At 56.0% G+C, this 245007-nt stretch overlaps 9 protein-coding genes and 3 non-coding genes across 32 annotated transcripts; 8 read left to right on the top strand and 4 right to left on the bottom strand.

Annotated features, from left to right (window-relative positions):
- Nucleotides 1-1802: 1802 nt before the first annotated feature.
- On the bottom strand, nt 1803-6072 carry LOC142040624 (CYFIP-related Rac1 interactor A-like). Of its 2 annotated transcripts, none has more exons than XM_075048719.1 (10): nt 6003-6072; nt 3927-4048; nt 3742-3847; nt 3388-3524; nt 3120-3197; nt 2862-2978; nt 2667-2746; nt 2444-2570; nt 2135-2205; nt 1803-2030 (listed from the first exon to the last, which is right to left on the bottom strand). In XM_075048719.1, exons 1-10 carry the CDS (start codon nt 6070-6072, stop codon nt 1967-1969), a joined length of 972 nt encoding a protein of 323 aa, XP_074904820.1. In that variant the 3' UTR covers nt 1803-1966. The 2 variants fall into 2 exon arrangements, with proteins under 2 accessions (XP_074904820.1, XP_074904819.1); XM_075048718.1 differs by lacking the exon at nt 6003-6072 and adding an exon at nt 4593-4704.
- A 7275-nt stretch (nt 6073-13347) lies between these two features.
- Nucleotides 13348-16426, top strand: HPCAL4 (hippocalcin like 4). Its single transcript, XM_075048717.1, has 4 exons — nt 13348-13424; nt 15148-15317; nt 15461-15676; nt 15988-16426. The coding sequence occupies exons 2-4, from the start codon at nt 15156-15158 to the stop codon at nt 16183-16185; spliced, it is 576 nt and encodes a 191-aa protein (XP_074904818.1). The 5' UTR covers nt 13348-13424; nt 15148-15155; the 3' UTR covers nt 16186-16426.
- Nucleotides 16427-19660: 3234 nt separating this feature from the next.
- On the top strand, nt 19661-31680 carry NT5C1A (5'-nucleotidase, cytosolic IA). The gene is given in 7 exon segments (XM_075047387.1): nt 19661-19765; nt 19768-19908; nt 26030-26197; nt 27034-27163; nt 27481-27603; nt 28052-28236; nt 28527-31680. Coding segments are annotated over 7 exon segments (1218 nt in total). The 3' UTR covers nt 28893-31680.
- Nucleotides 31681-44189: 12509 nt separating this feature from the next.
- HEYL (hes related family bHLH transcription factor with YRPW motif like) lies at nt 44190-53631 on the top strand. Its single transcript, XM_075047386.1, has 5 exons — nt 44190-44567; nt 48371-48437; nt 48925-49008; nt 49461-49542; nt 50984-53631. The coding sequence occupies exons 1-5, from the start codon at nt 44488-44490 to the stop codon at nt 51649-51651; spliced, it is 981 nt and encodes a 326-aa protein (XP_074903487.1). The 5' UTR covers nt 44190-44487; the 3' UTR covers nt 51652-53631.
- A 3942-nt stretch (nt 53632-57573) lies between these two features.
- PABPC4 (poly(A) binding protein cytoplasmic 4) lies at nt 57574-72389 on the top strand. 3 transcript variants are annotated; one of them, XM_075047385.1, is made up of 16 exons: nt 57574-57678; nt 58412-58634; nt 64689-64882; nt 65198-65313; nt 65790-65929; nt 66175-66269; nt 66879-67016; nt 67620-67715; nt 68225-68497; nt 68766-68853; nt 69027-69146; nt 69712-69839; nt 70493-70586; nt 70704-70834; nt 70923-71022; nt 71928-72389. In XM_075047385.1, the coding sequence occupies exons 2-15, from the start codon at nt 58442-58444 to the stop codon at nt 71007-71009; spliced, it is 1893 nt and encodes a 630-aa protein (XP_074903486.1). In that variant the 5' UTR covers nt 57574-57678; nt 58412-58441; the 3' UTR covers nt 71010-71022; nt 71928-72389. The 3 variants fall into 3 exon arrangements, with proteins under 3 accessions (XP_074903486.1, XP_074903484.1, XP_074903485.1); XM_075047384.1 differs by having other exon boundaries at nt 57575-57678; nt 58196-58634; XM_075047383.1 differs by having other exon boundaries at nt 57574-58634.
- On the top strand, nt 67336-67471 carry LOC142040663 (small nucleolar RNA SNORA55). The gene has a single exon (XR_012653259.1). It is a non-coding gene; the product is annotated as a small nucleolar RNA SNORA55 (small nucleolar RNA).
- On the top strand, nt 67996-68128 carry LOC142040661 (small nucleolar RNA SNORA55). The gene has a single exon (XR_012653257.1). It is a non-coding gene; the product is annotated as a small nucleolar RNA SNORA55 (small nucleolar RNA).
- LOC142040662 (small nucleolar RNA SNORA55) lies at nt 69282-69410 on the top strand. Its single transcript, XR_012653258.1, has one exon. It is a non-coding gene; the product is annotated as a small nucleolar RNA SNORA55 (small nucleolar RNA).
- Nucleotides 72390-73432: 1043 nt separating the features above from the next.
- PPIE (peptidylprolyl isomerase E) lies at nt 73433-77301 on the top strand. The gene is made up of 10 exons (XM_075047381.1): nt 73433-73485; nt 73575-73673; nt 73884-73927; nt 74584-74610; nt 74807-74888; nt 75485-75585; nt 75714-75837; nt 75920-76105; nt 76686-76828; nt 76921-77301. Exons 1-10 carry the CDS (start codon nt 73455-73457, stop codon nt 76987-76989), a joined length of 906 nt encoding a protein of 301 aa, XP_074903482.1. The 5' UTR covers nt 73433-73454; the 3' UTR covers nt 76990-77301.
- A 1669-nt stretch (nt 77302-78970) lies between these two features.
- On the bottom strand, nt 78971-98767 carry LOC142040098 (bone morphogenetic protein 8A-like). 2 transcript variants are annotated; one of them, XM_075047380.1, is made up of 8 exons: nt 98660-98767; nt 91227-91374; nt 84222-84414; nt 83369-83517; nt 82330-82524; nt 81615-81694; nt 81138-81248; nt 78971-79754 (listed from the first exon to the last, which is right to left on the bottom strand). In XM_075047380.1, exons 1-8 carry the CDS (start codon nt 98681-98683, stop codon nt 79605-79607), a joined length of 1050 nt encoding a protein of 349 aa, XP_074903481.1. In that variant the 5' UTR covers nt 98684-98767; the 3' UTR covers nt 78971-79604. The 2 variants fall into 2 exon arrangements, with proteins under 2 accessions (XP_074903481.1, XP_074903480.1); XM_075047379.1 differs by lacking the exon at nt 98660-98767 and having other exon boundaries at nt 91227-91693.
- MACF1 (microtubule actin crosslinking factor 1) lies at nt 94232-241105 on the bottom strand. 17 transcript variants are annotated; one of them, XM_075047359.1, is made up of 100 exons: nt 240848-241105; nt 204460-204521; nt 203193-203282; nt 200568-200645; nt 198690-198782; nt 192141-192307; nt 190815-190927; nt 190616-190722; nt 190237-190356; nt 190036-190131; nt 189651-189778; nt 189442-189535; nt 188511-188665; nt 188095-188371; nt 187519-187647; nt 187167-187244; nt 186858-187019; nt 186131-186235; nt 185426-185521; nt 184930-185055; nt 182529-182681; nt 181875-182029; nt 181374-181500; nt 180756-180939; nt 180003-180172; nt 179545-179723; nt 179202-179340; nt 178519-178712; nt 178180-178342; nt 177791-177874; nt 177575-177682; nt 176833-176931; nt 176501-176653; nt 176304-176392; nt 175716-175851; nt 167299-172575; nt 166654-166803; nt 166017-166232; nt 165761-165910; nt 164714-164947; nt 163120-163269; nt 162800-163033; nt 161956-162183; nt 160990-161511; nt 160488-160664; nt 159860-159983; nt 159334-159542; nt 158593-158910; nt 157613-157779; nt 156392-156548; nt 155446-155563; nt 153908-153970; nt 152867-153108; nt 152277-152406; nt 151262-151461; nt 150049-150544; nt 147971-149442; nt 128071-128232; nt 127753-127923; nt 126630-126796; nt 125649-125808; nt 124882-125208; nt 124146-124230; nt 122972-123213; nt 122608-122814; nt 121634-121753; nt 120411-120518; nt 119833-120051; nt 119032-119235; nt 118230-118238; nt 116901-117132; nt 115935-116161; nt 114822-114944; nt 114615-114716; nt 114067-114168; nt 113787-113960; nt 113525-113680; nt 113169-113366; nt 112677-112805; nt 112186-112359; nt 111221-111376; nt 110875-111081; nt 110623-110742; nt 110224-110393; nt 109907-110066; nt 108995-109189; nt 108155-108283; nt 107931-108074; nt 107604-107792; nt 107171-107288; nt 106469-106632; nt 105101-105263; nt 104789-104943; nt 104459-104533; nt 103667-103684; nt 101329-101446; nt 98758-98969; nt 98073-98183; nt 96059-96182; nt 94232-95680 (listed from the first exon to the last, which is right to left on the bottom strand). In XM_075047359.1, the coding sequence occupies exons 1-100, from the start codon at nt 241065-241067 to the stop codon at nt 95424-95426; spliced, it is 22446 nt and encodes a 7481-aa protein (XP_074903460.1). In that variant the 5' UTR covers nt 241068-241105; the 3' UTR covers nt 94232-95423. The 17 variants fall into 17 exon arrangements, with proteins under 17 accessions (XP_074903460.1, XP_074903469.1, XP_074903472.1 ...); XM_075047368.1 differs by lacking the exon at nt 240848-241105 and adding an exon at nt 234517-234668; XM_075047371.1 differs by lacking the exon at nt 240848-241105 and adding an exon at nt 206420-206507.
- Nucleotides 130838-135908, bottom strand: LOC142040012 (uncharacterized). The gene is made up of 2 exons (XM_075047182.1): nt 131257-135908; nt 130838-130984 (listed from the first exon to the last, which is right to left on the bottom strand). Exons 1-2 carry the CDS (start codon nt 134482-134484, stop codon nt 130838-130840), a joined length of 3375 nt encoding a protein of 1124 aa, XP_074903283.1. The 5' UTR covers nt 134485-135908.
- Nucleotides 241106-245007: the final 3902 nt, after the last annotated feature.

Below are 245007 nucleotides of genomic sequence, written 5' to 3'. Positions count from 1 at the left end.
CGCATCCCGTGGCCCATCCCGGTGCCTCGGCGGCATTTCTGGCGGGCTACGGGGAAGCCGTGTAGCAAGAGCCTAAAAATAAAAGGAGCCGTTGGCCGAGGTTGTGCAACAGCGTGTGCGTCCCGTGCCGCGCGGGAGTTGGGCGGCTTTGGCGGCAAAGCCGGGGTGTGCGCGGCTGGATCCTGGCACCGGGCCCAGGAAACGCCGGTATCCGAAGGGCTGGGGGCTGCCAGGTTTTTTCCCCTTTTTGTCCCCTCCTTGCGCTGCTCACGATCCCCCAGGGCTGCCGTGGCCGGGGGTGCTGGTGGGTGCCCACGCAGATTTGGAGACGTGGGGTTGTGCCGGGCTGCGGTGGGTGGGATGGGTGTCCCTATGTTGGCACCCTGAGCAATTCTGGGGGGGTGTCCAGTGTGCAGGAGGCTGGGGGGACCCTGCCCGCGCGCCCTCCGGCACGCACTGGAGGCAGCGGTTGTCACCCATTGCACAGGTGGGGAAACTGAGGCATGGGCATGCCATCAGAGAGCCGCCCTCCACGAAGGTTCTGGGGTCCTGGTGGCACACGTAGAGGTGCCCATCGTCCCCCGGCAGCGAGGGGGGGCCGGCAGCGCGGGCAGCTGCCCACGGCTGTCCGGTGGGAAAGGCAGCGGGAAGGAGAGCACCATCTGGCTGGCGGGACACCAAACTCGGGGGGGACTTCGCCCTGCACCCCAGGAGCGTGGCCGCAGCAGGACGAGTCTTGGGGTGTCCCCTTGGGGGGGGTGGGAGGGTGATGCAGCCCCCACCGAGGGCTGGTACGACGCCCTGCGCTGCAGGGTGTCCGTCGGGGCATCCCCCAGTTTGGGGGGCTTTAGTGGGGGGGGGGGTGAGTGGGTCCCCCCACGGTAGAGCTGGTGGGGGGGTGCTGGGGGGGTGTGTGGGGGGGACTCCAGGGCTGTTTTGTCACGGTGTCACAGGGCCATCTGCCGGCAAAGGGACGGGCCCGTGGCAGCCAGCCATGGCTTCCAGCAGCCTCCCAGTTCTCCCAGTCTGCAGTTGCTGGGGCAGGAGGGTGCCCTGGGCAGGCTGGCTTAGGGGCAGCTGGGGGGGTGAGGGGGGGGCAGCACCACCACGGAGGGGGGGGACACCCCGGGCTGTTGTCCCTTCAGGAGCTCTTGGTCACTGACAGTGTCACGGTGGGGTTGGGAGGATGGATCCCGCAGGGATCATCCAGCAGGGATGGATTCCCACGGTGTCATGGAGGGGGAGATGTGGTCCCTGGGAGGGGGGGATTCAGTCCCAGGGGTGTCACGGATGGGGTCCCTGGCCCACGAGGGGCAGGCACGGTGATCCCGGTGCTTCCAGCCGGTGCAGCGTGGGATGGGATGCAGCAGAGACGGCCCCGCTCCGGCCACGAACAGATTAAATGTCATTTTATTTCACACCCCAAAAAAAAATGTAGAAAAGAAGAGGTGAGTGGAGATTTAATTGCTCATATTAAAAATCTACCAGGTGAGACTGAGCCGTTTCCACCAGAGTCAGTGCAGATCCGCAGGGATGTTTATTCCTCCTCCTCCGCAGCCGGATGCTCGGGGACGAGGACGGGGACGGGGGTGGCACCTGCCCCTTTCCCCCCTCCCCAAGGTGCCCCCCGTGCCGCGGACGCTCGCTGCCGTCGGCCCCATCGGCACATCCTTGCCCGGGTCTATCCTGCCTAGCCCCAGCACCCCCGGTGCAGTGTCCCCGTGGTGCCACCTGCGCCTTGTGTCCAGTAAATGGGTGCTGATTTGGGGGGGGGGGGGAGGTGGAGATGGGAAGGGGTCAGGAGCGCATGGAGGGGTGGCCTTGGGCCGTTTTGATATTTTTTTTTTTTTTTTGTATTTCTTATTGTCCCTTTTCCTTCTGTACAAAATGAGCGGTATGGTCATGGGCGTAGGTGACACGGGTGACGTGCGCGGGGTCGGGGCTGGCTCCGGCGGCCGCCCCGCGCTCACTGCAGCAGGGCCCGGATCTGTTTGGACGTGGTGTCGTCGTTGAGGTGCCGAGTGGTGTACCTGGACGGGGAGGGGACGGTCACCCCGCCGTGCCCCGACCCGCTCTGCCATCATCCCACAGCCCCATACCCCCCTCCACCATGCGCCCCAACCCCTTGGCTCACCTCAGGGCATTCAGGAGCCCCTCGGTGCTGGTTGAGGGTTGGTCTTTCAAGACTTTGATGCAGCCTTTCATCTGGGGGGGGGGAGAGAGAAAGGGAGTGAGCAGCCGGACGCACCACGGCGGGGCTTTCCCCCTTCCTCCCCATCCTCCTCCTCGCTGCTTGGGGAGCGGGACCAGTTCCCCTCCGGACCAACTCAGAGATGTCCCCACAGGGAACATCCAGGGATAGGGACCCCCAGGTATCACAGCTACACTGGGATGAGCGGGATGGCTGTGACCCCCCTCCACCGCACCCCCCCCGGCCACTCACGTCGATCTTGGAGGTCTTCGCGAAGGCCCCCACGGGGTGGACGTGGTCGTAGAGGATGATGACGCCGACCATCACCCGCATGCAGAAGAGGAGGGTCTCGGTGTTGGTGAAGCGGCTTCGGTACTCCCTGCGCCGGGAGAGGGGTCAGCTGAGCCCGGGGGGGGGTGACAGAGGGACCCTGGCACCGAGATGTCCCCCCCCCCACCCTGTGCGAGGTACTCACGGGGTCTCCAGCATCACCCTGCAGACACACGCCATGGTGCTCAGGCAGTCGGTTGTGTCCTCGATCGGAAGGGTCTTGTTCTGAAACCCAGCAGGTCCCGGCTGCCGTTTCCCCTCCTGACCCCTGCACGGTGCCGGGGCTGGAGGGGGGGCTTCCCCCCACCCTGAGGGTCCCCCCGTCACCGGCCTCTCTCACCTCCGAAACGAATTTGGTGGTGGCATTGCTGAGTGTTTTGAGCATGGGGGTGGCCTCGGCGTAGAAGAGGGACATCCTGTTGGCCATCTCGTTGTTCACCTCGCTCTCCGCGTCCAGCTGCAGGGGAGGAAGATGATGGGGGCCATTGGGGTGGCCGACCCCCACCCCAAGCCATCCCCAGTCCTGTGACCCCCCCCTTGGGGGAGGCCACCTCTGGGTGGGGGGGGGGGGATGCGGGGAACGGCGTTGTCCTCTCACCTGCAGGTTGTTAATGCGATTTCGGCTGATGGTCCTTCTGTAGTAGCTGAAGTCGTTCTGGATGGCGGGGTTGGTCATCTGCCGAGGGGAGTCCGGCGTTAGGGGCTGGGGTGGGGGCCACGGCCGGCTCGGTGTGCTCGGGGCGAACCTCGAGGGTCCCAAGGGACTGCGCTGGCTCACGGCTTTTGCACGGTCCCAGTGCGGGGACCCTGCAGACCCCCCCCCCGCCCCCAGCCCTCATCCCACACAAGGGTCCACGGGGAGGCACCTTGAGCTCGTCGAAGCTGAGGGTGAAGTGGAGGATCTCGGCAAACTGCTTGGCCAAGGCTTGCTCCCGCTCGAGGTGCTGGGTCGGAGCGTACGGGGGGCTGGTGAGGGCCTCCAGCAGGCTCCGCAGGGCGTTCTCTGGGGACGAAGCACCGCTGGTCCCCTTCCTGCTCCCGTGCACCTCCCCAGCCCCGACTGGGGAAACTGAGGCACGGGGCAGCGCAGCATCCACACCTGAGCACGCCCCACGGGCAGGGCTCCCCCCCAAACCTGCCCCGTTCCTGCATCAGGGGAGGGATGCGAGATGCAACGGGGGAATATAAGGAAGGGGGAAACGGGGATTCGGGGTGCTCACCCAGCCGCAGGGAAAACTCATAGAAGCGCTTCAGCTTGGCGACGAGGGGGCAGACGGCGCTCCAGGCCCTCTCCTGCAGCCGCAGGTCCCCGGGATTTTGGATGGCCTGGGGAAAGAGCATCAGCAGTTGCCCCAAGCCACGGCGGGTGGGTGGGTGGTCAGCGGGCGCTGGGGGTTGCCCCCACCTCTCGGATCTCCTGCCCGGCACCCGTGTACGACTGCAGCTCGGCCAGGATTGCCTGCGCCTCTTCCAGCACGGCGTTCACCTGGTTCCACACCGCCGTCTCGGCCTCCGTCGGCTGCGCATCTGCAGGGCAGCGCCCCGGGGAGGGGGGGGAAGAGAAACCCGGAGGGCTCTGAGCGGGGTTCTGGGCGGCAAGAGCCGGAGCGGGGTGCCAGCACCCCGTCCCGCGGCTCTCCCGCCAGCCCGCAGCCCTTCCTGGCAGGTTTGTCCCCCTGGTCCGTCTCCTTGCCCGAGCTTGAGCCAAGCCACGGGGTTGGGGGGGGGGGGGGGGGGCGAGTGGGGGTGAGTCCTGGCTGCCCTGCGACCGTGGTCCTGCTCACAGGGGTCCCCGAGCAGCCCCCAGCCCCGGGCTGGCCCCAACGGGCTGCAAAGTGCCCCGGGGAAGAGGTGCGGAGCGATAGCCCCCGGCCATGGGTCTGCCCCGGCGGCTGCGGCCCCCCCCTCCCCGGGGAGACCCCCGGACGGCAAAGGTTTTGGGGGGGGGGAGGGAGGACGTCTGGGATGGGCGCGATGCGATGGGCGACGGGTACGAGAACTCAAAATGGTGTGGATGTGGAACTCAGAATAAGTACGAAACAAAAAAAAGAAAATAAAAATCCCATCTCACTTTCAAAGTCAAGGAAAAAATTAGGGCCTTGGTCAAGTTCGTTATAAGTCAACACTTTAAGAAGGTTCCCCATGTGAAACCTGCAAGAGAAGAAACAAGAGGAAAAAAGCATGATGGTGAGGTGGTGCTCGGGGAAGAGGTGCTGGGCTGAGGGCAGCGGCCGGCGGCAGCCGGAGCCCCTGTCCTCCCCCCCGCTGCTCCCCGGGGGCTCGAGGTGATCCCCCCGGCCGGCGGGTGACCCCCCGGCTGCTCCCGGTCCCGGGCTGCAGCCTCTTCCCCCCCCCACCCCGATGGTGATGAGCGCTGGCGGATGGGGTGATGGAGAGGAAGGAGCGAAGGGAGGAGAGAGCCGCCGGGCTCCGGCGAGGAGGGTGAAGCGGTGAACGACTCCCTGAAATCTTGGCTACAGGTATCCCCCCCGCTGCCCGCCAAGCTGCGGAGCCAGCCCTGAAATTGGGGGGGGGGGGGGGTCCCAGGGAGCCCCCACAGTGCCGGGGTGGGGGGCTGCGGAGGGGGTTGGAGGCGAGCGAAGACTGTCCCCCCCTCAAAGGACCCACCACGAGGAGCCAAGAAGGTCCCTGGCTGTGGGAGCGGGGTGGCTGCGTGACCCCGGCCCCAGCTATTTCGGGACGTGCCGATGCCGGAGGTGGTGCGGCGAGCTGAGCGCGGCCTCTCCCCGCCGGGGCGAGCGGTTTGCTGCTGCGCTATTTTTACCCCCCCACCCTCGCTCTTGCTCTGAGCTGTGCCCTGGGAGGAAGGCGGGGGGGGGGAGAAAGGGAGGAAGGGGGGGGGGGCACAGGGCTGCACCGGGTCTGGCATCTTGCCACGGCGGGCACCATCTGCCCCGTGCCAGCCTGGGAGGTCGGAGAGCCGTGCTTTCCTCTCCCGGTTAGCCCAGGTCAGTGGGAAGCTGGGGCAGGTCCCCTGGACCGAACCGGGGGTCCCCAATCTCCATCCCTCAGGCGCAGGCTGCGACCACCGCGCCGCCCTTCCCGGCCAAGGCAGGCGGTACGGATCCTTCCCTCCTCCTTCCCCGGCATCCCTGGCCTCCGAGCTGTCCCTGCCGTGGCGGTGGCAGGGGACGTGCCACATGGCCACCCGGTGCCATCGACTAACAGCAGCGGGGCACATCCCTGAGGTCCTCGTGGGCCAGGTCCCACTGCCGGGACGTATCCTGTATCCCCACCACTCAGCCGGGGATGTCTCCCCACGCTTTCAGGGTCAGGGCATCTCTTGGGGTCCTGCTCCCCTGCCCCGCTCAGCCCATTGCGGGGTATGTCCGGGGCTGCCCCAAGGCACCTGGGGACACGGGGCTGCTCGGGGACACCGTGCCTGTCCCCATCTTCCGGAGAGCAGCCGCGGTGGCGGCCCTGGTCCCCTCCCCGCGCCCGCCCTGCTCACGGGACTTACTTTCAAAATCCAGGAAAAAATGAGGACAGTTTTCTAAATCTTTGCCCAATACCTTTATCAGGTTGCCCATGGCCAGCAGACCTGAGCGAGAGAAACAGAACAGAGTGGAACAGCACCGGTGCCGCCGGCCGGACACCCCGGCACACCCGAGCCCCCACCGCTGCTGCCGTGGCACCTACCTGCACCCGTCCTGCCGGGCTCTGCACCCCACGGCCCCGCCGTCCCCAGCCCCAACCCTCCCCGGCTGAGGTGCACGGGTGCGAGCATCTGCCGAAACGCGGCGGCTCTCGCCCCGGCACTTCTGCCGCTGCCGTTTGCCGAGGCGGGGAGGGAAGCGGGGCGCGGGTTCGTGACCATCACGCTTCCTGTGGTCACCCCTGGCCTCGCCGCCTCCCCCGAGGCACCCCGGTTCCTCCGCCCTGACCCCCCCATTCTCGACTGGGGGACGGGGGGGGGGGGGCTGCCCCAGGTGACCCCCACAGGGTCATGCCAGTTCCCCCAGGTGACGGGGCTGGGTATCCCCCACGGACAGGGGAAGACCCCAACTGGGATTTCTGCCCCACGGACCGGGTTTGGGGGTCTGGTGCCCACGCCGGAGCATCCCACCCACCCCACGGCCACAGCCCTGGGTCCTTACCTCGGTGCCCGGTGCGGCGGCGGCGGGAGCTATGGCAGGAGCAGGGGCTGTGCCACCCACCCGAATCACTTCATGGGCTGGCGGGGACCTGCGGGCAGGAGGGTGACAGGGTCAGTCCACCCCCCCGCCGGGCACCCCTCTGTCCCGGGCACCCACCGGTGGGTGACCAGGAGGGGAAGGACGGTGGGTACGCTGGCTCCCCCCACCCCGGCTCGCAGCCCTGCATGCTGCCGCCAGCCTTCACCTTATTTGCCTCGATTATTTTTTTATTGCCAGCAGCCGGTGTTATCAGGAGCTTGCCGGGCACCGGCTGAGCATCCCCTTCCCTCCGCACCCCTTGGGGGACCTGCCAGCAGCTCAGGGACAACCCCGGGGCTGAGCCATCTGTCCCCATCTTTCCTTGGAGAGGCCAAGACCCCCAGGGATGACTTTCCCGGCGCCGCTGCTTGGGTTTGCTCTTTTCCATGCGTTGCGTGAAGATCCGTTTATGCCGCTGATGAGCCGCAACCCAAATCCTGCAGACGCCGGGATGCTCCCCCCGGTTCCCCCGTCCCCCACGTTTCCTACAGGGATGTTGGGGGGGGGGGTCCGGCTTGACCCCACAGTGTTAGCGGGCTCTGGGAAGCAGCCGCGGGATTCAGCAGGCTGTAATTAAGCACTTGGGTTTAATTAACATGGCTGGGGAAGGGGAGAGGGAGAGCTGGAGGAGACAGGAGCAGTGGGGAGGGATGGGGCAGCTTCGTGCCTGGGATGGGGCTGCTGCCCCCCAGCCCAGCGCTGCCCACTCAGCCCCAGCGCAGCCCTTCGGCATCAACGGCCATGGCTCTGCCTTCCTCCTCCCGGGCCCAGAAAGCCGTGGCTTTACATCGGGGTTGCATGGGATGCAGCAGCCTGATGCCGAAATGCAAGCTGCTTTAGGGGAGCCAGGGCACCCAGGTTCCCCGCTGCACACCTCTGCCTCAGTTTCCCCACGCGTGGTGGGTGCTTGTACCCTGCGGTGGGGCATAAAGCTGCCCAAGGCTGCCCTGGTGCAGTGACCCCAGGGTTCTTCTCGCTGGGTGCTGGGGTGTTTTGGAGGGATGCTGGGCTCTGCAGGAGGGTGCTGGGGGGGGTCCTGCGGTGCCTGCGGGGTGGGAGATTCGCACCCGCTCTGCTCCAGCGTTCGCGTACATGCTGCGATCGGCGTGCGGGCATCCTCGTGCCCGTGCCGCGGTTGTCCTTGACGGGCGGCTCGGGGCTGGGATTTGTCACCGCTGAACTCTGCCTGTGCCCAAGGAGGGGCACGGACGTGTCCCTGCAGTCCCCGGCGTGGGGACACCCCGGTGTGAGGCCTGAGCCGTGGCACGGGGGTTCGGTGCTGGGTGGGAGGATGGCGATTGCTGCAGCCCCCACCCCGGTCTGGAGGGGCAGTTCTGCTTGGGGCTCAGCCCCTGATTTGCACCATTTCCTTGGCCCCAGGTGGCTATGCCCCACGGTGGCCCTTGGCCCGGGGAGCCACGGCACATCCCTGTCCCCCCCCCCCAAGGTGGCTGTCGGGGAGGGCGAGGGGCTCCTTCCAGTGCAGGCTGCCCATTGCCATGCGGCTGAACTGGGGGGAAGCGCACACCCCAAATCCACTGGGAAAGGCGCCCCATCCCAGGACTGCTCTCGCGGAGGGGCGCGCTGCTGGGGGATGGCTGCCCTCGAGGGTTCCCCGTCCCCAGCCACACCCGAGGTGGCCCCGGGTTTTTGTCCCTCCCTGCGGTGACCTCCCCGCACCCCAGCCCCGCTCCGGCACCCACTCCTCTCCCTGCACCGCCACGTCTCCCCGCTTTCCGCCCCCCCCCCGGAGCATCCTGCCCCACAGGGACCCCGTCGCAGGTGTCACCTCCATGGGGACTTCCCAGCAGATGGGGTGAAACCTCCCTCTCCTGCTCCAGGCAGGGCCAAATCCTGCACCCAGGAGCATTTCTCCCCCCCCAGCCGGCGATGCCCAGGCTGACCACACCAAAGGGGCAGCGATGCCGCCGGATCAGGCCATTCCCTTGTCACCCAGGGCTGTTTTGGGGCTGTGCCCCTTTGCCGCTGGCACGGCATCGCTGTGGGCACCACAGCCTGGTGCAGCGCCGCACCCCCGGCCAGGGGCTGGGTGCCCCTTCCCCTTGATTTGGTTCCACATACCGCAGCACCCCCCCTGCCCGCTGGGTGCCCACTGGGTGCCAGGCCCGGTGCCCACCGCCGCTGCCATTGCCCCCCCCGCCCATGGCCACGCCAGCATCGCTGCAGCCGTTGCAGGCTCGGATACGTGGTGCCTGAAGGATTTTTTTTTGGGGGGGGGGCACCTTATCCTGGGAACCAAGGTGCCGGGGCCAGATCCTGCCCCAGGATGAGCCGGGATACCCCCCAGCCCTGCCCAGGGTGGAGCTGGGGCTTCCCAGGACTGTCACCCACCCACACCCCCCCCACGCCAGTTTGGGGACCTCCCTGGATGGAGGGAGGTGCGAGTCCCCCCACTATGGGGCTGAGCCCCCCCCCCTCCCACCCCGAGCGGGGCCAGCGGGGTGCCGGGGGGGGCCTCCCCTCTTGCCTTGCTGCGGCTGCGGGTGAGCAGCAAGATTTACCGCAGGGCTGCCGGGGGGGAGCCGAGCCGCAGCACCCAGCCGGCGCGGGCGAGCACCCAGCTGTGCACCCGCACCCACCCAGGGCAACCGTGGGGCTGCAGCATCCTCCAGGTGGGGCGGGGGGGGGGGGGGAAAGAGAGCAGCACCCCATCACCCCCAATCCTGGGGGCAGCAAGCAAGCGTTGGGCGCACCGGGCTGGGGGGTGCAAAGAGAAAGAGGGGCTGCTACCAGTTTGGGTCCCCAGGGGAGAGAGCCAGCGGCTGCCGTAGCCCACCCGCCCCCCCCCCCCAACCCTGCTCTCAAGGCCTGGTGGCATCCCTGTCCCCCGTCCCCCGTGGCGGCCCTTGCTCACCGTGGCGGTGGGGAGCTCGAGGCGTGGGCAGGCGGTGGCCGCTGCCGGTTGTCTGCGGATGCTGCCGGAGCGTGGGGTGTCGGGGAAGAGCCGCCCGCCGTGTGCGTGAGCCGCCCTGCGCCAGCTGCCGAATGCACCACAAAGACCACCATAGCCCCCCAGCCCACCCCCCACCCCCCCCACGCCACTGGTGACGGTGACGTCTCAAGTGTGAGGGAGACGGGGACGCTTAACTCTCTACGTGCCGGCCGGCAAACCTCTGTGGCCTGTATGGGAGAGGGATCCGGGTCCCGCTCGGGTGTTTCTCCCTGGTTTTGGGGGATGCGGTGATAGCGAGCGGGTGCCTGCGTGTGTCCCCCCCCTTGTCAGAGCCAGCCCGGCTCAGCCCTGGCAGCCCGTGCACCCACAGCCCACTCTGAGCAAGGGGAGGGAAGCCCCAAATTTTCCTCTGCTCCTGCCCCAGCCTATGGATGACACTGCTTCCCCCCTACCTCCCACTCCAGGGAGGGGGACAGCCACCGAACCCACCCGGTGCCACTGCCATGGGACCAAACCACACGCGTGCCCCAGGAGCCCCGTTTTGGCCAGGCAGCACCATCCGTCCCCCCAAACTGGGGCTGGGGGGGTTTGGATGGCACGTGCCAGAACAGAGCTGTTCCCACAGGGGTGATGTGGGAGGTAAGAAGCAGGTGGGGAACCCCAAAATCGGAGTATTTCTGCTTTTCCACCCCGCACCCCCTTTTCCCAGCATAGCACTGGGCATCATGGCAGGGACATCAAGAGGGACCCCCAGTGCTGTGGTCACCCCAGGTCCAGCTTGCCCAGTGGCACCCAGGGGTGTTCCCCAGGGACATGTCGTGGGTGACAGCAGCTCCTCGCCCCTTTACAAGGGCATTTCTGCGCAGCAAAGCATGGGATGGGTGCCCACCTTACAGCACCCCAGTGCCGGCCAGGACATGTGGCACCAAGCCTTGGCCGTGGGGCACAGCGGGTAGGGAAGGGACCTGCTCCAGGGATGGCGAGCAGCTGGGGAAAGGCTGAGGCTGCTGGCGAGGAAACATGGCTTGAAGGGAGAGAGCAGCAGAAGAAATGAGCAAGAGAGTGAGAAATCCCTGTTTTGCTCCAAAACTCTTTGCAAACCACAGCTCAACCCCAAATGCTGCCCGCAGCGGGGCTGGCACCGGGTTTCCTCTGGGCACACGTGCCTGTGGATGTGCCACCCGTGGTGGGGCTGTGCCAGAGGAGAAGCCCCCCGGAGCCCGTCCCGATGTCCCAGCATGTGCCCGTGGCCCACAGTCCCGTGCTCGGGTCGTGTGGCTGCTGCCCAGTGTGTCACTGGAAAACGGGGGATTTTGTGGGGTTGCACTAGCCGTGAACACTGTGGACTAGCCCAAAAGGACAGTGTCCATCCCTGTCCCCAGCCCTGCCCAGCTGCCCCCATCTGGGGTGACAGGTCCTGCCCAGGACCTTGTTATGGGGACACTCATGGGAAAGGAGCATTGGGGGGGTCACAGAGGGGTTGGCTGAGCTACCGATGCCCCCCACCACCGGCATCACCGCCGGCTGATCTGGCGATACAGTGGGACAAGGGCTGTTGGGAGGCCGGGGTGAGCGGCGGTGACTCCTGCTCCCCATGGCTCCCAGCAGTTTTGGGGGGGCTGATCCGGCTGCAGTGGACCCAGGCAGCGGGGGGGCTGTGGCTGCGGGGTCCCCCCACATTGGACACAGCCCCCCAAGCTGTGCTGGTGCAGCCCGTAGCCGCTGGGGGAAGCTGCAGCCCTTTGCATTTAGCAGTGTAGCTGGAAAATGAGGTTTTTTTGGAACTGGTGACGCCCTGGCAGCTCTGCACCCCAGGGACCCTGGGGGCAGGGAGCTGGGGTGATGCTGCTGCCGGAGCAGGGAGCAAAGGGCTGCCACGGAGCCGGCGCTGCCTGCGGAGCCCGTTCCCCGTCTCCGGAGACCCTGGTTCCCCTCCTGCAATCCCAGGGCCAACATCCCAGTTGAGCCTGGGTTCACGTTAGGGCACCCAGTCTGGGTGCTGGGCTCAGCTGGGTGCTCCGGCCCGTGCGCTTGGGGCCACCAGCGCAGCCAGCCCCGCATGAGCCTGGGCACGTCCCCAGCACCGGGACTCAGGGTGCTGCATCCCCCAAAATTTGGACACCCCAGAACCCCACAACAGCCCTTGTCCCCATCCCGAGGGTGTCCCTGTCGCACTCCCAGCCTGGCGTTCCCCCACCTCTTCCAACCACCCCATGCCCCTTCGGCACATGAGCTGAGCTGTGCCGGTCTCAGCCCTGGCAGCCATGCTGCTTCAATTAAGCCCTCATTAATTTTTCAGTCCTCCTGCGCACCCTGAGCGCGGACAGTTTGCAGTGGCACTAATTGATGTCTTCTCTACTTAAGCATGTAAGAACCGGTAGCGGGTTGCCCAGCTGGCATGGGGGGGGGCTCATCCCCCCCGGTGCTCTTGGGGAGGCTCACGGAGAGGCTTTGGGGCCAGAGCCACGTGCCCAGCGCCCGGCAGAGACTGCCGGATTGACCCAAAAGCCATGGGGCTGAATCACCCCACTCCGGGTGGGGATCCAGCTCCGGACAGGGATGCCACATCCAGCCATGGTGGGGGTTCCAGCCCTCCTGCCCCTGGAGTGGTTGGGTGGTGGATCCTTGCAGCCCTGCTGCTTATACACAGCTGCAAATATTTGTGGGTTTTTTGGTAAACCAGCCCTTTCTCGCCTCCAGCTGGGGTGGTTTCTGCAGCTTCATGCAGTCACTTCTGCAGCGAGGGTGGGTGCACTCGAGAGCAGGGCTGGGCCGGGGGATGCTGAGCCACGGAGAAGGGCAGAGCACCCCATGGCACCCCCACAGCCCCCTCGGGGACCAGCTTTGGCTGGCTGGAGACTTCATCCAGGCTCAGTGGCCACCAGCTACAGAGGGGCTTGCGGATGGGCCCAGGTGGCACCGGGATCACAGCGGGATGGCCAAGGTCACCGGGAAGAGCCGCCATCGATTGCCATGGAAACACTCCACGTTTGGTTCTGGAGCTCAGAGTGGTTTTCTCGCCCCTTTCTGCGCTTCGGCTGCGGCTGTGCCCATTGGGGAGGACCCAGGTGTGTCCCAGTGTCCCCTCAGCGCAGGCAGTGGGGGGGTCCGGCGCTGGGTACCTGGCAGGGGGATGCAGGCAGCATGGCCCCCGCCAGCCCTGAAGGACACCAAGGGAAGGGGATTTTGGGGTGCTTTGGGATGAGCCACCACCAGAGCCAGGAACCAGGAGTGGGTGAGCGGAGCAGAGTGAGGAGGAGGAGGAGGAGGAGGAAGCAGGGAAGCAGCAGCAGAGAGTGGCAGGAGGGGAAGGGGCAGGGGGGGTTCTGCTCAAGACTGGGGACCAGGCAGGGCTGGCAGCACCCATGATGCTGGACCCAGCACCCCCTGCATCCCAGTCCCAGCATCCCCCTCCCCATCCCAGTCCCAGCATCCCCCCCAATCCCAGTCCCAGCACCCCCCCAATCCCAGTCCCAGCATCCCCCCCCAGCATCCCCTCCACTTTCCCCTCCAGCATCCCCCAGCATCCCAGCGCCATTTCTCCTCCCAGCATCCCAGTACCCCCCCCCCCACCCCAGTATCCCACCTCGAACCACCCCCCCGCGGCCCCTCCCGGTGGATTGACAGCTCTCCCAGCCAATGGGCGAACGTTACCGCCGGGGGGGGGGGAGACGGGCGGCCCGCGGCTACAAGAGGGGCGGGAGCGGGGCGGGTGGAACCGGCGGGCTGGACCGTGGCCCCTCCGGTACCGGTACCGGCTCCGTGCTACGCCGAGCCGCCGCCGGCACGACAGGTAAGAGCCGTCGGGGCCGGAGCTTCACCCCCCCCCAAGTCCCGTATCCAGGGCTGGGACCCGGTTTCCCCCCCCTCCTCCCCGCACCGGGACCCGGTTCCCCGGTACGGAGCTGCCGTCGGGGTAGGTGACCGGAGCCGGCGGCCTCATCCATCTCCTGGGGCTGGGCCCTGCGCTCCCTCCCTGCTCCCCAGGGTGCCGATCCGTCGGGGTGGTGCTGGGGGCTGGGTGCCCTGTGCTGCCCAGGGTGCAGCCCCCCCGGGGGGGGACACCCATAGCGACCCCCCTCAGTCCTGTTTTGGGACTAATGATGCTATATCCCCGCTTTGAGACGAGCGGTTCGTGCGTGGCATGCGCTGGGTTCTGCTCTGAAAGGGGAATCTGGTGGACCAAAGGATGTTCTTCTTGAGTCCTGGCGTCTTCGAGGGCTTCGCTTGCGCGATAAGGTGCGGTGCTTCTAGCAAAGGTCCTCGCTGCTGGTCCCTTATAGGAAAAGCTGCCCCTTGCGCAGGTGAGAGGCTGCGCGCCCTTGCCAGCGCGGCTGGTGGGAGATGCAGGAGGACACGAGCATGGTACACGGTGGGGATTAATCAATCCCTGCAGGTTAGAGCCGGACTGCGATACCAGGAGGGCTCGTGTAGCTCCTCAGCCAAGCTGGGGATCTCTGGAGAAGCGTTGTGTTCTGTGGGCGTCCGGACGTTTCCTCGGCTCTGGCTGCCGAGGGGTGGTGGGTTAAGCGCTGCCGTGGCAGACGGTGACAGATGCTGGTGGGATGATGGGGCAGGAAACAGCCACTGCCTGCGGGATTAGCTGGGAACGGGGCTGGCTGAGAGCACGAGGAGCCCTGCATCGCTGCGGGGGGAGGCTTGTGCCCATCCCTGGGTACCCCTGTGTCCCCTAAGCCCACACGGTCAGGAAATCAGGTGCTCGGAAGGGAGATGGTGCTTGGTTGGGCTCCAGGTGAACTTCTACTCAACTTTCTCTATGGAGAAAGAAGCTCCAGGAGCTCTCAGCAAACCATCTGCTGCTCGGGCTGAGCAGTGCCGGCAGCCAAGGCTGCGTGGGAGCGGGCACGGCGTGTATCGGAGCCGCTCCGCGTCCTGCCCACGCAGCTGTGGGCTTGTCAGTGCTCCAGTGCATCGTGCTGCAGGCAGCACTGTGGCAGAGGGGTGCCTGGCCATGGACCCCATCCTCACCAAGGGCTGGCCAGGAGCAGGTCGGGCATCCCTGTGGCCAGTTGGATGCTGCAAGTCAGGTGGTGCCAGTGAGGTTTTTCCCTGCTTTAATGGCAGACTTGTGTTACCTCTTTGTCCCATCCTTACAGAGGGCAGCTGGACATCACAGCCTCGTAAAGGTTGTGCGAGGAGTTCTGGGTCTTCAGTTGCTTTTTGAGTGTTTTTCTGCAGCCTGAAGGGAGCCGCCCTAGGAGATGGAGGGAACTGAAGGTGATGCTGCTGGCCGCACTGGTGGGCTGCCCTAGGGTCAGCTCCTGCACATCTCCAGCAGCAAGGGCCACAGCCGGGCACGGGCACCGAGCCTGTCCCCAGTGCCACAGTTGCTGTCCCAGCATTTGGCAGTGCACAGACACCCATCGACTGGGTGGATCAGCTCTAGTGTGGGAAAGAGGCATGCAGGGTCAGCCGGCTGCCAGGGTGGAGGAAAGCCTGAGAACACCAACCCTCCCCGTGCCCGGTGTGTAGGAGCCGTGTGTTTTCCCTCCCAGGGGCAGCCATGGGCAAGCACAGCAGCAAACTGGCCCCGGAGATGCTGGATGACCTGGTGAGGAGCACGGAGTTCAGCGAGCAGGAGCTGAAGCAGTGGTACAAGGGCTTCCTCAAGGACTGTCCCACTGGCATCCTCAACCTGGAGGAGTTCCAGCAGCTCTACATCAAGGTGGGTTCCGGCCAGGGGCCTGAGTGCTGCCTGCGGGGTTGGAGCACCCTGCCCCTGCTGGGTCAAGGGTGCTGCTTTGGGTGCAGCCTCCGCATCAAGCTCCCCCTCCCCGTTTTGATCTCTCTCTTCTCTCCTCCCTGCAGTTCTTCCCCTACGGAGATGCCTCCAAGTTTGCCCAGCATGCTTTCCGCACTTTTGACAAGAATGGTGATGGGACCATCGACTTCAGGGAGTTCATCTGTGCCCTGTCTGTCACCTCCAGGGGCACCTTTGAGCAGAAACTCAACTGGGCCTTTGAGATGTATGACCTAGACGGGGATGGGAAGATCACGCGCTTGGAGATGCTGGAGATCATTGAGGTACTGGTGCTTAAAATCAGCAGGGGTAGCTTGCTTTTTCCAGGCTTTTCACACCTACTGGGTCCCTCTTGGCACCAAAGAATGAGTTTTCCTGCCCAGAGCCTTGTCTGAAAGGTACCTGGTGTGCACCTGATTGGAGTTGTGCAGCAGCATAGCTCATGCCAGCAGCTAACTGGGTCCCAGCAGAGCAGCAATCCTGTCCCCTGCCTTGTCCTGGGACCTTCCACCAATCCAAAATTCCTGCCTTGTCCTGGGACCTTCTGCTCATCCAACATTCCTGCTCTGGTACTTTGCTTCTCTTCTTGCTCCAGGCCATTTACAAGATGGTGGGGACTGTGATCATGATGAGGATGAACCAAGATGGGCTGACGCCCCAGCAGCGTGTTGACAAGATCTTCACAAAGATGGACAAGGACAAGGACGACCAGATCTCCCTGGAGGAGTTCAAGGAGGCAGCAAAGAGCGACCCCTCCATCGTCCTCCTCCTGCAGTGTGACATGCAGAAATAGAGCCCTGGGGGCTCATCGCTGGACTGGCTGCAGCCAACCTCTGCTCCCCGTGATGGTTTCCACCCCTATTTTATGCTGAGTCCTCCCTGTGTCTGCTTGGCCCCAGGTGTAAGCCATGCTCCATCCCTCCTGCCACCCATCTGCCTCTGCTCCCAGCTGTGTCCTGGGCAGCCCACAGTCCATGGGCTGTAGCTCTCCCCTGACAGGTAGAGCCTGCTCTGGGTATTGCTGGCTTGAGGTTACCCCCAAATCTACCCTCTCCCATCCTGGAGCTGGACTCCCTGCAGCCAGTGGTGAGCATCCTGGCTCCCCAGGGCCAACTGTTCCCATGGCCCTGCTGCTTTCTCCCTGCTTTCTCCCACTGCTCCACCTGGCCCATTCCCTGATCCTCACTGAAACCAGCTCTTTCCCCTTTCTGCTGATCCCTCCTTCATTGCTTGTGATGCTTCCAGGGAGGCTGAAAATTTCCAAGTCCTGGCCCTGGTCTTTCCTTCACTGGCAATTCCCTGCAAGGCTGCCCAGAGGGGCCAGGGTTGGTCCCAGGGTGCTGGGGAGCTTGGGCAGGGTGCTGCACCCACCACGAGGTCTCACTGCCTTGGCTCCCTCTGCCCGGCTTTAGCTTTTCCACCTCTGCTTTTGCTCCTGGGAACAGCCAGGGTTGGTCAGGGGACTTTAGGGGACAGCAGAAATGTCTAAGGCCACCCCTGGATGTAGCCTGTGTCTGATCCCAGAAGCCACCTTCCACCCCATCACCTGTGTGAGCTGGCACAGCAAGTGCGTGACCTCCATAAGTGCCCTGGCAGCACCTTGGGTGCTTTCTGGAGTTTTTGGCCTTCCTGGATATTGAGGTGATGCCTGGGGTCCCAAGTTGAAGGCAGAGGCTGCCTGACTCATCTGTGGGCTGCCCTGGGGCAAGGTCAGGAGTGTGGGTATTGAAGGCATGTTCTGGTGTGTGGCACTACTGTGGGGACTGGTGGGTCCTGGATTGGGGCTGTGGAGAAGTGTGGATGGGTCCTGTACCTGCCAAGCCTCCTGGCAAGGCTCTGAGGCCACAAGAAACATGTCTGTCTCCTTCTTCCCCCCCCCCATCCCAGCCTGCTGCCTCCATCCCTTCTGCCCCAGGACAGGAATATTGTCACAGATCAGTATTTAGTCTGCACGTTGTGGTGTTGATGACTGTAATATCTGTTAGGAGATGGTGAAGTTGTTATCTATTTTTTTAATGGAAAAATAAACTGTCCCCCATGTGTGGTGTTCCCCCTGAATGGCTTATTGGGGGACAGCTGGCTGCTGCAGCTATGGGGAGAGTGAGATGACAATGCTGCATTCCTGAGTATCATTTATGGGTCTTATCTGAGCCTGTGACACTCCAGGGGATGGAGAAGCCCTTGGGGACAGCACACTGGGGCTCAGCCTGGGGAACCTGGAAGATGGGTGAAAGTGTAACCCTTCAGCAATGCAGGTAGCTTTGGGGAAGGGAATGTTATCTCTTGGGCGTGGGTAGGACCAGACATCCCTCGTCTGTGCTGGAAATAGGTTTCATTTGTTAGCCAGGAGCTGGACCCTTCATCCAGGGCTGGGCACAGCCAGAGGACCTGGTGGCTTTGTCCTGGGCCCCATCCCAACACCTCCAGCAACTGGGACCTGCTATCATTGTATCGTTGTCCTTCTTCTCAGCCTCTTCTTCTCCACCCCCATCTTCCCTGCATGTATTTTCCTCGGGCCTTTCTTCTCCATCAGCAGCCTGCAGAGATGGTGGCTGTTGCTAAGGAGGTCTTACCAACTTTAAATACTTTTCTGTAATCAGGCAGGGCTGGCTCCTGGGCAGCAGCACTGGCTCCCAGCTGTGAGCCCAGCCATGCCGTGCCACTCACCCCATCCCGCCTGGCTCCAGTGCGTGGGGAGGTGTGTGGTTTGGCTTCTACCCTGCAAATCACCAGCATCTCCTCTGTCCTGCAGCAGCCAGCACCTGAGCACAGAGATGGATGGGAGGATGCCAAAACCGTAGCAGTGTGTGTATTTTTAGGAGTGCTGCTGAGGGAGAGGTTTGCACGTTGGGTTTGGCTACCACGCTCGCCTGGGCTGTCCGGGAGCGTGTGTGTATGTGTGTGATCGCAGCTCAGGAGTGCCTGGGGAAGGAGGGATGAGGCAGGTCCTTCCTGCTGTCTGGGAACCTGGGGATGTGCCAGGGCCTCTGTCTGAAAGGGCAGCAACTCAAGCTTGAGAGGGGGCACTGAGAATCGCCTTGGTGATTCTAGGGCCCTCAAAGCTCCTGCTTCCTTGGGGCCAACCCAAAGGAAGCTCAGGTATTTCCCAGGAGGTACCAGCAAAAGCCCTGGGGAAAGGGAGTCTTTGATGAGGCTGAAATGATGTTAAACTCCCAGGACATCCCAAAGGATTTGGGATCCAGGCAGCTGGGCGGGCCCTGGAGCCAGCCTTCTTCAGCAGCACCCAGCTTCCCCTGGCTCTGCTCTCCTGGTTGAACCTCAGTGCGAGCGAGATTGTGTTTGATCGGTCTCATGGGCAGGGACAGGGAGGGTTTCCAAGGCTGTGGTCCATAGGGAGGGTTGGTGTTTAGCTGCTGGCACAGAGCTTTGGGCAAAACCCTTCTGCTGGCCTCGGTGCTGTGGCTCTGTGACCTCGTCCAAGGCGCTGCCCTGTGCCGGGTGAGATGAGGTGGGATCCCCCATCACTTGGCCCTTCCCGGCTGACCAGTTTTGGTCTCTGGGGTAAATTCCCTGCTCCCTGAGGGCTTCTGGGATTCTGCTGGTCATGGTGCAGTTTTCAGCCTGAGCTGAAAGCTGGGCTCTAGACACAGCTCTGTGTCTGGCCTCAATCCCACCAGCACTCGTGGGAGAACGTTTAGCGAAGAGCCTTAATTAATATCCACGCTCGTTCCATTAACTAGCACACAGCGCAGGTTACCCTGGCACGAAGAAGAGCGCGACCGCCCCTGCGACCCACCACGCAGCCACCACCGTGGTTGCTCCATCCCCTCCAGCTCCCAGTGCTGACCACCCCTGTGCCATTCCAGCTGTCCGGTCCCCTGGCATCGGTGCCAGTCTGTGCTTTGCAAAGGTGGGCAAACCCCAACGACCCCCTGAGAGCGAGCTGGTGTCTCCCATGGGTGCCCTGTCACCTCCTGCTCCCCTGTCTTCCCTAGGGTCTCTACTGATGGCATCTTCTCCCCCTTTTTTTTCCCCCTTTTCCCTTCTTTTTTTTCCCCCTTTTCCCTTCTTTTTTTTCCCCCTTTTCCCTTCTTTTTTTTCCCCCTTTTCCCTTTTTTTTTCCCTTCCCGGGGGTTTGCTGCCCCCGGGGCTGCCCCTGCCCTGCAGCGGCTGCCGGAGCGCTCCCTCCTCCATCCCCCCCCGCAGCACCTCGGGATTTAGGGAAGCTCGGGGAGGGAAAACGGCGGGGCGGGCTCGGTCCCGAAGAGGTTAAACCGTATCCCGGTGGGCTGAAACCCCGGAGCTTCATGGGATGCCTTATAAAGCGCGCTCCGCCGGCCCGGCAGCCGCTCCGGGAGCTCCCGGTACGTGCGGATCCGCCGTTGCCGCCGCAAACGGACCAGCAGCAGCCGGTGCCCCGGAGCCGCCGGTGCCCCGGAGCCGCCGCGCTATGGAGCCTCCGGGCACGGCAGGGGCACCGGGTGCGGCGGGGCGGCCCTGGGAGGAGGCCAAGGCTTTCTACGACAACCTCGCCCCCAAGAAGAAACCCAAATCGGTGAGAACGCCCCCCCCGAGGTGCCGAGCCGGGCTGCGTTTTCCCACCCCGGAGGGGAATTAGCCCCTCTGGGTGCCCCCGGGTGTTCCGTCTCCTTCGGGTCCCCCTGGGTCTCTCCAGGTGCCCCATCTCCTACAGGTTCTCTAGGGTCCTCCTGGGTGCCTCATCTTCTCTGGGTTCCCCCGTGGAACCCTCTGGCTGCCCCATCTCCTCCAGGTGCTCTGGGGTTCCCCTGAGTGTCTCTGTTTTTTTTTTTTTTCTTTGACCCCCATCTCCCTCCAGGTCCTTGGGAAAGCCCTGGGTGTCTCTGTTTTGGTTTTTTTCTTTGACCCCCATCTCCCTCCAGGTCCTTGGGAAAGCCCTGGGTCTCTCCAGGTTGCCCCCATGGCATCTCTGGGTTGCCCTTGGTTTCCTGGGGTCTCTCTGGATCCCCCCCAGTTTCTCTGGGTTCCTGCAGGTCCCTGGGGGGTTCCCTAGTCCCTCCTGGGCTGAGGTGTCCTTGCGGAGCGGCTCCGTGCCCCGTGAGCTGCCTGTGCCAGGGTGGGAGGCCCTGCCAGGGACAGGAGGGGTGGCTGTCGCGGAGCAGGGGGACAACCCGGGGGCCGAATCCTTGCCCAGGGCAGTGGGGTGTCACAGGGGTATAGGTGCCCCTGCCAGGCTCGCCTGCTCCGGGAGATTAGAGGGAAAGCCTGTGTTATCTAACCAGGGCTGAGCCTGCCGGGTTTAAACATGGGAGCGCCTGGAAGTGCTGCCGTATCTCAGAATAGCTGCGGCAGCGTGGGGCTGGCAGCCTGGCAGGGCTGGGGGCTGTGCACCGGATCGGGCTGGCCCTTGGCCCCGCAGCCTGCGAGCCCACCCAGCCACGGCCATCCTCGAGGCTGCGGGTCCCCCCGAAGCGTGGGGCTGCGGCAGAGGTGCTGCCCACGGTGTGAGGTTGGGAGCCCGGTGGCAGCCGGCACGTTTTGCGACAAAGCTCTGCGTGTGACCTGTCCGGCGAGGGGAGACGGCCAAGCCCCCGCTCTGCGGACCCCAACTGGGAGCAGCCCCTGTGCTTTACCCGCTGGGGACCCGGCTGCAGCCCCTGGTCCTGTATCTGCTGCCAACTGGCAGCGCTGCTGCCTTCACCCTTCCCGGAGGAGAGGGACAGCCTGGTTTGGTGGCGGGGACGTAGCTGGTTGTCTTTCATGCCATGCCTTCAGCCTCCTGCGGATGTCAGCCCAGGCTCCTCCTCTTCCTCTCCTTGCAGCGAGCTCGATGACCAGCGTGCCCGTCTCTGCTGTACAGCTGGGGAAACTGAGGCACGGGGCAGTGATGTGGCTTGCTTACACAGCAAACCAGCAGCAGAGCCGAGATCCAGGCACTTGGGCCGTGAAGTGAGGCTGTGCCATCCACGTGTGTGGGGCTGGGGGCGATGCCTGCGGTGCCTGCCCAGCCCCGTGCCCACGGCCAGGCAGCTCGGCTGCCCTCGCACACAGCTGGGCTGCCCTGCCAGGCAGCTGTCAGGCCCTGTGACGGATGGCTGCAGAGCAGTTTTCTGCATTATAAATAATGTGTTTGGAAAACTCAAAAACATCTCAGCCATTGCCTTGAACTTTAATCTGATCCCAAGCAGGGGGCTTGTGGCCACCCAGGGCTCCCTCGCGCACACGGGAAATGGAGTTTGCTCTTGTCCGTCTGCGCCCTTGCAGGTGCTGGGTCTGTCTGTCCTCTCGGCCAAACGCTTCTGCCAGCCGGAGCAGGTACTGGTGGGGGAGCAGGCACGAGCTGTGGGGGCTGCTCCTTCCTGGAGATGTGCTGTAAGATGGCAGGAGGCAGGGTGATTTGGGGGACCATTTTTGGAGACCCCGTTCCTGGCTGGGAAACGGGTTAACAGGGCGTCCCCGCAGCCCATGGGGCTCCCTGCTTTGCAGGGGTCTCCGGTCTTCTCACGCCCTGGCTCCCACGTCTGCTCTGGCCTCGCTCCTGCCAGCTGGGGAGGTCAGCGATGAGGCTTGTCACTCTTCAGCAATGTGGAAAATGTCCCCCAGCCTCTCCAGTGACGCTGCGTGGGGGGGAGAGTCTGGGTCGGTGGGAGCTGGACTTCTGCTAGCTCCGCTCCTCTGGGTGCCCTGCTCGTCCCCTGCTCTGCCAGTCACCTACACCCATGGAGACCCATGTGGCTCACCAGTGTGCCTCATTTTTGGGAAGCTTTAGCTGGGGTGGGGGCCATGCTTGACCCTGGAGCAAGCCCTTCCTCTTCTCTTTCTGTGACCAGATCTCACACCAAAATTCACCTCCAAATTTTGAATTTGGCCACACGGATTTGGTCTTCTGCAGCATCCAGGGAAGTGCCCGGAGCTGCCAGAGTTCCTCCAGGTTTTTAGGATCAAGGTGGGTCCAGCAGATTCAGCCCCAGGCAATGCAAAAGGATCAAGGGGTGCAGAATGGGGTCCCCACTGTGGCTCCTGCCTCAGAGCCAGCCAGTGATGGTCTCCAGGGCTGGCAGTGAAGCCGCTGGTGTTGGGTGCCACTGTGGGCACCTGTGGCTCTCACAGCTGGGAGGGCACAGCCCCGCTGCACAATTCCGTGTGGGATTTCCAAATATCTGCCTTTAATCCTTGGGGGGCTGCTTAGGATTTACGGCCGATTAGGAGGGCGATTTAAAGGCCTGCCAGCTGTTTGGTCTGCAGAGGAAAATGTGCCATTTCCAGTCACTACTGAAATATGGCTTTACCCCAAAACTGGGGTGTTTGGGTCTGGGATGGGTTTTGCACTTTATGGAGGCAGAGCCTGCTGGCAAGGTCACTTATGCTTCTGAGATGGGGTTTGGACCTCGTGGACCACCTGGAGGCTGTGCCAAGGGCTGATGTTCCTCTTCAGAGGGCTGGGATGTCAGGACGTGTCTCCGGTTGTCCCTCCTGTCTGGCTGAGCCTGGAGATGGACCCAGGGTTGGGATGGGTCCTTCCCCCGTGCTGCCCTGCTCGCATTTCTGTTAAAGACATCATTAGTCTCTTGCTTGGTGTTCAGGATGGGGCTGGATCTGACCTTCCTGTGGGAAGGGAAGAAGAAGGGAGAGGAGCTCGTCGTGAATCCCCAGGCAGCAAATTTGGCTGGATTCAGCTGAGCAGAGCCCCACAGCTGCTTCTGGGGCTTGTGTTGGATGATGAGCTTTAATTGACCTTGGCTGACCTTGGATGCTGCTCTGAGGGTAAACTAGAGTTTGTCATTTAGAGTGTCCAAACTCACCAGGGCTGGGGCAGCTGGAGCAGGAGGCTGCGTTGGGATGGGGTGCTGTGCAGGCTCGATGACAGCTCGTGGGACTAAATGCATCCCGGTGGGGACTGCGAGTGGGACCTCTCCCATGCACACGCTTCCTATTAAAAATGAAGGGTGCTTTTCCCCAAAACTGTGATGTTTCAAGGCAAAGTGAGGTTTGTTGGGTTGTTCGCAGCACTCTGATGGAGGATTTGAGGTGCTGTGGTTCCTGTAGTGCTATGACTCTTTAAAGGCCATTTTTGAATGTAGTAATGATCACTTGTAGTACTAGTGGGGATGGAGAAGCATCCAAACAACCCTGAGGAGGGAGTGTTTCCAAATGCAACCTTCACTTCAAAGAAATGTCAAAATGTGGCTCCCTCCTCACAGAGCAGAATTGCCTTATTTTTCAAATGTCAGCGTTTCCCAGAGAACAGCAGGGCTGTTCCAGCCCAGCCGGAGCTGGGAGCTACGTTAGCGCCCGGGTGAGACTTTCCTACAGAAAATGCTCCAAAGGTGCAAATCTTCCTTGGCAGGAGCAAACAGGATCCAGCAGGTCCCATTCCCAGAGGCCGGGCTTCCTGCCCGCAGGCAGCTGGGGCTCCAGCAGCCCACGCTGGGGCAGAGTTAGGCCCCAAGCTTACGGTTATTTTTATTGCTGTGTTTATTACCTCTTAAATTAACCTCCTGGAGGCTGGTGCCTTTAAATGGCAGGGAAGGGACCTTGAGCAGCCTGTTGCCGTTGCGCAAGGTACCTGTGCTCTTGGCACCCGCCGGGTGCAAGGTGTGTGCCGTGGGGAGATAGAGATGCAAATTCAGGCTGGGCACCCAGCTAGGCTTGGCTTATGGCCCCGCACACGCATCTCACCCCCTTGAACATGCCTCTGCGCTGTGCGTGCTGCTGACCTACTTTCTCTGCTGGGGATCCTCCGCCAGGGCTGGCTGTGGAGGATGCTCTGCCCTGCGGTCCGGCGGGGACCGGGATCGGGGAGCAAACTCCCGGCAGCTCTCCTGTGTATCCCGATAACCCAGCACTGCAGGGACTCGTGAGCAGCATGGTGTGGCAGGACTCCTTGCTGAAGGCTAATGGCCGGATGTTCCGAGACCTTTAATAGTTATTAATATTTTCAGCTAATAAATGGCCCATGACACCAGAGTTATTAATTAATGAGTTGGAGTGCCAAGACTTGGCCCATGACAAGTTAACAGCTAATACCCACTGGGTAGCTAAATGTAAGATGGGGACCTGGCTGCGGTTCACTTGTGGGAGCGATGCTGGTGTTGCTGATAAACTTCTGCATGGACCTGGGTGATCCTGCATGTCCTGAGGGTTGTTCACCTGCTCTCTCAAGAGCCTCTTCCAAATGGGACCTTATTTCTCTGCAAAGGCAGTGGGAAAGGGTTCCCTCTGGCCACAGCGATGTTCTCAGCCTGAGCTAATCCGTGTCTAGTCCTAATCGCCCACTGCTTAATCTGCTTGCTGGGGATTTTGGGTACCGATGTGGCCTTGGAGAGGTGTCTGGGACCGACCGCGCTGCAGGACTGGCTCTGGGCACTGCTTATGGGGTGGGTGCGGTGCTGGGAATGGCACAGGGGCTGCCATTGACTCATTCCTGGGTGCGTCTCCATGCTGGGCAGGATCAGTGGGGCCGGGCTGAGGGCAGAGTGAGCCCCAGGGCAAGCCCAGCCCTGTGGGGAGTGAAGATCCCCAATGCCAATGGGGTACCTTGTCCTTGCCAGGCTCCTGTTTCTGTAAAGCTCAGCCCTAGGCAGGGTGGGAGCTTGAACTTTGGAGCATGTGGGTGTGCAGAGTGGCTGGCCAAGGTGCCCTCCTGCCCCTGGGCAAACGGCATTTCTGGAGGATTACTCACAGGGCAACGTGCTACAGGAGGATCCTGGAAATCACAGAGGAGCTGAGGTTGAGGTGTTTCTGAAGTGCTGACGGCCTGGATTTCCCAGGCTCCCTGCAGAGATGCATCCCTAAGTGCAGCCAGGCAGCGTGTGGGCTGGGACTGGTCACAGCTCCCGGGTAGCATCCCCCATGTGAGCTCCCGAGTCCTGTCCTGCTCCCAGGACTCGTTGCAGGCAGAGTCTGCTGGGAACAGGGCTGCCTGTGCCACTGTCCCTGCTTAGGATTTGCTGTTCTGGAACTGAGGATTTGTTGGCCATCAGTAATGAATTTGCTTTCATGCTTGCAAGTGAGTGATGGGGATTAACACCCTTCTGCCCTCCAAGGGGAGAGGGAGGACGGGTGGGGGTCAAGATGAGATTGACTTTCCTGGTGTCCCCTGTCCCGCTGCCACGTCTCACTAGAGGCCCCTTGTTGACTTCGGTGGATTTTGGATCAAGCCCTCGAACATTAATAATAATGACTCATAAATCATTGCTTGCACCACCTGTTTGTCATGTTTCCACCCACAATAACTATATCAAGTGTTTTTATAAGCTGAGCTGGCACGGGTTGTTCATCACATCTGGACAGCATCGTGGGAGCGTGGATCTGGCCAAGCTGCAATGTGTGGTTTTTTTCCTGGCTGGGGGGAGAAAAACCACGCAAATCCCTTCTGCATGGGGTTGAGTGGTTCTCCTGGGGTAGCATGTTGGGTCCGGGTGGGTCCTGGGAGCCTGTTTGCAGTGGGAGGGCTCGGGCATGGTGCGAGCAGCAGAAAAAGGCTCTCATGTATCCCAAATGTGTGGGGACGGTGCATCAGGGCTTCATCTGTTGAAGCATTGGAAGATCAGGGTTGCACCTGCCCCATTATCCTCCAAATCGCTATGAGGTGTCACTCGCTTCGTTGCCTTTTGTGTTGAAACTTAACAGATACCTTCTCAGGCAGCGGGACTGGGTGCAGGGGCTGCCTCCCCATTTTCTCCCTTTCCCCGCAGCCAAAGCCTGAGAACGCCATCACCATCGCGGTGTCGTCGCGAGCGCTTTTCCGCATGGAGGAGGAGCAGAAGATTTACAACGAGCAAGGGGTGGAGGCCTATGTGAAATACCAGCTGGACCATGAGAACGAGCCCTTCCTCCCTGGGGCTGCCTTCCCCTTCGTCAAGGTGAGCATCCACCCGCCTAAGCTGAATCTGCACTGTGGTCCTGACCCAAAAGTTCTGGGGAGAGGGGAGTGCTATGGGGTGCTTGTGCGGCGAAGGGATGGGAAATGAGCAGCGTGGCAGAAGGGATGTAACCACAGAGCAAACAGAGGTCAAATAAACCTCCCGGCAAGTTATGTGCTTCTTCCAGGACTGAGGAAATGCTGAATTTTCCAGATTGGCAACTGAGCCCAAGAATTGAAGAAATCGTCTCTTTGGATCATATTAAAGTTTCCCTTTAGGGAATTATTTTATTTTTTTTTAATTACAATTTATTTATTCTTTTAAATTGGCTGAATTTAGCCTTGCTATAGAGTCAGCCAATTTCTAATTTTGACATGTTGAAATGAGGCATTTCAAACTTTAAAAATATTTTCCAATTTCTGCCCCAGTTCCACTGGATTCAGTGCAGTTTTGTGTGCTGGCCCACACTGAAGCAATCTCTTGTCCATTCCCAATGAATAAACTAATCCAGTTGGTGGGGAGAGACTTGTTCTCTTTCTGATTGCTTGAAAAACACTCATTTGTAACTTTGAGATAATTTATTCTCATCTCCTAATGAAAACTTGAAACCTTTTGTGTTTGAAAATAGAAGAGTAGCTATGTTTTTTCCCCCAAATCAGTTCTTTTTTCCCAGCTAAAGCTGCTTGCTGATGTCAGGTTGGCTCAGGGTGTAGTTGGGGTCGGGCCAGATCCCTGGTTTTGGTGAACAGAAGTGTTTTGCTCGGTGAGAAGGCGGTCAGGGCCATGCTTGGGGCTCGCTGACACCCACCTCCCCACTTTGCCCTGGGGTGCTGCAGGCGCTGGAAGCAGTGAACACGCAGCTGCGCGAGCTTTACCCCGACAGTGAGGAGCTCTTTGACATCGTCCTCATGACCAACAACCATGCCCAGGTTGGGGTTCGCTTGATCAACAGCATCAACCACTATGGTAAGCTGAGAGCAAAGCTGTCCTTTGCGGGGGTGCTGACGGCTCTTGGGCAAAGTGTTATTGCCTGGCAGCAAGATAAGGAGACACTTTCTCCTGCCTCTTCCTCCAAACCACATGCTGAGCCCACTTCTCCCAAATTTCCGGGGCTTTGAGTGGAAGTTGGCTGGTGGCAAGGATGCTCTGGCTGCTGGCCATGCTGTTGAACGGCAGTACCAAAATTAGCGCCCATCCTGCCGACTCTTGGGAAGCCACAGGGGAGCAGCGTCAAGGCTTGTTTGGGGGGCAGTCAGGCTCACCCTGGGTCCATCTGTCCTCAGATCTGTTCATCGAGAGGTTCTGCATGACGGGAGGGAACAGCCCCATCTGTTACCTCAAGGCCTATCACACCAACCTCTACCTCTCCTCCGATGCCGAGAAAGTGAGTGGGGCCATTGAAGAGGGTGAGTCTGGGGTCCAGCTTGAGTGGGGGGTAGTGGGGGGGAGCCTGGAGCCCTCAGGGGGTTGGTGCCAGGAGTGATAACTCCAATGTTCCTGTCCCTACATCGATGTGCAGCTAGGGTCTCCCTTGTCCCACATCCCATCCTTGATGCTCCAAAGAGCCTCTAGTTTCCATAGAAATAAGGCTTTCCTTGAGCTCTACAGCTCTTCCAAGGCAAAGGCACTGTTTTTCCCTGTTAATTCTTGTATGCAAAGGGAGGTTTGTCATCTGGGGATTTGTTTTTGCTGTAAAAGGACTTGGATCCAAGCTGCAGGCACTACTGGGTGCGTGCATTTCCTTGCAGTGTTTGCTTCCAGCCCGTTGTGTTTTGCTGTGCTCCTCAACGGATAAGTGATGAGGCTAGGTTCTTGGGTAACTGCCACCTCTTGCCTCACGCTTTACGTCCACAGGGATCGCTGCAGCCACCATCTTCAGCCCCAGCAAAGACCTGGAGGTGTCGGAGAACCAGCTGCGGGTGGCGTTTGATGGTGACGCCGTGCTTTTCTCTGATGAGTCGGAGCAGATCGTGAAGGCTCACGGCTTGGACATGTTCTTTGAGCATGAAAAGGCTCACGAGAACAAGCCTCTGGCACAGGTAGTGCTGGGGTGCGGTCAGAAAAAGCCTTTGGGAGAGAGACAGCCCGCAGGGATGCTCTCGCCTCTGGGAACAAGCCAAGGGTCGGCATGTTGAGTGTGAGATGGGGTGGGTCAGCAGGATGGTACTGCTGGCCCACGGGATGGCTGTGGCTGGCCCCTCACTGTTGTTTTTGGGGGCTCAGAGGGAGAAGGGGTTAGCTAGCATGTCTGGCGCTGCTAGGACTGGGTGCTTAGAGGAAGGGATAGCATGGAAGTCTGCAAAGTGATGGTTTCTTCTTGCTTTGGCAGGGACCCTTGAAGGGCTTCCTGGAGGCCCTGGGGAAGCTGCAGAAGAAGTTCTATTCCAAGGGGCTGAGGATGGAGTGTCCCATTCGCACCTACCTGGTCACTGCCAGGAGCGCAGCCAGCTCGGGAGCTCGGGCCCTAAAGACTCTGCGCAGCTGGGGCCTGGAGACGGATGAGGCTTTGTTCCTGGCTGGGGCTCCAAAGGGGCCGCTGCTGAAGAAGATCCGTCCTCACATCTTCTTTGATGACCAGATGTTCCACGTGGAGGGAGCCAAGGAGATGGGCACTGTCGCCGCCCACGTCCCCTACGGCATCGCCCAGAAGCACAAGCGGCCGGCGCAGGAGAAGCAAACCCCGAACAGCAAGTAGCGGAGCTGGGTGGTCCCGCAGCCCCCAGCATGCGGCACAGACTTCACCCCACGCACCACGCTCTGACCTGGGTTGTGGTCTGCAAGGCAGAGAGCATTTGCCCTGGTGAGCGTGAGGTTATTCCCCAGCAGGAGCCTTGTCGGGGGACATGGATGGAGGAGAGGGCTGACGAAAGGCTTCCTTTCGCCTCTGTATTTGTTGCAATGTCGTGGCATTGTCCCGGTTCCCTGTGGGGCTGGAGGGTCTCCTGCGCCAGGCAGCTCCACCAGCCGTTTCCCTGTTTGTCCATGCTCTGCACTTGCTTCAGGCAAAATCCCTCGAGGATGGATCTCGCCTTTTGTGGACTGTTTGTGCCAGGCAGGTTTAACCTATTGGCTTTTCTTTAAACCCCCAGGTAATTCCCAAAGCCTTTGATTTACAAAGCAAATGTTCAGGCTGAACTGTTGAACTGGAAAGCTGGGAGCACACAGAGACCCTTCTTGCAGCTCTGAAACAAAATGTTGTGCTTTTTAACTAAAATTAAACCATAATATTGTTCCTTCGCAGACCCAGTCCCTGCTCCCCAACCAGAAAATCTTTCATGTCTTTGTCCTTTTACCAAGATTTTGTCAGCTGACTAGCTTTCCTTTCATGCGCTAAAATTTGGAAAAATAGAAACAAAAACTTACATATATTTAAAAAAAAAAATATCCTGTTTCCTGCTTGGAGCTTTGGGCTAGTGTATTGTTGGCCCAGGTTTTTAAATTTGGGTTTCACAATTGCATGGGTTAGCACTTAAAAATAATAATCTCAGTGAGGCATCCAAAGCCCAGCTCTTGTGTGAGCCGTCCAGGGTCTGCAGACACATGCCTAGGGCTTGAATTAAGTTAAAAGCAGGCCCTAATATATTAGGGACATCATTTGAAGTCCATTTAGGTAAATCTGCAGAGAATTTCAGCCTGGGGGTTTTAATCAAAGGATTTTTTTCCCCCTTTCTAGGCTGAGCCCATATGAGTTGATAATCTCTTTCTCCTCAGCTTCTTAAAACCTCTGGTGTTTCCTAAAATAGACACCTCTGCTAGTGATGCTGTGAGAGAGAACCAAATCTCTGATTAAAAAACAGGAAGAGAAATCAATTGGAGAGCTGCTCCAAAATGGGTGTGAAAATCACACTGATGTTTCTGCACAAAGCCTTGTCCCAAAGGACACTCTCAGGAGAAAAATTTGAAGACTACTTCTTTCTTGTGGGTTTTTTTTTTCTTTTTTTTTTTTTCTTTTTTTTAGGCAGTACACCCCATGGTTGGGCATGAAGGATGCCCAGTGTCATCAGATAGTAGTTTTCTACAAACACCAACTCCATGGGCTGAAGTTTTCCAAGGTATGTGTCTGCCTCTAGCTCAACTTTGCAGGGAGGTTTCAGCTAAAACAGCTCAGCCCTTCCCAAAAGCGAGGCTAGAGCTCGAGTTATCACGCTTTTGACAAATATATAAACAAGCTGGTGATGCCTTCAGTGGCTCGGGAGACTGTCTTCTCATTGCACTAAATCCTGCTCTAGCAGTGAAAAGCAAATTGCACTTCCCCCCCCCCCCGCCCCCCAAACTATTTAACTTTGTTAACAGACTGTTATTTGTCACGTCTGGGTGACAAGCACCTTAGAAGAAGGTCTAAAATCGAAACAAACAAACAAAGTCTTGAAAGTATTTCGGTAACACATCTATTAATATACAGGTTTATAAAAAGGTCTTATCTTTTTAATGTGAACCCCAGATATTGGGATGTGAACTGTATCTCGGAGACCTTTTTGGCAGCTGGGAGGGGGAGAACAGCCTGGCCTCCTAGTAAACTTTTCCAAGGTGTTTCCTGAAGATCGTATCGTGGAAGCCCAGCCAAGGCCAACTCGCAAATGGGCTGCACTGGGGCCTCCCGCCAGCCCGGGAGGTGACGTTGCAAGAGGAATAGGGTTGTCAGCAAGCCCTTAGGAACCCCTGGCCAGGTCAGGGTGCTGGTGAGATCGGCTACGGGGTACAAGCACAGCCACTGGGGATGGGTGCTCGCGCTGGGTGCCGTGAGGCATGCGTGCTTTGGATGAGGAGCATTGACATGGCTGGGCTGTGCAGGAGGAGATGCCCTGTCTGAAGGTGCTGTTAGCTCCGGGGAAGCAATGTGTTGTGGTTTTGGGACAGGGCCCTGGATCTCAGCGGCTTTCACTGCTGCCTTTCTGGGCCATGAGATGCACAGGGAGCTGGGTGCAAGCTGGGGGGCAGGGGCACAGTGCAGGCAGGAATTTTAGTGACTGCATAGGGTCCTCCTGCTGTCAGGGCAGCTTAGGGACTCGCTGGGAGACTTGGGGCTCAGGAAATGGGCTCCAAGTGAGGTAGATCTCCCTTAGCACCTCTTGAGCCCTTCCTGTGTGGGGAGGATTTTCCGTTCCTGCAATGGCTGCCCCATTTGCTTTTATCCACATGGTTTCCTATGTTGTGTTTTTTTTTTTTTTTTTTCCCTGCGTCACTACAGCTGGCAGATGTGGATTTGCTGCACTTTCCTCATGTGCCCATCCGTGACATCGCCTTGGGCTGGGGGAGCAATGCAATCCCCAGGACTGGCTGCATGGGCTGGGCACATCTTCCACCCTGGTGGGCCAGTGTGGTTGTGCCTCTTGTGCTGCACTGGCCGACGACTGGACTTTCCCGCTGTGTGTTGTTGCTGTGGGTTTCATTTCATTGTCCTCCGGCGGTTTTTCTTGTGAATGGACTGCCATGTTAATGAAATCTCTCTGGGTGTTTTTCTGTAATAAATTGTGTTGGTCCCAGCCCAGCTCTCTCTGTTGCCATTCTCACAACGGGTATTTTGGCTCCCTGGTGCAGCCAGCAAGAGTCTGGGGTCCCTGCTTGGGACCTCCCAGGTTTTATGGTGAAGGGGTGGGGGTGACGAGAAGGAAAAGAGCCTTTTGGGATTTAAGGGAATTCAGAAAATGTAATAAAAGCAGCTACCTGGGAACTGGAGGCCTCTGGGAGAGGGGGGATTCCAGAGTTGAGGGATGTGCTGTGATATAGCTACCTTCCTCTGCTTCGTGAACAGGCTTTTGTTGTAACCTGGACTCGTGATGAAGTCCTGGATAAAAATACAATTTGGCAGAAGACTTTTGTCAACTTGATCTTCTCCCAGCCAACAGGTGGGAGGCAGCAAAAGCTTTTTAGAGGAGATTTATTGCTGCTGAAGTACTGGGTTTATCCAAATAGCGACACTGCAGTTCTGGTGTTAGCTCCTTCCTGCCAATAAGGAGAACAGATGGGTTAAGGGGAAGCAACAAATTCTCCATCCGTCACCAAATATAGCCAAGGAATGTCCATAGGCCTCAGGGCAGCATCTCTGCTATGGGTGTTCATTTAAGGGACGGATGGCCCTCAGCAGAGAGTGTTCTTGTGCAGCCTTGCTTGCTGGAATGCCTTCCCTGCGCCCATCCCCAATTCTCCATGTTCTTCCACCAGATGCCTGGAGGAAAACTCAAATTCCAGCACTGATAAGACCCATGTTGCACCAGTGAAAGTCCAGGTGAGCCCACCCAGTCCTGAGAGGTCAGGATGTCCATGCCAAAGCCAAGAGCTGCCTCTGACGTTCATGCAAAGACTGCCCCGAGCCCTTGACTCTCCCTTGGGGACCAGCATCGGCAGTGGGGCCAAGGAGCCAACGGGTCATGAAGAGACATAGGCCAAGGCCATGCAGAGAGAGGAGGGGGAGGTTTGCATAGTTGGGTCTGTGATGTCTTGTCGTTGGTTTGCTGCAAGCCTGAGTTTTTGTTTCTGTTGCCTGTTTTCTGAGCTTTTTCCTTCATCAGGCATCGAAGGGCTTTGCAATGAGTGTGCTTTAAAATAAAGAACATGGAGGAGGAGAAAGCGGAGGCAGAGCTGATGGAGAATTATGCTGCCACTCAGCTATTGTCAACACAGATGTTCACAAGGTAATCACGGCCTTTCAATAGCAGGAACCGCTTTTCATGATGAATCCAGGATTTAACCCCAAAAACTTGTGGGGTTTCTTGGTGTGACACCCCTGATAACCAGCTGCATGGCAGGAGGGGCAGGCAGAGTGTGGACTCTGCTCTCCTAGTCCTCGTGTACATAGGGTAAGTCATGACGCCTCCCTGCCTCAGTTTCCCCATTGCCATAACAGAGATCAGAATGATCCAGAGGTAACCTCAGGTCTGGAGGATGACTCCAGCTCCTTGGAGAAGAAAAGCAGAAATCCAGGAGTGCTCTTAAGTGCAAAACCCCATATCTCTGCAGTGATGCCTGCAGGCCCAGCAGCAGGTCCCAGTGTGTAGGGGCCATGCAAATACAGGCCTGTCCCAACAACCCTGTGGTCTTGGCCATGAGGGGTCCCAGGCTGCACTGGCAGGGACTCTACCTTGTCCCTGCAGCGCATTTAGTTTTACGTCCTTTCCAGAGTGCAGAATAGTGGCCAACAAATGTGAGCAGGGACTTGCAGCCATCCCAGGAGGCTAAAATGTCAGGGCAGGGGACCTGGTGACAGGCTGACAGAAACACTCGGAGTTGGAAGAATAGATAAGAGGACCTGGCGGCAAGAGAACAAGCAAAGGGCACTTGCTATCAGCGCTAGCAGGGCCGTGCCAGGATTTGAACAGCCTGACCATCTCGTTCCTTCGACACCGCTATTTATAGCAGTGTTTGCTGATGCCTCTGTCACCGGAGCCTAAAATGGTTCCCCCATGTGCACCCGGGGTGGCTGGGCTCAGCCATCCCGTGCTGGGAAGGCCACCAACGAAGCAGTGACTTAACGGAGCGTGTGTGAAGCTGCTCATTGCCCTGCTGATGGAGGAAGCCGGCATCTCCCTCTGCCAAGAAGCAGCTCCACGCTGGGCCAGCTCCTTGGATGATGCACCAGACGGTTTTTGTTTAAGGCCTGGCCCCTGGCCAGATAGAGTCAGTGGGGTAAATAGACCCACCTTCCACCCCGCTTCTTCTTTCCCCCAGAACTGGGGCTTGTCCGGCTCTGTCTGGAAGCCAGCAGTTTCCACAGCTTGATGTTGGTCCTTAAGATAGCTGTGGGGTTAGCTCTGTGTGTTGCCCATGCTGGTGGAAATAACCTTCTGGTTACAGGGCTGGAGCAAAATGCAAGAGGGCAAAGATCTTGTAACCGCAGAACAAATATGTCCCATTCCCCGTCTGGAGATTCGCCTTTTTAAAAACTGCTTAGTTTTCTCAGTTCTGCCCAGGCCAGTGAGCGACAGAGGCGGAGATCTCTCTGTCCTGGCATTTTCCCATTCCTGCAGCGAAAGCTTCGTTACCAGGGCTGCACTTCAAAGCTTTGCTGGCAGCGCTGTGCCGGATAGGACTGCGCTCATAATCCCACCGAGGAGAAGAGGAGGGGGTGTCCGCAGCCCTGGGGCTACAGATGCCAGGCAAGTATGGCTGCACCCGCCAGGGAGCGATGGCCAGCCCCACGCTGCTGTGAGCTTGGCACAATCGGTGCCAAATTTTCCAACCGAATGACTTGAGAGGAGATGGGCATTAGCGTTTAAAAAAATATACAGATAAAATCCTCGGGGATAGCATCCAGCAGTCCTGCACGCAGGGTGGGACTTTTGCTTGTTTTGTCTTAGGGCAAATCGCGTGGTTCTCCCTTCTCTCTGTGACAAAAAGGGGAGCCCGGGACTGGCTCTGAATTTTTAAGCTTTACTCGGTGGGTGCTCACATCCAGCCGGCCAGGAGCACCCACGAGCAGCCCAGCAGCTGGAACTGGCCCGCGCTTGTGCTGCGGCTGCGTCCTTGTCACCGTGGCTGTCAGCAGCGAGCAGGGAGCAGCGGTTTCCCCCTCGAGATAAAGCAAATCCATTCAGGGCTCTGCAAGTTAGCGTCTGCAGGCAGCGGCGTTGACACCGTCCCCCCGGTGAAACGGTTCCAGTCACCGCAACCAGACCACCGCTGCTGCTCAGAGGCAGCGAAGCCCTGAGGGAGGACCGGCGGAGTCTTTATTTGGGAAATTCTGTGAGAGGGAGGATAAATGAGGGAAAAGTTGCCCTGTGAGGGAAACCTGGCTCCGCGCAGCGCTTGCTTTTGGGCTGCATCTGTCGGGAATTTGTGCACGGGTGGAAGTAGTCGCGTGTGTTGGAAATTCACGCCCATCCTGAGCGTGGGAGGGGAACGGTGGGCTCGTTTCTGCTGCCACAGCCGTGGGGACGGGGACGGTTGTGGTGCCGGGGACGGTTGTGGTGCCGGGGACGGTTGTGGTGCCAAGCGGGTGCCACGAGAGGGCGTGAAGGGCTGCGCGGCGCGGCGGGAGGGTGCGATGGTGGCAGGCGTCCCCCTCGCAGGCCTCCTTCGTGGGCCAACGTCCTCCAAGCGGCATCGCCGCCTTCCGCGGTGCCGCCTGTTGGTCTTTCCCCTTCAGGCGTGTGTTTGGGGAGCGTGTGAGCGGGCATCTCCGCCCTGGCACAACCCCGGTGGCCATCTTAGCCCCGAGGCTGTCCCCAACCCACCACCTCATGGCGTATGTCCTCCGTGGGGAAGGGCAGCTGCTTGAAGCCCACCGAGCTGGAAATGGAGAGGTTTTCCTCAGCGCCAGCTCTGGCATGGGGCACTATGTCCACAGGTACCAGTGTGGCGCTGAGGTAGAGCCGCCATCTTGGGCACTGTGGCGCTGAGGTGGGGCCGCCATCTCGGGTGCCGCAGCAGGGTGGCCATCTCGGGCACCATGGCACGGCTGCCATCTTAGGCACCTTGTCACCCGGGGTGACCAGGCTGGGTGGCTGTGGGGCCACCCCGCACGGCATGGCTGGGGCAATGGGGGCCTTTCCCGCTGGCTGTATAAACAGGCCCCCGCTTCCTCGGCGGCCTGGCGGCCTCCTCCAGGTGCGGCTGGGAATCATTAGGAGCTCTCCGCGCTGGGCTGAGTGTGGGAACTGGAAGAGAAAGCTGGAGAGAGGCCTTCTTTCATCTCCCCACTCCCTCCTCCCCCTGTGTCTGCCAAGCCTGGCTTCCTTTTGAATCCTTTAGCTTGTGCCAAGCGAGGGAGAAGGGGGGGGGGGGGGGATAAAGAGAAAAAGGGAAGAAAAAAAAAAACCCACAGGAATGTGTCCAGGGATCTGGCTTCATTCAGGCTGCCGAGCCCTGAATACCCCAGCTCCCGCTCGGGGAGCCAAAGGGAGGGAGGCCACGGCCGCCCCCGCGACAGAGGCAGGGGGAAAACAAACAGGGAAGCGGCATTTGCGCCGCGGCTGTTACCACAGTGACTGACAAAGGGCTGTCTGGGAGGGGGCCATGGCCGCGTTCCCCCACCACCACCACCGCTGCCGCCACGGGGCTGGGGAGGCGGGAGCGCCAGGTCAGGGTGTCCCAAGTCCCGCAGAGGGGGGAGCGAGGGCTCTCGGCGTCTGGGCGAAACCCGGGCCGTGTTTCATCCCGGCATGGGGATGTGGTGCCCAGACAGACGCCCTTGTGTCGGGCCTGTCTCTCAGTACAAAGGCGACAGGGCTGCTCGCAGGGAGGGCGCGAGGGGGAGGGTGGGAGGCTTTTCTCCGGCGCTTCAGGAGGATGGGTTTTTGACTCGCTGCCGACTTTATTCCCAGCAAATTAATAATTTCCTCTCGCGGCAACAATGTTGGCCTGTGTGCGTGCGTGTGTGTCGGTGTCTCCCACTGCCCTCTCAACCGCATTTCCCCCTCTCCCGGCCACGCACAGAGGGTCCGTGCCGCTCACAGCGGACTTCCTCTGGCCTTGTCCTCATCTGGGCTTCTTCCAGCTGTGCGTAACTGTCAGATTCGGCCCAGCTGTGATGGCTGCTGCCTTGGGAGCATCCCGGCGGGAGCACTGGGCCCGGCTGTGAACTGATGATGTGAGTGCTGGAGGTGGCAGGGGAGCATGTTGGGTGGCAGGGAAAGAAGGCACAGCTCCAGGAAGGAGCTCTCGGCTTTGCAGCCTGTCTGGCAGAGCACTTGGTGAAATGGGAAAGCAAGCAGGCAAGCAAGCACGCAGGGCAGCCACCAGCACACGCTTGCCTCTGCGCCCGCCTGTGCAGGGTGCTGGAGATGCAGGGCAGCCGCAGGACAAATCCAGCGTGCCGGACGGGAGCACCGGCCACCCCAGCTGCTGCAAATCGCCTGGCACTTAATCTCGTGGTGGTATGTGTCACCCAGGAGTACTTGCGTAGCTGTACACACTCGCACGAGCCCGTGCACACACACTTGCCGCTCCTCGCGGCAGCGGTCTGCTCGCGCACATGCCTCCCTGTGTGCCATGGCTGTGCTCCGTGCGTGCCCCCTGCGCGTTCACTCCCATCGCCCTGCAACCCGTTCCCACACCACCCTGCCTGCACGTCTGCCTGGAAACGTGCAGGGCTGCCTGCGTGCCCACCACAGCACAGATACCTCTCTCTTGTGTGGGCGCACAATATGGCATACAGTATCTTCTGGGAATGCAGTCCATTTCTCTGGCAGCATTGTGTTTTGTTCCTTATGTATATCCCCGGGGTGGTGCCACAGGTGGGCAATTGTTCCAGCTGACAGCCTGAAAGGCAAAGAAACAAGATTTAACTTCCTGCTATTCAATTAGAGAAAGTGAGCATTCATCACCAGCTGCTGGCTGCTGGCAGGAACAGACCCACCCGCCGTGGCGGGTGCAGGAAAAGCTCTCCTCGGCAGGAAAGCTGCCTGCTGCCGCGGGCACGGCAGGCTCCCTGTGCGGCCCGGCTGCCAGGGTTGATCTGAAGAGCCTCTAGGTAAGGCTGGATGCTTCCCCTCCTCTCCTCCACTGCAGCTGATGTTCTCTCCTGTGTTTGTTTTTGGAAAGGAGGTTGCCTGCCCGTTCAAAGCAGCCGCATGGAAAGCACCAGCGTGGGTTGGGGGGGACACTAAGCGGGGAGCAGCCACGCAAGGAGGGAAAGCCACGAGCTTGCAGTGCTGGAGGGGATGTCAGCACAGTGGCTTCCCCCCAGGCCAGCCCCATCACTGCAGGATCAGCCTCTGCCCTGAACTCTGCACGATCCCTGACCCTGGGGCCTCTTGTGGCTGAGGGTTGGCGGCTTTGGAAGCCCTTTGGACGTGCACTTCCCCTCCTCTGTGCTTGAAGCTTGTCTTGACCGAGCCAGCAGACACCGGCCGGTGTGTGGAGGGGCAGGGGATGATCCCCGTCCCTATTGAGGCGGACTGGGAGCCTCCTTGTCCCTATTTCCCCACACATGTGCACAGTCCCTCACGGTATTTTCTGGGCTGGCAAGGGAGAACAGAACGCGCACTCCTGTGAGCTCCTTGTCTGGTTACAAGCCTGCCTCCATGTTTCCTTGTGCTGACTCTGAGCCACCCATGAGGCACCCGCTCAACTGAGGCCTCGTGGAAACCCCTGCAGCGCCCAGGCTGCAGTGGGGAGCCACAGGGCTTTCAGAGGCTCCCTGGCAGCTCCATGTGCTGGGAGCCCAAGGCCATTCCTGCTCCATTTCCTTTCCTCACTCTTCCCCTCCTGAGGCTGATCCAATTGGAGAAGAGTCTCCTGCTGCCTCCTCTCCCTGTCCCTTCCCCGTGCCATCTGTCCCCAGCACAGCGACATCTTCACAGCTCTGCGCCGGTGGCATTTCTGCTAAAGGTCCTTTTGTACACTACACCTCTTAGTTGGCTCTCTATTTTTAATCTTTCCATCTCCACAGGGTCTCGGGGTATCCTCCAAGCTGGATGTGATCATCAGGGATACAGTTGGAATCCGTTTCACATTGCTGCACCAAGCCACATGCACACGTATATGTTCACATGCCTACACGCACGCTGGCTGCCGTGCCAGACTTCGCAGCACTGTCACTCTCCCCTGTTGGAGAAGACAGGCACCCCATCGGGTAGGACCGAGCTGAGCACAGCACCTCGCACGAACATCGGTTGTTACCCCAGACTAGGAAGGTAAAACGCTGCAGCCAAGACAATCAACAGCAATTAGCCCTTTTGGGAACTCAAATTGAAATGCTGCAGAGGCTTTTTGGTGCGTGCCGATTGCTCTTCCTCCGGTCCTTTGGAAGTGATGCGAGTTGGACATGCCAAACCACTGGTCATGTCTGAGCAAAACTTGGTGCCTCGTGTCATTTCCATGAGGCTGGGAGGGCTCGGGGTGGGGGGGATGTCTGTGAATGTTAAAGGCACTTGTGTACCCAAGCAGTGAACGAACATGCTGTCATTACCTCTGCAATGCCATCTGGCCAGCAGCAATGCAGCTAGAACCAGGGCTGTGTGCAGAAGAACATTTTACAACAGAAAGCAATTAACCGAATAAAGCCCTTTTTAAAATCCAGTAATTAAAAACAGTCCCTCCCCCTTGTTTTCCTTTTAAGCTGAAAGTTGCTGTTTACTCATTTGCTTTACAAAGTGTGCCTTGTTGTGGCTTCAGAAGAAATGAAAGTTTGAAGTGGTTAGAGAAGAAAGGCTTTGGGGCTGGTGCGTTCCAGGCAGGGCGGAGGGGCAGGGGCTCTCCAGCCCGGCTTGTTTGTATTTGTTCTTGTCTACTCACAAGATCGCTAAACACACATTTAACAAGTGGTGAAACTGTCTACCAGCCTGATCTCTCCCAGGGTTCATGAGAAGAGGCCTGGCACATTAGCATTGCTGGGGGAAGGGGAGGGGGAGAACAGGCCTTTTGAAGGGTTGGTGTTTTGGGGCTGAGCGAGGGAAGGGCTCCTTGTGCAGGCCAAGTCGCAAACAAAGGCATTGTGTTCCCCGGAGCCCTGGGGACTGGCCCCAGGGGAAGGCCAGGGCCTCGCTTCACCAGCGGTTGGGTTTTCCCATCCCGGCTCCTCTTGTTGCTTCAGCACGGGTTCAGCCTTAAGGCCACCCGTGTCCTTCCAGCACCCAGAGACAGGAGCGGGACTGGCACCTCGAGTCAGCTCAGCCTGCCCCTGACAGCCAAGAGCCAAGGAACCCACCGCAGCGTGGAGGGCTGCAGCGTTCATGGAGACCATCCTGTACTGCTGCAGCTCGCCTTGTCCGCATTGCGCTCTCCAGGTCTGAAACGTGAGAGAGGAGCAGACCTGTGTCCACCGACAGTAAGTTTCTGGGCCCTCTCTGTGTAGCCACAGGGGAGCCCTGACCTCGGTTTGGGCTTCTGGATGAGCCAGTAACCCCAGCTGTCAGCAGGGCTGGTGCAATATTAATTACCACTCATTGCTGCTTCTCTGTAAAGTGAGTGCCCAGTGCATTAGCATCATTATGGGTGGGGAAACTGAGGCATATCAAGGGCGTTCAGTCCTAAAACGCTGGCGTCGTCTGACGCTAACTGTCGGGATGCACTGCCGATTCCGGAGCAGGAAGGCAATCCTGTCCCTGGCTGTCCTCCAGCCCCACCGACCTGGGGATGCAGTGACAGAGCAGTCTTATGCCTGGCATTCACGGCTGCAGGTCCCAGCCTTGCCCTGGGTATGGGCTCAGGGGGACAAGCACCGTCTTACGAGGCAGAAGCTCTTGCAGAGACAGCAGCACCTCTGAGGTGTCCCAGCCATGGGCTCGGGAGGTGCAGCCTCATGGTGCCTCATCCCACGGGGTTTGCACGGCTGTCCAAAGCCGAGCCGCATTCTTGGCCGCGGCGGCAGAGCCGGGCGCAGACCCGCCGCGGGGCAATAGGCGTGAGGACACAGACAGCATGTGCCAGGGTGGTGAGGGTAGCACTGAGTTTCAGTCAGGCCCCGAGCAGATACAGGATCTGCCCTGTCCCTGCCTGGGGAAGGGTGAGGCCACAGGTTTGTGGGAAAATGTTGTTTTTCCCTCCTCTGGCCTGCCCCTAGCAGTCGGCTGGGCCGGCTCTGAATTGCGTGGGCCGGGGAAGTGGGGGGGAGTTAACAATTGTAGTGCCTCTGGCTTGGAGCAGAGCCACGGCAAACAATCCTCTCCTGGCCGCGCTCCAGATCTGACAAAACACGGAGGTGATATCGTATTCGTACCTACATGCTTTCATCCCAGATCACCTCCCGAAAGCCCTGCATGATTCTCCCGTCTGTGATGAATCCCTCTGCTTAGCCACAGAACAAGACAGCCTGTCCACAGTGTTGCAGCCAGGAATCCCATCCAGCATCCCTGCGAGGCCTCTGCTTTTGAAATTACAGCTGTGGATCTGGCAGCCAGTGGTGGGACCTGAGGTTAGAAGGTGATGTTGTCTGAAGACGTGCGGACAGGGCATTCCAGGCATGCACGGGGTTAAATCGGAGGTGTCAGTTCACGGGGAGGTAACAGATATGTCCTGCTCCTCACTGCCTCTGGCTTTCCAGAAGCATTGCCCTCCCTCCCACATTCCAGCTGCTGCAGCTTTTCACAGCTGGCCGCTCTCCGGGGACATTTCCCAGAGCTGAGCAGGAGGGAGGGGAGCAAGCGGCTGTGGTCCCAGCACTGAAGGGGGGGTTGGTGGCTGGGCTGACTGTCACCCCCCCCCCCGAGGGAACCTTGGCCTGGAGCCCTTCACCCCCAGGAGCGGGCTGGCACAGGCAAACCTGGGCAATCCCAGGTCCCTGGCAGGGATCCACCCTCAGCCCTGGCCCGGAGAGTTTTTCCTGCTGCAGAGAAGGGACATCAATCTTTGCAGCTCACTTATTCCTTGGCCTCCAAAGCAGGGTAGCCAATTAGTGCTGGGTGTGATGGATGGCTTAGCCCCGTCCTCGTGACACCCATCCTCTGGAAACGGCTCCCACCACATAGAGGCACAGCCAGCCGTAGTGGGGGACAGCTTTCACCAGCCTCCAGAGTCCCAGAGGGTCTCACAGGGGTCTCAGGGATGGGGAAAGGCACTGCAGCAGTGCTTGCTGAGCTCCTAGAGACATTGCAGGAGGGGAAAGAGCCCTGAATGCTGGGCCAGGGTTGATAATTCAGGGCTTGGGGAGAGATTTCCTCTAATAATTCCCTGACTTGGCTGTGGCAAAGCCCGTAGCTCTCTGGGGAAGAGCAGATCAGCTCTAGGCAGATGTTGGTCACCCACTGTTTGTGGCTCTGCTCTTGGGGCCAGGCTTTGCCATTGCAAGACAGTGTACCGTGGGAATAGCTTGCACGGATACTCGGTGAGAGGCAAGTAGGCAGCAAAAATCCCATTGCTGCACTTAGACCCCGTCTCCCCTAGAATCATCCCTTGTCCGCAGTGAGGTAGGTCTGCCCGCTCTCTCCCGTGAGACATGGGCGATGCTTACTGAAACCTGGCTTCCCTCGCACGCAGCTAAACCCTTTTAATCCTTCCCTGTCGTCTCCATTGAACCGACCTGCGAGGGGTCTCAGCACCGTCTCTGCTTCGGCTGCTCCCCTGCGCAGCTAATCCTGGGGTGGTTCAGATGGCCCTCCCAATCCCCCAGGGCTCGCTGGGGGCGATTATAAACAACTCTCCAGGAGCACAGGCTGGAAAACGGATCCGATTACAGGAGAAGTGGGTTTCGGGGCCCCTGCTCTGTTCATAATGAAGTGTAATCCTAGAAAAACATGTTGCCAATTACACTTCAATTGAACCCAGATAATGATGCTTAGACAAGGCCCAGAAAAGATGGAGTCTGGACAGTGAATTCCTTTCTAATGGAGAAGAAAAGTGTTCCTCCGTGGCAGGTCTGGGCTCCGCTTGGTTCAGGCTCATTGTGATATGAGCAAGAGCTTGAAATAACCAATCTCTGGATCCCATTTAAATGATTTTATCAGTGGAAAGAGTATTAATCTCTCAAAAACACATGTTTATGGGAAGTTTAGTTTGGAGATGTATGTTTTTAACTGAAATCACTCTGGAAAGGGAGGAGAAGTGGGTCTCAAAATTGCTAAAATAACACATTTCTAATTCTTCTGGTTCAAAGTAACTTTTCATTTTGAAATGTAAGCCAATAACAGCTCGGTTTCTTGACCACTTTTTATAGTGAAAATTAAAACAAAACATCAAAATTGTAGAAACAAAGTGCTATAACCTAAGGCAAACGTTTTATTCTCATTTTGGGGGGTTTACAAACACTTCTGAGACATCAGCTTTCCACTCCAATGCAGGTTGGCTGGTTCAGGTCTCTGTTGTTTTAGTTCGGGAGGGAGGATGATGAGGTTCAGTCTCAAAAAATGGTCATGGGGGCTGTGCCTCGCTCTGCCTCTGTGTGCTGGGCTGGGGCAGGCGTGGGTGAAGGGCAGGCGGTAGCTGGCATTTGGCTTTTACGGGAGCCGCTTGCAAGGTGCTGGGGGATTGCAGATGTCTCGGGGTTGGCGGGTGCAGTGTGGGTGAGCTGGCAGAGATGGCTGAGGCAGATAGGGAGCACCCGACCACGTGTCCGGGCACCTCCTCGCATGGGAGACGGGTGGCGGGGTGGCTTGGCTGGCCTGAGCGGCGACGGGCTGTTATCGCCGCCACGGTCTTTGCAAAAGGCTTTGGGAAACCCACGTGTTGCCAGATCTCAGAGCTGATAATTTTTTTCAAAATAAAAGGCATTATTTTTGTACTGCGAACCTCCTCTTCAGCGCTCTCCCTCCTCCCCTCTCTCTCTCTCTCCCACACACACACGTTTTTTGCTGCCTTGGGGGATTTTAGCAGCGCAGGGCTCTGAAAAACAGACTCCTACCTCCTTCCCGCAAGCTCAGGGAAAGCAAGATGCTCTCTAGATACCGGGCTGCAGGTCAAAGTTTCCAGCATTACAGAATGAGACAAGAAAACAGCAATTCATGCTAGTGTCATAAAACCTAAAGTTGGGCTTTGGTTGGTTTGTTTTACAGGGTAGGTCTCAAATGCCCTGGCAGTGCCATGAGCTGGCAACTTGAAGACGCTCCAAGGCTGTGGGAGCGTGGCAGGGGGCCGAGCTCCCGACGGGACCACCGCAGCACGGTGCCGGGGTGCCAAACCCATCCCGATGCCTCCGAGCACGGTGCCACCGCTGCCGTCCCGGCCCTCGGCCGTGGCCGCTGATTAATCCCAGGCGAGGGCCCTTTGAGCGGCATCCTCAAACAGCACCGTGCTTCGAATAAGCTGGTTTCCATCTGAATCATAAGTCTCCAAAAGTGCCTGCGCCGCGCAGAGCCGGGCAGACATGTGTGTGCGTGTGGGGCTGGATGTTGATTTTTCCCTGAAACAACTCAAGGCTTTATCAGTCCCATCTCTTTCCCACGGTTTTCTGTTGCCAGTGAGGTCACTGGTCCCTTTAAACTGGGGCTGAGGCCAATGTGCAGCGGGTGGAAGGGGGGCCGTGGGCAGGAGGGGGGGGGACATGAGACGGTTCACACAGACTGTTCCTTTTACAGGAAGACTTGGGATTTCGACCAGCGAGCGGGAGGAGGCGGAGGGGGTAGAGGAGGCGGAGGGGGGGGGGGCCTGGGAACCTGGGAGCGCCGGCGCGGCCGCGTAATCCGTCACTCCCGGGAGATGTCTCATTAACCCATTAACCAGGGAGGTTGGGGACGTGCTGGGAGGAGAGCGAGGGAGAAGCCGGGGGTGTGAAAGGCAGAGTGCGGGCAGGGGAGGAGCCGTGCGAGGCACTGGGGCCAGCTCCTCCGCGCAGCCCGGGGAGGGACGGCACTTCCCCGAGGACGGCGGGGAAGGACGGCGGTGGCCTCCGGGGCCACGCGTGGGGCAGCCTCGCCGAGTCCACCGGCTTCACCCCCCTAAAGCCCCGCGGGGACGCGGCCGCCCGGGTGCCTCCTGCGAGGATGAAGCGGTTGTGCGAGGAGAGCTCGTCCGACACGGAGTCCGACGGCACCATCGACGTGGGCCGGGAGGAGGAGTACAGGTGAGGACGCGCCGCCGGCGGCAGCTCCTTCCCGGGGCTCGGGGAGGTGGGACGAAGTCGGGTTTTGGGGTCTCTGCTGCAGGGCAGCTCGGCAGCCTGCGGGGGAACCCGGGCTGGAGAGGGAGTTCCCCGGGACCGGGCACGGCGCTTGTTCTTGCCCCGGAGCTTGCAGCGGCTCCGTGCGAGCTCCTCGGGGCGGCCCGAGTTCGGCGCTTGCCGGGGCACGGTGCGGGAGGGGACCGGGCTCAGCCACGGACTCGCCGGGAGTCGGCTGGCACCTCGCTTAACCCCTTCGGGCTGGGCCGGTCCTGCCCTGGGTAAGGACGGGCGGGGGGCAGGCTGGGTCACTCCAGCGTGCACGCGTGGATTGATGCTGGCGTTAGGACTGACCCGGCGAGGAAACCCAAGTCGCGATACAAGTATGAAAGCTGTGTTACGAGCTGATTGCATTCAAGAAAATGCCTTATTCAAGCCAGAGCAATTGCCTTCTCTGCCAGAGAAGGGCAGCTCTGATCTTCGTTAGCGGGAGCCCGGTTGCTCGCAGGTATCTGCACCCCGAGACGGGGCAGTCGTGTCACCCCCAGAGCAAAGGCACCCATCAGCTTCCCAGATGCCGCTGCAGTCCCAGCGATCCAAGGGCTCCCGGGGAAAGTGGAAGAAACGAGGAGGTTTTGCATGAGAAACGCTTCTGCTCTGCTGATGCATTTCTAATGCACCAGCTGGGGCTTTGATCTTTATTAAAGAGGGAGCCCGTGCAGTCTGGCCAGCAAAGGGTGCCCTGCTTTAAGCGTGCACTTTCAGTATCGCAGTTCGCAGGCTCCATCCCATCACTGCTGAGCTGCAGTTTCGGCTCTGGGGCTTTGCTGCTTGGTGAAATAGTGAGTAAATACTGAGGACAGGACCTCTGCGTGGTTCCCCAGGCAATGTCCTCAGGCTTCGCAGCGCTCCCCTGGGCCGTGGCTCTGCTGGCAGAGGGCATCCCCAGCCACCGCTCGCAGCCCGGGTTCCCATGCTGTGTCAGCCATTCGCGGGCATGCCCGGACTCTGAGCGTGCAGATAGTGCTGGGGATGAAGGAAGGGCTCTGTTATTTGTTCTCATCCGAAAATCAGCTGCTTTTGAACTCTCGTTTCAGTAGCCAAGTGTCCCCCTCCCTCTGCATCCAGCGAGGCCCCAGATGAGTTCATTCCCTTTTGCCGCTTGGTATCCTGAGCAGAGAAGTCGCCCTGTCTGGTGCCAAGCTCTTGTTCTCATGGGACTAAATTAATGAGTCTGCTTCTCACTGATATGGTCACAGTAGAGTTGGGCATGTCCAACACGTAATGTCCTGCACAAATTCACTCACCCCTTACGCGGTTTCCAAGTGCATCAGTATTTAACCTACTTTCCTGCTGCACATGAAATATATCCCACTTCTTTACATCAGTGCAGCACACTGAGTCTATAGTACCCCAATGGATGAAATAGAGGAATTGTCATAATGTTTTATTTCAATAAACAGTAACAATGAATTTTTGATCTCTCTCTGGTGCTGCTAATATGTCTTCTCAAGCCAGTTGTAGAACCAGACATTACTGTGAACTGGTGGTATTTGTATATAAGTATATTGTTGCTCGTGTCACACAAACACATGGCCAAAAGAGCTGTTCCTGCCCTGACAGTTTACATCCCAAGTAATATGGTCCTGCATGGGATGCTGGCGGATTGAGCAAAATGAAACACTTCCTGGTGGGGAGTGAGGTAGAACGATTAGGGCAGAGGGAGGCAGCCAGGCAGTCTGGCTGGGGTTCCCAGCCCATTACCCATCGGTTGAGTGGTTTGGGCAAACCAGTTTCCCTGTAGAGTGGGGATGAATCACTCCGGGTGTGAGGCTTGGTTCAGTGCGTGTAGCAGGTTTAGACTCCGGGGTCACTGCAAAAGTGCAAGATACTGGTTGGTTTTGGGATGGTTTTTTTGCTTTTTGCTTTGAATGAACAGCCAAAGTTATGCTGTAAATGATAAAGTAGAGCACAGAGCAATGCAGAAGTTTTAATCATCACAGAATATAGTTACGGTATCTTTTATGTGATTCAAATCAGTCAAACACATTTTTTAAACATATTTTGCAGTGAGCTATGTCTTTATATCCACATCTGGAACTGTAGTTCACAAAGAGCAACGCGTTTGGACAGCTCTGCAAAGAGTTTCAAAATTCACTGTTATAGACTCCTTGAGTGCGTACTCCGCATTCCTGTGCTGCTAGGCAAATTCAGTACCTGCCCCCTGCACATATAACACCCCAGCGTCCGCGCAGAGCCCATTTTCACACCATACGTGCTCACCGTATGTGCATTTATGTATACCAGCAATGCATGTTCGTACTTGTGAAGCCAGCCAGCACCTATGCCCAGAGAAAGCCCACCCAGCAGACATTCAAATAGGGTACCTGTATGGAGATGAGCGGAGCAGTCAGTAGTAGAACGTGTTATTTCGTCTGATTGTGTAAAACCACTTCTAAAAGCACCTCACTTGGGCCTAACAAAATGTAATTTTAATGGGCTGAGTTTGGTCTAGTTTTTGGCTTGCTGTGCAGACAGTACTGTCTCTGCAGAAACATCTTTAATAGACTGCTATTAAAATGCTTCGTCAAACTGAAAAATATTTTGATTTGACGGGGTGAACCCAAATGCCCCTTTCCAGATTTGTATGTCTTACGCGGTCTCTGAGTCCCTCCGGAGCGCTGTGCTGGCCAGGATTGCAGACTGCCGTCTCGCCTGCGTGTTAACATCCCTGCACTGAGTTTCGTAAGGCGCAGAAACAGCCCTGAGCCAGTCCCACTTCCAGAGGGAGAAACCCTGCTTGGGGGAGGTGGAAGGTCGCCTGGCCGGCCTCCCCTCCAAGCTGAGGGGTTTTGCTCCAAGAAGTTTCCCACGCCTGGTTATCCATCATTATGGAGACTTCACCTCCGTGGGGACCTAAGGATTGAACTTTGCCTCCCTGTGCATGTCTAGTGCTGACCTTTGGTGGTTTTAGCCTCACCCACGCCCACCAGGCACTGGATGGTTTGTGGGGCCGTTCTCCATAGCCTGTCCCCCCGTGTCCCTTGTCCCTCGAGCAGAGCTGGTCCTTGGGGCTGTCGGCCAGCAGGCACAGTCTCTGCTCTGTCACCTCCTGCCGGGTGTTCCCCCTGCCCACGTCCTGGCCCCTCTTTGTCTGGTTCAGGGGTATCCATGCATTCAGAATATCATGGCCCACCCCAAAAATTGTGGTTTGTGAAGCGACTCTGCAGGAAGCCCTCAGAAACCACATCAACGCTGCCGTTAGCCTCACCCTGAGGAGCAACCAGCCCTTTGCTGCCGCCCTGGGTGGGAGCTCAGATACACGTTCGTGCTATCGCAGCGCTGAGATGCAAAGCCCTGCAGACAGGGCAGGCTCAGACACGAGAGCCGGGAGGTTCACACATGGAGAAAAAAAAGGCCATGACTCCAGAGCTCGGATCACTGCTTTTCCAGCCCTGTGGAGATACCAGCATGGGCTGAGATTGAAGGAGACGTGTGCCTGGTAGCGGATGGACAGTTTGGTGCAGAAATCTGTCCCAGGCTGGTGGGAAACTCTCGGAGGGGAGAGAGTGGGATTTGAGTCTCTGCTTGGTTCCCCATCCCCAATTCCTGAGCTCTGTGTTGTGGGTAAAAATGAGATGGGAACCACAGAAGATGTTATTGGGGGGGGGGGGGAATTGCAGATGGCAAACGTGTGTAAAGCATATGTGCAACGGAAGTTTCTCTCCAGCTAGTGCAAGAAATTATTCCCTCTTCTTCCTTTCCAGCCATGTTTCCAGGTCTGTGTCTCCCACTACGACATCTCAGATACAAGCCAGGAAGAAGAGGAGAGGGGTGAGTCTCATTTATGTTGGGGGTGTTGGCATTATGTATGGGAGTGGCTGTGCTGTGTCTCCCTGGGGGGTTTGGCTGGTTCCAGCTGTGTGCCAGGGCTCCCCGTGACATCCCCTGTGTGCAGTGGGGTGCTGTTGGCACATCCTTACTCTGGGGACGCAGTGCAAAATTGACTTTATACTGTTCCCTGCTCCATCTCCTGCAGAGCTCTCCCCACAGCCAATTGGAGATTTTTTGCAGAGGTTTGGCCTCAAATCTGGCAGAAAGGGGTGGGGATAGGGGTAGAGGAGAGCAATTTCACCTGGGGTTATCACACCAGTCAGTTAATGTTTCTTTGCTCAGCTTTTGCACCCAAAACATTTACTTACATGGCCATGTTCAAAGCACCTCTCTCAACCTGCCATAGCTGTTAATGAGGGCTTTAGACCCACGAGCTGTGGCTGTAAATGACCATGGTTTCTTCTCTCCACTTGGAAATCTCCCACAGATCATTGAGAAGCGGCGCCGTGACCGTATCAACAGCAGCCTCTCTGAACTGCGGCGCCTGGTGCCCACCGCCTTTGAGAAGCAGGTGTGTGTGTCCATGATTTCCACCCATCCTCCCATGCAGGCTGTGTTTCAGAATGAGAAAGTCTGGAGCAATGCTATGTCTTTCTTATCATCATCACTTCAGGGAGTAAGTAGGTGGTGAAACTGGGTGGTAAAACAATATTAACAAATATTCAGGAGCCCTAGGGAGGATAAATTCAGTCCAGAAAGTGTTTTGCAGATATGAAGATGCACAGAAATGGGGATTTTCAATTTGCATCAGGGCATCTTGGGAAAGGAGCTCCTTTTTCTACTCACTTGATGTAAAAACCAGAGCCAATGCTCTGGCTGGATGCCCTGCTCCAATCTGAGCCCTCCTGTGCTTCAGGAGGGTTTCAGGAAGGAGGTCATTGGGCATAACACAGCCCCTGAGAGGCACAAAACCCTAGACGAAAAAATGATGAATTGCTCTTTTTTCCTGCTCCCAACATACAGGGGTCTTCCAAGCTGGAGAAGGCAGAAATTCTACAAATGACAGTAGATCACTTAAAAATGCTTCACGCCACTGGAGGAACAGGTAAGAACTGTTTTTAGAAGCATACGGGTGAGGTGAAGGTGAAAACCTGGAAGGAAAATTCCCCATCAGCCTCAGCAGCAAGCAATACCTTGATGCTGGTGTGCTTTGCTAACACCAGCCAGCGCCAAAACGAATGCTGCCCTGCCTGCTTCCCAAGGGAAATATTTTTTGAGGGAGGGCAGATGGACATTTCCTGCCCTGTTGTTTTTCATATGGGTCAGCATCCCATGCATCCATTTGGCAGACTGGGGTATGTGGGATGGCAAGTCCCACAGACCTGCAGGGACGGCACCCCGCTAAAAGCTGTCCAGCCAGAGACGTGCTTAGTCCTGCTCAGAAATGAAGCCTGCTTCCAGAAAAACGATATTAAACTCTTTACCTCCTCCCTGGGATACATTTCCTGCAGAGGCTGAATTCTGCATGGGGACTCTGCAAATAAACAAGGCTTTTTTCCCTTTCTGTTCTTTTTTTTGTGTCTCTTGGTTGTTATAAGAAGAGAGAGGGAGCCCTGTGCAAAATTCAACAAAGGTCTTATTTGTACTGAGACCTCAGTACAGACCCTCTGTCCTGTTCCAGTTAACAGGATGGAGATCACAGCTCCAGTAAAGAAGCCTCTGGCTTGCTTACCACCCATTTTTGGCTTGCTAGGGACATTGCTGGCATCCAGGCTTTGGTTCAGAGCTGTAACTTGGTCTGGAACATTTGTTTAGATATTCAGTTTGACTGCACTGCAACAAAGGGCTGTATTGTCACGAGAGACCCTGTCAAGCAAAGTGGTCCAGCGCTTCACTGTGCTGTGACATTCTCTGCTTTATTGCTTATCGTCTCATGAAGCTGCAAGTAGGGAGCAGAAGCCTAAAAATCAGCCATTGGTTGCATTTTAGCTTGTTGATTTCTGTGGCTTTGAGCTTTCTTGGTCCAGTGGTTTTGGTTCTGCCACTGTCCTGTGTCCTTCAGCCGGATATCTGTTTAAGTCAAGTATAAAGATTGGGACCCAGGCAGGGAAAAATGGTGCTGTGGATCGAGGAGACACAGTGTCCCGCTGTTCTGCAAGACCAGGGATGGTCCATTTGCAATGAGGGACCCAGTGCCCACCTAGCCCACAGTCATGTCTCCAGCAGCAAAAACTGATAGAGTGCAATAGGAAAAAATTTTTCCTTCCCGAGCACAGTTAATGAAACCTCTTACTCATCTCACATGCTGGAGTAAGAGGCTTCATGACCCTGGCAGTTTTATCCCGATGAGATAACCGCAGATGCTATTCTCATGCACGCAAACGTCCAGTCCTTTCGGACACCCACTTGGCTATCTGCTTCAGTAATATCACACGGCAGCAAAGTGCCTCAAGTGAAATACACAGTGCATTAGAGAGGGTAGTGAAATCAAAGCACATTCCTGGGCTCTGCATGGACTTACTGTCACCCGTGTCCTCTCCCTGCAGGTTTCTTAGATGCTCGAGCTCTGGCCGTGGATTACAGGAGTATCGGCTTCCGCGAATGTCTCACTGAAGTTGTCAGGTACCTGGGCATCCTCGAGGGCCAAAACACTGCCGACCCTATCCGTCTGCGACTCCTCTCCCACCTGAATAATTATGTGGCAGAAATGGAGCCTTCGCCTGTGGCCACTTCTCTCCTGCCCATCCAGACGTGGCCGTGGTCCTTCCTCCACAGTGCTGCTGGCCCCGTGCAAATCCCCAGGAGGGAGGCTGCTCCCGCTCCAGTTGTTTTGACTGCATCTTCCTTGGCTTACCCAAGCCCCGCTGTGAGGCCAGCCCCGCTTCGCCGTGTCCCCAGCGACATGCTGCCATCCCGCCGAAGCTTCCTGGCCAGCAGGATGGCCTCTTCCAGCCGCAGGGCCCGAGGCGCGGGCTCATCCACGGCCATAGCAGCCGTGCCTAGGATGCCGTCACCAGCGGGCATATTGAGAGAGGGCTCATCCAAGAGCAGCCAAATAGCGACGTTCCTCTTCTCACCAGCCTCTGCCGGCATCCCCATTCCACCGGCTTACACAGCGCCTCCTGCCTTGGGCGCAGCCGCGCAGGGACCCGGGATCAGGGTTGGGACATCCAGGATCTGCCGCTCCTGGGCTACTGAAATCGGGGCTTTCTGACCTTCCCCTCCCCTTCGGAGACAGGAATTCTTCAGCACTCATTGCCCACAGGCCTAAGAACAAACTCAGCTGAAAAGGCATCTTTCCTGCTTTGCAGAAGCCAAGGATCCATAAAGAAAATTCTCTTTACTCTTCCCTCCCTCCTCACACCGCTTTCTTTGCCTCACCATCACACGTCCTCTCCCTCATGATGCCTGCAAACGTAAATCACATCCAATTCGATGCACTTGTCTGCACGCGGCTGTACTCCAGATCCTTCCGGATACGAGGGAGGGGGCACACGCAGATCTCAACCCTGTTCCTTCTCCAGCAAATCCCTCTGCAGAGCCCAGTGTTGCTCTCCTTTGGAAAACAGCCAGCCTTGAAATACTGTCTTATTTCCTTGGGGACTCAAGAGCTGCCAGAGACTTGCTCATGCTGATTCCCTGTGATGTGTCCCCCAGCTGCAGCACCTAATTTTGGTGTGGTGGGACAGACTCAGCTCAGCCCCCTCCCCAGCACTGCTGGCACCCGGCAAGGTGGCTAGGGCCCCCCCCAGCTCCCTTAGCGAACTGGCTGCCTGCTAATCCCCATGCTTTCCTTGCTGCATTACCAGCTTTTCCCACTTACGTGCCCTTAAGGTGGAGTGAGGCAACAGCTTAACAGAGCTCGTTCCCACAGCCGAGCTGAAATACCGCCGTGTCCGCAGGGCCTGTGCTGGGTCCCTGCACAAACCGTGCAGGAGCAGCTGGCCAGGCTGCCTGGGTGGAGGGAGGCTTCTGCAGCCCTTGCTCCACACTGAGGTGTGAAGAGGTGAGATGAGGCAAGACAGGGGATTTCAAAGGGACGTCTGTCACGGAGGGGAAGGCTCTGACGGCCAAAGCGAGAAGAAAAGGCATTTCCCTCTGCCAGTCTCCCTGCCGGAGCCATCTCTCCTCCATCCCCTGCTGAACAGCTGTGACTGCAAAGGGGGGGAATGGGTCAGACCAGCTTGCATTTGAAGTGCCTCCTTCATTCTCTCTTAGCTCTGCATCCCTCACCCTCTCCTCCCAAATGTCTCTGTTTTCTTTCTTCAGCACCATGTTTTGGTCTCACATTGCTCATCCCTCTCCCTGGGCCGGGACCAAAACCCACTAAGGTTTCACAGCAGACCTCGGCAAGCTCTGGGTCTGCACTTGTCCTGATTACTGAGAGCTTTTTCTGACTTGGCCTGCATGCCCCTAGATAACTGACGCAGCAGATATGCTTCTGCTCCTCCAGCTGTCCTCCCCTCCTCTCTTCTTTGGGCAGAAAGGAACAGAAGCTTGAAGCTCTCAAGCCACCCTGCTCCTGTGCCACGTCTCTAAATCCCATGGTGGCCAGGGCAGGGTCTCCCAGTGCTCCTCCTCGTCTGAACAGCCCTTGCTCCCTGCATCTGTGCCTTGACTTGCTGGGATACACGTGCAGAATAGCCTGGACCTAGTTGCATGCCCACCCCAAGGAGTCTTGCCCACCTCTACACCACTGTGACATGAAAAGAGAGAAAAGCAGGGAAAGATCAGTGCAAACAAAGGTAAAAAAGAGGGAGAAGATCTCTCTTGAATGGGAGAGCCTCTCCCCATGCCTCAGGTCAAACGCACAGCCGGTTAGACTGTGTGGATGAGCTGGTGTTTGTGGTCCTACAGATCGTACCTGCCATGTGCATGTCAATGTATGTATCTGCTATTGTTTTGAAAGTGAGTCCCTCCCAGTTGTTTTGATGAAAGTCGTCACACTTAACACACAGAAATGCTTCCACTACTTCTCTTCACCCTTGTCCTGAAGTGCCAGAATCAGCCAGGAACAACATATTCCCTTTTAATAAAGTCAGAGGATGTCCCCACGGACCCCAGTTGTTCCTGCGGCTGGTCGGCACACTAGAGCTCACAGCAAATAGCCCAGCCACACTTTACACTGTGCAGAGCTGTTAGATTCACGAGCTGTGACATCCAGCAAAGGTGTCAAATAAAGTCTTTCAAACCCCTGTCCTGGTTGTGAAATGTAGTGTTGATGTGAATCTATTCTGCTAATCCAGCCTGATTGGATGACTCTTAGTTTTGCAGCAGGTGAGCTTTTGTTCCTGAAAAGCTTCAAAAAAGGTGAGATGTAGCTTGTAAGGTAACATCCCTCCTGGTCGTTTTATAGCTGCTGCTCTTGGTAACTCTGCTCCCATGACTTTTTACTTTGCAAGCCACTATGTGAGTCAAAATCAGCCGGATAGTCAGCAGTGCTTGCCCTGAGACTGGCAATAATCCGTGGCTTGAGAACAAATAATTTCATTTAGCTACCAGCATCCACAAAAATGTCAGGGAACAAATCAGGTCCAGCAGAGCCTTGCAGCCAGACGCCAAGGGCTCGCCTTGGTCTCCTGACCCTTTGCAAGCAGGACCAGAATAACCCCTGCTGCATCTTGCTGTCGGGAAGTGCTTTGGACTAAACAAAGAGCCACAGCTGAGAGCTTGTCTCTGTTTTGAGGAAAGGACCAGTAAATGATCCTTCTCGTGAAAGATGCTGGGAGAATTTTCTGGGGAATGGTGGGAATTCAACTTCCTTTCCCATAACTCCTTCTCGCTCCAAAACGCCTTTCAAAACCGCCCATAAATCCCTGCCTTAAGTGCCGTGTTGGGAATTGCTGGAAGGGAGCAACTGCAGCTGTGATGGAGTAATGCAGCATCCGTCTGGAAGCAGAGAGAGACTTCAAGAGCAATAATAGGGCTATTGATGACGGGTCATCCCGCTGGTGCCTGGGCTGCCCCGACCCGGCTGGAGGCGGTGGTGGGAGCTCAGTGCTCTGGTGTGGCCTCAGCCAGAGAGAGGAACCAAATTACCCTCTGTGGGAGGCAGGCATACAAACCAGCCCCGCGGGCTACAGTGGTAAAACAAAACAGAGACAGTGAAAAAAAAACCACTTCCTGATCTCTGCTGATCAAACAGGAGCCGGAGCGGGTGGGAGGGCATCGGTTCAGGCCCGTGGGGTTTTCTACCCACAGCAACATGGTGATTAGAGCAGTAGCCCGGGACTGGAGCTTCATTTTTTTTCCCAGGGTTTTCTTTAGCCTGAATGTCTCCGCTAACACATCCTGGCAACTTTTGATCTACCCCTGTAGGGGAAATCCCTGGACTCTCCGCACACTCTCTTCATCCTTGTTCTTCAGGCGAAAATCATAATGAAGAGGCCTATGGGAACGCGTGGGCTGCGTTCGGCGCAGTCCGGCTGGGGTTGCTCGGTGGCATACAGCGGTGTTAAACACCGCTCCAGCTCCAACAGCAGCAAGGCTTGAATAAAACAGGGTCCTGATGAACGAGCTTTTGCCTGCTACTTGGAGGGGACAAGGGCACTTCCAGGTTGTGGGAGATTTGCTATGCAGCAGGTGCTCTAGCAGCGAGCGAGTGCTGCTCTCCCAAATTCCTCTGCATGAAAAATGTTCCTTATCTCAGTCCTGCCGTTGCTTGCCCTGGGCGAAATGCTCTCCCTCCCGCACTTTTGCGTTTTTCCACTTGCAGTGCAATCCCGGCCTGCCCTCTGCTGGTAAAATCCCAAAGCTAAGGAAGAGAAATCCTAAACTAAGGTCAGCATTTGGTTGAAAACTTGCCATCCGTGTTGAAAAATGGATGATCTTTTATGATGACCATCAGCGACTGAGATACCGCTCAGACACACGGTAGCAGAGCAGCTTGGGAGGCCTCGGGGTGACAGGTCTCACACTAGCGTCATCGATGGGAATGGACTGGCAAGATGAAGACATTAAAAGATGTAACTTTTGCTCCAGGCACTGCTGAAGGTCTTGAGAAGGTGAACTGGGAGGATCTTGGGCATCGGTGGTCACCAGGAGCAGCTGCACTCGTGTGTCAAGGGTACCAAGAGCACTGGGGTCCCTGGGGCAGTTTTGGGCCCCTGTGGGCAGAGGGTACCCCCAGCCCATCAGTTCGTGTCAGGAGTGTAAAGGACCAAGGAGGACACAGGACTGTAGTTGTCTGCATGGTGTCCCCTGGGAGGGGAGGCAAATGTCGATAAGTATGTTTCAAATAAAAGCCATTCCCAGTGTAGCCACAGCGGCTGCTTGCAGCCAAAGTGTGTTTTATATGGAAATATGTTCTTCAAGCTCTGCTGTGTTTTGACTTTAGCTGTTAGAGTGGGAGCCATGCCGAACTCTTTCCACAGCAAGATGCTTGTCTCAGACTGTGGTTTCCCAGCTGAGGAGATGCTGGGCTGCAGAGGACTGAGCTGCGAAACAGCAGCAGGCGCTGAGCGCGATCCCACCAGTGTGCACCAGTGCTGCCTCCCAGCACCACTGGCTGTTGGGAGGAAGAAGAGCTCAGGAGGAAGATGATTTGTGTCTTTAGAAAACAATCTGGGCTGAAAATATTGCAAAATATTACAATTTACTTTGCTATTGTTACCTTTTATTCTGCTACTCTCAACTATTCCACTATAACGAAGGGATAGGTATCATATCCCTTTTTTATGGTAACATCATATTCCACTTTTAAAGCAAATTAAGGCAATGTAAAGCAGAATTGAAAAGTCACAGCAGACCAGCTACCAGCCTCTGTAGACTTAGTCCCCCTTAACAGGACATCCATGGTGCCTGAAGGTCACTGATGAATCACTGAATCCTGCGCTGCTGTGTCCTCACGGTCTGCTGAAGATGCTGGAAATAGATAATTACGGGTCTCCCCGGAGCTGAATCTCGTGAGCATGAAGCTGTGGGACAGTGGAGGGGGGTGAATCCTTCTCTTGTTCCAGCAGCTTTCTTCTGCATTCGGAGTTGTTCAACCCTCACCCTGGGAAGAGGGACTGACAGCTCGCTTCCACGGAGAGACGTTGAGGACCCTTGGTCCTGCTCCAGGGCGTCCCATGATGTGAGCTGGCACAGCGCCGGGGCTGCTGCAGGAACTCGCACTTATTTGAGGAAAAATTATGCTCTGGAGAAGAGGAGGAGGCTGTGGGAACGGCTCCAGCTACGGCCACTCCTCATCTCACCGGCAGCGACACCTCCAAAACAATAGCTTGGAGCAGTGAGAAAAAATTATCCCAGAGGAATTTTTCACTCTCCTGGTGCATTCCTCTGCTCGTCCTGCTCCTTGCCCCGATCCCAGCCCCCGGGCCCCTCATGTTTCGTGGCAGGACTGAGCTGCCCCGCAAGACATCTGCATGCAGAGGATGGGGATGGGATGGAAAACAAGCCCAAGAACACCCTTCGGGGGGTGGGGTGGGGTGTTTGCTGTGGGTGTTTGTCCCTGCCAGCTGCCCGCAGAAGACCATTTTGCCCTAAATCTGGCCCACCATCCCTGCATGGGGACAAGACTCTGGTGTCAGTTGTGCTGCCACGGGATCAGTACGTGGACTGAGCCGAGAGACTGCACAGCTGTCCTCCAAATGCCACCCAGGTGCCATTTCTCATGGCAACAACACAGATTTGAAGGATTAGGAAGCTGCTGCGCTTCTTTATTGGGTCGGTTGCTGGCTTGGGGAATGCCTGGGAGGTGAGGGGTGGATGTTGTTGAGGAAAACCAGGTCTTGCTGAGGAGCAGCGAGGGGCAGTGAGCGCCTGGCAGTGTGGCACATGTTCATAGCGAGGGGCCAGAACCCCCCAGGGCACTGGAGATTCCCGGCCCTGGGAGCAGCTCGGAAAAAAATGGAGGCCCAGCCTGCCCTGGCGCATGTGAGGAAGGCAGAGCCAGGGCGACGGCAGGACAACCCTGAGGGCCCGTGGGCCGCCATGTCCCCGATGAGGGTCGTCGACGGGCGACCCCCAAAATGGCGGGCGGGAGAACCGCGAAGCCTCCTCAGCCGGGGCTGGCCCCGCCCCGCCTTCCCCTCGCCTCAGGCCGGGCGGGCGGGCGGTCCTCCCCCCCGCTGGAGTCGCTGCAGCAGGCGGCGGTGACGCGTCGGGCGCCGGGGGTCGCTCCCCGCCGGGCCTCGCCGCCTCCTCTCCGCGGCACGGCGGCCCGCTCACGCCGCCGCGGCGGCTATAAAGGGGGGCCCGCCGCCCGCCGCCCGCCTCTCCGCTCGCCGGGCCGAAGCGCGTGAGTCGGTGTCGGGCCCAGCGCCGCCCCCGGGCCGGGACCGCAGGGCAGGGAGGGCACGGGAAAGCGCGGGGGCGCCGGGCGAGCGCGGCTCCGGCCCGCTCCCTTCCTGTCAGCCCGGCCGCCCCTCTCGGCGCTCAACCGCCGCCGCGTGTTATTTATTGCCCCGCTAGAGCCGATCTATTTTACGTGTGTGTATATGTATAAAATCTAAACCTAGCAGAGGAGGTTTAATTTTAATAGAAAGGTTCGTATAAATATATACTACGGAGAGGATTATTTTTCCTAATTTTTTTTTTTTTTTTTTACCTCAGAAAATCAAACGGCCTCCGCTCTGGAGAATTGGGGCTAAATTAGGCTCTTAAAGCAAAATAAGGGACGTGGTTGTAGGGAGAGCGAGGAGGGTTTTGCCCCAGCGCTGACGGGAGAAACGCTCAGGAGCCAGCGTATGAATTTTGGCTTCAGCTCCGAGCCCTGCTCTCCTGGAGGCTTAACTTTGTTTTTTTCTGATTTCCAGGCCTCTCCTCCCCCCTCAGCTGCTCTCTGTCCCGGGGCCTGGCGTGGCGGAGCAGCCGTCCCCGGTCACGGGCCTCCTGCCAGCCCCCCTCTCTCCCAAGCTGTTTCTGCAGGCCCCTGCTTAGTGAGGTTTTTAAATAAGATTTTGAGTTCCCCCCAGTTTAAATATTTACGTAAAGCTTGACTTAAAGAAACCCCAAGAATAAAACCCTCTTAGTTCTCGGTGGGAGCACGTGCTGGGTGGAAGATGAACACGGCTGCCAGCAGTTACCCGATGGCATCGCTGTACGTGGGTGACCTGCACCCCGATGTCACCGAGGCCATGCTCTACGAGAAGTTCAGCCCCGCTGGGCCTGTTCTCTCCATTCGGGTCTGCAGGGATATGATCACCCGTCGGTCCCTCGGGTATGCCTATGTCAACTTCCAGCAGCCAGCAGATGGTAAGTGACATATACAACCACATCTATGCCTTTTTTTTCTTCACTTTTATTCACTTTTTTCCCCACTAATCCACACTGCTGTTGGTGTGTATTGCCATGTGGCTGTCCACCAAATTGTTACAGTTGCAGGGTAAGTAATCACTTGCTAGTGACTGAAGCTGGAGTATTTTTTACTGCTTAGTGGCTACAAAATACTCTGCAAATGCACATCGTGGTAACATCTCTGATAGAGAGACCTCTTGCTCTCTTACTAATATTAAACTTTGGAGACTTGGGTTTGTTCCTTGCATTAAGAGAGTAATCTCCACTGTGTTCCCTGTGGTTCTTGTGTAGGTTTGGGCTATTTGTGTGGGTCTTTGTGCAGTCAGTCCTGGCAGAAAAAGTTGAGAGTAGTCAGCCCAGGTTGAATGTTCAGCTTGGCTGAGCCTCTAGCAGCCCACCCCCTCCAGTTTCATATTTGGGAGATCTGGTGGACTGCAGGTTGCTGTGTTTGTGCAAGCAGCTGAATGGGTTTTCCAGTCTGGGAAGTGGTATTCTTGCATTAATGGGAAAGAAGATGTGTTGCTCAATGCATGAGAAACCAGGTTGTCTCACATGCAGAAGCCACATTGATTTGCTCTTGCCAGACTCTTTTTTCATACTTTGATTTAGTTCCTGCTCAAGTAGGTGTTCCAGAGCTGAAGCAGCAGTAGCATGTGAAAGATGGGACAGAGGAGGTCATTTTGGAACATGTCTTTTCTGGAAGAAAAGTGGGTCAGTGTATTCTGCCCTAGTTTTCAGAGCTTTTGCTTGACTGGTGCAAGTTTATTGCTCTGTGCTGGGATTTAGCAGTATCTATATGTGATAGAGACATCCAAATGATAGATGAGAGCAAACTTTTCCAGTGAATTCAGAATCAGTTCACAACAGCACAGACTTCAGCAGCAAGTAAACTTTCCTTTAGTCTGTAGTAGGTTATTCTGCTTTACATTTTTACAAACAGCAGAGCGTGGTCTGTTTGCTGCACAGGGTAATATATTGACTTTGGATCAAAGTATTTGTTATGTAGAAAACAGAAATGTTACTACAAAATTGTATTCCTGCAAGCTAGCAGAGCTTCTGGGATTGAGCTCTTGGCTGGAATGTTTGGATTTTACGTAGTCTCCTGTGACTATGTGCCATCCTAGCTTCCATTCTCTCCCAGGTCAGAGTACCTTCTGCTCGTCCATTCCTTGGGATGTGGACTGATCTGATTGAGCACTTCTGATCCTTTCTCTTGCCAGGCTGATAAAAAGCTGGCTTGCACCCCAGTACATAATTTCTCGTTCTTGGAACTCTCAGAAGTGCTTTTTATGCAGGCTAAGCAATGTATTTTTTTAAAATTTCTCAGTGAGAAGGGAAGAGCCTGAGAGCCTGTGTATGTGGTCCTCTCCTGATGACCCTGTCTGTGCTTGACTCCCTCTTATAAAACCACCTTGGTATGTTCATGTGCTGTACAAGCAAGGGTACAGTCACCCAGGCTTACCTGCCTTTGTCTAGGCTGTGATCTCATTTTGCAGGATAAGAGAAATAAAAACAAGCAGCAGAAATAAAGCCAAGAAGGAACTCAGAGCTCAGATTAGATAAATGTTGGGGAGGTGGGGTGCAAAAGACTAGAGATGAAGTTCTCTTAAAGTAGAGAAGACCAGTATAAGAAGTGTAGTTATGATGTTAAAAGGGAAGAGTGGCTAGTCACATGTGCTTGCTTTAGCAGAAAAGTTCTGCTCCTTATACAGATAAGAAGGCTGGTGGCCTTCCAATATATTTCAAGGTAATCTTTTATGGTGATAAATAGGCAGGAATTTAGAGGGAGGTTGCATCATTCTGGGCTCCTGGTGAAGCAGCAGACATTTTAGGAAGTCCCGGTACTTCAAGTGACACTTTGACAAAGTAAGTGGTGTCTTGTTACTGGTAGATCTTAGAAGGTCAAGTGATTTAAACCTAATCATTGAGTTAATATTGGGAAGGAGAAATACTCAAATTCCTCCTGCCCTTGTGAAGAGATCTCTTCTGAAATGCTCCTAATTTCTTCTGTCTGGCAAACTGCAGTGTGTGTTACTTTGCATAAGTAAAAACAGCTGCTGTATGAAATGCAATGCAGCAAAACATAAACAGATAAAAGGTGAGCCCATTGGTGGTGTGTTGCAGTCTCTCTGAAACAAAGACCTGAATATGAAGAATATAATTTTTATTGTCAAATGCAGAAATCCGGCTTGTTTTCAAGGTGGCAGTGTACAGTACTGCCTGCATGAGGGCTTTCTGAGAGAAGGAGGGATCTGTATTTTCTTCCAGGAATGCATAATCAGAAATGCATTTGGACTTCATTTTACTAAATCTGTGAAAAGATGGGGGGTGTTCTGTAGCACTGTAGGAATCTGTTTTGATTTATGGGTGATAGTAGATGCTACAAAATACCACTTAATCAGGAAGCTTTGTGCTCTGAAAACTTTTAGGGAGGTTCTTGTGGACATGTTGGTATGCTTGAAGTGGTAGCAGGTATTAAAGAAGTTGATACGTGATAGTTTGCATTTCCCTGGCACCTTTTGTGGAAGGATGAGTGCTTCGTAAATCTGAAGAAAATGTTTTAACTTTTCTGTGTGGTAAGTAGGACTCTGTCCTTATGGCTAGAAAAAGTCCACAGAGCAAGTCAAGTAGCCAGAACTCTTCCCCACTACGTGGGGCCACCAGACGCTCACATGGTCACATCCTGAACATGCTCTGTACTTCCAGAGTTCCTGTGTCCAAATTGACTCAAAGCTTGCATTTTTCTTTACATTTTTGTTAGCTAATGGAGTGATGCTTGACCCTGGAAGGGGTTACTTTCTGGACATGCGTTGTCTAACTGGTAGTCTGCTGCAGAGGTTATTTTTAGTGGAAATAAGCTCTGCTGTTTTTGATTGCAGTTCTTTGGTGTAGTAACCAGTGAATGCTGAATACCGAATCTGTCATACTGTGATAGGCAGATTAAGGAAACACTTGAAAGTTCTGGCTAGTTCAGGCTCAGCTGTGGTCATTAATATTTATTCCGTTTGACTGTGAAGGGGGGAAAGAAAACAAACTTGTTTCATTTGAAATAAAAGCTGAATTTCCTTTTGCATGTGTTCCTCATGCAGTTTAATTGCATTCCAGGGTTCATTACACTGATAACAGTCATGATGTGACAACTCAGGTAATGAAGCAGAGAAACTTTAATATGGCTCTAGGGATAAGCTGTTCTGGAAGTACAGAAGGAACAGAACACTTTCAAGCCAAGAAGGAACCCAGAGCTGAGTTAGATAAGCGTCGCTGAAGAAAAGTGTAGAAAAGTATAGATACACTTTTTGTCTCTTCCTTAAAGAAGAGAAGACAATGTAAGAAAAGACTTGTGTAACATAAATGCAGGTGTGTAGTTAAAAGGGAAGAGTGGTTACTTACCTATGCTTATTGCCAACAGCATTTTGTTCTAGCTTCAGCAATTAAGGTATTTAAGTTTTTTCTGTATGCAACCTCTCTTTTTTAAAAAAAATAAGTGGTTAAATTTGTGCTGTGTTTCTTTTGTTGTTGGATCTTTTTTGCTTAGTGATGTAAGCGAGAGTCCACAGGTTTGCAGAGCAGCCATCTTTGCAGAATAAAACTCCTTGTGCAGAGTTTCTCATGGGTGAATCTTGGTGTGTGCATGTGGTTATCTGTCTTTATGCTGCTCAACCACAGCTGCTAATTCCAGCATTGTGTTAGCTCTGCATCAGGGAGCCTGTAGGGGAGATTAATTACTTTGAGGCCTAAGGCAAGCTGCAGGAGTGTTCATATGCTTTCTCTATCCAGAAGGCTATGGAAGAGGAATGAAAAGGAAGCCTGAAAGAGGTTAAAAGTGTGTATAATGTTATATATGAGTTGCAGTTGAGTCTGCTGGAAGGATGACAGGAACCAGTGGGAGAGAAACAGATACAGGAACTGAAATGGCTGAAGCTTTGTGGCTTAAATAGCAGAAAACGAGAAGGTGTTTGCTCAGATTAAGGAAATGAATCAGATGTGCTTAGGCTGAGTCATTCACATAACTCATGCTGATCCTTTACAAGTTTTCTTAGGTCCTGGTGTAATGTGATTGCGTTTCCACCTGTGCGTATGGCAGACCTTCCTCAAATCAGAGAATCCATCTAGGCCTTTCTTATACCACTGCTCACAAGAAGTGTCTCAGTGAATATCAAACAGAGTATAAATGTAGTGGAACACTAGCAAGCTATTGAATGAGCAGTGCAATAGTATCTGCTTAAGTATATGCTTAGGAAGCTTGAAAGAACTGGGAGTAAGTTCATAACTAGCCTATACCTCAGTAGCTGCTGTGGAGTGTTTCGCAGTTCCCTCTGGTTGCATGCCACTGCTTCATCTGGTTGTCACCTTTCAGCAGGAGCCCTGTTTCTGCTGCAAATGGTATATACAACTAGTTTGTGTCCTTGCCAACACATGCTTCTGGAGGACCTTTCCCTGCTATTAATAAACACTGCCAAATTTGACAAGCTGGACCAAGTCGCCTGCTGAAGTGCCTACTAGGAATGGACTGCAGGAAGAACCTCAGTTGCATTGATTCAGAGTAGCAGCTGAGGAATCATTTTAGCATGGCAGTTAATTGCATTTAACACCTTTGACTAAACAGAGCTAGTAGAGTCCTAGAAAGTATAACTTTCCTCCTCAATTTTTTTTTATTTTTTTCCTTTTTGCAAGCGTGACTACTTTAGGAAAGAAGTCCAGCAGAGCTTGTTTCCCAGCTGCGTGTATGTGTGAAGGACTGGGGAAAATAGTGATGGCACCACTTCAATTTAAAAAGCAACACCACCACAAAACATTTCAAAGCACATGAAAAATTCTGAGAAACTTCAAGCAGTACTTGAAACTGACTTTGGGGGTAGGGAGTGCAGGAGACTTTTGTAGGCAATGTCCCACTGGAGACCCTAGAGATAGTTCCGTGAAATGCCAAGTAGTTACTCTGGCTGTGCTAGCAAAGTCACATGAAAGAAGGTGTTCAAATTGGCATTTTCCTTGAATTTGCTGCTCCTGAAATCTACTCAGCAAGTATCACTGGGTGAAGGTGGCCTGGAAGAACTGAGCCAAGCAAATTTGGAAAACTTGGGTTCTGCCCTGTTAATACTCCTTGATTTTAATGCCTGTCTATCCCCCTCTTTCCCTGCTTCATGCTGGGAATTAACGGTCTTTTCTTTTTTTCTCTGTTCACTCCATGCTGGGAGTGTTTTCTGGCACAGAAGAGTCCCAAGCATCTCAATTTTATGAACAAGATCCTAATGTGTGTACGTAATGATCCTTTTAATATACCAGTAGGTAGCAGAAATAGAATCCTGGAGGGGGGGGTTCAGTGTAGGTTAGAATGACAGTGCTGGGGTTTTAGAGTTTAGATAAACAATTCCCTGTTAATCAGATTGGGTATATGGACTTTTTTCCAGAGTTTTGTCCACTCTTGCTGTCATCTTTAGATTGAGCAACTTGGGAATCATTTTTTGACCATGTAAGTTACAGAGGCTGACTCATGTCTTCTTCCCAGCCAGCCATGTGTTCGTGCACTTTTCCCCTGACCTGATAGGGAGATGATCCTTTTCTCTTAATAGAAATAAGTACGGGTAGATGTGAGCTTCATGAAAAGCAAACAAGCCAAACAGTCACTTTTGTTACTTCCCTTTTTTTCCCCAGGGTTTCCTGTATTTCCTTTCCTTCTTTGGGTGGAGCTATTTATCTTTATAATAATTAAGAATACAAGTAATAAACTCCAGGAGTTTTGAGATTCATTTTGCTGTGGTGGTTAAAACATCAGTATAATGTAAATTTAAAATAGTCTATTAAACCTATTATATGCCTAAACCTGTCTAGTGACTGTGCTGCTAAGAGGTCCCTTGAAACATTAAGTTAAAAAGTCATTGGAATTGGTTGCCCATGATATTACCCCAAATGTCTCCATGAGCTGAGTAGAATTCAGAGAAAACGATCACCCACATGATGGAAACCTTTATTCTTTAACAAACCACAGAAATCTGTTCTTGACTTCTCTTGCAGCTGAGCGTGCTCTAGATACCATGAATTTTGATGTGATCAAAGGAAAACCCATTCGCATCATGTGGTCTCAGAGGGACCCCTCCTTGAGGAAGTCAGGGGTTGGGAATGTCTTCATTAAGAACCTGGACAAATCCATTGATAACAAGGCACTTTATGACACATTCTCAGCGTTTGGGAATATTTTGTCCTGCAAGGTGAGATGTGGTTACTTTGTCCAATTCTGTTATAGCAGTGGCATGATCAGACATGTCCAATGTAGGAAGCGAAAGGGCTACCTTTCACCAAGTGAGGAGTGAAGTCTCTAAAAGGCAGAGTTGACCAAAAGGTCAGGGATTGCTGAAGTTACATCAGATTTGGTCATGAAGTGCGCAAGTCTGAAACACAGATAGTGTCTTCCTAGTGTTGACCCTTGGCAGTAGCCTATTTTCTTGTGCTGGCCTTGTGTCTGAGTGTGACAGAGGAGAAAACATGTTGAGAGCTGACATTTTGTTTTCCTTTCCCATATCTAGGTGGTGTGTGATGAGAATGGCTCTAAGGGCTACGCATTTGTGCACTTTGAGACCCAGGATGCTGCAGATAGAGCCATCGAGAAGATGAACGGCATGCTGCTAAACGACCGCAAAGTGTGAGTGTCACAGCCAGAAGCAGCAACGATCGCATGAACCGTGATGCATCTCGGTATTAACAGGGACACACAAGGCACTGGTTCTCCTGGCCCAAGCCTTGGCCTGCTACCTCTCCACTACAGGGCTGGTGAGTGACCCTGCCCAAGCCATGGCCTGCTACCCCTCCATTACAGGGCTGGTGGGTTTCCCTAACCAAGCCTTGATTTGCTACCTCTTTGCTAGTGGGCTGGGGTGGGTTTCTGTGGCCAGTACTCTCTCCACTGCAGAGCTGGGTGGGCATCTTTGGCCAACCATAGGACAGGTGATTTTTCTGGTTGGTCTGTGGCCTGTTTGTCCTTCTGTTCTGCTGTCACCGTTTCTTGTCCCCATTCCCAGCTTCTACTACACACTCATTTTTTGCCTTGCTGCAAGTCACACATTGTTTTTCCACTCTTGGAAACAAGCTGCTCATGGGGATTTTCCTTCTTTCTTACAGATTTGTTGGGAGATTCAAGTCTCGTAAAGAGCGGGAGGCTGAGTTGGGAGCCAAGGCAAAGGAATTCACCAATGTTTATATTAAAAACTTTGGGGATGACATGGATGATGAAAGACTAAAGGAGCTCTTCAGCAAATATGGTAAATACAGAAACACTTGTAATGAGGCTGTGAATTTCATGACCCGTGGTAGTTTAACAGTTTATCTGGGTCACTTTGAGGCTGAGGAATACAAAGAGTTGAGGTGTGGGTAGTTGTGCCAAATGTTGGACAGGAGGCAGAGGCTGACCGCCAGGTGAGAGAGAGAGGGCTGGGGCTATTATGTGGAGCTTAATAGTCTTGAAATAGTTTTATGATATTTTACTAACGCTGTGCTTTGGTAACAGGTAAAACTCTGAGTGTTAAAGTGATGACAGACCCCACTGGAAAATCCAAAGGCTTTGGCTTTGTAAGCTTTGAAAAGCATGAAGATGCTAACAAGGTACGACCAGTTTTTATGCTGCTTGGCTATCTTCAGAGAAGAAAAACTTACTTGGTTTATCATAGGAGTCTGTTACTAAAATGAGAGAAAATTCTGCCTCAGGCATAACCTTTTCTAGATGTGTGAACGTGGAAACCTTTTGTACCTCACTAGCTTGACGTTCAAGGGTAACTTGGCATTTCTCCAAATTACTAGATCCACACAGAATGCAGTGGTATAAATAAGAACATCAATTGCTGAAGATATACTACAATGCAGGGCTTAAGGAGGAGGAAGGTATCTAGAGTGAGAGCATTGCTTAGAAATGGTCTTCTCTAAGTAGTATGCTACTTAAAATTTGGCCTTGATTGCAAGAAGGGGTGGGGATAAATTCACAAGTTGCCGTTTGTCCAGCACTTACAGTAGTGGTGTCAGCATGGTCTCTCCCGATAACTTCAGTTTGTCTTTAGCCATTGTTATACGGAAGTGGTGCAAAGGTAATGTGGCAACCTTGGTTTATTGGCTAACAGGCAGGGATACAATGTGAGCTTTGAACAGTCCTGTTCTTAACAGGATCAGGTGCTGTCTCATTTCAGCAGTTGACAGTTTCCTCTTGAACCCTCTGTCCAGGCAGTAGAAGAAATGAATGGAAAGGATATCAATGGGAAAATGGTATTTGTAGGCCGAGCACAGAAGAAGGTCGAGCGCCAGGCAGAGCTGAAACGGAAGTTTGAACAGCTAAAACAGGAGAGACTCAGCCGGTACCAGGTGAATAGTCTATTCCTTTAATGAATTTAAGCACCATTTTCAGTCTATTGGCAGACTTGAAAGGAGTTGACAAAGTAATCCGTCATTGTCCGATAAGATATCCTTGGAGTTAAAATGTAAAGGTGACTCCTTGGCATTTGGGGGCAAAGGGGTCATCAGGGCACATAGTCTTGGCAATGAAACGTTTAGGAGGACATAAGAAAACAGTCATGTAGTCTCCTTTATTTTTGGATGGGGATACCTAGAAGGATGGTAAGAGACAGCATAACCCTATACTGTTGTCTCTCTAATTTATGGCAAAACTGGGTCACGTCAGATGACATCTGAATCTTTCCTACTCCTTGCGATATAGTGCTGACTGGAGACATGCGATGCCACAGGAAAGCAGAGGAAATCCAGACAAGCTCCCTTTCACTCACCACAGTGGGACTTGTCTCTACGCCTTTGCAACATTTATCGCCTTCAGCTTTGGGTGGTATGAAAGGAACATTATGCTAAATTAAGAGTTTTCAGACACGTTACAGCTCTGGCAGATGGATGCTAACAGTCGAGGTGCTCAAGATTTTCTTTGTTATGAATATCTTATTGTTCTCTCCCTTCTAGGGTGTTAACCTATACATTAAAAACCTAGATGACACTATAGATGATGAAAAACTGAGGAAGGAGTTCTCACCTTTTGGGTCAATAACGAGTGCCAAGGTATTGTGGGGTTTGGGAGTATTTGGATTTTAAAGCCTGAAGAAGGAACTGTTATCGACATGGGATTGAAGAGCAGTTCTTAGATCCCTGGTCATTATGGTCCTGAGAACATCTGGACTAGTAAATACACAGATTTCTTTGGGTCTCGGTGGGATTTTACTGAAAACTTACTTGTTTCATTCCCTCATGAAAAGAGGGAGGCAGGAAGTGGCAAACATGCTTGTTTGAGGTGACTGCCAATAAGCGTGAAATGACATTTCCCTATGTGTGTTTAGAGGCTGCACCAAATCTTTCCCATTCCTTACTGTGCAGTGTGGGCCTGGGGACACATGGTGCTTACAGAAAAGCAGAGTAAATCCAGACAGGTGACTTCTCATTCACCGAGTACCTGTCTCTACACCTCTGCAACAGTTATGTCCTACCTGCCTGAAATCTGACATTGAAAAAATACGGATTCTTAGGCTAAGTTCTTTTACTGGTACTCCACTAGCAATTGATCTTTACTGCAGGTGATGCTGGAAGATGGACGGAGCAAAGGGTTTGGCTTTGTCTGCTTTTCCTCTCCAGAGGAAGCTACGAAAGCTGTGACAGAGATGAATGGGCGAATTGTGGGCTCAAAGCCGTTGTATGTTGCACTTGCACAAAGGAAAGAGGAGCGAAAGGCCCATCTAACTAATCAGTATATGCAGCGCATTGCTGGGATGAGAGCCTTGCCTGCCAACACAATCATTAATCAGTTCCAGCCTGCTGCTGGGGGATATTTCATGCCTGCTGTGCCCCAGGTGAGCTGAGCTGGTGTTGTTTTTTTAACCTGTCTTGGAGCTTTGATGGCTCAGCTGTAGTAATCTCTTTGAGCCTTTCTTATGCCTATAAGCAAATAACTCCTAATGAGGGGTGCAGTCAGTGGAGTTAATTCTGTGACTTCCCGGCTGCCTGTTCTCTTAATGCGAATTGAGTGTTGAGTCTTGGCAACAACTGCCAAAATATGTTGTAAACAATATTTGTTACTCACTTAGATGTTGCCTCTGAGCTTGTCTGATCTTTCTGCAGGCTCAGAGCAGACCCACTTACTATGCACCCAATCAGATGACGCAGATGAGACCCAACCCACGCTGGCAGCAAGGGGGAAGACCTCAAGGTGGGCATGCTAGAGACAACATTTTGGTTGTATGACCCTTTTGGCTCTACTTTCCAACAAGAACAATGCATGCTTTCCTTTCCATGCACAACCCCAACCTGCTTCCTGTAGCTGACTGTCCTGACTTGCCAGTCGGTTCTGTTTTGAGGATTTCCCCTCATTTCTTCCATTAGGCTTCCAGGGAATGCCAAATGCCATGCGCCAGTCTGGACCACGGCCAGCACTGCGCCATCTGGCCCCTGCCGGCAATGCTCCGGCCTCTCGTGGCCTCCCTGCCGCTGCCCAGCGAGTTGGTAAGGTGTCTGCCTCCCAGGCTCTTCCCCTTGTCTGTGAGGGAGGAGGATGCTATTGAGACTTGACTTCTTATTTCCAAAGACGGTTGTCAGATACGGATAACCAAAGGCCACCTGGAGCAAGGGGCAGAGACAGCACCTGAATCTTTCCTATTCCTTGCTGTGCAGTGCGGGTCTGGGGACAGTTGGTGCTACAGCACAGCAGTGGAAATCCAGATGGGTTTCCACTGGTTTGGAACTCATCTCTACACCTCTGCAACATCTACCACTCAAAAAAAATGAAAAGGCTGTGTAGGTTATGGATATTGTTCTCAGAGTAGAGCATCCAAATTCAGTTTATTCCAGTGAATAGCTAGAAGATACCTTGAATGCAAGATGTGGAATCCATGGTTTAGTTTTAGGGAGAATAGCCCCTTCCTGAAGTAGCCAGTTGCATTTTGGAGACCAGTTTCTAGAGAAGTATTACTGTGCAGAGTATAGCTTGAATTCAGCTGTTAATATCAGACATCCCAACTTGCTCGCATGTTGCTACAGGTGTTCATAATTCTGTTCACTTCTTTTGCAGGCGTTGGCACTGCAGCACAGAATTTAGCTCCTCGTCCGCCTGTAGCTGCCCCTGCTCCCAGAGCGGTTCCTCCTTATAAATATGCCTCAAGTGTCCGCAGCCCACACCCAGCTGTACAGCCTTTGCAGGTAACACAAGGGTCTGGGCTGTGAAGTCCCTGCAGTTACTGCAGTCCAACAGGTTTTACATGCAACTGAAGTGTTTTTACAGAAACTTCAAGCTACTTTTATAACCCAGACAGGCATCATAATTTGGAATTTAAAAACCTGGCAGTTGTACCTTTGCCAGGGGCAACCTGGTTGGTTTATCTGTCTTGTACTTGCAAGCCCTTTTTTACCCAGATTTGCTGTAAGGATCTTTTTCTTGGTTCTTTGCTTGCCTGTTTTGCAACCATTCATTCTCTCACCTCTTTGCCATATCCTCACTAGGGTATCACTGAAAGCACAGTTTGCTTCTCCTACAAACCTCTGTGTTGTAAAAAAAGCAGGCGTGGATGTTGCTCTTTCTCAATTGCAATATTTGCCTCACAATGTTTGATCCAGTTTTTGTAAGATATTTACAGTGCCCGTGTGTGACATTATGGGCTTTTGAGTTCAGGACTTGGAGGGAGCATGTTTGTGAACTAAGGGCACCTTATCTGTCCTTTTCTGAAACTTAAGTCTCCTGTAGGCTTGACAAAGATTGTGTTTTGGAAGGAGGGAATATCTTATTATTGTCTCTAAATATGAAGCAATCAGCCTAGTATCTATTTCAGAACCCTCATGTCTGCCCTTCTATATAGGCACCTCAGCCTGCAGTACATGTGCAGGGACAAGAACCGCTAACGGCCTCCATGCTGGCTGCTGCGCCTCCCCAGGAGCAGAAACAGATGTTGGGTAAGTGAAATTCCAGTCCTTACAGACTGCATTTTACTTTGGAAATCCCCTCAGGTTTCAAACATGACTTTTTAATTGAAACTCGGCTGTCTGAACTTTTTTTTTTTTCCCCCCCAGGGGAACGTTTGTTCCCTCTGATTCAAGCTATGCACCCCAGCCTTGCAGGGAAGATCACAGGAATGCTGCTAGAGATTGACAACTCAGAGCTGCTGCACATGCTCGAGTCTCCCGAGTCCCTCCGGTCAAAGGTAAACTGGCTTGTTCCTTTAGATGGGGTGGATTGTGGGAGGCTTTGGTCAAGAGAGCAGGTCTCACTAGATAACTTGTCTCCCCAAGGTGGAGGAGGCCGTTGCGGTGTTGCAGGCTCACCAAGCCAAGAAAGAAGCTGCCCAGAAGGTGGGCGTGGTTGCTGCTACCTCTTAAGCCAGGAAGACTGGTGAGTGTCTTGGTCCTTAGCTTCAGTTAAAAGCTTCCAGAATCAAGAGTAAATAAAGCATGATTGTTAGTGAATGCAGCCAGCCTGGAGGCCCCTGTAGGTCTGCATTCAGCACTTGTCTGATTTCAGTCTACTCTTTAAAAAAAACAAAACAAACAAAGCCCCCTAAGGTAGTTTCTTCCAACGGAATCCTTATTGTAGAAGCTTTACAAATATTCTTCAGAAATCTTACTTTAATTAAGCACCAGAAAGATGGTGCACAAGTCCCTGAAGTGTTCCTAGCAGTTGACATGTCAAGGAAGGAATAATGCATTGAGATGAGTCTCGTGAAACTGCTAATCTGGCAAATAAAATGAGAGACACAAGATGCCCTAGTGACTTTGAGGCTAAATAGGCTGTTAACACCCATTCCTTATCCTGACAATCACCTGCCTACAGTATATATTAAAGTGCTGGTGTCAGGAATGTCATTTCACTGCATGGGTCTCCAAGCAAATGCTGCCTCCTGTGTTTTGGAGCTCGCTCTTGTTCAACTTCCGAGTAAGGTTTTTGATTCTTTGAATGTCTCTTGCTTCTGATGATCCACTTTTTCTGTGGGTTGTCTGGAATTGATGTCTTCAGTACTTCTTGTGAAGCTGTTGTGGTCAGATGTCACAACTCATAATAGTGAAGAATGATGAGGGTTCTTAGGTTTTCATCCAGTGGCTCCAGTCGCTGGCTGCTTTGCTGAAGAATTTGAGCTTGCTGTCAGATGATCAGAAATTGGTATTATTCACAACTGCTAACAGCTTCTCTGTACCTTGCAAATTATATTGGAGTCCTTGTGGCTTGTAATGCTGGGAAGTTCACCAGCCTGGAGCGAGGTGTGCTGTATGTAACTTGTCTGTCTTCCTCTTTTCCTCTAGGATGCGAAGAAGCCAAATAGCCCCTTCATAGACATCAGCTCGAGATGTTTGAAGATTCTTTACTGTCCTGCAGATCTCAATGCCATGCATCATATCACATAGTTATATTGCATTTTGTAAATTAATCTTTAAGATCTTATTTAAAAAGCCGACTGAAGCTCTAGATTTCCAAAACCAGAATTGGGCTTGCAAGCTTTTCCTTTGTGGTCAGAACAGAGCTCCCCTTTGTGTCTTCTAAGGAGGACATTGAGGATTTTAGGTTGAAAGTATTTTGTGGTTTTGGTTTTAACTGAACAATCCAGTTTGGAAAGTCTGGAAAGCATTTATCAATAAAGGAATAAACTTTCACTGTGTTTGTCACCTTTTCTCTTTGTTTGATAAGAAAATGTGATATGGCTTAGTAAAATTAAACTGATGGGCAGTTGTCATATGATTGATACATTAAAATTGTGATTTAATTGAGTTATTCTGCCTGTTAATTTTGGACAATCACTGTTTTGAAGCAGCTGTGTTAAAATTACACCACAAGCCGATTATGTTGTGTTTGGTTAGTGTCTGAATGGGTGATGACTGTAAGTGGTGATGTGGGTTTGGGAGGTATTTTTCAAGTGAAGTGTGGAAGGGGTTTGGCTCCCTGTTCATCGTCTGCTGGAGAGGAGAAGCTTTGCTGTTCTTTGTGTGTATTTCTATGTTTTCCTTCACGGTTGTGTTGCTATTTTATACTCTAAAGGGGTCTGCATTTTGACAGTGGGGTTGAATGCTTTATAAACTATTTTGGGGGCTAAAAAGCGCAGTAATTCTGAAAGACTACAGCTAGCTAACACACCTCGTTTACCCTGAGTAAGGTTTTTGATTCTTAGAATGTCTCTTGCTTCTGATGATCCACTTTTTCTGTGGGTTGTCTGGAATTGATGTCTTCAGTACTTCTTGTGAAGCTGTTGTGGTCAGATGTCACAACTCATAATGGTGAAGAATGATGAGGGTTCTTTGGTTTTCATCCAGTGGCTCCAGTCGCTGGCTGCTTTGCTGAAGAATTTGAGCTTGCTGTCAGATGATCCGAAATGGATATTATTCACAACTGCTAACGGTTGGGAACAGGCCTGCTCCATAGCAGAACTAAGGCTTAATTTGTGTTTGGAAAAGACTATAGAAGCTGGTGGCTGCAGCGTCCCGGGAAAGCAGAAAGCATTTCTGCCTGTAAACGCTACTTTGCCCCTCTGTCCTTTTTTTTTTTTTTTTTTTTCCCCTTGGCAATCAAATAAGAATTCCCCCTTGATAAAAAAAAAAAGCCGTGTGGGGAGCCCGGCCCCGGCCCCGGCCCCGGCCCCGGCCCCGGCCCCGGCCCCGGCCCCGGCCCCGGCCCCGGCCCCGGCCCCGGCCCCGGCCCCGGCCCCGGCCCCGGCCCCGGCCCCGGCCCCGGCCCCGGCCCCGGCCCCGGCCCCGGCCCCGGCCCCGGCCCCGGCGGAAGGGCGGTGGGTGGGGGCGGCCGGAGCGGCCGCGCTGTTCCGGGGCGGGCCGTGCGCTAAGATGGCGGCCACCAAGCGGGTGTTGTACGTAGGTGAGTGCCGGGGGCCGGGGGGTTTCCCCCCCCACCCCGAGCGGCGGGGGCCGGGGTCCGCCGGCGGTAACGGCTGATCCGGCCCTCAGGCGGGCTGGCGGAGGAGGTGGACGAGAAGGTGCTTCACGCCGCCTTCATCCCCTTCGGGGACATCACCGACATCCAGATCCCGCTGGACTACGAGACGGGTGCGTGGGCCCGGGGCAGGGGGACGGGACTCGGGGGGTGGGCTGGGACCGGGAGACGCTGTCTGCCGTCGGAGCATCCCCTCGGTGGGGCCGAGCTCTGCCGGGAGGGTTTCCCCGGGTGGGGTGGAGGGACGGGACCCGAAGGTTGCCGGGTCACCGTGGGCCCGGCGTGTCTCTGCTGGCCGTGACCGCTTGCTTCCCTCTTTCCAGAAAAGCACCGGGGATTCGCCTTCATTGAATTTGAGCTGGCAGAGGTGAGAAAGGGGCAAACAACTTGAGCCCCTCGGGCCCTCCTCGTCCTCCCACGATGTTTTGGGGCTGGATCCTCTTCTCCTTGGAGACAGCAGCGTTGCAGCGGATGGAGGCAGGCGGGGGTTACCTGCCACAGCCTCGGATCGCTCTCTAGCAACTGGAGCTGCTGTTCTGCCACTTTTCCCGTTTTCTTTTGGGCTTTTCCCGAGTTCCCGCTTTTCCCATTTTCTTTTGGGCTGAAGCACGGCCGCTGCCAGCCAGCACTGCTCCCCTGCTGTCCCTGGAGCTCAGCAGCGGTGTGGGGGGTTCTTGGCTTCGTGGGGAGCACGGGCTGTCCTATATTTACCTGCTTATAATCTCTCCTGGGCTTCATACAGGAGATCTTTCTCCTCCTCTCTCAAATACTGGTGTAAGTGATAAAGCACCATACGTAAAATGGATTGGTTGTGGGAAGATGAACCCCAGACGCTGTTTCAGATACAGCTACTGCAAGATCCATCAGATTTTATGGCCCTGGGCTAGATGAGATTTAGGAAAACAGTCCTTTGGCAATCTTTTTTTGCAACAAAATGCTGGGGCACGTGTATGCTGAGGCTTTTTTTTAAAGGTAGAGAGAGAAGAATCAATAATAATGATTTTTCTTTTGCTTTTTTGGCAGGATGCAGCGGCAGCTATTGACAACATGGTATGGACCCTGTTCCCACTCCCCGCAGAGATGCGTGGCTCTGCCGTCTTCCCAGTAGCATGGAGCGAGGCTCTGTGTGGCATGGGTTATGTGGAGAAAGTGATCTCTGTTTTCCCCTGACCTCTGCAGGGATCTTGGGGGGCACAGTGATTTTTTACCTTTTGGTGGGCTTTGTTCTGCTTTTTTTCCTCTACAGAACGAGTCTGAGCTCTTTGGCAGGACAATTCGTGTGAACTTGGCCAAACCAATGCGAATTAAAGAAGGATCATCCAGGCCTGGTGAGTTGGTGCCTGAGAGGGGAGAACATCCCTGTGGATGTTCAGAGCTTCGTGCATCTGCCTTTCTGCTTTCCCAGACCCTGAGGCAGAGACCTCTAGAGGCTCTGCCTCCCATTTTGGGATCTCGAGGATCTGAGCAGCATCCTAATAACAAAAAATATTCCCCAATTCCTTGGAAACACTCTTAGCTGCACTTCTGATTGCCTTCGTGCCCTCTGACAGAGGGCACAGCATGCACAAACACGCATGCCAGGCAAAATTACCCACACATCTGGCCACATCTGTAAAAGCAGATGGGGCCAGCGCCGTGCCGAGCAATTGCCCTGCGTGGGGGTAGCGGCAGCGAACAGGCCGTGAGTTTTCCCTACTCAGTGATGTGTGGCACCTCTGGAAGGAAGAAGAGATGACTTTGTCCCTTATTTCCCCACACGCTGTGTCTTTTGGGGTAGGCTGCTGCCAGCCGAGTGCTCCCATGTCTCGGCTGCGATCCTGCTGGCAGCACTGTGCAGTGCCCTGACCTGTGCTGCCACGTGCATGCTCGTGCATGGCCCTTTGGTTTGGTTCCTGTGCTCTGACCCTTAATTTTGCCGTCGCAGTCTGGTCGGATGATGACTGGCTGAAGAAGTTTTCAGGGAAAACTTTGGAGGAGAACACAGAGGAAGGAGGAACAGAGGCCCCCAAAGCAGAGGTGCAGGAGGTACGAAAAACAACCAGAGTCATCTGTATCCTTGCTGTTCCAAAGGCTGAGAGAGCACGGGGCCAGCCATCTCTGGAGGCAGAGCAGAAGAATGTCATCTCAACTTGCTTTTTTCTTTTCCTGCCCAGGGTGAGCCTCCTGCCAAGAAATCCCGCGTCAACCCTCAGGTTTACATGGACATCAAGATCGGAAACAAACCTGCGGGGCGGCTGCAGATCCTCCTCCGCTCAGATGTCGTGCCCATGACCGTAGGTGAGGAGAAGGTCAGTCTCCCCAGGGTGGTGGCTTCCAGCTGCGACGCAGCTCTCACCTCTCTCCCCTTGCCCCCAAACAGAGAATTTCCGCTGCCTCTGCACCCACGAGAAAGGCTTCGGCTTCAAAGGGAGCAGCTTCCACCGCATCATCCCCCAGTTCATGTGCCAGGCCGGCGACTTCACCAACCACAACGGCACCGGAGGCAAATCCATCTATGGGAAGAAGTTTGATGATGAAAACTTCATTCTCAAACACACGGGGCCAGGTAGACCTGTTTTCCCAGGCAGGGGCTGGAGAGCAAAATGGCTCAACATCATCTAGGGGCCACTTGGGCTGTTTTCACCTAGATTGTGTTGATAGTAGCAGCCCTGAATGATAATCTACATTGACCAAATGCTTCTGCAGTGTCAGACTGTTGCATATCACTGGCATTGAGCAAGCAGAGATGCATCGTTTGCTTTCCATCCACGCAGCGTTTATTTCCAGTATTACATAATGGAGAAAGAGTTTCAAAGCTGCTTTCCTGTTTGATTTTAAAGGAGGAATGTCACAGCGTGACTATGAAAAGCAGCAAAAAGCAAGCAGGTTTATCTTCCTACAAACAGCTTTTCTATTACTGCAACTAAAAATAGATGAGGAATCTTTACCCCTTTCCATCTTTCATGCTTGCAAGTGTTTCTCTCTTGACATAATTGGTTTCCAGTAGTTTCTGTGGAGTTTAATATTCAGAGGCTCTCCTAAAACTGGCAGTGTTTTGCAGGGCATGGGAATGGGTTTGGGTCAAAATCACATGCTGGAGCTCATTGCTCCTTCCCCAGCTGTAACACTGCACTTTTTGATCACAGGGCTGTTATCGATGGCAAACTCTGGCCCAAACACCAACGGCTCCCAGTTCTTCATCACTTGCGATAAAACAGACTGGCTAGATGGGAAGCACGTGGTGTTCGGGGAGGTGACGGAGGGCATGGACGTGGTGCGGCAGATCGAGGTAGGTGCCCAGCAGCAGGGCGGTCAGGGCAGAGCCGACCTTTCTGCCCTTGGACTTCATGCCTTTAATTCCTACTGCTCTTTTTCTCAAAGGCTCAGGGCACCAAAGACGGGAAACCGAAGCAGAAGGTGATTATCTCGGACTGCGGGGAGTGCCCGTGAGCTCAGCTCTTGGAAAGGGCTGGATGGATGGGGTGAGCCTGGCCAGGAGGGGCCAGGGAACCAGCTGGGGTGGGAGAGCCCCATGACCCCCCGGCAGCGCCCAAGCTCCCGCGGCTTCTCTCAAAATTCCCTTGCAAAGCTTGGTGTGAACGTGCCTGTGGACAGTGCTGCGAGGGGACTGACCCACCTGAGTATAAATCGCTTCTCAGCCTGTGCCGTCCTGTGCTGCCCCGAGCAGGGCAGGGCCGGTTCTGCTGCTGTGCTCCGGAAAGACTTTATGTTTGGTAAAAATAAAACCTAGTTTTAAAAATACTGAGGACCTACCCCTGGCTGTTGAATTCTCACCGTGTGAGGATGGTCTTTGCTTTTGAGCAAAGAAGCTTTTTTTGTTGTTTTTTTTGCATTTGCCCTCATCTTCTCAAATCCAGTGCCTAAATCCTGGCTCAAGGGGAAGCTTGCCAGGGCAAGAAGAGCAGAGCTGAATCTCTCATGCTTTTTCCACAGCAGGATCTCGTGGAGGCGTTTTTGGCATGTCCCTGGCTCTGTAGTGTCTTTTCCCATCAGCAGAGGGAGGTAGGTCCCTAGCTGGCGGCCGTCCTGCTGGGAAGCCAGCCCGGTCCAACTCCATCTCCATCCGAGAAGGAGGGCATTTACTGGGATGTGTAAGTGGGAGAACAAGGTCTGGACAAGAAGCACTAGGAAATGAAGAAGGCTTTTGGGTGATGAAGAAGAAGGAAAAAAAAAGGTGATGAGGCTGTAGGAAGGGGTTTAATTTCCGAACTCTGGTTTGCAGAGTGGGATAGCCACGTACATTTATAGTTCCCATCAGTGGGTAGCTCTGGCCGTGCACTACAAAGGTAACCACGTAGGTGGAAAGTGATTGATTTGGGGTTTTCTATGAAATTATGGCACTGGGTACTTCTGGGAATGTGTGATCATGGGGAGGAAGGGATATGTGGTTTTGAGCTTGCGCAGGTGTTGGCAGGAGGGATGGGGCTGCCAGGGCAGAGAGGAGGGTCAGGTGTGTGGGGCTGAGGTGTAGGGAATGTTTTTAACAGTTTGTGCAATTGGGGATTTTTGGTTTTGCCAGCCCAGCTGCTCACAGGTATCAGGGGTGTTGCTTTTCCATAATAAACACCAGGTTGCCTTTATGCACTTGCTGGTTTTCCATGCCGTTTGGGGGTTGTGCATTGCCCTACAACTGGGACAAGATGAGATACGGGCACTCAGACGTGACTCCTGAGAAACACAGAAAACAACCCAGCATTTCCCTTCCTTTCTCCTTTCTTTTTATCGTATATATCTCAAATTTTTGAAGACGGTCCTTGCAGACACCTTCAGCAACACCTGAACCAGGGAGAGCCCTCGCTCGACAGGGGAGTCAATGGAAGCCCTGGGCTTTCTCTCTGCTGAAGGCACCACGTCGCACAGAGCCATAATCGCATCCTGAGCTGGATTTCATATGGAATTAGTCAGGAGATAAAATCTTTCCAAAGAAGCGAGACCTTTTCTCAGGAAGCCGTGCATTGGCAGGGAGATCTTTCTTATTTTGGTGGGTTTATTGGGATTTTTTCCTTTGCATTTGGCTAAGCCAGGTTCGTTATTTGTTTAGTGACGCAAGGTTCCCCAGGCACCCGAGCTGAGGAACAGGCCAGGCCCTTTCCTTTTAAAATCCGAGCAAATAAGTAACTTAATTGTGCAAATAGCCCAGGGAAGCTGCCTGGGGCTGGTGCGGCCACAGCCCTGTTGTGAGCCCATGGGAAGCATCCACCGGTGAACGCAGCCGCCCTCCTGGCCAGGGAGATGCAGCCTGACCTAAAACTCACAACATCACAACAGTTTGGTGGGGCTCGTTTTCAAGCAAATAGGTACAATTATAGCCGACCCCAAGTATTTTTTCGTTGCGAAATCCTGTCCGCCGAACAGAGCACTGCTGTGCTGTGACATTTATTAAAAAACAAAGAGCAAGAGAAACTACGTGTTTACTTTCCAAACTAGGCGTTTATTTTATAACAGTGTCATAGCTCAATATGGATTTTTTTTTTTTTTTTTCCAGCTGGCTGAGTTTTGTGAACTTTGAGTAAACAGGAGCAGGTTAGTCAGCCAGCTACTTAATTGGCTGATGGTGTTTTCATTAAGGGAATTAAAAGCGCTGGGTAGAGGTGCGTTAGTTAGACATACATGGCTAGAAACAGCTCAATCCCAGAGCAACTCAGATGCCGCCTCCCGTGTCCTAATTGCCCTTCAGCCCAAACTGCCTCCACCGGAGACTGCAGCAGCCTGTGAGCCAGCAGTGCGAGGGGAAAACACATCAGCCACGAACAAAACAGACACGTAACCAGCCACAATTCCTCTCTTCCCTATATATATATATATATATGTATATATGTATGTGTCTCATTAAGTGCGGTCAGAGAATAAAAGTTTTATATTATTTACATCCACTTCTAGGAAGGGGTGGGAGGGATTTATTTTTATTATTTATTATTTTTAATGGACTTTGCCATGATGCAGCCCGTGAAACTCCTCTTCCACCCGTGCAGCAGAAACCCAGTGTCACGTTGCTCTGGTGGAGCCGGGCTGGGACGTTCAGGGATGGGGATGGGACCCGACCGTCAGTGGCAGCCGCAGGATTTCACCACCATGTTGCGGTGTTTCTTGAGGATGACGTTGTTGTTGCTGTCGTAGTAGAGGACGGAGGTGGCACTGAGCTTCGTGGGTGCACAGCACGCCTTGGGGACGGCTTCGGGCTTCATCAGGTGGACCTGGGGGATGGATGAAGCCTGTGAGCGCTGGCAAACGCAGCTCCAGGCAAAAGCATCAAACCAGCTCTTAACTGCAAAAAGCCTGGGTGAATGAGGAGATTATTTCCAGCTTTTTGCAAAAATATTTATTCTAAACTCTGGGCAGTCCTTGCTGCAGTTTACATTGGAGCGGGGCTCGTGGCACTGTGCAGGCAAGGCAGCCCCTTCATTAATTTGGGTTTTCTGGGCCCTTTTCTCACTGTAAATAGGCAAATGGCTAAAAAAAAAAAATTAATCAGGGCAGTGCAGGTCTCACTCCTGTGGGGGTGGGGGGGTGCTGTTGCAAATAGAGATCCTCCTTCCAGGCTCAGCGCTGCCCCAAATTGAACATCTTGCACTAAAAATCTTAAGAACACAACACATCTCTCAACACGACGCTCCTTCGGCTCAGTCATCCGCTGCTCAGGACGCACGTTATCCCAGTAATTTGCTATACAGCGTAAGCTGGGAGGCTCACAGGCTGCTGGACGCACGCAACCCTTGCTGGCTTTACCCGACATGTGCGATTAATTTATTGCAGGGGCAGCCGAGCTCTCCCAGTTCGGAAGTCCGGTGTTTTTGCTGTCAACCCCTGCTATTTGCAGCACAGGCCGGGGCTGGCACGGCTCCCCGGCCACGTTTGCCCCGGCGCTTCCCAGAAGGGCCGGATCCGGGCGCCAGGTGATTCACATCCTGCCCAAACGGCTCCGTTTCGGGAAGAGCATTGGGTTTAGGGGTGATGGGTGGGTGTAGGGGGGGAAGGGGACCCCCTCCCCGCCGCTGCCAGGATCGTGCCCAGCCCTGGAAGGGGCCTCTGGCAGGTTCGTTAATGGAAAAATTAAACCCCACCAGGCGACACCTTCAAAGGCTCGGCCAAGGACTCGGCGCTCCCTGTAATTAACCGCGAACACCGGAGCCGGTGTGACTCTGCCATTGGGAAATCAAACACTCACAGGGCAGGAAATTCCAGAAATTAAAGCACCGGCTGGGATGTGGGGTGGGTTTGGGAAAAACGGGGCATTAAAGCCTTCCTGCTTGGAATATGCTGAGCCCAACGTTTGGGTGCTGAGCCACAGCAGCATTTCGTGGGACCTTGGGTGAAACCTTCATGCACGGCTGGCGAGGAAGATGCATGGGTGACCCGATGCCCTTCCCCACCGGCTGAGCACCCATCCAGATGTGCACGCACCCACTGATGCTTTATCGGGAGCTGGAGCTAAACTGCACCCTCCAACCTAAACGCTCTCAAATGCAAGCGTGCCCAGCCCCAAATCCACTTCTCCCTCAGGACCTGCCGGGGTCTGACCGCTCCCCCCAGGACCCCCAGTGTCCCCCCCCGGGGCTGCCATCGCGGGTTGCACTGACCAAGGACTGCAGGATGGCGTGGTTGGTGGCATTCATGCAGGAATCCAGGGGGAAGGCACATTCCCCCTCGCAGTAGTAGGCTGAGTACCCCTGTGGGGCGATCACCCAGTCCTGCAAAAAAAAAAAAGGGATTACGCCATGGACTTCACCCTTCTGCACCCCTTCATCTATTCCCCACCTGCAAAAACAACCCAGCCGGCTCCTCCCCGGGCAGCTGTGCCAGCAGCAAGGGTTTATTTTGATTTTTTTTTCGGCCTGAGCCGTGAGTTGTTCAGGGTCACCAATGGGGTTTGGGGTTGTGGCAGTTCATGTTTGCCTTCTCAGCTCCCAGGATGGGGCTGTGGCAGCTCCCGTCTGCCCGCACTGCTTACAGATTGCTTTATGGGCAGGAGAAGCCAGGCTGAAAGGGAGCCTGGAGGGGGGGAATAATGATGAATTTTTTTTTTTTTGCATTCATTTCTCCCAGAAGATAAGTACCAGCCAACCGAGGTCCTGAAAGCTGACATAGAGCTCGTGGCGCCGGCAGACCTGCCGCCCGTCCGTGGCATGGACATCGTCTGTGGGAGAAGGGGACAGACAGCGTCAGCCCTACAGTGCCAGCATCCCGCTCCTCCCCAGCCATCTCCACTCAAGGGTGGGATTGAAGAGCCCGTATGATCGGGGTTAGAACAAAAGAAGAGGAGCCTCCATTGTTGCACAAAAGGAAAAGAAGCTTCAGACCGGCCTGAAATTTATTGCTCCAGCACTGGGACGTGGGGATTCATCCTGGGAAGGGCTAAATCCCAGCTCTGTTCACAGAGCCGTTGGCCTCAAGGGTTTTCCAAGCTAAATGGGTTTGTGAGACCTGGGTCTTCCCACTCCCCTCCGGCCTGAACAGCTTCCCGGGGCCGTGACACCCTCCCGGGGTGATGCCCTCCCAGGGTGGCTTCAAAGCCAAAGGCAGGGATGCAAAAAATCCAATATTCAGGTAGGCTGAAAATCCCACAAAACACTATTGCCCCAGACCCACTGCACCTCCTGAACTGCAAACAACCCCAACCCTAAAAACCCAGAGCTCTTTTTTCTGCTTCCCTTGGGGCCAAAATTGGGATTTCTGACAGGGCAAGCTACTAACAGAATGTCCCACGATCAGGGCAGCAGCAGAACCCGGTGTCTTCCATAGGGACCACTTCTCACCCCGCAAAGCTCTTACCAAAAATTCCCGGCAGCTTGTTTGGATGAGGGAGGTCATTCGTCTTCTTGGGCTGCCGCCTCCTCGGGGGCTTGGCCGCTCGTGTAACACGTGCGGGGCTGGGACTCGCCCGGAAAAATGTCACCATGAAGGGCTGCTTGGAGCGGGGACCCCGGCGCCCCAGCAGACCTGCCGAGCCGGGGTCGACGCTGTGCCCTGCAGAGATGGGACCACGCACCGGTTTGCTCTCAGAATGAACTCATTTGGTTATAGCAAGGAGAAAAAAATACAGGAAATTTGCAGTGGGGAGCTGTGATTTCAGCATCCCCAGCGGCTGGACCCCCCCTCCCAACCCAGGGCTCCCACTCTGCTTTTGCCCCCCAGGTGGGTGTATGATGGGCAGCTTACAGAGGTGGTACGGCATCACCCCGCACGGCTGCCACCGTGCGATGGTCACGCAGAGCAATTCAAGGATTAAAACCAAGTGAGACCCAAGCGACCAATTTTCCCCTTCACCGCTGGGGAGGAAAGCTCGGTGTGCTGGGAGGGAAGGGGATGGATGGGGCATTTGTCATCTCCCCCTCCATGGGAGCAGAGATGCTTCTTCGAAGCAGATTAGATCCCATGGTGAGAAGAGGGTTAATCCTCCAGCACACGCACACACACAAACACACGAGGATCCCTCCAGGTAAGGAGTTCATTAAGTGCTAATGGAGTTATTACAGTCCACACCAGGAACCCCATTAGCATGAATGCCTTTAGGAGGCTTCTTGCCTGCAAACCCAGCCGACTTCTGGCGCCCATGGGTTCTCCATCACAGCTGGAAATTTAAAATTGCAGTGAGGAGACAAACCCCACCACCGCCTGCTGTGGCACCAACAGGGGAGATGAGAGGACTCTGGTTATAGAATCATAGAATCATTTAGGTTGGAAAAGACCTTCAAGATCATCGAGTCCAACCATCAACCATGCTCACTAAACCATGTCCTGAAGTGCCTTGGCTACGTGCAGTTCCTGGGGATTTGGTCCCAAATGCTGTAGGTAGGTTAGGCAGGCTTACCATCATCTGTCTCTACGTAGAGTCGCAGCCCCAGGTTGTATTTCTGATCCACTAACCAGTGGTTGCTGGCGGCCGTGACGTCAAACACCAGCCAGCCTTCGGTCCCGGCACGCAGGTCCTGGACATCCAGCAGGAACAGGTCAGACTCCCTGTAGAAATGGGGGGAAAAAAGAGCCGGTGAGTAACAGTACCCAAAGGGCACCAGCATGAGCGATAATTCACGGAAATTACTCCTTGGTGCCTGTGTCCATACAGGTCCAGGCACAGCCAGGTCAGGACCGTGGCTCCCAGTGCCTCCGGCTGTGCTGGACATGATGGTGGCAGCTGCCCTGGGAAAAGCATCCTCCCAGCCCTGGCCGAAAAGCTGAGGTGTGGCATTGCCCAGTGGGAAAGCGTGGGAACAGCCGTCCGCGGTGGTGCTGCTTCCCTTGGTGTTTCCATGGTGGTGGGAAGGGAAAGTTCTGGGGCTGGTGCTTGTGGGGGGCCCCATCCCCAACTTCATCGCCATCCCCATCCCCAACTTCATTGCCATACCCAGCCCCAACTTCATCACCATTCCCAACTTCATCACCATCCCCAACTTCATCACCATCCCCATCCCCAACTTCATGGCCATCCCCAACTTCATCCCCATCCCCAACTTCATCCCCATCCCCATCCCCAACTTCATTGCCATCCCCATCCCCAACTTCATCACCATCCCCAACTTCATCACCATCCCCATCCTCAACTTCATCACCATCCCCATCCCCAACTTCATCACCATCCCCAACTTCATCGCCATCCCCAGCTCCATCCTCATCCCCATCCCTGTCTCCATCCTCATCCCCATCCCCATCCCTGTCCCCCTCACCTGTTGGAGTGCTCGGCAGCGATCTCGTAGATGCTGACGTGGAGGGTGTTGTTGGCGTGGCGGGTGACACCCCGCGCCTTGTAGATGCGAAACTCGGCGGCTGTCACCGACTCGCCCGTGGGCACCTGGGTCAGGTCAAATCTGAACTCCTTCCAGTACGGCTTTGGGGAGAAGATGTCCCGGTCCTGTTCGACTGCAGAGCAAAAGGGTCAGGGAGGGTTGTGCTGGGCTGCGGTGGCCCTTGGTGCACCACCGGCCACCCTGATGGGCTGATCAGAGCCTGCAGCCCCTCCACCGAGTCCTACCGACATGATTTGCCTCTAATCTGGGGACAAACCCCACTGGCGCCGGACCCCTCACCCCACTGAGCTCTTGGCTGCTGCATATTCCCATCTCTCCTCTCCTGAGAGTTTTAATCTTGATGCAACCGCCCTTTATTTTTGCACATAGCCCCCCGACTTGATTTTGCTGTAAACTCACCAGCCTCCCAGCTGTCTGTCTTCATTATTAATTTAAAAAAAAAAACAAAAACACAAAGGCTTGGCTATGGTGGGAGCACTGAAAAGCTGCCCCTAGTCCTGAGGTTTAGGGGCTGCAGCTCTTTGCACTTCTCCAAAGGGTGAAAAACCCACCCAAACCCCTGAGTTTTGGAGGTCTGCGAGACTGTCTGGAGCAGGAATTGGGTTTTTTGCAAGCTTTTCTGGTAGCAGGTGCTCGGGGGACAAAATCTGGACAGCCTGGGGCTTGCCGGGGCCATCGCTGAGCATCACAGGTCCCCTCACCTGCAAGCTTCAGGCTGATGGAATGTAAAGATTTGCAGCCTACGCAAAACTGAGGAGGGGGGGATTGTCGGGTCACTGCTCTGTAAAAATAAAACCTTGCCTTTTACTGAAAATACCTACTTTCTGCAGAAGTCTAGTGCATGTTGGGAAAGGAAAAATCTGGTGATTTTTTTTTTTGACGTCCATAAAGAAAAAAACCACCGTCTTTCTTTACGGTAATGCAGCCCCACACAGTTTCTCTAATATGTAATTATTTTCTTCAAATTGTTCTTTAAAAATATTCCAAGCTGCTATGACTGAATATAATTAAAGTGATTAAAGTTCCTCCTGCTTCAGGCACAAAAGCAACGTAACAAATCTGACCTGGTGCTTACTTTTAAAAATAAAACAAACAAATAATTAAATAAATTAAAACGCATGTTTTAAATGCAATTTTTAACTGATTCCGGGGGGGAAAAAAAACATTCCAAATTTAATACACCATAAAGTTGCCACCCCCATTTATTAGCAGGGAGCAGTGTGGCGCATCTCTCCAAACACTGAGATTTTAATTATGTATTCACAGGTCTTTCTTTTTTTTTTTTTTTTTTCCTTTCCTTTTTTTTTTTTTTTTTTTTTTTTTTTTTCTTTTTTAAAACCCCACATTCCCTCAAGCTACTGGGCTCACCACAAGTTATGTTATAAAAAGAGCCCAGGGCCAGGCGGGCAGAGGCGGATGCGGAGAACGCTTCCTGCTCCCGCGGGGAGGCTGCCCGGCCGGCGGCCAGCTGCGGGCAGAAGGATGCTGCGAGGAGCCGGATCCGGCCCGTGCACCCCCTCGGCGGTGAGGGGACACCAGCCCCCCGACCCCACTGCAGCCCCTCAGGCTCTTTTCTGCTTTTCTGCTTCTTCCACCAACGCATCGCTGATGGTTTAACGCTCCTGGGCCATTAAAGACGCTGCCGAAGCCACCGATGCCTCATGGCTCTTGCAAAATCCTTAAATCCCCCCCAAAAACACCCAGAGGAATCATCCCGTTTTGTTTTTTCACTGATAAACCCCCAGCGGGAGGTCCTGCGGTCAGTTTGGGGGACACCCAGGTACAGAGCGGTGCCTCTTTGAGTATTTTTGGTCACCTGGATATTTCATGGATCACCCCTTTGCTCCCTGGCATCAGGCGAGACCCAACCAGATTAAATACCGGCTCAGAAACCAGCACAGTCTTCACGGGCTGCGTGTCTTCGGCAAAGCGATGCTGTGGGTGGACATTCCTCCGGGGAAGGGCAGGAGGAATTTTATGGCAGAGCCGAGGAGGTTACAGGGACCCAGCAATACAAAAAAAAGTCCCTGGGGTGATTTTTCAACCTTGGAGAAGGGTGAAAACCTTTGCTAAAGCAGCAGTTTGTTACGAAATCTTTGCAGCCGTATGCTGCGGAGGTGATGGAGATCAGAGCTGAAGGCAGAGGGAGGTGAGCTGGCGGGGAGGGAAAGCCCTGGCCAGGGATGAGAAACACTAAAGGAGACCCCAATTAGTTGTGCACCTTGATGAACCAAATGAGCTGGCCTTAATAGCAAGCTGCCTAGTGTTTGGGATGAGAGACTAAAAGAGGAATCCCTGCTTGCTCCTCCATTTCGTGGAGCAGGACCAAGGGCGAAGCATCCTCTCCTGTGCTGACATGGGGTTAGCACCGCAGAGGAGGACGACGGGGATGGGACCGGCTGCACGGCGTTTAACAAACAGCAATCCAGGCTGATGATCAGCAGGTTGGAGGAGGTTTAATATCACCATGTTTTCTAGCAAAATTATAAATGGCTGCAAAATTATAAATGGCTGCAAAATTATGACCCTGCCGCAGGGGAGCACATGTTGCATCCCGAAAGCACCCAGCGCCCTTTGCCTAGGTGGAAAAGTGGGTGCTAAAATGCTGCTGGTGCTGGGGGTGTGTGCATGGGAGATGGGCCCTCCCCGGCCGGCCAGGAGCCCGTCGCGCCTGGGAACCTGCTATTGATTCGGGGCGGGTTGACTCAGCCACACTGCCAACCCTCAATTATCTGTGGGCGGATTATCCGGATTGCAGATGAGACACACTAAAAAAACCTAACCCAAGCTCTTTGCTCTCTTTGCCCCCTCCTTTGGCATTTACCGTCTTCCCCTCAAGAGCTGCTGCGTCTTTCCCCAAAGCTGAATGCCATGATTATGCTGTGTGCTCCCACCACCCCAAAAAAATTAATAAAAAAAAAAAAAATGGGGCCATGCAACCCCTGGCCAGGGATGCCCAGCTCCAGCTGGGCTGAGCATCTCTGTGTCCCCCAGCCCCTGTGTGCTCCCGTTCTCTTCCCAGAGATGGGGTGCCGGGGCTGCCTGCCCTTCGTCCTGCTCCCCAGGTTATTTTTAGCTACACTTTTTTTCACTGTAAACTTTCCCTGTTTCTATAAACTGCGCATCAGTCATAATTACGGGTCCTGGCTGCTCCCAATGGTCCCCATGATCATATTTCAGACACTAAATTAAAAGGAAATGCCAGGATATTCAACCACATCAAGTGCTCTGAATCCTAAAATAGGTTTAAAGGGGATGCAAGGAAGATGCTATCCTTCACTTGCAAGCAGGAAAAAATAAGCTCCGGAGGTTTTCCAAAGCAGGGAGAGATTTAAGAGTTATCCCAAGTACTATGAAATGCAGCTGAGCCTCTGCCAGGCTCCCACTTTGTCTCACGAGCGCTTCCTCCATCCTCCCGAGATGAACATCGGGAGCCGCAGGACATGGGGCTCAGCACCGGGCACCCCCAGCCTGGCTGCGAGGCAGCCTTGACCCCCGTTTGCATCCCCCCCGCGCTCCCCCAGCCCCACAAACAGCCGGCTGAGAGCATGGTGTCACAGGTGGACCCCAGAGGATTCTATTTGCAAAGCTTTTCCCATTTAAAACACGCACAGCGGGTGCGTACAGAGCACCGACACCTCTGCACGGGCTCATCCCGCGCTGCCGGAAAACGCTGCCGCACATCCCTTGGCAGTGCCGGGTATTCTGGCCGAGCCGCTGCGGATGCCCGGAGGAGGAGGCACGAACGGCCGTGACATGAGCTCAGGAGTGGGAAAATCCTGACCCTGCTGCTGACAGCAGTTGGATTTTGCTGCTAATTATGTGGGCGCAAAGACGAGCACCTGCCCGGGCACCGAGGCAGGCAGCGGGCGATGCTCTGCCAGCGCGGGGAGCGGAGCAGCACACCCCAACTCCCCGGCTAAATTAAAGAGGTTGCCGTGAGCTCCCACCCCACACTAATGGCTCCTTGCAGCGCCCGGAGCACTGCAGCTATTTTTTGCAAAGGTGCCCTGCCTTCCTCCCCCAGCTCTTCCCAAGAAACACACCCGGTGAAGCCAGGGTTTGCCAGAAAGATGTCCGGCCACGGGCAGAGCTATCCCACCGCTTCACCCGCGTTGGCCGCGGGGGGAGTCCGGCCACATCCCAGGATGGCGGCGGACGCCGGGAAGGGAAAGGGAGGATGTGTGTGTTGTGGTGCCGATGGGCGGTCGCGGGGGGCTCGGGCGCGCTGCAAGCCTCCTCCTCGCCTTCCCGTTACAAACCTCTCTGCTCCGTGATTATACCCTGCGCGTAACCGTGACTCACAGCTGGTGGCTCAGCCCTGGCCGAGAAGAAATCTCAAAGCCCATCCTTACCCCAGGCTTAAAAATACAACCCACCTGACTCCTTCAGTGAGGGCACAGAAATAGCATGGGTCAGGCTTACGTGAAGTGTTTTATCTTCACGCCAAGAGGCAGCGAGCAGGATGGGACGGGTGGATCCACCATCACCAAACCCAACCGAAGGTGCCTGGTTGGCCGCCCAGCGCCTGGAGGCCCTCGCTGTCCCCAACCCCATCACCTGCCCAGGCCAGCAGGCAGGCAGGGTGCTCTGCCCGCCCAACCCGGGACGTGTTTGTGCACCGGGGAGGTTTGTCATTTCCCCTTCCCAGGAAAAAGGTGTGCCGTTGGGAGCCGTGCTCCGGCCCGGCTCACACAGGGCTACGCGGGCTGGCTGGGAGCAAAGAGGTCCAAGTGCCCAATGGAGCACCGACTTACCCCATTTGCATGCCCCATCAGGGTAATTGTGCAGCAAATTATGCATGTAAATGAAAGCTAGCCTTCTCCCACAAAAATTTATTTAATTAACATGAAGGGGCTGACGAAGCCACAGAAATCAAAGCCATTCAAATTGAAGGCTGGAACTCTGTTCCCTACTCTCCCAGATGCTCCAGGAGCACTGGGAAGGGGAGCGGTGCCAGCACCCCTGCGCCAGCACCGACACCTCCCGGGTGGCTCCCCAGCCCCCCCCAAACATCCCACCCTGGTTGTCATCAAACCTGGCCATTTTAAAGCACTTTTTGCTGCTTGTGTGTTGTCTTGAGAGCTGAGGGGAGCTGGGATTTGGTGCCCCAGTATCTGCCTCCCTTGGTCTCAGCTTGCCTGGGATGCTGAGCCCCCCCAGCCCCAAGGGCTCTAGATGGGAGCTGGGTGCTGGGTGCCTGTGCCTGTGGGCTCCCCTGACCACCACCCGGAGCCGCAGGGTCTGTCCCAGGGAGATCCCGGACCTCTTTACATCCGCACGTGGGATAGGGGATGTAAGAATGGATGGAGAGGACTTGGGAGACACATCCACGGCCCTCCCTCACCCATACCTCCTCCCGAGGGTGCACGTCCCCTCCCTGCCTGGTCTCCCCAGGGAGGTTTCTCCCCATGCTCAGAGCACTGGCTGGGGGGGACACCCCGTGTGGGGTCTGGAGGGATACAGGGGAGAAAAGGGACCCTTGTCTGGTCCCTGGGGGTGCCATGGGAAGGCACCTGCCCACTGCACGCCCTTTGGAACACCACGGTGCAGCAGCCAAATCCAGCCATGCGCTGGGAAGGCATTCCCGAGCCCAGGACATCGGCCACATCTGCGGCTCATGGGCCAGGACGCTGCTCCGTGCCTACTAACCCCCCCACTGCCCCGCACCTCATCCCTCAGCCTTTGCACAAATGCTCCCCAAATGTGCTTGGCCTGGACAGGGACACCCCAACAACCCTTAAAGCAATGAGCAGAAGCGGAGAAAAGCTGCGTATCCGAATGCCTGGATTTGTGCATCCCGCTGGGTTTAGAACCCCCTCGCAGTGCCTGCCCTCGTGGGGGGGACCCCTCGCACCCCGAATGCTCGTGATCCCGCTGATGTTGGCTGGGAATAGCCCCCCTTTCCCTGCCGCTCACGCAACCACCTGGAAATAGGATGGTGGCTGGAACCCAGCATTGCTCAGTAACCAGCTGGACGGGATTCCAGCAATAATTAGCGACCTTGAGGATTTTATTTTGAACCGTGATTCAATGGCCCACCGCGGGTAATTCGGTCCACCCTGCTGTTGGCACGGGAGAGCTGCTGTCCCGCCTGCATGCCCCACTCGCTCTGCAACCAGTTCGCGTGCACCCACCGAAATGGGGAGCGCGGGGTGGGCAACGCAGCTCCCTGAAGCGGGACAAGCCTCTCTCATCCCCAGGTTTCCAGCCTCCCTCCGCTGTGTTACGATGGGGATAGCATTTTTTTGGGGGGGGGAAAGCATCCCAGTTCATTGCAACTTGGGGACAAGCTCACCGAGGTGACTCCGCTTGGTCCCGAGCCCACCAACCCTCAGCCCACCCTCGCTGCGTGACTTTCCCCTTTTCCCTCTCCACTTTTTAAAGCCGAACTGGGTTTCGTGCCCAGGTCGCGCCCAGCCTCACCAGGCCCCACGGTGACCCTCTCCCAGCACCCAGGGTGCACCCCCACGGCCACCGCGTCCCTCACGCCCGCAATCCCGCAGTTATTCAGCTCAACTTTGGGCACAAAAAACTTTTCTGAACTGGGACCCGCTGAGAAAGAGCCCCGGGACCGAGAGATGCTCGGAGCTGTCGGGGCAACAGCTCCGGTCCCCTGCCCGCCCGCCCCGGGGGCTCGCCGGTGACCCCCCCCTCGGTCCCCCCCTGCTCTGCTCCGGTCCCCCCCGGTGCTCCCTGCTCCGCTTCGGTCCCCCCCCCGCCCCGGTCCGTCCGTGCTCTCCGGTCCCTCCGCTCCTTCCCAAGCCGCCCGGATCCTGCCCGTACACCCTCCCCAGTGCCTCCGCAGGCTCCGGTCCCTCCGGTACGCCCCGGTTTGCTCCGGTGTGTCCCCCCCCCCGGCCTTTCTCCCGTTTCTACCAAAGCCCCCTCGAACCCGCCCGCACTCCCCGGTCCCCCGCTCACCCAGATTGACGAGACTGACGACGGTATCGGCTCGGCTGACGACTCTACCGGGCGGGGGGCTTTGGGTGCTAAGCCCGGTAAGCACCCTCCGGGATACCGCCACCTCTTCTTCTCCCTCCTCCTCCTCTTCCTCCTCCTCCTCCTCCTCCTCCTCCTCCTCCTCCCCGGCCACGGCGTGATAAAGATCGAGCATGAAAAGCGGCGCGGCGGCGGCGGGGGAGCGGGAGGCGGCGGGGGTCCGCGGCCGCGGCCGGCCGGGCAGCCCCAGCACGGCCAGGATCTCCCGTTGCACCTCCCGCCGTTCGCCGCCGCTCAAGCGCCGCTGGAGGAAACCGGCGGCGTGAAGGCGGCGGCGGAGGAGCCCGCTGCCGGTGCCCAGTTGGAACAGCACGGCCGCCGCCCACAGAAGAGCCAGGGCACCCAAAGGACCCCGACCCGCAGCCGGGACCACCGAGCGGCCCATGGCACCGCCGCCCCAACCGGTTAGCTCCTTCCCTCCCCCCCGCCCCCCGCCCCCGTTACCCTTCCCGCACCCCCCGCCCGCACGGTGCGGGCACGGGTACGGGTACGGGTACGGGTACGGGTACGGGCACGGCCCGCCCCGGTGGGGTGAGGGAAAGGGACGGTCCCGCCGGCGGCGCCGCCCCGGCCCCGGCTCCGGGATGTCCCGGCCCTCCCCGCCCGGAGGCCCCCGGGGCATGGGGGTGAATCGTTGGGCAACGCGAAATTGTGGGCAGCCAGCCCCAGGGATGGGCACCCGCGTGGGCACCCAAACTCGTGGGCACCCAAAGCCGTGGGCGCCCAGCCCGAGGGATGCTCACCCTCGTGGGCACCCAAATCCGTGGGCACCCAAATCCGTGGGCACCCAGCCCTAGGGATGCTCACCCACGTGGGCACTCAAACCTGTGGGCACCCAAACCCATGGGCACCCAGCCCTAGGGATGCTCACCCTCGTGGGCACCCAAACCCATGGGCACCCAGCCCTAAGGATGCTCACCCACGTGGGCACTCAAACCCATGGGCGCCCAGCCCTAGGGATGCTCACCCTCGTGGGCACCCAAACCCATGGGCACCCAGCCCTAAGGATGCTCACCCACGTGAGCACTCAAACCCATGGGCACCCAGCCCTAGGGATGCTCACCCTCGTGGGCACCCAAACCCATGGGCACCCAGCCCTAAGGATGCTCACCCACGTGGGCACTCAAACCCATGGGCACCCAGCCCTAGGGATGCTCACCCTCGTGGGCACCCAAACCCATGGGCACCCAGCCCTAAGGATGCTCACCCACGTGAGCACTCAAACCCATGGGCACCCAGCCCTAGGGATGCTCACCCTCGTGGGCACCCAAACCCATGGGCACCCAGCCCTAAGGATGCTCACCCACGTGGGCACTCAAACCCATGGGCACCCAGCCCTAGGGATGCTCACCCTCGTGGGCACCCAAACCCATGGGCACCCAGCCCTAGGGATGCTCACCCTCCTGGGCACTCAAACCTGTGGGCACCCAAAGCCATGGGCACCCAGCCCAAGGGGTGCTCACCCTTGTGGGCACCCAGTCCTACAGATGCTCACCCTCATGGGCACCCAAACCCGTGGGCACACATCCTTAGGGATGCTCACCCACGTGGGCACCCAAACCCATGGGCACCTAGCCCCAGGGATGCTCACCCTCATGGGCACCCAAACCTGTGGGCACCCAAACCCATGGGCACACATCCCGAGGGATGCTCACCCTCGTGGGCACCCAGCCCCAGGGATGCTCACCCTCCTGGGCACCCAAACCTGTGGGCACCCAAATCCGTGGGCACCCAGCCCTAGGGATGCTCACCCTCATGGGCACCCAAACCCGTGGGCACCCAAATCCATGGGCACCCAGCCCAAGGGGTGCTCACCCTCGTGGGCACCCAGCCCTAGGGATGCTTACCCTCATGGGCACCCAAACCCATGGGAACCCAGCCCTAGGGATGCTCACCATCGTGGGCAAACCAACCCATGGGCACCCAGCCCTAGGGATGCTCACCCTTGTGGGCACCCAAACCCATGGGCACGCAGCCCTAAGGATGCTCACCCATGTGGGCAAACAAACCCATGGGCAACCACCCTTAGGGATGCTCACCCGCATGGACACCCAAATCCACAGGCATTCACACTCCCATAGCCACCCAAACCCATGGGGCACCCACCCTCCTTGACACCAAAACCCATGGGCAATCACTCCTAGGGATGCTCACCCCCACAGGCACCCAAATCCACGGGCACTCACTCCCATAGCCACCCAAACCCATGGGGCACCCACCCTCATTGATACCAAAACCCATGGGCATCCACCCCATGGATGCTAACCCCCATAGGCACCCAAATCCATGAACACCCACCCCTACAGATACTCACCCGTGTGGGTATCCACTCCCACGGCCACCCAAACCCATGGGCACTCAACCTGTGCATCCACCTTCACAGGCACCCACTTCAGCAGCACCCATCCCCATGGGCACCCCCCCCACAATGGGTACACACCCGGTGCACCCACCCCCACGGACACTGACCTCCCCGAGCACCCACCTCACCAACACCCAACCCCACCACACGCGCACGCACCTCACCAGGCGCTCTCCCTGGCAAACACCCAAATCCAACAGGTACCCTCATCGGTCGGCATCCCCACCGGCGGGCACCCACACCACCCAACACCCTCGCCAGCAGGCACCCACCCACCTGGGCCTTTTAATTTCGGGGCTGGCGGTTCCCTGCTCCCTTCTCCAAGGAAATCTGTGTGCAGACGCCCCGCGGCTGGCACAGCCGTTGCCTCCCCGCACGGGATAAACAGCTCCAGCTCTCGTACTTAAAAATCTTAACACTGTGGAATAAAGTAGGAGGCAAGGTTGTTTATTACTGCAAGCAATTTTAATACAAAAATGTGTCTGGTTTTTAAACAATTCATTGGTAGAGCTTCAGTTTTGCCTCAATTTAAACCAATTGAGAGAATCACACAGCAACACGGTCAGAGCCAGAGAGGAACAATATTTAATAAATACAGGAGCTCCGGAGAGCCCTCTCCCCCGGCCCGTCTCCTGGTCACTTGGTCAGTCTGATTTTATTACAAAGAAAAAGTAGCGTACAAAAGCGAGACAGGACTTGTAGCAAGTGTGCTGGTGAGACTCATTTCAAGGACAAGCAACTGTGCGTGTAAGTCCAGATTTCTTCTAGGAGCAGAGGTCACATCAATCTCAGCCTGGTTGGAAGTGGAATGACCAGTTAAATAATAAATAGGAAAAAAGAGATGCAGATAAATAGCGATTCTGTAAGGAACACCTCGGGTCGATCTCTTAGGCCATCGATCCAGAAGAATCCTCTAATTTGTAGGACCCACCACCGCTAAGGGATGTATCTGAGTGATCCAGACCTGCAATCTTACCAGCGTGCTCTCCTCTGGCCAGCTTCAGCGTGAACCCCCTCCCCAAACCCATCACCATTTGTTTGTTCTTTAAAAACGAAGTTGTCGGGACAGTATTTTCAAGACAGCAATTGTCATGACCTTTGCTGTAGTGTGTGCAAATTTTATTAAGTCAAACTCCGCTTTCTTCAGGTAAAACCACATAGCTTTAAAAAAATGGAAACATAAGCCCCAAAGTCCCCTCACCTCATGTTTCTCTGGTTGAGGTATCTGTGATTTACAAAAAGAGAGTTCCTTGAACACTGTAGGATTCAGGTCTTCGCTTTTAAATATAATTTACCTTGCTGAGACAGCAAGTTAAGTTTATAAAGATGCATTTAGGAAACAATCCTAAAAGATAAAGCAGGTTCACACCCTGCACCGCGCAGAAATCCTATTTATATTTTAGTTTTTCTTTACACTTTCACATCTTGACCTTTTTTTGCTTCCTTTTTTTTTTTTCTTTTTCTTTTTCTTTTTTTTTTTCTTTCTCTCCCACATTTCAGTTTTCCAGGCCCCTCTCTGAACAGGGGTCACCGAGAGGCAATTTTTATCTACATAAATATTCACATGAAAATAGTAACTTACAAAAAAGGAAAAAAAAAAAACCCAAATAAGGCAGCTTCATAACACAACTTTCTTTTACACTTTTAACAATATAGTTTCTCCCATTTAGAATAAATATACATCCAATGTACGTAGCAGGGTTAAAAATTGGACACAGGTTGGGTTTTCTTTCTTTCAGGAGGGCGTGGGTACAGTATTATCTTTTAGGGCCTGGAGTTTTTGGGGTGGCAGTGGTTGTTTTCTTGGACATGGTTGGGATTTTGGAGGGTTTGGCCATCCCCCGGCGCGAGCCGCCCTGCCCGCCGGCCACGCTGCTCTCCGAAGTGTCCGAGCACGCCGACTGCGTTTCCAGCAGGTCAAAATCGGAGGCGTCGCTTCCCCGCCGGCTGCTGGCCCGGCTCCCCGTGCGGCTCCCGGCACGGCTGGTGGGACGACTGGCTGTTTTTTTGGGATCTGCAAGGGGAGCCGAGAGAGCTGTGAGCAGGCAGAGGAGGAGGAGGAGGAAGAAGAGGAGGTTTCTTCCCCATGCCCAGACCCACCGGCACCCAAAGCCCCAGCACGGCTGCTTTCAACCACCCGCCCAGCACCCCTAAAACGGGGGATTCAGCATCAGGACCGATTCGTTCCCAAACTTTTAACGAAGAAGCAGCAGCAAGCCCTCGCAGTGAGACATCGCTGCAGCATCTCTCCCAGGCAGGGACAGAGTGGTGGGCATCGGCTTCCCCAACTCACTGCGGGCTCCCTAAATATTTAATATTTTTCTCTGCCAATTTAAGCAACCGAGTAGGAACAGCGGCGGCAGGAGTTTTTCGGTCTTTGCACCGAACTTACCTGCCCGACTGGTTTTGGCACCTGTAGAGACCGGTGAGGAGCTGTTACTGGTGTCTCCAGCCAGGGAGGTTCGGCTGGAGTGGAAGGTGGGTCGCTTCAGCTTGCTGCCCGCGGAGGGGGTCACCTTGGGAGGAAGCACACACAGAACATCTTTTAGGTGTCACCTGGGCCGTAACGGGCCAAGATCCCGTCCGAGATCAGTACTTCGGCAAAAGGATTTTGACACTGAAGGAACACCCATCTTAATGGTCAAGGAGAACACAAGCTGTCGTTTCAGCAGTGGTTAATAAAAAAAGAAAAAAAGCCTGGATCCTGAAAATTTGGAGGGCAACGGCAGTTTGTGCGCTGCAGGCTGATGCGCAGCTATTTGTTGGGAAAAAAAATAAAAGCAAAGCTGCTATCCATCTGGAGGAGGACGGCATCACCTGGGCTCAAACGCTCCGCAAAGAGAACGTGAAATCTTGCAAAAATAGGTATTTTAGCACCTAAGCAGCTCAGGACCATCTTGGAAGGTCAAATAAAATGCAGTGTCTTGAGAAACGCGTCCCGTTGTAGGGAGGCATCAGCGCAGCGTGATTCTGCGAGGTGGAGGGATGTTGCCCTGGTGCCGGTGCCCCGGGCAGGTCCATGCACGCGAGGGCGGACAAATTTGAAGAACGATGAACAGGGACGCAGCAAATCAGCTTCGGTCGCATCCTGAAACGGTGCTTTTCCTGACCTTTAAGATGTTGCAAACGCAGATGGAAGGGTTGGGGAAGGGGAAAGCAGCACGGAAGAAAGCGAAGGGGAAGGTGCCGGCGGGACGAGGGCACCTGGATCCAGCTGGAAAGGGCAGCTCCAGTTTCTATACATCAACCAAAGCTCTGGGTTTGGGGCAGCGCTGCAGAAAAGCGACTGCCCGTGGTGTCCCCCTTCCACCCCAGGGCTTGGGGGGGGGCACCGCCATGCTGCAGGGGTCGGCTCCAGCCCAGCTGCATCCCCGGATAAATGTACATTAAAATCAGAGGGCATTTCCCAACGAGCTTTAAAGCCACGGCTGGAGAGGTTTCCCTCCATCCCCTGCGATTTTGTGATTTCAAGATTTCTAAGTTTGCCAAAAATGTCACGAAACTGGAGCTGCAGTGGGGGAGAGGGCGGTGGGAGAGGGGCAGCCGAGAAGCGGGCTCCCCTTTGGGTGCCGCGGGAATTAAAATCCATTAACACGTGATTGCGAAGGTACCATTTTCATCATCAGCGATTTCAATTCTCGTCCTTGATCCTATTTTATAAATATGTTAACAGCAGCAAGCAGGCAATTTAGGGCAATTGGGGAAGTGCTCCTGACCTTCTGATGATTTAAAATAATTCCTTTTCTGCATGAAAGCGCTGCCGGTTATCTTGCCAGCGCGCACCGCCACTCAGTGCATCACTGAGATCTACCTGGTATTTCTCATCACAGGTTCACAAGGTCAGGAAAGTCCGCGAGGAGGCTGAAACTTTAGGGAGATCAAAGTCTCAGCCCGAATTCATCCTCCTGGGAGCATCAAGCTGGTGACAGTGCCGGACACACCATACGTGCTTCAACACGGTGATAAATACAAGCGCTTCATAAAAATGAAGGCAATGTGGTTATTGTGCATGCGCTGTAGCTGATTTTCAGGTCTCAACTCGGCTGCCGCATTTCAATTTTTTGAAAGCCAAAACACGGCCGCTTTTCAGTACTTAAAAGCTATTAAAGCTTGGAAAATTTCTTTTTTTTTTTTTTCTAAAGCACAAGAGGATAAAGGTCACTCTCTTGGTTTGAAAGCAGGTAAATGTGAATTGCAAGCTGTCGTGCTTTATTCTAGGGTTGATGTTTTATTTAATCCGAGTTAGAAACCCATGAAAAACGCTAACAGTCGGAGCGTTAGCGGTGCTAACAAGCGCTGCTCTACCACAAGGAAAGCGTTAAAACAGGCAGGGGAGCAGGACTTCTCCGTGCCAGGGGCACTCCGGCCTGTCAGCAGGTCCTCAGGGCTGCGAGACCATACTCTACCTCGGCGCTCGAGAGCTGGAAGTCGGAATAATCGAATCCCCTCAGGGGGGTGCCCGCTTTACTGTTTATCAACCAGGGTTTGTCATAACATCGAGAGAAGTGATGTGGAGTCTGTGAAATGGAAAATCCAAGGAGGGGGGGGAGAGGTGGAAGTGAGTGAAAAAAAAAAAAAAAAAAAAAAAAAGGAAAAATATCTGGAATGGGGAAAATGGCACTAAAATGAAACGAGAACCAAACAGGAAATATATAAATTAAAATAAAGGGAAAAAACCCAAACAGACGATGGAATAAAACATGCATGGGCGAACAATGTGGTGGGAAAGGAGACACGATGGGCAATGGCTTCTTCCTGCGTGCCGGCCAGACACCAGGGCTGTGGCACTGCCCTGCCTCGGGGACCAGGAGCCTTCGGCTGCACGGCGAGCGCCGGGGACCCTCCTGTGGAGCCACGAGTGCCCAGTTTGGGCTGAAAACCTGTCCTGCGCCGTCCCACCCCACCCATCCCACATGGACAGCAGGGTTCTTCCTGCAGACACCATGAGCATCCTCTACAGACCACGGTAACCACCAAGGTCCCAAGCCCCAACCTTCCTCCTCCTCCTCCTCCTCATCTCACTGGGACAGGTTTGGAGGCCACCGGTTTCTAAAGGAGAGGCAAGAGGAAGGCTTCACGCATGAACCCCACCTTGGCTCCGCTGGCCGGAGTTGCAGGAGAGGATGGCATGGAAGCGCAGCTGTGGTTGCTCTGGCTGGCGCTGGAACTGGATCGCGTCGGGGAGGCTGCTCGGGAGGACGGTTTTGATCTTCGGCCTCGCGATCGGAAGGGTGTCATTCCCTGGGAAGCCCCCTCCGGCAAGATGAATTTCTCTCGGAGTTCAAGGTTGGTCCGTCCTCGGGCTGGAAGGGGACAAAGAAGAGGAGACGTGAGGTTTGCAGGAACGCAACATCATTACCGGGGGTCGGAGCGTGTGTCCTTGCGATGTCTCCCCAAGCCCATCTCCGAGGGGGAGCGGACGGCAGCGAGACCGTCCCGGCTCTTTTGCTCTGCCCTAACCACCTCCTGCCACAGATCAGCTCTCTGAGAAATCAGCCGATTAAAAGCTGCTTAAGGTGCGTGAATTCATACTGGATGCTCTATTATTCTCTCATGTCTTGGGGAAAGCATCCTGATGGCCTTTAAAGACACCATGTTACAACAGTGGCCAATGTCATCTTTAATGTGGCTTAAGAATAGTAAGAGCAGCTTTGAAGGGTTGAGATTCTGCTCTCTCACAGCTCTGGGCAGCTCTTTACCAGTTTTGGGGGAGAGATGAGAGAGAAGTGACCACTACCCATTAAAAGCCAACTTTAAAACTTTCATCCAAACGCCCCACAGAGCTGGAGGGTCGGCCTTCGACAAGCAAGGGGCAACCAAGCAGGGAGAAAATCTGTACAGACTTCAGCTCCTGGGCCAGCTGACATGTGCCAACTTATTTCATGCTCATGGTGTCTGAACAGAGAGCAAGGGCATCCACTGAGCCTTATGGGGCATGGGAGCAATTTTAGAGTCAATGCATTATGGACCAGAAAGCCAAAAAAGCAACTGCAAAAGGGAAGCACCACGCTGAGATAACCAAGGGATGGAAATAACCTCAGTGTCAGCACTGTAAAACATCTGCTGCAAAGCATGAACGGGGGAGGCTGGAGGAGCAGGAAAACCCTGAAGGTTCCCTGAAGCAAGCGGTACACGCTGTAAATCATGCTGCTTTCAGCAACAGCCGTCAGACAGCAGGAGCAAGGAATGGTCAGGCAGCAGCTTGAAGAAGACATATCCGAAGCAATTAACATCTCAAAGACCCCAGTGAGACGAGGACATATGGAGCACAGACCTAAGCTCTCCAAAATACGCAGCCTTGATGCGCCTCATTCCTGGCCAGCCCCCTTGTTAATCCTTCTCTGTCCCCGGGTCACGGCTCTCGGCCGGTCGCAGCAGAGCATTGCTTCCAGCCCAACAGCTCTGACCACAAAAAAACCTCAAGACTGAAGGTTTTGGAAAGGAGGTGACCCCGGTTCTCCGTGCCCTCGGTACATGACCCTGGTCTGCATTATCCCAACTATCCCTTCCAAACGTGTCCCACCAAATGAGCTCCAGCAAACACTGCTCAGCCCTAAAAACCCAAGATCTAGCTGGTTCTTCCCTTCTAATGTACTGCTGTGTCTTCCTTAAGCTCAGTTCGTCCAGGAGCTTCTTGTACTTGAATTTTCCTGCATTAATGCTGAATTGAAACGTCTTTTTTGTTTCACTGCCAGGCTGGTCAATCTCTGGGACACACTTGTGCAAGGTGATGCTTATCAACACACTTACAGCAGGATGCAGTGCTCAAAATCTGCCAGAGAAATCTGACCCAGACCTGAACAGACCCACAGACAATGATGTCTAAATACAGCCCCCTTTTACAACTCAAATCTTGCATGTGGCAATCCAGAAAAAAGAAGGGTCACGTTTCCACCCTCACAGGCAGAGCTGGGGGAAGAAACTTTATTTTAAGGCATTAAAAGAAGACCCAGCACCATCAGCAGCTCTCACTGCAAACAGCTATTTAAGGTGCATGGTCCTGCACAGCTCAGGGTTTCCAAACTAGTTCCTTATGCTGCTGCTCTAAAGACAACAAACGAACTGAAAATACTTGTACTAGAAATACATCAGAGAGAAATCAAGCAGTTCAAAGGCACAGGAGAAATGTCTCCTTATTCACTAGGATGAGCCTGGACCATCAGTGCCCCGTGGCCACAGCCCAGTGCTGCAGTGCCATGGGTTCACGGATCCTGAGCTGGAGCATCTTCTCCCCAGAGTGTCTCCAACCAGGATTTTACCCTCTCCTGGCTTTGAACTTTTTGAATTCTTTCAGATCACCTTTGCAAAGCTTACTCCATCACCCAGAGTCACAAGTATGCACCGACCGCTTCAAAGGGAAGCCGAGACCCCCAGCATGGCAACGCAGCTCTGCTTGCTGGGGTCTTAAAAATAAGAAACACAACGCTTCCCTCTTCTTCTTCCAGGACACCTGGCTAAACACTTGTGAGATTTGCTGCAGTATTGCCAAATCTTGTGATTTTAAGTTCTGTGGTTTGCTTTGGATCTGTTTGCTCCAGTTGCCGCCTGTTATTTGGATAACCCAGACCCACCTGGTCATTCACAGTCACAGCAGACAAGTTCTCAAACTCCCCTTACTGGGTGAGAAGACGCCAGCTGTATAAAACCCAGGAACTGCCTTACCTCTGCAAGGATCATTCTTCACTAAAAATTCATCCAGGGCCATCCATCCTCCACCGACGCGAACCATGACTGTGCTCCGCAGGATACGGACCAGCCGCAGCTGCTGGGAATCGCCGAACTGCGGAGCCAAGAAACAGTTCAGACAAGGGGGACACGACAAGGGACACTCGGCTCCTTCCTGCAGCAGGCTGCACCAAATGCTTTTATTGAGCTATTGAATACTTTTAAGGTTTCTCCAGATAGGTGGTTCTGGAATAAGTGCAGGCCAGTACCAATTTACAGGAGTTTTTCTGCTGTGTGGTTTTAAGATGATGCAACTATCCAAATCCTTTAGTTTTAAAGCTGGAAAGAGAGAATTTTTTACAGTAGCAAATGAGGCTTTGGAATTTGGTCTTTGGATGGGTTTTCTCAGCCCAAATTGTAGTTTTTCCTTTTATTGTGAAGGAAACAGAGGCTGGCAATGCAATGACCCTCCTGGTGCAGCCCATGTGGAAAAGAGCCGGCCGATTCCGATCACTGAGTGCCAGTGAATCAGCAAGGCAAGCAGTGCTGCGTCACCGCTGAGCGAGAAACCTCTTATCATCAAGTCTGAAGTCCAGGGATTTCACTGAGCCTCAGACTTGACCCCCACCAGCCAGAAAGCCCCCACCGCAAAGATCGCCCAGTGAGGATGTTTTGGTGAGTGCAGAGTGATGGGAATCCAGGCAGGAATCCCGCAGCAATGTTGATTAGTGATTGCAATGTTCATTAGTGATTTTAAACACCTGCAATGTCAAACAAGTGCGCCCTGAATCAGAAGCATGTGTCTGTTTTTCAAAGCTCCCTAAATCTCCTGGACAGCCAAGCCCAGGCTCCTGGTTGCCCTCTGCAACGGGCAAGCGGCAGAGCCGGTGCAGGACACCGGGAGCCCGGCTCACGGGTAGCAGCTCCGCATCCAGGTCTACAGAGCACCTGCTGTGATGAGAAGACAGGGGAACCAGCCTTTGAAAGCAAGACCATCTTCAGAATGATTAAAAAAATAAAACAAATAAAAAAAAAAAAAGCAGCAACATTTTCCCTGGGTGGATAAGAACACAAAAACCAAGAGATTAAATGAAAACAAGAGGGTGCAAAGCCACACTGAGATGGGTCGCGCCAGGCAGAGGGGCAGGAGGCAACAGCATCTCCGGCTCTCCTTCCCGCAGGGACATGGGACCCTGGACCATGCACTGGTGGGTCTCCCTGCTTGGGGTCCTACCAAAACGTGCTCGCCCCAGCACGGTGGTGAACGAGGTGCCGTAGCCCCGCTCGGCATGGCCATGGTGCCCGCGGGCAGGGAGAAGGGCAGAGGAGCTGCCTTCCTTCTCTCTGGGCTCTACCTAAGGTGTCCTTCAAAAGCTAGTTCTGCACCAGGGAAAACCAGGGACAAGTCAATTCTCATTTCCACTGCCGCATTTACACTATTTTTCAGTTGCTGTTGAAAATGTTTCTGTAATCACTACCTAAATTAAAAGCCAGAGCTCTCCTGGATCCATCCACTTCCAACATCCAAGTTTGTTTCTTCTTGGGTATGTTTTTGGTAGGGCACCGTCATTCCACAATGAAAAATATGCTTTTCTATTCAAGTAGGGGCAATGGGCACATCATAATGGCACATGATGCTCCAGTCCCATTAAAAAAAGAGCTCTGCCCCCCAAACCAGCCGGCACTCAGGCACACTGCACCTGATCATCTCGGGTCATGACAGTAATGGGGATATACATGCAGGTTTTGTGAGCCTTGCTCCAGTTAGGAGTTACTCAGCGGGTGTAGTGGGGATGAGAGTTTAGTTATCGTTACCTATGGGATTAAAGGGGTGGAACTCAGCATTCTCATTCCACGGTGATTGCGATCCAAGCCCACCCAGAGCCTGGTACAGCCCTCGTACAGGTAGTTGTACCCCTGTGATTTCAGCTGGACTGGCTGCTCCCCAAAAGAGGGCAGTCCCAGGCACAAGCCTGTATCTCAGTGCTGCCCGCAGCAGGGTGCTGTGATTTGCCACCAGTTACCATCAACATCCCCAACGTATCCAAGAAAGGAGCCACGGAGAGAAAAAAAGATCTCCATTTTGGTCAAATCCTGCTTTTTCCACTGAATTTTTTCCCTTTTTCTGCCCAATGTAGTCTTTTTTTTGGGTGGCCCTCCCAGCTCAGGGCACTCCTCTGTACCAGGCTCTGCTGAGCAGCGCTCACAGATCACATCCTCCCACAGCAACAAAGGACAGAGCAGCATCACGGACACACAAAGCTACATTAGTTAAAAAAAAAAAAAAAGGAAAAAAAAATAGAGGTGAGAGACAGCATCGCAAGGCAAACTGTACCTGATTGCCGAGGAAGAACTACGGAGGGAGAGGAGTTGTGGAGGCAGAGGGGATGGGGGGGGGCGAGGGGGAAGGAAAGTCAAGAGGAAGAGGAGGGGAAAGAAAAACAAGAAAAACATTCATGGGATTAACAGTGCAATAATCATGAAAACTGTTAACTGCAGGTAGTTAGAAATCTGTGGGGTTTATGCTGTTTGGGTGTAAGGTAGAAGCTCGGGGAGCCTGGGACTGGTGCAGCCGGGGAAGGGGGGGCGAGCGCTGCGGCTCCGCTCCTCCCGGCCGGAGCATCAGCCCCCAAACCAGCAGGCAGCTCTGCTGCCAGCTCGTTTCACCAGTTCACCTCGGTGAACGATTTGAAACATAAACAGCAAGCTCGTTACAAAGAGATTCTTTAAGGAAATTATTCTCCCTTCTTCGGGAGCGAGCTAAGAAAAACACAGGCGTAAGGTACACTCATCCACGAGGAAAACTTCAAGGGCGGCTGCCGGTGGAGTGAATGCAGCGTTTCACGGGGCCGGTGGGCTGGCCGTCCCAGAACAGGGCCACTTTTATGCTCTCCCGATTTGGGGAACGCCCTGGGGCTGAGGATAGCGCTGGGCAAACACGGCCCAGCCACCTCTGCCGGGAGCCGGAGGACGAGGTCTCCGTCTCGCCCTGGGGAGCCCAGGGGGGTTCCCCCTTGCGCCAGGCTGGGCACCCCGTCGGTGATTCCCCCCCTCCCCTGCCCGCCCCGGTGGGAAGAGGGAGCAGGATTTGTGCCGCTGGGGCAGCGTTCGGCCCCCTCTGCCTTACCCGGTACTTGTTCTCGCCGATCTGCTCCACTTGAAATCTCTTGGCACACTTGCACTGGGCCACTTGCCTGGTGACCTGCCATCACCAACAAGAGAGGTAAGGGACTAGGATTTTGGGAGTTTTCCCCAACACAAGGCACTGCTTGGATAACACACAGCCCTAGGGACCCTTTCCTTCAAAAACATGGTAGGTACTGTCAGTACCAGCCAATAATTTTGGCTCGGTACCACCACAATCCTTTTTTTTTCCTCCTTTTTGTCTTTCCCACTGCCAACCTGCAGCCTGAACCACCCCAACACCCCCGAGCACCCATCTGTTTTGGTGCTTTACCTCATCTTCGATCTTGTCGGCATCAGTGGTGGGGCGGTAGGCATCCTTGTTGGGATGGAGAGCAGCCACAAACTCATAGTAATCAATGTAGCCGTCGCCGTCACGGTCAAAGATGTCGGCCACCGCGGTCATCTCCAGCTTCGTGGTGGGGAATTCTGGAAGGAGAGAGAAATGAGCAACCGATGCAGGGACCTCACTCATCAGAGCTGGGGATGTCGGGACATGGTCTGCATCTCGGTCCTTGAGTGGAGACAACCTTGTCAGACCGAGGTGGCCATTTTCCGGGCTCGTTTCAGGCAGGCAGGGACTTACTAGAGGCGAGGATGCCGTCGATAAACTCCTGCCGGGTGATCTTCCCATCTTGGTCTTTGTCGATGCGCCGGAAGAAGTCCATGACGCGGGATTTCTTGTGGTTCATCCAGCGCATATACTTCTTCCGCCAGACATCGAAGTCAAAGTTTGCGAACTCCTTCAACTGGAAGGAAACCCGTGAGAGTCAGCGGGGGAAATCCCCGAAGGACCAGCACCCTACAGCACCCTAAACCACCAGCCTTCAGGTGAGGCCGTGCCCGAGCTCCCGGCGCTAACGCTCACTGCCCACCCTCCTGGGAAGGTTTATCTGGGTTTATCCAGATGACCCCCATTAACGAGGCGGCCACTCAAATCGACTTTCCAGAACAGAAGGACACACAGCGTAGCCGACAGCCACCACGTGGACTGCGCATCACGGAACCATCGACACGGGATGCAGCATCCCCCACGCTGGTATACGTACACATAGGCAGAGATATCAGCTACTTGCACACAGACACACACACACCCCCCGTCTCTGGTCGGGTATTTGGGGATGCTTCCTCGCTTGGGATTTCGCCTAACGATTCGCCAGGCTCTGCCCGGGAGGAATACCCATTGCTGGCATCGTTTTGGGCACGCATCTTCCCTCTCCCTTTCCCTCTAAGCAGCTGAGAAGGGATTTCTTGCTCGTCTTCCAGGTAAGACAGCAGCTGGGGCACATCTCAGCTCTGCAAACCCTGGCCCTGCGGCTCTGCCACCAGCCTCAGACGAGCCACTCGCCCTCCAATTTAAACTAACACCCTTTTTATCCCCCCGTCCCAAAAGGACTCCCATAACCCCACCAGCTCAAGCAGCTCACAGCAAGGTAATGCAACAATTTTTAGCGCTTTTTTTTTTTTTTCCTCTAGACATTCTTGGAGTTAAAAGCAACAAAGAAAAAACATTAATACGTATAAACTGAACTGACCTACAGCAAAAGCAACAAAAAACAAAAACACTCACTTCTGGGCATAGCTGCTTTGTTAAGCATAAATAAAAACAAAAATTACATTAGATGTTTGGAAAAGATATAGACAGCAATTGTTAAACTAATTACTAGGAGTAAAGCAGGCCTGGCTGTCATTACCTCTACAGATACCGACTGCAGGGGCACAAAGCAGTTCATTAATGTGCAGTTAATTACAGAAGGTACTTTTCAGCCTTAATATTTCAGGAGTTATTATTTCCTTTTTCTTTTGGCGTTTTCAGAAAAGCAGCAGCAACTGTCTGCAAGAGCTGGGCAATTCAAGAGGCAGCACTAATTTAAAATGCTTCTCACACCTCTCCGGCAAGCAAACCCCAGCACCGCTCCCACCCACCCTGCCCAGAGCAGCCGGTGGCCGTTACCTCCTCCAGCCTGTCCAGGGCATCGTTGAGTTTCCGCTGCCGCTCCAGCGCCAGCAGCCAGACCTGCTGCCAGCGGGCTGAGAGCTGGTTTATCCGGGGGTTCTTTGTTTCCGACTGGGAGATAATGGGCATGCTGGGGGGGGTGGCCTGACTCAAGGATTTTCCTGGAAAAAAGGGAGAAAAGGAATTGTTTGAGGTGGTGGGGATGGGTTCAGTGGGTCTGAGCAGTCCAGGAAAGAGCAGCAATGAAACACATTTTATTTTTCAAATAGAAAACCTCCCACAGCCTTGCTGGCTGCTCTCTGAAGGGATGCAGCGTTCCCAGGTAGGACGGGGCGATGGACGGCTCTACACCGAACCCCTCCCTGCACTCCCTTTGCCCTTGGGAATTCACATTGGACTCTAGCTTCAAGAAACAACATAAAAAAAAGACCTCACAATCTCATCACAAAGCAACTACCGACAGAAAGAGAAAAGCAGCGACAGCACAAGCTTCCCCAGGCGCAGCACACCCCAACACGGGTGTTTTGGCAAATGCCACCTGGATTTTTGCCTCCTGACAAGTTTCAACTGCCTTCCTGGTGGCTGTCAATGCAGGATGCCTTGTTAATTGATAATCAAAGTTAATGAGTTTCCTACGCGTCTCATTTCCTCCCATCGTAGCACGTTTCACCCAAAGCTGCGTATCAAGCAGAGACATACTGTTGCTGCGGGACTTCTCGATGAAAGGCCCGTGGGGGGGCTCAGTAGCTTTCCTCTTGTACGTCTTCGTGACCCGGTCCACATCTGGCTGTTTCCGCGTCATCTCCTCCATAAAGGACTGTCAAAATACAGAAGGGACAAGAAAACCTTTGCGGTTTCGAGATGTTTTGGGTCTCCTGTTGCTCCAGATCCTCGCTGGGACATGCCAAGCCCACAGAGGAGATGGGAGCGTTAAGCACTGGCTTGGATCTGAAAACGTTCCAAGTTCATCGCCTGGGTTGGCTTTGCTTTGCTCCCAGGTGACAGCTCCGGTTGGGTCACACGCTGTTTTAATAGGGACTTCCAAAAGAAGTCCATGCCTCCTCCATGGAGGGGCAGGAACAGCCCCTCCGCCCCTCTCCCGAGCGCCCGCCGTATTCGGCGCTGGGCTCACCTGGTGTTCGGAGATGAGGGCTTTGACCTGATCAATATTTTGTGGCATGGGCTCCTGGTCCCGCTGGATCAGGGTTGTCTCAGCCCACTGGATCCAAGCCAGGAGCTCTTCCAGAAGCTCTGCATTCGCCACCAGCTCGGAAAGCGCAGACTCCAGTCTCTGCTGGTGCTGCTTCGCCCACGTGAGAACCTGTTGGACACGCAGAGACGACTGTCAGCCCAGCACGGGGAAACCCGGGGCAGGAACCCACGCCACGCGGCCGTCCTTGGTTGGGGTGTCCACCACCGCCTCTCGCCGTCAGCCTGGAACAAAGCCTGGTGGACTCACCTCCTCGAACCTGGCTCGGATGATGGTGATCCAGTGTTTGATCGTGGTGATGCAGTCGGGATGGCAGGCGGCCAGGATGACCTCCCCCATGCCCACCGCCGCGTTCACGTCCACTCTCTTCTCCTCCACTTTCTTCATGAACTCCTGAAAGGCCCACATGAATTATTTCGCGACAGTCTCCCCCATAAATTTTGCTCGGGTTGCGTTTCAGAGCTCCCCGCTACCTTGTGCGCGTCGATGAGGGACTGCAACGCCTCGGCGTCGTCGGGAAGCGCTCCCCGAAAGCGCAGGGACTGCTCTGCCTCCGAGAGCCACTCCAGCAGCATGTGCACGGCCGTCCTGAACTCCTCTGCCTACGGCGACAAAAGCAAAAGCGTTAGCCATCCTCCTCCTGAAATGGGCTGCTCCATTCACCGCTGACAGCTGGAGAGACAAAGGGCTGAAAGGGACTTTAAAAACAAATTAAAAAAGGGGGAAAAAAAAAGCCCTTTCTGTCGGCCTGGGTTTGTGCAGCACCAGCAGACGGGTGCCCCAGTGGCCAGACACCTCCCTCCCCTCAGCATCATCTGCACCGAAGAACTAAATGTTTTTAAAAACAGCACAACTACCTGTCTTCTAACCAACTTGGGACCTGGGTAGTTTATTCTGTAAATTGCCTACTTGACATAAAAACTACTTGAGAGCCTTTGACCTCTTGGTTTTTTTCCCCTTAGCTTCAATCTAGGTCTCTCTCTTGCACTGGACATTAGCAAACACCAGTCTGGACAGTCTCTGATCACAGCTCTGTTCCTGCTGTGCACATCGGTGAAATCTTTTCATGCTCCCTTTTCAAATCAGCCTTTATCAGCTCTTCTTTGAGGAAAAGAATAAGTAAATAACTGACACCAACCCACTGCTTTGCTGCTCTCACTGGTAACTGCTGCAGGGCTGGGGGGTCCCGCTCAGCCAGGAGATCAGTCACTGGGCAAAAACCTCTTCTCGGAGGTTTGCGTTGACTTCCCAGCACAAACATGGAGCCTGGCAAAGTTCTCTGAGACCGTTTCCACCCGTAGCCTTCTGCTCACCTGCTTCAAGGCCTGTTCGAGGCGGGTTTGTTTGGACACGGACAGCTTGCACACCGTGTCCCACCGGTTGCTCAGCTCCTGCAGCTGCACCTTCACCCAGGTCGTGTCATCCCGGCTGTTCTCGATGAGCTCCCGGCCGGAGCGCTTGAGCACCTGGACTGTCCCCGTGCGCTTCCCCAGCTCTTTCTGGAAGACCTGGAAGGAGAGAGGGCAGAAGCCGAGCAGGGCTAGTCAGTCCCAGCAGGTTGTTTCATGTCAGGGAAAAAAACAAAACAGGGGGGCACATCTGAAATAGTTAGAAAATGGGTTTTGCACCCACATCAGGGATCCACCACAACCTGGTGTGACAGGAGGGCCGGCAGGCAGGGAGGTAGGCAGCGCAGGCAGCTCCCGAGCGCGTTTCGGTGTAGGTACACATGGGCAGGAGCCCCAGCTTTGCGCCCTGGCAGAAGCAGTCGTGACCTGGAGCAGGCAAGCTCTAGCCCCTGCTCAGGCTGCAACACAGCAGCTGCCTTGAATGGACGCCCAAGCCCTGTCCAGGGATTTCAATGTATGACCTAATCCAAACCCAGAAGCGCCAGTCTCCAAGACACACTGGAGAGAACTGCCAAGACCAAAGTTTATAGAGGACTATAAAATCAGCCATCTTTACAAGACTAAACTCTCAACAGATCTGACTGATAGCATCAGGGAAGAACAAAGCTCCAGCTCCTGTAGCCTTCCCAGTAACACAAAAGTTTCTTCCCACTTGTTCGCCCTGGTTTTTGCCCTCCTTGTCCACCGTAGTAAAGCAAAGCAGCGAGACACGCAGCTCTGCAGCAAGTCACCAACTCTGGCTCTTCTGTTCTTTGGCTCTTGGGGAAGACAAGCCCCACACATATCTCAGAGAAGGGCTGGAAAAGGCGCTTTCACCTTGTGAGCATCCATCAGGTTCATGACCAGATCCAGGTCACCGTGGACAGGCTGGTCTTCAGCTAACTGGGGTTCCACCTTGTAGAGCCAGTCTACCAAGGCCTGCAGCGCATCCATGAACTGGCCAGAGAACAAGAGGGCTTCTTCCAGCTTGTGCTGCCTGAAAAACAAACATCCTTGTGAACTTCCACAAACAAACTCACCCGCTTTTAACATGTCCTAGTGACCTCCTCCAACCACCCCATGAAATCACCTCCCCTTTGATAAGAGTCCTTGGCAAACGAGCGCTGTTGGTACAACACTGGGGCTGGACTTACCTTTCCACAGATTTGCCGCACACTGTGTCCCACTTATCCCGGACTTCTCCCAGTAAATTGTCCAGCTTTTGAGTGTCATCTGGAAGCAAGGCTTTTTCTTTGAGGGCTCTGCCTGTCCTGATAGTGGTGTCGTAGACGGGCTGCTTCCCCCCCAGTGTCTTCTGGAACTCCTGGGAACCGGAGAGAAAACAAAACTGCTTCACAAAGCCTGGCCTTGGCTCTCTGAAGATACAGGGTGCTCGTGAAGATCCCCAGCTGAATGTTTTCCATGGCAGTGGTAGGCACGGACATGCCTTTCCCCTGTCCTGACGGCAGAGGAGATGTTGCCTTGCTCCCCCTCCTGACGAAGCACCCTTCCAACGACTGTCCACAACCCGTCTTGCTTTGGCAAAGCTGTACCTTGTGTTTGGAGAGCTGGAGCTTGATTTTGTCGGGATCATTGGATATCTCCAGCTCTGAGTCCAGGTGATTCTCTGCATCCTCCAGCCAATCAATCAGTTTCTTCCAAGCTTCGTGGAACTGCAAAGAAACAGGACCAAGTTTGAAACTTAACATTGGCTGTGTCCTCAGTCCCTTTCTGGTCTCGGGTCCTCCTGCCCTCCAAGGCCAGCCATACCCCGGGCTCTGTTGCACCCTTCCCACATTTCTTACCTGCTTGGCTCGCTTCCTGGCATCATCAAGAGCCCGTCCCCGCTCCACCGAGCGCTGGACGACTTTCTCCCAGCGAGACTGGACGCTCACCAGCAGGTTCTTGATCAACACCACGTCCTGCTTTTGACTGAGAAACTTCAGCTGGTTCCCGGTTTGATCCAGCTCGATGATCCGATCCCGATGAGCATTTACCTCGTTGGCGAACACCTGCGAAAGGCAAAGATGTCCTCCTGTCTGTAAGGGGAGCTGGACGTGCCCGCGAGCAGCCCGTGGGTGCAGGGGAGATGAGGAGCTACCCTTGCTCCCTCCATCCCGGGGAGCCGTTGGGTGCTCGCAGCACCGGTACCTTGTGCTCGTCGATCTGGGCCAGCACGGCGTTGAGGATAAGGCTGGCTGGGGGTGCGATGTTCAAGCTCTGCTCGGCCAGTGTGAGCCAGTTGATGAAGTCCTGGAGGGAGTTCTGGAAGTCCGTGGCCAGGGCCAGCGCCTCCTCCAGCTTTGCCTGCCGCAGCGGGGAGGGAGAAAAGGAGGCAGGGGAAAAAAAACACAACACAGAGGGTGAGAGCTCACGATCCGGAGTTTCGCAGACAGAGGCAGCCTTTGTGTCCCTGCCGAAACATCCCTCTCACAGGAACCTCATCGCCTCGGCCCGGGAACGCGACATGTTTACCAAGGGGAGGGGGTTTCAGTGAAAGCCACCGCTTTCTTTCAAAACAAGAATCGCCCCTGAAAGGGGAGACCTTCATCGGCACACAAGCAGCTGCGTCACCCTCAGCTTCCTGAGAAAGGGATCGCCATGGGGAGAGCGGCTCGGTAAATGAGGTGGAGATTTCGATGGCAACAGCTGCAGCACCGCAAATTTATTCTGGGCTGAGGCCACCGCGTCCCTTGTTTTATCTCATCACCGGCCAAAAGCCTAGGATGGAGTCAGCTTGGAGAAGGATTTGGCCTGCTGTCTTGCAGAGGTCCAACAAAGCCTGCCTTTCAGAGCCGCGGGAGGTTTCTTCCCACCTCCCCTCTACATTAACCTAAAATTTTACTCTCATTTTCTGTCTGATTTAACCAACTCTGATGACTATGTAGAAAAACCAGTAAAAGCTTGATGCTTAGACAGCACCACCTGAAAGACAAACTCAACGTGCACAACCAAGAGAGAGGTTTTCTAAAAAAAAAAAAAAAAAAAAAGAAAAAAACCCCTGAGCCCTCCTCTCCAGCCCTGACCGGCTCCATTCCTCCCAGGAAAGCAGGGAGCAACTGCGGTCAGATCAGCTCATGGGACAAGGGTGGACGGCATCTCTCCGCCAACACTACCTTTCTCTCCTCCATCTTGGTGCTGACCAGACACCACTTCTGCTCCAGCAGTGCTACGCTCTGCTCCGTCTTTGAGCCAGAACCAGAGTCGTCACGGTTCAGCAGCATCAGTCGCCCCTTGGCCAGCAGCTGACTGTAGACGTCTTCTTTGGCTTTGAGCTGGCTGTACAGCTCCTGCAAGGGAGGCATCACCGAAGCGTTAGACAAAGAGCTCGGAGAGGGACCGCGACTTGCTGCGACTCGGGGTGATGAGAAAATTAGTTTTAGGGCAGGCACCAAAGTGACAGCAGCGTGTCACTTTGAGCAGAGAAAGGCGGTCAAAGCATCGTGATGCTTGTCCCAGGCATCAAGTACAAAATTCTCCGTAAGAAGAGGCCAGAGAAGCACTCTTCTTCCCATTTGATACAGAAGGGAGAAGTTTTGATGCTGCTATTTGACAGACAGGAGCTTGCTGAATTAAACGCATTAAAAAATCTCTCCTAAGAAATTACCATGTGGGCATTGAGTTGTTCCCGGGCAGTTTCTGGCAGACCTCCTGTGGGTTTTGATGCCGACAATTGGCTCTCCATCCTCGTTAGCCACAGGAGGAAGTCTTCAATCTCACCATGGAAACCCTGGGCCTGTTCGGGAACATATTATCGGCCACAGATCAGATGACATCAGCCACCATTGATCATGCGCCAGGGTTAATGCTGTGTTTGCTTCAAAACCAGATAAAGAGGCAGAGCTGGATGCACCAGCACATTGAGGAGGGGGATACATGGCATATCCTTAACCATGTGGGTGTGCCTGGGTCACGCCGTGCTTCTGGGCAAGGACCGAACCAGCCCAGAACTAAGAGTTAGATGAAAAACTTGCATAAAAAAAAATCCCAGCGTCTTTCTAACTCTTTCCCCCTTCATTTCCCCCCAAAGCAAAGGGGCAAGCAGACCCTCAGCAGCAATCCACTGCACAGAGGGATACCCCCGATGCGTGTCCCCGACCTGCTGGAGCGTGGACTGCAACTGCTGCTCCCTCTCCTCCGTCTTCTGCAGCACCGACTCCCAGCACGAGTTCAGCTTCTCCAGGCGGTTTCGCAGGCTGCTCGCATCGTCCCCTGCGCTCGACTCCAGCAGCTCGTTGCCCGCTTTGTTCACCGTCTCCACGGTCGCTTGGTGGGCCAGGACGTCGTTCTTCAGCACCTACACGAGATGTGTTGGGCAAATGTTGGACACCTCTCTAAAACCCCCTGTTAATTCCTGCATGCTCTCGTGGACACAAACCAACTCAAACCCTTCATGAGAAATAAAATCCTGCAACAGGAATAGACTAAAAATGGACCTAGAGTGGGAGTACTCACATGGTGCTTTGCAAGTTCAACCTCGATGACTTTTGGGTCTCCATTGATGGGTTTTTGCGCGTCAAGCAGCTCCTCGGTGTGGGTCAGCCAGGCCATCAGCTCCGCCAACGCGTGCTGGAACTGGCCGAGTGCCAGGAGAGCGGCTTCTAACTTGTGCTGGGCAAGGACAGGGAAGGAAAAGGAAAGTTTAAGTCGGGAAGGAGGGGGAGCATCCCAGCGAGTTTCAACCCCGCACTTGCGAAAGCCCAGATCTTCTCTCTACCTGTCTGTGAGCAATTTTCTCGCCCAAGTTCTCCCAGAGATGTTTCAGCTCTGTCAGTGGTTCCTTTATGATGTCTCTGTCTGTCTCATCTGTAGCTTTTTTTAGCATCAGTTCACCTTGGTGATTAAGCTTTTCCATCTCAATCTGCTGCTGGTAAACCTCCATTTTAAACTCCTGCCAAAACAAGCAGGACAAAAACCAGAACAAAATGAATCACTGGAGCATGAGCTCCGCGATGCAAAGCAAGCACCGGAGGTCTGGTCCCACTCCGCCCGCATACCTTCATCTCATTCATTTGCTCCTTAACCGTGTTGAGGTCAGTGCCGACAGGAGACATGTTGCAGAGTTTGATCACGGCGTTATCCAGCCAGTCAAACATGGCCTGAAAGGAGCGTAGACATCGTTAGCAAAGGGAATGGCAAAGTGTGCTCCTCCCGCAGCTGGTCGGGGAAGCGGGGCTGGTGCCTCCATCACCCTGCAACCACAAAACTTGTGTTTTGGGGCAGAGATGCCTGCTTGGCCAGCACTCGCTTTTGTAAGCTTTTTCCTTCCCTCTCCTCCTTCCAGCACAAGGACCTGACAGCAGCCAGGCTCATCCTGCTGCTTCATGCAGAAATGAAAACAGATTTGGGAAGACAAATGCAATCAAATATCTGCTCCTCCTTGGAGCTGGTTGTTGAGCCCAGGCTCTATCAGAGGCTGCAAACGCTCGCCCAGGAGAAGTTTTCTGCTTTGCATTAGTGTAAATCCCAGTACAACGCCAGGGAGAGGATTCACAGTGGTGTTCCCAAGGTCCACCCACTCCACACAAACACCCCTGCCTCTTACTTGAAGCGTATCTTGGTATTGCACAGCCGACTGCATGGCTTCTTCAAGCTTTTCAAGCCTCTCCTTCCACGTTTTGTTTAGATTCTCCCACGCGTTGTTCATCTGCGGAACACAAGATTGCCCACAAAATTCATTAGGCTCTTCTACCGGAGGTCCCACTTGCTCCTACCTGATTTTACCTGAAGGAGAGGCTGCTGGTTTTCCTACCTCATCAATGCTCTTTTTCACTTCGGGTTTCTCAGTTTCGCCACAGGCAAAAATTAAATCGGTTCCAAGGAGACGGATGAACTCCAGCTCTTCATGCAAGCCGTCCGTCTCCTCTTTAATAGTCTGCATATAACACAGTGACAAAAGAAAAACGTTTTATTATTAAATGCTCTTCCAAAATTGCCCTATGAACAGGAGGGCTAAAGCATGGAGAGTCTGTCCTGCTCTGGTGTCCTGCACCCTGGCCGACAGCCCGACACTGGACCCCAGGACCAGGTTAGGCAGCGAGCAGACGGCCGTCCGGCTCACCAGCATCACCACCACCAAACTGGTCTGCTCCCACCTCTGGGAGCAATGCTGCTGTGTGCAGGGGTTGGGGGAACTAAAATAAGAACATCTCTGTTTAGCTTGACGTGTGCCTGAACTGCCTGGCTGAAGATGTTGTTTACAAGAGATGGACTGTTTACAGGAGTATTTTGTCAATGTAGGAATTAGGTTTTGAGACTTCAGAGTTGCAAACCAAAGTCAGAATGGTTATAAAAAGGAAACAGCAAGAACAAACTTAGCAAAGCATAAAGAAACATCCCTGCTGCCCGAGGTCCAAGTCAAGTCAAATCCACCTGAAGTGGATTTCACCACTTATTTGAAACAACCAACAACATACAAATCCAAGCCCATCCAGCTTTACGCTTATCTCTGGTCTAACCAAAATCTAAATATACACTTCCCACGCTAGACAGCACTCAGATGCCTTCAACTCAGACTGGGAGCAGAACTGCGCAAACTTCCACACCACTCAAAACAAGTGGGCACACAACTCTGACCGCACGCTCGATAAGCTTCCCAAAACAGCAGCAGATAAAGTGATTTAAGCATCATTTCCTTGTCTGGAACAGGGGGTGGTGGTGGTGAGGGATATGTGAAATACACTTCTGGTTTTTTCCTTGCAGTTCCAAATTGCAATGGAAGTAACATTTCGTAATCCGACTGACTGCCTACAGAACTGTTTTACAACCACTTCTGGCCATGCTCATATCTAAGATCTGTCCCAGTTTAGCTTACAAGCTGGGTGCAGACAAGCTCCAGACAGAGGTACAGCCCCACGGTCCTCACCTCTGCCGCTTCCACCTGCTGCTTGATGATGGAGGGGTCAATGCCTGGGCTCTCCAGGTCGTGAACGATGTCCTGCGTGTCTTTGATGGTAGTCAGGAGGGCTGCCATGTCGTACCAGAACTTCTCTGCAAGCTCCAGGACATCAAGGAACTTCATTTCACGTTCCTCCGCCCGAGCTTTGATGTCTTCCCAGAAGAAGACCATCTGATCCAACTTATCCTGGATGACTGAGGAAGGGAACAAAAACATTCAGTGAAGAAGGAAACCTTTTTACGACTCAAAGCCATTTTGCAAACATTTCCCACTTAGAAACAGCCGAGAGAATATTCAAATGGGAACGATGACCAGGACTATCAGAGCATTAACTCTGAGACATACTGAGGGACGTGAGAAGCTCCAGCTTGCAGAAATAAAGCCTTTATTATGCACAGGCAAGCTCAGGGCAAATTTGCCCACACACTCTCCTCCAACGAACCTCTGTTCTGGCCACCTCTAGCGTGAAGCCTATGCTCACTCAGTCCATGAGCTGGCTGTTGAGCTGCCAAGAAAGGTGCCAATTAGTGCCAATCGTGTTGACAGGTCTTTTTGTGCTGGGGATGTTCCTTCCCTCCATTAGATGCTGAATCGACACCAACAAATCATTTCACAGGGGCCACCAACGGTTGCCACAAGAGACCAGCTCAGGGTGACGGCTCAGCTCGGCTGAGCTGAAACCTCTGCTTGAGCAGCCACAAATCCTTCTTTCTCCTCCGGCTGATACCACCCTGTCTGCTCCAGTTGGAAGCAGGCACCAGATAACTGCGTGCAGAGGACTCATCCTTCCTCCTAAGGCCAGGAGACCCTCTGAAATATGCCCCTGGGACATCAAAGCCTCCCCAACAGTGATGGGGCCACGGTTTGGGTAGGAGAAGCTGGGCACTGCTACCAGCCCAGCCAGCACCTCCTGTTAAATCCACCCGGAGATACCTTTTGCCGCCAGGTCCTTGTCCGCTCCCTGCGATCGGCCGATCAGCTCTTCCCCACGGCGTTTCAGAGCCTCGAAGGAGGGCTGCAGCTTCTCCAGCTCCACCGTGGCATTTTTGTTCTCGCTGATGCACTCCCGGATCTTATCGACCTCGGCGGGGATGAGGGGTGGCATGCGCAGGCGGGAGGAGAGGGTCTCCAGCGTCTCCAGCATGGGCTCGATCTTATCATGGAACTGGAGAAGAGCGAGTCCATTAGGGCAGGGCGAGATGAGATTAAGCAACGCTGCATCGCTCCCTGCGTGTGCAACAGCCCTTAGCGCTGCACCCAGCGGCCTCTCGGAGAGGACAAACATTGCCTGCAACAGCAATTAAACCTGCAGCCTCCTGTTCACACCTGCCTCTGCTTTCCTCTGCTGCCAACAGCCCCAGGCTGCACCAGCTCAAACCATACGTCAGCCATATAGACCCACAGAGCCGGCACAGGCAACTGTGAACCAAACACAGCAGCGATTTGTCACCAGATTCGAGCCTACAAAATTCACATTTTTTGACCGCTGTCCCGCTTCTTGTGGACGGGCAGCGTGGCAAGAAAACCCAATCCCGGTGGTTTGAGCATCCATGCAAAGAAGGTGCTGGAAAAGCGCCTGTGTTTGGTGCTGACGGAAATCTCCGCTTGGTGCAACGCCGGCGAGAAAACCACCCCGGCAGGGTCAGCGGGAGATGGTGGAAGGCTGCATGCACACGGGGAGGAGCGAGCTGCCACGGAGCTGGGGCTTCAACATAAGCAGAACCAGAAAGCCGAGAGTGAGGGGGGCTCTGGCAGGGTTTACTATTATTTTTCTTTAAAGAAAAGTCAACTTTGGCCTTAAAGATCCCAAACCATCTCTGCTGGTGAGAAGGACAGCTCTGCACTCCGGCTGCCAGAGCTCTGGTCTGTCTCTGCAGGACACCGGTGTTGGTTCGCCAGCTCTAACAGCAGAGAGGAGACGGGCTCTCGGTGCAAAGTTGATCAGGGGCACGCTGGCTCAGCCAACAAGCAGGAGCAAACCGGCAAGCCCAGCTAGAGCAGAAAGCTCTGTGCATCGGTGTAAAACGCTCTGAAAGCAAAACCTCTGCTCTGCAGGAAGCGTTCTCAGCAGAAGCTGGCCACGGCTGAGACCAGGCGGCAATGCAACGAAAGCCATCTCAGAAACATGATTTCAGGCCCCCGGAGTTAATTTTTAAGCACGTTTTGCTGAGCTGTGCATGGACCAGAAATAAAAGTCCAGGTGTAAAATAGAATCAGCCCAAAGAAAGAGTGTAAATGAACATCTGTGGTGGTGGGGCTTACCTCCGTAATCTGCAATGGTGGGACGCAGTCAACACAAGAATGAAATGGGACCATGTGGGGAGGACGGGCACAGGCAGCAACACACACAGATAACACATTCCACAATGGGAGTGAGAGATGAGACGGGAGGGAGGTGTGGGGGGGAAAAACTCGGAGTTAATACAAGTGCAAACCAAGAGAAGTGACTACACAATACAGGAATAAAAAAATAAAAACCCAGACATGACAAAAACCAACTGTGCTACGGTAACACGGGGTGAAATGAAACATAACTAGGGGTCGTAAACCCTCAGCGGCAGGAACTCTTCACCCCCTTTCTGGACTTTAGCACCTACAGACTCTGGCCCTCCTTTCGTATCTCTGCTTCTGCAGTCACCGACCTCCTCTGGAGATGCCCAGACCCTGGAGACAACTGTTAACTCTCCCATACAAAGGATCCCATGGCTGTTCACTGCACACACAGCTTATCAGAAATGAAACTTATCTCTCCAAGCTCTTTCAAGAGGCTCTTTGGGCCCTTCCAACCTTGGGTGGATGCCAAAACAGCCCCTTTGAACGAGCATCATTACTGAGGTTGTAAAAATTTATTACCCTATTTACTATGTCAAGATTCAAACGCCTTTTCCCCCGCTCTCGCAGCCAGCGCTGAGCGGCAGGAAACTACCCTGGAGGTGTCTGACCACGTTGTGCCTTATAAAGGGTTTTACAATTGTAACGCTCAGAATAAAACTGCATTTCAAAGCACGTGGCTTCCCCAGGAGACTGCGATAAGAAGACTCGGCTCCTTTGCACGCCAGCATACCTGGGTGGACTGCGAGACGGCTTCGTCAAGTGCGAGAGCCCGCTGACACACCTCCTCCTTGATTTTGGCGTACATGGCCTCAGCCGTCGAGTATTTTTTCTGCACCATCTCCCCTTCCTCGGGGTTGAGGTCCTTGAGCTGCGGTCCAATTTTCAGCAGCTTGTCAATATGAGGCTTATGTTCAGCAATGGACTCTCTCAGTTGCTAGGGAATAGAGGGAAAAAAATACATTTGTTTAGAAATCTATTGAAAGCTGCTGCTTATTTATTTCATGCAGCGCTCCAAGAGCAGCGATCGTATCTGGTAGCGAACTCACACCGTGGATTTCTTGACCCAGCATCTGCCAAGCACATGGCACTCGGCAATTCCTAACATGGCTACGGCTCTGCACGCGCCGGCACGCTGCCCGGCACGGGTCCTTCCCCGGCACGGCCGGCTCCTGACCCTCCCCACAGCCCCACGGGGGACCCCACTGAGAAAATTCGCTTTGCGACTCCCTACCCTAAAAGCACAAAGCGGTTTTCCCTGCCACAATCAGGCAGGAGATCCGAAGGCAGCCAGGCTCCCTTGGGTGCAATCTGTATTTTAGTAAGAAGTGCTCCAACGTAACTAGTGATTTCCACATGGTACACTCACAGCACGCTTGTATTACACAGGAAGGATCCCCCAAAAAGAAGAGAATGGGAAAAAAAAAATCAGAAAAATTTAGAAAAAAGGCGCTCTCGCCTCTGCGAGCGCTGCGCCTCTGTTTAAGGTAGAAGAACCGATGGCGCAGGAGATGCAAACTCTGCGTCCTCTTACCCTCATGTCCTCCTGCTGCTGTTTGAGCTGCTCGTGATCGATGGCCGGAGGGGGCAGCTGGGAGATGAGGGCTTGCGTCTCCTCGATCCATGGGTTCAGCTCCTCGTAGGTCTCCCAGAACTGGTTGACCAGGACCTGGGCACGCTCCAAGCGAGCGTAGCGCTCCGAGTTGAGTTGACTGACGGCTTCGTACTGCTGCACCAGGGACTCGGTTTTCTCCTAAAAAACAGAGGGAAAAGAGTTCTAGCGAGGGATGCAAAAGGGCCCAGGAAAAGCGCCAGCTGCATGCTGTGAGCTGGAAGAGCAGGAGGTGCCTTTGGTGGCCTTCCACGCGTGCAAGCTGTAATTCCAATTAAAGCAGCCTCAGAAATCTCTGCTGTCCCCCCCCATCCACAAACACTGCAATAAAAATATGCAATAAAGGGGAGTAATAAATGTAAAGAGATTTCTGCTAACGCTGGTGGGAATTACTAAAGATGGAGTAATTTTAAACTACTTCAGCCCGTGCAAGAGCTGAGAATTCGCCTCTCTCCCCGCTCCATCTCCCCCGTCGCAGTAAATAGCAGAGGGAGGTTCACCTGGAGAACAGCTTTTTGTTCCTCCCCACATGTCCCAAAGATCTCATTGCGCTGGCTGAACAGTTCATCCATGGAGTCTTTGTGCCGAATAATGTCGATGGAAAAAGCCTGCAGAAAGGAAACGTCCAAAGAAAGGAAAGAAATCAGAGCCGAGCCCAACCTCTCCCCCAGCTCATCCCCGGGACCCTCCTGCCTGCGCCAGCTGTAGCAGGCAGAACTCAGCGCCGCAGAGATCACGCAAAACTCAGCACAAGTGTCCTGCAGCACACTGAAAATCTGGCTGAAAATGCAGATTACTGCATGTTTTTCTCATGACTCATCTACATCAACCTCCCTCTTTCAAAGGCCTGAAAACAGCTCTTGAAATGAGGTATCAGTCCACTTCCACACCCAGGGTCCTTACTGGAGGAAAAGCTCCACCATCCATTCATTAGCGAACACGTTAACCCCCCAAAACGATGCTCTCCAGAACTACATCTACCAATAACTTTGCCGTTCCCAAGGTCCACATGATTAACAGCAGGAAGCCAAGCTGAGCTCAATTTAACTTAATGCTCGACGGTTCAGTCCTCCTCCCTTATAACAATGTCCTTTTTTTTTTTTTTTTTTTTAAAAAATCCAATAAGCCTGTATGCTGCTCTGATTGCCGAGGCTGGTAAGGGAAGAAAAGGGCCGTTTATTTAAAGTGCACGTTCTTTTAAGCATGAGCTCATCTCAAAGATATAAAAAAACCCCAGCGTCTCTTTGTTCCACGTTTGGTTGCTGGGAGGGAAACGAGGAGTCCCCCACTGCAAGGAACAATGAGCAAAAAGCAAATGTAAAAGCATCCTCATTAATCAATATATACATTTCTCTAAACCTTTCCTGCTGCCAGCACCTGCAAGACCCAGACAGAGCTCACTCCAGCGACCACAGGGAAAGCCTTTGGAAGGAGCAACTCTCTTGAGGGAGTCCAGGCAAAAGCACCCATCCAGCCCTAAACGCCCGTGCAAAGGTTTTGGCTCCCGCAGATGGACAGGAGGCTTTTTCCTTTAGAAGCCAAACACTTCATTTCTCTAAATCCTGCTTCTCCCTTCTTTTTCCCTTCTACTTACCAAGGCCAAGCGTTGCATCTCTCCTTGTGCTCTGGGCTCAGCGCTACACACCCCAGCTCATCATGCCGATGGCATCCCTCCTTCGCTGCCCACCCTGTGCCCCCCCCCCAGCAGCGAGCGCGCACGTACCTTCTGCACCTGCAGCTGAGCCGTCGTCTGGTCTTGCTCCAGGCGGATGGGACCGAGAGCCATCAGCTTTCGCTTGGTCTCAGCCACCCAGGCCAGCTCCGCGTCGGCCGCCTGCTCGTACTGGCACACGGGAAAGGACAGGTTAGCGACGGGCAGCAGGGATGGAGCCCACGGCCAGTTGGGGATGGTGGGAGACATGGAGGGGGGGGACACCCAGTGGGATGCATGGGGACAAACGCCTCGCCCGGGCACGCAGAGGCAAGGAGGAGAAGGGGACATTGGGGTGGACACAGGTTTCTGACTCCAAGCTCCCCTCCGAGAGAAGCGGCAGCCGCCCTCCCACGGCCGGCGGCTCCTGCAGCTGGTTTTGGGGCGCAGAGCATCACTGCTGCACAGGCGCTCAGCGCAGCAGGGCAGCCACCCTCCTCTACACCCTCCCTGCCCACAGGGAAGGGGACAGCTCTATTTTACAGAATCATTTTGCCTGCATGCTCAGCTGCGTGGAGTCAGCGCTCAAAGCCAGCGAGGGCAGTTATTCACAGCGCTCCACAGCCTCCAGTCCATGCAGAACAAGCCTTTTTTGAGAGGACTGTTCGCCTGGAACAAATCTCTGTGCTATCACAACAGGGGATGACATTTTTCCAGGCCTGAAAGTCACCTGTCGTCGGTTTTACACCATCTACGTCACCCACGCAAGCAAAAGCCCGCAGGCGGGGATAACGTGGTGCTGCCCCGGAGTTACCCTACCCGAACCACGCGCAACGGGACGGGTCAGAAACCAGCCCTGCTGCCACACGCTGCTGGTGGGGCCCGTTCATTTCTTGGCGTTCCCGACGGGATTTGACCCTCCCGTCGGGTTGCGCTTGCTATCCCTCCCGCCGCCATCGCGCCGCGCGGGCTGGAGCCACGCCAAGCCGCTCGCTCCCACTCTCCCGGAGAAAAGCCGTCAGCCTCTGGCGGGGTTATTAAATTACCTGTTGAGACCTCTGAATAGCAGCATCGATTTCTTCCACCCTCTGCTTGACGGTGTCGCTGACCAGCTTGTAGCGCTCGTTGGTGTCCGACACGAGTTTATCCAGCCCTTCGCGGGCTCGCCAGGGAACCAGCTCCAAGAGAGCTCGGCTCACCTCGTTCACCGTGTCCAGGACGAGCCTGTGCTCCATCACCTCCTTCTTCAGCTCCTGTGGAAGGCACCCACGGACAAATGTCCTTCTCAGCGCTCTGCAGGTGACATCCCTCTCCAGCTCCTCCCAGGCCTCTCAAAACAGCGAGCAAACCCCCACCGGCTCCCACCCTCGTGTCCCCCGTTCCTTGGGTGCTGCTCTGCCAGCCCCCCACCTTTTGCCTCTGCTGGAACTGGGGTATCTGCTCGCCGGCGGGGGACTGTCCCCCACTGGAAGCCAGCTCGTCCTCCACTTTGCTCATCCAGCCGGTGAGCTCCTCGTGCGTGGACTGGAACTTGGTGGCCAGCTGCCGAGCCTGCTCCAGCGTGCGCAGCGCCTTGGAGCTGGCAGCGGTGATGTCTGAATAGCGGGTCTTAATTCCATCCAGCTTCTCCTGGATCAGCAACACCTCCTCCCCTACGAGACAGCAGCAAGGGGCAAATGATGCTGGGCTGGGGGGGCTGCAGGAAGGTTGAAGCAGCCACCTGCCCTGTTCCCCCCCCCCCGTTTTAAATAGCTAATTTCAGTCTCACTTTTCTATATATCAGTGCAACTTCGCAGCCTGTTTTTACAGCTGGGAAGGTACTGTTCGAGCTGACATTTTCTACCAGCCTGTGTAATGTCCACCTCCTCCCTGGGACAGGAGGGAAGCGTGCTGTGAAGCCTGGCTTTGCCACAAGCCCCAAAGCCACCACAACTCGGTTCTCAACTAACGTGCCACAGCTCCAAGGAAAAAAGGTCCAGTTCGCTCTTTACTACTATTTCCGAGAGGACAAGAAACTGCAGGCCAAATTCTTTGTAATCACTCTTCCTGCTACATGGCTCCCACAAGGACAGAGGTCTGTACATCTGCTCTGAGCAGACCACATCTGAAGGAAATGCATTGCCCCGACCTTTCTTCCCACTCATAAACATAAACTCACACCCACGTGGCAACAGCAACAACTGCTCAGTATGGGAAAGCAATATTAGGAAAGGGCTGGGTGTATTTTTAACCTCTTTCCATGTGATTTAGCAGCTGGATGCGATGAGAAAACCCTCCCTTGCGTTGCAGGGCTGCTCAGTGCTGAGCATCACCACGCCGGTGGTGGGAATCACCCGCTCATGAAGCTGCGAAGTTGGTACTTGGGATTTACTAAGCTGGAGCGCTTATGGCTCGGCATCCAGGTCTGGATGCAAAACAGCTACTTTGGGAGTATCCGAAAGGAAATTAGACCCGAGGGAGAACAGCTTTCCCCCGAACAACATATCGCTGCAGAGCGTGGACTTCCCAGGGAAGACGATGTGGAGGATGGGGGGCTTCCCGGACCCCCCACATCGGCCAGAGCGTGCCCAAATCTTCGTGTTACCTGTGGTTTGCTTCAGAAGAGCCTGCCCGTTTCTAATGGCTTGGTCCACATTCTTTTTCCTGTTCACGATCTCCTCATTCAAAGCCTGGAGAGAAAAGCAATTGGGGTTACACTTCTGCAGGCAGGTCCCCAAATCCTGCCAGCCAGAGATTCTAAGGAGCGCACGAATGGCTCCTACTGAGCACGAGAAGGGTGGACAGCAGATCGGATACTTGTCCAGTCATCCCTCTCCTGCTACAGGAGTTATTGGGACTTCTGGGACCCAAAGGCTGCAATCTTAGAGCAAACCCATCCCATCCCATTGGATATGTGTTACCAAAGAACTTGCCCTTGGATTAGACATAACCTCACTCTTGAAAAGAGCTTGCACGGCCCCCGGGGAGCGGAAGCAGACGGCTTCCTCGGTGGCCAGCCTGGCTCAGAAAACCCACTGGGCTTTTCAAGCTCTCATTCTTGGAAACAGCATCCAGCTTTCTAAAGGCACGGGGTGGCCAAGCTCGCTCAGACATTGTTCCCAAAGCAAATGAATCATTTGAAGTTTCCCCCCCAGGACACCCATTTTTGGGGCCACAATTATTGTTTTTAACACATGAAACCTCTTTACGCTTCTCCAAGCCTAGAAGAGAACCAGCAGCGGAACAAACTTCGCAAAATTAAAGTCAGACCAGAAACAAAAATAAAACCAGATAAATGCAACAAAACAAACAACATAAACATGGAAGAAAATGGAAAATACCAGCTGGTCGGCATGCTGCTTCTGCAGGACGTCCCGTTTGTAATCCTTTACGGATACCGAGCCGAGCTTGTCCTCGACCTCAGCCAGCCAGTTGAGCACTTCCACCTCCTCCTCCCCAAAGAGCCTGGCGTTAGACAGCGCCTGATCCAGCAGCGCTGCCTTCCGGCAGCACCGGTCGTGGACCTCGCCGTAGCGGGTCTGCAGAGAGTCTAGCTTCTCTGCCAGCAGCCTCCGCTCGGCGGCACAGCTCAGGGAGGAGAGGGACTGCCCGACACCGACCGCCCGAGAGACGTCGGCCGCGTGGCTCTCTATCTCTTCCTCTAGAGCCTGAATGCCGGGAGGATAAAATGGACAACAGAAAGGAAAATGAGTGAAAAAAAAATGGATAAAACCAAACCAAAACCAAACGTAAATGGGGAAACAGAAACAATGAATGCAACTGAAGGGATGAAGGAGACACAAAACCCACCCGTGAATGGGCAAACTGCATCAAAATAAAAAAGGTTTAAAAGAAACACAAGAACAGGAATGTTTTTTCTATCCAGAGCCAGATACATTTGCTGCAAGGTGCAAAGACATCAGTTTCGTATTTATCCACACTGGTGGGTTCGGGTTTGCAGCCTTCTCTGTACATAAAAGCAGCCTGGAAAACTCCTCCAATACTTGTTTGTGCCAAAAACCCCCTCGCCGCGGCAGAAACAACCACCTGAGCGGGACCCAATACCAACCACCTCCATGGGCAGCTCCCGATCACGCACGGGTCCTACCTTGTGCCGACTGATCTGCTGCTGGATTTTGGCAGTCTGGGTACCGATGGGCTCCGAGTTGGCCAGTTTCTTTTCCGTCACCGACAGCCAGTCCGACACAGGCTCCGTGGTTTCATGGAACTGCTTTGCCAGGACCAAGATGTCCTCCAGCTGCTTCTGCCTGTAGTAAGGAATAAAACACTAAGGAGCAGCTCCCCCTTGGAGCCAGGCATGGGAAGCAGCTTCGAGTATTAGGAAGAAGGAACCCAAGCAGCCCTATTCAGAGCAAGGTGAGACACTGTGTCAGGCAAGCTGCAAAGGCAAACGCAAAAATCAATGTGGAGAAACTGCAAAATAAGTTTTTCCTGCAGCTGTGCCTTTAGGGTCCAGTTTACCCACCCGGGAAGGTGGCAGAAAGGCTCCCCTGCTGTGCTGCTTTTCTTCCATTCCTACCACTATCTTGGAGATCCTCTGACGTGCTCAGCTTGTGTCTGGGCTCTCAGTGTTTCAGAGCTGCTGAGCTTCTGTTTAAAGACAGCCCAGTACCAGTACAAGTCCTAGATGGACAGGCCATCTAGTTGGCAGTGATTTAAAAGACTGGGAGGGTCAAATCTGGCCCTCAGAAGTGACTTCAAAACCTCAAATACTGGCTTATGGAGTAACAAGCAACTCAAATGAGATTCAGGCAGCAGAAAGGTGTCAACAGGATGTTGCTGCTAAAGCTAAACGTTAATGCTTAGAGGAATAAAAATAACATCCATCCCCTGCAGGGAATTTATTTAATCTGAGCTCTTCCCTGCCATTGTAAACCACCGCTATCAACTTCAGCTCCCAAACAGGCTTTGATTTCTCATGTTTTCCAGCTGTTTCCACGTTTCCAGGATGTATCCGCACAGAAATCTCCGCCAGCTCCCCACGTGTTGTAACCCCAAGCTCCGGGGCACCGTGAATCGCAGGACGAGCTGGCCCCGTGTTTTTGGCCAGCGGCGCAGACCCTCTCACCTGCCGGCCGCCCTGCCCAGCAGCCCTGCCCAGCGGCGCTCCAGGCTCTCCAGCTGACCCACGATCTTCTCCCGGTCCGCGGGCTCGGCCGACTGCGCGATCCTGCCGCCCTCCGCTTGGATCATCTCAACGGTGGCTTTGCGATCATCCAGGAGTCGCTGGAGCAGCTTTAGCAACAGCAGGGAAACAAGGGAGGGTAAAAGTTACCAGACTGGATCAGCAGAACCTCTTCTAGCCCTCAGAGATAGCAAATCTCTAATTGTGGCTGAAAACCACCGTAAGCACGGGGCCGAGACCAAAGCCAGCCCAGCAGGACAGCCATCAAAACCAGTTAAAAAAAAATTAATAATAATGTAATAATATGCTTTAACTTTTGGTCAGCCCTGAAGTGGTCAGGCAGTTAGACTAGATGATCGTTGTAGGCCCCTTCCAACTGAAATATTCTATTCTATTCTAAAAGAGATTCAAAGCACTTCTGTGCCAGAGAACTTTTCGGAGGCTTCCCCATCAACCCCCCAAACTTATGAAGATTAAGTTCTTAACTTTCACTTTAAATAAATTTCCTCTTCAAAGTCTCAATACGTCAGACCAAGCCTCGGTAAGAATTCATTTCTAAAATGTTTTACCACGACCACACTTGAACTTTCATCCGCCTGCTCAGAAGGGCAGGCGCCGGCCTGGGCTGTTATCTTTGCAAACACCGGCACGCCTCGAGTCGGTTCTTACAGTTTGTTCATTCCTTTTGTCCAAATACCCAAACTGGTACCTACAACGCCAGCTTGCTCCTGACGCAGCAGAATTACCAGCACAAACAAAACTTAGGGCTGGAAAAACACGGCCGACCAGCAAAACCAGCAGCAAACTTCAAGAGGCAGTGGGACGAGAAAGTAACGCTGGTGATTTAGACGATGGAGATAGCGAGTGTGGGCAAACGAGCTGCCTGTTTTCTGCTGCTGCTGTTTTCCCCTCATTACATCAGAATGTAGAAGAGCCACCATGAAAGAAGCAGGCTTGTAGACATCCCAGCTACGCCTTATCTCTTACAGTTGGACCCCCCAAAAACTGTCCGGCTGTCCAGAGCTCCCCCTCCCATCAAGCCAACCCTTACCCTGTACTTGCTCACCTTCTGCTCCTGGATCTGGGCTTTCACCACCTTGTACTCCGCAGAGGGAGGTTTCTGGTTGGAGATGAGCTCCTCGGTGTCCGTCAGCCAGCTCAGCAACGGCTCCAGGGCATCCTGAAACTTCCCGCAGTGCAACAGGGCCTCCTGCAGCTGAGCAACTCTTTGGGCCACCTGCACCCCAAACACAACCCCATTGCACGGTCAGGCCGGTGATGCATCAACGCCGGAGCCTCAGCAGCCTGTCAACGACCCCCTTCTTCTACCAGACCCCAACGGGGTTGGGAGAAACCAGGAACAGCCACCTCCCCACGCTCTCACCTTCTTGTTGAGGGTGTTCCAGCGGGTGTTGATTTCTTCCATGTCATGCTCCAGCCCTTGGACATCACAGTTTTTCCCGGCACTTTGGATGAGTCCTTGACCAACTCCATTGACTTGCTGTAGTTTCAGCTGGAGAGGATCCACTTGCTCCTTCTGGAACAGCTGGGGATGGGAAGGGTGGGAGAGAAAAGTTATTTATAACTTGCGAGCTGCTCTTACAGCCCCTCCGTCGTTCAATAGATACAACAGGCTCTCCTCTCCAGAGAGGATGCAGTAGCTGCTTGCACTGATTTTATTAGAGTTGTGCAAGCTTGTCTAAACTCCTCCCTTGCCTTGACCTAGTAATGCAAGCAGGCATTCGCTGGTGTGGAGCACAGCTCGGGATCTATACGCATCCACCTCTGCTTTTAAATGGGTAAATCCCCTTTTTCCAAGCACCAGAGTGAGGTGGAGAGAGCAAATCGGGGAAGAAATGAGAGCATCAGCTCTGGTCAGCCATCAGATTGGGAAATAATGCTCCTGGGGAAAAACCCAAAGCAATTCTCATAGTGATGCTATTGAGAACGGAGACCTGACATCACATGAGTTTTGTTAACCACAAAATTACAGACACCGAGAAACTAGCTGTATTTCGAAAGACAAAGGCAATAGGCAATTAATGTGCTAGTCGTTTACCGCATATTTGGCATGGTCCTGCCTGGGAATCCTGTGGGGAAAAGCTTTTTAAACCAAAAAAGATTTGATAGGGAAGGGGGAGGAGAGCGAATGAAGCTCCCCATTGTAAAGAGAGGCAGCAGGGAAAATCCTGTTTCCGTGAAGGAGATAAGTGCTCTTTATCAGAGCTGTGGATCTGCTGTAACCACCCGCTGACGCGGCTGCCGCTGCACGGTCCCTCTCTGGCACGGCTGGGGCGGCCGCACAGCCCGGTGCCAAGGGAGAAGCCGGCTGCTTCCCCATAGCAAACAGTGCAAGCCCCCAAAAAAGGGAGCGGAGTCCTTCATCGCTTACTCTGGTCCCTTGGACCACGAGCCCATCAAGAGCACAGGTCACCCCGCACCCAGCGCTGGACAGGATCAGAGCCCTTGGCCCTGTTGCAACATTTTCTCTTTGGAAAGCAGAGGGGATTGCAGCCAGCTTTCTCAAGCGTGCCTCCTCCTCACGTGCCCGAGAATATAGAGATTGACGGCATCAAAAAATTCCCACTCGGATGCAAAATCTCTCCTAGCAGAGCAGCGAGTCGTGGATGGCACAGCTCTCCAGACCCAGCGATTGCTTTGCCTCCAAAGGAACACAAGGCAGGCAAAAAAACTCAAACGCAAAAAAACAAACCCCAAACACACACACAAAAATTTCCCTGTCCAAGTAAGAGGGGCTGCCTTGACTTTCTTTGCCCCGTTTTCGAAGAAAAAGCTCTTCCTTCCCGTCAGAGCTCAGCAACTCGAGGGCAGGGAGGTATCGCTCCAGGACACGAACCGAAGGGTGTGCTGGCAGACCTTGTCCAGAGCTGTTTGCTCAGGGAGAATTATGCCACGGTTATAAGAAATAAATGGTGACATGAAAACACCGATTCCCTGGATGCTTCTCCTGTTACTGTTTATAAATGGAGCTGGTTGTTGGAGGAGCCAAACCCACAAAAGGACCAGGTTGATAAGTCTGGCATGCCAGGCTGGGTCTGAGCCCTCCGCACGCTGCAAAAACAAACTCCAGGGCTTCGAAGCAGCCGGGCAGGGAGGGAGCCCCGCAGAAAACCCAGCCGTCAGACCACAGGTACCTGCAACACATGAATCGGTACAGCCCGAGAGCATGACGCTGCACAAGGATCATTACAAAGATAATCACGCTAATGGCCTGAGGAGCGAGCATGTCCAACACACTTGTTTTTCTTTGCTCATAAAAAGATTCCAGCAATTTAGTCCATTAACCTCGCTGTGACTCAGCTTTGAAACAAATATTTAATGTACACCCTTCGCTGGGCAGGAGAAGGCGTAGAGCGAGGTGTCCTGCCCGGGCGAAGCGGCCGGACAGACATCTTGGCGAGCAGAAGGACATCTGCTCCGCCACACCTCCTCCTCGCTTCCAGAAATGCTTCCCAAAGCATCCCCTCGCTTTCTGCTTCCCTCATCTCCCAGGCGGCCGCGGTCCTTAACCCCACCGCTGCCGAGCGCTGAGCCCGACCCCGTGGTGGGAAGAACCGGCATCGCCCCGGTGCAGAGCCGGAGCTGCCAACGGCTTGAGCAAGCGGAAGATTTATGGGGTGAGCAATCAGAGATGCTGCACGTAAAGTAAGGGTCCCACCAGCAAGGCAATGCCGACCCCAAAGCAGTGCATTTCAGACAACAGACGTACAACGGCAAGAACCCAACAACTCTTTTTCCTCGCTAAGGTGCACGCTGGGTGCCCCAGCTCATGCTTATATGGACCCCCCCATAAAAAAGCATCTCTCCGAGCCGCTCCACGTGCATTTCTTAAATGGGTGGCACAGCCTAAACGATGAGTAATTGCTACCGAATCGGGATTTTCAGCGCTGACTAACTTCTGATGTCTCCTTAGTGATATTTCTCCTAATCCAGATGGCAGTAAATCAGCACTCGGCTGTGGGAACTCCACCACCGAGGTCTCTCCAGGCAAAAGCCATGAGCACAGCACGGCAAAGCAAATCCCCAAACGCCAGAGAGAATTTGAGCCCCTTCCCACGCACGTTCAGAGCCTCAGCACCTTATTGCTCGCTCAAAAAGCTACAGAAAGCAGTGACTGCACAGGACAGGAATTATTTGCACTTAATTTGTTTTACAGGATTCTCTCTTCCGATATATTTTCTGCTTCGGAGATGGGAACCACCCCGCCAGGATCCGGCGAGAAGGTTTTTCTGAAGCCTGTGATTTACATCTGAGTGACCATAATGTACTTTCATAAGCTGAAAAAGTTTAAGACAATAGTTTAGGTCATCAGGCAGCGATAGTCTTTTACCTCCCCTACTTATAAAAACACACCATTCCCCCCCCAAACTTTTTGCCTGCCAAATTCAAGCCGAACTCAGGAGGGAGAAGGCTGTTTTGAAGCCTGAACCCTGCAGATCGTGGCTGCGCGTTACCGAGTGGGCTCCCACCTCCCACCCACCCCTCAAGTGCAAAATAAAGTGATTTCTGCGCCTGAAACCCCGCCTGCCAGCGCCTGAGCAACAAATACCTCGTTATCTGGAACGAATCCATCTGGTAGAGCAGGAGGCCCTTCTGCGATGAGAGCGGTGTCGGGGGGTCCCTCCGTGCCCGCGGGCACCTCTCCCTCGCTGGGTGCCAGGGAAGGGGCACCCCCACGGCCGGGGGGACAGAGGGTGTCCCCCAGCATGGCCCCGGGGAGGGTTTGTGCGGTGGGTGCCACGGCAGAGGGTGCGCCCGGCAGTTCTGGGGTGGTGGGTCCCCCCGGGGGGAGTGGGAAGGCGAAGGGGGGACCCTCTGTGCCCAGCGGCACGGAGGCACCGTCCCAAGCTGCCACCTCCGCTGCGGGCGGTCTCGCACTGGGGTCATCCTCTAAAGCTGGCACTTCAGTGGATAGGTGCTCCAGGATGGGTGGCACAACCACGTTGGCAAAGTCGTCTGTATCCCCCGAGGCTGCCACCGGCGCAGGGCTACCACCGAGATCCCTGACACCGGAGACAAGCGGGTCGGCCGCTTGTGGTGGCACAGTGGCAACAGGCACATCAGCAAATGGTGGTGGGGCATCCAGAAGCTCTTCCACTGCCAAGGACGTGGCAGCGGTGGTGGCATCTGGAGGTAAGCGCTCAATACACGGTTCCTCAGCACCCGTGGTAGGATCCCCAGTGGCTGGTGGTGCCCCCTGAACCTGGGGCTCTGGGACAGCCACATCCCCTGGTGCTGGTGGGTCGGTTGGAGCAGAAAGCCCCCCACCATCCCATGGGATGGCATCGGGAGCAGGCTGCCCCACGATGGGCGACGTGCCGGGAAGCTCTTCTGGTGCGGTACGGTGCTGTGCCGCTGGCTGGTCTTCCCAGCCACAGGCAAACAGCAAGTCCAGGTCTCCCGGCTGCAGGACAGCTGCCTGTGCCTCCCCGTGCGTGACAGCCACCTCCACGGGGGACCCTTCGGCGTGGGCAGCCCCTTCCAGAGCCAGACCCTGGCCCAGGGGAACCATTTCCCACGGGAGGTCCTCAACAGGCACCGGGGATGTCGTCGGAGCCTCGGAGCCCGGCTCTGATGCAGAGCCGGCACGGAAAGGCGGCAGAGAACCACAACGAGCATCCCCACTTTCTGCCGGATCAGTCTGGCCCTCGGCTCCCTCACCCTCCGATCCCAAATCTGTGGCTTCACCCTCAGAAACCAGTTCTGAGACATCCCAGTTGGTGAGCTCAGTCCTTCCAGGCAGAAGGTGATGGGTCCCGAATGGATCCGTCCCCTCGCCACCGGCCTCACTGTGCTGCGGGGGGGACCCCAGCTCCTCCGCCACTGTGTCGGGAGCTGGGGGCTGGCAGGGGGACAGCCCAGCCGGGGACACTCGGCCAGGACAGGTCTCCTCAGGGAGCTGCGATACTTCACCATCAGGGACCAAAAAGTCTTGGTTATCTTCAGCCCACCCCACCAGAGCGCTGGGGAAACCAGCTCCCTCCAAGCCAGAAGAAGCTGGATGGGCGCCTGTCTCGGGAGATGGCATCCCACCAGCCACCAGCACCGCCGCCGCACAACTGTCCGTGAGCTCCGGGTCCACCAGTGGGTCAGGGGCATCCTCCTCCACTGGTGCTGGGGAGCACTGCCGGAGGGACCCCAGCCCTGCCATGGCCACGGGGCTGGGTGAGGCCCCTCCGTCCGAGTCCGTCGGGGTGACGGCTGAAGTGTCCCTTTCCGAGAAGGGCTCCGTCGCTGGCTCCAGCGTGCTCGGCACCTGCGAGCTGCAGGTGACATCAAAGTCCTCCAGATCCGACACGACGGCAGAGTCCGAAGCGCTGACGTCCAAAGGGGCTGTACGCTGACATGCTTTGACCGCCGCGCCGGCCAGTTTGGCCGAATCCGGGTCCAGCCCCTCCGAATCCATTGGGGAGACCTGAACCTCCACGTGGCCAGGGACGGCCCCATCGCTCTCGTCCTCGTTCAGGCACTGCTCTTCCAGCTCCAGGAACATCTGCACGGAGTCCGTGTCGGACAACTCGGGGACCGCAGGGCTGGCTGAGCGCTCTGAACCCGGAGCAAAGTCCTCGGCCTCGCACTGCACCGCCGCATCCTCGGTACAGCACGCGCTGCCGCTGAGGCGGCTGCCGGCACCCCCCGGGGACGCGCAGCACCGGGAGGTCCCCGGGCTGGGGGCAGAGCCGTCCGCCAGAGCAGCAAATTGTTCCCTTTCTTCAGATATATCTGCCAAGCAACAGCTCCTCTTCTCCTCTGCCACCAGAGCAGCCTTTCCTCTCTCTGACAGCGTCGCCTCCTCCCACTCCTCCATCATCACCCAGCGCTCGTCCTCCTCAAATCTCAGCTCAGACTCTGTCTTCTCCCTGAGATTGGAGGTGATGAGAATATCCAGTCCTGCATCCAGCAGCTCTTCGCTAAGGCACGGAGAGAGGTTGACGTTCTCCACCGTACAGTCCGACTCGGAGGCCTCCAGGGTCTCCTGGTGCCCATCGCTGAGGCTTCCCTTGATGAAATTCTTCCTGGCTCGCGGCCAGGTGGCACTGGGGAGCCGGCGAGCCCTGGCCAGGTCCCCGACGTGACCGCGGCCCTCGCCGGCATTCAGCAGGGTCTGGTGCTCATTCCGGGGACCGCCGTAGCCATCTGCGCCAAACTGCTTGGCCGTCAGAGCCTCCGCCGCACCGGAGGACTTGGAGACGTGCTCCAAGGTGAGAGACTCGGACATGGGCTCGCCGTGGTCGGGCTGGCCCGGGCGCTCGGTGAGCATGGTGGTCGATTCCCGCTTATCCCGCAGGGAAGGGTTGGAGGCGCCCGCTTCTGACACCTCGCTCAATGAAGCCCCCATCCTTTCTGCAAATTCGGTGAAGTTTGGTGGCATGAAGGACTTCCACGACCGCCGGTTGACGTTCTCCTTCCTCTCGGGGTTCGGTCGTCTCCTCGGTGGAGCTGGCGCCGGCTTGGAGACATCGCTGCTGAGCTTCAGCGCGTCGAAGATGACTCGCTCATCCAACTTCTTCGTTTCTGGCGCCCTGGACTCGAAGACGTTGGCAGCTCCCAGAGTCCCATTGCTGGATATGGTGCTGCCGTCCCCCTTGCCTAGGGTGCTCTTGGAAAGCTGATTGAGCTTCGATCCCTGATCGATTTGCTCGTTAATTCTCATCGTGTCGTATATCGACCTCTGGGGCACGTAGCAATCCTCTATATAACCATCCTCCTCCTCGCCCTTCCCCAGGCAAGTGCGGTTCTGCCGTAAACAGTCTGGCCGGCTCAGTGGTTTGCCCATGCTCTCGTCCTTACGGCTGACGAAACCGCCCCGGCAACCTTTCGCCCACCACCGCAGGAAGCATCACACGGCCAGCAGGTCCCAAACCCGCCGTGGCAGACTCTAATCCCAAAGCAGCGACGCTACGGGGACGGGAGGGTGCGCCGGCAGCACCGTGCCGGCTCAGCAGCCCGACCGGCAGTCCCGAGCAGCGAAACAACCCATCTCATCCCCCCCCGCCTAAAAAAACCCCATCCATCGGCAAAAAGCATCCAAATCCGACAGCTTCGATAAAATATTCCCAATCGCCGTTCAGCGACGGAAACCGCCGAAGAGTTTGAAGCTTTTAAATTATCCCGTCTGTCCTTCTTTAATAACAAAGGCACTGCTTGTCCCGGCCGCTCACGTATCGCAGCCTGAGTGGCGAGCGGCTCCTCGCATTTTCTGCCCAGCTCTAAGTCCCGTGGAAGTCCAGCTGGTCTGAATTAGCCTCTCCCCCCGACTCTCGTGTTTTCATTTGAACTGAGCTTGTCAGCGGATATTCGTACAAGTTTAAACACAGGAAGTTCTTCATTCAGGGCAAACTCAGAGGTTTCCTGTCTCAAAAACATGATGGCATTGTTGTTCCCGTCACCTCGCCACGACGCTCCGGGCCACCGAACCCCCAAAATCCAGCCGGTTGCCACCCGGCGATCGGGACGTACCGCGGAGTCCGGTGGCAGCAGCGGCGGCGGCGGTGGAGGAGGAAGGCTGCTGGGTCTTCGCTCTTTTTTTTTTTTCTTTTTTTTTTCCTTCTCTTTCTCCCCAGGAAAAAAAAAAAAAAAGGGCTATCAAACGCATCCAAAAATGGCAAGGGGACGGAGAGGCACGAAATCCCCCAAGTTGCCGGGTGCCGGCGGGGGGGACGGGGAGCAGCCGCGGCCGGAGGTTCCTGCTGCTGCTGCTTCTTCCTCCTCCTCCTCCTCCTCCTCCTCCCGGCCCCTCTCGTACTAACTTTCCCGGCAGCCGGTAGCGGGCTGCGGCGGCTCCGCGCCACCGGGCGGCCCGGCCATGGCGGGGAGACGGGGCGGGGGGGGGGGGGGCCGGTTCCCGCGGCGAGGACGGAGGGAGGGGAGGTGGGGGGGGGGGGGTAAGACGGGACGGACACCCCCACACACCCCCGCACCGGGACCTCCCTCCCCTTCCCCTTCTCGCCCCCCTTTTGTGCGCGGCTCAGCGGCCGGGCCGGGGGCGGGGGGGGCCGCGTCTCCCCCGCGGGCAGCCCCCGGCCGGCACGGCGGGATGCATGGCGCTCCCGGCCCGCTGCCTTCCTCTTCTTCTTCTTCCTCCTCCTCCTCCTCCGCCGCCGCCCGTTCTCCTTCCCGCCGGCGGAACAAAAGGCCGAACCGCGCAGGCCGCCGCCGCACACCCCGGCCCCGCCGCCGCCACCGTCGCTCGCCGCCAGCACCGGGCTCCCGCGGCGCTGCCAGCCCCGGCGGAGGGCGGGCTGGGGGGGGGGGAGGCGGCACCGCGGGGCGGGAGCGGGGCGGGAGCAACGGGGGCCGCCTCCTCCCCCGGTGCCGCGGTCTCTTCCACCCCCCCCCCCCACCTCCACCAGCCACCTCCCCTCCCCACCGGCCCCGGGAAATGGGGGGGGGAACCGGAGCCCGAGTGGGGTGGGGGGGGGGATTAGGGGGGGGGGGTGTCTCCGCGCCCGGTGGCAGCCCGGGGGTGGCCCCTTCCCCGCCCCACCGGGGCTGGCCCCTCCTTCGGGGGGAGGCGGCAGCCCCCGACAAAGAGCAGCAACGCCCTGGCTCGGCGGCGGCTTCGGCTCAACGCCCCCCCCCTTACCACCACCACCACCTCCCCGGCACCGGCCCCGCCGAGCCCCCGCACTCGCCCGGCTCTTTGTCCGCAGCCGGTCCCGGTGTTTTTCCCCGATACGGCGTTTAAAGGCGCTTCTCAACCGGTTGGGAGGGGGCCTGGCCCCCTTCCCCTCACACCCACCCCTGCACAAAGAACCGAGTTGCTAAATCACCCCCCCCCCCCAAAAAAAAACACCCAACCCCCAAACCCCACCAAAGTACCATTTTTTGCCTTCCCCGAAGCCGCATCGCTCCGCCGGCGCTACCAACCGCTCTGCCAAAAACCCACCCGCAACTTGCCACCGCGCGCCTCGCCGGCTCCAGGCTCCTTTTCCTAAAATCTAATTTTTACGGCCCGGGTTTTGGGTCAACATCACGCTCCCCACTCCCCCCATCACCATCTTTTCCCCCCCTACCACCACCCCCCGACCCTTGGGGTTTAAGAGACAGGGAAAAATTTAAAGCGGCTGCTGTGGGGCTGGGAGAGGGAGGCAGCCCGGGCGTGTGAATCACTGCTGCGAAGTGATGCTGAGGGAAGTCACAGACTTGGGAGAGAAAACAGGAGGGCTTGAAACAGCCTCCACGCATCTCCAGGCAACAACCCGCCCCACCAGCCACCCGGCCTGCTACTTCGGGGATGAATTATAGCATCGGGATAAAAATATGAGAGGCCAGGCAGGTGCTTGATATATAAAAGCGTGTACCGTGCACCCCAATAATGTCAATGTCGGGAGACTGCGACCTCAGTCTGCACTTTGCCGTGCTGCAGTTTCACCAAAAACCTTCCCACCCGGCCGTGGCGAGCCATGGCCGTATTACAGCTGAGAGGTTGACGGCCAGGGAAAGATGAAAAGCCTGATTTTTTTTTGGATGCGCTGCAGGTGCCTGCTGTCTCCGAAAACATTGGGGCTTGGCCAAGGTCATGGTACAGCTGCGGGGGGAGCCCACCTTCCACGTCCCCGAGTCCTTGGACCCTTCGTCCGCAAGTGCCCTGGCACCAACCGCACATGCAGCATGCAGCACCGCGTTCCCCGAGGGACTTTTTCCTTTTGGAGAGACGGGAATGGATGTTTTGTGGAAGGGGAGGGTTCAGGGCTATGGAGGAGAAACGCCCGTTAAACGGCCCGAAGCGCTCAGCGGGGCTGGTTGCACACCGGGAAACCTTTGGAAACTCCTTTTCTTATTTTCAGGATTAAATATGACCAAAGAAAAGAGCAGGAGGTGGCGAGGGAGCAGGGACCTGGGAGGGGTGTACAAACAGCCCCCTCCCAGCCCCACACTGCTCGAGGGGGGAGCCCAAGCAGCCCCCGGGAGCCCCTTTGCCCATCCACAGCTGTCCCCTCCGCATCCCCCAGAGCCCTCCCGGACGGACAGACGGACGGTCAGGGCTGGCCCCGCAGCCTCCTCCAGCCCTGACTGCCAACACTGCAAGAGCGTCCCAAAGCCCAAATTTTTATACTTGGCGGGGGACACACCAGCTCTCGGTCCCTGTTATTAATCCAGCACAGCTGAAACAACAGGGGCAGGGCGGCCGTGCCGTGCCAGCGCTCCGGCAAAGCCACCCCCGGCTCCCCCGCTACCACCTTGGCCGGGAGCTGGCGGAGCAGAAGCGGGACCGTTACCGCTCCGGGGGCCCCTCCGCGAGGAATCCCAGGCATCCGGGCTGGGGCGCGGAGGCTTTTTGTTCCACTGTGAAGAAGGAACGATCTCGACGTGGAGCTGCCGTTTCACAGCCAGAAATTCTTTTCCCATTTCCTCACCGAGTCACGTGCCAGAAGCAAGCCAAGTCTTCCTCCAACACATCCCCCCATCTCTAAAACCATTAGGGAAATATTCGACAAGTACTAAAGCCAATTAAAAACCTGCTGTGCCTGGCCTGAAGATCCCGGGCAGAGCTCTTGCAGGTTCCCCAAGTCCATGGCTTTAAGCCACCAAGGGCCACCCCACCGCTGGGGACAGAAGCCGAAGGGCGCTGGGAATTGCAACTTCAGGGCTTTGCTCGAGCTTTGTGTTGGTGCGAGGGAAGGATGGGGCAGGACGCGAAGGTCCCGTCTGAATTTTTGTCCTTTCGGGTGTCTCCGAGCGGCTCCAGCACGCGGAGCCCTGCCAGCAGCAAGTGCCAGGACTGAAATAAAGGGCTGATAGAGCTTCAGAGCTGCAGCCCCGAGCTCAAGAGAGCGTGTCTGCTCACTTTGCGGCTCACTGGCCCTGCGGCATGGCGGCGGTGGGCGGAACGGACCACCAGGACCCCTCACCTGGCTTTTGTTCAGTCACCAAACCTCCTCTCACCTGCCCCGTTACCAGCACGTTTTGGCCAAACGGCTGCGGACAACGCGCTCGGGCGCTGGGATGCCCAAGCTCCGGCAGCCAGCTCGCCGTGGGGAGAGAACCAAACAGCTCCACCGAGGGCTGTCACCCAGCCCAGCCCCACTCGTGACCCAAAGCCACCCCAGGCCATCCGACGGTCGCATCCTGAAGCGAAAGTTAAAGCCCCTCAGCTAAAACCCACCCAGAGGTTTTCCCAGATTTGCTCCAAGTAGGAGCATCCCCATTTGTCTCCCAGACCTGTAGGTTTCAAGCTTTCCTCATATGGCCACTGGCCCTGGAGCGTTGGGACGCGTGCCTTCCCCGTCACGGGGTGATGTCACCCTGTTTACGACTGCATTACATCCTGCCTGCCGCTGCCGCCACTGTTTACATGGGAAAGCAGTATTTGGAAACCAATATATTTTTAGCTTTCTTTTAATGCATCTCAGCAGCTGGAAATGAGGGACCTGTGTTACGTGATGAGCAAAAGAGCCCAGAGACAGCTCGAGATCTCTGATGAACACATCGCTAATGAGCCCAAGGTACAACCAAGGGCCACCTTCGTCCTCAAAGCTTCTTTAGTCTTCACCTTGGCACCCTCCTGCCCTGGGCAGTGTAGCACCCGCTCGCCCAGTCTGGCTGAGAGTGGGTGCAGGAGAGCTCCTGCCTTTGCACCAGGAGCTTTGGCCCTACACGTCTTGCTGACCGCGTCCCCCATATCTGACTCCGTGAGGGCCACCGAGGCGGTGGTGGCAGGAGGGACCGCGAGGTTGAGACACGGTGCCATGTCCAAACGAGGCAGGTGGGATAAACCCCGAGCGCCTCCAGCCCGATGGAGGGACTCGGGGTGGGTTTCAGCCTCCCTCAGACACTGCAATAAAAGCACAAAGCCAAATCACGCACAACCCAAATCTGCCTTAGAAACTGCTTTTTAGGTTTTGCTGTGGTTTTTTTTTTTTACCGGAGGATTCATGTTCTTTAAAGCCTTTGCTGCATTTGTCAGAAGGTCAGAGGGATTTCTTTATCTCCCTTTCAGTGCTGTTGCTCTCCTCCTCCTAAACTTGCTCCTTTTGCCAAATCTTTGCGATTGCCGTTTCGGCACCGCGTGGGCAAGCCCCGAGCTCCCAGCCTGTTCCAGGCAAGAGCACCCGGGCTAATCCCATCCCACCGTGCCGGGCTGGGTGCTCCCTTATCCCCTTGGCTTACAGCTGACTTCAACCCGATTTCATGTCAGGCCTCTGCCACCACGCAATCCTTCTCTTCAAAGGCTACGGCTGTTCGTGATGCAGGGAGCCAGCGCGCCTTTCAAGCAGCGATTTGCAACCTGTAGCCCGTTAATTCGGGACTTTCCTCCGCAGGGCTGTGGGAGGAAACCTCAGTTGGCTCCATGGGGGTCTGCACCTCCACTGGAAAAGTTTTAGAAAGAGGTTAAAAACGGAACTCCTGGAGAAACGTTCTGCAGTTTGGAGGTAGAGATGCAGTGAGCGCTGCGTTTTTAAATTTATTTTCTTTCTCCAACGGTGCAGGAGCTGCACCGTAGCGCTTTCCCTGCAAGGCAGCTAATATAGATGTTGGTATAAATAATTCTCCCAAACGAAGCCTGGAGCCCACGTGTTACAGCAGCGCTCAGGCACAGCCCTACACCGTGGCATTCAGCGCTCCATCGCTGCGGAGCCTGGGGCTCTCCTGGGACCCCATCTGCGTGCACAGAGCACCCTGAAACAGCCCCAACCTGAGCCGGGACTGTGAGCGAAGGGTAGAGCCACGTGCCAGGGTCCTTGCGGCCGGGAGCTTGGCTGGGCACGGGAGGTACAACCTGCCGAAATGCCCATTTTTGTCCTCGGCTGCCCAGTTTTCCTGCAAATTCCCCTCCGTGGCTGCCAGGCTTTGCTCTGGGGCTGTACGAGGGTGGGTGAAGCACCCTGGGCTCTCCGGCCATCCTGCTCCGTGCTGCCAGTGACCCAGCACCCACGGGCAGGGTGCTGCCATCCCACTGCCCGTCTCGGGGAAATGGAAAACTGCAGAAGCTGCTCCTCACCCAGTGTCAGAGTAATCGGGGACAGCAGGGAGAGACGAGGGATGGGGTGATTAATAAACTGCTCTGGAGGCTCTTTAGGAAGTGAGGTAAGCGCGTTATCATCCACAGAATCCTCTGGATGGGAGACATTTTAAACCACTCCTTCGGCAGAAGAATTGGCAATTGTTCTTGAAACGCTGTGGTGACTAATCCAAGCCCAAGCCCTTCCCCAGAGAAGCCCCCGTCTGCTCCAGACCCAGCGGCCACAGTCACTCCCTTCCCCGGCGGAGATCGGTGACTCGCCTGGATGCTGTGGGTGACGGGAAAGTCCTGCGTTCGCTCCACCACGCGCTCCCACTTCCATGGCCGCGTCCCGCCAGGACCGGGCTCCTCTCCCTCCTCTGCTCAGCCCTTGTGGACAAAAAGCTTCCCATCTCCTCCCTCAGATGCTCAGCTCTCCCGGTCTTATGCAAAGCTGGTATTTTTAGTATCTCCTGGAAACACTGCGAAGTGTCACCACCACCAGCTAACGAGGGCTCCTGCAAGAGGACATTCCTACGGCCGTCTCCCTCAGCTGAGACCTGGCAGGGTCACCAAAGCATCTGCAAGTGGGTGGCTTTGGAGAAGTGACCCAAGCCGGCTCCTGAAAGGGACCATTTGATCACAGCCTAATTGTTTTACAGTCAAGAAAAGGGGAAAAAAAAAAAAAAAAAAAAAAAGAGCCTCGCTATGATTTGGTCGGTCTCAGCAGCTCTTGGCTTAATTCACTCTTGTTCTCGGCTTGCTCGGGATCGGGGAAGTGCCAGTGCCTCTCTGCCTGCCCGCTGACAAGTCAAGGTCAAAACCCATCTGCGGCTCGCTGATGAACAAGCGCACCGGCAACGCTCCCTTCAGGGAGGACGAGCTCCGGGGGCACGTTTGTTCTTCCCTTTGCGATAAAATTTACTTCCAAGGGACGAGGAGGCTGCGGGGGCCACTTGTGCTCAAGTGCCTCTTGTGCAAACAGGTTTATTTACAACACTCCCGGATGACCAGGTTAGAAGCGTATCAAACATCACCGAGGCTTTGCAGCTCCGCTTGGGCCACTCGCCCCAGCCAGGTTCGGTGACAGCCCCGTCACAGCCCGCGCTTATCACCCCGCATTTATCATCCTCTTCTCCAACGAGGGGAGATGGTGCCTTTAAGGCAGCTTAACAGCTGTCAGAGAGGAGGCATTTTTGCGTGTGTTGCTGATGCTGAAAATACTAGCCAGAGATACTTTAAGTAGGTCTGGAAAGCGTTCAACGAGAAGACACCGTCGTGCAGCCTGTCCCTGCTTCCAGCCCAGTCCCACCCAGCTGCTCCCAACTGGACGACTGTCGGGAGCCGCACGCATTCCTCCGGGGGCACAGAAGGGTTAAAAATACCCTCGGCCAGGCTGGGGCACAGCAAGTGGCAGAGTGTCCCTTCCCTGCCCCATCCCAGCCCAGAAACCCACCTCCCCTCTCCCACCCACCCCTGAAGCCCCCACCGGCGATGCACCCCCAGCCATGGGGTCTTCGGCTATATGATTGGGAGTGGAGTTCCCAAAAAAACCTTCCTGGAGGCCTGGGCTGGGTGCTCGGGCATCGCCTACGAGCACCCGTGCCTGCTAGTGGCAGCTAACGTGCCGTCTCGAGAAATTAAGGCTTCGAGTGTAAATGCTTTGGTTTAAATACCTTGCATCATCAACATACAGATTTATTCCTGCTCTCCTGTTCAGCCCTGCGACCCCAAAATGGGATGCTGGTTTTCCTCTGCCCATCCTCGAGAGCAGCTCTGCAACGGCAGGAGCAGAGCCGGCGGTCCCCGAGATAGAATCATAGAATCATTTGGGTTGGAAAAGACCCTTTAAGATCATCATACGCGTGTCTTACAAAGGAAGATCACAAAACGCCACTCGTGCAATCAGGGACCACGCTCGTCCCCAGCCCACCGAGGAGCGCGCTCTGCAAACGTAAATGGGATAAACTGGGAAGAAACCACCCATTTCCATCCTCCTGCAAAATAACCACCGTTCAACACCGCACAGTGCTGGGCAGCCGAGTCCCCATCCCACGTCTCTCCCTGCCACCGACGGCCCCACGCAACGACAACGGCTCACGCAAGGGACGCGATGCCCGTGAGCTCCCTCGTACCCCCGAGGCCACCTCTCCCGAAAAGCAGCAGCCTCGGGCAGCGACACCTGGGAGAAAACCCAGGGACGCCGGGCACGAGGCGAAGAGTTATTAGTAACAGCAGCGTTTCTGATAGCGCCGTTGAGTCAGCTCCCCGTCTGAAAGGTTGGGGGAATTAAGAGAGTCATAAATAGAGCGCCGAAGAAAGCCGACGTCCTTCTGCCGCGAAGGGGGGCAGCGGCAGGGAGGGCGTAGGAGCGCGCGTGGGCTCGCGACGAGCGCCGGCTAATTGCCGCTTTTACTTAGGGTGAAGCAGGGAGGACCTGGAGCAGGATTAGACAGAGCGGCATCTGAATGGCAAGATGACTAATGCCGTTTAGGGCTTTACTCACTCACTGCATCACCCCTCCTGGGATTTCTTTCCTATTTTTTTTTTTTTTTATTCAAGCAGACAAAGAGGGTGCTGGAGGCACAAGGGCTCCGCAGACTCCGGACGGCCTGACCTGCTCTACAATAAAATGGGAGTGCGGCTTCAGTTATTGCTGTCTAGGGATTCTCCCTCCCCCTCTCCATCGTCCAACATAAAACCTTTATTGGCGTGAAGGAGCGGTGCCCGAGTTCACTGCATTGAGCAACTCCGGTTTCAAATAACCTCCCCCAAAATCCACAGCAGGAGGAGAGGCAGGAACCCGAAATCTCATCTCTTCCCTCCACTCCCCACGACCTGCCCCGGCAAAGCCGTCGCCCTGGAGGGTCGGATGCTGCGGTCCCTCGCTCCCCGCAGCAGACCCCCCCTCCCGATCCCCCCCTCCTCTCTGGCTGAGGCAAGGGTGGGGTTTAATTAATACTCGGAGGCGAGATCCTGGATAAGCGGCGCGGCGTGTGCCAGCTGCGGCAGGTCCCGGCTCGCCAGCATTCCTCCGCCGTGCCCCAACGCCGCCAGGAGACGTGGGGCAAAGCGCAGCTGCGGTGACGGCGGGGGCTGCCGGCGCGGCGTTGGGAGGGGGCCGGCAAGTCGATGGAGGTCCAGCCGCACGCAGAGGCGTCACCGCGCGTCTTCCCCTTCAGCCAACCGCATCTGCGCCGATTTGAACGCGATGGCGACCGTTCGGTTATGTAGAGTTTGATGCTTTTCCTTGGGTTTCATTTTTGGGTCAAGTTCTCCAGGCTCTTGCAGAAATCTCTTCCAGCCGTTGAGCGCAACTCAGAAGGAAGGCAGGCTGCCCCGTTCCTGCTCTTGTCTTCGTCACGTGGAGGAAGGTGTCCCCAGCAAAGCAAAACCACTCTGGCGTGATACGACTGGGGAGGCAACAGCATCCTTCCACTCCCGAGCATCGCTCTGTATTGCAGCAAGCCTAAAAACCTCTGCTCGTGCCTTTGACCTAGGGCTGGGCGTTACGCTCTGCTTTGCAGGTGAAATATGGCAACGTTAAGAGTTTAACCAAAACCAACATGGTGAATCAAAGAGGGTCCCAGCTCAGAATCGCCAACGCTAACTACCAGCCAGGCTTTGAAACCCAAGTTCAAAAGCCACTGTAAAAAACGTAAACAAAACCCAGGCTTGAGCTCGCTTAGCCAGGAGGCCAAGCTACCCCAGCACACATGTCTTCCCAAAAACCACCAAAGAATTTGATTCCATCAGGTCTCTGCGGCCCAGGCTGATGGATGCTCTTTGGCCAGATAGGACGAGCCCATGCCTGGGGCTTTCTGGCACCACTGCTCCGAACCAGCAAACCTCACCTCTGCTTCTTGAAAGCGTAAAGGAAGATTGGCCACTTGCACTGAACAGCACAAGTTTTATCCAAAGTACAGCATTAGAGGAAGGGTTGTAACTCGGGGTCGTCTAGCTCAGGGGTTGCTGACGCTGGAGAGCACGCGATGGAGAAAACCCCTACGTCTTTGCATGACCCTCCGTCTCTCATCCGTACCTGGGGAATCGCTTCCCCGGAGAATTCTGCCATTTGCTAAACTGAATCAACATAGTTGTTATGTTTAGTAACATTTCAACTGTGGCTCATTTGATGCCAGTCATTAAAATTTAATATTAGCATAAGCTTTGAGAAACCTAAGCTGACAGCAGAGAGAGTGGAGGGGGAAGTAATGCCCCAGCCTGAAAGCTCGTATGAGGAGCTCTTGCTGTTGGCTGTCACTTGTCCCTTGTGCTAAAGAGCCCGACTCGGCCGTATGATGCTCATGGAGAGACAGCACAGAAAGATTCTTCCAACTTTTAGTTTTTTCACAAAGAAGGGTCTCCTCAGAGAGGCAGCAATGGAAAGACAGTCACTTGGGTTAAACTCGTGCTGAAGACCAGGAGTTAAAGATGAGGTTCCTTTGCTAAAACCATGCTATTTCTTCTGCAGCATAGCTGTATCTGAAGCAATCCATCAGTATGTCCATATAAGCACAGACTCCAAACCACAGAAATGCTTTGCAGCTGCACTTGATCTCACCATAAAACTAGGGGCTAAATTAGATGACCCCTTAAAGTCTCTTCCAGACGGGTTTCTTACAATCCTCTAACAACGTGGTGCTCCAAACCAGTCCCTACCTAGTTTTCCCCCATCCCCTGAAGGCCAGGTCCACGCTGCATCGCCGTCCTGGCTTCCGATGGCCGTGGGTGCCGGCGTGGGCTCAGCCCCTCGGTGTAGCCACCCCCACCATCGCATCCGCTCGCTGAACCGAAACACCTCCTGCGAACAAAGCTTCCCCCCGAGCAAGATCCAACAGCTGCTTCCCAGCCTCCTGCCTTCGAGAAACCCGGCCAGGAGGAGCACTTACAGCGGGAGAAGGCTCATCCGTCCCATAGCCAGGATTAGTCCCTCTGTGACCAGGGAATGGGGCTGGGGGGAAGAGAGAGGAAATGCACGGGTGGCACTTCTCCAAAAGTTAAGGGTTTGTTGTAGGTTGTGGCCTTCTGGGGCAAGTTTGAGGGGTGTTTGCAGGCAGGAAGAGAAAAATATATGGGAAGCTTGAAGTATAAGGTGTTTCAAAAGTCATCTGTTCACGGCCTCCATCAGAGCCATCAATATATCTTCTTTATTAAAATCTGGACACAATGAGTCCAGAAGTGCCCACCTTTGTCAGGGCTGCATTGGCAACTTGCCTGGAGCCCTGGGGCCATGCCTAATTTGCATCTCATTTACACAGATGTTCATTAAAATTAATGCCTTAAGACATAATATCTGCCTGCATTTGAGCCTTCTGGACAGACAGACCGCGACCGCTCCTGGAGAGCCCCAGCCACCCCATCCTCCTCCCCGCGCTCATTTGCATTGTCCCCACGCCGCCCCGGGGAGCACTGCCCGGCTGAGGAGCTGCCTCTGGTCCCCCCGGACACATCGTGCCTGCATCTTGTTCGCAGTCCAAGAAGGGAGACAGTTGTGATATTGTCTTAGGCGTTAAGAAATAAAAGTCTGGTGCAACCAAGAAGAGCCCCCCCATGCTCCCCGCTGCCTCCAGAGCCCAAGCGAGAATTCTCCATCGCTCTCCCTCCTGCACGTCTGAAGTACAGACGGTCCCTGCCCGTACGCTGTGATGCCCTTCCACGTGCAGATTGGTACCTGGGATTGCATTTCCCCTTAGAGAGAACCGTACGGTGAGGCTTTGCAAAGATCTGCTCTGCAACATTCACAATTTGCAGAAAAATGCTTGCTCTCTGGATGAACCGTGCATGGGAGGAATGCTGCTGCATAACCGCGATTGCTCCATCCACCCTTCTTGCTTCTCCCCCGTTTTATTGTCAGCCATCACACTGCAAAACCCGACCGTCACTGCTGCAACTTTCGTTTTTCCAGGAACCGCGACCTCAACTGCACCGCATGGCCTCGATGGCCAACAAATGACTCCTGGTAAGGACATGTCACCCTCCAAAGCACCCTCGGCTCATGCAGCCCAGGCCACCGTTGTCTTAAAGGGTCATCCTCAAGGTCACTGAGATATAGACCATTTGCAAGCACTACGACGGGTTAAGCTGCGCCTGCCAGCCCCGCTCGCCAGCCGAGAATAATCCCTTGCTCTGCAGGAAAGTTTCACTGGTTTTAAGTGAAAAAGTCCAGTGAAACTGGACTAGAAACTCCTTTTTGGATAGATTTGTTCCAAGCGACTGTGTGGCGTTTAATGAAGAAGTTAAATCCCTCCCATCAGAATAAGCTCAATGCAAACCACTGCCCAACACAAGAATTAACAGCAATGCAATCAGATGAGTTTGAGTTTGCCCCGTAAGTAACACTTCCAAGCTCTTTTTTTTGGACAGGCAACCCCCAAAACAGAAATACCTTGTCCTGGTGAAGGTTTCACAGAGCTATTAAGTGGTGGAACGGGATCAATTAGCCATGAGATGAAAAGTAAATGGCTGTAAAAACGTTTCCCCCTCCTACCCCCCATTAACACCAGGAAACGAGCAGCCAGATGTAAATCAGCCCAATCATCAGCTACCGAGCACATCAGTAATAGAAGTTTCACAGCAAGAGAATTTCTAAGCAGTATTAATATAATTAATGTAGTGTAACAGCATGACCCAACACCATAATACTGTATAAAAAAAATAATCAAGCACACTCCAACTCTTCCCTCTCTCAGCATTTCATGTGAGCCTTGAAGGTCTCCATCAGTTGTTCACTGGAAACATGAACAGCCCACAGAAAAACTTTGCTTTGGTTTTATTCCCTGCGTGTACCCCTTGTCCCACAGTTTATCTGTGCCTTTATTTGTACTCAAAGACCCCAAAATGGATGCAATATGTGGCTTAGATGAAGTGAACAACAAGCAGGAATGGTGGGCCGGTTAGAAAGACCTGCAGGATGATCCGATCTGGACTCAACTCTCAGATGATGCCAACTTACAGTTCAGCCGGACTCATAAATTTCTCTCCCTCCCCCAAAACCTAAATACCAACCACCTCTACAAGCCCACGAGGTACTAGCACGCCAACATTACACATCACAACGAGAACCGGGAAAAGTTTTTTTCCTCCCAATCACAAAATCTTTCTGCACCTTTTCACCACAGACTATCAAGTCCAGCAGTTGACCTTACATTCTCCAGAGCAAGGATATTTTACCACACCAAAACCGGTGACATTATAGCAACAAACAACAAAACCACGATACCTTGAAGACCAGAGGTCCTACACAAAAGACCACAACGCTAAACAGACCTTCAAACACCAAATACCACTTAAGAAGAGTTACAGCATAAAAACTTACTTTGAAGTCTGCCAGCTGTTGGTTGATGGTTTCCACCTCTGTTCCCACCACCCACTGCAACGCCTCGTTCTCCTCCGCTGCGGTCGTCATGTGGGTCAGCTCCTTCAGCCGGCTGTAAAAGTCCTCGACACGAGACAGTGTCGTTTCTACCTGCTCCTGACGGTTCTTGCCTCTCTCCGTCAGTTTGCTGCACTGTTTATTTAGAGTCTCCAATTCACGTTTCAGTCCTAATAAATCAGGGCTCCCTTCGTCCTCCAGCATCTTCTTACATTCACTTTCAGAAGCTTCAATGTCAGACTTCAGCCTGTGGAGTTTACCCAGGAACGTGCGAACGTCCTCTGCTTGGGACTGAAGGCTGTCAGAATCTCTCCCGATGGGGCCCATGCTGTCTAGCTCATCATCGAGATCCGCCAGTTGAGAGAACATTTCCCTGACCCGGTTATTGAATTGGCCGATCCCTTCAAGCTTGTTTTCCATGAGCGTACAGCAGTCATTTACCTTCTGCTTCACAGCTTTGAAGTCCTGCTGAGCCACCTCAGCTTGGCTTAAGAGCTGGGAACAGTCGGACCCATCTGGGGCATCTTCCACTAGACCTTGAGTGAAGTTTTTCAGATAATCCACTTGTGGCTCCAGGGCCTGCAGCACCTCCTGCTGTGCCCTGAGCTTCTCCAAATTCTTGTTGCTGCAGGCTTGCGGCCCTAGTGCATCGTAGATCTCCAGCTGGTGCTTCGCCCCTTCCAGCTTCTTCTCAATGTTCTTGAAGCTCTCTTGAAACTCCTTGAGCCTCTGTGACATTTCTTCAATGGAGCCAGTCTTGGCTTGCAGTTCTTCTGTGATGGCATCCATCTTCTGATTGATCCCAGCCTTCTCATCCCGAACGTCATCCTCATCGGTTTGAGAAGCATCGATGAGGATGTCGGCAGCGCTGTTCAGCATCTCCAGCAAGGAGCGACGCTTCTCCACGTCACTCAGCATAGCCTTCGATCTCAGAAGGGTCGCCTCCAGCTGCACTGGATCCAGAGTTACTTCTAGCTCTGACATCTTTGCCTTGCAGTCCTCCACCCAAGGCAGGAGGTCCTCGGTGTGCCGTTGGTACTTCTGAGCCTTCTGCAAACAGTCCTTGAGCTTAGACTGTCTATCAGCAGCCTGTTTGCTGAGCTCTTCCCAGTGAGTTTTGAGGCTGACCAACTGGTTTTGCAGAGTGGTCTTCTCCTCCCCAGGCTGGACAGAAAGCAGCAAAGATTCGCCCTCGGCTACAATCATCTCGTAGGAGCCGCTGTGTTGGTTAAGGCTCTTCTGGAACTCTTCTTGTTCTTGAATTTGGCTCTGTAGCCTCTCCAGTTTAGCAGAAATAGGTTGGCTCTGAGCTTGCTGGCACAGTTTGTCATCTAGCCAGGTCCTGAGTTCATCAAACATATGCTGGAACTGCTGGGAACTTGCAAGTGCAGTCTGCAGTCGGTTCATCCGGTCGGCTGAAATGGAAATAAGATTAGAACGCAACAATTAAGCTGAAATCAAATAAGCAAAGTGCAATTATTTAAAATCATCTCAGATGCACCAACTGTGTTTTGATTAACAGGAAGGAGTTTTCCATTGCATCACTAGCCTTTTTGCTCACTGATTCATAAATTTCTTAAGTAGTAACAGGCAATGATAACACAGTAGTCTCAGTTCTCCTGACCAGTCTCTAAATGCAACCTCTTAGAAACCAGAAGAGGCATCCCAAGATTACAGGGTGGCCACTGGGTCTTCTCCATGCCCCATTCTGAATTTAGGAACCACTTTTTTTTCCCAAGCACAGCACATGCCACGCTGCTGCAAGCCAGGCAGCTTGTTGGAAGAGCCACACCAGTGGGACTCAACACCTCTGCTCCCTCTCCAGGCTCGGGTATGTCTGGAGTTTGAACCCTCCTGTGCTTAGTCCCACACAAAACACCCATGAAGCACCCTAAAAAATGATAAATGGTGCTTCCCCTATTATTCTTAGAAACCCAGCGATGGTAGTGCCCTTTGGCAAAAAGCAGGGGTGGAGTTTGACATCCCAACATCTCTTAAGCAACTTCTCCGCTCTGTCTCACCTGCCAGGTCTTCCAGCCCTTTGAGAGGAAGAGCCACCGTCTCCAGACGTTTCCTTAACTCATCTTTGAGATACTGCTCCCCGATGAGGACAGAGAGGTCGTCACAGAGGGTCTGAGCCTCTGCTATCTCCTCTTCCAGCTGCTCCAGGTCCGAGCGGATCTCACTGGTTTCCTCTAGCTGCTGTTTCACGGCATCGGGCTGCGTGCTGATGGCAGACTGGCTGCTCAGGCGCTGCCCAACCGCCTTCACCTTCTCGGAGAGGCCCTGGAGGAGCTCCTGGTACTGGGTGCTCTTTACTATGGCTTGGTCAATTTGGCTGGAGCGGGAGTTGAGGCGTTCCATTAGCTCGGACCATTTCTGATTAACCCCTTGGAGCTCTTCCCGCACCTGGTTAGTGGATGGAGAAACATCTCCAGGGCCAGTCAAGATGCTCTGAGCTGCCTGGTTGAGCTGCTCATGCTGCTGTCTGCGAGCTTCAAATTCCTTCAGCATAAACTGCAACAGAAATAACATGAAAGTGTTTGCAGAAAACTGACAGCTCCGAGTACACACAGTCAAAACGAACCAGACCTCTAGGGGCTTTATCCAACCCACAGAATCAGTAGGAACGAGCCCTGGGCTGGGCTGGCGATTGGGCTGGGTAGACCACAATTTACTGTGACCTTGCAACTTAAAAAGCTGGGAGGGGTCTGCGACTCCAGTACTCTGCTCTCTCTCTTATTTGTCCTACTGCTGTGTAATGTAACATAAACCAGTTAGATGAGAAGGAAGTCTAATTATGTTAACTGGGGCATTTTATTTTATGGTGTGGCCGGTTACGGACATGTTAGGATTTGGAAGCAGGAGGTACAGAAAGGGCAGGCTGCCAGGCGGAGGGGCAGCATTAGCAAGTCCTGCAGAGCATCAGCACAGGTCTTGTTTAAAGCAATTTCACTCTCCAAGAGGGGCCAAGTGATTCACTGATGAGTCAATCCAGTGCGGGGAAGAGAGCTCAAGCACTGCACCCGTTTCAAGTTATTCACAGTAGTTTGCGCTCGGCAGGGTTTGGAGGACTTGGGAGAGGAGCCATGAGGTCTCCCAACACTCGCACGGCAGAGCGCTTGCGAGACAAATAACTCAGAGTGCAATCTTCCACCTCACACACTGGATGAGACGCCCTCCCCTCCTTGACCCGACCCCACCGTGGCGATGCGGACGCGGCTCCCAGCTCACCTGGACCTGCTGCTTCTGTGCGTTCAGCATGTTGGGGTCGATGGAGAGGGGTCCCAGCACGCTCATCATCAGCTCCTTCTCCATGAGCCAAGGGCGCAGCTGGGCTTCGGCAGCCTGGAAGCTGGCCAGCTGGTTCACCGACTCCTCCAGCTTCTGCTGCCGCTCGGCTGTCGCCTGGCTGGCTCTTTCCCACCTGCAATCTGAAGCACCGGCTGTGTTGGCAGCGGTCGTGCTCCCAGGCAGCCCACCCCTCCATCGAGAAGGTTCTTTACCCTCCCCATGGCTTCCCCGATGGGAAACCTCCTCAGCTTTTCAATAAAACTAGTGTGGTTCTATTTACTCTCCATCTAATAAGCCGGCACCCATTTCTAATGGCTACGTGGTCTTGAAGCTCATAGGAAAAAAAACCTTGCAAGCAGGATTTTTGCGCTCTAGTCACTACTGCCAGGAGCTGGTCTGACCTTAGGTGAGCCATCTCACATCCCTGGCTCGATAAATGAGGATACTCTCATGTGTATCAGTCCTCACACAGCACATTCAGATCTCCTGGACGGAGAACTCCATAAAAGCGTTCCTGCTATTTCAAAGAAGAGAATCTCTGGGCTTCTTTTTAAATACACAGTCTTGTTTAGTCAACATTTGATTACCTAGGATAGCCTTACTAATGACTAGAATTTTATATCAAGCAGTGAAGCTTTTAATCAAAATAATCAACCCATGTCCCTAATGCCTTATTTTTCTTTCTGTTTGTTTTTTTTTTTTTTTTTTAAAGAAGTAATTTAAGGAGGCAAGTCTTTAAAATACACATCCATCATAGAGATTTCATTAATCACGACAGTGCTCGTCTCAGGAACACCTTGTACACCAGACAGCTTGGAGATAAGTTTGCTATTTACTGAATTTTAATTAGAAGCGACTCTGCTCTGCTGTGACTTTGGAATCGCCCTGCAATCCTGAACCGCTTCTAATGTGATGTTTCAAGACAGAAGCCTCACTAAGTGCTTCAGGCACTTACTCAGGTCTTCCTGCATCTTCTTCCAGTTCGCTGCTTCTGGAGAATCTGGATATTTCTCCAGCAAGCCAGAAAGTTCTTCCTTTACCTTCTGGATCTTCCCTGAGTTTTGTTCCAATTCAGCCAGAAATGCCTGGAAAATAATCATTTGAACTTCTTCAGATACAGGGCAAAAGAATGAAATCACCGAGTAGGAATGAAGCAGCAGCTACAAGCTGGAGTTGGACAATTTCTGTTCTTTGCTCTTTAATGAAATCACTTCATTTTTTTAGCAATATCGTGAGCTAACTTGGCTCCACGAGCAGGGAAAGGCTGGGAATTGCTTTCCAGGAGAAGCTGGAGTGACCCAGCAGCAAGGGCTACAGATAAGGTCCTTTCCCCTGAGCCAAATGCCTGAAAGCAACAGGTCTAAAAGCAAAGAAGTCGAGCACAGCGCACGACAGACCTGCCTGTGATCCCTTCTGGGGAAAGCCCTGCTTTAACCCAGGGCAGATCCTCGTTGCTAATCCCTCTACTCCTGCTGCAATAAAGCACGTCTCCAAGATCCTTTGGGAGGAGATGCTCTGATCCCCTTTTTTTGCTCTGGCAGTTACCTTGTTGTGCTCGGCCTGGGCTCTCATCGTCTCCGTCTTGGTGGGCGAGGAGGAGGCGTCCAGCTCCGACAGCGTTCGTTCCTTCGACTCCAGCCACTTCAGCATCGAGCTGGCCTCCTCCTGCACTTCTTGCATCTTCTCCAGCATAGCCGAGAGCTGCTGCTGCCGTTCCCGCAGCGCCGCACCAAGGCCCTGGTACTGCTGGGTCACGTCCGACACATCGCACTGGATCTCGGTCAGATCTGTTTCCAAAAAGCAGCCTGAGATGAGGACCGCTGCCCGCGTTGTCCATCTTACCCTGGACTATCAGGTACTAATCTAGCCCTGGGCAGCCACAGCCAGCCAAGCATGAGGAGCAAGAGGCCGTGCTGCCGTCCGTCTGCCTGCAGAGCAATGTCAGATTATCCTCACCTCTCATGCCAGAGGGGCCCTTCCAGTCGCACCACGTATGCATGTTGACAGTTTGCGAACAAAGCAAATGCCTTCGTGTTTGTGAGACTGATGCAAGCTGAGCCCCCCTTTCACAATGTCACTGCTAATGCAGTGTTAAATAATTTGACACCAAAATATAAAGCCATTTTTATGAACCTATTATCTCGTTGAACCGGTGAACTAACAGCAGATAACCGGCAATAATTAAAATTGCTCTTCAAAGTGAAGGGTTGGATGCCGTTATAATCCCTTAGAACCAATAAATTTAATTGCAGGCCTTAAAACGATCTCCCATTTATCAGCTCTTAACACCACCTGATGGGGTGTCAGGGTGCCGTCACTCCCCAAAGCTGCCCCTCTCCGTCCTTCAGCCTGACCTACATCCTCCATCACCGCCTGCCTGTCCCAACGGCTCCGGCTACCGCGCAGCACGGCTGAGCATTCGTGAGCCTGTCGGCAGGCTCGTTCCACTTGCGATGGGATGCTGACGGTGTCACGTTGTGGTTTATATTCTCACGGATGGAAACGCACAGACAAAAAACGGACAGGGAGATGGCGAGGCAGCCTCGGCACGCAACGTGCCGGCACAGCGGTGACAAGCGAGCTCACCTTTGCACGTGTGGTATCCGTTCACGCTGCCTACCGACCCTCCCGGAGCGGGCAGCGCGGCACCTGAGCAGAGGGGACGGAGACAGACAGAGGGACAAGACAGACGCATTAGGAATGCAGACAGCAAAGCGATGAACGGCCCTCCACGACACGGACCACACTGGCCACCAAGCACAGACGCGGCGTCTCCACGGGCCCACCCGCCTGGCGCGGTGCCGAACCATCGGCATTAGTTCGATTTGAAGTCCCTTTTATTTCTCCTCCTCCCAACACACTCGCACCCCTCGCTTTCCCGGAGCTGCTCCTGCCTCCCTGGACCAGCAGCAGAATTTCTGATGCCGTCTGGAGCTGGGCACCTCTCCCAGCATCACCCAGGGACCAGAGTGGACGTGGCTCCTGCGTGAACCGTAATACTGGGGACCGCTGGCCACCTCTCCACGCCTGGAAAGCTGCTACCCTGAGCATGATTTTGGGAATTATAACATCAAGTGAGACTGCTGAATGCCTTCCCTGAAGAGATTAACTCCCTTGAAGAGATTAACTCCCCCATATTCTCCTTTTCTTATGGGATGAAACTATTTAAATCCGCCTTGGTGCACGGACACGCTCTCTTTGCCAAGAGGCTCCATGCAGGATGTGCCAGCGTCCCTTCCTTGGACACCAGATATCACAGCTACGTTCACAGCCAAAGGGGGATTCATCAGAAACGTTATCGGGTAAGTCTCTCTGTTTCTAACCACACATTTTAAAGCTTTCATGGATGTAAGGGGCTGCAGCTTTGGTCACCCCACATGGGTGACCATGTGGGTCACCCACAACAAGCCTCTCCCCATTTCTCTTGGAGGTTTCCCACTTAACTGCTCATCAAGTTAACCCTAACAAACATATCTAGACTGCGAATTCCCATAAATGCCCATCAATGATGAGAGTCCAGGGACTTGTTCTCACAAGCTGGAAGACATCTTTTAGTTGGTTTCCAAACGAACCAGACATAATCTCATTGCTTCACAGACTTGAAGCCAAAAAGGAGACTAGTAAATCACGTCTGAATACTGCAGTCTTAAATTTCATCCAGATATGAAACCCAAATACCGGAGTTTGATTAAAACACTCCAGCCCTCAGGAGGCTGAAGCACATCCCCAAGAGAAAGCAGGAGCCGCCTCCACGAGCTCCCTGCGGGGCCGAGAGCTCAGACCCCCACGCCGCAGCAGCCTGGAGCTCCCATCTCCATCCGAACCGTGGTACGTGTCCCCACGCTGGGCTCACGGCAAACGCAGGGTAATTCAGTGCTCATTATGCTACAGCAAATTAAGGCAAGTTGGTGGGCTCTGAGCGCTGGTCTGATGCATTAATGCAACGAGCACCAGCAACTCGACCATGGGGCTCAGCCCCACAATAGTCAGACACCCTGAAGTTTGTTAAAAGGGGGAAATAACCCATTTTTTTTGCTTGAGGCAGGCTGAGAGAAGACGCAGTGGTGAGAGCAAACAGAATGCCAAGGAAGGAATCATCCTCGGGAGAGCGGGCTGCAACTCACCTGCCTTGGATGGGGTGTCGGGGGCCGTAATCTCCACGATCAGGTTCTCCAGGATGGTCCCTCTGCGGCCGATCTCCTCCACCTGGGCCCCCTTCCCCTTCCACTCCTCTAGGAGATCCTGGTCAAAAGCAAAGCCTGAGATCGCACGCCGCACTTGCCTGGCCGTAGCCCTCCCTTCCTCACCCATCACCTCGGCGGTGACTCGGTGGCACCAGGACACGGCACCCAGGGAAACGGCAAAGGGCGCACCGGCACGTGGCGAGCAGGCTGCACCAGGAAAGTGGGTGTCTTTACATTTATTTTTGTCGGGGGGGGGAATCAAAGAGTGAAAAGCTCTTCCCTACCTAGCAGGTCTGTCTAAGGAAACCTTTTTCTCCCTCCTACCATTTTGGGGACCACCCTCCTCTCTGCACAATCCAGCCTCACATGAGTCCAGTCCCCACAGCTTTTGGCAGAGCCCGGTGGCGTGCCGGAGCCCGGTGGCGTGCCATGGGGTGCGAGGGCTGCGGGTGACTCAGCAGACACTGCTCTGCCTCTGAGTCAAACCCTCGGCATATCCTGATTTAAAGCATCACGGTGCCGGAGAGGAGCGGGGGCTCGGATGACAGGCGGCCACCTTCCACGTCTAGCAAGGGGAAACACTCAGTGAAAATGAGTGTGCTTGGGTCTCCCACTCCCAAATCCTGCCCAGAGCAAGCAGGGGGAAGGAAGGGAAACCACGCAGTGCCCAAGAGGATCTTTGCACTGCTGCCTTCTCCACAAGCCAGGGACCACTGGACGCACACACACCAGGGGCTGCAGCCCACCAGCAAGTACAGGGGAGTGCAGGATTCTTGAGACCATAAAACACCTCCCAGGACTCTGCTTCCTGGGATTTATTCCACATTCCAGCGTTTCCACACCAGCTGCCAACTTTTCCACTCCAGTTCCAGCTCCCTCTGCCCACCTGGATCTGCTGCCTGCGCTGGTGCAGCTCCTGGGTGCCCAGGGAGGTCTCAGCAGACGGCATTTTGCTTTCGGTCTCCCTCAGCCACTTCCTCACGGCCCCAACCAGCTTCCGAAATTCGTCCAGTTGCTCCTGGCAGGACGATGCATCCTTTTCTCTGCGAGTGAAAAGGTTTTGGAGAGTCAGAGCTCGTGCTTTGCCTTGCAATTACCCCCGCTTGAATGTAGCACAGTTGTGTCTCTAGGACCCCTTCTTTTTATTATTATTATTCGATGTTGCTTAGGAACGGCGCGTACAGTGCCAGCCAAAGCGGGGTGCATGCTGCAGCCTGTCCCTCGCTGCCGCTGCCCCCCGCAAGCTGCAGCCGGTGGCACTTTTGGGGCCACTCCAGCACCACCGCGGTAGCCGACAGCCACGGGATCACCACCGCCAACCTGCGCCGGCTCTGCACCGGGTTCTTTGTCCCGGGGGAAGCAAAGCTTTCGGGAAGACAGGGCTCATTCATGCCGTCTCACCCCAGCCAGCTGCAGCCCGGGGGAGGCCAGGCTGTGCCGCCCCTCCTCCTCGGCCATGGCTCTCATCTATTCAGCCCATCCCGGAGGAACGGCCGGAGGCAGCTCTCTGTGCGGTGCTGAATTACTGGGGATTATTATGAGATTCACCTGCTTTTCCCTGTCACCTTCCCTGTATTCACCAGGGAGTTTGGAGAAACAGCCTGGGACGTGTGACCCCCCCACCCCGGGACACAAGCGAGCTGTCGCTCCGACCCTGCTCAAGCTGCCATGACCGATTCGAGCTCAAGCCGCTGCTAAAAAGCTCCCCTTTATCCCCACTTTAGGGGGACTCTAGGGACAGGCTGCTCTGCTCTGTCACCTCCCGCAGAGCACGCCTGGGGCAGGCTCCCGATCCTCTGCCAGCACCCCGCTTCCCCTCCAGCAAGATGCTCTGGGATGGAGCTGTGGCAGCCCACACGCCGGGAAACGGCACGAACGCCGGCTTCTGCAGCACCAGGAATTTTTCACAACGCCCCCAGCCAAGGCTTTTTTTAAAGCGTCAGCTGGAGCGAGCTGCCTTATGTCTCCGGGTGTGGGAGGAGGGAGGCAGGAAGAGTTCACTCGTGCCCCCTCCCGTGGAAAGGAGATCTCCACGGGGTCTTGCTCTGACCACCAAGCCACCTCCAAACTCACCTCCCCAGGGAGCGACCGCGTCCCTGGGACTCACCTCTCTTTTGCCACCTTCTGCAGTTGCAGGAAGTCTTTCTTCAGGCTCTGCAGCTTCTCCTGCTGTTGGGAAGCACCGGGGGCGAAGCCGCAGGACCCCAGTTCCGCAGCCAGGTGCTCCAGGGCAGCCAGGTCCTCCTGGTGCTGCCTCATCTCCGAATTCAGTTCCTGCCAAGAGCAAAGGGCGATGTCGACCATGCCCCCACCAGCAGACTTGGGCAGGGGGAATGCAGCGGACAGCCCCACGTCCCGGTGAGCTGGAGAAACCCTCTGCGGGCAGTGCCACGAATCGCACCAGCGCTGAACGGGAGGGCATGGCTCAATCCCACCTGCTCCTCCGGCTCCTGCTCAGCAAATACTTTAAGCAGCTGCAGGAGCGAGTCCCACCTTCCCCAGTACTGGTGTAAGGCCATGCAGTGAATGGGACAGGGGGCCCTAGACCAAGCCAAATCAACACCCCCCCCCCCCAGCACAAGTGTCTGGTTTTATGCCAGCTTAGAGCATTTCTGAGGCTGTGGCCAAACCACTTCCCATAGCAGAGCACTCGTAGGAAGCCGGAGGGAAGAATCCTGTGCAGTACAGCAATGACTGACCACCAGGATCCACGGCATCTCCGAGGGCTTTGTCACATCCTGCACTGTGCTTACAGCCAGCGCTCAGGCATTTTGCTGTATTAACCCTGTGGAGTCTTTAATTGGTAAAACCTTGCTATATTTGGTCTGGCCCCCAAGAACCTGGCTAGGGATCCTTTCTGAACACCAGCCTGCCTCCAGGGAAATGCCATTCCCTTCTCTCATGGCTGGAAACAGCCTGAGCTGCTCCAGCCACGCTCCCTGCCCCAGGCAACGAGCCAGCACAGGTCCTGTGGATCCTGGCAGCCTGGGAGCAAACCAGGGCTCGTTTCCCCAGGAAGAAATCACTGCAAAACGGCCCTGCCCCAGAAATCCGAGGCAGATGGAGTCTTTTCCCCCTGCATCTCACCTGGATGTGCTGGGAGAAGTGAGCGATGTCCCGGTCCGGCTGATTCCCAGATGCCAACATCCGTGCTCTGCTCTCCGTGAACTGCTGCAACTTCTCCGAGAGCTGCTCGTACTGCTCGACCTTCGGGAGGAGGCCCTTCAGCGCATCCTCCCTCTCCTGCTGCTGCTGGCACAGCCTGCCGAAATGCTCCGTCACCTCTGCCAGCTTGCCCTGCAGGGCAGAGGCCGTGGGGCTGTCTGCCGCCTCCATGAACTGCGTCACCATCTCACGGGTGGCTTCCAGGCAGCTCTTCTGCCTGGCGATGTCCTGCTTCAGCTTCTGTGGTAAGCAGACACAGAAAGGGATGCCATTTTAGGAAGGCTCTTGAGCAAAACTGAACTGGCGTGAAGAGACTGGGCCACCCTTGGGAACGGCAGCGCATGCTTCGAGACGACCAGCGTCGGGCAAGAATAGTTTTCTATCCCAGTTTTCCTTTCCTTTCTGATCTCCCCAACCTGCTCTGCCTTTCCCTCGTGCCTGATATCCAAGCCCTACTGGTTAGCAAAGAAGAAAGGAGACTTTCAACAGGTCTGTGTCCTGGCTTAAAGAAATTAAGTAAAGGTTCTGCTCATATCTCTTTTTAGGGTTTGGGGTTTTTTTGTGCTTTCAGAATACTGTGGCTAATCCCCAGCAACTGCCTGCATGGTTCAGGTCCTGCAGACAGGCATGTTTGAGGCGAGGGAGCTCAGGGACCAGTCTTACCGCACTCGTGGCAAGCGAGTCCTGGATGGAGGCGGAGGAGAGCGCAGCTGGCTGCTCTCTCTCCAGGTTCTTCTCAATCTCAGCCACTGACTGGAGAAGGCTCTCCAGGCTCTCCTGGACACTCTGGGACTGGGCGATGGATTTCTGCAGCAGGTCCGAGCGCTCGGCCATCTGCTGGGAGAGGCTCTGGAAGCGGTTCACGATGGCATCTGCAGAGTTCAGTGCAAAGGAGAATCAGCGGCAAAGAGCTTCTTGCCTGATGCTCAGAGAGCAGCAAGGATCACCTTTGGCTCCTGCCAAATTCTCACTGACGATGAATCCCCGTCCTCAAAGCCAGCAGCGAGTCAGGGGACCCAACACAAATGGCCAACCTGCATCACAGCCCTCCCCATGAGCAAACACGTGAAGACGCGTTGCTGTGTGCTTCCTCCAAAAATGGGAGACTTCATCTTTCCTCCCTCCCTGGTTTGTTTTCACACTCTCCCCAACCATCCCTGCTAATGCAGGCAGCTGCTTTGCTCCGTACCTGTTGTTTCCTGAATATGTCCGTGGTCTGGGGCTGGCTCCCCTTGTACCTCCAGCAAGGACCGAGCTGCTTTCTGGAGCTTCTCCACCGGCACCTGATGCTCAGCAAGGTCTCCCTGCAGCTGCTGCTTTGACACGAGACAAGGCAAAATCAATGGTGGGTCACACGCAAGAGACCTGCACCCGTGGGGAGCTCAGGGTTCCATTTAAACCCTGCTGAGGGATCCTGTTCTCTCCATCACAAAATTATTCAGAAAAATAATAATGTAGTTGGGAAGGTCCAACCTCATGCTGGAGGCAGAGCTGGATCAGAGGGTCTGGGCTGTCCCAGCACCCAGCCACCCTCATGGGGGAGGAACATCCCCCCAAGTCCCACTAGGATCTCCCCCGTGGCAGTGTGTGACTGCAGCCCCTTGTCATTGCTTTGAGCACCTCTCAGAAGAGTCTGGCTCTACCTGATCTGCAGCACTGGGACCTGCTGAGCCTGCAGGTACATCTTTGCACTCAACCAGCTAAAAAAGCGAACGGGTTGAGTCTCTTTCCTGTTCCTATCTGCTCAGAGCAGCAGCCAAATTCCCATACAGGCTCCAACTCTGCCCCAGGAGATCACCCAAGGACACCATCCGTACCTTAGCACTGGCGAGCTGCTTTTGCAGAATAGCCGGATCTGAAGAAACCGTCTCAGAGAGCAGTTTCCCAACGGCGGTTTCGCTCTCCTGCAGCCATGTCCTGAGAGACTCTGCCACCTCCTGGAACTGCTGGTAGTGATCCAGCAAGGTGTTCAGGTGGGAGCCAAGCTTGGTGCACTGCAAAGGAGCAACAAGACATAACGGGAGGATGAACGCAAGCACAGAGCAACCTGGGCACCAGTGGAAAATGCACAGAAATCATCAAGAAAGAAAAAAACAATTAAAAAACCAATCTTGCCATATATGTTAAAGGAATTACAGGAGGCAAATGCAGACCAACACCAAGACTGCCCAAGCCCTGAAGAAGACAATCCTTGTTCTACAATCTACGTATGTTCTAGAAATCCAGCAAGACACTCGAGAAACATCCCTCTGCCATTCCTGCTTGTTCTACATGCACAGCAGGAAAACAACTCCCAGCCTTGCAAAGCCCTTCCCGTACCTTGGAGTGTAGCGTGGTGTATCGCTGTGTTGCATCTTCCAGCTTGCTCTTGACCACACTCCCGGACATCAGCGGCTGGGACCCTGCGTCCCCAGCAGCTCCCTCCACATCCAGCACCTTCTGCCCTGACATGGTAACAAACCGCAGGTCGCCTTTGTGGGAGATCACGTCTTCCGAGAAGCTCCCCTGCCGCAGGAGCAGCTGCCGGAGGGCCGTGGGGTCGCTGTCCCCCTTGTACATCCCCTCCAGATCCTGCTCTGCTTGCTTCAGCCAAGCCTCGAACTCCCCGTGATCCCGCAAGAACTTCTGCAGCTCGTCCCGCAGGACTTGCACTTGCTTCAGCTGCGTTTCTGATTGCGAGAGGGAAGCCGCATACTGGTCCTTCAGCTCTGCCAGCCGGCTCTGGAGCCGGTCCCGCTCCTCCTCAGCCAGGCTGTGGCCGTGCTTGTCCAGGAAAGCCTGCGCCGACTGCGTGGCCAGGATGACGTCCTGCTGCTGGGACAGCAGCTCCTGGTGCTGGGCCTGAAAAATGCCGGCGAGCAAAGGTGACGCTTGCGACCGAGGGTCTCTGCCCACCAGCATCCAAGTGGGTGCAGCGAGGCCACACGTGTGACTGAGCCTCCGCACCCTCCTACAGCACTAAGAAGGTGGGGGAGCACCCCAAGGTTGCAGGCGGGTGGTCTGCGCGCAGGAGAGTAGCCCCTTCTCCGACCACGATGGGCACCTTCTCTCGTTACCCTTATTGCACCCTGCCATGGCACCCACCCACCAACACAGAGCGCATGTCCTTCAGGAAGGCAGGCAGGGACTTCCCACGACTCCTATATGGAAAAATCACCCTGAACACGTGTTTCAGAGGCCAGACCCATCTAACACCCTGTCCTGCTCCCAGCTACATCAGCAGCCGGAGGCAGGGTCAGCGTGTCGGAGCGAAAGCTTTGAGAGGGATGAGGTGTTGGTCCTGACCTTCAGCCTCTCGTACTGCTCGTCCAGGCTCTCGGCAGCACTGTCTGCTCCCACGACGTGACCATCGGGGACGTCCTGAGTGCCTGTCCCCACTTGCACCCCTGGCGCTTGCTCGATGGGATGGGGTCTGTACTCCAGGAGCCCTCCCTTCTGCTCCAGTGATGCCACCCAGTTCAAAAGGGAATCGATCTTATTGCTGTTTTCCTCCAGCTCTTTGGCAGCTTTCACCTGAAAGCACAAAGGCTCCAGATAAGAATGACCCGTTTTATGCATGTTCAGCAAGCTGCTGCATGGGGGAGGGAGACAAAAATCAACAGAAGAAAAACGCCAAACGGTTTTCCAGCCACAGCAAATGCTTGAGACACTCACAGACATCCAAAACACTTCGTGACTCTCTGGAAGTGGGGAAGGTGCAAAGAAGCTGTGAATAAACTCAGCCTCTCTGCTACGTTGCATTTCTCACCCTGATACAACCCAGAGTTCCCACCCCAAAGGGCTGCAGCTCCACGCACGCAGGTGTGAGCATTGCTTTCAGTGCCAGCGCGTGGAGGTGCCCGATGCTCACGCTCCCATTAAAGGTCAGCCCAAAGGCAGAGCAAGGTGCCTTTTACTCCCCCATTTCCTCCACAACCAGCTCATCTGTGGCTGCAGCTCTCAAGGCATTTCACGAGAGAAATGCCTGGGGGAGCATCTCGCCTGGGGGACAGGCAGGAAGGAACAGCAACTTGCTTTACGCTGCATCATGTAGATGACCATCAGGACCCCGAATAAACCTCATTGCACCAACTGGACCTCACCGTCCACCTCAAGCAGAACCCAGGGGCTACAGCTCTTTGCACGTTACCTTTTCAGTCTCCTGCTGCACTGCAGCAGTCACAGCACTCTCCAGCTCCTTCTGGGCCAACTCCGTCCTCTCCTGCAGGGACCGGTACTGCTCTTTGGCATGCTGGAGCTTCTCTTGCAGTGCTGCCAGCTCTCCGGGCTCCATCTTTGCCTTGTTCTCCTCCAAAAACTCCTCTGTGCTTTTCAGGACGCTGGCGAAGGAGGCGGCTCGGGTGTGCATGTTCCTCTGCAGCTCCTAGGCAGACAACGCCGTAAGGCTCCGCGCGCTCCCGAGGCAGCGCTGAGCCTCTCTGCTGACCCCCGTTTTTTTAAAGCACTGACCTTAACATCGCTTTGCCTCTGTTGCAAGGTGGACAGGTCCCCTTCACTGGCTGCTCTCTGCTGCTCTGCCAGCGTGTCCTCTGCCTGGCACAGCCAGCGGCTCAGCTCGGCCAGGCTCTGCGCCCGGGCTGCCTGCTGCTCCTGCAGCGTCTGCGGGCAGAGGAAAGAGGAGAAGGGACAGTTAGTACCGGTGCTGCACCTCTGGTCACGCACATCGCTGAAAGGCAAGGTGAGAGGTTACAGCTGGAGCATCTCCGGAAAATGAGGATGCAGCACAGAAAACGGCTTTTGCAGCTCTCCATGTGCTCCCTCTCCCTCTCAGGCTCACACGCTGCGGGAACGGGGCCGAGGTGCTGAGTCCCTGCCGAGCAGGAGCTGCTCACTCTACCTTTGCACCATTCGAGCAAGTTTCTCTCAATCTGCTCTTTGAGAAGCCCGTTCAGCTCCACGTGGAGCCACGCTCCAGGTCACGCACTCCTTTCTCGGGAGAGCTCAACCAGAAGTTTCTGTGCCTTTTCCATTCAAGCTTACAAACATTGAAACTGCAGCAGAAACTCATCTAACGAGAGGTAACAACAACCTGAGGTCAGGCAGCACCACTGTGGAGCCCCACGCAACCCAAATAGGCTGTTTTTTTGATCCTGGGGTTGGAGAGGGAGCCCAGGAGAGAGAAAGCGTTTCTGTAGCTGATCCAGCTCCTCCGTTTTGCTGCCAGAGCACAATACAGAAGCGCCTGTTTGAGCAATTGAGCATGATGTGACCTGAGAGTCCCTGCAACGTTTCTGTTCCCCTTTCCCAGGGGAGATAAAGGGTTTTGAGTTTCACTGGGCATTTCAGCAAGGTGATGTACAAACTTGTGCAAAACACTGCGCTTGTTTCTCCCAGTCATAAGATAAACAACAGAAGCAAATTGAAAGAGCCTTCTTAAGAGCTCTTCAGCTGCAAAGCGAGTTCTTCCTGGGTTAGGATGGGCGCACACTGAATCTGAAAAAGCAAAGCAAACTGGTTAATATACACACACACTCCAGAGAAGACAGGCAAGAGTTACAGGAGCAATTGTTAATAAAAACCACACTAATCCTGTCTTGAATAAGAGGATCCATGCAGTGATGGGTGCTGCAGCAACGCAGCAGAGACCTGAGGACTTGCTTTTGCAGCTGCCTGCTGCCTTGATACATCCTCAGCTGTTTCTCTGGAACAGCAATACCCGACCTGTGCAGTGGAAATAAGACATTAAAACTGCCAGGTGTCTGTGGTGGCCCCTCTGCACTGGGATTTTCTGGTGGGGTTACAGAGACCAGGGATTATTCCACCCAGCCCAAAGCAACTTGATGTCTAGCAGAGGACTGCCCGCCTGTGCTACCCACACCTCGGCAGGGCTCCATCTTTTGGGAGGAAAGCAACTTTCCGCCTGGGAGTTACGTGGTAGGAAGAAGAAAGACTTTAGAGGAAGCTCATGATGTGCAATGAGAAGTCATAAACTGTGAGTGGCATGCATATGAAATCCCAAATACGAGGTGTCTCGGCGCACGGTCTTGTGGCCGGGAAGCGCTTCAGCGAGCAAACTGCAGCCAGGAAGCAGATGTCTCACAACCTTCACCTGATCCGTCTGCTCCACTTGCTGGAGACAGACCTGCAGGACCTCCACCTGAGCCGTCACACGCTCCGACAGGTCCCGAAAAGCCTTCTGCAGCTCATTGAGCAGCCTCAGCAGCTGCCTGCTCTGCTGAGGGGTTAAGTCCTGGGCGTGCTCCGAGATAAGGAACTGGATGTCAAAGGCAGTGGCGTCGAGCTGAGACTTGGTGTCAGCAAGGGGCTCTTTCAGCTCCTGAATGGGAGAGAAAAGACCTGTCAGGCAAAATGAGCTTTCCTGCACTGCCAGCTTCAGAGGAGACACAAGGACTGGCAGCGGTGTGCACCCAAAAAAAAGAACAATATATTCCAGAAACTCTAAATTCTCCCAAAAGCACACTCGGCATCGAGGTGACAGCATCTCACTGCAGCAATCTTCCAACGCTCCTCTGCACCAGGCCTCCAGCACCTCGTCAAGAGGTTGCTTGGACCGTGCGGGTAGGGCTGCCCTCGGGTCTGAAGACGACCCAGACCTGGAGGTGCCAGCAGCCCTGTCCTGTCCATGGTGACTCCGTGTGCCACCATCAGCTCTCAAAGCCTTCGATCCCCTGACTTCAACACCAAGGTGCTACCAGCAAACAGGAGATGCTGAACTGACCAAATCTTGAGAGCTATCGCTAAAAGATGAATAAATGTGGAGGGAAGCCTGGGCTCCTCGTACAGTCGATGGAGACCGGGGCAGGTGTGAAGGAGGGGGCTCTCAGAGCCCCCACGGAGGAAGCAGCTCTCTCCTCAACATCACAAAGCCTGACGGGAATCCCTCCCAGTCTGTCAGCCCGCACCACACACCTGCATTTGAGCATGTTCCCCAAACAGCCAAAGCAGATGGTTTGTATATTGTGGAAATTAATGACTTTGGAGCAAGCACAACATTGTTGCTCCTCCTGCAACAAAGGATAAGGGCAAACCCACCAAGGCTCCAGGAGGGAAGCAGGATTAAAAGCTTCTCCTCCGCACAGAGGACAGCAACTTCATCAGCCAGAAGGATTAGGGGCATTGCCATGGTTACCTTGTAGTGCTGGAGGCAGCGACTCAAGCTGTTCGCATCGGTCGCGTGGTGGTAATCGCTGCCGTCCAGCGACTCTGCAGTGCCAGAGACCCAGCTCAGTAGCTCCTGGAGTTTGCCCTGGAGAGTCTCGTGATGTGCCAGGATTTTAGCCTTAAAAACAGAAACGCATCATTTAAAGAAGGAACAAAGAGCTCCAGGGAAGGAGCTTTGGGATGCTAGGGGGGCAGCAGGCAGCGGAGGCAATTGCCAGCTCTACCTTTTTGGTTTCTGCTGCCCCGCGAAGGTTTTGCAGCCGGGACTCCAGGACATCACTTGCAGAGCTCAGAGACTTCTGGAGGTTCTTGGCATCCTTCTCCAAAGCCTTCAGTAATTGCTCAGGGACTTCTTCGGGGGGGTTGGCCACAATCCACTTCACGGCGTCCAACTCCTGATTCACTGAGAAGCTCAGCTCCTGCAGCTCAGCGCCCAGGGCCTGAGGCAAGACAGCATCGTTATGTCTAAGATACAGTGACTTCATCTTCCCGCTGCCAATACTGAGGAAAGGTTTTGGAGACCCGGTTCCAAACACTGCATCTATCTGCTAGAAAGATTCATTGCTATCCCTCCAGCCCCACTCAGCTGCCAGCACTCGCCTGTCTTTCTCCAGGCTGTAAAACTCATTTCAGCCAAGCTTAGGTTATTGTCTAAGCAGGGAGAAGAAGGTGAGCCAGAGGCAGTGCCAGAGCGGGGAGGGATGGGGTTTGCATACAAATGCCTGTTAAACCTGAGACTAACCTCCCTGGCTGGCTCCCAGAAGCAGGGAGGAGGTGCAAGGGCTGTACGTGAAGCTGGGGAGAGGAGGGACGAGCTCTGTCCTGCCTAACGCCAGCCAAGCGTGGCCCAGCCTCTCTCACCTCCGCCTGCTGCAGCAGGTCATGCAGGGCTGCCAAATTCTGCTCCGCCGGCTGCACCCGTTTGATTCTCATCTCGATGTCTCGGAGCATGGAGAGATACGATACCAGCTTCTCATCGTGCTCCAGACACATCTTCTTGCTGAACATGATCTACAGAATCAAACAGTAAAACAAAACCTCAGGTTTAGACAGAAAAGAAAACAAAGGATTATATGTTATTCTCCTTTTCAAAGAAGAAATCTGTTAATAACATTCCATTTCAGGGACTTTCCACTCACTAGCCTTATCTACAAGATTTACTACAGGAAAAATAAAACACACAACTCTTTTTCCAACATATGCTTATAAATGGCAAGAGATCTCTGGTGTTACAGTAAAAGTGCCAAAAAAGCATCTTACTTATTAGTCATTTATAAGCAATGCTCTAGCTAAAAGAAGCCACAACTAAGCCTTGAGTGTTTTCAGTCATACATCACTGGGTCCTTTGCCAAATCCATTGCAGCTGATACTGCAACATCAAGCTCAAACATTCACTCCTCTTGTTCTGGCTGTCCTCTGTGCTGAGGACCTTGGACAGATTTGACATTAAGCACACACAAATAGCTCATTAAAAAAATGTCGAAATAGCAAAAAGCATCAATTTACCTGGGCTGGTCTCGTGGATTCCCTCGATGTTTCCAGCAGTTCCCCCTCCACTATCACAGGTAAGAGCAAGCCCCGATCGCCAGGACCCGGCTGCCTGGTCCTGTCCTGGGGTGCTTCTCCTTGGGATTTTGGGGGAACAGGGGCACCTCCTTCGCCTGTGCTGATCTCCACTGTTTGCTCTTGCCGTGCCTCTTCTCCGAGCTCAAGGACTGCAGAGGTTTCCTGAACTTCTCTGGGTTCCTCTCTGATAATTAATTCATCAGGCAGTTCATCTGCTGCAGGAGCTGCAATGGACACATCACTGGTGGTTTCCACCTTGGTGTCTTCCTGGGTCATCCTCTCCTCCAGGCTCAACGCTACCGAGGAACCGTGACCATTTCTGATCCCACCTTTCATCACCTCTTGAGCTTCCCCTTGTCCTGGGGGGACAGGGAACACCTGATCCCCAGTGAGGTTTTCTTTATCTTTCTCAGAAATTGCTTTCTTTTCTTTTTCATCCCTGCTGCTCCCCCCGTGCTTGGCTGTGTCTCTTGCCAACCCAGCAGTAATCTTGGTGGTGGTTTCATGTTTTGGTTCTGGCATGCTTGAGACAAAGTCCTCCTCCTCCTTTTCCCCTGGAATTTCTTTGGAAATCAGAAAAGGAAGGGACTGCTTTTCTGCAGAAGATTTCTCCAGCTGAGCACTGTCCCCTGGGATACCAGTCTGCTTTGCTTTCTTTTTCTTGCTTTTCTGTTTTTGGGTAGGCTTTCGTTCAGTTTCGCTTGGTTTTGCTTGATCAACTGGACCTTCTGCACCCAGTCTCAGGGTTTCTTCTTCGATGTGCTTGACAGTTTTTTTAACTGCAAGCTCATCTCCCGCAGGCTTCATAGGGATGCCAATCTCAGGGGGCTCTCCAGACTCTGTAGGACCCATCTCTCCCTTCCCTTGGCCCACCGTAACAGATTCCCTTGGGGCTGCCGGTGTTACCCCATCGAGGCTGCCCGCTCGCTCTCCTTGCTCACCTTCTGCACCTTCTTCACCTGCCACAACTCCCTCTGCACTTACAAACCCTCTCCTCCTCCTCCTCTCCTCACCGTCCTCTGCACTGCGAAGCACCTCCGTGCCCAAGAACAACTGCTCTTTCTCCAATCCCAATCCCTTCACTTTCTCTGTCGCTTGATCTGCTTCTTCTCTCCATGATTCCTTTCCCCGAGCTGCTCTCATCTGGGAGCTGCTTTTTGCGATCCCTCTTTCCATAGCCCTCACTACCACTGTCTCTTCAGGGAGTGATGTTGTACCTAATACTGAGGGGTATTCCGGAGTCAGTTCAACCTTTCCTTGGGGATGATGTGTTACGCCATCCTCTGAAGTTTCTTGAGGTTTTGATTTCCCTTCTGTCGGTGTGACTGGGAATCTCTCGGTGGCAGTGGCTGCACCTCCAGCCGCGTTGTAGCTCACGGCTTCAGATTCAGCTTTGTGCTCAGCACCTTCAGACTTCTTAGAAGCACTAGCAGAGACAATGACATCTTCATCTTTTGGAGATAGTTTTTCCATTTTTTCCTGGAAAAGGTGGGGTTTGTCTACTCTGCAGACCTCAGAACCATATTTGTCTTCGGATATTTGTGCCTCCCGAAGACCGGCAGCTAATTTTTGGCTAATCAGTTCTTTTTCAACAGCTTCCTTTAAGCTCAACCTTTTCCCACTGCTAGCCTCAACAATTCCCCCGGTCCTCAACTGGTTGGTGGCAATGAGTTTGGCCATCTCCTCATCCAGCAGCCCTTGCTCCACAGCAGCCCTCAGGGAAAGCCTCTTGCTGACGGTCCCCTCCACGACCCCCCCGCTGTCTGCCTGAGCCTGCAGCAACCGCAGAGTGGGCAGAGGGTCCACCTTCCCCAGCCTCACCGCCTCGGCGCACGTGAGCTTGTTCCCCGTCACCTCATCCTTGATGGCTCTGAAGGGATGGATCTCCAGATACCTCTGGCCAGATTCAATGTCGATTTTACACTTCTTTAGGAACTCTGAGTAGGGAACGATCATGCAGGTCTCGGGATCTACAATTCCTTCTTTCATTTCTGAAGATGACAGGACTTTCTCCATAACCTGCTCGGGCAGCAAGCCCTCCTTTACCGCTTGACAGAGTGCCAGTCTCTGGCCAGAAGCAGGATCAAAAATGCTTCCACTCCCAGCCTGGATTTCTTGCACTTTCCTCTGGAAGGCTGGACTAATGAGCCCTAATGATACCGCCTGGGGCAAGGGCAGTTTCTCCTTTGTAACTGGATGAACGTAGTCCTGCAGGCACACGCTTTCAGCTTTCGTGAGCTCGTTACATAAATCTTGATCAATCAAACCATGTTTCATTGCGTTGTTTACCGAAAGCCTCATTCCAGACACGTGATGGATGATTCCTCCATCAGCAATCTGCTTGGTCAAGAGCTGAAAAGCTTTTTCCTTTTTCAGGAGCCCTTTTTCAACAGACTGTGCCACAGTCAAAGGCTGCTTGGTTTTAGGATCCACAATTCCAGTGGTCTCAGCCTGTAAGCTAATGAGCTTCTGTCTGGTCACCTCATCAGTGCCTTTCCCTTTGGAAGCCTTCTCCAGCTTGACCAGCTCTTTCTGACTTGTTGGCTCTATCAGGCCCAGATTTGAAGCCAAAGTGACCGATATTTTTTTGCCACGTTTCAAGTCAACAATCCCTCCAGTAACCACTTGCCCTTCCAAGATCCTCACTGCCGTTTCCTTGTCCAGAAGACCAACTGCAGCAGCATCCTTGACAGAATAGACAAAGTTATTGCCTGGGTCAAGAACGCCACTTATTGCTTTGTCAGATGCGAGCACCTTCTGGAGAAGGTTCTCATCCATCAGACCTTCTTCAATGACGTCCTCAGTGGTTAATGATTCACATGTATGAGAGTCAAAGAAACCACTGAACATCTTCATTTTCTCCATTAGTTTCACAGCTGTGTGGCTGGGCACCACTCCATGGGCTACTGCTTCATTTAGAAGAAGAGTCTTCCCTGTCTGCTCGTGGATTATGCCACCGCTTTGGAGCTGCGTCAACAGCATTTCCAAAGTGTCCTCCGCTCCCTGCTCTGCAGGAGCTGGCAGAGAAGTTTCATCAACACTCTCATAATCTAATACTTCTTCCCCTTCTTCTTGTACTTCCAATACACTTGCAATGTTTTCACTTTGCCTCTCTGTTTGCTCTGCCTCTCCAGTTTTAGGGAGCACAACCTCCTCTCCTCCCAGCATGCCATTCTCAATTGTTTCCTCGTTTAGCAAATACATCTCTCTAACATCCTCTACCTCTAGTTCAGGTTTCTCCCAACCCTCAGGCCTCTCTGCCATAATTTCCAGTCTCTCTCTACTTTCTGAAACATCCATCGAGATGCAGATTTCACTTTTTTCAACAACTGTCCCACTCTCTGATGCCCTCTTCTGGTCTTCGATACTTTCCACTCCATCTACTGTAGCAGGCTTGGACTCTTCTTCTGCTCTAACCATCGTTTCCTCTGTTTCTCTGAATCCACTACCAAGGTCGCCGGGACATCCTGGCATTGATAATTTTACCTGATGTTTGCCCTTGCTTGTAGAAGCTACTTGCTCTCTTCCAAATTCAGCATCAGTTTCACTCTTCGTGGTAGCCTGTTTGGTATAAATCTGCTCTTGCTCCTCCACAAGCAGGATAACTTCTGCATCCTCCAACAGGAGGCCTTCAGGTCCCATCACCACCTCCCCATTCTCCAAAGCTCTGGGTGGCAAGACCTTTTCTCTTTGTTCTTTTGAAGGAGCAAATTGAAACTCAAGCTGCTGCAAAGCCAAGCCATTGCAAGGCTCTCTTTCAAGAGCTGCCTTTGTCTCCTCAAAGCCTTCACTGCCTTCCAACATGTCTGCACAGGATCCGTTTTCTTGGGTTCGGATGAGGGCTTTAGTGAGATTGTTCAGCTCTCCGTCCACTAAGAGCAGCTTCTGGCCATCATGGATGTTGATGTAGCTGTGGGTCATCAAGTGGAACATCAGCCTTTCGTCATCACTCCTTAGCAGAGGGTCACTTTGCTCTTTGTGACCTGTGGGACTCCTTCCAGAATTACTCTGGCTGTGCCTGCTTCGGTTTGGAGAGCCAGCAAGCTGCACGCTGGCCATGACATCAGGTATGACTGTTGATTTCAGCTTCTTCGCCACATCTCTCTCCAAGATGCCATGTTCAACTGCTTTCTTCCAGGACAACACCTCAGTGGTTTCTGGTATAAAGACAGCCTTAATGAGTTGCCTCTTGCTGAGAATCTTGTAAACCATCTCTGTAGACAGGATTCCTTGATCTAAAGCATCTACAACTGGGACGATCTCCCCCGTCTCTGGCCACAGGAGCCCCATGAAGGACCAGAGGGATTCCAGGACCACCAACGCAATCCTTGGTGCTACCAACTCTTTCCTTACGGCTTCATCAATTGTCAGTCTCTCTCCTGTGACTGTATCGATGATGCCACCTGTCTGAAGCTGCCGGATAAGAAGCGTGCATGCCAAATCCTGGTCAATTAAATTATGTCTCACGGCCTCGTCCACAGTCAGCCTGTGCCCTGTCCTGGGGTCAACAATGCCACCAGCAAAGAGGTGGGCTTCCAGCAACCTGACTGTTACCTGCCTGTCTATCAGCCCTTCCTGCACAGCACGGAAGATGCTGACTTTTCTGCCCGACTTCAAGCTCACCATCCCACCCGCCAGCTGCTTGACTGGGAGCAGCCTCAGTCCAGTCTCTTGGTGGATGATGCATCGCTGCATGAGCTCGAGAAGACTGATTTTCTCAGCAGTGTTGGGGTCAATCAAATCCTTGCCACCCTCCAGGTGAGAGAGAAGTCTGGAATAAAGCTGGGGGGTAAGGAGCCTTTCTTGCACCGCTGTCTCCATGCTAATTCTGCCCTGATGGACTTTAAAGCCCCCAGTAGCGAGCTCAGCTTCAAGAATCTTTAGCCCGATGCTCTCACTGATCCTCCCCTCTTCTATCGCAGCAACGACAGGTAGGACCTGCCTCCCTTCACAGCTGACTTCTTCCACCTGGTGGAGAGCATCCTTCAACTCCTGCAGCACCTGGAACGTCCTGAGATCGATGATGTTTCTTGCCAGACCTTTCTTCAAAGAGAGTTTCTCATTGGTCTCTGGAACAACTAAGTCAGATGTGATAACCTGGGCCTCCAAGAGGACGAGGCCAGTGTCCTGATCTATAAGACCTCTCTGCATGGCACCAAAGACAGGGAATATTTCTACCGTGCCAAGATCGATCACTCCTGCCACTGCTTCGCTGCCCTAGAATAGAAAGAGAAGGAAAAAGAATTAAATCAAATTCAAGCATTTCTAGTACTCAGATTGCATGAGTTCCAGGGAGGTCTCAGTTTCCAAAAAAAAGTTCAAAAACCCTAAACAGGCTAGAAAGTGAGTCCCAAAGTGTTTGAAATGCAACTCCAAAGGCATTACAGCACGCAAATTGGTGCATTTGCTAGCTTGCACGTTGCCAGCAAGTTTTAATGCTCATCTAGTCCATCACCCAGGGCAGCACTGAGATGCTTCCAACATCCACCAACAATAACGTAGCAAAGCAGCAAGCAGCAAAACCCAGAAGTGCTCCTAATGCTCCATGGAGAAACAGAGGGAAGGAGACCAACAAGCACACCAAAGCCGTTTAATAACTCCAGTTTAAAAAAGTAAAGACAACGCAAATCCCACTGTGTAATCACAGAGGAGAAAAAAAACCCCAAAGATGTCCACTTCAGAGTATCTAGGAATCTCTCCAGCGCAGCTTCCACACTGACTCCTGCCATGCTCTAAATCCTGCCCTTCCCCAAGCAGATCTCAAACGCCAGGACAAACGGAGAGCACCGCAGACCCCCGTGCCATGGAGCAGCTCCCCAGCCACGCAGACCGGCCATGCATTAGGGCAGGAGCGCTGCATGCAGGGCAGCTCCCCGAGCACGACCACCGGCACCCGCTCTGCCCAGCTCCAGCACCTCGAAGTAGCCATGCTTTTCAGACAGGGCAAGGGGAGAAACGTAAGAAGTTGGAGGTCCCAGTATGGAAACAGTGACAGACTGGGAACAGGCCATCTACTTTGGTGTTTCTGGAGGGGCTTTTCTCTTCTTGCTGGTATCCCCACAGGGAGGGTCATAATTAAGATGATAAAGAGTAACGGCTCTTTGGACGTTCGGGTTTCTCCCAGTCCCACTGGTTGGGTATAAGGTTGGCCCAAGCACTAAAAGATTTTTGTGGGGATGTGGTGGAGGGAATTGGGATTGTGGATTGAATTCCTTTTGCACCCCCAACACGCTCTGATTTATTTTTTTTTATGAGTGAGTCTAACAGCACAGGTGGCTGGGGGTGTTTGTAGCTGCGGCACAGCTCAGTTATGGCACAGCAGAGGATGCAGCCTCCACCACGCTGGTTTGCAGATCCCCCCCGCTGCCTTCTGCTGTGGAGACACGGGGAGCCGGCTGGAAAAACCTAAGCTCTCCACCACCATTGCCAGACTCTGACATGCACGTTCGGAGATGAACAAGCCGTGGAAAGACAGAGAAGAGGAGGGGGGAAAAAAAGAGAAAGATAACAAAGGAGATGGGAGGGAAGGGGGTAAAAGGCTTTTACTTACCCGAGTTGCAGGGTGTGCCTTGAGCAGTTAAAGACAGAGCCTTATGGAGCAGTTCAGCCGTATCACACACAGTGTAAAGCTTGGTGTTAGCGTCCAGCATGCGACTGTTTTGTTTGCAAAAAGAACCCCACACACAGGTCGTCCTCTTTCACTTTGTGTTTTGTTTGTTTAAATCCCGGAGGGTTAGTTAAACTTGTAAGCAAGGATGTCAGTTAATCTTAAAAACAGTTGACATGAAACACAAACTGTACAGGGACACATCATGCTCAATTTAGCGCGTTCTGCTTTGCATTTTTGTCTTTTATAACTTCTCTCTGACAGTTGGATGTTTCCAGCAAGCAAATGTTAAGAGTTCCTCATGCTCCCTCTACAGTGAAGCAACTGCACCGCACAAGAGCCACAGGGATCGTCTCGTAGACGGGGATCTACAGTGAAGCCCCACTGCCATCTCTCGTTTTGTTTCCTGGGCTTTGTCGAGAGCGTGAGTGAAAACTGTTCTAGCCTGAGCCCCAAAGCGTGCTCATGCTGTATAAAAACAGCCCAGCAAGCCCTGGAGAAGGCTTTTGCTCAAAAGTCATTTTCCTGCCCGGGAGGGAGGAAAAGGGAAAGGAAAAAGCATCCTTTCCATGGGCAGGCTGCTCTCAGCTGCTCTCCTGGCAGCAGCAGCAGAAGCATCAAAGTCGTGATGGCTTAGCGGCGACTAACGAGTCGGTTTGCTCACCGTTAGCTTTCTGCTGCCAGCACGAGGGCTAAAGGGCTTGCAATAGAAAGCGTTTGCTGCACTAAGGCACCTGAAATGTGCTATAAAGTCCAATTTGGAGAGAAACACTATGCGTTTAGGTGAAAGCTGGACAGGCAGATTTCAAACAAGCAGCCCTGTCGCCCTCTTCCCGCGAGCGGCTCGAACAGGGCTTCACTCACAGACCCAACAGCCAAAACCTGCGTCACGCGTCCAGATCTGAGCGGGCCATTGCTTCAGAGTACAGGGAGCCAGCAAGCAAACACACAAATATATCCATCGACACATGTATATACACTTATATAACACGTACATGTATATCTGTGAATGACCGAAGACAGCTCATAACGGAGGCAATAAGGATGCGCTTTCAGCCCTCCCTACCCAGCGAAACAAGGATGGGGACTGACGGGAGCGCTGGTGGATGTGAACAGGGAATGGGGGTCCAACTACAGGTCGTGAAGGTCTCCCAGGTCAGCTGAGGGCCTGGACGATGCAGTCGCCTTCCGCTGGGGAGAGCAACTTCATTCAGCCGCAGCTGAGACAAACCTCTCGCCAGGCCCTGGCATACACAAGATGGCACGGGCAAATGCCCTTCTGCAGAAACCCACCTTCTTGCGTCTCCTGCACGCAGGCAGCCTGTGAGAAGGAGCCCTCTGCGGTTAAAGCACTGAGAGGGCATTCCTCAGAGGACACAGATTTGCTAAGGGGACCGTTTCCAGGACAGAGGTCCATCTACATCCTTGCCCACCAAGCGTGAACAAGCCAACCCTTGTGCACGGGGCAGAGCTCTGATGAAAACCTTTGCAAAGGGCAACTCTCCCATTGACCTGGAAGGCAGCAGGTAAACGGTTCCTGCTTGGCATCCCGAGACCACCCCAGCCTGGATGCTTCGGGTGACGGATGGACAGAAGAGAAGGGAGGGCAATCATGTGCAAGTAAGAAAGTTGATGGGCTGCAGCAATGAGTGGCTGGTGGCCATGAGACACGCAACCAAGCAAAACCTTTTTCACACCCTGAGGAGTGCCCCGTGTCCATGCAGCCACGGGACCGAGTGGGGACCAGTACCTTGTGCTCCGTCTCCTGAGCGAGCTGGCTCTGGAGCTGCTGGAGCTGCTCCGTGGAGTCGCTGCAGAGCGCCTGGTAGGTCTCCTTGAGGGCACTGATCTGAGCAGAAATCTGTTCCTTCTCTGGATGGGAAAGCCTGCAAGGGAAGGGGAAATCTCTCAGGGAAACTGCGCAAACCAGCTCCCACTCTGCAGAATTAACATGTTCTTCTGGTAAAGGAAAAGGCCAAACTCACCACGAGTCCCCTCTTCCTACTGCCCTACTCCTTACCCAGCTCAGCTAAAACCAGCAAGGGTAATTGTGCTCAGCAAAGGCCGACCTGCATCGTAATGATCAAATCCCCAAATATGCAGGGCTGGATCACTACTAAAGGGGATTAATATTGTCCCAACAGCATAAATGGGTTGCATATTTCATAGCTCTTGTTGCAGATAAGAAAGACGACAACTGTCACGTGCAGCTCATCACTGTTTTTAACGGGAGTTGGGCACCGGACCCCAGGGACATGACCCCACCAGCACCAGCTCTAAGGTTTGTCATCTCTCCCCACTTCTCTCCCTGCCTGTCCCCTCCTCAGGCCACACTCACTTGTGGCTGTGTTTTGCCAGGAAGATTTGTGAAGTTTTGATGGCCTCAGAGATCTGCTCCTTCTTTGCAGCCAGCTCCTCGTTCAGGGCCTGTTGGGGGTAAAAAAAAACAAAACAAAACAAAACAAAGAAGCTTAATTCAGCTGTGGAAAAAGAGCAGAAGTTAAACAAGCTGTCTGATGGTTGCCCCCAGTTTACCTGCTGCTCTGAGATGGATTTCTCGATGTCACCCAGCTCTCTGCTCCCAGCAGCAGCTGTCCTGCCTTGCACGCTCTGCTTCAAGCCCAGGGCCCAGCCCAGGAGTTCCTTTACCTTGTCCACATGCTCTTGCTTCTCCTCTTCCACTACTTTCTGCAAACAGAGGAGGGAGGAAGATAACCACGTCAAAGGGGTCCCAGATTTCCAAAGGCAGAGAGGGTCTCAGGAGCAGTGCCCGAGATGTAACCTCAACATGGAGCAGCAACCTCGGGGGTGCTAGGAAATGAGCCTGCACATTTTTAATAAAGTTCAGTTCTGTACAACACCCTTACCTCCTCCTCCTCCAGCCGCCGGAGAGCATCGCTGATGTACTTCACGTGCTGCGTGGTTAACGTCACCAGGGCTGTATAGCGAGTCCGCAAATCCATGAACTGCAAAGGGAGAGAGGGGGAAATGGGACGCATCAGTCAGGACCGGCGGATCCAGAGCGACGTACTTTATAGTACATGACACGGATGCACCATCTCTCGCTTGGGAAGCCCCCCAGGCACCTTGCAGACCCGGTACGGCATCAATGAAATGCAGCAAGTCTGACAGGGAGGGTTGTGGCCACACACGGCATGCTGCACAACACTGGAGCGAAGGGGAGACTCTGGTCACGGACACTGGGGCAGATGCTCAACTCTTACAAGAGGGCTACTGGGATCTTTAATATCCACATGGAGCAGACAGGACCTCAGGTCCCTAAAGGTCTCATCCCAAAGATCCACACACAGTAATGCTGCATGGCGCTCTGGTTATTTACCTCGCAAGGCTGAAGGGCTGAGCCGACCCTGCTGGATTTGACCCAGGGGTTCCCAGGAGTCTAGGTATTTCATACCTGGTGCTTAGAGCACTAAGCCATCCTCTCTGGCTATTGGAAAAAACAGCGAGGGTGGAAACTTTATGTATACAAGCGAGTTCAGCAGAAAGGAGCCTATTTCACAGAGGCTGCTCGGGGGTTTGCTTGGTGTCGAAGAACCCCCCGGCCGTAATTTCTCCCTCGCAAGGTCGGGCGGGCGGCTGCGCTCCTACCTCCTGCGTGATGGCATCCGAGGACGAGAGCATGCGCCGGCGTTTCATGGGAGACTTCTGCTGCGACTCGACAAACGCCCTGTACGTCATGAGCTGCAACTCGTAGTCCTGCAAACGCAACCAGGGGTGAAGAGTCATGGAGCATGAGAGATGCAGACTGTGCTGGGGCTGTTTCTGCCCAGCCAGCCTTATCTAGGTGCAGGAGGGGACCCATACCTTGACGGCAGCTGAATATTGCTGGGAGAATTTCTGACACTGGTCCAGTTTGGCTTGATTTTTCTCGATTTCTGCAGCCAAAGCCTTCAATAAAATTCAAAGAAAAAATGGTTGTCTGGACAGCCACCATAGGAGGTGAACTGAATTTCAGTCTGCATCCCTCCCCTTCTGGGTAAAGTCTTTACACTCTTCTATTTTTTCACGCAAGACCTCATCTCCACCTCAAGCTAAGTAGTTTCTCCACTTCTGAGACACCCAGCTCAGGCCTGCAGCCTCTTCCCCGCTGCGTTTCACATTTTCAAGCTCACAGATGAAAAGATTTTAGTAAAAGAAGTGACACAGTCACTGCAGAGACTGCGCTATCAAGACATGATGAGATCCTGCCTTACCGTTTGCTGGCTCAGCTGCTCCGACAGCACCCGGCTGTCCTCTGCCTGCCCAGGCTTCATCAGCTCCTGCTGGACCGTGATCTCCTCAATCCACTGGATTAGGGCACTGTGGCACTGCCGGTAATCACTCAGCACCTCCTGGATGCTCTCCAGCTCCGCGTGGCTGAGAGATGAACCAAGACAAATCAGAGGAGAGCGAAACGCCACTGTAGGCTATAGGGATATCCCAGCCACCAGCGGGAATCCCATCTGGAAAAATGTCCCTGCTATCAAGCCTGACCCAAGCTCTCAGCTGAAGCATGAAAGTAAATCTGCGAAAGGAGGCAGGAGGTTTCTCACCGGGTCTCAATTTGGGTGCAGACTCGCTGCCAGCGATCCCACAGCTGGCTTCCCTTCTCCTGATAGCGCTCAAGGTCGATGCTGCGCTCTTGTCTCAGCCGGTACAGCTGCTCTCCCACCGCCTTCGCCTTTGCCATCTCCTCCTCCAACATGGAGAAGACGGAGCTCTTGTCCTTCACTTCCCCGAGCCATTGCTGCAAAACCAGCAAGAGACAGCACCGGTTCAACGTCGTGGAAAGCAAATGGCACATTAAGGCAGAGATGCCCTCCTGCTGGGAGCTGACAAGCCTGAGAAGGGGTTTATCTTCCCACTCTCCTTAACCTGCAAAGAACTGGCTGATTATAGGAGATGGAAAACAGAGGGGACCACGTTCTCAGCTTGGAGCAAGTCAGATTGGTTCAGGCCCTGTCCTACAGCAACAGCACATGGAGCTGCCAAAATGCTCACATGTGCCAGCATGTGCCCTACAAGAAGAGAGAGCACAAGCCATAGCAGCGCCTTTACCTTTACAAAGCAATGAGGTATCACATAAGCAGCACAAAATCCTCCCGGCAGCTATGTCGAGGCAAGAAAAATGGCATACAGTACAAATTCAGCAGAGAAAGGGAAGGACCCTGCTTGACAAACGCCAAAGCGTTGGCCGGTTTCTGCAAGCCCACCTTGGGAAATGAACAGCACCAACCTGTAACGCCGTTCTGTGGGACTGAATAGCTGCCAGGTCGGCAGGGACTGCCTCCTCTTGGCTCAGCTTAACCTCATAGCCTTTGACCAGAGATTCTGCTCCTTGGGTGTTACGAATAATAACATCAACCGTCTTCAACCTGGCAAATCAGAGACAGCACAATGACATCCAAAATTTGGCAGAGATCCTCTTGATGACGAGGCTGTTTGCACCATGTGCCGCAGAGGGATGGAGCTCAGTTATGGTCCAGTGCAAGATGCATTAGAGGGCCAGAAGAAAGGTCTTTAGCAGAATTGGGCAGATTCAAAATGGTATTTGGGAACAGAGGCACATCCCGACTCACTTGTCCAGGTAGATGGAAGATAGCCCATACATCTGGTCCATCTTGTTCACCACTAAGTCAAGTTCAGAACGCAAGTGGGGCGTGCTGGACCCCGCGGGCGCCTTGTCGAGGAAGCTGTAGCATCTCTCAGAAACAAACCGCAGGTCCGATTGCAGCCGTTGCAGATCCTCCTGCATGCGCTACGGGAGGAAGGGAAAGAACATGAAAGGAAAGCCCAAGCAGGTGGAGAAAAAGCAGAATAGCCCTTGGCAAAGGAGATGGTATGAAATGAAGCAGGGAGCCCACCTGGAGAGGTTTCCTGCTACCTTCTGCGCAGCAAGATCCCCTTCAACCCTGCGCAGTCATGAACCCACCACCCACACATTCACCCCAGAGAAGCTAAAGCTATTTTTGGCACACGCTGAAGACCAGCAGCCACCACCTCCCTCCCCTCCACTTCTCACAGCAGCAGGACTGACCTCCTGCTCTGCAATGCGGATAGTGTTTTCCTGGATAGTGTCACCATCTGCTCGGGCGCTGCTCGGGGACTGGATTCGGCTCACTAGCCTCTGCTCACACTCCTCCAGGCGCAGACGGATATTCTTGAGCTCGGAGAGGTATGTCCTGGCAACGGTCTCATCCTTGTCTTCTGCGAGTCACAGACAAACCAAAACAGGAGCTCAAACAACCCCAGCCGGCATCTGCCCCAAATGGGACCTGCTGGAAGCCCCGGAGCCAAGTGCAGCATCATGCTGACACCGAGGCACCAGGGTCTCTGCTCGGATGGAAAACAACTTAATCAAATAATCTTGTTCAAACGCAGCTGAGAATAAGTCCAGCCACAGGGCACCTGGCATGACAAAGCCAGAGTCCTCAGTCTTGGTGGGACTCACAGTGCTGCTGTGTCACACGTGTCACTGCCACATATATTTCCTTCAAGATTAAATGCAGGAAAACCTCCTTGCTCAGAATGCATCCTAATGACTAAACCCATCTCCAACAATATTAGGGTAACAGGACTCAAGCTGAAGTTAAGCTGAAGCTGCAAAGCCAAGCCCTCTCTGCAGGAACAAGGCCAAACACTTGAATGGATGGAGAAATAAGGAGAACAGCTGCTCACACCATCAACTAGCTAGCTCAGAAAAAAAAAAAGAAAATGAAGCCATCCCATAAGTCCTTTGTTTATGAGTCCCCACAGCTCCTGGTTAATCCATCATCCCTTTGAAGCTCACCGTTCTCCATGGACTCCAGCAGCTGCCGGATGTGTTCCTTGGAAGATTCCACTTCCTCCTCCAGGCGCAGCCGGTCCGACACCGAGAAGAGCTCCGAGTCCCGGCTATCCTGCAGAAAGTCCTCGTAGTGCGCCTGGAGGCTCTTCATGGCTTGCTGGCACTCGCCTTGCGCTAAGGATCTGAGCTGCAAGTGGGAAAGCAGCACATCTAACCGCCGGGAACAACTTCCTACACATCACCTGAAGCCACCCTCCCCAGCTTAATCACTTTCGTTTGCCAAGTGAGTATTTTCTTTTTAGAGGAGAAAAGGCAAGCTCCTCCGTATCAGCCTCATGCCTCCCTCCAGCCTTGCTCACTCCCTAATGAAACGCTAAGACCACGATCTCTTATGCTTATTACAGTTCAGCAGCAAAGTGCTGATGCTCTTTTTATTGTGAAAAACTGCGACCGTTTTGCACAGAACCCCCAAGCTCAAGTTTTCCCACTGCTCAAGGTGCAAAGACCCTTGACTTCCCCAACCTCGCAGTCTCTGGTCTTCCCTTTCTCCTCAGCCACATGTAGAAGCCTGGACAGTGAGCAACGCAGCCCCAGAGCCAGGCAGAGAAGTTCCTACCGTACCTTTTCCATGCTGAAGCTTTGCACCAGAGCGATGTCCTTCCTCAGGTAGTTCCAGGAGATGAGGCTCTTTGTGTTCATGTGGAGCTGGTGCCAGAGAGCCATCACTTTCTGGTACAACTGTTCTACCCTGCAAGGGGAAGGAGCAGATCCGTCAGCCCCGGATCTCCCCAGCACGCTCAGCCCTGACCCTGTTAATCCACCAGCGAGTGATGCTCCCGCTGTTCAGTGCCAGAGATCCCTGGAAGGATCCCTCCTCCCAAATCATCGTTTTCTCTTTCGCAAGCTACTACAGCAGTTGCTGTGATAGAGTTTGCAGCTGTATAACCATGGGGGATTCCCTCCCTCACCCCAAATCATCTGTGCCACCTACTCCTGTTCCTCCACCCCAGCTCCTCTCCCATTCCCACCCCAGATCTGTCCCCTCCCATGCCACCAACCCGCTCCCCATCTCCGTGCCATTGCACCTCTGGGACTCCCCTGCAGCAGAGACCAGTAAGTTACCTGTTGGCCATCTCGATGGCCTCTTTGTTGGGTGGGGGGATCAGGAAGCAGACAGAGGGCACCATGGCTTCGTTCCCTGTGGGGCTGATCACCTTCCACTTGGTCCTCTGGGAATTGTCCTCCAGCACACACTCGTCATTCCTGCAGATGGTGATCTGCGACGGCACCAACACCACCCGGCCCATCAGAAACCAGCAGCAGGGCTGCACACACCTGCCCTTGCTGCCAGCTTCCCTCCTGGGGGCGAGCCAGCTTCCGTAAATATTTTTTTTTTTTAATTATTAGTATTATTTTTAAAATCAAGCAAAAGCCTGGTATAGTGCCAAGCAGTGCAGCACACTCATGTCTGGAGAGGAAGGGACAAGGAAGTTAAACGGAGTTGGCTGCCACCCACGTGCTTATTTGGCTGAGGCTGATGAAGCCCATCATCCCTGGGGAAAAGGACTTTAGCTCCTGCCCAGAATAAATGTGAGACATGGAAATCTCCTCCGGGAAAAACAGCCATACTATTTCCCTCGTTCTCTCTTCCCACTCTGTTCCTGCTTTCCATTGACAGACACCACGGAGCTCATCCTAAACCACCACGGGCATTGCTCCCCTGCCTCATCCCTGCCTTCCCTTTCAAAGTCACGCCGACACCCTTCCAGCCCTCACCTCGATCTGCCGATAGTCACAAACAGCCTTGATGGGGATCGTGCTCTTCACAAGGTGCTCCGGGTTCCTGGGCCGGAGCTGAACGATGGTTTTGGACCGTCCCACCAGGCTGGCGACGGAGCTTTTCGACTGAATGAGCTGCTCCTTCTCGTCCTGGCAGAAAGAAGGATGAAGGACGGGTTGCTCAAGGCAGGGGAGAGGAGGTCTCTCCCAGGCATCTCAGCACCCCCCCACCCCAACGCTGGCCCGCAGGAGCTACGCTGGGATCAAAAGGGCTGAACAAACACATCAGGAGGATCCTGCTGCCCTAAGGGGATGGGAAGAGGGGTCACGAGATGGGGCGGAAGGGAGGACGGACTTCAAGTCGGGACGGGACCTCTCCACTACTACTCCCGCTGCCCTGCAAAGCTGCATGCACGCCTCTGGCTCTTTTGCTGCTAGGACAAGAAAACATTTTCTTTCAAAAGGGAAAAAACAAGAACACAGAGTACACCACAATTAAAGTCCCAGGAGGTGTAAAGGGCCAAGAGCAGGACAAGCTCCAGCCCAAAGCCAGGGACGCTTAGTTGTCTGGAGGAGAGACCACAGAAGCATGCTCCCTTTTCTAAAGCAAAGGATGAAGGCATGTTTAAATCAATGGCTGGAATGGGGATACGATGAATTATGCAGATAAAACATCTCAGGAGAAGGGGCTAGTGGTGGAGTGATCGCACAGGTCTCTGGGTTTGAGTAGAAATTTGCTGGTTGGAAGAAGATGCTGTGTAATTGATTCCCACAAGTCCCTGCTGGGTTTGATGATGGGACAACCCGGGGGACTGGTGGCAAAGCTCCCCTGGAACAGACTCTGGCACCAATGGAGACGTGTGCGGATCACGACACTGGCAGCTCACGTGATTAGTGGCAGCTCAGCCCATTCTGGCTGCAAAAGTTTGAAAAGGATCCCAGAAAAATGTTCTCCCTCATGCTTGGTACTCTCGGGGTTGGTTAGTGTGCTAACAACAGTGGAGGATAATTTAATGGTAAAAAAAAAAGAAAAAGAAAAGAATAAATGATTAAATAAACTACCTGTGCCTGTCCCAGGGAGCATGATTGGAAGAAATACAACTTTAACTTATTAGGTAAGAAAGAGTAATATAGCTGAGCTCAGGGCAGCTGCCCCAGTCCTGAGATCGTGGCCACTCTCCGGCTGCCCGGACGAGCCTCTCCCACCCCAGACGGCACCTGCCAGATTCCTGGCGTTGCAGGGCTCGCAAATACGGACCCCAGGAGCCAGACCGGCTCCTCCGTGTCCTGGTAGCGCTAGAGGACAGACCAGGACAACCCCGAGACCATGACAGAGAGGACGGGAGCCCCCAGGCCTCCAGGAGAGAAGACGGTGAGCCCTAGCCCAGCTGATACACCCATCACGAACACCCAGGAACGGCATCCCAGCTTCACTGGGGACACCCTGGAGATCAGTGGTGTGCACTAAGAGCAAAGACAAAGCAGCCACCTGCCTCCACACGCTCAAATGTCACCTCCTGGCACTTCCACCAGCGGCTCAGGGGTTAAGCCACAGCCCAAATCCTCCCCCGTCCCTGGTTTCGAACACCACCTGATGCTTTGCTCCTTGGGTTTTGTTTTTAGGTTGGTTTTTTTCAGGCCAATTCAGACGAGAAGATCACAGTGTGATGGCCCATCGTCTGCTCTCTGCTACGCCACAGCTAAGCCAGGCCACGTGTTTGGAGATCAGCGCTGCTGAGCCCCGTCCCCGCGCACAGCCAGGCTGCCCTGGCTCTCCCCCCACCAGCACAGCGCGATGGATTAATATGGGATTTGGTCTGGATAAAGCGCAGGCGTTGTCTCTGCATCCCACTGTGCTCCTAGCAAGCACCAGCTCAAAGCAGGAACAGGAGCATCCTACGGGCTCTGCGCGACACCTCCGTCAGCAGAACACGACCGGCTCCATGCAGACCAGGATGGCATGATGGGCACGGATGGGGAAGAACCAGCTCACGTCAAGCTATGAGTTTTCATGGACAGCACAGGCTGCCTGCTTTTCACCCCGAGGATATAGAAAGATGCTGGATGGTGCCTCTAAACAAAAGCGACCTGTCGGCTGTTATAATGACTGAGATCTGGCTACCATCGGCAGTATTGCATCCACGCAGCGGTGCAGCTGGGGTGGCACACAGCCTGCACCCCATGGCCACATACAAACACATGCAGCAGCTCCAACAAAAAGCAGAACATTGACCGAGATGGGGAAATAAACCATGTTACATAAAACTGCATCACTATGGGAAGAAAATGAGCCCAGGTTTCCCTGGGAAGCAAGAGGTACCCCAAGCAATGCTGCTGGACCGGAGCAAGAAGGCCACCCATCGCCCACGCAGGATGGTGGGGATGTCCAAGAACCCACCATGGAGTCCTGCAGCAGGTCCTCCAGCCGCGTCAGGCTCGTGTTATGGTCACAAGAATACTTCCTTTTGATGGAGTCCTGCAGGTTACGCAGGTAGGTCTCTGACTCCCGGGCATCGCTGAAGAACTGCAAAGGCGAAGAGGGTCACAGAAATGTGCACAAGTCCATCGAGCAGTCAGCAGCACACTGCAGGTAAGGGACCACCCCAACATCTCAACCAGCAGCTCCCGACACTATTCTGGCCTTAGGGCTGCAAGGGCAGTGAGCATCCCACATGGACGGCCAGAACTACATGGAATTTGATCTCTTTTACCCTAGCGAGACATCCCCAGGGAGAAGGTAAGGAGAAAGAGATGATTCAGGAGAAAGCAGCCCCCATGAGCACCACAAATCCCTCCTTCCCTCTCCCCAAAAAAGAAGCAGCAGCGTATGAAACTCATGCAGCGGGATACAGCGGATGGCGACCAGGGAAATTTGGGCTGCCCCTCCCAAGTACCTGGAAATAGGCAGCGTTCTCCTTCACGTGCTGTTCCACGCACAGGCAGAGCTGCTTAATCCACTGCCACTGAGTCTGCACGGCAGCGCTGTAGGCCTGAGAAACACACACACCAAACGGTGATGAATAATGAGCATTTACCAGCCAGAAGGGTCACAGGAAGGACACAGCTACAGCCGGCGGGTACATAAACAGGGAAGAACTGGCTGCAGCCAGGAGGGTTTGGGCACAGGCACGAAGAGCAGGAGATGGCAGACCCTGGACCAGTGATGCCGGGAGCTGTGGCAGGCACAGATTTGCTTTCTCCCACCCCAGAGAGAAACACCAGGGAGAAACATGTCCCCACAGCCCTTTGCCTCACCATCACTGTTTTTCTGCAAGCCTGGATAACCCCAAGGGAGCCGAGACCGTTCTCTGCATCACCTCGCTGCAGGAAAGGCTCGTGCTCTGTACAAGTGTCTCTGCGTGTCTTAATTTGAGGTGGGGATTATTTGGGAATGGCCTTAAAGCTTCTCATTGCACTCCCCAGAGTAAAACAGTTCTATCACTGCACTGATGTTCTTCTGCCACCATAAAACACTATCAGCCCTGGCTGCCCATAAAGGCACCGTGGGGCGGGACAGCAAGTTTCCCAGTCCCAGGAGAGAAGATTTGCTGCCAGCCGATTCTCGGGGCTCCTCACGGTGCCTCCGCGTGCCTGCTCACCTCTACGGTTTGCTTGGCTGGGTGGTTCTCCAGGGACAGCAGCTCGGCTGTGTCCTGGAGGGAGCGGAAGATGTCCTGCTTCTCTTCCAGTTCTGTCGTCAGCTCCTGCATGAAGAACACAAGCAAAGTCCAAATCTTGGCTATAGGGAGCAGCCTCGCTCAGAGCACGTGTCCAACTAATACAACATGCAGTATGGGAGCGCTGCGCAAAATACCAGCGGATCTCAGAGAAACCAGTATGGCTTATGGGAAGCACCGCAGCCAGCTCCCACCAGGATGCCTCCTCTGCACCAAACACACAGGGCAGATGTAACACAGATACTGGAAACCTGCCAGTCACCTCTTCAGTTCCAGACAGTGTGATTGTGGAAAGACAGCAATTTATTTATACTGCTTTAAAGAGGAATCAATTTTCCTCTTTAGCTCAGACTTTTTTTTTTCCCCTGCTAGTTAAAGATGCTTTTAGTTCCAAATAGTGCCAAAAAGACATCTTTTGATGCTTTTTCAATTGAAATTCAATTGAACACTTTTTTGCACTTTCTGCTCTAGGGAGAGCTCTTTCATCAGCTGCACTCATGAGCTACAAGCTCAGTGACTGGGGAAGGAGCATGAAACCTCTGGGGACTTCAGATCTGCTGGTAGCTGAAGGTCCCACATCAGATCAAAAGCAGCAGCAGCGCAACCAAGAGAGCACCCATCCCACCAGCCCTGCCCTGGGTTCACTCACCAGGAAGTAATTTTTCTTGGCTGCAATGTTAGGGTTATTGTCACTCCAGTCGTAGGCCAATTCCTCCTCCTCCTTCTCGTTCAGCCAAATCAGCTCAGCAGTGGCCCGAGACACAAACCCGTGCAAGCTCTGGAGGTGTCTTAGTCGGAAGCTCGAGGTTTCCTGGACACAAGGAAGCGTGATTCCTCTTCCCTGCTCTGAAGGCGACCGGTTTCTTCCCCCCTCCCCAGTGGCAGAGCAGGGATGCTTAGGAGCAGGGCGGCAGGGATGGACCCTGCGCTCCCTGGGCAGTGCTAGAAGCCCACTCACCATCAGCTTGCAGTACTGCGTCTCCAGCTTGCCAAGCGTCTCTGTGTAGCTAGCGCGGAAGTTCTGAGACATTTTACCCTGAAGGAGGAAAAATGCTCCTGTTACCTGACACAGCACGGCATCACTTGAAACTCCATCTCCAAATCTTTCTCCCCAGCTTTGTGTGAGCAAGAGGAGGGGCAGAGGATGCTCAGGGCAGCAGCCTCTTGCACCAGCCCAGCATCAATTCAGAAGCTCCGTCCTTAACAAATGCCTCTGCCCCAGGCACCTTTACCCACAAGAGCCGATCCCGATGCCCTCGACTTCCCGCACACGTGCCATGCACTGTGTCACCCAGCCCGTGCCGCTGTACCTCGTACATCCTGGCCTCCTTTACGCTGGAGCCCAGGTCCTCCACGCTGCTGTGGACGTGCCGCTGGGTCTCCAGCTGGGTTTCCACGCTTGGCAGGTCTGTCCCCCACTCTGCCCGCTCCAGTCTCATCTGAAACAGGCCAAGAGGTCCAAGTCAGCACTCCTCATCTGCAGGAGCATATCTCAAAAGGACATGAGGGCAGGTAAACCTCCTAGGTCACTCAAGATGGAACAAACACCACGCCAGTCCTGGTAGAAGGTCCTAAGCCAGCTCTCCAACACTGAATTATTTCTGGGACAGCCTACACAAGCTTCACACCCACATAAGGCCAAAGGACTGACTGCATTAGTACAGATTTGCTTCCAGCTTTGAAAGGATCTTCTGATCCCACTGATCAGCAGGATCACAAGAGAGAAAACCCAACTCAAGACAAAAGCGTCGGTGCTCTCCAGAAACTTTGAACCATCAAAGCAATTATTCACAGATAAAGGCAGGAAAAAGCCCAAGCCAGCTTCCTACCTTCCCACATCAGCGTGAGCGGAGGCAGGTAATTTGGCCCAGAGAGCCAGCACTCACCTGCATTTCCTCCACCCAGGCCAGCAGCTCGTACACAAACCGGAGGCTGCCTTCATCTTCGGAAGAGGAGATGGCCACCAGCTCTGTCCTGGTCATGGGCTTCCGAAACCAGGAGGCAGAGGAGGTGTGCAGCCCTTTCGTCAGGGACTCGCCCTTCAAGTGCATCGTGCTCAGCATGGAAGAGGGCACCAGCTCCAGGGTGGAGAAGTGGCCTTTTCTGTACAGGTTAGTGCATTCCAGCCTCAGCGTCACCAGCTCGTCTTGCAGCCGCATGATCCTGGAGGAGCAAGCAAGGCACAGGTGAGAAGATGCAGGCGCTCTCCCTCCTTCCCCACAACAGAGTAGAGGAGCCCCATGCATCAGCCCCTGACCACATTTCTCCATCCACAGACCATCTCGGACATGGCCCCTCTCACCTGAACACCAGCTCCTCCAGCTGGTAGTAATTCTCATCCCGAAGGATCTGCACATCCACCTGCAGCTGGCGGATGAGCCCTTCACACTCCTGCAGATACACGACCACGTCGGATTCGTACTGCACCGGCTGGCCTGACTCCAGGTGAGCAGCATCCTGCACCAAGACAGAGGAGGCTGAGGGCTGGGTCCCCTCAGCCCAGGCACATAGAACGTGACAGCAGCCCAGCATCAACTTTGAGACCAAAAAGACCTTTTGATTCACAAGCTTGACTTGAGCGGAAGAACACGAGTTCATCACTTACACCACACCCAGGACATCCCCTTTAGAAAAGCTCCTGCAGACGAACTGAAAGCTTCTAGTGATGGGCTCCCGTGGTCAGTCCCATGGACAGTCACTTAAACGTGCATCTCATTTCTTGCTTGGGTGTAACCATTTTTAGCTCCCAGCCCTTACATCTCTTTCTCCCAGAACAAGACACCTGTCTTCAGAAATCTACTCCCTACCCAGGTAGCTACAAGTCTGCAACTGAGTCTTTCTGCCAGTCTTTTAGACAAATAAAACAGATTTTTAGGGTTTTAAGCCTCATTATACAACAAGCTTTCCCAGAACTGCAGTTCTCCTCTAAGCCAGCACCTCTGCAGACGTCCAGCCTCACTAGCTGCATCCCCCAAGGCAGCCTGCTGCACGGCCAGGCTGTTCCCCTGCCCCCCTGTCCCCAAGGTCCTCGTGCCATAGATCATCAGGTATCCACCACCGCCCCTATAGACCCTCTGAGATAGGCTCAATGTCAAAAAAGAAAGGAAAGCTGTCCAGGGGAACCCAGCAACCCACGCAGAAGAGAGAGGAAGAGATGGACATAAAAGAAGAGGCAGGAAAACAAAATAAATAAATAAAAAATTAGCAGGAGGAAAATAACACCCCCCACTCACCGCTTGCAGCGTGTTCTTTGCGAGAGTGAGTTTTTCTTCACAGCTCAGAGCACCATTCTGGATTTTGTTAGCGATTTGTAGCAGCAATTCCAGCCTGCGATGACAGAGGGAAAGAGAGTAAGAGAGAGAGGCTTTGGGATGTCCCTCCAGCCAGGGGAGCAGGGGACATCCCCGCAGGGGACTCTGCCTGCCACGGGCAGAGCACCGACCTCTCCACCGCTGGCCGCAGGAGCTTCTCGCGCTCCAGCATCTCTATGATGAGCTTGCCCCACTCCTCCTCCACGTCATTGGGGTGGTAGCCCTGGGGCAACTTGATGCGTCCAAATTCAATCCATACCTGAGGAAAACATCAAGAGAATGGCATTCCTTACCTCCTCCTTGAGCTGGCTAGAGAGAGATGACAGCAAGGAAAGTGGGGCTATAAGGCAAAAGCTCTGCCTCTGCTCCTGCAGCGTGCTGCTTGCTACATCATTTACCCTGAGGGTTATTTCCACTTCTCTGTTCCAAAATAAACCTGAACTGAGCACACTTTAGTCTTGCTAAAAGCACAACACTCCCACCTACAAGCCTCCGGACAGCCACGATGATACTTACCTCTAACAGTTTGTAGAGCTCCTCTATCCTTCCTTTTTCCTGCTCTTTCGCTGGGATTTCAGTTTCTTTGAAGTGTATGTACTGGTTATAAAGTGCCTGGGATGAGAAAGGCTCATCAGAAACCTCCCCGGGGAACGCCACCACCCAGCTCTCAGCACCGAGCACACGGGACACTGCGGAGGGACCTCGTCCAGGACCTACCTTTAGCTCTACAGGATTCTGGGGGAAGGATTTATCTGACATGAGTATCGTGTGCTGCTTGATCCACGAGATGAGGGACTCTACACGGCTCTGGTACTCCAGCCACCTCGAATCCACCTCCTGCAGGGCGAGAGCACCCTTGCAAAGCACTGCCGGCAGGCAGGTCTCCGCGGGGGAGAGGCAGAGCCTGGAGAATGCTACAGCCCTACAGGCACACCAGCGGTTCACAGGGCAGACACGCTAATGGGGAAGCTCCTTCCTCCCCCCCGAGTCTCTTCCACCCATCGGCCATCTGCTAGAGGGGACAGGGAACCTCCAAACCTTTCCCAGCTGCCTCCCAAATCTCTGTCCCAACCTCCCAACCCGCAGCGATGCTTACAATAGCACTGATCCCTTCTCCTCCCTCGGGAACTTTGGGAAAGGCATCGTAGATTGAAGACACGTAAGTTATCACGGATTTCTCATCCGGAGAGGGGACGTCCACGTCTGGCAAGGGAGAAGCAGAAAGGCAATGAGGAACGGGAGCGGGCAGAGAGGTTGGCATCTCCCCGCACCAGCCGCTTCCCTCAGCCACCCACCTTCGGCATCCAGCAGCCGTGTGACCCCCAGCCGCTCGGCGATCTCGAAGGCCTGCTCCAGGTTCTCCCGGTTACTCTGGATCTGCACCCTCTCCATGTCCACCAGATCTGGCCTGCAAGACATACACCAAAGTCATGACATTGGCAAACAGCGCAAGGCGCCCAGGGGCAGAGTATCCCGGACGGGCACCGCAGCCCCAGGTGGCTCCCGAGGGCTCATCTGAGCTCCTGTCCCAGGCTGGTGGCTCTCTGAGGGGACAACTCATCCCTTTTGGGAAGGGGATGTTCAGGCTGTCAAGCAAAACCTCTTATGCTCCTCTGGGACCTGCCCTTTCCAGCACCCGCTCTGTACGCAGCGTGCCGGGCTGGGACTGCGAGCCCTCCCTGGGAAGAGGTGCATGAAACAGCCCCAAAATGGGGTGGTTACACCTCTCCGAAGGATGCGGGCAGAGCCTTTTGTCTGCAGCAGAGCAGAGGGAAAGCAGCAGGCATGAGTGCTGCCAGCCCTGTGCTGGGAACAGACCACCGCTGGCAAACCGCAGCACAAACGAACCGCAAACAAGCACAGCGGAGCCAGGAAAATCCCAGCCTCCGTGGACCACGAGTCTGCTGCCCACCGCGCACCCCATCCCCTGCCTGCTCCTGCCCACAGCAGTCTTGCCCGTCCTTCCCAGCTAAACCCCGCTCCTCCCGGCCACAAGCAAGCACAGAGCAGCGCAGCAAGGCACTGCTATTTCCAGCTACCAGGAGATGCTTTCTCACAGGGTTTCTGCTATTCTCCTGCAGTCTCTCAAGGCCATGCCAAGTCCCCTTGACCAAGCAGCCAGGGCAGAAGCCGGTCCTGCTGGCCCCAGCCCTGACTCGCTGCCTACACTCAGCAGATGGAAGGTGTGTGGGGCTGTGCTGTCTCTCAAGGAGCTGGGAGAGGTTTAATTGCTGCTCAGGAGAGCTCAGAGATCCTTGGATGAAAGCGCGGATGGAAGTGCTGCTATTCACAGAGAGCAGAAAGGGCAGCACTAACACATAAAACACTGCAGCACTCCCAGTTTAAAAGCTTTTCTTTTTTGCCTCTCTCCCCAACCTCATTCAAGATGTTTTTTCTTGCAACTCGATCTATTTGTTGCTCTTTCCAAGCATCCACCCCCAACTACCTAGCAGAAGAGATGATTTCCAGGTAAAAGTGACATTGCTCCCTGCAAGCCTCACCTACATCTCCAAGCACTCCGGACCATCACCAACCGCAGCGGTGGACACGGACTCCCAAGGAAGTCCCCACAGCCCTTCCTCCCACCCAGACGATGCTCTCCGCCGCACCTTCCTGCCTACCTGTATCTGTGGATGAGCGCGTTGAACATCTTCCCATCGCTCCAGCATGACGAGAAGTTGGTGCACTTCACCCCGATGTAACCCGCCGTCACCTTCTGTGTCCACAGAAGCAGCTTCTCCTTGGCCGACATATCCCCTGACTCCCCGCTGATGTAGATGTCGGAGATCTGTAAAGAAGCGGCACAGCCATGGGGCGATGCGGGAGGAGGAATGACCACCAGGCATGTCCAGTTTCTACGGACTTGCCCAAGACCTGGCAGCTGCCGGGAAGGGCAGGAGGAAAACTCCTGGTCACCGTGGGGGAGAGGGGACCCCACAGCCAACAGACATGGGAACGGACCACTGGACCTGCAGGACAGTACCGGGGTGCCGAGGGGTGGCACGGTTTGGGCAGACCGCAGATCCAGGCAGGCGAGGGAGGCACAGCCATTTGGCAACCCCATTTCCCAGGGGCACGAGGCATTGCTTGGTCAACGCGGGCAGCCCAGCCCTGTCCTGCCGGCACAGGACCCGCCACCGCTGGACCTTGGCTTCCCACCACCACCGAGCTCACCGGAGCCGCTCCTCCGCCCAGGCTCTGCTCTCCGGAGCGGCTGCGGCCGTACATGCTCTGAGCACACTGGAGATCGGTTAAACCGGCACCGTCCCCCCGAGCCAGGGCTCGGGGCACACCTCGCCGGGAACGCAATGCCCTGGCAGGTCTCTTCCCGCCCCAAAACACGCTGTGCCAACAGCAATACTTGTGCGCCCTCCTCTACAAACCCGCTCCGTGGACTGCTCCTGCCCAGCACCCACCGCGAGGAGCCCCAGCACCCTCGGACACCCGGGGCTCATGCAGGAACGGTCAGCCCCATCCAGCAGCACCCAGGAGAGCCCAAGAGGGGACCGCCGACGCCATCCCTCGCAGGGGGCTGCCGGCATGGCAGGGGATGCTCCCCCTCGAGCATCACGCTGTAAAAAAATACCAACTTAAGAAGTGGGAAATAGCGCTCGGAGGTGCTGCTTGAAAGGACGCATGGGGCAAAGGTCTTTCCCCAAGCTCCAGCCAGCAGAGCCGCTTGGAGCGGGGCCACCGGCTCCATCCCCGGAGAAAGAGAAGGATGGGGAGAAGGCTGTCGCATCCCCCCTCTGCCTTGTCGTGCCTGGAAAAGCAGGTACCAGGGGTGCCGTGACCCACTTCCCCAACAAAAGAGACCGACAGTCACAGACTCATCTTAGACAGACGCACAGGACTGGCTGCGAATCCCAGACTTGCACATGACAAAACGCACGTGTCTCTGCATGCCAGCATATTTCTGATTGGCACGGCTTCTTCCTCACCCATCCCCCCCCCAGCTCCCCAATTAGTACAATTACCTCCCCTTAATTAAGGGGCAGACAAAGGGGAGGATGCGAGCTGCTCGTATTTTCCGGGGCGCCCGTGGAAAGGCAACGCGGGCTATTTGCTCGCCGGATTCCTCCTCCCGGCACTGCAGGGAGAAGGTGTGCCAGGACCCAGCCCTACCCACCGCCCCACCGAGCCCCCTCCATCCTGAAAACACCCAGTTGCTTTATTCGCCCCAAAAACACACCCGGTTGGGTGCTGGCATCGCACAGGTCCCAGCTGCCAGAGATCCCTGTGCAGGCAGGAGGCAGGGACCTGCAGGATTAGCCGCCTCTCCCACCGGCAAGGAGGATGCTGGATGCTGCCGAGGCACAGCACGGCGAGCGACGGTGTAATTGGTATGCTGCAGCTCACCTCCCTCTCCCGAGCCTGATACGCTCATCACACACAAAACTGCTCTTTGTCAGCCGCTGCCACACCGCCGGCGCTGCCTTTAACTCCTCCAGCCCCGGGGCTCGGTTTCCTTAGGGATGCTGGGACCCGGCGGCAGAGCCAGGATGGATAGGGCGATGCACTGGGTGAGCAGCAGGATGGGACCCTCCACGCCTGCAGGGAAGGACCCACAAACCTCCACCTGCCCAGCACCCCCTTATTGATTACCTGGCAGCTCTTAATTAAGAGCGGAATGATACCTTCTGTGAACCCACCCACAGGCTGTGCCCCACCTGGGGTCTCCAGCACTGCTGCCCATCGGGGAGCTCCTTGCGGCACCCAGCTCAGATAAATCCTTTATTTTTAATAATTCACCCAGAACCGGGGTTCTCCATCCGCTGGGCCTTTCCCCAAGGGCATGCTTGCAGGAGACCCTCCTAGAGATGCGCTTACGGAGGTGCAGGATGCGGCACCAGCTCCACCCTCCTTTCTTCACATGTCTGTGTCAGGACAAAGATTTAGGGAGGCACCAGCGAGAAGACAGAGTGAAAACTCACGGGATCCAGGGGCCAGCCCCTTCCAAACCCTTCCAACATCAACCTCGCACATCAAGCAACCGGTGTCAGGATGCTGAAGGCCAGATGGTGGCTGCGACACCGGTCCCAAGCCGGCAAAGGTATTGGGGGCCACAGCCCCTCTCCTGCCCCTCCAACCACACGCTTGTCCTGAGGCGTGCAGAGCTTGGCCAAACGCAAGAGCACCTTTAGCCCGCCCTGTCACCCCCAAAGAGCGACCTCCAAACAGCAAGAACGGGCTCCAAAACACAGCATCATCCCCTCGGAGCCCCCTCGGAGCAGGTGGAGCTCCCGCACTTCCATGTTCACCCGCTGCCGCCCGCCTGAGAGCTGAGCGCGGGCAGCGGGGAGGGGACACCCCGAAACTCGCACCCAACCCAGCAGCCCCGAGGGCACGAGTGCCACCGGCGACAGCAAGCGCGCTGCCAACGGCGAACGCAACGGCACCGAGAGCCTGCGTGACCGCCGGCTGCACCCACCCGCTCCGGTGGGAGCTGCTCCCTGGCTGCCTGTGCCAGGAGCGAGGGATGGGACGGGTCGGTTCCCTGGGGATGCTTTCCCGGTGGAGATGCTCAGAGGGGAAAAGGCTTCGGGAACTTTCCGCACCAGAGCCCTCCCACCCGCGCTCAGCACGAGGTTGCACCTCACCGAGATGACCGTCCCCAGGGGCCACCAGGATCTGGGGTCCACTGAACCAGGACCCCCCCACCCCGCTCCGAAAAGGGGGCGAGAGTTACACGCAGACACTGACCATTCCTCCGGCTTTCCCTGAGCTCCCCCTCCAAGCCCGGCTCTCCGCAGCCAGCCTGCGGCCACCTTCAGAGGGAGATGCCGTGGTCCCACCGGCTCCAGCGCCCTTGGCCGGCTGGCGTGCCGGGTCGCTGCCGTACCCCGAGGAGCTCCGGGCCACCCCGCCGCTGCGCCCGCTGAAGGAGGACAGGCTGCGGGAGGCCGGCAGTCCGTGCCCGTCTCCCTCCCCGGCCCGAAACAACGGTAACCCTGAGGTTCTCCCCGCGCTGGGGTTTTCTAGCTGATCCACCATGGGGGACGGCGTAGACAGCTCCGAAACGGTGCCCGGCTCTGCTGCGGAGGAGCAGGTCCACGCGGCGCTGGAGCCGGGATCGTGGCTGCCTCCTTTCCCCCAGGCATCCCGGGCGCTGCCGGCCCCCGACTCCCGGCTCTTCGCTGGCTCCTCGCCGGACACCGTGCTCGCCGGGGACAGGAGTCCATCAACGCGGCCGTCGATCCCCCCGCGCAGGGGCAGCAGCACGGCCCGGCGGCTGCCCGCACCGCTCCTCTGCAGCTCGACCAGCCGGCTCACCGCCTTCTCGCAGTCCTTCTCGGCCGGGTTCTCCAGCAAGCGGGCGATGACGGTGGTGCCTTCCTCCGGGGAAGCCCCCGCCGCATCCGGCCGTTGCGGCTCCAGCACCAGGCGAGCTTTCTGCACCTCTCCCTGAAACCGCTCCTTCACCTGCACGATGAGCCCGGGGTGTAGGGCTGCCGGGTTGGGGTCCCCGTCGTGGTGCCAGGTCCCGGCGGGCTCCTCTCCTCCCTCCTGCTGGGGGGCTGCCTTTGACTTCGTCGCCTCCTCATCCTCAGGCACCTCCAGGGCCGGGGGCTCCTCCTGCGGGGCTGCCTCCGGCATCGCTCTCCTCTTCCCCCTCCGCCTCCGTTTAAAGCGGACTCTTTTCTTGGGAGACAGGGGTGGCTTTCCCACAGCTTTTTCCTTCGGCTCTTTAACGCAGCCCAGAGAATTCCCCATCTCCTCCTCCTCAGTGCCGGCAGTAACGCAGCTAAGCGAGTCGCCGGCTCCCGAATAAATCCCGAGCCGGGCTTCATCGGATCAAACGCACGCCGTACACCGTGCCACGGACTGCCCCTTGCCGCCGCTCCCTCCCGCCAGCCCTGCCGCCGCCGCCGCCGCTCCAGACAGCCATCTTACAGCCTGGGCGCTGTGAGAAGACAAATTCAAAGCATCTCACTGCAGTTCAGAAATCACTTGACCTAAAAGCAGAGGGAGCAGGGATTGGCTGCGGCGTCCTTCTCTCCAAATATGAGGTAATTGGAGCACGGCCCTCGCCAACACAAACAGGGAGCAGGAATCAGGCAGCGGAGCGGGGAGGGGGGTGGGAGAGGGTGGGGAAGAGGGGGATAAAAAACACAAAACCCAGGGAAGGTTGGCAAAGGTAGCATAAAGGAAGGGGTGGGAGAGAAATGGGGGAAAAAAAAAAAGCAGGGAGGAGTCAGAGCGGCTCTGCATGCACGCCAACGGAGACGCGGAGACGCTGCGCCGGCTCCCACAGGGGTGTTTCTCTCCAATTCGGGAGGTTTACTCCTTAATTTTTAATGCCGAGAGCCCCAAGAGACCCGCTCACGTGCCCACCCTCCTGCTAGGGTCACCCAGCTCGGGGCACGGCGGGGCAGCCCAAGGTACCCTGGGGACCCGGCATCGCTTCGGGGAGCCGCAGTTGTGGGGTCCCAACAGGCTACGGCAGCGCCGATGCTCCCCATCCCGGCCGGCCCCACGTCCTGCCTCCCTCCTGCCCCGAATGCCACCAAGGGCAAGGGTTCGAGGAGCACGCAGCATCCCAACCCTGCCTGCCAGCTCAGAGGGACCAGAGCAGGGAAACACACCCCAAAAGCAGGGCTGAGACAGAAAATGGGGAGCAGGGTGCATAAAGATGGGGGGACTGAGCTCAGCCCCAGCGAGCAGAGCTGGAAAGGGAGAAACACTCAACGAGGAGCAACCCAGGAGATGACTAAGGGACCCAGTGACCCCAAGAGCTCCCAGGGCACAGGGAGCAGCCCCCGTGGCTTCATCACTCCAGCTCCCTGCAGAGCTGGCAGTGCCTGGGCTCCGCACCGGCACCAGCCCACCCCAAACCTCTCCCTGGGGCTTTCCCAGCCGCCTGCCTCCAGGCAGCGGCACTGGGACGCAGGAGATTAAGAGGTTCACAATGGAGCTACAACCCCAGAAAAAATCCCGTTAGCGCAGGCAGGGAGAGGACAGGCAGGCTCGCCGGCACCAGCCCAGCTCCCCTGGGGGCCCCTTGTCACCCACGCTGTCCCCCCCCAGCAGGATGGCAGCATCCCATCCCAGCTGGGCACGGAGGGGACCCAGGACCCCCTGATCTCCCCTCCTTGGTCTCCTGCAGCAGAGGATGCACCAGGGCAGGGCGACCCGGAGGACAGCGGGGACAGGATGCCACCAGCCAGGGCCTCACCGGAGATGACGGTGACTCATCAGCATCCAGACCCTGCTCGACCCCGGCTGCTTCCCAAGGCGAAAACACAAGGCAGAGCGCCTCGTCAGCAAGCAGCCTTCCACCCTATTTATCCCCACGGTCCTCCTCAAAAGCCTCTCCCCAGGGCGCTGCCCACTCATCCTCCAAAAATGAAAATCTTCCTTACGAGGTCTCAAAGCCAGCGCCAGTCTCGTCTGGAAGATGCCAGCGGGGATACAGCAGGGAGCCGGGATACGGCAGCTCCCACGGGCTCGGTCCCACAGCAGAGACGGCCCCAGAGCTAATGCCACATCGCTAACGAGCTGCTGACAGTAGCACTGCTCAGCAAGCCCCACATGCCAACTGCACTGGTGGCATTAGGGACCACGCGTTGTCCCCCAGAGGGCATCAAAGCTACAATTGGATAATTTGAGGCTATTAAAGACCCGAGACCCTGTTTTGCAAGAACATCTATAGCATACGATTGCTGGAGACAGTCCTAAGCGCATTCCCCAGCACGCCAGCGGGGTCAGAGAGCTTCTCCCATCACTGTCCTGAACCACTGTCACGCAGCTGACATTTTCCATCCCAACAAAAGATCCCGTGGCTGCACCGACCACCCAAAGGGCTGGGAGCGCCTCAGGATAACAGCCCCGTGTGGGTGGGAGCTCAGCCTGTCCCCCCTGGGCCCCCTCCAAATTTGTTCTTCTCCTCCAAAGACTTCAGCTGAGCAAACAGCTACCGCCAACAACACTGGTGCCAACCGGGAGGCCACCGCACACAACCCATCATTAATGATTTCATTATGTAAACGATGAGAAAAGGGTGTTGCTATTCTCCGACACCGGTCTCCATGACACTCCAACGCGTGTTGAACCTCCGGACCGATCCGCGTGCCAGCATCGCCACGAAACACGCGGAGAGACGGATGCCAGCGCCCCAAGGAGACAACGCGCTCCCGCCGTCCGCCCCGCGTCCTTCGGCAAGGACCTACCTGGAAGTGGAGGATGATCGTCCATATGAGCCCCAGGGTGAGCTTGGGGTTGCCGTCTGTAATGTCATCGTTGCGAATGTTCACCAGTTTCACCTGAAAGAGAAGCGACGGGGTCAAAACTCCCCATTGGCCTCACCCACAGAGAGCAGGGGGACATGTCCCCGACCGTGCTGTCCCCAGGGCCATTCCAATCACTCCGGCAAGGAGTGGACACGCAACACCCAGCGTTTCCCAAAGAGGCAGCGAGGCTACCCCGTGCCCCAGCTCGGGAAGGCGGGGAAGGAAGGATTTTTGACATCTCTAGCACTCTCCATCTAGAAGAGCTTTCCCAGCACTTAATGGCTTTATTTCAGCTCACACGGAGAAGCGCCTCGTCCCCGAAGCCCTGAGCACTAGTGCATAATTTAATAGCTACAGACCACAGAGCATGGTTAAAAAAGGATGGCCGAGCTTTATTAACTCCCTCCTGGGTTGAAAACCAAGCTGCTCATCAATCAGCCCTAACAAAGGCAAAAACGCCAGCATTGTCCTCGCTGAGGGTCCTTCCCCAGCACCCACCAAAAGCCCCTGTCCTGGCAGACTCCGGCCCCACGCAGTCCCAGAGCTGCTCCCTCCTGGCTGCTTTGCTCTAAGGGTGGTTTAAACGCATGTGCAGTCCCCGAACCGTGCGGAGATGCCTGTAACACCAGCCTCGGCGCTTCCAGCGGATCCAAACCGGAGCGGTACTGCCCGGCCGCTGCTCCTGCTCTCCTTGCAGCTGCCTTCCCGGGAGCTGCCACGGGTTTTGGGCTCTTCTCCCCCAGCGGGGTCCCCATGGGAGACTCCCCGCTCCCCAACACTCAACGGGACCCCACGATCAGTCTCTAGCAGGAGCGTCTGGGGTAAGACATCCCAGCAAAGCCGCTGCCACCAGGCCATTACACTTCAAAGGAAAAAGCTGTTTCATCCAAGTAGAGAAACAAGCTCCCAAGAGCCCCTGGCAAAATGTCTCTATCAAGGGGCTGGGGAGGAGGAGGAGGGAGGGGCTGGAAGCAGCTCACCCTCCCTCGAGTGGGGCACGTGCTTAAATTTATTCAGTGCCCTCAGGCCAGCAGAGAGAGAGAAAAGTCTCTGCTTCAGCATGAACTGGTACGATTTATCATCATCTCGGCATATCTAGGGAGCATCACGGTGGGGAGACCTGACCCAACAGGCGGAACAGGACACCCGGCCCCAGGGCTGCGGGGGTTTCGGAGCCAACAAGTCTTGGGATGCATCCCACTGTTCCGGGCGGGATCTGCCCAGGGGTGCGGAGGATGCCTGGTCTTTGCCAGCTGCACAGGCACTGCCAGGCTAGCACCTCCCAAAAGCCTGTCGGAGGGAACCTGCCCCCTGAAAGCCGAAGGGTGATGCTGCCCAGGGGCGGCACTGGAGGACGATATGCCCGTGCTACCATCCGGAGGGGTGATGCTGCACAAAGAGGCATCCGGCTGTGCCAGCGCCGAGGCCGTGGCTGCGTGGGGCTGGGCAGAATCCAGCTGCCACATCTCCCCCTAAAGCTGGTGGGAAGGTACAGATGTGCCACAGCCATCCATCCCCACCGCCGGGATCTGCCGCCGGGGAGCCCCTGGTGAGGCTTTCGGGGCGCAGAAGTGACCGTCTGTGACATTTGCAAACCCCTTCCTAGAACTGGAGCGTGGTCCCGCATTTTGATACTAGTTTTTGCGCCGCATGGGTGGTTCTGAAAGCGCATAACGCCTACAGGGGAAAGTCCCCTGACAGCCATCCTTACCAGCACAGGCTGACACTGCTTCTCGACACCCTTCCCGAGCCCCGGCCAGGAGAAAGAACTGCAAATCACCCAGCTCTTCTTCCGGATGAGCCTAAATTAGCCCTTACCTGTCGCTGCTTCAGGAAATCCAGGGCTATCTGCACGTTCTGCAGCCGGTGGAAACGCATCCGCCCCTTCTCACGCGGCTGCAAGAGAGAGACAAGTTTCGGGTCAGGCTCGTGGGGCCGGGACGGCAGCACCCCGCATGCACAGCTTCCCCCCGCATGCCCCCGAGAGCCGCCTGCGGCAGCCCCCCGCACTCAGCGTGCTGGCATGAGCCCCCGTGCACTCCACACACCCTGCTCTATCTTCTTGCTCTGGAGGCAAAGAAAGTCATTGCTACGCAAGATCCTGCTGAAAGAGGGCAAAAAGGCCACGGTGGGGCACAGAGGTGGGAAGACCCTCAGAACTCGACCTCCTCTGAGACGCCGAGGGTCTGCGTCCAGGCTCTGAGCCCGTCACTGCGTGCAGGACCAGCTCAGCCTCCGAGATCCCAGGCAGGGACCGGCCGCGGGTCCCCGCTGATGGCAGAGAAACCCCCACCTCAGCATCAGTCCCTGCAGACCCAGCTCGGCTCCTCCCGCATGCGGGCAGGGGCTGCTGCTCCAGGTATCATCTCTGAACCCTTGGGGAGGGAAGAAATGAGATGCGCTGGGCTGTGCTCATCGCCGCTGCTGCAGGCAAGGGATTTTCCGAGGTACCCGGCGGCTGAGCTGTGGCCAGGAGAAGGATGTGGGATGCTGGGTCTGCTTTGAATCAGCAGGAGCGGGAGGATCGATGCCCAAATCCTGATCTCAGCCTCAATAGGAGGTGTCACCAGGATGCTCTGAACTGCCAGGACACCCCAAGTCCTCTGGGTCACCTTCCTTCCCCAGCCCGAAGGGGAAGAGCTGTCCCTGCAAGGGGAACATCTCCAGGGCTGCAGGGGACCGGAGCCCGGTGGGAAGATGCTACAGCCCCGGCTCCTTCTGCGCTGCTCCAGGCGGGAGGTGACACTGCGCACAAGAGCAAGGGGACTGGAAAACACACCTTCTCTTACACCTGAGCAAGGTTTTGGGGTCTGGCCCCTTCGGGGTAACCCTCGGCTGGGGCCGGGCTGTGCTCGCTCCCACCTCTGCTCACATGCACGGGGGTGCTGCTCGCGTCCCGGACCCCAGGGTGGCACCAGCCCCCCGAGAAGGTGCCTGTGCCCGGAGCCTGTCCATGCAGTGCGAGGTGAGCAGCCGTCACAGCGGCCCCCCGAGGGCCGAGCGAGTGGGGACCCGGCCGGGAGCAGCGTGCAGGACCCCGTCCCTGTCCCCTCCCGCCCCGTGGGGGGGACACATGCTGTCACACCAGGTGGGTGGCGTGCCCTGACTGCAGGCCGACACTGCAATGCGCGCGCAGATAATCCAGTTAACGTGAACGCAGCCCGGGAACGAGGACGGCGGCATCGAGTGCCTCTCCGCTCTTACAGCTTCCCCTCCACAGACCCTCGCTCGGGGTGACCACCCTGGGCGAGTTGGGTGGGTTTTATCAAAAACCCCCAGCTGAAACCAAAGAGAGGGGAAGGTCGGAGCCCCCAGCGATGCTGGGCTGCACTGGACTATCTGACGGCACTCCAGTGTCCGCCAGGGATACGCTGCGGCCGGGGCAGACTCAACCTACTTCTTCATCATCATCATCTTCCTCCTCACGCTCTTCACTGCTTGCACGGCACCAGGCCGGCGCTCTCACCAGGCGAAGGCTCCTCTGAGCTGGCGGCTCTATTTGCTAACGAGGACGGGAGGGACAGCGGCAATGGGAGGGTGACACAACAGGGAGACAGAATGGAAACCAAAATGCAACACCCAGGTAAAAGGGAAAACAAAAGAGCAGAGCAGGGATGAAGGCAGCTGGATCTCCGGCACACCCTGGGCTCGAGCACAGAAATTTCCCCTTCGGCTCTGAGAGCCAAAGCAAAGAGAAGGAAGCTGTCTGGATCACAAGTAGCTCGATCCAATTTTTCAGCCCCCACAAAAACTGATTTGGCATCTCTGGAGGGTAACAGAGGGAGTTAGGAGATCTTTGCCCAGATCCTATTTTAGGGGAAAACCAAAATAATTCCTGCTGTGCTACCCTGTTGCAGCAATCGGGATCTTCCCAGAGCTGAGTGAATGTGTCAGTCTGAGAAGGAGGAGGAGGAGGAGGAGGAAGGACGGGACTCTACAATGCTCAAGATGCAGGAAAAGGTTTGCACGCCACCGCCTGCTAGATATCCAGCTCATGCAGGAGCTGAGCACGGGGCAGGAGTGTCAAATCTGAGCTAAACTGCTGGGCACGCTGTCACAGAAACAGTTTTAGTCTAAGCCACTATTATCCGTTATTTTAAATATGGAGCCAAATGTAGAAGATGAAGGTGTGCAAGCCTTCACAAAAAGAGGGCTCCACTCAGGGCACCATAAGCCAGCAGCTTTAATCGCATTTTTTGGTGGTATCCAAGAGACCAGGCTGGGCAACACGGGTTTGAGTGAAAAGAAATAAAATAATAATACTAACAACAACAAATGATAATAGTAATAATAATAAAAGAAACAACGACAGACATCCGAAAACAAAACTGTGGCATAAGAAATGACAGCTGATGGCTGGGTGCAGCGGGGAGCGGGGGGGAGGACGGAAGGGGGGGCTCGGGGGGGGAGCAAAAGCATCGCGACCCAGCCCTGGGGACTTACCAGCTTCACTCCCGACAGCACCTCCAGGAGGGAGATGAGGTTGTGGCCATCTCGCAAGTCTTCGTAGAGGTCATTGATGTGCTTGCGCACCTGCAGAGAGCCGGGGAGGAAAAGCCATCAGATTCGCTCGCCCCCCCCTGTGCTCTCCCGCTGGTTGCAAGAGCGCAGCGGGAAGGCAGTGGCATCTGCAAGCAGACATCTCCCTCCAAGCCGCGTCCATTTAAAATGGTTATTCCAGAATCATCGCTAAGGAAAGCGGCTTCCCATTTCCCAAATGACCTGGCAGAAGCCGCTGCCAATTTTACGCACGAAATCAAACTGTTAAACCATCCGTACTTGAGGCAATCCTGTACAATTGCATGCAGACCTCCGCAGAAAGGGTAGCTCAGTCCTGAAGCGGTGGTTTAATTGCTTACACTACCTTCCAGCGTCTCCCAAAACACGGCACCTAGCTACCATTTGAGAGCAAACGACATTTCTACGGGGCAAGAGCTGGCTGACTGCATGCGGCCTCTGGACCTGCTCTTCCCCAGACACCCAGACCTTGTCCTGGGGTTTTACTCAACTGGGAATCCCCAGATGTTTTCCCACAGCAGCCTCAAGCAGGCAGTCTCAAGATTTTTCTTTTTTCCCCTCCTTTGTAAGATCTAGAAAGTAGCCAAAAGCTTGACACAGAAGTTTGCAAAGCTGGCAGGAAAACACAGCTGTAACGCCTAATGCCCAAATGACTTTTTTTTTTTTTCAAATGGAGAATTAGTTAAAAAACACCTGACATTAATCAAGAAAAGCAGGAGGCACCTTGTGGGGTGATGTTAATCCTGCTTAGCTACCTACAGCTGCAAGCATCTCCCTTTGCACACTTTGGGGCTCCTCTCCACAGAGGAGCACCCTTTGAAAGACAAAAAAGCCCCTTTGCCCTGGCAAGGGGACTGTGAGGGGGGAGCAGCCCCACGCCAGGATCCCCTCCTTCGTCAGCGGGAGGATGCCCAAGCCTCGTGTTAAAGCAAGGAGCCGGTGCTCAGGAGGCAAACAGAATAAAAAGGGCTGCGTGGTGATGTTACAGTGCCCTCCAAAGGCACCGGCATATTTCCACTGCAACTGTCTCTGCTCTGAGTACAGACACGTATGAACACTCAAATCCAATGCAAAAACTCCAAGACAGAAAAAAAAAAAAAATTTAAAAAGGCATTCATCTGCCAGCCCTGAGCCAGAACAGACAGACAGGCAGTCATTTAACTGGCTTTATAATAAAATACGTGACTCTTACCTTCATCAAGTGTTTATTGACCCATTTAGTGAAGGTTTTCTTTTGGACTCTGTCCCGTTCATCTGTCAAAAGAAGACAAAGGCAGCTCTCGGTCAGTGTTTCTCATGCAGAAACTCAAATGACTTTGAAATGAGGGGAAGAGACAGAGGAATCGCTGCCGGTGCCAGGATCGCCGGACGGCTCCTGTGCCCGCGCAGGGGAACAGAGGCTGCTTATTCAGGGGTTAGTGTGGGACGGGGCCATTCACGCGGCTCCGAGGTCTCGCTCGGGCAGAGAGGTAGGAGCATCCGCACAGCTACAACAAAATATACTGCTTTTTTTGGGGGGCAGAACAGTGTTATTCGAATAAAAGCAGCGTGGATGATTGGGATGGGTATAGCTGCAGCTGGCAGTGGCAACTGAACCCTAAAAATGTGTGTGTCCCCCAGCCAGGACCCCCATGCCTCCCCATCCTCCCTGGAGGCAATGCAGGGAGGGAGGTAGGGTTTGCCTAAACCCCCCAGCTTTATGAGGGTGTCCCCCTTCCCTGCTCGCTCCCGGAAGGCTTTAACACATTATATAAACCCCACAGATGTCCCGTACCAGGCCTCTGCCGGGCACTAGCAGCGTGTGCAATTAGCAGCTTATTCTGTCGCTGTATTTTTGGTTCATTGGATTGTCAGGATTTAACGTTTATTTCCGACCCGCAGCTCAGCCGCGGGCGCCCTGGCCAGGCGCTGGGAGCTCCAAATGCCAGTGGGATAGGGTGATGATGTGGGTCCCATTCCCAGTGGCTCCCAGTTCCCGGGGAGCAGCAGGGGTGGCCGCCAGCCCCACAGGGTGACGGGACTGGAGGTTTGTGGTGATTCCAAGCAGCAACGTGGGATGGGGGAGCTGGCGGCAGGCTTTGTCCTGCCTGTTCTCGGTGCAAAAAAATAATATCACGTGAAAAACAAAGGCAAGCAAGGCGAAAGGAGTGGGCGGCCACACCGCTGGAGGGTCCCACGAGGGGCAGGAGGGTCCCGCTCAGCCCCCGTCTCCCCACGCCTGGACAGCGAGGAAGGCTCAGGGCAACCTCGGCAGCCAGCCCTGCGCCAGACGGGATCGCCTGGTTTTAGCAACATCATCTCGGAGGAAAGAGGGTGCCTCAGTACCAACTCACGGCACGCGACCCCAGGCTCCCCAGCGCTGCCCAGTCCAGCTCAGAGGATCCCTGGGATAGAATGGGAAGGACGAGCCCCGCTACCCCAAGCCATCCCCCTTTGACATCGTGGTCCACCAGGCAGAAGTACCCCTTGCTTTGGTTTTAAGCCAAAAATCAAGAAAAGGGAGAAAACCAGCATGTTTCAGCCTGGGCTCCCCAGCCACGCTGCGTGTCCTGCCCGAATGGCCCCACGTCCCCCCTTCTTGGGGTGGGGGATCGCTGGGGGGGGTCCCTACCCTGGCCAGGCAGCTCTAGCCCCGGGGGCCCTCAGGACCCCCCCCACATCTCAATCCACGCAGATTTGAAAGCACGATCTAACATCCATCCTCTGGCTTCCCCCACCCGAAAGCACCGCGGTAAAACACGCGGCGCACCGCCGGCACGTCACCTCCCCTGCGTCCTGCTCCGTCCCCCAGCCGAGGCAACGTAAACCAGGTGCCAAAAAACATCTGCCGGTCGAACTATGGCCACCCTCGCTCCCCACCCCGCCAGACTCCGGCCTCGGCACGTCTTCCCGAGACGACACGGCCGAGTCACGGAGCTGCCGCCTGGCACCGCCGGCCACCGCCTGCAATAGGAAGCCGCGTCACCCCCATGTGCTTTTAGGGACCTTTCCCACACCCAACTCCCCCAAAGCCGCGATGCCGGATCCCTTCCCAACCCCGCCGTTAATTTGGGGCGGATAAAGCCCGGAGCCGTCCCCTGGCTGCAGCGCAGCACTGGCGGCACGGCGGGGGCTGCCGGTGGGCTGGGAAGGAGAAGGCAGCGGGTACTAACCGATGCAACACATCCGGCACACCAGGCAGGCGCTCAGCCGCCTCTTCTCCCCGGAGAGATGCCGCTTTTCCATTGCCCGAGCCCTGGATGGGGAAGCGCTGGGTCCCAGCAAAGCAGTGGCTGCCTCCCGGCTCCTGGGGAAGGGTCTTCTGGCGATATCACCCGCTCACCGACCTTGGCCCCAATGGGTGCCGGTGGGTGACTTCTCGGCCGCGGCTCCTCCCACCGCGAACACTTCCTATACCCGCTGCCCCCGGCACGGGCACCAACCGTTCCTCCTCCGGGACATCACCGCAAACCCCGCCGCGACGCCAACGGCTGCTTCGCCCGCCTGTCCCTCGCTCCTCACGCTCCTCCGGGTGCTCCCAGCCCAGGGTGCCGCCGGCGCGGCAGCTCTGCGCCAGCAAAATCCTCGCCGTCCCGCGGTCCCGATGGCCGGCAAAGCTGCTCGGAAAGCTGCCGGTGAAGAAGGGGAGAGCGGCTCCCTTCTGCGAGCGAGCACGAGTCGGTGCAGAGCGCGGCGGGGAGTGCGGTGCAGCTCCTGGCGGCAGCGAGGCGGCGGGCTGGGGGTGCGGACGGAGGTTCACCCCGCAGAGCTGGGCACTGCCCCGCTGGCAGGCTCTTGGCTTGTTTTTCCTCGTCTTGTTTTCCAGTTAATTGCACTGGGGACGGGAGGGACAATGCTGGGCTGTTCTCCCTGCTCCCGCCTGCTCGCCCGCAGCTTCTTCCCAAATCATTTCCCAGGTCCGAAGTGCCGGAGCCAGGACCCTGCTGCAACCCCGCTTGGCACGCGGGGAGATAACGGGGGCCTCCTTATCACCACCTCTCTTCCTTTTCTTCTAAATATAATCCCTCTGCAGACCTTCTGCCGGCAGGAGCCCTGCTGCTCCGGCCGGGAGGGCGAGAGGAGCCGGGCTTCTGCCGGGGAAAGGTGGGAACACGTTCCCGAGCATCGGCAGGGAGCACGCGGGGACGGGGGCACGTCACCGAGTCCCACACGGAAAGTCTGCAGCAAGGCACCAGATCCGGAGGGGGTGCCCGCAGGCCAGCGGCTCCTTGGCATGCTCTCCCTCTTCCCACCTCCTGCAGAAATAGGGGGTTTTCCTCCTTTTTTTTTGCCCCATCTCACCACGTTTGGGTGGCTCCTGGGCTCTAACCAGATTACACCTCCCCACCCCGCACCCGCGCTATCATCTGAGCTAATAATAATGCCCCGTTACTGCTTACTAACAATATTAAGGCATTGCAAGCTTATCTCTCCCTGGCTAATCTCTTCCAGAGTCACCCTGACAAGCAACTTGTTGCAACCCCCCCATGCTTGTCCTCTCCCCTGTCTAGCAGGGCGGCAGTGGCCCCAGCCACCGAGAACCAGGGACAGCAGAGATGACCGGGGGAAGCAGGCAGGCAGGGCACGGCCAGAGGGAAGGTTACAGCGGCGAAAGGAAATCCGCACCGCTCCGAAGACAAACCAGCGGCAGGCGAGGGCAGGAGAGGCCGACTGCGGAGCCTCGGGTCCTCTCGCACACAGGACACGGAACAAAGGCTGGTGGCGGTGACGCAGGGAACATCGTCGGCGAACGGAGACCCTGCTGCCAGCAGCACCAGTGGAAAAACAGACTCCTTAACTGAACAATGCCTGCGCGCCACACAAGCATTCGACACCAGCGCTGCCGATGCTGTTGGAGCCGCACGGATGCTTCCAGCTGCGAAGCGCTTTCCCGTTGCTGCTTTCCCAAGACAGGTCAGGCTCGCAGAGATGAAAACCTGGATGAGCCAGGCGAGAACCCAGCCTGAGCTATGCCATCCCTGTCTCCATCCCTGTCCAGGCAGAACCCAGCCCCAGAGCGCAGGGACCACTGCGGGACAGCCCAGGAATGCTCCAAGACCTGCCCCAGCTGCTCCCCAGTGCAAGCAAGGAGCAGGGCTCAGCTGCCCGCATCTCAGGCCCAAACCTCTGCAGGACCACGCATGCTCTTTAATTCCCTCCCCACCTCCTCTCCCACCATGGCACATCAGAGCGCAGCCCACCGCGTTCCCAGAAACAGGGATCCCAAAGGCACCAGGGCACCGTGCGCTCTCCGCTCCGGCAGCGCGACTCCTCCGCAGAGCGGCCAGAAGCAGCAGGGACCAAGAAGCAGAAACGGTTGCACAAGGGGAAGGTGGGTTTTGAGGTTCTCCCACTGCTGTCAGTCCCCCAGGTGAACCCAGCTAGCGAGAGGGAACGGCAAAAAACCATCCTGCCCCACAGCTGGTTTCCAGCACCCCGAAACCTGGGGCATCAGCTGAGCGTGGGAAGAAAAACTCCCACTCCCCGTCTCGCCGGACCCTGGGGCCCCCTCCAGGCACTGGCCATCATCACGGGGAGGGCTCCCACAGGCGCCGGGTGCCAGACACCCTCCCACCACCACCACAACACCCCGCACAGACATTTTCCCCCCCGCTCCGTTTGCCTGCAGCAGCCTCTGTCCTGGCAGCCTGCCTGTCCCCAGCAGCTCCCAACACGCCCGGCTGGGAGCTGCCGCTCCCCCCCCCAGGATCTCTCCCTCCTCCATCATTGCTGGCCTTGCTCGCTGTCAGACTCCATCACCGTTCACCTTCTCCTGCCTCCGGCTGCTGCTGCGAGAGCCCGGTCCCAGTCCCGCCAGCGCCCGGGACTGGGCTCTCCGATGCTCCCCCGGGATGGCCCTTTGCCATCCTTGGGAGGGAGCCTGGGGGGTTCAGTGTCCCCCACCAGCTCCTTCAGCCTCCTGGAATAAAGCCTGGAATCGGCTCCCAAGCTTTCTGCTCCTGCTCATTAATTCCTGGGAAAGCCGAAGGAATACGGGAGGTGTCGGATGGGGTCCTGCGCTGGATGAGCTCGCAGAGATCTCGGGGATATCTCCGAGCCCACGCTCAGCGTGAAAGTAATTCTGTGCGTTAAACAGCAAGAGCCAGCCTTGGGGTGAAGGAGGGTTTGTTACGTATAAATGCTTAGAAACAAATTTTTAAAGCATCGAAACCCATCGCTTTCACTTTGTACTCCTTCAAGGCAAGCAAAGAATGGGAATGCACTTTTTTTTTTTTTAATGTGGTACTTTTAAGATGGGGGATATGCAAAAAACCTGTCTGGCTCAGGAGCACGAGGTATTTAAAATGTGCTGGCTGCCAACTTGTGGGCTGACATAATCCATCATGACAACAGAGCCGACCAGGCAGGATTTACAGAGCCTTTTGAAACAGGGAGAGGAAACGGTGCCTGATTCAGCCTGGAAGAATGTACAAAAGATACCTGCGATGGAAAACTATCCAGCACTCGGATATTTAAAGAGGGAGACACCTGAGAAGTGGTGATGCAAAGGAGACCCAGGCAGATGCTCGGCAGAGCTGGGCGAGCATCGCAGGGCAACAAAACCTGCTGCAAGATGACCCTCATCTTCCAGGATGTTGCACCTGTGGGGTGGATATTACCTGACCTTTACTGGAAAGGAGTGATGAAGAAAAAACAGATATTGACTATACTTGCTGCTTCTTGCAACGCTTGTACCAGGATTTTTTTCCAAAAGGGATGGATTTCTGTAGGGTGAAACAGCGAGTCGGCACGGTACGGGGGCAAGGAGCTCGGAGGAGACAGTCCCGTTGGGAAGCGGCCAGGAGGTCCCTAAATGGAGCCAAGCACGTCGCTGCACAACACTGCCCGGACACCGAGATAATAATTAAGCGGACGAGGGATGGCGGGTCAACAGGAGGAATTGCAGCAAGGCTGGGTTTAGTGGGTAACAGGGTGCATTTCTGCGCAGCGGCACGTTTGTGCAACTCGGTCTCGATAGCCCTCTCCCAGTAGTTTTGAGGGAGAAAGAAAGAAGCGTATCCCAAAGCAATATTTGGGGAAAAGTCCCTGAGTGCCGCCCAGGCTCTGTGGTCCCGCTCCTTTGCACAGAAAAAGTGGAAGAAAAGGGGTAATTGGTCACGGACGCGGGGAAAAGGCCCCATGCAGAGGCACAGGCGAGAACAAGCCCTGCTGGAAAAAAAGAGGGAGGAATCAAAACAAACAAATCCCAGGAGGAAGAGGTTGGGACAGAGAAGGAGCTATTGAGTCCTCGTCTGGGGCCCGGAGCTATCGCACATCCCTGTAACGAATCCTCGCTCTCCTCGGGCAGCGGTCATGTGCAAACCCTATTTTGGGAAACTGAGGCAGGGTCAGCCCCAGCTGCTCAGCGAGCCGGTGCCAGCGCCAGGAGGAGCTCCCGGGGCCGTGTCTTGCCGGTGTCGGCGGCTCACCCAGACGCTGCTGTCACGGTGAGGGGTGGGAGGGACGCCCGCCCGTGCCGGGGCAGGAGCCGGGAGGCAGAACACCGGCCACGTGTCGCGGGCTTGTGCCGAGACAAAAAGCAGCCTCGTCCCCAGTGAGACACCCCAAATCCCAGCCGCTCCCACCCCCCCCTCCCCGCAACGCCTGCCAGGAACGGGTGGCGAGACCAAATTTAGGCACCCAAACCTCTGCCCCCCACCCCGCCACGGGGACCGGGGCCACCGGGAGGATCCCCACCGCCGCGTCTTCTTCCCTCCTCCCCACCGGCCACGTCTGTCCCTGCTCCTGCCGTCACCACGGCTCTCGGGGAGGGAAAATAAGCCGTGACCCTCGCCGGCAACACGCCGGCCATCTTAGTGCCTCTCCCCCCACCGCGGGGGCCATCCCTACCTTCTCTGCTCCGGCTCCTCCAGTACAGGACGCCGGCGATGCCCAGGACATGGCTCAGGACAAAGGCGGCGGGCGGCAGATAGGAGCTCTCCGAAAGAGGCATCGTCTCCTATTCCCGGCCCGCTATCCTGAGCCCGGCTCCAAATTTCTTTCTCCCAAAGCTGCCGCTGCCGCTGGAGCCCAGCATCGCCGGGGGGGGGGCCAAGCCGCTGCCTGCAGAAACTTCCGAAACTTCCTGCCTGTGCCTCTGCCTCCAGCTGGCTGCGCCTCTGGGACGTCCCCGGAGCTGGCAGGGTTTGGGGACAGCCAGCGTCGTCGGGACGGGGCCAGGGAGATTTGGGAACTCGGGAAGGGGGCGGGTAGAGGGACAAAGCGAGCGTCAGGCCGGCTCAAACATCTTTCCTTGGTGTTCACGCGGCCAAACTTCGTCGTTCTCCCCCCCCTGCTCCGGGGGGGAGAGACGTCATCTCCTCAATTTCCATTCCCAGCCCCGCTGGAAGGTCGGCCGTGGCTCCGGCGAGGGGGGAATCGGTGGGAGCAGCTGCTGCGTCGGCATCGCGGCAACACCCGGCTCCTCGTGGGGGGCTTGGGAGCGGCACGAAACCTCGGCCCCCCCAGCGGGTGACAGTCGGCACCCCGGTGTCCCCTGCCCGCAGACTGCCCGGCGATGCCGACACACCGAGGGCAGCCGGGATCGAGGTTGGGGGGGGGCAGCTGGGAGATGCCGGCAGCGCTTCGGTAGCATTCGAACGGCAGCAGGCAGCTGCCTGCTGGGGGCTCAGCACCCCGGGCTGGACCCAGCACCCACCAGTCTGCTTGCCCAGCCGGAGGAACAAAAGCAAAGGCAACCAAATTTGGGCTTCTGGGAGTCAGCTACCCCAAGCGTGTTTCCCTCACCCTCCCTAGATGCCCAGAGATAAATGTTTGAATCGCCAGGACACCCCCAGAGCCCGTGGGGAAATACCCACAAAAAGATGCTCTAAGGCAAAAAAGCAAAGGTTCGTCCACGTCCCGGCCCTTCCTGCGGCCGGGTGCCCCGCTCGCCACCAGCATCGTGTCATACACAGCAAAACTTTGCAGCCTGACCCCATTTTCTAACGGTTAGCACCGTGCTAGGCGTTACTGTGGGAGTTTCGCTTCTTTTCGGAACCGTTTCCGGGAGCGGAGGTACGGAAACGGCACGGGGAAACCGAGAGCGGCAAGCCCTGCTGCGGCACGGTCTTATGTCCCCTGGCCCGTTTGCCGTTGTAACCGCAAGCAAACCGGGTGGAGAGGCTCCTTACAAATCCTGTTTTGCTTTCAGAGCCCATCACGTGCTGAGTCCCCCCACCACCTCCTGGGGGAAGAAATTTGCTCTTCGATAGAAAGTTGTACAGCATTAAATGCTCTTTTTTTTTTTTCGCTTTTACCTTCCCAGAAGGGCTCAGACAAGAGAGGGTTGTTCTGCTGCCGGTGCTCGTCGGGAAAGGGGAAAGCGGTTAAGGTGAGGACGGCAAACCTCAGCCCAGCTCAGGCTTTGCTGAGAGCCAGGAGCCCCGGTTTGCGTGTGGCCGGTGCCGGACCGGCCGCCATCCGGCAGCACCGGCTCCACAGCATGGAATGGTGAAACCACAGGAGGTCCAGGGCATCACTCAGATGCAAGCAGAGACTTAAATTATATTTATAACCCCATAGCAGCTCCCCAAACCCAACAGCCACGAGCTGGCCAGGCCCACCAAAAAAACCATATTGAGCAAAACCCGATTAGACCCAAATGTTGCACCGCTCCACGGGGGACCTGCACCACCCGCAACCTCCCAACACCGTTCAGGCTGAGACAGGTGATAGAAAATACAGAGAATTACCCCAGGGCTCAGAGCTGTTGCAATATATTTTCCAGAGCTTCAGCCCTGCCCGGATGAAAAATATGCCGGCATAGTTTTCATCTAAAGCAATCTGCTTTCTGCTAAGGCAGGGGAAGCGCTGCAGGAGTAACGACCTGCCGGCAGGCACGAGGCCACCGTAAACGGGCCCGTGGTCCACCCCGAGCAGGGCAAATAGCATCCTACAAGGCAGACGGCTGCGGGTGATGGGGCTGGGACGTGCCGGTGGAAAAGGCTCCGGGAAGCAGGAGCTGGTTTTCCCCATCCCTTCGCCCTGGTTGCGCCCACGGGGAAGGGCACAGCCTGTGCTGTATACACAGAGGGGCTGATAAAATGCACTGAGCGCTGCCAACCGCTCCAGCCGGACAAGCCTTCGGGGCAAAAGAAACTCTTTAAATATATATAATCATATATAAATGTATTTTTTTTACCTATATACAAACATATATATAAATAACATATATTTTTATATATAAATAGCATATATATATAGTATATATAATATATATATAAATACATCCCTCCCCTGACATCGGTGATCCCCTGCTTCATCCCACTCAGTTTAACACTGTCCCCCCCCCTTTCCCTTCCGCGCTCCCCTTGCCGGCGCCTGCTCGGCACAAGCCGCTGCAGGAAGCCGATAACGGCTGCAGCCCGGCCGGCGGCAGACCCGGGGCTCGAGGATCCGATGGTGGGTTTTGGGGTGACCCGCTGGGGCTCCTGGGGGCTGCTCAGCCCCGGATGCAACCGCCGGCCCCCCCTTGCTCAGCCGCAGCATGAGGCTGCCTTCCTTCCCCCCCCTCCCCATTCCGTGGAAACCACCCCGCACACCCGAAACACAAACAGCTCATTTTAGTTCCTTGCAAGGCAGCTTTTTTCAGCTTCGAACGTCGCCTCGGCCCGGAAGGGAAAGGGGTGGGGAGAGGACACGCGTCTCCTGCCTGCGCAAGAATTTGGGGAGCAGAGAGGCCGTTGCTGCGGGGGGGGTGTGTCCCCCACCTTGCAGCGCACCCCCCTATTTCACGGGGTGCCCCGCGCAGCATCTTGCAGCCCTGTGCATCACCCAAAACGGCGTTACCCCCATCGCTACCCCTGCACCCCCTTCAGCACCCTGCCTGGGTTTTAGGGTACCCCATGAGATGGCTCTGGGGACACAGGCTGCCCTGGTCCCGTCGTCCCCCCCCAGCTCCAGCGCTGTTTCTCGCCCAGAGCTGAGTCACCCCTGGCTCCGGCCAAGTATTTCGTGTCCAGGGCCGATCCCCTCCTGCCATGCGCCTCCCCGGTGAGTAATGCTCAGCCGACACGGTGGCTGCCGGCTCCGGCATCTCCTTATATGACTTGGGAAGCTGCCGGGCAGCAGCAAACGGGAGTCGGGCACAGCCCGTGCTTCCCCGGCACCGCTTGGGGTACGGAGGCACCCCGGCATCGGGGTGGGCGATGCCGCAGGGATGCTTCTCCGTCCTCTGGGTGCTGTGGCCTCCCAGGAGACGGCCAAGGCTCCAAGGGCTCTGGCCAAGGGACATATGTCTCAGCCCCGGGAGGTGGCAGCCAGGTGGCACTGTCGAAACGCCGGAGCGGGCATCGCCGGATGGTGCTGGGGATGGCGGCCAGAGCTGGCAGCCGGCAGCACTGTCCCTGGGTGAAGCATCTCTCCAGGGCTCTGCCTGGACCCCTCCTTGTGCCCAGGGCGGACTGGGGTGGTTGCCAGTGTCCCCCAGCCAAGCCCACCGAAGTCTCTCCCATTGCCTGCAGCAGGCGCCACTGGATGTGGAAGCGGCTGTGAGCGCTCTGGGGGACCCTGTGGGGTTTTACAGAGGGGCTTCTCTGCCCCAAATGGGGAGCAGGGTCACCTCACCCTGGGCAGGGGACACCCCGCTCCCCACAGCGGGATAAAGGGCCCGTCCAGCAGCAGCGCTGAGCACACGCAAACTCGTGACCGCAGTACAGGAGACGGGTTTCCTCCCGCGCTTCCTCTGCGACGCTTTCCCCTTTCTGTTGTTTTTTTCCTCCTTTCTGGGGGCTCTGAGGGCAAATCTCAGTCGCTTACGGCAGCGGCTGAGAATTGCCGAGGAGGGGAAGGAGACTCTGGGTTTTAGATCAGGGATGCCCAGGTAAATCGCAGACACGCATCACCCGCTGCTCCCCAAGGGCAGGGGCAAAGAGCCCGGCTTGGCTCTTGAGCAAAGCCACTGCACCCCTAACCCCGAGCCAGGGAACCAAACACACGTCCCACACCGGCGTTGAGCCAAGGCTGACGTTTCCCCCTGGACCACGGCTTTTCCCCCCCTCCAAAACCTCAGGACGCTTCTTCCAGAGCCTGGCTAAACCTGTGGCATTGGACAGTCCTTATAAAGAGCAGCAAACGTGTCCGCGGACGGACAGACAGCTCAGCAAGACGCATCCCCGGCTGCTGAGTGCATCCACACGTGCCGGCGCACCCCCTTTTGCCGGCGCACCCCCTTTTGCCGGCAAGCACAGGCAAGGCTCTGCCGGGGCGCGGGGGCTCGCTCCACCCTGCCCGCGGCGCCAGGAGCCATGGGAAAGAAAAGCGAGAACAAAGATGACGTTTCTTGTGATCCGGGCTATTAAAAACAAGGTGGAACGAGGCAGGTCGCGGCTCCCAGCGCTGCCCAGCGCATCCCCGCAGGACGAGCTCCTCCGCTTCGACGAAAAAACCTCTTCTGCTGCCGGTGAATCACCCGCCCGTGCGTGTGCGGGCAGAGCCGCCGATCCCCTCGCCATCCAGCGGGCTCCGACGCCGGGCCCTGCCCGCACGCCTCCGGCTCCTGGCAGAGCGGGCGCATTCCCTGCGTTCAACATTTCCTTCTGTTCTGGCTTTCATCATCCCGGAGCGGCCGCTGCCCCACCGGGAGGGATTGGGGACAAGTCTGCAGGGTCCCACACCGGTCCCTTGGCATCACCACTAAACTCCGGGGTTGCAAAAGGTCTGAAAAAAATGGGACTATGAAACCTCCCAGTCAGCAACACTCCTTGTGGCCCTGAAAAAAAACAACCTCCCAAACACCGGTTTTTGGGCAAGCAGGGCTTTTGGCCCAGGAGAAGTGTCTGTGCGAAGGCTGAGGCTCCGAGTGCCCCGTCGTCACACTCCATGCTTGCACAGGGAACTCAAGCCGGGCTTACTGGTAATGACCAGGGCAGCCCCATCCAGCCCAGGGTTTGGGGGCTGTTCTGCACCAGCCCCCTCCCCAGACCAGCATCTGCACCGAGGGGGCAGCACAACTGAATATTTAACTGCAAATCTCAGCAGAGGAGCTGCCCGTGCTGCCAAAGGTCAGCTGGATGCGGCAAAGCAAGGGAAGAGGGAAGGGGGCTCCACGGGGGAGCCTCGGACCCCCCCGTCGCCATCAGCGGTAAAATCTGAACTCCGAGGAACCAGGGAAAGGAAGCGCTGATGATAAAAATGGAGACGTTCTCCTTTCCAGCAGACGTCTGAGCACCAAAATAAGAATTATATCTTAAGAAAAAAAAAAAAAAAAAGACAACTTCCCTTCCCACAGCAGAGCCACTGCCCTGCAGCCGGCGATGCTTCGGGGCGGCGGGGGGACGTGGGACAGGACCCCGAGGATCACCTTGCTGCTGGGAGATGGAGGCAGAGGGCAGAGATAAGATGGTTTGAGGAAAGGCTGGAAGCAAACACCATTCCTGCCAGTTCTCATTGTGCAAAGCAAACAGCTGAGCTGGACTACCACCTGCTCACGGCTTAATCATTCCCCAGCAGCTCGGCTCAGCATTAACTCTTGCTCCCAGGCAGGAGTGGAAATCCCCCAGCACACCAGTAGTTACGAGGTCTACGGGAATGTGACATCCCAACTGGGGCCGTCCAAGGGAACTGACTCAGATGGGATGGACGGTGCCAACAGGAGGACCCAGGGCCTCAAGAATCTCTGAAATAACCCAAAACGAGACCGTTTCCCTTCACAGCACCAGTGGGGAGGTTCGCCCAGCCCTGCAGGAAGAACAATCGGCATTCCCAGGGCACCGGCACGGATCTCCAGCCTCCTTTCCTTGGTGGGCCTTGCTTTTTGGTGCTCCAGGTTCAGCACCTTTCCCAGGGGCACCCGTAGCCATCAGCACTGCCGGTCCCGCTGCCCCCAGCACAGGCAGGGTGCCCACCCCTCCACGCATCCCCCAAATTGACCCGAGACCCCCCCCTCTCCCACAGCACGGACCCCAGCAGATCCTCGCACCCAGCCAGCGGCTTTGCCAAGCCACGTGCACGCCATGCCATCCCAGACACGTCTCATTCAGACCCTTTCCAACACTGCCCGGGCTTTTGAACCCTCCCTCTTGGCCCGAAAGCAAGCACGTCACGCTGAAGAGGTGGTGAACGTGATCTCACCGCTTCTTTCCCGGTGTTAAAAACCTCCATCAATCTGCCCGCCCGCCTCCCCAGATGACTGCTGAGGCCGTTGGGTTTTTGCTGATGCAGCGGTTCAGGCATTATTTCATCCCTTCCCACTTCTCAGAAGCTTCCCCTGGTTTGTCACCCCTCCGAGGACGCTGGCAGGGAGCCGTACCGCGCTTGCTCATTAAATGACGCCGTGATCCGGGAAAGCGCTGAACCCCACTGAGCTGGCATTGACTCGGTGGCATCGCCTTGCAAGGAAAGGGCAGGGGACGGGGACAGGCAGCGGCTGGGTACCGAGGCACGGACAAAAACTGCACGTCAGGAGGCAGACAGCCAAGCGGCGAGGGCAGCTCTGGATGCACAGGGAGCTGCCGGGTAAAAGGGAGGAGGTGAAGCCGGTGCTGGAGATGAGGATGAAGATGCACAGGGGGAGGAACAGCAAAGGTCTCCCAGCAGAAAACACTCCGGCTTTTTGGGAGCGAGCAACATCATCCCGGCTCCGAGCAGGGAGAAAAGCTTGCTCGCACGCCCACGTGCAAGAGGACACACACGTCTGCACGCTTTCCCAGGGGCCTGTGCTGACACGGTGAGGTGGCATCTTTCCCAGGCTGAGGGAGGAGGAGGAAGGCGATGCCATCTCCAGGTCCCTCCCTGCCCCTCCGGCCACGGGGACAACGCCGCACAACACCTCCACAGAGCCGCTGTCTCCACAGCTGGGTAAACTCCCGCTCCGTAATTCCCAGCACGCCCCGACGGCACCTCAGCGGAGAGAAAGCCGTGCAAAAAAAAAAAAAAAAAAAAAAACCAAAACCAAAACAAAACAAAAACACACCAAAAAAAGGCCCAGCACATGATATGATGGAAGCCCTGGCAGAGGCGAGCAGCAGAGCCCCGTGCCGGTGAGCAGCCCAAGCCCTGGTCGCATCCTGCACCCGCTTCCACCGCCTGCGCAGGAGTTGAGCACCAGTAAATAATACCCCGAATCCTAGAAAAATCACCCAAAAGAAGTCCCAGGCCCTCTCAGGAGACCCAGACCCCGCAGCAGCTGCCCCCCAGCCCAGCCGAGGACGGCGGGGAGCCGGGTCGGAGCCACGGCGGTGGGATCGTCATCGGCCGCTCGAGGCCAAGCTTCGCCCTTCCCACAGCAGCGGCTTAGGGAGCAGGAAAGCCAGGGGGGGCGCGGCGGGATCGCCGGCATCAAAACTCCTTTTCTACCCGCTAACAAAAGGCCCGGTGTCTCCGCAAAGAAGCTTGTTATTCCAACGCCAACCAAAGGCTGCTTGGCAGCGGGAGAAATAGGAAAACGTTAGGCTAGTGGGAACTGGCTACGCTTTGTCTGGAGCACGCTTGGGCGCTGCGTTTGCACAAGCTCCACGCAGCAACTCGCGACGTGCGGGGGGGGGCATCGGGCTCTCCCCGATGGGGCTGCCCCGGCTCTGTCCGGACCCCCCCACCCCGCTCCCTGCAAACAGCGATGCAAAATGGCAAGAGAGAAGGCGAGGGGAGCTCGCAGCCCAAACGCACACCCCGCAGCCCAAGCGCGCGGTCCATGCCGCCGGTAGGAAGCCGCGTCCCTTCTTTTTGCTGCCTTCAACCCCCCCAGTTGTGCCCCACGAAGCAGCCCGGGGTTGGACTGGCCTCACCGTGCTGCAAGCATGAGGACAGCTGGGGGGGACCCACAAACCCCCCCCCCCCCAGCCTGCTCGGGACAGGAGATGTGCAAAGCCCCGTCTTAGAAATGGAGGTCAAAGAGAAGGAAGCAGCTGATTCCCTCATTTTCCTCTGCAAATGGAGGGCGGGCAGGCAACCTTGAGCCCTGATCTCATTAGATGTCCCAAACTAAGCAGTGTGAAACCTGATTAGCGCCGCGCGGGAGGCGGGCGAAGGGGTGGCAGCTTGCTCCGCCAGCCAGCCCCAGCGCCCTTCGACCGAAGACGCGGGGTCCCGGCGCGCCGAGGAAGCCAGGGCTGGGGAGCAGGGCACCCAGAGCTCCCTCCCCACAGCACCCTGCACCCACCCGGGATCTGGATGTGGCCCTGGTCCTTCCACACTCGCTTGCCCGGAGTGTGAACACTCCCGGAGATCACACCCGTGGATTCAGCCAGGGCTTTACTCGTGCTTCATCCCCGGCTGCTGCCATCGGCTCCTGGCCGGGCCAGCCTTGGCGTGCAACAGCAGAGAGGAATTTGGGATTAAAAAAAAAACAAAACACTACACCAAACAGGGGAAGGCAGTAGCCTGAAACCTCTGTTCCCTAGAGACCCGCTCTCCCGCAGAGAAACTTAATCCCCATTAAAAACCAAATGAAATAATCCAGTTGCTAACATTGCCCTGCCTCCTTCATTCAAGCACCAGATCTGCTGGATCCCACCAGCCTGGCCCAAGCCCATCAGATGCTCTCAGGAGGGCTGAGCTGGACCTTTCTGGAGCAAAAACCCTCTCTGGCACCTCGAAGCTGTGGTGGGAGAGCTGTAAATCGCCGGGGATCCTCAGTTAGGGCACAGCCCCCAAATCCCCCCGGCCGGCTGTGCTCCCCAGGGGACACCCCCATAGGGTGACCGTGCCAGAAGAAATGTGCCCACCCTGTCCAGGGAGCAACTGGCCGTGTCCTCCCCCCCGTCACGGGGAGACAGGGCTGGGAGAACCGCACGCCGGAGGAACCGAAACCCACCGGGGCCTCCGCCCGCACTGGCCAAGGCAGATGGTAGCCCTGGATCTCTTATCGTACCCGGCCACCTTGGGCAGCCCCGGCCCGGGCTGCTCCTCGGGGAAACCATCACACGATGGGACGAAAGCAAACGGCGACAGCGGTGCACGGGGACGAGCTGCGGCACTGCTCCGGCACCAACCCCGAGGAATGTGCCAGGGCACGATGCTGCTCCTGCCTCCTGCTCCGATCCCCCGCATCCCTCCGGCAGCAGGGTCAGCATGTTACACCTAAAAAAATCCTCTTTTTTTAATAGCAGAAACTCAGCGGAGCCGGGCACACGCGTGATGCAGAGGTGGTAGGAACAAGCATGGACCGACTGATGGCTGCCTGGCCACGGGGAAAATCTGAGCCCTGTTCCCCTGGGGAAAACACGTGGCAGCGACAAGGTCAGATGAAGCCAGGAGATTAGCCAGTGTGCACGGGAGAAGGACGAGAAGATGCTGGATTTTTATCTGGCTGCCAGGTAAACAACAAACTCCTCAAAGTGAAGCCAGCCATCCTCCTGCCGCCGGTAAAATTAACCCAGCAATAAATTTGTAACCAAATGGGTTTCCTGACCCAAGTCCAAGGCTCTCGTCACCTCGGGACTGTGACAACCGCTGACCCGGGAAACCCGAGATGGAGACTGTGCGGAAAGGCTGGGTGACCCCAAACCCACTGGGGCAGCGGTTGTTGGGGCAGGATCCGTCCCAGAACAGCATCCTTTGTCCCCAGCGTGGAGCGAGGGGATCCGACAGGGCCTCCCAGCCCCATTCCAGCCAGGCGGGCACAGGGATGCTCTCCAAGCCCTTCGCCCGGACCCGGCAGGGCTGACAGGGATGGATGCTGGCACCACGCCGGGGGTCAGGGGCCTGGACTTACACACACGGACATTTACATATGAAATGCTCCCAGCTCCAATATCCGCTGCTGTCTCCACCTCCCTGGGGAGATGAATAGAGATGAGGGGGGGGGAGAAGGGAAAAGAAACCTCTCCAGCAATAAAACCTTCTTTTCCTCCAGCTTTGTCCAGCCCCGCAGCTCAAGGGCAGGCTGGCTGGGGCTGCTTTCAGCGCTGTAGAGCACGCTTAGATACACGGCAAATGCCAAACCGCAACCGCGAGATGCATGGCACAGCTGTCTCCGTGCCAGTGGGCATGGCAGAGCTAACCATAACCGCCTGCAAAGGCGGGCACCCCCTTCTGCACTTGGATGCACAGGGAAGCATCCCAGCAGTGCAAAAGGGGCGGCTGCGCTGGCTCAAAGAGCCATCTTGCCTCCCCCAAGCATCCTCTGCCTCTTCCCTGCCTCCCCTGCCCACGACACGGTTTCCTCCTCCGTCTCCCTGCCTGCACCGCTTTCCGAATTAAAGCCACAAAGGGCTGCGGTAAACAGGGCTGGTGACAGCCAGCCAGTCAGCATCGCTCAGGCTAGAGGCAGCAAAAACAGACCAAAAACTGCAGATTTGGCTTCTTGGGGACTTGCCACACTTGTTTTCACGTTCCCGTTACAGGCTTACAAGAATGGAGGGAGAAAGTGCCACGAGCCGGGATGCAGGAGCCAGCGCAGGCAGCCAGCGTTCCCGACAGGGCTCCGGGCAGCACCTGGAGGAGGGAAGGCTGCCAGATCAGCTCCTGCAACCAGTCACCTTGTAAACACTATTAATAATGTCATCTCGGCTCCTCGCACCTCGTTCTCGCAGGCAGGAGGGGAATTTGCCAAGCTGCAGCTGGAGACGGGGCCCAGAACCTCCCGCACAAGCGCGGGTGCTTTAGCAGCGGCTCCAAAACGCAGAGTGGGGTCACTGGTACCCAAACCCAGTACCCATTTGTGCTCCAGCTGCCGAGGGGTTGCAAATGGGGGGACAAGCACGGCCACGGGACGGAGCCGGCCACCATCCCCAGCGGAGCACGGCACACCCAGCCGGCACACGGCAACTCCGGGCTCCTTTTACATTGATTCCCAGTGCCAGCTGCAGCGAGGCTCAGGAAAAATTTATGATGGACACCGCGCCAGCATAAGAAAGTGAATTATATTACTCCCGGACACGATAACTCAAGGCAGCTGTCAGCCACAGAGCTGCGGGATTAACCCTTTGCGTCAGCCCCGGCAGCGGCACGGGAGGGTGGGGAGGCTGCCAGCCCACTGGGTGACAACTCCCTTGGCTCCCTGCAAAATTAAACACTGAATTGATTCACCTTTGTTATACAGCGGGATCAGCTGGTGAAGCCCAGCCGTGCCGAGGCAGCGCCGTAAAAAGGGGCGAGTCAATAAGACTTATTAGATGACAGGCGATGGCATCCCGGGTGCCTTCTGCTTTCCTCTCCGCCTTCCTTCTAGGAGGCGAATCCCAATAGCTGGCTGCAGCAGGAGAAGGCTGGCTAGGAGTCCCAGAGCAAAAAGCTCCTCTGACAGCAGGGAGGGGAGAAAAAAAAAAAAATAAAGAGGGGGAAAAAAGCAAGGAAAGCATCCCCTCCGGCTGTAGCCGGAGCACCAGGTAAACCGAGCTGCTCTCCCACTGCCCCTGTGCCCGCAGCCCGGGCTCGCTGCCTGCTGCGGCGGGGACAGCGGCCGCCGGCCTCCAGCCACCTGCCAGGGGCCAGCCCAGCACGATCGGATGTCGCAGCTGGCTCTCCAGGGACAGCCTGCGAGATGGGAGAGGGCAGAGTATCGGGAAAGAGTTTTGGAAAGAAGGAGCAGGGGGGGGGAAAAGCACCGATCTGCACCCAGGTGCCACCGTGCACCCACGGCTGGTGGGACCCACGCAGGCGAAAACACCCTCGCCGAAGCCGGATCAGCCCCTGACCCACGGGAGCAGCAGCCAGCTCCTCTCCCTTTGGCAGGATTTTGAGCTCAGCTTCTTTTCCAGTTGTTATTAGCAAATCAGCTTCCCCTGCCTCCCTGCGTTAGTTATGGGGCTGGGTTAGCTGCCGCCCCAGCGCTCGCTTTGTGCCCAGACACACCGCTTGAAATCCAAATAAAAGACAAAAGAGGGAAGTGAAGCGGAGCCATGGAAAGCACCACCCCTCCCGCCTGCCTCCATGGGAAGCCAGCGACTCCTCGATGTCCCAGGGGTACTCGATTTGCCTCAATCGGCGATCGATGGCAGATGGTCGGACTCTGCTGGAGCCCTCGGAGGAGGCGATGCCAGAGCGGCTCAGCCTCTCTCCATGCTGCACATCCACACCGTGGAGGGTAAAAAAAAAAAAATAATAAAAAAATACCTTTCAGGGTGCCAAGTCCATCCAGGAACTTCTTGTACTTCTCCAAGTTCATTTTCTAGCCGAGCCCACCACGCTCCTCAGCTGGGCAGCATCAGGGCACCTGCGAGCCCCAGCCGCCGTCACCGGCTCAGCAGCCCCACCGGCCTCGCCGCCGTCGCCCTTTGACCACCAGCTCCGGCTGCGGCACAGCCCTCGCGTTTCCTTATTTGATGAAGCACATTAAAACCTCCCATGGCCGAGGCCACCCCCCTTTTGTGCAAATGAGCCCAGCACTAACAGCTAGTGCCCCGCACCATCAGGGCTCCCGGCAGCCCTTACCCCTCCCCAGCTCCACGCTGGAGGTTTCAGGGATTGTATGTCTTGGGGATATTTCCAGCAAGGAGCAGGTTCGAGGGAATTGGGAGGGGAAGGAAAAAAAAACCAACAGGCTTTAAGACTGGCAGGCAGAAGATGGGGGAAAACGCAGTCAGTGGGCAGAGCGCAGGGTCCCTGTCCTCATGGGAAAAGCCACCCTGGTGACTCTGACAGCAGGCCACCAGCCTGGGAGAAGCCACCAGAAAAGTGCCATAAAGTGATGGAAAAAAAGGGCCAGGTGAGACCCAGGAGCAGGTGGGGGTCGGATCCCTCCTGCCTTTGCCCCCAGCACTCACCACGTGCTCACCCCACACCGGCAGCAAGGCGCTTTCAGAGCTGAAAAGGAGATTTACTGGTTTTAAAGGCATTTCTGGCAGCAGGAACCAGCCCAGCATGATCCGACGGGATCCGAACGCCCACCCTGCTCATTGCTGCCCTTCGGCAGGACGGGTGTCCACCGGGCACGTCCCAGGACTTCTGTCAAATCAAATAAATAATAATAATAATATCAGCAGCGGTGTTGAAATGTGCTTGTCATGGAGGCAGATCACGCTTTCCCTTTATCACCCTAATGCCTCTCCGGAAAGATCCCAGCAGATTGAGCAAGACCCACCGCATGGTGCAGGATTTGCCCGCCTAGGCTTCGGCACGGCCGGCACCTCCCGGCAGAGCCGTCCTGGCACACCCAGCTTTGCCAGAGGGAGAAGAGAGAAACCAGAGCAAGGATGTGCTGCAGGAGCCAAATCACTCTCCCGCAGAAACCAGGGGTGGCAGCTCCCCACATCTCGGCAGGGCGAAGAGATTCCCTTTGTCCACCGCTACCGGCACGTGAATCCCCGGCTCCTTCATCGCGCGCTGGGGGAGCGGATCCACCCGTCCCCAAAGCAAACAGCATCCCATGGCAATGCCCCACGTTATCCACAAAAACATTAATAAAACCGGTCTGCTCATCCAAGCGACCCTGAGACGGGGGGCACAGGGCCCCCGCTCCTCCGCAGCTCTGCGGACAGACGGACACCTCTCCGGGCACGGACGTGCACCGGGGATATCACTTTCCTTCACGAGCAGAGCAAACCCCATGGGCCAGTTGCCGCTTGTGCCCCCGACAGCTGTCTGCCTGGGAACCGGGGAGCCAAAAATCACTCCGGGAGCTCCGAGGGGGAAACAGGGGCAGGTGGTGAGGTGCCCCCCCCCCCCCAGCGCTCCAATTACACCGGGACCCTCCGCACCACTCGTACCCACCGCCGGGCTCGGGTGGGATGGAAGTGACACCCGGAGGACCCGCTGCCGTCAAAAAAAGCTGCCCAAGCCCCGGGGGGGATTCACGGGTCCACAGCAGCTGGTGACGGACATCCGTTCATCCCGGCGAGATGGAGTCGATCGGATCGCCGGTGAGTGGCCACGTGGAACAGCCCGGCTGTGCCGGCCTCCGCCGAGGATTGCCGTGAAGGGCCGGAGGCGCCTGGTCGGATGCAGACGGTGGGAGCCCTCGCCGGCCAGCACACCGCAGCCCGGCTGCAGCCTCGGCATCGCGGGGCATTTGCTCCCACAGACATCCCCCCGCGCCTGCCGGCAGAGCCGGGAGCAGAATAAAGTTGTTGCGAGAAGCCAAGTTGTCACCACTAAAAATAGCACAATGGAATTTTCCTCTAAAGAAAAAAAAAAGAAAAAAAAAGGGAAAAAAAAACCCAACCCCTGTTTCTTGCTGACAAAGGGGCTGTGAGAAAGAAGCGAGGAACAGCCCCATGGAGGGGGCACGGGGAACACCATCTCCTTCCCCTCCATCACTCCCACGCAGGCACGGAGACCGGAGACCAGAGCCCAGAGCGGGGGAGTGGGCAGCGCCGCCAGCATCCCTGTTTTATTTATCTCCATCCTCCCCTTCCCAGCAAAGGGGAGAGACCAGGCACCGCCGCGACAGCCACCGGACACAGCAAGCCTCCTGCCCCGCTCCCTAACGCGCCACGTAACACCAAAGCAGGTCAGTGGTGTGGGAAGGCAGCCCGACACCCACCGGGCCCCCCCCAAACCCCATGGTGATGGGGAGAAGGGTGCTTCCCTCCTCCTGTCCCGAGAGGGTTAAGGGGAAAGCAGGTCTGACGCCACCGGACCCCATCCCAGCCACCAGACCCCATCCACAAGCATCCCGGCTCCCTCTCCCCGCCGCCGGGAACGCCAGGAATTCCCAGAGCTGGGAGGATCATTCCAGCTGGCTCGATCAGCACACCGGGGCCGGGGTGGGGGGGAGCCCCCAGTTCCCGGGACGGCCACCACGCAACCGGCCGGCTGAGGAATCCCAGCATCTCCCAGTCCGGCAACTGCCCTCCGCAGCAAGAACGAGAAGCATCCCAAACAGCTGGCGAGGATGAAATATCTCCACAGGCAGCGTCTGGAGCCGCCTGCAATAAAACCTCCTGCGCCATGGCTGTCCCCACCGCCTTCGCCCTGGGGCAGTGCCCCACGGAGGGGTTTTTTTTCTCCCCAACGTGCACATGAGTGGCAGGACGACGGGGGAACAACGCTGCCCGCCACCGCCAGCAGCGGGGCAGAAACCGTTCTCGCTGTGCCAAGGACACCGGCAGAGCCAGGGCAGAGATCCACGGGAGCAAGCCTGGGGTGCGGGATGCATTTATTTTAGGAGAGCTTCGCCGGCACGGCTGCAGCATCGCCACCCCGAGCGAGCGCCCAGCGGGGACACGGTGACGGCCACGCCAGCTGTCCCCAGCATCACTCGTAGCGGTCCTCGTATCAGCTGAATGGTGCTTGAACCAGTGAGGTGGTGCAGGGGCTGCTAATTCGTGTTAATTAGCTGGTGGGGCAGCTGCCGGCAGTGTGTGCAATACGGGACTGCCGGGCTAGGGAGACGGCCTGGCCCTGCTCCACATGGAAAGGAGTCGCTCCCACTGGATAGTTTTACCAGGACGGCTCTTGTAGCAAAACTGCCCAAGGTCAACGCGAATCTCGCTGCCACGGGAGCCCTTGTATACAGTTTCCTGCAGGGAAAAATAAGCTGCTGGCAAAAGCACTTCTGAAAGGCCACCATGGACCTGAATAGTGATTAATAAAAACCAAGACAAAAGTTAGACCCTTATTTGACACAACCAGAAGTCAGCACAAACATCCCACCGGGATCAAGGCATAGCTCCGTGGCTGCGCAGGACTGGGGCAGCCGGCTGGGAGGCAGCAAGGGCAGGGAGCAGGATGGGAGCAGGACAGGGCAGAGCTGGCTCTCGCCCCAACCGTGCCAGGACTCTGTCCTCAACCCAGGCAGGGGTCCCGGCAGAGCTCGAGGAAGGGGACAGGGGTCCCAGCAGAGCTCGAGGTGGGCAAGAGCAGAGGCTGGGAGAGAAGACGACCCATGGCGGGTGCTGCAGAGGTGCGAAACGCAGCATCATCACCCGTGGGAGACTGGCAAAGCTTCCCTAGCATCGGTAAAAAATAGTCAGTCCGAGCAGAGGAAGGCAGGGAGAACAGGGAGCTGCTGCAAGCAGCACGGGCACAGTGCCGGCCCCACAGCCCGCGCCGGCCGGCTTGGAATCACCGGAAGGAAACAGGGTCCAACAGGAAATGAAAAATGGAAATGCAGTATGTCATGCACAGGGAAACAATAAAAAAAACGTTATTGTGGCCTCGCAGCGCCCAGCCAGCCACCCAGAACTCATTGGTCCAGATTGCTGATAAACGGGGAGGTGACAGAGGGGCACTCCCAGTGCTGCAAGGCTGCAGCTGCAGGGACCAGGCACAAACGCAAGATGCTCGTTGCAGACCGACTCGTCTCACCGCTGCCGGTGTCAATGGATCAAGGCTCCCATCAGCACCCTCAGAGCCTGCTCCCACACAGTCAGAGTGAGCCCCAGTCCATCCTGCCAGCCGTCCTGCTGGGATCAGCATCCCGCTTCTTGCCCCAAATCTCCCAAACCATCTTGCCCAACAGCCCTCCCCACTTCCCCCCTTCCAGGAATCACTGAGCTTATCTGACCCAGAGGCAGGGCACATTATCTCAGATCACATCCGAGGACTCATTTTACCATGTCCACAGCCAGACATACACCAAATCTGATCACCCAGCCTCCCAGCCCCAACACGCATCTCCTCCTTGGGAAGCTGATGCTGCAGGATCCTCCTCCCCAGCCTCCAAGCCAAGCAGGATCTATCCAAACACACAAAAACCCACAACATGAGCTCGGAAATAAAACTTCCCAGTTTATAACACAAGCATCCTCCATGCTATGCAAATGCTGCCGTGCAGGGGATCTCCTTGGTGGTTTCCCTCTCCGAGCTGGAGGCTGTTTGAACACCCCCAAACCCCGACAGCGAGCCCAGCCCCCCCAGACAAGGGCAGTGCTGAGATGTTAAATCTGGAGCTTCCAGCAAGCCTTGAGAAAGAGCGTCTGGAAGGAGATGGGGAAGCTCGAGGTCAGCATCCAGCAGGGATGCTACAAGCCTGGCCGCTTGGGATGCAGGAAAGGGGCTGCCCAGGCAGGGGACCACGCTGCCAGCAGGGCCAGAAGCTGCAGGCAGCAGGCAAAAGCTGCCAAAAATCTGCTCTCTTCCCCATGCCGGGGAGACCGGCACCCTGCCTCCACCCCTGCTCTCCCACCGCCACCCAGCAGTGGCTCCGCTGGTCCCCACCCCGCCTGCAGACTCCAATGGGATGGGAAAGACGTGAGCAACCAGTTGGGGTGCGGAGAGGAGCCGGTTTGTAGGTCCTGCCCACGGACCCGCAAAGGCTGGCTCCGCACCACCATGCCAGGCAGGGAGGCACGTCGTGGGTGACGGCCACCGCCAGCCCCAGAAATTAGGGCTCCCACCGCCAGCCCCAGAAATTAGGGCTCCCACCGCCAGCCCCAGAAATTAGGGCTCCCACCGCCAGCCCCAGAAATTAGGGCTCCCACCGCCAGCCCAGGTGTGCCATCACACCCACCGCTGCACCACCTCGCCCTGCAGGCAGCGATTGCCTCATCTGCCCTGGAAAACTCAGCTGGCATTGCTAGGATGCATCCACAGCACGGAGCTTCCCAAGGCAGTGACGCCCTGGGTATAGCCGAGCTACAGAGAAGAGTGGGGAAGGGCTGGATTTGTGCTCGAGGAGAGCGGTCCTACCCCGACGAGCGCAGCCCCAAAGGACACATCGTCCCCGCAGTCCCTGTGCCCCCCGGGGCGAGCAGAGCCTGCACCAGGCAGCAGCCAGCCCTGCCCACGCTCCCCATCACGGGCACACATCAGAGGCTGCTCATGGAAACCATCCCCAGGGAATATTAATGAGAATGCGTTTGTGCTCTTTCCCAAAGAGGCAATGGATTCAAATCAAACACCGCCCCGGTGACCCCCCTCGAACTAGAGCTGCTGCGATGCCGAAGGCTGAGCAGTCACAAATCCCCCCCCGGTTGCCAGCTCTGCTCCCAAGCACCCACCCGACACTGCTGTCTGTGGTTGATCCTCGGGTGGGATCAGCTCACCCCCCAAAAAAACCCTTCCTTCCAGAGCTTCCCTGGACAAGGAGAGCCATGGGATGAACCGCGCTGCTTCCCGGCTCAGCGCATTTCTCCCCGCTGCCCCACGCCTGTCCCAGCCCTCGTGCTCCAGTCGGCAGCGAAACACTGCCCCGTGCAGGAACCAGCTCGGCCACGGCAGAGGGACTGAGCCCACGGCCCGGGGAAGGGCTCCCGGACCCTCTGGGCAGGAGAGATGGAGCAAAAAAAAAGGGCTTTATCCAGCCAGCCCCAGCACAGAGTAGCTTCTTCACACCCACCTCAAGCTCCGATGCAGCTTCTCCCCACACCGAGACAGGAGAAACTGGAAACTGAAATCCTCTGCTGCTTCCACAGCCTGGGTTTATGGTTTTAGGTGCACTCAAAGGGACTTACCACCGTGGTATTCAAACAACAGTGCTAAGACACTTTAAATTTAAATAAAACCTCTTTTTCTACTTCCCTCTGGGAGGTTTCTCACCACTGGCACCAGCGACGGTATGTCCAGAGCAGTCTAAACTTAGCTGACACAAGCAAGACAAGCCTGGAAAGGAGGTTGGCCAGAAACCAGCAGACAGAGGTCAAAGACTCCGGTCTCGCCCCGAAGCATGAGCCGGGAAGGAAAAGGCTCCGACGGGAATGCGTGCAGTTAGTGCTGAGAAGAGGAGCAAAGGAACAGCCCGAGCCCTTTCCAAACGCTCGGCTCAGCGGAGAGCTGGCTGCTGAAACAAGATCAAAGCTTCCCGGCACTCGCTGCCGGCACGGCACCGTACACCGGTGAGAGTCACACCACGTCCTAGTGCCCGTGCCAGGAAGGTACCGTGGATGTGGCCACCTTGCACGGGCACCCAGCACCCGCAGCTTTTCCCTCTGGACCAGAAGCCCACGGAAATGAGGAGAAGCAGCCGACAGCCCCAGGACCTGAGAGCAGGGCTCAGCCACGGTCCTGGTTCACTAGCGGGGCGCCAGGATGACGACGGCAAATTGCAATCGCTTCCGCCGACGATTTTGTGACCGGGGATGCCAGCGGGATGCCGGGGGGGGAGGGAAGGCACGTGCCTCTCAGCAAGGCGAGCCCAGCCCGGGAGGCACCGTCGGGCTCTTGGGATGGTGATGACTCCACTGCGAAGGCAGCAGAAAGCTGGCCGGGCGAGGCGGGGTGGATCATCTCACCTGAAAAACCACCAACTTCATTTCCCTGTTGGCCAAAACAAACAGCACCTTCCACTAGGCGCTCAGGCTCCACCTTGGACACCCGGGTCCGGCCATCCCTGGTGGCAGCCCAAGGCTCCTGCCACCTTCGTGAGACCCTCTTGGTCTCTGGCCCCCTCGCCTGTACCAGAGAAGCCAGTGACTCCCACACGGATCCCAAAAAATCAGCGTTAACCGGCCTGATGATGGAAAGCCCAATGGCTCCCAGCCCAGCTTCCCCAAGCCAGGGACTCTCCGCTCCGACGGCGGCGCTCGGCCACCCCTCCTCCCGGGTGATGAGGAGGAAGAAGGGCTTCCTCTCCCCCAGCGAGGAGTCACCACCACGCCACCGGCCCCGTCAGCACTCTTGAAGACCACAGAGGCCCCGTGCAGCCTGCTCAGCACCGCCTAGGAATGATGTTTATCCTTGCCGGATAAAATCCCAGCAGCAGTGGCCCTGCATTAGAAGGCAGCCACATGCTGCCAGGCTGGCGGAGCCACTCAGCTCAAGGAACCGGGCACCTTCAAGCTCTAAGACCCCAGCATTGGTGTCCAGACACCTGTAGTTGCATTTCTTACAGCAGAAGACAAGACACAAGTGGAAAAAAGATGCTTCTTCAGAGATGGGCATGGCCAGGACTGCCATCCACCACCAGGAAGGCTCCAGTCCCAAGAGGGAATGAACTCTGGTTCATTTATACAAGGGTCCCACACCTCTTCTGCCCACCCCGGGGTCTCCTCCAAGTCGCTGGGAAGGTTGTCCCCTCCCTAACAGGAGCCAGGTTACTCAAACAAGGTGATAAGCCATCCCAGTCCAAACAAGTCAGACCACCACAGAGCAGGCAGAGACGGCACCGGGGGTGGGAAAAAGCTTCTCAGACACTACAGCTCCAGGTTTCTACCCCCAACCCCAAAAAAGAGTTAATTAACAAAAAGAAAGGATTTCACCAAGATTGATTAGTTAATGTTTACAGTGCTCTGAACAGGGAAAGCGTGACCTGCGCTCTGAGCAGAGCCCAGCAGCGCTGCCTGCACCCTTGCGCTGCCGGGGTCTGCCGCAGCACAGAGCCACCTGCCAGCTCCTGCTTTCCCGAGGGGACGGTGAGTGTCAGCACCCCCCAAAACACGATGGGAGGTATACACCGTGGGAATGGAGAGCAGCCCTCAGACGCTGAGCCCCACTCAGCACGCCCTGCACCCACGGGAGGACGAACCACGGCTTCCCTTCCTGCCCAGACCCCTCTGACTGGTGGCTCTGCCATGGTGGCAGCATCCAGAGGGGTCCCCGAAAACTCCACCGTCACGCCCCACGCTGCTGCCGTCATTCCCACCGGCACCCGTGGCAGCAGCGCTGCACGTCCCGGCATGTGCCGCGGCACCGCGATCCAGCGATGAGGCAAGAGGGGCTGGAAGCCGCCCCGCGCCATGCCTCCCCGGAGCGGCCTTGGGAAACTGGCCTGCTGGCTTTCAACTGGGCCAGACTGGTGCAGCTCTTGGCGCTGGAGACCTTCCAGCTGCAGGTGCCAGGAGCCATTTGGGACAGCACAGCTCGGAGGGTGCTGCGCCCCTCAAAGATGCCAGCAGCCGAAGGAAGCCACGATCAGAGCAGCTCTGCGAGGTGGCAACAGGAGCCTACGCTCCCCCAAATCCTCCCCTTGAGCCCCATCCCCCTGCTCAACCAACGCCGTCGGGACCGGGTTGCAAGCATCACGCAGCACCCGGTATCGGGTCCGCCGGCAGCAGGGACGGGTGCCCCCGCAGCACCCACGCCAGCTCGCAGGATTGATGCAAACCTCCTCCCCCAGCACGCCTGGGAGCAGGAGCACCCCGGCGAGCACCGGCACCGCAGTGATGCAGCACACCTACCCGGCACCCCAGCCCCTCCGCGCAGGCAGCTCTCCTCTGCCTAAGGTGGGTGTTTTTATAAAGAAAGAAATCACGGGGATCTGCCAGCTGGTTAACCCCTGCTCGTCAGAGAAAGGCAGGATTCGCAGCTCACCGCGCCGGCTCCGGGACCTTTCCCGTGCTGCTGACCTCCCTGCCTCCAGACCTGCCCCAGCTTGCTCAACGGCGGAGGCCCCGCTGCTCAGATTGATTTTTTTTTTTTTTTTTTTAGGCTATTTTCTATTAGAAATAGAGTGGAGCTGTCTCATAGAAATGCAGGGAGGCATTTGCAATCTCCCCACGGCTCCTGGCTTCAGCAGCGCCAAGCGTCCTCCTTGCCCTCCGACGGTGCGAGCCGGTGCCAGCAGTGCCGGGTCCTGGTTGCGGCAGGTATCGGGTGGCCAGCACGAGCCAAACACCAACCCTGCGTGCCTCCCCAGGCGGCTTGGTCCCCCAGCAGTCACATTTTGGTGAAAACTCTCCATTTTTGAAGGATTAAGAGGGGGAGGGGACAAGCCAGTGGAAAACTTGTTCCGGACAGGAAAAACCAAACCGTTTACAGGAGCTGCAATGGAGGAAAGCAGGGAAGAGACAACACGTCCACCAGCTTGGAGCCCAAGGACCCAAACTGGAGGCTCCCACCCAGCCCTCACGGCACTGGTGGGATGTCCCAGGAGGGGTGGGGAGCTGGGAAAGGGTCAAAAGCAAAGGAAAGCTTTTATTCGGTATAAACAGTCATTTCCCCTACACCAAACAGGCACCACAAACAAGATCAAACAACACCCAGCAGGGTATTTCCAAGCAGCTACCAGCTTTCTACCATAACCCGGTGTAGAAATTAGATATTACCTAAAAAGTCCTCCTTTCTGGGGGAACCCAGCTACTCAACGAAGGCACCAACAGCCAGAGCACAGGGCGGGCAAGGGAGAGCCCAGGCCGGCACCACTGGCCGGCGGTGCTCCAGCTGGACCAGCACGGACAGGCACTGTAATTTCAATTTCTTTTTTGGAACAAAGCAAAACCAATGCAAACGACAGCTCTTTCCACGCCAGCCGCTGGCACCCGCCGCACCGTTTCCTCCGCGTCTCCACGCTGAACCCAACTACATCAAAGGGGCTTTTTATTAATAAAAGTTTGTCAAGTACTTGGACAAGCCCGAGTCACGTTATCCAGCGCCTTTCCAAGGCGCCCGAAGAGGCTTTTATTCCCCGTTCCCTGTGAAAGCGGAGCGAAGCTGCACGTTTCTCCCACCTCTGGGAGGTTTGAGTGGCACCCCCTGAATCGGGGAGCCGAGGAATCCATTATTCCCCTTTCTCTGCAGGCAGAAAGGAAAAGGAAACGGGCGCCGCGAGCGCCTGGCTCCTCTCGACTCGGCCATCCGCATTTTAAAGAGCCTTGGCTGCTAAACTTACAAAACAGAGTGCTAGGAGCCCTGTGGGGCTGAAATCTGGGCTCCAAGACAAGTCTATCTCTGCAGCGAGAAGAAAAAAAATAAAATAATAATAATAAGAATGGCAATGCACGCAACTCCCGGAGACGAGCCACTGACATCAAAACTGCACACTCACTGCCGGTACCGACACCGGCACAGCCGCCGACACGACGGCCTTGGGGAGCGCGTCGGCTCTTCGTCCCTGCCCAGCTGCGGCTCGGGGAGAGGGAGCCCGGCCCCGTGGGGGGCTACGGGAACACCGGGGCGGGAATGGGGGACGGTGGGTCTCCACGTACCTTATGGCACCCCAGCGTACAGGCACTGGGATGGTGGATGTTGTGGTGCTCTGAGCAGCAAGGTGGGGTGCTGGGATGCCGGGCATCCCATGCAGGGGACACAGGGACCCGAGGAACCCCACGCAGGGGACACTGGGGACCCCAGGAACCCCACGCAGGGATGCTGAGCTTCCAGGCGCCCCATGCAGGGGACACCAAGGACCCCAGGCACCCCACGTAGGGGACACCAAGGACCCCAGGAACCCCGCGCAGGGATGCTGAGCTGCTGGGCACCCCACGCGGGGGACACCAGGGACCCCGGGCACCCCACGCAGTTCAGATATGGGGACACTCGGACCGCGGGCACTCCCACGCAGGGGACACCGGGGACACTCTCCCCTCGGACACCCCACGCAGGGGACACCGGGGACACTCGGACCCCGGGCACCCCACGCAGGGGACATTTAGCCCGCGGGCACCCCACGCTGGGGACGCTGAGCTCCCTCCGGGGATGCTCACCCCAACCATCCCGCCTCCAGCTCTCCGGCCGCGGGCACAGGGACGGCTCCGGCACAACAACCGCCCCCCCACTCCCTCCGCTCCGCTCCGCGGGGCGGCCCCGCCGAGCTTCCAAGGCCCCACACCGGGCCCCGCCGACTATCCGGTACCTTTATAGCGTTCCAACACGTCCTCGTAGGCCTGGACGAACTCCTTCTCCTGGCTCCGGTTAGCCGGGAGCAGCCCCGGCACGTACCCGGCCATGGCGGCCCTTTGTGCCGGCGGCCCCCGGTGCAGCTGCCGGCGCGGCGGCCAAGGCCGGTCTGCGCCCAGACCGCTTCCGCCCGCGCCGCCGCCCGCCCGCCGGCCCCGCCCACCACCGGTGGGCACGCCCCCTCGGCCCCGCCCCTAAAGGGCCGCTCCGCCCCCCCGCCACCGAATCCGGCCCCGCCCCCTGACACCCGCCCCGGCCCCGCCGCGACCCCTGGCGGCGGCGCGGGGAAGCCCCGCGGTGGGGGGGGCGGGGCCAGCGGCGGCCCCGCCCCCGGGAGGTGAGAGCGCTGCCCCCCGGAGATCCCCAGTGGCGACCGGGGCGTCCCAGGGCGTCCCAGTGCACCCAGTGAGCCCAGGGCGACGCAGCCCAGTGCACCCAGTGAGCCCAGGGCGACGCAGCCCAGTGCACCCAGTGAGCCCAGGGCGACGCAGCCCAGTGCACCCAGTGAGCCCAGGGCGACGCAGCCCAGTGCACCCAGTGAGCCCAGGGCGACGCAGCCCAGTGCACCCAGTGAGCCCAGAGTGACGCAGCCCAGTGCACCCAGTGAGCCCAGGGCGACGCAGCCCAGTGCATCCCAGTGAGCCCAGGGCGACGTAGCCCAGTGCACCCAGTGAGCCCAGGGAGACGCAGCCCAGTGCACCCAGTGAGCCCGAAGCGCTGTGTCCCAGTGCACCCCAGTGAGCCCAGGGCGACACAGCCCAGTGCACCCCAGTGCGACACAGCCCAGTGCACCCCAGTGAGCCCAGGGTGATGCATCCCAGTGCACCCCAGTAAGCCCAGGGCAACGCAGCCCAGCACACCCCAGTGAGCCCAGGGAGACGCAGCCCAGTGCACCCCAGTGAGCCCAGAGCACTGCGTCCCAGTGCACCCCAGTAAGCCCAGGGAGATGCAGCCCAGTGCACCCCAGTGAGCCCGGAGCGACCCATCCCAGTGCACCCCAGTGAGCTCGAAGCGCTGTGTCCCAGTGCACCCCAGTGAGCCCAGGGCGACGCAGCCCAGTGCACCCCAGTGAGCCCAGGGCGACGCAGCCCAGTGCACCCCAGTGAGCCCAGAGTGATGCAGCCCAGCGCACCCCAGTGAGCCCAGGGTGACACAGCCCAGTGCACCCCAGTGAGCCCGGAGCAACCCATCCCAGTGCACCCCAGTGAGCCCGAAGCGCTGTGTCCCAGTGCACCCCAGTGAGCCCAGGGCGACGCAGCCCAGCGCACCCCAGTGAGCCCAGGGCAACACAGCCCAGTGCACCCCAGTGAGCCCAGAGCACTGCATCCCAGTGCACCCCAGTAAGCCCAGGGAGATGCAGCCCAGTGCACCCCAGTGAGCCCGAAGTGCTGTGTCCCAGTGCACCCCAGTGAGCCCAGGGCGACACAGCCCAGTCCACCCCAGTGATCCCAGGGCGACGCATCCCAGCGCACCCCAGTGAGCCCAGAGCACCACAGCCCAGTGTGCCTGGAGCACTGCAACCCAGTGCATCCCAATGAGCCCAGAGCACTGATCCCAGCGCACCTGCAGCACTGCAGCCCAGTGCATCCCAGTATACCCAGAGGACTGCATCCCAATGCACCCAGAGTGCTGCATCCCAGTGCATCCCAGTGAGCCCAGAGCACCACAGCCCAGTGCACCTGCAGCGCACCCAGAGCACCGATCCCAGTGCATCCCAGTGAACTCAGAGTGACGCAGCCCAGTGAGCCTGGAGCACTGCAACCCAGTGCATCCCAGTGTACCCAGAGCACCAATCCCAGTGCACCCAGAGTGCTGCATCCCAGTGCATCCCAGTGAGCCCAGAGCACCAATCCCAGTGCACCCCAGCACACCCAGAGCGCTGCATCCCAGTGCATCCTAGTGCACCCAGAGCACCAATCCCAGTGCATCCCACTGAGCCTAGAGCGCCACAGCCCAGTACACCCCAGTGAGCCCAGAGCACCGCATCCCAGTGAGCCCAGAACACCTCATCCCAGTGCATCCCAATGAGCCTGGAGCACCACAGCGCAATGCATCCTAGTGCGCCAGAGCACCACAGCCCAGTGCATCCCAGTGAGCCCAGAGCGCCGCATACCAAAGCATCCCAGTGTACCCAGAGCACTGCATCCCAGTGAGCCCATAGCACTGCATCCCAGTGCATCCCAGTGAGCCCAGAGCACCACAGCCCAGTGAGCCCGCAGCACTGCAGCCCAGTGCATCCCAGTGCGACAAGGACATTACCTCCCAGTGCAGTCTGCTCAACCAAAGCACCGCTTCCCACTGTGCCCAGAGCACTGCATCCCAGTGCATCCCAGTGCTCCTCAGTGCACCCAAGCGATGGAACATCTCAGCTGCCCCCAGCCCTGTTGGGGTGCAGAGCCAAACCTGCCTGGCACCCCCACATCCACCAGAAACCCCCCTCAGCCCCCCCAAACCCCAGTCCTCCTGGTGATTCTGGACACGGCAGAGCGACACCCCCCCCCCCCAAAAAAAAAAACCCAACCATTATGGGGACACTGGGTGGGTGTCCCCAAGCCAGGGGACACCCCAGTCCCCCCCGCTTAGCCCACAGAGCACCCCCTCACCAAGACCCAAGGCTGGACTCAGGCTTCCTCCCCCCAAGGCAGCCCTGGCCCCCCCCAACCTTCTGGGGCAAATCCCGGCCTTTTTTGGCCACCACAAGATGTTGCTTTTTCACCTTGGCTGCGCCGTTCCCATGGCAACCGGAGGGCCAGGCTCCGCCAGCTGGGTAACCATGGCAACGAGAAAAGCCCCATCCCACTGGTGTGGCTCCCCACCATCACCCAGGGACACCCCCCCTAAACCTCCCTCCCAGCAGCACCCCAGGGTGTTTGGGGGGGCTGCACCCCGTATCCCTCTGGGGGATGGCGAGGGGCCACTGGTGACAACCGCCATCATCCTCATCCTCATCGTCCTCATCCCACAGCCTTCGTCCTGGGAGGGGTTACACAAATCATCCCCCTCGCCCCGGTTTGGGAGCCATCTCCCCTTCACCACGCTGCTTTAATTAGGAAAAGTAATTAACGTCGCACCGAGCTCCGGTGCCCGGCTGCATCCCCGGCAGTGCCTCCACGGGGAGGAAGGCTTAAATCCGGGTTTACCGCGCCGGCCTCGTGGCGGGGCTGCCTTTGTGCCCAGCGGTGCCGAGGCAGGGCAGCCGTCCTCGGGCGGCAGAGCATCCCGCCGGGCACGGCCGCGGCTCCTCCGCTTCTGCCCGCGAAGCCGCCCCGCAGAGGTGCCAGCGCTCGCATCATCCATCCGACCCAAAAAAACTGCGTTCCCGGGAAAAAGGGAATTCCACGCCGGCCAGCTGGCACTTATTCATTCCTCTTTGGGCTGCTCGAAACCTGCCCCGTCCCTACGAGCGGGCGGGTTTGCTGCTCCCAAGGCAGCAGAGAAGAAGGAGGTTTGTTCCCACGTCCCCGAGGATGAAGCACATCGCTCTCCGCTCAGCCAAGGCTGCCTCTGCCAGCGGCTGGGGTGACGCTCCCGAATGACAAAGGACTCCCAGGAGCCTTTTCAAACAGACCGAGCGCAGCCCTTGGAAAGCCCCCGCGACGCCTCTCCCATCACCCCTGCCCGCTGCCTCTGTTGCTCGCTCACCCCTCACATCCTTGTCCCCCCCCCAGCCCCTCGCACCCCAGCATCACCCCAGCATCACCCCAGCACCCCGCCAGCATCACCCCAGCACCCCGCCAGCAGACCGTTGACCTCTGGCAGGATCGAGTGCAAACAGGTTTAGGATGAAAGAACCTTTTCTTCCAAAAGCAACTCCGTCCCCCACCCCGTCCCGAGCCACAACCCTCACTCTCTGCCAAGCTGCTGGAGCGAGGCAGAGCGATGCACGGCCAAGGACCGGACTCTGAGCCCACTCCGCTCCCCTCGTGCCACCGCCTTCCAGGAGGATGCCAGCAAAGCAGGGAACGATTCCAGAGGCTGCCTGGGGATCCGGCCCAGCACCGGAGTACCGAAGGTGCAGGCACAGACAGCCCGGGACTGGGGGGACCAGCATGTCCCAGCCCCCCGCGCCGGGGCACCGGCACATCCAGCAAAGTCCTCGCTGGTGTGTCCCCTCCCTGGGCATGGCCACATTCTCCTTTCCTTAGCTCTAATGGCCAGAAGGGATGCAGAGATCATCGGATCTCACGGACAGCGAGGAGAAAGAGCACCCCAGATCCATGTGTGTCCCCCAAAACCGCCAAGGTGCTAAAACTCCTGCAGCACCTCCGCAAGGTCCACGGCCAGGCGCAGGATGGGGCTCCCCAGCCCCACACGATGCCCAGGCTCCATTCCTGCTGCTGGGCTTGGCTCCCTGGTCCTTCTTCCCAGGGGTTCCAGGGAGCTGAGCTGCATCCCCCTCCCCAGGCACACAGAGAGGTGCCAGCCCCCCCGGGTACATCCCGCCAGCCACTGTCCCCAGTCCCCGAGCCCCGTGGTGGGGACAGGCACCAGGACGGCCGGCACACTGCAGACAGTCCCACTGAATAATGCAAGGATCTGAATCAATATTTCAGCTCATTTTCAAACCTGGTGACACAAAACTGTCTCCAAACTCTTTCTTCCCAGCTCAGCACTGTCTAGCTGCACCTCGCGAGTTATTTTTAATGGGGAATCTGCATGAGACCGGATTTTGTGACATCCCCCTGCCTTTAATCATGGGCTGGATCTAGCCAGCGTGACGACAAGCGCTCGGCATCCCGGGCAGGCAGGGAGAAACGCAGCTGGGGAGATGGCTGTGCCTCAGCAGGGTCTGGCCCTGGGGCGTGGGAGGGTGCTCAGCACCCAGCAGGATGGGGCTTTTGGGGCAGAGCTGGTCCATGAGCAGTGTTGGGTATGGTGGGACCCCAGTAGCCCGGCAATCTCCCAGCCTCGACGGGGCTGGTGTTTGGGGCAGAGCCGGCCGCACCCTACGCATTTGCTTCCCCCAGCCCCAGACAGCGCGTTTTTGAAAACCATCATTTGAATCAACTGGTTCTTCCTGCCCCAAGACGCCCGCGAGCCAGGATGGCACAACTCGCCCGAGCGGCACCACGGCACGGCCAAAGCCACACGCGCCCCACCGTGCCGGCACGGGGTGGGCAGGGCAGGCAGCCGGCATCCCGCTGCCACTGCTGCCCAGGTGGGATCTGCCACGGTCTCCCCGCTCCCAGTGCTCCCAGTCTGCGTCCCCACAGCGCCCAGGGACCCTCAGGAGCAGAGCCCAGCACTGGGGCTGGTTTGCCCATCAGCTGGGGGCTGGCAGGGCAGAGCGGGCGCCTCGGGAGCTCGCCTCCACCAGTGAGATGAAAGCCAGGCCCTGGGGTTCCCTTGGGGCGGCAGCCGGGAACAGCCCAGCCAGGGCTCAGCAGGGACCCCTTGACACAGCCCTGAATCCCCATTTGCTCTGGCAGGAGCAGATCAAAGGCCCCCAGCATGTAGGGAGAAGGGGCCAGACCCCAGCAGCCACAGATCAAAGCCCCCGACAGCCGTTTGTCCCGGGTGAAGAAGCAAATCTCAACTCTGGCACTCGGGGCTTAAGCAAAGCTCCTCCATCCTCCCTCCCCGGCGGCCCTGGAGTGGGATCCCCACCAGCCCCATCAACCAGCGCTTGGAGAAGGAGCCATCAGCCACGGCGGGTCTATCCCTGTCTTTGTTTCTCCTTCCCATCCCTGTCTCTTCCCCCCGGGGTGTGACAGCAGTCGGCGGGTATCGCGGTGGCACTGCAGGCGAGGGGACGCACGGGGCAGCGTCCCCTCCACGACGCAGCAGCGCAGGGACGCCGGGACGTCCCAAGGACCACAGCGATGGGGCTGCCGATGGGCACAACCACGGCGAAGGAGCCACCCCAGCTCCATCAGCTGGGCGGGAATCACAAACCTCTCAGGGCAAATTCCTCTCCAGAGTCTGGCCAAGAGCATTGTTCCACCAAGGAGGCCTTTAGTCCTTAATTAGGCATTTTAATGTCACCCAACCCAAGCATTGGAGGTGCCCAGTCATCCTTTAACCCCAACGTGCTGAGGGTATGAACAACGCAGGGCAAGCCCTGCCCTGACAGAACAAAGCCATCGCGGAGCCGAACCACCACCCTGGTCCTCAGCCACCAAAGGCCACATCCAGCCCTCCCCTCCCCATCCCACCCATCCCCAGTCTCCCTGGGTACGGAGATGACCCCAAAACCATCTCGGCCACTGCGGAGGGAGCTCAAGGATCCCCGTCTGCCCATCCCCACAGATGGGGGGGACCCACCGCACAACAGGGCGCTGCCTTACCTGCGACCCTGACGACAGCCCTCTCGGCCGGGTCCAGCACCGAGTCCTGGCTCTTCCTCTTCCTCTGCTCGTGGAGGGGTAAATTCCAGGGCAAAGTGTCCCCGGGGGGACAGGGGGAGAGGCTGCCCGAGCGCTCGCTGCGGTAGGAGCGCTCGCTTCGGCACGACCGCTCGCTCCGGCATGACCGCTCACTGAGGGTCTCCTCGTCGGAGGACGACATGGCCCACGGCGCGGGCAGGAGGGCGGGCAGGACGTCCCCGCGGGCAGCAGCCTGCAGAAGGAGCAAACAGCGCGTGACGCTGGGCCACCGGCCGCGGATCCCTCCCTGTCGCGGGTGCTGGGGGTGATGGAGAAGGGACTGTCCTGCCACGGACGACTCTGCCCTCACGCCTGTGCCCGAGCACCCTCTTGGGCAGGTGAATCAGCCCTCCTGGAGCGCCTAAACGCTGCCTCAGTTTCCCCCTTGTTGGTCTGATGGCTGGGACTCCAGGGGACAGGGATGATGGCACAGCCGTCCCTCTGCCAGCAAAGCTCACGCAAGCATCCCTGGCACCAGCTCACTCCCACAAAGCAACGTCCAACCTTTTGGGTTTGATTTCTTTGTGCTCGGTACAAGAAGAAGCCATCAGATCGGCGCTGCCCTTTGTACCACCAGTTTTTCCCCTCTTAGAGTGGCAACAGCTTTAAAAATCCTATTAATCGTGGTAGGGGAAAATGGTAGGGCTTTCTGTAGCACACAGGGAGAGAGCTGTGCCGCGCACACATGCTGGGCAAATAAGCACCTTGCATGAGACATATTTAAAATAATTCTCATTGTGTCCTCTAGCTCGACCAGGAAAAATGCACATGAAATGACTGAGACTCCTACAACCGATGTGCCGCGGCAGAGGAGCCGCCTCCATCGCGCGGAGCCTTTCCTTATTATCATCATTTAATCAGCAAAACAGGAACAAAGAGACCCAAAAAAACATCGAAAGAAAGGGAGAAAGGATTCCATGAGTCATTCACACCCCCCCAACCCCCCATTGAAAAGCTGCAAAAAATGAATCGAGGCCCAAAATCACATCTCCCCCCCCCCCCCCCGCCCTCCGCAGCCCCGACGCCTGTACCGAGGGGCTCAGCCTGATTTTTTTGGGGGGGACCCGCGGGTGTGGGGCTTGGGGGGGGCTGCGGGTGGGTGCCCCGGGGGGGGTCCTGGGTGCCCGGGGAGAAGCAGGACCGGGGGCTGCGGGGGCCGGAGCCCGGCTCGGCGGTGCGGGCGGGGGGTGCAGCAGGTGCGGGAGGCAGCGGGGTGCGGGAACGGCTTTGCGGGGGCACACGGGGCCGGACTGGGGGTCCTTCCCCGCCCCGGTCGGTATCCTCCGGTGCCCGCAGCCCCAGCCCAGCCCCGGTGGCGGCTGCCGACCCCCCCCCCCCCCCGTCCTTTTCCCGCTCCATCCCCATCGCCATCCGCCGCCCTTTCCCTCTCCATCCCCATCTCCTGCCCTTCCCCGCTCCATCCGCCGCCCTTTCCCGGTCTTTGCCCGGTACGCACCCCCCCCCCTTCCTCCTACCCGCAGCCCCGGCCCCGCTCACCCCCCCCTCTCCGGTGGTTCTCCGGTCCCGGGGTGTGCTCGGCGTGGGCAGGACGCGACGTTCCCGTTCCCGCTCCCGTTCCCGGCCCCGCCGCCGCCGTGCGCTCCCGATACGGCCGTTCCCGGTACGGCCGTTCCCGGCCCCGCCGCCGCCGCCGCCGTGCGCTCCCGCCGCCGCGGCACCTCCCCCGGCCCGGCCCGGCCCTGCCCACCGGGGCGGCACGGAACGGCGGAGCGGCTTTGGGGGGGGGGGGGGTCCCGGCTGCCTCCCGCCCCGCACAGCCCCGGTGCCCGCCCCTGCGCCGGCTCAACCCGGCACCCTCCGCCCCGGGCACCCCCACCCCCACCCCCCCCACCCCACCCTGCACCCCCCAACCTGCCTGCGCCCCCCCCAGGGCACCCCGATGCCTATCGCCTTCCCCTAACTCACCCTGCACCCCCATCGCACCCCCACCCACCCCAAAGCCCCCCCCAGGGCACCCCCTTCCCCTGGATCCCCCCCCACCCCCTCTCTAGGCTCAGGGTAATTAGAGCACCCATCGATTGGGGCCAGCAGCCGTGGCGGGAGCACGGGGGGACACGCACGAGCAGCGGGGGGGACGTGAGCAGGGCCAGGCGTGGAAAAGGCCGGAGAGTTGAGCTGGGAAAACCGTGTGCTGCCCAGAGCCTCACCTGCGGGGCAGCGAGGCATCCCAGCTCCAGCCGAGTCAGTACCGGCAACAGCCGCGGCGCAGGCAGGATCACCAGCAGCAGCCCGAAGGGGTGGCTGAGCTGCAGGACAGCCCCAGCCGCTTGGCAGGAATGAAGCAGGATAAACCGCTCCGGCTGACGGCAGATCCAACCGCCTCGCACCGACGGCACGATCCCACGGCTTCGGCGTAAGCGGCCGGGCCAAGCCCGTCGTCCCGGTTCCCCCGGGGTCTCGGCGCAGCCGGCTGCCCCGCGGGCATCTCGCCCCCACCGGTTTTCAGATCTCATCCCAACGCTTCCTTCTGCTTCCCGGCGGCTGTTTCCCCAAATACCTCCAGCGAGGGGGTGGGACACAGTGGAGGACACGGCACGGGGTGTGGTGACGCTCTGCTCTTGGACATTTGGGACGTGGCTGTAAAAGGGCACGTGTTGCCCTGCAGCCCTGCCTGGTCGGATCCAGGGATGGGGACAACACCGCAGGAGGAAGCGCTCGGCCGAAACCCGCCTGGGTGCGGAGGTACCGGTGGGACGTATCGAGCCCACGGATGCGGCGGCCGAGGCCTCGCAGACACGAGCACCAGCTGGTAACGAGGGCACGAGCTCCCCGGGACCCCCGATGACATTGCAGACGGGTTGGACTGGTGCTGGGGCACTGCGGGCAGAGTAAAGGGTATACTGGAAAATGGTGTCCTCATGGGCCAGCACCAGCTTCACCGCCCCGGCACCGCTTTCTCTTCCCTCCACCCGTGCGGGTCTCGCACCCCTTGAGCGGGTGGTTGGATCCGTACCGGACACCGATGGATAAATGCAGCCACTGTGCTCGAGTGGGGGCTGTGGGTCCCGGCATCACAACGGACCCCAAAATCTGCAAGAGCCAGGAAGCGGGGAGGGCTCGTCCCGCCGGAGCCAGTGGCCTCAGACACATTGGGAGGAGGAAAGTGCCCGAAGAGCCAGACGCGGCTCGTGCCGTTCCCAAAGCTCCCGGACAGGTTGGGCGGCTCAGCCACATGTTTGCGCTGCGTGGAGGTCCCCCGGTTGACGGCCCCGCGAGCCCGGCCGTGGCCGCCCCGGCCTCCGGCACACACCGGGGCGATGGGCACCATGCCCCCGGCCACCCCTGCTCCCAACCATTGCAGCCGGGCACCGCTCACCCTCGGGGCACGAAACACACGGTTCACCGCGCAGCCGGCGGTGGGGAGCTGCACGCTCCGGCGCTGGCTGCAAGGTGACGTGTCCCTTCGTCACCCCGTGCTCGGTGCCACCGACCGGGCTCTGGCCGCCTCCGTCGTGGTGCCCTCAAGAGCAAACCCAGCCAATTTGAGCCGTGTTGAACCCCAGAGGAACGAGGGCGGTCGGGAGACGGCGCCTGTTCCAGCCTGCGCGGATTTCACACCCGAAACGCCTTTCCAGAAATCCCTCACAGCGCCCGGCGGCGTTGGATTATTTGTGCTACAAATCTGGGTTAAGATCGTGCGTTGTTTTGCCTACGTGGGGACGGGGAATCGTTATTTCAGGAGGAATTGGGGAAGCGGAGGGGTCCTCTCTAAATCATTTCATCTCCCCATTCCTGCGCTGTACAGCAGGACCATGGGGACCCCCCTCCCTGCCGGCGCCCTGCGGACACCCACACGAGGAGGGTGCCGAGACCTTGGGGTCCCGCTCAGCATCCGCGGGGCTGCAGGGAGACATCTCCCAAGTCGCGGCTGCGCCGGTGCAAATCAGTCAGCACGTGGCTCTGCCCCGGGATTCGTCCCCTCTCCCTCATTAAAACCTTCGCCCAAGCCCGCAGATGAAACCTGCCTTTTCCCTTGACTTTTGATAAATTATTCATCTCCTGAGAGTTGTTTATTCCCCCCCTCTCCGAGGCGGAGAGGAGCTGCAGATGCTGCTGGAGGC

The sequence above is a fragment of the Buteo buteo genome, chromosome 16, assembly GCF_964188355.1.
Source record: "Buteo buteo chromosome 16, bButBut1.hap1.1, whole genome shotgun sequence".
Lineage (NCBI taxonomy): Eukaryota > Metazoa > Chordata > Aves > Accipitriformes > Accipitridae > Buteo > Buteo buteo.
The sequence above is the reverse complement of the archived record's forward strand: the minus strand, read 5'-3'. Positions and strand labels throughout refer to the sequence as shown.

Excerpts from the sequence above, each read along its gene's own strand:
- LOC142040624 (XM_075048718.1), bottom strand. The coding sequence starts at position 4,704 with ATGCTTTTTTCCTCTTGTTTCTTCTCTTGCAGGTTTCACATGGGGAAC. Across the intron at positions 3,525-3,741 it reads TGAGTTTTCCCTGCGGCTGG|AGAACGCCCTGCGGAGCCTG; the intron begins GTGAGCACCCCG and ends CTTCGTCCCCAG. Across the intron at positions 2,747-2,861 it reads CCACCAAATTCGTTTCGGAG|AACAAGACCCTTCCGATCGA; the intron begins GTGAGAGAGGCC and ends GCTGGGTTTCAG.
- LOC142040012 (XM_075047182.1), bottom strand. The coding sequence starts at position 134,484 with ATGGGCAAACCACTGAGCCGGCCAGACTGTTTACGGCAGAACCGCACT. Across the intron at positions 130,985-131,256 it reads GATTCGTTCCAGATAACGAG|CTTATGAAAGTACATTATGG; the intron begins GTATTTGTTGCT and ends AAACTTTTTCAG.
- PPIE (XM_075047381.1), top strand. The coding sequence starts at position 73,455 with ATGGCGGCCACCAAGCGGGTGTTGTACGTAG. Across the intron at positions 73,486-73,574 it reads CAAGCGGGTGTTGTACGTAG|GCGGGCTGGCGGAGGAGGTG; the intron begins GTGAGTGCCGGG and ends TCCGGCCCTCAG. Across the intron at positions 76,106-76,685 it reads TCTCAAACACACGGGGCCAG|GGCTGTTATCGATGGCAAAC; the intron begins GTAGACCTGTTT and ends TTTTGATCACAG.
- PABPC4 (XM_075047385.1), top strand. The coding sequence starts at position 58,442 with ATGAACACGGCTGCCAGCAGTTACCCGATGGCATCGCTGTACGTGGGT. Across the intron at positions 65,314-65,789 it reads CTGCTAAACGACCGCAAAGT|ATTTGTTGGGAGATTCAAGT; the intron begins GTGAGTGTCACA and ends TCTTTCTTACAG. Across the intron at positions 70,587-70,703 it reads GGAGCAGAAACAGATGTTGG|GGGAACGTTTGTTCCCTCTG; the intron begins GTAAGTGAAATT and ends TTTCCCCCCCAG.
- HPCAL4 (XM_075048717.1), top strand. The coding sequence starts at position 15,156 with ATGGGCAAGCACAGCAGCAAACTGGCCCCGGAGATGCTGGATGACCTG. Across the intron at positions 15,318-15,460 it reads TCCAGCAGCTCTACATCAAG|TTCTTCCCCTACGGAGATGC; the intron begins GTGGGTTCCGGC and ends TCCTCCCTGCAG. Across the intron at positions 15,677-15,987 it reads AGATGCTGGAGATCATTGAG|GCCATTTACAAGATGGTGGG; the intron begins GTACTGGTGCTT and ends TTCTTGCTCCAG.
- HEYL (XM_075047386.1), top strand. The coding sequence starts at position 44,488 with ATGAAGCGGTTGTGCGAGGAGAGCTCGTCCGACACGGAGTCCGACGGC. Across the intron at positions 44,568-48,370 it reads GGCCGGGAGGAGGAGTACAG|CCATGTTTCCAGGTCTGTGT; the intron begins GTGAGGACGCGC and ends CTTCCTTTCCAG. Across the intron at positions 48,438-48,924 it reads CCAGGAAGAAGAGGAGAGGG|ATCATTGAGAAGCGGCGCCG; the intron begins GTGAGTCTCATT and ends AATCTCCCACAG.
- MACF1 (XM_075047359.1), bottom strand. The coding sequence starts at position 241,067 with ATGTCGTCCTCCGACGAGGAGACCCTCAGTGAGCGGTCATGCCGGAGC. Across the intron at positions 176,654-176,832 it reads GGCGGCTGGAGGAGGAGGAG|AAAGTAGTGGAAGAGGAGAA; the intron begins GTAAGGGTGTTG and ends CTCTGTTTGCAG. Across the intron at positions 111,377-112,185 it reads CCAAGATGGAGGAGAGAAAG|GCAAAGCTGGAGGAGGCGCT; the intron begins GTAGTGTTGGCG and ends CCGCTGCGGCAG.
- LOC142040098 (XM_075047379.1), bottom strand. The coding sequence starts at position 91,689 with ATGGGCCGCTCGGTGGTCCCGGCTGCGGGTCGGGGTCCTTTGGGTGCC. Across the intron at positions 82,525-83,368 it reads CTACGTAGAGACAGATGATG|GGCACAGCGTCGACCCCGGC; the intron begins GTAAGCCTGCCT and ends CCATCTCTGCAG. Across the intron at positions 81,695-82,329 it reads CAAGCTGCCGGGAATTTTTG|ACGATGTCCATGCCACGGAC; the intron begins GTAAGAGCTTTG and ends CTTCTCCCACAG.